The 288,358-nt window shown below is 38.5% G+C and overlaps 2 protein-coding genes across 5 annotated transcripts in view; both read right to left on the bottom strand.

The window, feature by feature from the left end:
* LOC136857929 (transmembrane protein 245) overlaps window positions 1-58,907 on the bottom strand; it is a 323,942-nt gene extending 265,035 nt beyond the window's left edge. For all 4 annotated transcript variants that reach the window (XR_011017582.1, XR_011017584.1, XM_068225347.1 and 1 more), the window contains exons 1-5: window positions 58,045-58,907; window positions 57,738-57,966; window positions 39,096-39,169; window positions 38,496-38,976; window positions 18,266-18,390 (exon numbers count right to left, since the gene is read on the bottom strand). Coding sequence is in view for 2 of the 4 variants with exons in the window: in XM_068225347.1 (XP_068081448.1) it covers window positions 18,266-18,390; window positions 38,496-38,976; window positions 39,096-39,169; window positions 57,738-57,966; window positions 58,045-58,566 (1,431 nt within the window). In the remaining 2 variants the exon portion in view is untranslated. The remainder of the gene's footprint in view (window positions 1-18,265; window positions 18,391-38,495; window positions 38,977-39,095; window positions 39,170-57,737; window positions 57,967-58,044) is intronic.
* Window positions 58,908-131,077: 72,170 nt separating this feature from the next.
* On the bottom strand, window positions 131,078-288,100 carry LOC136857928 (tRNA wybutosine-synthesizing protein 4). Its single transcript, XM_067137025.2, has 8 exons — window positions 287,976-288,100; window positions 268,501-268,704; window positions 235,469-235,640; window positions 212,094-212,256; window positions 192,865-193,054; window positions 169,588-170,295; window positions 159,426-159,821; window positions 131,078-131,278 (listed from the first exon to the last, which is right to left on the bottom strand). The coding sequence occupies exons 1-8, from the start codon at window positions 287,994-287,996 to the stop codon at window positions 131,117-131,119; spliced, it is 2,016 nt and encodes a 671-aa protein (XP_066993126.2). The 5' UTR covers window positions 287,997-288,100; the 3' UTR covers window positions 131,078-131,116.
* Window positions 288,101-288,358: the final 258 nt, after the last annotated feature.

Raw genomic sequence — 288,358 nt, 5'->3', positions numbered from 1 at the left:
AACATCCAGTGGGAGCTCCATTCTCAACAGCTGTCAAGCCAAGACTGAGTGCCTCAGTACGGTGTGCACATGTTTATATGCGAGCGTGGGAAACACTCTACAATATTGTGACCAACAGCCACACGAACAGAGTTCTGTATTTATAGCCAGCATACAGCGAGCCACCTGGTGACGAATGAGCGTAACACTACATCTCAAATGGTAAAGCATTCTTATAATCAAACCCTCATTATTGCCAAAGTCTTCCTCATGAACAGACGAGATTTTCTACTGAAGATGCACAGCAAAGTTCTCTGCGAAACGTAAAGAGTTTCACCTTGTTTTCTTGACATAGTATAAGCCTATGTCTACAAGTTCGGGCCATGAAAGCATCAATATTACATGGAACATCATAATGCAATAAAACAATCACATTTCAGCCATGAGTGAGCACCACAAAGATTCCAATCATGAATATACGACAATTGATCAAGACTTGAAGATTCTACAATATGGACAAAAGGGCCCCTTACTTAATATTTTAGAAAACATTTACATCAATATTGACCAATATTGACAACTAATGGAAAAGCATTGGGAGTACGGGAATGATATGGTGATGACATTCATTGATATTGAAAAGGCATATGACAGTGTCCCTAGGACGAAAGTTTGGGACAGTCTGGTGCAAAAAGGAATTGGACAGGGATTAATAAAAATTATCATGGCATTGTATAAGTAACGTTGTAGGTGCGTGCAAACACAAGTTGGCAGGACAAGTTGGTTCAAAATAACTAGTGGGCTGAGACAGGGAAGTGTTCTATCACCAATCCTGTTTACATTAGTCATGGATGACATCATGAGAACAGCAAAAGCAGCATATGGAGGAAGAGAAATGAACAAGATGTTATTTGCAGATGATATTGTGATTTGGGGAGAAGATGACTGGAAGGTTCAAGAACAGTTGAATGTGGTGAATGGGAAGATTGAAGAATGTGGATTGAAAATAAGTGTAGAAAAGAGTAAAACTCTTGTTATGACTAGAGGGGAGAAAGAAGGGAAAGGTCAGATTAGACTTGCAGACAAGCACCTGGAAGTAGTGGAAACGTTTAAATACCTGGGGAGTGAATTAATGGAGAATGCTCGACTGGATGCTGAGATTAGTAAAAGGATTCAAGCTGGAAGTTGTTTCTATCATAGTGTAAGAAATATGTTATGGAAGCAAAGGATACTATGTACAAGATGTATTACGTACCCATAACAACTTACGGAGCAGAAACTTGGACAATGACAAAGAAAGATGAGAGTCGAATACAGGCGGCCGAAATGAAATTCTTGAGGAGTATGATACAGAAGAGTAGAAGAGACAAAATAAGGAATGAGAAAATCCGGGAAGAAATTGGAGTGGAAAAAATGAATGATAGAATAGAGAAGAGCCGACTAAGATGGTTTGGGCACATAAAGCGAATGAGCGACGAAAGAATGCCAAAAAAGGTGATGGAAATGCAAATCCAAGGAAGGAGAGGCCGTGGACGACCACGATTGAGATGGAAGGATACCATCCAACGCAGCATTATAGAAAGAAACCTGGACTGGGACACAGTGTTGGAGGAGGAGTGGAGGAAGAAAGTGGAGAGGATCCATATTTGCCCCTACCCGGCTACAGCTGGATAAAGGGAAATGATGATGATGATGATGATGATGATGATGATGATGATGATTATGATTATGATTGACCAATATAGGAACCCCTCCAACAACTTAAACAAAATCAATGAAAGAAAGAACATACTACTTGAAACCTTCATATGGCTCATATGTAAACAATGCGATAATAAGATTAACTCCATCTCCAACATACGAAACAATATTGACTCCCCAACCTGCTCCGTTCCTCCCCTCAACTTCGCACTCCCCACTAATGACACCAGTGTCAGTTCACTAGTTGGAAGCATGCCCAGTGGGAGCAAGACTTTCAAACAAACAGGTCAGGCTATTTGACAGGGCAACAGGAAAACGATTAAGTTATATGTTTATATTTATCCGGCTATAGACCTCAAATATTATCCAGTGCATTCATTCATTCATTCATTGTTTTTTCATTACAGACCATATGAAATTCAGTAAGACTAACAAGTTGACAGTTTTGCTCCTTTGAGTCAAATAACTACAGCAATGTTGATATTCTATTACGGCCTGTGCCAACCAGCACATGTAGCCCACCGAATCAACGTGCCAACAGTCACATATTATTGATATATTGAAGATTAACAATCCATGTTTATATTAGACCTTAGGATGTTATTTTAAAATTTTTAGACAAGAGGCCCGCAACTTCACAACATTATTATATTTTTTAACAGCTACATATACCATGACAACGCCAAAATAGACTGATTTAGAACTCTTAATGCATTTTTAAAATGATAAATTTAAAGGTAACAGAATATTAGCAAAATCTCTTTGTAATTTTAATAACCCACCGAAGATGGCTCAAAAATGATTTGAAACATGTTTGGGTGAAGTAACTCCATCTTAATAGATGGTAATATATACTGAATAGGGGAATTGTTAATAAAGTTTTCTTGTTGTAAAGTATTAATAGAGGACGGAATACGTACCAGCACTTCGAAAAAGACATAACTATGCTGCAGGTAAGCACCATAAAGAGTTATTTTCAAAGTTTTGTTACTTTTTTGAACAGGCCCCATACTTTCCATTTCAGCTGATATAAACCCATTAATGCCCATTGCCCTCATGTGATGATACCAAGATTTTTTGGTTAAAAAAGAAACTGTATTCAATATTTCATGTTAGTTATTGTGAAAATATATTTGAGTAACCTTTCTTTCAACCATTATGAAGTAAACTATTGAGATGTCTCAACAGTTAAAACTGTGCCGTATGTTTTAGGCAATTCCCCTACCCCCTTTGGGCTTTGTTGGCTGCCTGGTTGCGCCTTTAAGATTTACACTTGTTTTTTCCATTTTTTAGTATTATTAGCTATGTTCGGCCTTTTTCGGGTTATTATTTATAGATGTGTCTCTAACTAGCACCTTCCTTCGACGTACTTCTAAAGGTTGATTTTCTCCCTTCGTCCTGCCGGCGCGCTACTATGGTAACGTGCCTTCCCCGGTTTTCCAACCAATTGGGCTGGCCTTCCTCACCTCCCTCCCGTCTGCCGCTCGCTTGTCGAGCTACGGACGGAGGTCAGGGACTTGACTTGCCTGATAGCCAGCGGCTGGAGATATCCTCGGTGCCTTGAGTGACAGCGGCTGGTCCGCTTGGGTTTCGAACCCTGCCTTGTCCACGGTGTGGAGGTAAGCCCTACAAACGAGATAAAATTGAAGTATTAGCGCGGGGTAGGACGAAAGGAGGATTTCGCTATTGGGTGTGTAAAACTTTCAGACATATGACACGATTGTAATACAGTGCCTTTTAATGTAATTTGATACGTGCAGGCACTTTGGAAATTTCCTGCCACCTTCATAGTCAATGGTTTAAGATGGTGAATTGAAGCTAGTTTTTTTCTGGTATTGTATGCACTGTGTGCTTTTATATGGAGAGCAGCTTTGGAATGTTGAACTTGATTGAATGTCTTGGATGAGGGGTTATATTAAACCTTTGGGACTTAATGTCCAGTATTTATGTACTCCTTTCACAGCCTGAGGCTGTATTGAGATTTAAATTGTACTGTTCTATATTAAGGGAAAACCCACTGAAGGGTTTTGAATTTGTAATAAATGTGGTTTTCTGAAAGCAATGTTATCTTGAAACAGGCCCGGGGCCGTATGCTTTTCCTTCTTTCCTTCTTCTGGGGGAATGTTTGTAAACCTACGCACGGTGCAGAGTGCTAGCCCGGAGTGTGGTTGAATGGGCCTGGTTTCAATTCGAGTATTATTCCGTTTATCTTTGAGTGTACTCTTGGAATTCTTTCGACCTGTGGGTCTAACAGTGTTAGAACATTATGGCGACTCGAGACGTCCCTTATCCGGGGTCTTTGCGAAAGGAAGAGTTATTGTATGAACTGCTCATTAGGAACTTGGAGTCAAAAGGAACTGTAAAAAGCGATGAGAATTTATTAAGGTCGAACCCTGATAAACCTATTACTGTGCCTGTTTATACTGATAGCGAGGTTGGTGGGGCGACATCCTTGATCCGGGCAAACTTAACAGAGATTATCTCAGTCATGGATTTTTTGGAAACTGCTATTGCTTCAGTTCATCAGTTAAACAGGGTTCAAAGTCGTCTGAACCACTATTTACATAGGATCGAAGATTTGCGCTCCTTAGAACTTAAAGATGACCTTAAGGGTCAGGTTGAGGCATTGCAATAGGAAACCTCCACATTATTGGAGAAGGTTGATTCATGGTTGATGAGGTTGTCAGCTAAACCTAAGAACGCTTGCCTTTCCGTTACTGCGGCTGAAGGCGAGTCGAATAAGGCAGTTGACGAAGTTGAGTTAAATAGGCAGTCGGCCCCTTTGTCTATGCCTCCATTAACAAATCGTGACGGCCTTTCATGCAAGGATCAGCAGTCTACTTCGGTGCTCTATAACGCGGGGTTTTCTAGTCTTCCTCACCCCTTGAGTCTTGTGTTGAAAAAGGCTTCTTGTTATTCGGTCTGCTCGGCGAGCGAGGTTGTGTAGTTCCTTTGATTTTTGGTCGAATTCCAGGACCATGCCTTGGTCTTCGGAATGTCGAACGTACAGGTCCTCCAAATTATTTACCCCTATGCTACCGGTGTGTTAGCTGATAAAATCGTTGATGCCATAGCGGCCAACACTTCCTTGCAAGAGTTCCATGCGAACTTGTTGACATATTTTATTCCGGCACGTGCGCTTAATTCTTTAATTCAGAAACATTATTTTAGAGTGCAGCGTTTAGGGGAGACCTTGTCTGATTTTATTTCAGATATTAAATTTTATGCTCGGGTGTTCGCACTTGGTTACTCTGAAGAGCAAATGGTGTCTACGATCATGGAGGGCATCTCCCCTAATTATCGGTCTTATCTGTGCTTTGCTACTCACCCTCGAACATTTATCGTACTCGAGACTGTGGTGGATTCTGCCGAGGGAGTTTGCCATGCCGACTCTCTCCGAGAGTCGAATGAACCTTTGTCAGACCAATGTACTCAGCCACCCTTGTCTGGGAAACCTGCTCTTTTTAGAAAGTGTTACGCCTGTGTCCTTCTCGTACTTCCACCAATCCCTCGCCTAGTGCCGGTGGTAGTGAGAGGAATAACAGGGGTTATCAGGAGTCGTCTGCTTTCGATGTGGATTAAGGGGACACATGGCTAGGCAGTGCCCTAATCGTTCCGCAGAGCTCTGACTAGGCCAGGAGTCTGTTTCCATTCGAGCCGACCCTTCTTCCCTTGTTGTTGAGACACGCGATTCCCATCTTCCCCTTCAGTCAGGGTTTGATTGCCCACCCGAGTGCTTGAAAATATCGGGTGATGTTAAGGGTTTCGCTCCTTTTATTTCGATCGAGTTTAATAATGAACCTGCCCAAGCCCTCTTGGACTCGGGAAGTGTCCTTTCTCTCATGAATGAATCTTGGGTTATTTCACACAAGGCCATTTGTAAAATTGCTAATTTTCAGCCTGTATCCTTTTCGTGTACTTTGGCCAACCTGTCTAAACTTGAAGTAATTGGTTTAATCAAATGTAAGATTCGCATTTCCAATTTTACGTGGAAGTATTGCTTTTATGTGGCTAAGGATTTATCGTGTCCTGTGGTTCTTGGGGCTAATTTTTTTGCTTATGCTGGACTCGTGTTAGACATGCAAAATAGCCATTGCTGGTTCAAGTTTGCTGAATGGGAAAAAATCACTTTGTCCTTGCGTAATTCTGCTTTAGCTTCATGTGTTGCGCCCCCTCGAGGCAAAATGGTCTCCGACTTTAGCCATTTGCCGGAGGACAAGGCGCAGTGCATTAGGGAGATATGTAGTGCGTTTGCTGACGTTTTTACTGAAAAATTGGGAGTTACTAACATACTTGAGTATAAGATCGAAGTCACTGATTCCGTCCCTGTGAGGATTCCACCTTATCAGCTTTCGCCCCCCAAAATGCAGGCGCTGAAGCAAATTATTAACAAAATGCTGGATGACGGAATCATACGTCCTACTTCGTCATACTCCTCTCCCATTTTTCTTGTACCCAAACCGCAAGGTGGCTTTCGCCCTGTTCTTGACTACATGATGTTAAATAAGAAGATCATATTACAATTGGTTCCTCTCCCAGATCTACACTCGTGTTTTTCGTGGTTCAAATGGGCCAAGTATTTTACTGTCTTGGATTTGAACCAAGCTTACTATCAAATCCCCTTGGCTGAAGAATCTCATCACTTAACAGCATTCGCGACCGATTGGAACCTGTACGAATTTTGCCACATGCCCTTTGGCATTTCTACGGGGGCTGCCGTGTTGACTAGGCTCTTTGATCACTTTTTTTGGACATCAAATTCAGCTATTTGTACCATTATTTAGACGACGTAGTTGTGTACTCTGAAACCTTTGAAGATCATCTTCAGCATCTCAAGGAAGTCTTGACTCGGTTATGTCAAGCCGGGTTGACGGTTAAGCTCTCTAAGGTCTCTTTCGCTACACCTCAGATGTCCTTTCTTGGTCATATCGTTTCCCCTAGCGGGGTCTCGGTTGACCAATCTCGTACCCAGGCTATTCAGCAGTTCTGGCCCCCTACAGATGTTAAAGGAGTCGCTCGGTTTGTGGGGATGATCAATTTCTTTTGCAAGTTCATCCCAAACTTCGCTAATCGTCCTGCCCCGCTCAACTCGCTTCGTCGTAAGGGAGTCAAGTTTGAATGGGGGTCTTCGCAGCAGGCGGCCTTTGAGGACTTGAAAATGGCTATAGCTAATGCCCCGGTGCTGGCTATGCCAGATTTTAGCAAGCCTTTTGTAGTTCAAACCGACGCCTTCTCGTCTGCTGTCGTGGCAGTTTTGTTACAGGATTCTGAATTGGGTAGGTGCCCCATTGCGTACGCCTCTAGGACCCTGTCCCCGCTCGAGTCGAAGTATTTAGTTTATGAGCTTGAGTGTTTAGCGGTTTTATTCGCCCTAGAGAAGTTTAGGATGTATTTGGAGCATGTTAAGTTCCTGCTCAAAATCGATAATTTGGCGCTTAGCTGGGTCCTTGTTAAGCCTAGAAGGACCGGTCGCTTAGCCAGATGGGCTATTCGCATTCCCGCTTTCCAATTCGATGTCCACCATATCCGAGGGACGGAAAATGTCGTCGCCGATTCCTTAAGTCGAATGTTCTCTGACCACGACGTTGGTTCTTCCGATTCCCCAGGGTCTGAACCCGTGCTTTCGTTACCTCTTTCCAGTGGTATCCTATTGGATACCCCTTTGTTGTTCCACCAGATTGCTAAAATTCAGGGTGAGGATCCGGTGTTGGACCCTATTATTCAGGATCTTAAAACCGGGCAGAATATTGCCCCTACGTCCTAAGAAACGATGTTCTGTGTTGTCCTTCCCGGTCCAATAAGAAAATGAAAGTGGTTATCCCGTCGGTCTTGCTTCCGGTGATTTTTAAATATTATCACGAAACTCCTTTAGGTTGTCATCTAGGAGTGTTCAAGACTAGGGAGAAGATTCGGGAGAATTTCATCTGGAAAGGACTAGATAGGGAAGTTCGCGAGATGGTTAAGGCCTGTAAGGTCTGTGGCCTTAGCAAACCTACTGTCAATTCGAGAATGGGTCTCTTGTTGTCCCACCAAGCTACTCGACACCATGGAACGGATGTATATCGATTACGTTGGACCCCTCCCCCGGTCAAAGGGCGATGGGAATAGGTTCATTCTGGTCTGTGTGGACGGGTTTACCCGTTTTTCTTGGTTATTCCCCACTAGACTGTCTAGCGCTGAAACTACTATTAGATACCTTAAGTCCATCTTTTCATCCTTTGGGCCGTGTCAGTTTTTGGTGTCCGACAATGCTGGGTTTTTACCTCAAATTTGTTTAGAAGGTTTTGTTTCAATCGTTCGATTTCCCATGTTATGACTTCCCCATATTACACTCAGCCTTCGTGTGCTGAAAGGGTTAATCGCAACCTTCGTTCGGCCCTCACTGCCTTCCACAATCAGGATGTGTCAAGATGGGATACCTCCCTTCCTTGGCTCGCCTTTGCCTTTAACTCTGCGATCCATGAAGCTCACAAATTTTCTCCAATTTCCCTGATGTTTTCTTTCGTGCCAAATTCTCCTATTTCCAACTTATGGAATATTAATGAGTTGCTTCCCGAGAAGATTGATCCTCCTAACATTAGGGAAATTTGGAAGAAAGCGAAACATAACCTTAAGGTGTCGTATGAGCAGAAGCGTGCCCGCTATGATCGAGGCCGCCGACCTACCGACTTGGTTATCGAAGACAAGGAGTTTATTAAAAACTTTGTGCCATCAGGGAAATTAGGTCCACGTTTTAGAGGCCCCTGTACTATTCTCGATTTCCTCACCCCCGTCACCTTGCTGGTCAGTGACCCGGAAACCTAGAGAGTTTTGAGAGTGCACCTGTCCCAGGTTAAGCCCGCTAGAGAGTTGGCCTTCACGTTTTTCATGTTTTGTTATTTATTACTTCTTGATTTTCTTCCACCTCCGTGGGTTTTCCTATTCTTAATGGGTAATTTAATTATCTTGGCAATTTTGCCCTTCTTAATTGTTGTTTTATCTGAGCATGTTTGTAAATCCTCCTGGAGTTCCCCCGCCTCCTTTTCCTGACCTCCACACCGTTGGTTGTGCTGCCGTGGCGCCTCAACTGACGTTCAGCCTCATCGCCTACCTAACTACTTGCTTCGACGTGCTGCTGGCTTTCTCATCTATCACCATTGTTGGGTGATGTGCTGGGCCAACTACTCCTAGGCCTTACCATCTTGCGGCCTTGCTGGCAATGCTGGCCAGTCTCGTCCAATTGTGTGTTTTGGGACTCATCAGCTCTATGTCATTTGTCATCGTGTCAACCCGGGAAGACATATCATCTCTTCATATTTCACCTCTCATCTCCACAAGGAAGAGCTCGTCGAAAACAAATGATGAAAACTGTATATCAAGATGTATATTTGTGTAAAACTCTTGTATGTTTCTTCAAAAGGAAAGAAAAATAGAAAAATGATGCCCCTTCTTGTGAAGGGATTCCAAAGATTCCAAAACTACCCCCCTCCCCCTGGTAAGGGTCTTGGGAGGGGAGATCTGTGCCGTATGTTTTAGGCAATTCCCCTACCCCCTTTGGGCTTTGTTGGCTGCCTGGTTGAGCCTTTAAGATTGACGTTTGTTTTTTCCATTTTTTTATTATTATTAGCTATGTTCGGTGCCTTGAGTGACAGCGGCTGGTCTGATTGGGTTTCGAACCCTGCCTTGTCCACGGTGTGGAAGTAAGCCCTACAAATGAGATAAAATTGAAGTAATAGCGCGGGGTAGGACGACGGGAGGATCTTACTATTGGGTGTGTAAAACTTTCAGGCATATGACACGATTGTAATACAGTGCCTTTTAATGTAATTTGATACGTGCAGGGACTTTGGAAATTTCCTGCCACCTTCATCGTCAATGGTTTAAGATGGTGAATTGAAGCTAGTTTTTGTCTGGTATTGTATGCACTGTGTGCTTTTATATGGAGAGCAGCTTTGGAATGTTGAACTTGATTGAATGTCCTGGATGAGGGGTTATATTAAACCTTTGGGACTTAATGTCCAGTATTTATGTACTCCTTTCATAGCCTGAGGCTGTATTGAGATTTAAATTGTATTGTTCTATATTAAGGGAAAACCCACTGAAGGGTTTTGAATTTGTAATAAATGTGGTTTTCTGAAAGCAATGTTATCTTGAAACAGGCCCAGGGCCATATGCTTTCCCTTCTTTCCTTCTTCTGGGGGAATGTTTGTAAACCTATGCAGGGTGCAATAACTATTAACTAAAGTTTTTTAATGGCCTCTAACCACACTGTTTTCTGTGATTTCAGTTTGCGACTTCTATACTGCTAGAACATTGAATACAAAACCTCTAGTTTATTGTACACCCATTGTCTGCTCTTATTTTCCCACATTGTTGTTGAATTCATAGAGTCAAGTGAAGACACTGGCGCTTGGGCATTCTCGAGCATTTTTGACTGCTTGCTGATGATGCACCTGTGAACTAGTTACCACAACGCATCACTGTGTACACTGTGTGAGGTCCCTTTGACTATCTTTACTTGTAGTTACAAGTTGCTTTTACATCGCACCGACACAGATACAGTAGATCTTATGGTGACAATGGGATATAAAAGGGCAAGGAGTGAAGGAAGCAGCCATAGCCTTAATTAAGGTACAGCCCCAACATTTGCCTGGTGTAAAAATGGGAAACCACGGAAAACCATCTTCAGGGCTTCTGACAGTGGGGTTTGAACCCACTATCTCCCGAATGCAATCTCACAGCAGTGTGTCCCTAACCGCACAGCCAACTCACTCAGTTTTACTTGTAGTACAGTGAATTTCAACTCTACATTCATAAAAGGCATTGTGAGTCAACACAAGCAGTTTGGTGCTCTTAACATCAGAAATTAGGAATTTTTATTTCCTTTTATTGAGTATTAAATCTTTAATCATTTCAATTTAATAATTAAATTCATGCAATATTATATTGCACCCAGTGAGCAGCCTTCTCTTTTTTCTAGAATGGGATGGCTTACAGAAGTTACCACATGTTCACTGTGGCAAAGTAGTTGACATGCTACATGATCCTGAATTCCAAGAAAATTTTGGGGATAGTGAAGATCACATAGATGTTGTCATTTGTCCGTCTGATGACACTGGCGCTGTAACTGATGAAGATGTGGGACCGGGTAACGTGATTAGATCAGTTGTAGTAGAGGATGTTCCGGATCATGTGGAACTCTATATTGTTCCTTATATGGAAACATGCAGTGAAAGAGAACACACTGCTCCAAGACTTCCGGTTAGTTATATTGGGTAAATCAGGAAAATGGTGCCTCTTTACGGAGGAGAAAGCAGACTGGAAGAAAGAAAATCCACAATATACAAAACCGTTGGATAAGAGAAATGATGCTGAAGTGAAACTTGAAAGAATGAAGCAGGAACTCCAACCTCTCTCCAAATTTTTTCATGAGGTACCTGAACATACTATAAGGGAAACTGTTATGTGTAAGAGAAAATAATATCTCAAATTTTACTCTCAGCCCTCACAAACTAAGGGACTTTGTAATGTTTCTATATTTAAGGATTCCACAGATTACTTTCAGGAAGAGTGTATTGGTCTGAAGATGAAGACTCAGATGTAGAAATTGTCAAGGAAGCAATGCCAAGAAATAAATACCTGAAGTTTAAGTGACTCATTCATTTTTGCAATGATCTTGTCAATGAAAATAAGAGTGACAAGGGCTTCAAGACTGTTACACAAAATTTTGTTTTATAGAAATATAGATTTTTCCACCTTTTCAATACAGGGAACCACAAGAAAGGCTGATATGTTATTAGGATCCCACATTGTTTTGAGCATGATAGACTGTATCATAGACACATAGACAACTTTTTCACTAACAGAGATCTCCTGATTCATCTCTGATCCTTAGGATATAGAGCAAATAGTACTATAAGGAAGAATCAAACAGGTGACTTCTTTGAAAATGAGTAAGGAGATGAAGGAAAACCTAGAACCTATTGTCAAAAATGTAACGTGACCCTCTGCATACAATACTTGTAATGTGTACCACAAGAAGTAACAGCTGATGTACAAGATTCCCTGTTACATAAGACAATGGAGTTAGGAGACATGATATCTTTAATGCCCAGTATCCTTGTGTGAAGACAGGAATTATCTGCTTTTCTGTGGAACTTATCCTACATGTTTTTTAATAGATGATGCATCATAAAATTAGTATAATGGTTCCACCTAGTCAATACTTATAAGTTATTTACTATTTCAAAGTTGTAAAAGCATCTTATTAAAATTACAGGACATGTTTCGGCCGCATTAGGCCATCTTCAGCCATCTGCGCCTGTCTCACATACGCATTCCATACGTCACTCCGCTTGTTTACATTCCCCCCTCCGCTCCCGCGCTCCCCTCTACTGATAACATTGCTCGCACTCACACAAGGACGAACGTGTTACTGACTTAGTGTCAACCATGTCAACTTAGCCAGCATACAGACATAATATAACGTAAACATAGGGCTATTGCAAGTGAGTTTTATGACTGTTTTTCTATATTTTTATCCACATGGTGGTTCTTCTCCTAAATCTTACCTAATTTTAATATTCATCTTAGTAATTTTTTCGTTTTCCTTCTAGATTTCATATTGTACAACATGACCGTAGTCTGGCTGGCATTGAATCATTTTGATCCACATTTGTGAATTCATAATATTTTAAAAGTTTTTATATTAAATGAAACGCCAATTTTACTGAATCAACTGAAACGAGTTTTAAGGATAGAAGAAACTTTTTATTTACATCAGCTTTTTACACAGAACTGTTCTAACTTATTACATTTCATCTAGCGACTGTAACCGTACGTATGTACGATCCCCGAGTTTTTTAGGTTAGGAAATTTATATATATAGTCTGTAAGGTTAAAATCATGTAATTTTGTTTATTTACCATGTAAAAACGTAATATTATAAGAAGAATGTATAGTTAGGGAACATTGCATATGTTCATCATTATATTTTGTATAAATTTCCGTTTGGGTAAGAGTCTGTAAATATGGCCTAGCCGTATAGATTGTGCAACCGGGAAAACAGCGACTATATCGGGAAGGACGGTTGAGAACGGTTGTGTGTGTTGCAACTAAGTGGCTTTGAAACACGGGGTACGGCAGGTTGTATCGGTTGAAGAACTGGAGTGAATCAATGTGGACATACATGAGTGGACGGTCTATGTCACATCATATACTCGATAGCCAATGCGAGGGCTTTGTTTTGAGCGAGGTTTGGGTTGACAGAGTGACGTGGGAAGAAGTGCCGGTGTGAGCGTTGCTACCAGTAAACTTTTCGGGACGCTATAACCACGTGTAGCAAGCATATATAAGTGTGTATGCGTGTGCGGCGAGTTATTCTGTTTCTCATTCTGATTCTGAATCTCATTCTGTTTCTGACTCTGATGCTGATACTGTGTGTTTCTCATTTGTACTGGTCTGCGGGAGCGACGTATTTGCGCAGTTTGCTATACGATCTGCTATTGTTCGGAGTATCTGTTGCGGAGTGAACGCGGTATAATCTCAACGACTTACCGGCTTTGCAGTGGACTTTCTGTAAAAGAAAGTGTTTGTTTGGAACTTGTCACCCGAGTATGCAGCTTCAGTTGATGGAGAATTTTGCTGTTTGCTTGCCTCCGGACATGTAACGCTTTCTGTCCAGCCAGCAATTGGAAAGAATTCAAGACGTCGACGAAGAAGTGTAAATAAGGTTAGGGATGCTCGTCTTAAAGAAGGTTGCATCCATATGTAGAGAAATAGTCGTCGTACTTTCCTCTACCAGATTAGGATTCACAGTAACAGTGGAGTGCGAAGGGGTTCTTACCTGGAGGTATGTTAAAAGTATAATGATGTTCTATTTTTTTTATTAGTGATTTTAATGATTTGTAATTTGCCTTTATAGACGGCAAACGAGTAAATCTCGTGAAGAGATGATTTTGTTGGGTAGTATTGTGTATATTAGCTCTATGTAAACAGCAAGCACTAAGTGGGTTGCACAAGTGTTTATTTTTGTTGGTGTTTGTCACATATTAGTTCTTATTCTGGGAGTAAAGTCATAGAATCAAACTTAAAGTGAGTCTTTAGTCAGTGGAGTGAGGCTGAACCTGGCATGTTACCCAAATTTAATTTCAGGGGTTATATAGCAACAGGTAAGGTTATAAAGTAAGTCTGGAGCCTCGTCAGCCTGATGACCGTCGCCTTGGGAGAGGGAGTGGCTCGTTGCTCTACATAATTAAATATTCCTGCAATTGTTTTGCAGGTGGCACCCATTATCCTTGCTATTTACACTTAGTTGAGTCAACGTTTATCTGTTCAGTATTTCAATAGCTTGCGGTAGTTACAATTGGCGCCGCCAACGTGAGGCAGAATGATATCCAGACTTGCTATATGACCTTGGTAGGCACAATTGGTCCAGTGTTTTAGTGAGCTTGTGTTAGGAGTTATGTATCGGTGTTGTCATGTTTTGAGTTCTATGTTTTATCAGTGGAATATGAATAATAGTAAGAGTAGTAGTGTAATGAATTTGAGAAGGAGAAAAGTGCACAAAGGAAGTATGTCAGTTAATGATGAGGAGAGCAGTTGTGGCACAAGCACACAAAGTTTGATGAAAGTAGTTTTCAGAGTGATAATATGTCTATGGAAAAAGTGTATGGAATTGTAATGGGGGGTGAAGGGGAAGGTAGTGATCAAAATCAAAGTAGCATGGGGGGTAATAATGAGTTTATGAAGTTAGTATTGGAGCAGTTGGCCAAATTGATTGATCAAGGGAATAATTTAAGTAATCAAATTAGTAATCAGGGGAAGGAATTAAGTGATAACATTAGTAATGTAGGGGAGGAGGTAAGTAATTTAATTGATAAGCATTGCACAGCAGCTAATGATTGGGGTAGTAGTGTGGAGAAAGGAATTGATAATGTAGGGAGGGAAGGTGATGATTTGAGGGATTTTGGGGGTAAGGGGTGTGAAGAAAAGGAGGAGGATTTGTCGGAGGACCTACTATGTGCTAAAATTGATGGTGATAATACTGTGGTAATTGATGCTCTTTGGGAAGTTGCAGAAATTGAAAAGGAAGTTAGTTGTAAAGGTGATGAAGATTATTTTGTGGAGGAGGAGTCTTTGAGGAAGACAAATCATGTTGTAGAGGATGGTGTAATTGAGGAGATTAATGTTACGTCGATAATGTGTCTGAGTAGCGATGATTTTGAGATTAATGAAACTTCCGTTAAGAGGGTCAAGAGCAACAGTGTTGATGGCATGAATGATGTGCGAGTGGGAACAGCGATGAAAGATATGGAAGTGGGAGAATTTAGTAGTAATGGTCGGGATCTCGAGTTCAGTGATAGTAGTGATTTCAGGAAGAGAGAGAGTGTGAGTGAAGGAAAGTGTGAGAAGGGTTGGGTGAATGAGATTGAGGTGATTGAAGCTGGTATGTCCGATAAGGATGAGTGGAGGAAAACTGTCGATGCTGTGGGTGAAATTCTTTGTGAAGTGGAGGTTAGGTCACATTTTGTGCATAATGAGAATCATAAGAGTGGTTGTGAATATTATGGGGATTCAGGGTTTGAAGATTTTATGAGGAGTAATTGTGTTGGAAAGCTTTTTGGTATTTGGAGAAAGTTCAAAGAAATTGAGAGTGACAATGTGTATGAGAGAACAGGAGGTCGATTCAAACGTATGTTGAGTGGAATATCTGATGCTGAAGATCGTACAAATGATTTCATTGAAGTGTGGAAGAGTATTGATGAAAGAGATGCGATTGTGGTGTGTTTTCAGAACAGGAGGGATATTTTGATTGTGAAATGTATATGTGTTCCGAATGTAAGTCTGTGTAAGTTGTGTGTGAAAGAATGGGAATGTGTGAGATTGGCAACCAGGGTAGATCTACCCTCAGCAGAAGTGGTATCTTCAATGGTGATTGATTTAGCAAGGCAGAATTTAAGGAAGGCAGCTGATAGGAGAATGATGCAGCAGGGGAGGCATCATGGAGATAGTTTTGAAGTAGGGGAGGAGGTGTTACTAAAGGTTCCACACATTTCATCTGCAGACAACAAAGAAATTCATAAGTTTTTTAAATTGTATCAGGGACCTTATACAGTAGGTAAGAAAGTTGGCAAGTGTGCTTATCACCTGTTGAATAACAAAGGTGACATGATTGGTATACACAATATTCACAATCTTAAGAGGTATGTAAGGTGAAGTATTGTAAGTTCAGATGTTTTGTGTATGTTAAGAAGAATATGTGAATTTTCTTTAAATCCTGAGTGACTTTGACAGGCTGTGTAGGCTGCTGTACTGAAAAGACTGTGATTTGCTCAGATGTATTGTATATAATCTTCACAAATCAAGGGGAGGTATTGTAACCGTACGTATGTACGATCCCCGAGTTTTTTAGGTTAGGAAATTTATATATATAGTTTGTAAGGTTAAAATCATGTAATTTTGTTTGTTTACCATGTAAAAACGTAATATTATAAGAAGAATGTATAGTTAGGGAACATTGCATATGTTCATCATTATATTTTGTATAAATTTCCGTTTGGGTAAGAGTCTGTAAATATGGCCTAGCCGTATAGATTGTGCAACCGGGAAAACAGCGACTATATCGGGAAGGACGGTTGAGAACGGTTGTGTGTGTTGCAACTAAGTGGCTTTGAAACACGGGGTACGGCAGGTTGTATCGGTTGAAGAATTGGAGTGAATCAATGTGGACATACATGAGTGGACGGTCTATGTCACATCATATACTCGATAGCCAATGCGAGGGCTTTGTTTTGAGCGAGGTTTGGGTTGACAGAGTGACGCGGGAAGAAGTGCCGGTGTGAGCGTTGCTACCAGTGAACTTTTCGGGACGCTATAACCACGTGTAGCAAGCATATATAAGTGTGTACGCGTGTGCGGCGAGTTATTCTGTTTCTCATTCTGATTCTGAATCTCATTCTATTTCTGACTCTGATGCTGATACTGTGTGTTTCTCATTTGTAATGGTCTGCAGAAGCGACGTATTTGCGCAGTTTGCTATACGATCTGCTATTGTTCGGAGTATCTGTTGCGGAGTGAACATGGTATAATCTCAACGACTTACCGGCTTTGCAGTGGACTTTCTGTAAAAGAAAGTGTTTGTTTGGAACTTGTCACCCGAGTATGCAGCTTCAGTTGATGGAGAATTTTGCTGTTTGCTAGCCTCCGGACATGTAACGCTTTCTGTCCAGCCAGCAATTGGAAAGAATTCAAGACGTCGACGAAGAAGTGTAAATAAGGTTAGGGATGCTCGTCTTAAAGAAGGTTGCATCCATATGTAGAGAAATAGTCGTCGTACTTTTCTCTACCAGATTAGGATTCACGGTAACAGTGGAGTGCGAAGGGGCTCTTACCTGGAGGTATGTTAAAAGTATAATGATGTTCTATTTTTTTTATTAGTGATTTTAATGATTTGTAATTTGCCTTTATAGACGGCAAACGAGTAAATCTCGTGAAAAGATGATTTTGTTGGGTAGTATTGTGTATTTGCTCAATGTAAACGGCAAGCACTAAGTGGGTTGCATAATGATGTTCTATTTTTATTAGTGATTTTAATGATGTGTAATTTGCCTTTGTAGACGGCAAACGAGTAAATCTCGTGAAGAGATGATTTTATTGGGTAGTATTGTGTATATTAGCTCTATGTAAACAGCAAGCACTAAGTGGGTTGCATTAGTGTATATTTTTGTTGGTGTTTGTCACATATTAGTTCTTATTCTGGGAGTAAAGTCATAGAATCAAACTTAAAGTGAGTCTTTAGTCAGTGGAGTGAGGCTGAACCTGGCATGTTACCCAAATTTAATTTCAGGGGTTATATAGCAACAGGTAAGGTTATAAAGTAAGTCTGGAGCCTCGTCAGCCTGATGACCGTCGCCTTGGGAGAGGGAGTGGCTCGTTGCTCTACATAATTAAATATTCCTGCAATTGTTTTGCAGGTGGCGCCCATTATCCTTGTTATTTACACTTAGTTGAGTCAACGTTTATCTGTTCAGTATTTCAATAGCTTGCGGTAGTTACACGACTTCTTAATCTGAAGATACAAGATGTACTTTTTAACTTGCAAATACCATGTATCATGTGAGTGAAATATATCCATGTTTTGTAACTATTAGCATATTGAGATGTACTTTTTAACTTGCAAATACCATGTATCATGTGAGTGAAATATATCCATGTTTTGTAACTATTAGCATATTGATTTTAAGTTTATTGTAAACAGCTAAAGATGGCCTAATGTGGCCGAAACATGTCCTGTAATTTTAATAAGATGCATTTAAAACTTTGAAATAATAAATAACTTGTAAGTATACTTATAAGTATTATACTAATTTTTCAATTTATTTAACATAATTGTCAATACGGATCCAAGGTGAAATTTATTTCATGTGATGTATCGCAACGCTTTTGAACACTTAATAAAAATCTCTTTAGGAACTAGGAAGAAGAAAAATTGGGTATTAATGGGTTAAGGAAAGGGTAACATCCTAAAATATTTATAAGATCATCTTGAGCATCATCAAACAACAACTTTATACCTATGACTCTACACAACAAAGATTATACCTACCTTGTAGAGACCAGTAACTGGGACAGGAAATAGAGCATCTCGTCTTTCCTCGCACCAATTAAAGACTATATCACGAATATTCTGGAGCTGTCCAGACATCATCTGCCATAGCCCTATGTAATGACCTGCAAAAACAATGTCAATACTGAGTATCTGATCTTGTCCATTACATGTACATTGCATGGTAAAAAAAAACACTTCTCTACTAAACATATTTATTTTTAGGAAAGATAAGGTCTATACTAATATGTTATTTTTCATCACACAGTATATTCAGAAAGTTTCCACAATGTGATTAAATATAAGGAATGATGATTTTAAACTTAATTTGTCTTGCTTTGGTGGTCAGCAGCATCTATAAAATCACTTCACAACAATTTCTCATATGGTATTGAGTTTATTTCCCCTATTTATGAAAAATTGAGTTGGTTAAGAAGCAAAGACTCCCAACATTTCCACCTGTAGTGCTCTATGTACGGTTATACTATACCGTACTATGTTTTGAAATATCATCAAGGACTAAATATTTGAAATTAATACACAAGGTTGTTCAGGATACGGCCCAATGATTAGTGATGCCACTACCATCTGTGAGATTTTTTTTTGCTAGCTTTACGTTGCACCGACATAGATTGGTCTTATGGCGACGATGGGAGAGGAAAGGGCTAGGAGTGGGAAGGAAGCGGCCGTGGCTTTAATTAAGGTACAGCCCCAGCATTTGCCTGGTGTGAAAATGGGAAACCACAGAAAACCATCTTCAGCGCTGCCGACAGTGGGGTTCGAACCTACTATCTCCCGAATACTGGATACTGGCCGCACTTAAGCTATTGCAGCTATCGAGCTCGGTATCTGTGAGATAAGAGTTGGAGAGAGAGAGTACAGCTGGTCTTATAAGTTTTGTGTCACATCTAGCAGGTGCAGGAGTGCCGTGCATGTAACTGTAAATGGCACCAAAAATGAACCGTAATTGGGGAGAGTACTCAACATTCATAAGAATGAATAGTGAAACAAGTGTCGGGAGAATGGTTTAACTGTGAATACCTCCCTTTCCACTGTGAACACTTATCTATAACTGTCTTGGACTATCCTGCTTCCGTAAGTCTTGCATACACCACCTTCTCTCGTGCCACACTGTCAAATGCAGGACCAACAGCAGAAAACTTCACAAAAGACAAGTGTTGTCATAATGGAAGACTGTGGTCACAATGAATTTATCTAACTGCGAGTTGTTATATTCAGATAAAAAATTGGATGTATGGCTTTTCAGGCGTTTGCTCTATTACCAGCATTTCGTCTTACGTCTGACACTAGACTCGTCAGAGTGGGATGTGTCAGACCCTACCCACTGATGCTGGGGTGTATGCAGGTGAACTTATCAGAAGCCTCTTATGTGGCACAGTCTGATAACTGCATACAGGAGATAAAACTCCACAATGGAATTAATGCCCGCCTAGCAATTCCAAATGGTAATACATCCAATTTTTTATCTGACTTTTGATAAGCTCTATTGGTGGAAAAATATCTAATTCCCTTCATGGGAATTTAGTATTACCATTTGTTATATTCAGTCTGCTACATACCAGAACACTCAATGCAATCCCTTGTTTGTACTAGACTTTGAAAAGCCAATTTTGAGGAATAGGATAGAATTCCCATGCCTCTTCCCCAATGGTTCACGACAATGGAAAATACAATACAGAGCAATAGTCCTTTATGCTAGTGGTCTAACAGAACACCACCCACCGGACGTGACAGCATGACATTTCACAAAATAAGACCATTTAAAATCATTTGGATTTATCCCAACAACCATTTGTATCAGACTGTTCGGGCAGATAGTTTATGGTTTCACAGAGACTGTGATAATATTTTATTATCTCAGGTACTTGTTGCCTCTCTTCCTCTCCATAAACAGAAGAAAATACACAAATAAAATAATAATAATAATAATAATAATAATAATAATAATAATAATGTTATTGGTCAATGGAGTCTGGAGACTAGCTTCTAACGAGAAGGTTTATAAAGAAATAGAACCTGTGACTAGCAAAATGAAAAAAGAAACGAATACATTCTTAGGGCATCTAATACGGTCACCAGAAAATAGAATCAGTAGAAAGATAATAGAAAAATTATGGAAGAGTAAGAGTAAGAGTAATATTAGATTGATCACAGAACTTAAAGAAGACATGAGAGAGTTGCATATTACAATAGAAGATTTAAAATACAAAACAAATACACTCAACATATTGAAAGATAAACACACTAGACTACAGACAAAAATCAACAAGCAGAGAATAGGAAGAGTGATTCCAGAAGCAGAAAGAAAATTACGTTCTGAAGATACGATGAAACAGTATTGGGCTGACAAAAAAAAGAAAAACCTCCATAAACCTGATTAAGTAGTCCTATGTTGGCATATAAATAAATAAATAAATAAATAAATAAATAAATAAATAAATAAATAAATGTTACTGGTTTTATGTCTATTTTTACAGTTGAGCACCTGAGAGTACTACGAGATTGAGCGGGGATCAAACCCGCCAACTTGGGCTCAAAAGACCAGTACTCTACCGACAGAGCTCAGCATTACCTTACACAGAATAATGCTCATCATAATCACGTGCATATTTCAAAAAGGCTGACAACTAATCTTGCTAAAAGGAGATAGCTAAGAACTCAAGGCAGCGCATAGTGTCTGTTGTTGACACTTAAGATGACTGTAGACGATTTACATCTTTTGTTGCAGGTATTACAATATCAGTGAAGAGTAGCAAAACTATAATCATAATTGTTATGTTAATACAACGTAGTATCAAAATGTTTCTGCAAATTAGACTTCATTAAACTTTATTTTGAGAAATTATGTCACTCCATTTCATGCACACCCTATGGTGTATGCCAATACACGGAGTGTGATTTTCCCTGTCAGCAATCTCCTGCTGCTCGACTTCCTCGATTTTATCAGGGATCACAGATGTCAAAGGTCTCCACTGTGTGATTCATCTTTAACCATTTCCTGTCCCCTTTGGGACCTCCTTTACTATTCGTATAAAGCTGTATTCATGAGAGATTCATCTCTGTAGAACAGGTGCAATGCCTGTAATGTCTCTGAGATAGTTTTTTTGCAACCTACATTTGAACTCTTCGTTGAACCTCTGCTCAAATTACAATACTCTTGCCAGACAGTTCAATCAATCAATCAATCAATCAATCAATCAATCAATCAATCAATCAATCAATCAATCAATCAATCAATCAATCAACCAACCAACCAACCAACCAACCAACCAACCAGTCACCACCGATTTCCATTTATGGCAGCCACCCAGGTGGCAGATTCCTATCTATTCCTTACCTAGTATTTTCTTAATTAATTGCAAAGAATTTGGAAATCTATTGAACATCTCCCTTGGTAAATTATTCCAATCCCTAACTCCCCTTCCTATAAACAAATATTTGCCATTTGTCCTCTTGAATTACAACTTTATCTTCATGTTGTGATCATTCCTACCTTTAAAAAACTCAAATTTATTCACCTACTAACGTCACTTCAAGCCATCTTGCAACTGACAGTTTAGAACATTCCACTTAGTCGAGCAGCTTGTCTCCTTTCTCCCAAGTCTTCCCAGCACAAACTATGCAACATTTTCATAACACAATTTTGTTGGAAATCACCCAGAATAAATCAAGCTGCTTTTCTTCAGGTTTTTCCAGTTTTCAAACCATGCAATCCTGGTGAGGATCCCATACACTGGAACCATGCTCTAGTTGGGGTCTTACCCCAGACTTATATACCCTCTCCTTTAAATCCTTATTACAACCCTGAGACATGTGCTGCAAGAGATAATCTATTTGACCAAATTCAAGTAAATTCTTTATCATTTAAAATTGTATAAAATTTTATTGACGATATTTGTGGTACACCCTGTACAGCACGTGTCGACTTTTCTGGGACTTGCATAAGATGCGAGATGTTTCCTAACAAGCGTTCAATTAAAAGTTTTAATTTGACTGGGTTAGATTAATTGGAAGGTAACTCCTGTGCGCTCATTGGTCATTAGTTTTGCTGTGCCATTTCCGGTTGCACCATCCGGCATGAGTTACCTTCGGTAAGCGTGTAGCAGGGTGGTTATATTTCTGTCTTTGATATCATGTAGAGCAGACGGGTTGTCCAGGAGCTCTGGCTTCTCTTGGGGTAAGCAAATCTTAATTTGCATTTATGATGGTGTAAAGAAATCTTACATCCACCTTCAAGTTGCCACAAGGTAAGCCTTTTATAACCTTTTTGTAACAAAAATCAATTGTTTTTTTATTAAGGTTTCCCTCAGTAGTTGTGTTTCCTTATCATTTTCTTTCGACCTGTATTTTGGTGAAGGTGGTCGCTTCACATTTAAAAGTATTTTGCGTGAAATTTTAGTAACCTACTGATGAGATTGTAAACCTGCAACTTAATTACTTCAGGGTTTCCTTTTCTATTTCATATTTGATGTTAACGGTAGTGTTCACTATTTACTTTCTCATGTTATAATAAATAAGTATCCACGAGAAATAGATATAACTAAATTATTCTTTGTTCAAAGTTTCAGTCACAAAAGTCTTTTGATTCACAACCTCATAGGGTTCCTTCCGCTTTCCACATCCTGCCGTTCATTTCTGTGTATTTTACCTTGTTAATTTAGTTTTGATGATGATGATTTTAACGATTCTTAATTGTATTTAATGACCAAATACACCGCCACAACCCCTAAATATCCTCATAACCATGTGCAGACATCTGTACCCTTACAATCCCGTTTATGTGATTACCCCAACAAAGATCTTTCAATATATTAACGCTTGGGCACTTACAGTGATCCCCATAAGGAACTTTCACCCCACCAATGCAGTAATTAAAACTGAGAGGACTTTTCCTATTAGTGAAACTCGCAACCTGACTTTTAACCCTGTTTATCATCATACCATTGCCTGCTGTCCATTTCATTACAATGCCGAGGTCTTTCTGCAGTTACTCACAATCTTGTAACTTACTAATTACGATATAGAGTATAACATCATCCACAAAAAGCCTTATCAATGATTCCAGTTCTTTACTCATTTCATTTATATGAGTAAGAAAACAAAGGTCCAATAATACTGCCTTGAGGGATCAAGATGGCCGTGAGCAACAAACATGCAAAGCTTTGTAGCTCAGCTGAAAAAGAAATCAAAAACATATTTGAAGTTCTAAATAGTGACAAAATTCTGGATAAGAAGTGGAAAGAGAATATTACTAACTCCGTGAGTATAGTTAAATCAGTATTAGCAAACTTGCATGAGGAATTGATCAAACTGGAGAATACCTTAACCTCTACACCAGATCAACGAACACGAACAGCTGCTTTATTCTGACACAGTATCTCGCACTCATATAAATAAACAAAATATTAAGAGGACTAGAAATGTGGTATTCATCTCTCCAAAGAACAAAGACACGGTAAAGAACTCCGAACAGACATTACACCTATTGAAAGCTACAACTAAATCCAGTTCTCTAAATGTAGGAGTAAATAATGTGAAGAAAACTAGAAATGGAATGTTGTTCAAATTAAGGAATTATGATGAATGCACAAACCTAGTCACATTCAAGAAACTTCCCCGGACCTGACGACTATAATACCAAAGCACAAAAATCCTACACTCATCATTCACGGTATTGAACCAGACTTTCTGGAGGATGACCTTGTGGATGCCATTAAAAACCAGAACCCGTGCATAAAGCAGAGCCTACTACATCATACGCAAGTCTTGGAGAAAAGATTTGTGAAGAAAGCTTGGAGCGGCGACAGTCAGTATGCAGTGATAGAAGTGACACCTAAGATCTACCATGCCGTGATGAAAGAAGGGAAACTATATATTGGCTACCAAAGGTGCAATGTTAAAGGCTATTTCCCTGTCATACGTTGTCACGCATGTTGCGGCTATGGCCATTTTGCAGCAGACTGTAATTTGCGAAGATGCCCAATCTGTTCAGAGGAACATACCATAGATGTATGCCCCCGAACCAGAACTGAATGTGCCAATTGCAAATCATATAACCAAAAAATGAGGAACAGGACATCTTTTCAAGCCATAGATACAAATCACACAGGAACATCCTCACAGTGTCCGACCTATATTAGAATTTTAAACATAATTAAATCCAAGAATAATTATGGCTAAAATAAGAGTATACCAATATAACTTATAAAGATCTCTTATTCCTACACAAGAATTACTTATTGACACCGGAAATCTATCAGATACACAGCACACCAAACTTTTGTGCATTCAAGAACCATACACTCGACATAATGCTGTTAAGGGACTACGCACAAATTTGAACATTCTTTCTGTTGATCCTTCAGAGCACAGAGTAAGAGCTGCAATAGCCACAAATTATCCCAATGTTTTTAAGTTGGTACAGTTCTGTTGCCATGACTGTTGTAGTGTGTGTGAGTTGGCGGAGTACAACTCTATTATGTGTGTAATGTATACCTCAATCCAGATTGTGACTTTGACAATGCTTTGTGTAAATTGGATCACATCTGTAAGTCACAAAACGGAAGTCAGTTATTGTTACTTTTTTTTTTTTTTTTTTGCTAGTTATTTTACGTCTCACCGACACAGATAGGTTTTATGGCGACAATAGTTACTATTATTTGGGGATATAAATGCAAAACACTAAGCATGGGGGAGCCCCATTTCAGATGAAAAGGGAAAGAAGTTCTATGATTTTTGTTGTACACATCGTCTTCATATACTAAATGATGGTACTACGCCAACCTATCGCCGTGGTAACTCTGAGAGCTTTATTGATATCACCACCTGCAGTGCTAGGCTCTTTCCATTGGTTTCTGATTGGATTAACAAAAACCCAATGACTGATCATGGGCTAATTAAAACCGAAATTTTGCATCCGGGAGATAGTAGGTTCGAATCCCACTATCGGCAGCCCTGAAGATGGTTTTCCGTGGTTTCCCATTTTCACACCAGGCAAATGCTGGGGCTGTACCTTAATGAAGGCCACGGCCGCTTCCTTCCAACTCCTAGGCCTTTTCCATCCCATCGTCGCCATAAGACCTATCTGTGTCAGTGCGACGTTTAGCACCTAGCAAAAAAAGAAAAAAAAAAAAAAAAAGAAAAAAAATTAGTGATACAAGATGTCCTCCTATTATTCCTGTAAACGTTTATCATACACGTAAATTCAAAACTCAAAATATGAAGTGGCTCCGTTTTGAATTATCTGCCAAATGAGTTCTCCAAAATTCAGTTGAGAAATTGGAGGCTATCTCAACTGCACAACTTTATGCAAGATATCACACAACATATTGTAAATCTGTGCAACGTTCACCTTCCTATACAGTCACACAACCACCCAAAGAACTACTGGTGGACACCTCAACTTACAGCACTCCGAAATAGCTTTTTAGCAGCTCAGAGAAGATACAAAAGATGCACATGTGACTCTCTCAAGCTCACATATGAAGCCTCGTATAAACGTATCCGAAAGACAATTATGCAAACTAAATTAAATAGCTGGAAACAGTTTTACTCCTTGGAAACAACCAGAAATCCCTAGGGGAAAATTTATAAAGTATGTCGAAAAACAGGTAACCTCAACACTACTCTGCATACTATTGCACTTTGAAAGGAAACCATGTTTGCACCAGCATGCCTTTTGGCATGAAGGAATTAATCATATGACCTCAAAGTTAGATGAGAGCCTCAGGAATTGATGCCATATCTGCAAATATTGTGAAACAGATTCATAGTGCCTGTCCTGATTTTTCCCTGAAACTGTTCAATAAATGTTTAGAACTTTGTGTTTTTCCAGACTATTGGAAGGAGGCCATGATAAAAGTGATCCCTAAACACGGAAAGCAAAATAAATATACAGCCAATTGTCAACGTCCAATAAGCCGACTCCCTGTGTTAGGAAAAGTCTTAGAGAAATTTATAATTAATAGAGTGATGTTTAACTTCACAATGAAGAACAGTTTACATGAAAACCAATTTGGGTTTATGCCATCAAAATTTACAGAAGATGCAGTACATAAGGTGACACAATGGATGAAATCTATCTACGATTGCAAGGAATTCGGACTACTAGTATCATTAGATATCTCCGGTGCATTCAACTTTGCATGGTGGCCTAAAGTGTTGCATCAGCTGAAAGTGAAGGGTTGCCCAAAAAACATTTATAGGCTAATGCAAAATTACTTCACAAATAGAAAAGTGCACCTGACCATTTGTGGCACAACTGTGACAAGAAACGTAGATCGAGGATGCCCATAAGGATCTACTTGTAGCCCAGGTCTCTGGAACATTCTCTACGATGATATTCTTCAACAGAAGCTTTCCGATAATTGTACGCTAATTGCTTATGCAGATGATGCATTACTACTAGTTAGGGGTAGAACAAAAAAATACATTAAACAACTGCAGCAAATGAAGCACTCGACATACTTCGAAGGTGGGGGCAAAACAATAAATTGAAATTCAATGCATCTAAGACTGTTGCTATGCTAGTCACCAAGAAAAGGAAATTTGAGACACCGGTGGTTAAACTAGACGGCCAAAAATTAGATATTGTAGACAGCATGATATATCTAGGAATAATTTTGGACAACAAACTTTTATTTAGATCATACTTTCAACATTTGGAAAACAAAACAGCTAAATTGTATAGGAGCCTGACAATGGTAGCACGACCCACCTGGGGACTAAACTCTGAAATTTTGAAGATTATATATCGTGGAGCTGTTGAACCAATGGTGCTTTATTGTGTCACTGTTTTCGAACATGTTCTGCACAAAAAATGGGCGCAACAGAAATTGTCTCAAATTCAAAGAGGTTTTGTATTACGCATCACACATGCTTACCGTACAATATCGACTGACGCTGCCCCTATTATTTCTGGTACAGAACCTCTGCATCTCACAGGACTCAGCATGTCAACTTCTGTCTACTGTAAGAAGAACAGAATACATCCGCAGGATTTGGAAGGAGTGGAACTTGAACTTCCTGTACATCATACTGCCGCCGGACATCCAGCAGATTATATAAGCTCGGTATTTGATCACCCATGTACCAGAGATCACAGCCATTCAATATACACAGATGGTTCTCGTATTTCCAGCAGCGGAACATTGGTGGGCTGCGCCTTCATTGTATATGAGGGTGAAGACGAAGTTCATTCTGAGAAAATAAAACTAAAGGAATACTGTTCTGTGCTTCAAGCCAAGCTGCTTGCAATATTGAAAGCAGTTGAGTGGTGCATAAACAAAAATACGTGTGCGACTATACTCAGTGACTCACAAGCGGCGCTGAGCTCCATAAAAGATAAATATAACTTACACAATTTGGCAGTAAATGTGAGAGAGAATATATCAAAGTACAATAACCATATATGTTTCGGTTGGGTGCGAGGTCATTCCGCCATAAAAGGGAACGAAAGAGCTGACCAACTGGCCAAAGAAGCTTGTAATTCTAACTTCTCAGAGAGTTATACTAAATGCCCAACTTCTTTTGTCAAAAGAACCGTAAAGGATGAAATGCTCTCTCAATGGAATGAACTGTGGTTAGCAAGCAAAAATGGCTCAGTAACCAAAGACTTCTTTTTTACAAAGGTATATAGTAGGCTGGGATGTAAATATATAGTGTGCAACTTTCATTTAACTCAAATGCTATCAGGTCATAGTAAATTCAATGCTTACTTCAAGCGATTCAAAATTCCAACACAAAATGGCTCACTGTGCTTCTGCACTGAAGACATTCAAACTGTAGAACACATTCTGTTCTACTGTCCAGCTTTTGAGAGAGCATGTTTTGAATTTAAGATCCATTTGTTAACTTGCAGTTACTATTTCAAAAAACCACTAAATTTCATATTTTATAAAAAATGCTGCACTTTTCAATTTTCAGAATTTATTGATTATGTATTTAAACACATATAATTTGATATTGACGGCTTATTAGCTGTTTAACATATGTATTGTGACCGTGAGGCCACAGCTGAATAGACAGGTGTTGGTATGGCTTGTGTTCGCTTGTCGGCGAGATGGGGTGTGCGCGACCTTGGACGAGGGCGAGAACAAGTTTTTTTACGTGAAGAGGGCGACCGCCCGGATAACAAAAATAAAAATAAAAAAAATGAAGGTTGGCGAGAGAAAGAGAGTTACCAGCGCGTGTCACCTGTAATTGCGAGGAACGATATGAATGAAATACTTATAATATCTTTGGTGGCGTGACATGCATAATTACGGAAGGCTCAAGGATTAAATTAAAATAAACTGGATAAAAAATAGCACATTTAGAGGATATAAATTAAAAACTGAAATTTTGAAATAATTTACACGACCTTGTGGCTAAAATGGTAGTCAAGTTGTATATTCGTACAGTAGAAGAATTTAATACCTAAATTGACTCTACTTCCGTGCATGTGCACCAGACACGATATTTAAGTCATGTGATAAGAATACTCACTCTCACACTCACTGGCGTGTTCCTGGACTATCATCGTCAGTCGCCCAGCGTGGAACGTCGTGAATACTGTCGTCAAGAATTGTGGCTTCACTCCTGTGCTCTACACCTCTGATAATTGTATACAACTTAGAACAGTGCTGTGATCAGACGTCGAATGTGCAGATATTAATCCCTTAAGTACGTGTCATTTCCAAAATACAGTTACGTGTGTGTTTGGAGCTTATTCTAAAGCACTCTGTGTAAGTTTCAGCTTTCTCACGAGTGAACGCGGAAGACGTGGACGTGATCATTTCCAGAAGAGGACGGAACTTCACATTATGGATTTCCAGTGCTTCACCATGAAGTTCTAAACCTGCGACCACTGTTGGCGGCGTCAGGATGCAGATTCTTTCATCCTAGCATGGCTGATTGAGAACCCAGACTTCCAGACATGAAGATTTCTCCTTAAGTTAAGTCGATTACGTCTCATTTATATCTGTTCTATGTAGTTTTGTTCTATTCTTTCTTTCTTCTTAGTAAGCTATTTTGACACATTTTATGGTTGTATATTTGCTCGGATATGTCGTAAAACTGACACATGCGATTGCTTAATGACCATGTGGCCATGAATTTGACAGTGAGGGCTTTGATAGAGTTATCCATGTGTTATCGACACCATCTTTGCTTATTGAGTGAATTTCGTCACGAATATGAATTAATTTATGTCCGATGGATTTAATGGTAGGATATTTCGTCCATATTTTCAATATTTTTCTTGTAATGGAACTTCTACTTGTACCTCGTGTTTGAGATAACGCGTCATCGGGATATTGAGTCTGAATTCTATGTACGAATTTAATGTGAATATGTGCATTGGGGGCATGTGATAATTAGTTAGAGTAATTAATCATCGAGACACATTTCAGTGGATATTATGTATTTGTAAGACGATGGTAGGTCCTGATATTTCGTGGCTACACATATTTGAGATTAGGATGCGACAAATTAGAGTCGTCATGGTAGTACACTGTACGTGTGGAGTATATGGAATAATTGTGCATGACATGAATCTTCGTGAAACTGAGCTTTTCACATGTTAATGGATTATTCGCGATGAATGCAGTGTAGCCTAATATTAGTGTCTTCAGATGAAGAAAATGAAAGTCCATGTTAGTCGATGTACTTCTTAATTCGTGGGAATATCCCAACTTTTTTCAAGTAATTCAATAATTTCAAGTGGAAGGTACAGGTGAACGTTCGAGAAGGCCTTAGGTCTGAAGAACAGGTCTTCGACGAAATATCTAAATAATATTTGATTCGTGACTATGCAAGCTCATTCGTTGGTGCAATTTTTCGCTCTCATGAGGTAACTCAATCTTGATGTAACTCAATAAATCTGTTAACAGGAGAGTAATATGATTGATCGACACTTGTCGACACGTACATAGGGTAGATATTTTCTTCTTGGTAATCGCAGTCTTCTTGACAATTTCCGTAGTTAGCTGTAGAAGTAGTAATTTGTTAGTAGTTAGAGAATTATTTTCTATATGTTCTGTTCTGATAATATGTGACACTGTAATATTCTCGATGGATAGTGGACGGGATTTCCACATGGATGATATTCTCCCCATTTACTTACGTTCGCAAGCCCAGAAGGCGTTTTATTTTGTTTTTGTTATTGATCAGATGCTTAAAGTTCAGTATTAATTCTCACGAAAAGAGATGTGAGACAACGTGAACAGGTATATCCGACGTCTCGGATTAACTTAGAGAAAACCAAGGTAAATTCAACTTTTCATTTTATAATTACAAAATTGTTAAGATAACGACTGTAAATTTTATTTTTGCTATAATTGTTAACTTTTTGAATCTTGGATATTTCTTTATTATACTCGTTTTTACAATTACTGCATTTTTTCCAGATTATCGATGAAGGCTTGGCCCAGACCTCATTTTTCTGAACGACAATTTTTAGTTCAACTTTAAATAAATTATTTAATAACTTTAAAGACGATAAAAAAAATTTTTCACCATGTAAAAATACTCTGTTAGAATGTTAGGGAAACAACTGCCGTGTACCATTCCATTTGTTTGCACCTAGGTTTGTTACATCAAGAGCCATATTAAATTCCATAACGTAGCGATCATAATCATAATCACAGATTTCAGGATGGCCAATATTTCATTTCATTAAATAAAAGTGTCATATTTGTTCTAAACTTGAACGTGCTTATTCGATGAACCCTATGATAATCCTGCCACATTCATTTATTTTATAAGCCTACAGCCATCGAACTGAGCACCCCTGGGGTGTCTCGTGTTCGCAGACTGACTATGTCGGGCACAGTATTGTATATCATATGATCTGGTATTTTAAATATTAGTACTCTAGTATTAAGGATTGTACATACACTTTTATCTTTCCATTTCTGTTCATGTCTATTTTGCTGTTTATGTATTGAATTTTATCAGAGAAATTGTATATTTTGTATAAACTACAACCCTAACACCTTATGGTGAAATAGGGTTCACAGCACTTTGGAGATTAAATAATAATAATAATAATAATAATAATAATAATAATAATAATAATAATAATAATAATAATAATAATAATAATAATAATAATAATAATAATAATAATACCACCACCTTGAGAGTTCCCCTTTTTTACAGAATCAGATAATTTTCTGAGTTCTATTTTCTAAAAATATAGCGACTTATTCAGTCACTCTTTTGTCTAGTCCAATTGCACTCATTTTTGCCAGTAGTCTCCCATGATCTACCCTATCAAATGCCTTAGATAGGAAAACTGCGATACAGTCCATCCACTTGACCTCCTAAATCTGTATCTGCTTTATCTTGCTGAAATCTTACAAATTGAGCTTCAGTGGAACAACCTATCCTAAACCTGAACTGCCGTCCATGGAAGCAGTTATTAATTTTGAGAACATGTCTAATATAATCAGAAAGAATGCTTTCACACAGCTTAAACACAACCAATGTCAAACTGACTGGCCTGTAATTTTCAGCTTTACGTTTATCATCCTTTACTCTGTACACAGCGGCAACTATAGCAACTCTCCAGTCATTTGGTATAGATCTTTCATGCAAACAGTAATTCAGATATAGTACTACATATATCCCAATCCATTGTCTTTAGTATATCCCCAGAAATCATATCAATTCCAGCTGCTTTTCTAGTTTTAAACGTTGTATGTTATTGTAAATGTCTTTGTTATGATAGGTAAATTTCAATACTTCCTTAGTATTAGTCACCTCCCCTATCTGGACAATATCCTTGTAACCAATAATCTTTACATACTACTGACTGAATATTTCTGCCTTCTGTAGATCCTCACTTACACACTTCTGCTTGTTCATTAATGATTCCTGGAATGTCCTTGGAACCTGTTCCTGCCTTAAGGTACCTATACATATCCTTCCACTTTTCACTAAAATTTGTATGACTGCCAATTATACTTGCCATCATGTTATCCTTAGCTAGCTTCTTCACTAGATTCAATTTCTTAGTAAGTTCCTGCAATTCATCCTTACATCCACAACCATTTCTAACTATATTTTTTTCCAACCTGCACTTCCTCCTTAGTCTCTCTACTTCTCTGTTATAATATAGTGAGTCTTAACTATTCCTTACCACCATTAAAGGTATATAGCTGTTTTCATATTCCTCAACAATTGCTTTAAAGCCATCCCACAACTTGTTTACATTCTTATTTACCGTTTTCCATCGATCGTAATTACATTTTAAATACTCCCTCATGCCTGTTTTATCAGCCTTATGGTAGTCTAATAGTCCTACTCTTACAACCTTCCTTTCTACCACATTTATTTTTAACAATGACAAAAACAGCTTTGTGATCACCAATACCATCTGATACTTCAGTATCTCTATACAGCTCATCTGGGTTTACCTTAGAGCTCATCTGGTTTTTACCAGCATTATGTCCAGAATACTCTCCTCTCTAGTTGGTTTCATCACTTTCTCATTCAGCTGTCCTTCCATTTGTTGGTCATGCTTCCTGTCATTCGCATTACCTTCCCAATTGACATTTGGTAAATTGAGATCACCTGCTATTATCACATTCCTTTCTGCATCATTTCACACAGAACTGACTACCTTATCAAGTAATTCCAAATCAGCGTCTACGCCACCCTTTCCAGGTCTGTACATTCCAAAATCATCAAAATGCCCATGATCCTTACAGGTGAGCCTTACACCTAGAATTCCATGTTTGTCATCTTTAATTTTTTCGTAGCTTGCAAATTCTTTCTTCACCACAATGAATACTCACTCCCCATCATACCATTCCTATCCTATCTCTACAATCAACATTCCAGTTCCGTGAGAAAATTTCTGCATCCAACTATATCATTTCTCAGATATGATTTGCTCCTATTACAATAAAGTTTATATCCATTAAATGACAATTTCTATTCCTTTCTTTATAATACTTCCACAGTCCAACACTAACACTTCAGTATCATCCTTACCTGACTTTCAGCTTCATGCACCTTTATTACAGCTTCCTAGTTCACCCTGTTTCCCTGAAAGTACTTCCCTATAACCCTCCTAAACAAACTTCTTAACTTACACATACCACTGCAGTTCAAGTGAAGGCCTTCTGAACGCAGATCTCTTATTTCCTACCCACCCATTTGGATCTAGAAATCTCATTTCCAGTTCTCTCATTTAGATCCCTCGATCACCTTCCAGTAGGTATCCCTCCTACACAGTATTCCACTGATGACAATCTCCAATTCCTTACACTCCCCTGTGCTGCATTTACCAGATCCAACACATCCCCCAACTAAGTTGGTACTTATACCTATTTGCCTTATGTTGTTGGTACCATCTTCTACTTTCACTACTCCTATTCTTCTACTTTCCTCAACATCTGCCTTAACCTAATTCCTGGATAACACACTATCCTGGTTCCCTTTCCTCACACACCTTCCCCACATGTCTAACAACGGAATCTCCCATGACCAGAACCTCAACCTTACCCACCTCATTTGATCCCCCCCCCCCTCCTCCCAGTCTACCTTATCTTTCCTGATGGATGCAGAAGCTACTTCCTCCTCCCGTTTCTCCCTCCCATGACCCCTGTTCCACATTTTCTCTCTCTCTCTCTCTCTCTGTGTGTGTGTGTGTGTGTGTGTGTGTGTGTGTGCGTGTGTGTGTGTGTGTACCATTTAGAGCTCTTTATATATTGTGTTTAGTGCTTATTAGTAGAAATTGGGAGTAGTGATATTTATTTGAATTTTATAACAAGTAGTTCAGTTGCTGTTCGATAGATTATGTTTTCTAGGTTAAGTGGGCTAGCTAGGTGTACTTTGTTTCAAATTTAGGTTTAGGTAATAATATTAACTCTTTTAAAAAATTATTTTAAATATCTGTAGGTTTGTTGGTATAATACTTACAAAGGCAGATTTCCGTAAGGAGTTATAACTTTCGCAGCTTTTCCGGTATTTTGTATAGATATCCATTCAAATAACTAATGATGGCAGAAGTAAGGAGGACATAAAATGCAGACTAGCACAAGCAAGGAAGAGCTTTCTAAAGAAAAGAAATTTGCTCTCTTCAAACATTGATATAGGAATTAGAAAGATGTTTTTGAAGACTTCTGTGTGGAGCATGGCATTGTATGGAAGTGAAACATGGACGATAACTAGCTCAGAAAGAAAGAGAATAGAAGCTTTTGAAATGTGGTGTTACAGAAGAATGCTGAAGGTGAGACGGTTAGATCGAATCACGAATGAAGAGATACTGAATCGAATTGGTGAGAGGAGATCGATTTGGCTAAATTTGACGAGAAGAAGATATAGAATGATAGGACACATCTTCTGCATCAAACCAGTCTAAGGACTGATGACTCAAACAACAACATCCATTCAAACTTTTTTTTTTTTGCTAGGGGCTTTACGTCGCACCGACACAGATAAGTCTTATGGCGACGATGGGATAGGAAAGGCCTAGGAGTTGGAAGGAAGCGGCCGTGGCCTTAATTAAGGTACAGCCCCAGCATTTGCCTGGTGTGAAAATGGGAAACCACGGAAAACAATCTTCAGGGCTGCCGATAGTGGGATTCGAACCTACTATCTCCCGGATGCAAGCTCACAGCCGCGCGCTTCTATCCATTCAAACTATCATGGAGGTAATAATTTATTCAATTAAATAACATGATACACCTGTAAACTTTTATTTAAAAAGGAGTTAACAAGGGCACAAATCTTTTAGCTAGTGGCTTTATGTCACACCGACACAGATAGTTCGTATGGCAACAATGGGATAGGAAAGGCCTAGGAGTTCAAAGGAAGTGGCCGAGGCCTTAATTAAGGTACAGGTACTATATCTGCCTGGTGTGAAAATAGAAATCCACAGAAAACCATCTTCAGGGTTGCCGACAGTGGGATTCGAACCCACTATCTCCCGCAAGCTCACAGCTGCGTGCCCCTAACCGCATGGCCAACTCTCCTGGTGGCACAAACCTTTAATTTATAACTAAAACACAATCATATGCTTGAAAAAAAAAAAAATTCCTTTCCTGAACTCTTTTCAATACCTAAATTATAGGTCTTATTGGTATAACATCGTATTGCAGTTTGGACTGCATATTAATACTAAAAAAAAAAAAAAAAAAAAAAAAAAACACACATCCCTTCACCTTGAATTTAAAATGAAACCCAGAATACAGTAGAAGTCTGTTATAGCGAGAATTCATAACAGCGAAAAATTTACTCGCTATAACGGATTGTCGTTATATCCGATTTTTGTATAAAAGTCGGAAAACCCTTCATGCACTTTAAAATCGGTATGAAACGGCAATCAGTTTGTTCCGTAGATGAGATCCACACTACGGCTTACTTGTTTGTTATTTTTCGTAATCCGATAGTATGTGAAAGTATACCTATGTTTAATTTCATTCTGAAAAAAATATAGTACCGTATATCTCCGAATCCAAGATGAACCCCACTTTTTCCTTTAAAAAAAGTAAATCAGGCTCAAAAGGAAGTTTGGAAAATCATATGAATGCCTTGTCTTACAGTAGGCCTACACATTTTTAGACTATTTTTAGACGCCGAACATTGACTTTCGTCATGCCGTATTTCTTTATTTTTGGCGGCTGCACAATTATTTATTTCCGCGTGTTTAAGGACCATTAACTCAACATTGGTATCATAATACCGAAGAGAACTCGTTGAAAATTTTCCGGCAATACCTATTCCATGCGTTTCTACAATACAACGATCCATCAGGAAATTATTCTTGTTGTCTATAAAACTGTTACTTTTACGCAGCATCAGATATAACCGGCTGCCGCTACACGCACGTCTCGCTTACCGGGTTCGGCCAAATTCAGCGGCTAGCGATGTATTGGCCTAATCGCGAACCGTTGAAAGTCAACGAACGAGTTTATTGCGCCACGGTATGGCCATTCCGCCCTTGCGTTTTTCGTGCACATACCTCACAATTTCATCTTCGACTTCTTTAAAGCAATAATAATAATAACTTAAATGTTTCCACCTTTTCAATACAATATATTCACAAGATTACAAAATTATACGGTACTAGTTTCGACCCATCTAGGGGTCATCATCAGCCGTATTGGAGCAAAGATCATTTGTGGCGAAATCTTAGGATTTAAGTTATTATTATTATTACTTATATATTGTTCAATACGGACCAAAAACATGAAATTCTTTAAAGCATCCTTGTTGCGGACCACTGAATGCATTTTTTGTACAGTACGCATATTTTTAGCTCTTTGTCTTCACGCTAACGCCAAATATTGGCTTTAGTTAGGCCTATGCCGTATTTTCTTGCGGCTGCACAATTATTCTACATTTCCGTGTGTTTAATAAACATTAACTTATAATTGGTATCATAATATCGACTAGAACCCGTTGAAAATTTGAGGGCAATATCTTTTCCACGTATCTTTACAATACGACTATCCATCACGAAAATATTCCTGCTGTCTGTAAACCTTAATTTTACTAAGCGTCAAGTACAATAGACGCGTTATGACTCTGCCACTGAGAGTGACAGAAAGAAGGGACAGAAAGAGGTCGTCGCTATAACGGAGTTCTCGTTATATGCCTTACTCGCTATAGCGAACTTCTACTGTATTTTGTATAATGTAGTGTTGAATTCTAAGAATTCGAAGGGTCGCATGCTTTGATGCCATTCTGCAGATTTGAGAAACACACAGGCTCTGTACAACCGGTTGTCGCGGCTAGCGATGTGTAGTAAAGAGGCGGTCGTTTATTGTCAACGAGTTCTGTGCGCGTGTGAAAAGAAGCAACGTGGTTACCGCGGTAGTTGCCAGTGGTATCCATTTACTTACTGTTCGGCCGCGAATGCAACAACCCTTGAGTTTTCGCATGAGATTCTGAGAAAAAAAAGTCTTGGATTCGGAGAAATACGGTATCACTCCAGAGATTTCTGTGGCAAACACCTCAGCTTTCTTCTTCAAACAGCGTCACCTAACCAAACCCTATCTGTAGCCTATCATGAAAACATATTTGAAACGCATGTAGAGAAATAACCTCCTCGCGAAAAATGTACATGTAAATAGCCGTAACTAGATGCGAGAAGATATGAAATATCCTCTGAAATCAGTGCTGTACTCTGCCATATCTTGAGGGTATCACATTCTTACTTAATTTCCATATATAACATTAAAATTAATATATCGTTACTTCAGTCTTTATTTTTAACGGCCACGTTATTTATTACGCATTTATTACGAAAACGTGTTTTCCTCTTTCATTTCGAATTTTCTTCAGAGAACAGCAGTCAATGGGTATTACTAATAAACTCCAACATCGCCTTTGAATGTCGAGAGAGCTCGCAAATGCACAAAGTGAGAAAACTATACCGTACCGAAGGTGATCGATAGCATTTTGTTGCAAACGTTTCAGTTTTCTTATTCAAACAGCGTCATGTATCCTAACTTAACCGTACTATACGTATGATGAAAACACACTTCAAGCGCCAGTAGAGAAATTATACCTTTCCCGCTATCAATTTTCATAACAGCCTTTCCGTAATTTAACCAGACGAGACAAAATATAAACTAATCTCTAAAATCAATTAAGCACTCTGCCATATCTCAAGGTGTATTCCATTCTTACTTAATTGCAGTATTTAGTCTCAAAATTAAGCAGTCGTTTAGTCAGCCTTAATTTTAACGAGTTAACAACCGTTATCGGACACGTTATTTACGCATTTATTACGAAAATATGTTCTCTTTCATTTCGAATTTTCTTTACGGAACAACTGTCGACGGATATTAATAATCGACTCCGACATCGCCTTCGAATGTCGACGAGAGAAATCGCTAGTGCACATAGCGAGGAAACGATGCCGAAGGTAATCGATCGCATGCAATATCATCGCTGGGGTGCATAAATATCGGTAACGGAAAAAATCGCGCGCGCCTATGCGCGCGCGCTTAATCGCTCGCAATAACGGATGCGCCAGTGATAGGGTTCTCGCTGTAACCGAAGGACGATACACAGCTTAAGATAGGAATTTTGAAGGGACAGGAAGAGGTCGTCGCGATAACGGAGTTCTCGTTATATGCCTTACTCGCTATAGCGGACTTCTACTGTATTTTGTATAATGTAGTGTTGACTGTTCATGAGAGAAAAGGATGAAAACAACTATCAACACTCAAATAATTATGATCAAATAGTTTAGAACTTTAAAGATTACCTGCATGCCTGATCATGTATATAATGAGAAGAAATGAAACTGCAATTGACATCCATATATGAGTCCCCAAGAGCATGATGCCACAAAGCCACAGCAACATATAGAGGAACTTTGTGCTATATTCTCCATCATCAGAGTCATCCAAATGCCCAGCAAAGTGTGGCTTCCTATGGAACTGTTTCATTGCAGGAGCTAGCTGACTTTCTACAACTGCTCTTCGCTGCCTCCCTGTTATGGACAGACTGGAGGTGCGCTGTGGCCAGGAAGTAACAGTCAGTGATGGCAGACTACTAACAGGACGGGTACGAACATAGTCCACTTTACCACTTAATTTCCCTATTTCAGTAAAGGAATCTCCTCCATCTTTCACTTGTTTCTCACTGCTCTCAGATTTCTTCAATGAAGTGCTCGGAGTACTGTCTGGAGACTGATCACTATTATCCCTGGAGACTTTTTCATCTTGTTCATCATGATGTTCACCCTATGATAACAGAAAACCCAGCTGGTAATTATTACTACTAAAGTAGAACAGATAACAGAATTTCTTTGATTTAATAACAGGATTATCTGAATAAAGTAAGTATAGAATGTAATACTAACCTGTGGAACAGTTTTCTCAGGAGATCTGCCATGAAATGCAGCACAAATGGCCTCAACATAAGTAGTCTCTTTATCTGAAAATAAAATTAATTATCAAACAACTGGATGTAAATCACTAGATCATTAATCTGTGTTTTGCCACTCTGATTTAATACACATTAAAACCTACTGCATTTAGAAAAGGAATTTAATTTATATAAAATGTACCAAGAGGACAATTAAAATATAAATAATGACCATATACAAAGTCTCCAACTACTGTATTCAGTCTTTTACATCAGGGTTTGGCAAATCATTGCTTACAGGCATACATTATGTTATACATTATAACGCATTAGATGTACATACTACAGACAGTAGCAGTAAAGATTCCATTTTAAATGGTACACTTTTATAAAATATTCACTTTGGCCACATTCTTCATTCAATATGGAAAGAAAACGAAGGGTATACCAGCTTGTAAAAATAATTGGTGTGTGCATGTGCAACAGCACGGAGCGAGGGCACTCTGCCTCTCTACTCCACGCCTGCTGCCCCTTCTATGGTACACCGCTCCTTGTGTAGTTGTGGCTACTGTAACCCACACGCAGATTGCAGTTTGTTTACGCATATTAAATTGTAGAAATCTGTATGTGTACATGACGAGTCTGACATCAAAAAGGTGCGGAAGAGCTTTCAGGGGCAAACCAAACTAAACACCATGGCGCAACAGCCCCGAACGGTTACGGCCTACCAAGCGACCGCTGCTCAGCCCGAAGGCCTCCAAGTCGTGTGGTCAGCACGACTAATCCTCACAGCCATTATTCATGGCTTTCTAGACTAAGGCCACCATCTCACCGCCTGATAGCTCCTCAACTGTAATCACATAGGCTGAGTGGACCTCGAACCAGCCCTCAGATCCTGGCCTGGCCAGGAATCGAACCCGGGGCCTCCGGGTGAGAGGCAGGCACGCTACCCTCTACACCGCAGGACCAGCTCTCAGGGGTCGAGTGTGGGAAATTGTGTACAACGTTTACCAATATTTCAAGACAGTGAAAGGGACACACAAAATAGCAAGCGGCAATGTGTTACAAGTGACTAATGAAGCTACCGGTGTGTCAGTGAGTTCTGTAAGCACAATCGTGAAAGAAGGCAAGGAAATTCTTGCAAGGAACAAACACATTTTCCACTCCAAAGGAGAAAAATGTGCCAAGAAAGAAGAGAATCGAAATGGACAGTCTTAACAGATTGTGCAATTAGTCAGAATATTCACTTCTCATATGTTATGAAAAAGGAAGTTTCCACAATTGGTAAACTTCTTACTTCCCTTAAAGATGGTCTGACTGATTGCATAGGGAATTTTTAATGTAGGCCTAGAGGTAAAAAAAGTTTGGTTTCATTGAAGAAATGCCAATCTACGAGGAAGCTGCTTACCAAGCTTCCAAATATAATCATGTGGAGAACGAGGTACCTACAACAAATCGGACAGCTCAGGTGTGAAAATGACAACATTGTTTATGTTGACAAGTACATTCAGTAGTCACACATTGTACTGTTAGCAATCGGAAGAAGAAATAGGGACTATGGCATGTACTGTTGATGGAGGTGGGGAGGAAGGTTTTGTGGATGGGGCCTTGTTGACTTTTAAATCATGCGACTGTCGCATGTTGATGAACTTAAGGAATATTCGAAAATGGCTCGAAACTCAGCAACTCCCAGCTTTGCCATACCTTTTTTTTTTTTTTGCTTTACCATCGCACCGACATACATGTCTTATGGCGACGATGGGACAGGAAAGGGCTAAGAGTGGGAAGGAAGCGACCGTGGCCTTAATTAAGGTACAGCCCCAGCATTTGCCTGGTGTGAAAATGGGAAACCACGGAAAACCATTTTCAGGGCTGCCGACAGTGGGCCGCACTTAAGCGACTGAAGCTATCGAGCTCGGTCTTTACCATATCAAAGTGTTATCATCATGAATAATATAACATACCACTGCAATGAGAGAAACAAAGTGTCTACTCAAGTTTTTCTATTTAAAAAAAAACTACATAGCTCATTGGTTAGAGAAACATTTTCATTCAATGCCATGAAAAGTAAGGCTGAACTTATAGTCCAAAGCACTCCAATAACGGAGGATTTATATTTGTATTATAAATTTACTCATTCGAGACAAATATTTCAGGTTCCCCATGAGAATCAACATCTAAAGTATTTTTAGTGGATGATGATATTCACAGCTCTGGCCACATTCCATTGCACCTACCACCTTATCACCCAGATCTCACTCTAAATGAGCTGGTTTGGGGCGTCATTTAAGGCCAAGTCACGCCACTATCAATTGACGGTTCTATAAAAGAAAAAGAGGAGCTATGTTGAAAACTGTTCCAAGAATAAATGGTCGATAAATGGAGATGATGCGAGCATGTGCAAGCTAAGGAGAATGAATACTTAAATCACAACTGTGTTACTGACACCAAGATTGACAGAATAATCATCAAAGTGAATGGGAGTGATGAAATAGACACGTCCGGAGATGACGAGGACAACAGTAATGGTGACTGACCGTGGTAACTAATTGGAAAGGTAGCTTGGCCATGTGGAGGGGGGCAGGAGACTTGCAGCCAGCACAGATGAGGGTCAGCCATAACTTTTTTTCAATCTCATAGACCTATAATACTATCATCAAAAATCGATTTACTCATTTCTGAATGTCATAACCCCAGTGACTTTGCTGGTTACGTCTCAGCTGTAACTTCGCCATCCCGGACGCTCTTCGGTTTTCCTCATTGGAAAGATAAAATGGTGATAGTCTTCACTTGTCCTATCCATCTGGTTTTGCAGTCCTTCCCCATGATCAGCTTCCCTCAACCTTCCCTTCCATGATTAACTCCAGATTTTCTCTACGTCACCTCGCTATGTGTCCAAAGAACTGCAGTATATTTTCATTGATACATGAAGAAAGGCCTTTTAAAATGTTCAGCTCCTGAAGAATGGATGCACTGGTTCTTCTTGTGATCCAAGACACACAGAGCATCCTACGCCAACATAACATTTCATATGCATTGATGCGTTTTCTCTTCAAAGTCTTTATAGTCCAGATCTCACACCCAGGAGAAAACAGAGAATACAAGGGTTTCAACAAGACAGATTTTTGTATTATTTGTAATTCTCCTGTACTGTACTTCCAGATCTTAATTTTTCATAGCTAATCGTCCTAGCAAAAACCTTCTCCTTATATCTTTCTCAAAACTTCTCATATCATCGATAGTTGCCCCAAGGTATACAAAGTTGTGCACTACATCCAAATCTTTCTATAATAATAATGCTATTTGTTTTACGTCCCACTAACTACTCTTTTAAGGTTTTCGGAGACGCCGAGGTGCCGAAATTTAGTCCCGCAGGAGTTCTTTTACGTGCCAGTAAATCTACCAACACGAGGCTGACGTATTTGAGCACCTTCAAATACCACCGGACTGAGCCAGGATCGAACCTGCCAAGTTGGGGTCAGAAGGCCAGCGCCTTAACCGTCTGAGCCACTCAGCCCGGCCCAAATCTTTCTAAAGACCTGTGAGCTCAACCTGTGCTGCTCTATCAACCAAGTTTGTGCTTAATGAGGTAGAGCTCCAGTCCATACTCAAGACTCACTTTCTTCACTCGTGTTAGCATATCTGAAAGCTCTTCCTCACTGCTGGCAAGCAGGGTGATGGCATCAGCAAACCACAAGTTGTTAATTTTTCTCCCACCGAGATGCCTCCAACTTAATCATCAAATTCCTTCCTTATGATATACTCGCTAAGTTCAGGGGACAAGAAACAGCCTTGTCTGATGCCACGGGTGCACTGAAGTATTCTGATGGCATCAGCAAACCACAAGCTGTTAATTTTTCTCCCACCGAGATGCCTCCAACTTAATCATCAAATTCCTTCCTTATGACATACTCGCTAAGTTCAGGGGACAAGAAATAGCCTTGTCTGATGCCACGGGTGCACTGAAGTATTCTGAGATCTCACCATCTATAGTATCTTTATAGCTGCAGTGTTGCAGTCATACAGATCTTTCATCAGTGATATGAGGTGGAACACCAAATTCATCTAGCACAAGTCACAACTTTTCACAATCAACATAGTCGAAGGCCTTCTTGTATTACCAATACAAATGGTCCGTTATTGGACATTATAAATTTTCCAGTTAACTCATTCCTGGTTGCCAGTGTTTCGCCCCAGTGTGCTAAGTTGGGCTCATCAGATGATAAATAGCACACCTACCAAGATGCATGGCTCGTGCATACCGTGGAGGCCACTGCGTAGGCTACTTAGAGCCACCGGCAGTGCCAATGCACTATGAGAGACTTTGTCTCATTACCAAAAATTGATGACTGCCTGGCCATCAGATGATATAGATGTTGATTCCCATAGGGAACCTGAAATATTTGTCCCAAATGAGTAAATTTATAACACCAATATAAATGGTCCATTATTGGACATTATATATAATGACAAATATTTCAGGTTCCCTATGGGAATCAACATCTGTATCATCTGATGGCCAGGCAGGCATCAATTTTAGTGTATTGGCACCGCTGGTGGCTCCAAGTAGCCTACACAGTAGCCTGCACGCTATGCACGAGCCATGCGTCTTGGTGGGTGTACTATTTACCATCTGATGCACCCAACTTCACTGGGGCGAAACACTGGTAACCAGGAATGAGTTAACTGTAAAATTTATAATGTCCAATAATCAATATAATCTAGGTGGCAGATGTTTAGCATCCCTGGGGGATGCAGTGCCACCTAGATTATATGGACTGCCTAAAATCCATAAAAAAGATGTTCCCCTCAGCCTATTGTTAGTGCGTTAGGTTTTCCTACGTATGCTTTGGTTAAATACCTAAGCAAATTGCTTCAGCCACACATAGTATGTACTGAATCATACGTCAGGGACTCTTTGTATTTCGTCAACAAGCTGTCAACCATAACCCTTCAACCTAATGCACTTTCGGTGAGTTTTGATATGGAGTCCTTGCTCACTAAAGTGCCAACTGACTTGGTCATGTCTCTCATTGAACACCTGTTCCCTGAGGACATTACTAAGCCATTTTATCACTGCATGACTTCCAGCTATTTCTTGTGGGGTGGGAATTTTCACGAACAGACGAACGAAGTGGCTATGGGAAATCCACTTTCGCCCGTAGTGGCTAATTTCTTTGTGGAGCATTTTGAGGAGGAAGCTATTGCTTCGGCGCCCGTCAAACCTATGATATGGTGGAGGTATTTTGATGATGCATTTGTGGTCTGGACAGAAGGTCCTGAGAAATTTCATCTATTTCTTAACCACCTAAATCAGCAACATTCTTCAATTAAAATTCACTATGGAGATGGAGTCAGACGGATGTCTTCCTTTCTTGGATGTTTTAATAAAAAAGAAACCGGACAGCTCCTTAGGACATACCATCTATCATAAGCCTACTCACACAAATCGCTATCTTCATGCAGATTCTCACCACCATCCAGCACAAAAACAAGGCATTCTTACGACACTCACCAAGAGCTATTAATAATTTTGATCATAGTGGCCGGTATTTGATCCATATTGACTTGATCACAACAAATATGTAGTGAATACTAAATATTAATTATTTATATTTATTTACGTAAGTTTAGTACATGTTTTGGGAATCTATATACATTCCCTTCATCAGCTAGTCAAATTAAAATTAAAATTCCTGTACACGGAAAGACCTAATAAAAAGGGGGGCCCCCATTAAGAAATTCAAAACCATACCTTAAGTTGCAATGGGAATTTAACATTGGCGACTGAAGGTATGGTTTCTTCAATTAAGTTCCTGCATTGTCTTCTTGTACCAAAATATGAAATAACCAGCTTGTGCATCAAGATAATGCATAGTTACAAATATAGACATTTACTTGACTGAATATTTTATAACTGGTCATTTTAACTAAGGAGCACAAGAGCCCGGTCATGGGTACTGTGATTTGTTTCTTCAAGCTGACAAGCTGACTCACTCCCCGCCTCTACGTACACATACATACAACACTAGAAGCAGTAATAAAGCTACTCGCCAGTTTGCTTCGCGCAGCCAGCGCTAGCGGACACCTCACACTAGTCCCAAGGGTAAGCCTCTTTTTTCAATTTTTGTTTTCCTCCTTCTTCGTTTTCCGTTATAACTTCATTTCCCCGTTTTTCTTTTCATTTCAGATTCCAAACTCCAATTTGTGCCATAATCTGATCTATTCATCTGAGAATTGCTAGAACTCTCCTTATATTCAAGATCGTCATTACTCTTTAATGAGTCCATTATTGCTGTTCTATGTTGCATACGATTTTAGTTTTACTGCTAGCGCATGAATATGGACTAGTTAACTTGTATTTCCTTCTGGCATAGAGATCATCTCTCCTACAGAATTTGCAACTATTGGAGACCACGTCATATCAACCTTAGTTTCGTCGTTATGCGCCTTTTGACTGGTTCAATTTGGACTCTTACTATTCAATGAACTCTATTTCAACTCTTTGTTTTTGCATAACTGAAGGAACTCCATCCTCAATAATTAATCCACACTTCACGCACTGACGTATATTTTAATGTCCACAATATCTAGTTTTTACTTTAACAACCCATGATTGTTTTTAACTTCACAGATTGCCATCGTTCAATGTATTCCACAACAAATTCTTGCTGTTAATCTGTACATATTGTTACAAACTAAGTCTAATGTTATATTATTACTTTTTATTATGACATTGTCATTCTTTTAATATGAAGAGACAATTTTGATCATTTTAAGCTCAGGGCCCTAACCTAGTCTTTGTACATTAACGGCTGATGATGTTCGCTATGCCGAACGAAACATGTCCCATTACTTAAGACACCTCATGATTATTTTATAATTCAATGAGTGTATTGTATTGAGTAGGTGGTTGTAAATAAAAGGATTTTATAATTGTAATAGAAAATTTGAGTGCCGCTCCACCCAGTGGATGGAGGTGATTCAGATGTGAGCACTAAGAGAATACAGTGATCCCTTTAAAAATTCACTGATACAACGGTTGAACTCAGATTATTTTCAAATGTTTGCAGTACACACTCAGAAGAATGTAGTTTATATTCTTTAACTTTATATTTACCTTTTATAGTGTAGTAATGGAGAAGACACCTTCCACATTTTGTATGGAATGAAATTGACATTCTTGATTTGCCTGGGTTGATTCACAATGCAATGAAAACTAGGGTAATCGTTGCCTTGGAAACTGTGAGCAGAAGAACCAGGAACAATAGTTCAAAGATTCATTTAGCACAAATCCCAGGCTAATGGGACAATTAGTTCATGAGAAAGAGGGCATATACTTCAGCATGTTTTGATGTCTATTACTTGGCTGCACAAACCTTGCCATCCCATTCCTTATGTTATGCACTCACTCTTGCTTTCCTTAGTTCAGTCTGGTATAGTGCTGTTATCATCTCATTTATTAAAATTTAATTACTTCTCTTTTCTTCAAACTGCACCGTGCCATCTTTCTGTGCCATGCAATATCGTATTTCAAAGCGACAGAGAGTCCAGCAATTACTAGTCATAAGAGGTCTGAAGGAGTAGGCAGAATTATAGGAATTCTCACCAGATGATGTCAACATTCGTATCAGCAAAGAGATGGCAATTTATACTGTCAATCTATATAAGAAAACGTCCAGTAATGAAATATACATCCACTAGAATGCAGCAAAAATTTAAGGCTACATGCTCTCAACAGGAAAGGAAAAAATAATTATTTGGGCTGACTCATACATACATTCATACATCTCCACCTTCAAAGATATACCATTTCCATCTCGACAAGTATAAAAGCTAGAGCAAAATGAAGTTAGGCATACAGGGTACTATACCGCACAGGTCGGCAGATGTGAAGAAAAGGAGGTCTATATGACGTATGGAGGCTGGTGTCAAGGGGTTAAGTAATATGATGAACCAACTTAAAAATAGCAGTTGATCCATAAATAAAAGAAAGGAGAGATGATCAGAAGCTAATCGCAAACAAAACTAATACTCATAACAGTTGCATAATATGCTTTTTCGTTTTTGCACAAATGATATACTAAAAAATCTTAAATACTACTCTTCATTTCCATGTCCTAGTTAATACCAATTTGATACTATCCATACCTCTTTTCTGCTTACTGGTACCCCAGTACCTCAGTTATTTCTGGGGTCGTTGGAGCCAGCCAGGCTCATTTTGGTTTTGGCTGGGGGTTTAAGGCCAGATGCTCTTACTGATGCCACATGATTTTTGAGATGAAAATCTCAACCCAGGATTGACTGGGTTTCGAACCTCAGCCTTCCAGGTGAGAGGCCAGCAGCTAAACCCACTGAGCTAATCATGCCCCCCCCCCATTTTGACACTATTCATACTTAATTATAAAAATGAAATTTTGTAGGGCGACTCTGATCATGCGAGTATATAAGAAGATGTGGCACAGAAGTGTTGTACATTACAATGTTTTGTACATTACTGCAGTTAGAATTAAACTCAAAAATCAACGTCCAGGCACAATTTTTCTTCTGCCCCAGTTGCAACTTCAATTCTTTGAAATACAAAGTAAACATTATTATAAACATCTTTCTTTCTCAAAAATGTGATTTCATATGTATTATTTCCTATGCTGTCAATTCTGTCAACAAAATACCTAAACCATTTTTTGATAAAATCTTTTAGCAAAACTACCTTTTTTTAAATTCTGCACTCACTTCTTCCTTTTCCTTGTCTGTTCATTAATGTTCATTTGCCTTGAACTCCTCTCTATCCAAATTAGATAATGTGGAGGTAGAAGGTGTGATAAACATACAGGGTAGTTCAAAAAATGTACTCACTGTTTGTAATTTAATTTCAAAAAAAAAAAAGGACTTACAATGAACCATTCAGTTCATGGTCCAATAGAGATGATCTGCAGATAATTATAATATGCAGATGAGACCACATAAGAATGACATCAGGTTTTATCTTATGGTGCAATAGCATGCAACATTGTGCGCTTTTTTAAGATATCAGAGCATCAGTAGCAGGGTGGAGTTCCCAGCATAAACAATTAAGGAAGCGAAGCCACACTAACCACTTAACTTATAGCATCTGATTCCAGCATCTTTACGAGAAACAGCGGGAGAATTTAGGATGGAGGGAAACAAACTCGACAGATATTTCTGCCAACAGGAGGAATATAGAAATTCTAAAATGATAGTCTGAATGAGCATAATTTTCTGAACAATCTGATATGCCACACAAAATTATTAATAATCTCTATGAATTAATATGTGTTTGTTTCAAGCATCGTGAGAGAAATTCCATAACTGTGAGTGCGCATCTAAGTGGACCACACAGTGAGAACCTCACGGGTGTGGGTAAGCCTCTTCAATAAATACAGCACGCGTGGGACGCGAAGAGCATTCCCCGTGCGCATCACTGACTGCAAGGTATACCTGTATTACGGAAGCTCATCGACAAGAAGACAGCCTTTATCTCCAAGGATCGCAGTTAGAGGTACTGCATTGTCCTAGTGACAATTGTCTAGCATTAAGAGTCACCCGCCACAGCCTATTCATCGCTCCGGGGGCGGTGATACGAGCCAAACAAAGAGGACATCCATCACTGCAGAGAGGCAACGATCAAGGACCCGCTGGCAGTGTGCATCACATCCAGGCGAGGCACCAAAAACAACTATCAGACAGCGATCAACTCATCAGTATGAGTTTGCAGTTGAAAAATAAGATCCTCGTGATGTCACCAATCACAAACTCCGGACTGCTGTCTTCTACAAATAGCGTGAACATGGGTCACTAAGCCTCATGTCCGTCCGTCCGTCCGGAGAACTGCTTAAGTGTCATCACAGATGGAGGTCAGGCAAATCCTAACTTATCAGCATGGATCAGAGATAGGGTAGTTCCATAATTTAAAATGTAACGTAACGCCTTCAGGCTAATTTGTAAATAGTATGTGTGTCCTCGAGCACTTGTATATAGATTATGCGCAGGACACGCACGATTAGTGTAGTTTTATTTTTGCGTGTTAGATTTCTCAATCATGGTTTCAGAGTGTCTTAATTTTTGTACATAACGTGTCAATGAAGAAAGGGTTGTTTTTATTTCATCAATTAAAAGACTTGCGCAGTCTAAGAATTTATAGGCAGACTGAGTGTCTTAGGGCCTAGCTAGAAATGCACTAGGCATGTTTAGATGTAAGTGTTCGTTGTCAGATATCAAGATATAAGATCTTCAATATTTCCTTTAATGCATCGAGGGGTTTTCCCGGGAATCGAGCTTGCCACGGATTCATGCAGAAATAGAAGAAATGCGAGATATATATGTTTAATAAGCCCGGGATAATAAAGAGATAATAGTGCTCTAAATTGCGCGATGTACGCAGGTATAAGCTGTGAAATGATATATGTGGGTGCAGACTAATGCATGTGAAGGTAAAAAGGGAAAATGCTCTAACGGAGCTCAAGTTATGAATAAATTAAGGTGCTGGGATTCGCACTGTCTGAGATAAGAATACGTGTGGTACTTACACGTTAGTTATGTTAGAGGGCATGGTAATTATATACCTTCACTAGGTCTGGTATTTGTAGGAATGAGAGTCTCGCCATGTTGCTTATTTACTACTTGTCAGCTGCTTGTAAATCACAGCTGATATTCATGATGCCGCTCGATGCTTGAGGCAAGTTCCCTGGGTCGCAGGAAGGGAAGGTTTCTGACGTCACTCGTTGGGGGAATTCTTTCCACGTCAGGTCTGAAAATGAAGTCACTGTCCACGAGAGAGCTTTGACCTGCTTTCAACAGACTTTTAAAAATGAGAAATATACACATAGATGGTTGTACTGTTTGTACGTGCAACTGGAGATCCCATATCATTCTGTGCATTGTCAGTAAATTGTTTTTCGACTGTGATGTAATTAGAGATATTGCATGCTTTTCAGTGGAGTCGTGAGTTCGAGTCTCCGAGGTCGAGCATTTGTGTTGCATGTTTCAGTGTTAAGTGCGTATGTTATAACTAAGTCTTGCAGCATAATATAAGTAGGGATGATTTTAAAAACCCTCTTGATTTATTATTTTGTTTCATTTCTGTTGGAGGTTAGAATTTGTCTGTACCAAACACACTAGCTGGTAACTCGACTGTCGATATATCTATGGATGAAGATGCAAGGTTTTCCCAACAATCGTTCTGACAAGGACCAAGGATGCTACTTCTTGATGAAATTGTTAATTTTGAGAAATATTACATTGTGTAAAATTTTCTTTATTCACTTATATACGAGGATTTCAAGCTCTCATTTTGTAATAAGCTTTGTATTTTTGATTTTGAATGGTGCAACTCACAGTTTCTTTATCTTAGCTTATGGTAGTTTTTAAACCCGATCGTACCTTTCCTCTTCATTTTTGTTTCGCTGACCCATTTTACCCACGTATCTTATTATGGCTGAGCTATGCTGTGCTGCAGAAGAGGATTTACGAGTCAGGTAAGCTATGTGCCAAGGTTATCCACTGTTTGGTGAGTAAGTTCATCCACTATAATGCATGTGGTCGGTTCTCAGCAGTTGCTTGACAGCGGCAAGAGCATTGTAGGGCACAGTAATTTCATATGTATTATTTCCTATGCTGTCAATTCTGTCAACAAAATACCTAAACCATTTTTTGGTAAAATCTTTTAGCAAAACTACCTTTTTTTTAAAAAAAATTCTGCACTCACTTCTTCCTTTTCCTTGTCTGTTCATTAATGTTATTTGTCTTGAACTCCTCTCTATCCAAATTAGACAATGTGGAGGTAGAAGGTGTGATACACATACAGGGTAGTTCAAAAAATGTACTCACTGTTTGTAATTCAATAATTTCAAAACAAAAGGACTTAAACTTACTTTTTTGTTTTTTTTGTTTTGCAAGTTGCTTTACGTTGAACCGACACAGATAGGTCTTATGGCGACGATGGGAAAGGAAAGGGCTAGAAGTAGGAGAAGTGGGAAGGAAGAGACCATGGCCTTATTTAAGGTACATGTGTACATGTGCAGCTACTTGTCAGCTGTCAGCTACTTGCCTGGTGTGAAAATGGGAAACCATGGAAAACCATCTTCAGGGCTGCCAAACAGTGGGGCTTGAACCCATTATCTCTCGAATACTGGTTACTGGCGGCACTTAAGCGACTGCGGCTATTGAGCACAGTGGTTTACACTGACTAATTTCATGCGCAAGTATAATGCAACAGTTACGTTTATCATGGGTAGGTGACACTGGCAATTCCCTGCGTATGTGCGAGTGGTGGTACCTGAAACAGCAGATGACAGGCGAGTAGCGACAATGGCTGTGATAAGGTTGTCACTTATGAAAGCAAGGCTGTGTTGAAGTGGAACTGGAAATACAAGAACACTCTGGAGGTACAAAGTCGGTGGCAGGACGAGTTTGGAACACTTCCACCAACGTGATAAGTTTGAAGCTGACAAAATGGTGCACGACGTGCACGAAGCAAGATCCAGTCAACCATGAACAGCTCCAAGCCCAGCATCCAGTGCTGTGGTGTTGCAAGTTTATACACAATCACCACAAAAATCCAACATACCACGGTGCACGCGAAAGTGGAGTGAGCCGTTCAAGTAAAAGATGCACTCTTAAGGATGTAAAGTGGAAAGTCTACGTTCCATGATTGATACACGTGACGAACGAAGACGACCCGGATTGAATACTGTGATTGATTTCAGCGCATGGTTCACGAGGATGAGGATTTTTCTGGGAAATTTGTGTGGTCTGACAAGGCGCAATTCAAACTTAACGGTACAGTAAACCACCTCAATTGTGTCCATTGGGCCCCTGTAAATCCTCACATTCATGTGGACAAAGCACTGAATCTCCCAGAACTTACTGTTTGGTGTGGCCTTACATCACTTGGTTTGATTAGTCCCTTCTTCTTTGAGGGTACTGTAACTGGTCACGTGTACCTTGATATGCTTCAGACAATGATTTTGCCTGCCATCCAAACCCTGTATAGCAATTAAATATTTTACTTACAAGATGGAGCCCCACCTCACTACCATCGAGAAGTGGCAATAACTTTAAATGACTTTGAAAAGGTTTACAACAGTATCCATACAATTAAACTTTAGAAAAGCCTGACATGTAGAGGTATAGGAAAGAAATTAATAATGATGGTAAATGTCGGTAGATGGTAAAACCCAGTTATATTGGTTAAAATTCAGTCAAGTGTTTTGATGCATCAGAATAGGCCGTTAAATACGAGCTTCTGGCAACATCACATTGGAAGCATGGTACTCTATTGGAACTGTTGCAAGATGTGTCAATACAGCAGAGGGTAAAACAGAATGGTTTGGAAATGAAACTAGACTAAAACAAGGAAGTCTGCTGTCACCTTTACTGTTCATAACAGAGATGGATATCATGAAGACAGCAAGGGAAGCTTAGGGAGGTGCAAGAATGTTTTTAACTATGTTTGTCAATGATAATGTGATATGGAGAAAGGATGAAAGGGAGGTGCTACAACAGCTAAACATAGTAAATGGAGAGCTTGAACATCAGAGTGCAGAAGAGCAAGATGTTAAAGACAGAACAAAAATGGCCAAGTAGGTGCCAGTGGGAACCGGATCCCCAACTTTCCAATTTCACGTTAGATGAAGACAAGCAACTTGAAGTAGAGGAGCACTTCAAAAACTTGGAAAGCAAACATGGAAAATATAAGAGTGGGTATGAAAATGAATGGAAGAATACAACTTGGAAGTTTCTTCTACCACCAGGTACAGAGTTTAATTTGGAAGAAAGATATACCAAGGAAGTAAAATGCAAGGGCTATATTATGTACCTACAATGACGTACAGAGCAGAAAACTGGACAGTAACACAGAGAGATGACAGTAAAGTACAGACAGCTGAAATGAAGTTCTTGAGGAGTATGGTACAAAAGACAAGAAGGGATAGAGTGAGATATGAAGACTTATGAAAATAATTAAGGTGTAAAAGTTAAATAAAAAACAGGACAAAATAGGCTGTAAAAATTAAGAATTACAATTTGCTTTATGTTGTACCGACACAGATAGGTCTTATGGGGATGATGGGATAGGAAAGGGCTTGGAGTTGAAGTTGCCGTGGCCACAATTAAGGTACAGACGCAGCATTTGCCTGGTGTGAAAATGGGAAACCACATAAAACCATCTTCAGGACTGCCGACGAAGAAGTTCAAACCCGAATGCAAATTCACAGCTGCGTGCACCTAACCACATGGCCAGCTCGTTCGGTAATGATTTACACATATCAAGTGGATGAATGATAAAAGAATACCAAAACAAGCACTTGAAGGACAGATGACAGGGAATAGAGGATGAAGAAGACATATTACAATGGATGGACTTGATGAAGAACAGTATACAACAATGGAACCTTATCTAAAACACAGTTTTTAATGAGGAATGGTGGAGAGACAGAACAAAGTGGAGAGGAATCACATCTGATATCACCGGCGTCAGCTAGAAAAGGGAAAACTATGATGATGATGATGATGATGATGATGTGTGGCCTCCGGAGAAGCCTGGTGCAGGCCTTTCGAGGCAAGCTGTGCATCTGTGAGAATGGGGCCCTACCTAAGGTGAATTCTAATGTTGAAGACTGCACAATCATCCAGCCCCCAAGCCAGAGGAGTTAACCAACAAAAGTTAAAATCCCTGATCTGGGACACTTAAGGCCAGCACACTAACTATTTAGCCATGGAGCCAGACATGACGAAGTAGTAAATTAAAATCTGCAAAATAAAATCTTACTTAAAAGTTTTTTTCGTTACAGAAACTGACGTAGGGCCTAAAAGCACTTTACCACTGAGCTAATACAGTAGCACACAGACTGCTGTCCTACCGTAGCAAGAACACAACACTTAGGACATGATACTCAAATTTAAGAGCCAATTCTGATGCATCAAATATTTGGCACAATTTGAAGCTATATAACTGGATTTAGTATACTCTACGAATTCAGAGGATGGTTGCCTAGTTGTACTTCCTCTTAAAACAATAATCACCAACACCACCACAACTCAACTAATTCACATACCGGTCTTCTTACGTAGCAGTTTATGGACATCTGACATATCTTAGTCAGATAAAACAACATGCTTCCAAAATGTAGCAGCAGATATGGCTATATCACTGGCTTGCATCACAATATCTTCAACTTTACAAGGATGTTTCAGTTGTGGGCAGGTCAACAGTCGACTGAATGGCACCGTCTAGCATCACCACGACAATACAGGTGCAACAGAATCCATTAACAGGTGGTCAGCACCAACCTTGCTCTGACATCCACAACAGTTGATAGGAGGTCCCACTCCACATGTTGGTCTTGCATCATGGCACACCCACCCTCATTCGGTTTAAAGCCTTCCATACCATACAAGGTTGATTGTTGCTAAGACCTAGTTCTTCTCTGACCTGGATGTTCTAGAGGCCCAATTCATTCCTTCATTTGGTAATGGGGTTTGTTTCCATGTTCCCTCCGAAACTTTCTAGATCTGAATCACCGAGCTGCGGACTGGTGTCCATAAAGTGGAGGATGGGGATCCATCTTCTGCTTCCTCCTCTCCAAATCAGCTGAAACTTCCCTCTGGATATGAGTGGTGCTATTCCAATCAGTGGATATAGTTTCTGTACAGGAGTTGGTATCAGACATCCAGACACAATTCACACAGTTTCATTCACTGCAATATTCAACCTATTTCACATGTGCAGAGCCACCCCATTCTGGTGCAGCAGATACATATGAGGTTCTTAACGTCTGGGGCTAGTATCCCCGTTCCTATCTATCAGAATCCTGATGATATTTCAAGCGGTTACTTTTCCCCTTGTATTGGCACAATGCTGCTTAAATGTCAACAGTGTTAATTTTGGTGTCTGACAGTGTTTGGTACTAGGCCTATTGCCTCACCACATGGCTTCTAGTTATCTTCTTGCTTGCCTGTTTTGGGGGCGAAAGTCACTAACCTGTATTTTAGTTGAATTTGGCTGAGAACGTTAGCATCACAATAGAAGAACTCATCCATAGCTTGCCTTAGTTTACTCTTGCCTTGTTGAAAACTTTAACACTGAACAGCTACTGCAGTGTCATTAGCACAGATGAGCTGGAAACACCATTGAAGAGTAAAAAAATCTGCTCGGCAAACTGGTATGACCCAAAATTTATTATATTAGAATTATGAGGTATTAGAATGAAAGCATTCAATTGCTGGAAGAAGATATAAAGATATGGAACGTGGCTCTATACTGAAAAAATCGTAAGCAAGAAATGACAAGATGTAGGCTGAAGAGAGCAGGCCATTTGGTGAGAATGAAAAAACAGTTGTCGAGGTCAATACAGGATTCTGAAAATAAAAGATGTGGAAGATCAAGGACTCGGTAGAAAGAGTTTCTTGGACAAACTCTGGAGACCATGGCAGTCCAGAAAGACAAGTGGATGGAACTGGCAAAAGAGATGAAATGAAATGATGATGATGAAAGAATGTTATATACAAGGGTGGACCAATGTTTTTTAGGATTGCTAGTCATGTTGAAATATTGAATCCCACAAAATCTCTGGAGTTAAGGAACACTAAGCATGGCCAGTTCTAGCATTGGCAGCAACATGCAGTTGGCTAGAGGAAGAGCAGAAAGGAACTCACCACCCTGCTGAAGTAAACTCCAGCTATAGATGTCTGGAACAGTGGCCATTAGCCAAACTGATTTCAATGTGAAAGGAACAACATGTTCAACTGCATTGCTTCAATTGGTTAGTCGTGAACATACAAACCAGACCGAAACAACAGTCGACTGAATGGCGCCGTCCAGCATCACCACAACAATACAGGTGCAACAGAATCCATTAACAGAAGGTCATACTCATTTTGGCGTATGACAGCCAAGGTGTTCCCGAGTGTCATTCTTTCTGTGAGGGCCACACTGTCAATGTACAGAACTACCGCATATTTCTGTAGGTCCACCTACATCGTACCTTTCAGCAGAATCATACGACACTGTTGGACAACACCATACTCCTCCAAGATTAAGCTACAGGTCCCATCAGGAACCTTGCACAGCAATAGGGGAGATGTCTTAAAAAACCCTTTATAATCACCAGATCTCAGTCCATGTGACTTTGATCTCATTCTGAAACTAAAGAAGTCCTTGCATGGGATGCGCTTTGCATACAGGGGGGCGGCCATATAGGTGATATATGGAACAAACTGATGTAACCAACACCGCTGATGGTATTCAATGCCTTCCCCATAATTGGAAATACTTCTTGGCTGAATGGTCAACATAGTCGTCTTCGGATCACAGAGCCCTGGGTTTGATTCTAGGCCAGGTCGGAGATTTAAAACTTAAACAGTTGTACTTCCTCTTAAAACAATAATCACCACCACCACCAGCACCTGGCTCAGACACTGGGTCCCCTACATTCCTACAACTAGCACACCACACACAACACTATTCTCCACTACAAAAATATGCAGTTCACATACACGGCAAATGCTGCCCAACCTCATTGGAGGGCCTGCCTTACAAAGGCTGCACCTGAGAAATAGGTTATTATATCATCAGAAACAATGTGTTAATGCCCAGGGGCAATTTTTAAGAATGATAGCCATTTGTAATGCATGTGTGTGTTGAGATTGTGCATAATAAAAATATTACAACAATGCTGTCTGCGAGCGCATCTTTCAATTTCACCTTACTGTTAGCTCTCGTACTCAGACTCCATTTGACGCTATCACTGAGATGCAAGTTTCATGTTAAGGACTTCCTGTGCTGCAATGTAATCGGACAATATAACACAGTTGCTATGACTTATGAAATAACCTCCGTACATCTAGCACAGTTCAATTTGATACGGCACAAAAAATAACCTGTACAATTTAATCAACAATAATCAGATAAAATTTCTATCTGAATTTTAAAGAGACTATCTGGAACGGTGAAACACTTGTAGTCCAACAGTGTAAAGACTTATAAAAAGGAATTTTCATTAAAAAAGGAGATTAAACATTAGTAACCAACTGCTCCCATAAAATAAGCTTAGTTCATTTTCAGTCTTCTTTATATGCAGTGTCTGGTCCCCCAGATATTGGCGATCACCATGGTATATGCATCTCAGTCTTGTGCAGGTGAAAAAGTGCAAACAAAAATATGTCATCCCGTCATTAGTCATTGTGTAAATGAATAAGCATCTCAATACCTATAACTTGACTTTGAGTGAGCTATTGATGAGGATCTCTCTGCCAGGTCATGCACCCGGAGATACCTGTAGCTTGAATACAGCTTGGAATTCACGACGCATTTCTAAAAGTTTCATTAACTTGATGATGAGGTTTGTTTAAAGAGCCTAACAGCTAGGACATCAGCCCCTTTCATTACCTTAACATTAGTTACTAACAATCCTCTAAGCTTACGAGCAAGAAGCTGCGTTTGTTGCCAAGTCCACCATGTAATTTATTTTCTAAAAAGCTATAGAATTAAGAGCATGTGAAAATATTATAAATATTATAAATAACTAATATTCACACTACAAGTCATCACTGGTCAATCAGTTATTAGTGAGAAGAAACCTTCTATAAAGAAAAAGATTGTAAATTAAAAATTACATACTTGACTGAGACTCTTCCTTATGAATAAGCCAGGCTTCATAGAAGAAACCTGCAGCCAGTGACATTTGCAGAAGGAAAAATATAGACACTTGGAACGATGATGCGAGGCTAGCTATAAATGCCGAGATGAATATCCATACTAAGCATGCTATAAACGTGAACTGCCTCGACATCTCTGGATGCCAATAAAACACTAAGGTTGAAACATAAACAACCAAAACGGCAAACATCTGAAAGACAAACAAAAATTCAGAAATCTAAAATTTATCAAACTACAAAAACACAGTACACCAAAATTAAATAATTACCAAGTAAATATTTAAGTTCCCAATGATCCATGCAATGGCAACATTGGTCTGCACTCCCAGCTGCCACATAAGACAACTACACAGGTGTGGGGTATAGTTATACACAACAAATATTAATACACTACCACCTAAAGCCGCAAGGATATATTTAAAAAATCGAAAAATCAAATTTCCAACTTTTTCGGAAGCCTCATCTATGAGCTGAAGAGGTATTATTACCACGCCTACAAGAAGAGGGGTAGAGCTTATTGTTAATCCATCTAACCACCCCTGCAAGGACTTGGCTAAAGAATACTTGAAAGGGTACAAAACTGAGCCACATAATAGAGCCCACATTAGCGGTTTAAAAAACGGTTCCAATATAATATACAACGCCCATCCTGCAGCTAAACTCGCCAATAGTGCAAGAAGTGCTAACGCATTATACAGTCCGTGTTTCACAGCCTTTTCATGACCCTGAGGAACCAGGTTTACAACGTTCTCGAAGGGAGACTTGAGAAATTCAAAAGACGGCGAGTACATGATTGGTTGATACAGCAACTTCACCACTAAATATCTAACACCTATGTCAACGCTCCAATGACTCTGCGGGTGACTAGAACTACCGCAGGACTACCGCATGATTTAAATTGCTGGCGAAGACTGACATCAATACTATCATGCAGATACAAAATACGTCAGAAACAAGAAAATCTCTTCAAGAATGTGAAATATCCCTGCAAACTTTTTATTCACACACTAAACTATACACTGTCTCCGAATCGAACTTCCGAATTGGTTTGATGAGAGGAATTCGTCCAAGAAAATTTCAATTAGGCCATTTGCACCAGAACAGTAACCTATCACATGAAAGGGGTGCGGCTAACACGTGTGGACAAGTACAAAGAGTATAACAAGTGTCACTATTCTCGAAAACAATTGAGAAAGTCAGGGAGTTTAAAGGATAGCAGAAAAAACATAACTTAAAATTACTGGAGGGTATACAAATATGGCCGTCAGCACTGTCAATATTGCCCAGTAATGTATCTTGGGTTAAAAGTAAGACACTAACGATGTGAGTGAACCATAACCGACTACAGTTACAAGCCAAAGAAAGTAAGTTTGGCAACGTCCAGTGGAGGCCAATGTGAAAGAGCGGAATCTGTCCGTGTACGTTGATGTCGAGCGAACTTCGTCTCGTGTTTTGTTTAATTTTTCACGAATATGTTCGAGTATATATAACAAGGTAAGTGATTGAATAAGCATACGCAGAGCCTATTATCGAAATAATGTGAAGACTAACCAGGGCTGAATAGCTTGGATTATACAGCTGGCTTTCTAAGCCAAGCTCAGTCCGGTGGTATTTGAAGGTGATCAAATACGTCGGTCTTGTGTCAGTATATTTACTGTCACGTTAAAGAACTCCTCCGGGACAAAATTCCTGCGTCCCGGCCTCTTCCAAAAATCGTAAAAGTAGTTAGTGGGACGTTAAATCAATGGCATTATTTGTGATGGTGCTGACTGAATTTGGCATATTAATAAAATGTTACGTGTATTTGCAGATAACCAGAAAATGTCGTGTTCCCATGTATCGTGACAACTATAGCATTAAAAAGGGCTTGGTTACGTAGTTTAGTTTTCCTTCAGACGAGCAATTAAAACAAAAATGGATTTGTCATTTTAAACTGGATAATTGGGAACCTGGGAAGGATTCAGTTGCATGCATAAAACATGTCACACACGAAAGTTTTTCAACGAGGGATAAAATTTGTGATAGTAAACTCAACGTAACTAAACTACCATCTAAACCAAAAATCTTCTCCCTGATGCATATCCAATTATTTTATCAAATTTGCCAAAATATTTGTCATCGATGAGGTAGGAGCCTGGAAATGTAGAAATGGATGATATGTAGAGATGGATGATATGCCATATGTAACCCATTTACTGCAAATTCACCAAGATATGTCACTGAATATGTTAAGTTATCAGGTGTTGGTAAAAGGAATGACATGTTAACAAATAGTAAAATATCAAAGTGGTCTCAGCTAAATGCATATTTATTAAATTATATTAGAAGCACTTCTTGTAGTATTAGCGTTAAATGCGTACAAACAAATCTATTAAAATGCTTCACAATCTCATAGAGTATCGTGGGGAAAACAGTGAAAGCCCACTCTTTGTCTTGCCTCATATGTTTTGCACTAAAAGGGCCGGTCTGAGTGGCTCAGACGGTTGAGGCGCTGGGCTTCTGATCCCAAATTGGCAGGTTCGATCCTGGCTCTTCGGTAGTATTTGAAGGTGCTTAAATAAGTCAGCCTCGTCTCAGTAGATTTAATAGCGAATAAAAGAACTCCTGAGGAACTAAATTCCGGCATTTTAGCGTCTCCAAAAACCGTAAAAGTAGTTAGTGGGACATAAAGCAAATAATATTATTATTATTATTATTATTATTATTATTATTATTATTATTATTATTATTATTTGCACTAAAAGGAAAAAGAGTTAGGCCCTACTCAAAGGTTTCATTTAGAACTGTGAAAGCAAATTATTTACTGTTTGATGTGAACCGAATGGCATCACTTCATATATGAATGTGTCTAAAACATAGAAAAATACATTGATATTACCTGAGAATGGATGTCACACACGTACCCACAATGAAGTGTCTTCTTGTACTGATGTTTACGGGTTTCATTATAGGGGCCAGAGACTGATGTGGTGATAGGAGTGGAATCGTGGTTGAGAGAAGGGGTGGGTAATAGAGAAGTATTTCCAGAAGGGTACAGAGTCTATCGTAGAGACCGAGAAGATAAAAAGGGAGGGGGGTGTTTATTCTGGTGAAGGAAACTTATTGTTCACACGAATGGTTTACCAATGAAAGGGATGAAATATTAGGGATAAAATTAAATTGTGATAATATGAAGGAGGTGGGAATTACAGGAACATACAGGCCTGGAAGAGAGGAAAGAGACATGGAAATATTTGAGAAAATAATAGATTGTACTCATAAAAACAATAATGGTAATAAATGGGGGAGATCTAAACTTGCCAGACGTTGAATGGAATGGAGCTGCAAGTGAAGCCCATGAACAGAAACTGGCAAATAAGTTAATTTGGGAGGGAGGATTTACACAAGTAGTACAAGAACCAACTCGTCTCAATAACTTACTACATGTATTCTTGGTTAAACCATGGGAAATTGTTGATAAAACTGAGATAATTGAAGGAATAGGTGACCATAAGGCTGTAATAATGGATGTGGGACTGGTACCAAAAAGGCTTAATAAGAGGGTCACACAAGACAAGAAATTGTACAGAAAAACTAAAGTTGATGAACTTGGGACTTACCTTAAATCACAATTCAGTTGTTGGATAAGTGAAGGGAGTAATGTGGATACACTTTGGGCTAAATTCAAAGGAATCATTTGGGAAGGAGAGAAGAGATTTGTACCTGTTAAGAAGGGTAAAATGACCTCAGACCCTGTTTATTACACAAGGGAAATAAGAAAATTAAAAAGAAAATGTAGAATAGTAAACAGGAAAATCAAAGAAGGTAGGGAGAGTAGAGAAAGTAGAAAACAGCTAATGAGGGAACTGAATAGAGTGAAAAAGGAAACAAAAGAGAATTATATGAATGGCATTCTTCAAGAGCATAATGACCACAAAGGGAAATGGAAAAATCTGTATTCATATATAAGGAATCAAAAAGGAAAAGGAATCCAAATTCCTACAATGGTGGGAGAAGGGGATGAACACTATTTAACAGATACTGAGAAAGCAAACTTCTTTAGTAGGGAATTCAGAGATTCAGTAGATGATTGTCAGGAGTTAGAAACCGAAACAGAAGATAGAGAGGGAGAGACACAGAGGGAAACAAGAAGCTTCTCATTTACAAATGAAGATATTTTCAGAGAAATCCAACTGCTCCAGCAAGTAAAAGCAGCAGGAAGTGATCAAATTACTGGGGAGGTGTTAAAGGCAATGGGGTGGTACATAGTGCCTTATTTAAAATTTCTCTTTGACTATGTCATAAATAATAGTGTAATACCAAAGGAATGGAAGGAATCTATAATAATACCAATTTATAAAGAAAGGGTGATAAAAGGAAACCAGAGAACTACAGACCAACCAGCCTGACCAGTATTGTTTGTAAAATACTGGAGAGTTTAATATCAAAGTATATTAGAGGGATATGTGACGATAAAAATTGGTTCATGAGGAGCCAGTATGGATTTAGAAAGAAATTTTCTTGTGAGGCACAACTGGTGGGATTTCAGCAGGACATATCAGACCAATTAGATTCAGGAGGCCAGTTAGACTGCATAGCCATAGATCTTTCCAAAGCCTTTGATAGAGTGGAACATGGAATATTATTAAAGAAACTGGAGGGAATAGGATTGGACGTAAGGTTTACACGTTGGGTAAAAACATTTCTAAATTAAGGGTTCAGAAAGTCAAAGTAGGAAATAACGTATCACAGGAAGAGAAAGTTTGGAAGGAAATTGAACAGGGTAGTATAATCGGTCCGTTACTTTTCTTCATATACGTAAATTCTTTAGGGAATAATATAACATCAAAAATAAGATTGTACGCAGATGACATAATTGTTTATAGGGAAATAAATACCATTGAGTATTGTTCAGAATTACAAAGGGACCTTGAGAGTATCCAACAATGGGTTGAAGAGAATAATATGAAGGTTAATGGAGGCAAATCAACTGTTACAACATTTACAAACAGGAGTTTTAAAACTGAATTTGAATTTACTTTGGATGGGGTAGTTATCCCAAAAGATGCCAAGTGCAAATACTTAGGTGTGAGATTTGAAAGTAATTTGCACTGGAAGGTTCATGTGGATGACATTGTTGGGAAAGCATACAGATCGTTACATGTCATAATGAGGCTACTTAAAGGATGCAACAAAGAATTAAAAGAGAAAAGTTACCTAAGTATGGTTCGTCCACTATTGGAATATGCAAACAGTGTTTGGGATCCTCACCAAAAATACCTAATAAAAGAAATAGATAGTGTGCAGAGGAAAGCAGCAAGATTTGTAACAGGGGATTTCAGGAGAAAGAGTCGTGTATCAGAAATGTTAAAGGAACTTGGGTGGGAAACTTTAAGTAAGAGAAGGGAGAAAACTAGACTTATAGGATTATATAGAGCCTATACAGGAGAAGCAGCATGGGGAGGTATCTGTGAGAGGCTTCAGTTGGGAAATAATTATATATCTGCAGGACTGACCACAAATATAAAATTAGAAGGAATTTTAGCAGAAGCGATTGGGGTAAATTTTCATTCATTGGGAAGGGTGTGAAGGAGTGGAACAGTTTACCAGGGGTAGTGTTTGATCCTTTTCCAAAATCTGTACAGATATTCAAGAAGAGAATAAACAGCAACAGAGAAAATAAATGAAATGTTAGAGGGCATTCGACCAGTGCAGGTTAATATAAAAAAAAATGTGTATGAATAAATTAATTCCATCCCCTGGTCTAAGGAGTTGGACAGCCAAAGTAGGGGACTGCCTGTAGGGGTGAAGTACAGTGGGGACTTCGAGGGCCCTGGGTCCGCTACGGTAGCTGTGAAGGCCCTTCAGGAACTCTGAAAAGTGGTGGCAAAAGGAGCTCTGGTTAAGATGCAGCAGGTCGTTATGCTACTTAGGTTCCAGAATGGGTAAAGAAAAAAAAGTAAATAAATGCAATGTAAATTTTAATATTATACCAATTTTACAGTATTATTTGAAGTAATTCCACATACTGTATATTAGTTGACTATATTTGTAAGTAGTACAGGAGATATTATAAGTAGAATTTTGTAAACAATATAAATTTATTAAGGATGAGCTGTGTGTCTAATAGAAAAATTGTTAGCGTAAATTGTATAATATTGTATTATAGGAAAATTTTCTTCTCTTGTTAAATTAATATTTAGTGCTTGACAATAATGTATTTTAGTGTACCATTTGCCACCGAGGTAGACACCTCATTTGCAAATAAAGAGATTTTAATTTTGAAAATCTTATACCATGAGTAATATAATCGTAATGCATAAATCCAGCAGACAATGTAAAGCGTATAAAGATTGGTGGATATTCACCACAAAAATTAGAATATGTGGAGTAGAAAATACAAACAATTGTATCGTAAAAACGAGTGGAATAAGGAGCGTACAAGACAAAGAGTTGGGAAAAGAATATGGATGAGGTTCATAAAGCGAGATTAGAATCATCAAAACATTATTTAATCGTAGCCAGAGCCATCTACAGTTAAAGCAGGAAGGCACACTTTGCAACGCTGTATCTATCTGTCAAGCGGAGGCCGAGAGAAAAGTGGGCATGTCCGGTTTTTAATGACTTTACCCATATTCACTACATTTAGACCAACACACTGATTGTGATAAATTAACACTCTTCGTAAAATAGTACTAAGAAACACACACATCAGTAAATGCATACACTGAAGTTAGAAATACACATTTTACATGAATAAAAACAAAACACTTTAAGAACAGTACTCACAAGATCAATTATTGTGGAGCGATGACAGCTTCCTCCGCTTAGTGTTTTAATCCTCACTGAGGACATAACTCGTGTTCTACATCCGCCTCCAGTACTTATTTAACACGACATTGGAAAATGAAGACAATAAACAGCAATCTACCGCATCATTATTGTCACGCCCACAATGACGGCGTTCAAACCAGAACTGTTGATTGTCATTTCTTCCTAAAGCAGCTCAGGACAGAGAGAACAGAAATTCTTTATAATTTTCACAATCCAGGTAGTCTTCGTATACCACTGTTCTGCAGACACACACAACACAATGTGATAGCACCACTAACCCACCTATCTGAAGTTTTTCAAAATAGGGATCACCTGTTTCATCACTCTGCAGGAGACCTAAACAAGTGTCACAGTTTATCCTTCTGGATATTATCCTTTAGTGTATACCCAGAAATGTACAGCATATTACTGACATCTCAAAATGCCCACCAAAATATCACATGATAAAAGTGAGTCTAACTGGTTTATTACTTCCATATTGAGCACAATAACGTCTGTCTTGATAGAATCAGACATATCTAATTGCCTACAGCCAAACCTCACTTTTCCATACCATCACCACCACCGCAACCCTAGAACACCCTTAATCCTCATTTTCATCTCACTTTGTAGGACTTGAACTGCAGTACTTACAACCAATAAGGTATAAGTACTGACCAAACGTTCTTTCTAAGTTATCACTTTGAAACTTTCTTGACAGTAAATAATTTGCTTTCACTGTTCCAAACGAAACATTTGAGTAGGGCCTAACTCTTATTCCTTTTAGTGCAAATAATATAATAATAATGCTATTTACTTTACGTATCACTAACTACTTCTACGGATTTTAGAGACGCCGAGGTGCCAGAATTTAGTCCCTCGGGAGTTGTTTTCCGTGCCAGCAAATCTACCGACACAAGGCTGATGTATTTGAGCAACTTCAAATACTACCGGACTGAGCCAGAATCGAACTTGCCAAGTTGGGGTCAGAAGGCCAGCGCCTCAACCGTCTGAGAAACTCAGCCCAGTCCATTTAGTGCAAAGTTCGAATTGTTCCCTTAAAAAAGTGAGGCAAGACAAAGAGTGTGCTTTCACTGCTTACCTCACGATACACTATGAGATTGTGAAGCATTTTTAATATATTTAATTTGTACACACTTAACACTAACACTACAAGAAGTGGCTCCTATATAATTTAATAAATATGTGTCTTCAGTACCACAACCTCGTTGGAATTTTCGACTAGCAAAGTGGGATAAATTTGCAGAAGGACTTGATAACACTGTACAGTGGATACGATCAGTTCCTGAAAATTACAATAGATTTGTCAACGTCATAAAAGCTAATGCTAGGAAGTTCAATCCCCGGGGATATCGTAAGACGTATATACCAGGTTGGTCAGAAGAATGTAATTAGCTCTACACCGAATATCAGAACTCTCCTAATAAAAGTACAGCTGATGAGTTCCTAAGGGCTCTAAATAAATCTAGGAGAGAGAAGTGGCACATAACTACAGCAGAGATGGACTTCACACACTCTAGTCGTAAAGCCTGGAACCTCATAATAAAACTTGGTAGTGACCATACAATGAAATGCGGAAGTTTGCCAATGAACCCAAGCACCATTGGCTCCAGACTGACACAAATCGCTAGAGCGAAGATGGACAAGGTACACGCAAGGAGTGTCAAGAAGCAACTAAGAACGATAAGATCACAATTGACATCCCATCCGGAGTATTCCTGTGACTTCAGTACTGAAGAACTGGTCAAGGCTCTATCCAAGATAAAGATAAATAAAGCTGCTGGTCTGGATGAAATCTGTCCTTAGTTTCTGAAGGCCATAGGCCCTGGTACAAAACAATGGCTAGTCAACTTCTTCAATGAAATTCTACGAACAGGTAAATTACCTAAGTTGTTAAAACAAGCCAAAGTATTTGCAGTCTTGGAACCAGGAAAGGAAGGAACTGATGCTTCACATTATCGACCAATTTCACTCCTTAGCCTAATCTACAAGATGCTTGAAAGAATGCTACTTAACCGTATCCAGGAAGCAATAGAAAGAGTCATCCCAGTTGAGCAAGGGGGTTTCAGAAAGAATCGCAGCTGTTGTGATCAGGTGTTAACACTGACAACAGAGATTGAAGCAGGATTCCAGAAAAGACTGAAGACTGCTGCAGCTTTTGTCGACCTTACATCAGCCTATGACACGGTCTGGAGAGAGGGACTGTTGCTCAAGTTTGTTCAAGTCATCCCTTGTCAGAAGCTAGCATGCTTACTAAACAACATGTTATCCAACCGTCGAATTGCTGTATTTCTGAATGGTGAAAGAAGCAGGTGGAGATCTCTAAATAATGGTTTACCCCAAGGGTCAGTTTTATCTCCCATTCTATTCAATCTCTACATCCATGACCTGCCAAGAACAACTTCAAAGAAGATACAGTCTGCAGATGATCTAGCTTTAATTACTCAGAGTACGGATTTGGCACACTGTGAGAATGTACTTACAGAGGACCTAGCTATCATGTGCGACTATTTTCACAAATGGAGACTCCAACCAAATCCTAGTAAAACGGAAGTAACAGCATTCCACTTGCATAACATGGAAGCTAATCGGAAGTTACATGTGCTTTTTAACAGAACAGAAGTCTCCCACAACTTCTTCCCAAAATATCTGGGTGTCGCACTGGATCGGTCCTTGTCGTTCAAACAGCATTGCGCGAATCTGTCAAAGAAGCTGAATACAAGAGTAAATCCACTGCATAAACTAGCGGGCAGCAACTCGGGTACAGATGCAAACACTCTTCGCACTGCTTCACTTTCTCTAGTGTACTCCGCTGGTGAGTACTGCGCTCCTGTGTGGGAAAACAGCATACATTCGAGTAAGATTGACGTACAGCTCAATGAAACCATGAGAGTTGTTACTGGTACAATGAGGTCCACTCCTACTCATTGGCTGCCGGTTTTAGCAAACATTGCTCCTCCAGATCTGAGGAGAAAAGCAGCAAAAGTACAGTTGCTCAAGAAGAACTTTGCACACAGGAACTCACTTTTGTTCAATGCCTTACGAGATCCACCTGCGATCCAGGAACCCACTCTGGACTGATCTACACTCCTATGAAAAATTCAGTGTAACAGCAGAATGGAGACAGCGATGGGAACAATGTCCACCCACCAACGCCTTTCTGATTAAAGACCCAACGAAGAAAGTGCCAGGTTTCGATCTTCCTCGACATGAGTGGTCAAAACTCAACCGTTTCAGAACAGGCCACGGCAGGTGCCGATATATGATGAAAAAGTGCGGATATTGTGAAAGTGCTGCGTGTGAGTGTGGTGCTGAGAAGCAGACATTGCTTCATGTTGTTGAGAGCTGTCCACTGTCAGCATTTAAGGACGGTTTACGGACTCTGCATGAATTGACACCAAGGGCAGTGGACTGGTTGTCGAAGCTGGACATTCTAGTTTAATTACCTCTATATTTTAATTTGTATATTAATTGTATATTTTTACAGATTATGCTTGCAAATGCCATACGATAATAATAATAATAATAATAATAATAATAATAATAATAATAATAATAATAATAATAATAATAATAATAATAATAATAATAATAATAATAATAATAATAATAATAATAATAATAATAATAGTTGAGACCACTTTGATATTGTACCATCTGCTAAACATGTCATTACTTTTACAACACCTGATAACTTAACATGAACAGTGACGTTCATATCTTCGTGAATTTTGAGTAAATGGGTTCCATTTGGCATATCATCCATCTTCTTGTTTACCCTACTCAACGTTTCCAAGCTCCTACTTTCAGGATCTTTTTTTAAACTGTTCGATGACAAATATTTTTGCATATTTGGGAAAATAGTTGGATATGCATAAGGGAGAAGCTCATTAGGTTTAGGTGGTAGTATAGTTACGTTGACTTTACTATCACAAATTTTATACCCTGTTGAAAAACTTTCGTGTATGATATGTTTTATGCATACGACTAAATCATTTCCAGGTTCCCAGTTATCCCGTTTAAAATGACAAATCCATTTTTGCTTTAAATCCTCGTCTGAAGGGAAACTAAACGATGTTACAAAACCTTTTTTAATGCTATAGTTGTTACGATACATGGGAACACAACATTTGTTGAGCATCTGCAAATAACCGAAACATTTTATTAATAGAAAGATTCAGTCCGCACCTTCACAAATAATAACGTTATTGATTTAACGTCCCACTAACTACTTTTATGGTTTTTGGGAGTCGCCGAGATGCCGGAATTTTGTCCCGGGGGAGTTCTTTAACGTGCCCGTAAATCTATCGACACGAGGCTGACGTATTTGAGTACCTTGAAATACTACCGGACCGAGTTGGGCTTAGAAAACCTCTAGGATCTACGTATGCTTATTCTATCACTTGTTATATATACTCGAACCTATACGTGAAAAATTAAACAAAACAAGAGACGAAGTTCACTAGACTTCAACATGCACGGACAGATCCCGCGCTTTCATCTTGGCCTCCATTGCATGTTGCCAAACTTACATGACTCCGGCTTGTAAGTGTAGTCGGCTATGATCGTAGCAATTAAATCAGCAGTCTAGTTATAGAGCAAACATGAACCAGTGGTTGGCAACGAATATTTAAGCTTAACGAGTCGTTGTAAAATTTTCTGTCGGGCAGAATGGTATAATGGACATTGAAATAATAAATGACTAACTACTCCGTCTCGGCCACCTCATTCACGATTAGGCTGAATGATAAGATGAAATCTGTACTAGTACTGAGGAGTGAGTACATGATTAAGACGAAAACGGATAATATTGGCACAATGTCGTCCGGAATAAGTTCCTTTCATAAGCCAAGGTTTTGGAGGAAGAAGGGGTTGTACTTGATAATACGATCGTCCATCCTAAATGGTCGAAATACTCTAACAATATATTCGACAACATTGCAACAGGTGACACTATGTGATATAAAACCGTGTTTCTGAACCCGATTTTTCAGAAGTAAAGAATACAGAAAGCTCCCCGCTACGCTGCTCTCTGTGGCAATCGCCGGAATGAAACGACCACGACCAAATGCACTTCTAAACATCGCAGCACCTACGTTACGGACATAATATATTTTAACCGCAACCAAGGGCCATGAAATTGATATAGGCATAAATAGATGAATAAATGTTCACTTAGAATACAATATGTAGTTCTCTGCGTTAATCACTACAAAATTTGGTCAAAGACACATACCTGGAGGTGAAAGCGATCAGAACGATACTTGCACAGCCGACACACACAATGCTCCTGCGGATCATGAAGTTTCGTATTGTCACATAATCTACGATTAAAGCTATATACTGCAAATCGTGTCATGACATGCTGTAACTCATTATTTGGTTGTTTCCAATCTTGAGTCATCATGGCATCCATGGTATAAAACGTGCTCCATTTTTCCTTCTTCTTTGAATAAAGTTCTTGTAGAACGTAGTAGCATCCACTCTCGTAGGTCCTCTATGAAGAACCATTCTCTTACTAGTTCATATACCGATCGTGAGGGAGTAAATTTCGATAGGCTTAGAACTTCCTTTAGATAAAGAGTTTAGGTCTTTTCTAAATCTCTTAAATTACTCTTGGTAAGATGGTCCCATACAGTGGCGTATACTGAGGGCTGCTAAGGCTACCAGTGAATCCCAAATCTCAATTGAGAATGATGGAAGTCTAAATCACATTATAATGTAAGCATCTGAAACATTGTTCCATTTACAAAATTTGAAAGCAGTGAGAAAAAACGTCGCACATATTTCTGAGTGAAAGGCATCGGAGACTGATATTGCAGCCCAAACTCTTGGCCCTCGACACGTCACACGCGGTTTGCTGCTGGATATCGGCTAGGAGCGGGGACCGGCGGAGGATAAGTGTGCTAGGTTTCGGTCCGCCAGACCGCCACTGCTATCAACCATGCATTACTCATCGTGTATACTTCCTCACCTCATACTTCTGACTTAATGATATAGATAAGAGAGTGCGGGTATTCCTCACTCCCGTCTACTTCTACATTCTTGCAGGAAGAGACAGCAGGGCTGCTGTTAGAGGAGCAAAATAGTTTTATTTTTATTGGTAGATCTGTTAAAATGAAATGCCATCTTCCTGGTTTAGTGTTTCCTTTTGTTGGTTGGAATCGACCCCGTAATCATGGGCCGGACAACACCACTGATCCCGAGGAAGCTAATTAACCAGTGATCGATGGGTACGACCACTGTAAAGTAATAATAATAATAATAATAATAATAATAATAATAATAATAATAATAATAATAATAATAATAATGGGGCATGGCATCCATATAGGCTTGGTGTTGATCTAATGGGGATAAAATGAATGGTGAAAACGTCATAAACAACCAGTCCCCAAGGAATTAACAGTATGAGGGGGTTCATTCTGGAAACTGAACCGGAGCCATCGGACCAAAGGCAAACGTTTTATCCATTTAGCCACAAAGCCGGGCTTTCATTTGCTAAACCTTAGGCTACCATCTCCACTGATCAGGGGTTGAGCATTGGCTGTGGTAGAGGCTGGGGCAGTAGCCTGTAAAGCAGCCTTGACAACACAGCAGGCTTCTCCGTTGGCTGCAGCTCAAAACGCTGAAGACTTGACGTTCACTAAACCAATCATCGAAAAGAGGTAACCTAAGTCTAGTGGTAGCCCATGTCTTAATCCCAGCATTCGCCACTGGGACTATTTAGCTGTAATCTGTTACTCACTATTGGTGAGATCTTCACTTAAAAGAAATTCGCCGCAGTATCCACGAAAGACTCCTCAGATACTTGATTTCGTTCATGGCATTTACCGCAGCAGCGAACTTGTCTTTTATATGTAGCGTGAAGGTGGTGCCCGTGACCTCTAGAGTCATTTCCAGTACTTAAAGGAAGAGAGCGTCGTTATCTCTCACTCTTATAATAAATGTTGTCTTTCAATGCAATTTTCGCTGCTCGTCTGAATGTCAAAACTACTGTTTTGCTTGCGTTCAGCCGTAAATCGTTTCTACCTACAACATTCCAATAATCTATCAAAAGCTGCTTGTAGATCTTTACCTGACGAAGATGTTTTTGCCATACAATACGCAAAGACATGAATTTCTACATTCTCCGCACTTACTCTCCTGATTGCTTCCATGGTCGCTATGTTGAACGGGAGGGACTCAATGAAACCCCCTGAAGGAGCCCTGTTATTTGTTTTATCGGAAAAGACATCGTCAAATTGTCGTTTACGTTACGGAAATGTTACAGGGAAAGTCGATTTTCCAGTAAGAATTGATTCCCCTAGGTAAAGTTGGCTCTTAAAGAGCTTTTCAGTAAAAGTTTATTAATGAACCGCGTTGCTCTTGACTGGGGTATCAATTTCCTGTTCAAGCCCCGGTGTTGACGACACTTTTTTTTTGAACCAAGTTGGGCCGACAATTTTCTTGAACGCAACACTTATTTTTGCAACCACGTTTTGAGTTCCGCGGCGTCTTTCTTCTTTCCTTGTCCCACATATGGGAGTCATTCTTTCTTCCATTTAACTACACGCCAGCGTTCAAGAAAATCTCCAGCTAGCTATGCTGTATAACTGTATATTTTTTTTACGTGAATCCAACTGAGATACGCGCCTCTAATATATTCATCATATCTGCATGGCTAACAGGTCAATAAATCAATATGCGACCGATTTTAAATTCAACTATTTCCATTATGAAATTACCTGAAATTAATCTTATAACCTATAAATAATAATATTAATAAGTTGAATTCTTAAATGCTAATTTTATTCAACATTATTTTTGTACTAAGGTAAGTTGTCAATCAAATAAGTCTTATGTACATGTAGGTATTTCATCCAAATAAAAAATGTGATTGCCTTGAAGTTATCATGCTAATTATTAGTTTCCATTTCACATTATCAATATTTTTCTCAACATCCACGGTCTCGTCTACTCCCATAAACAATTATCCCCCTCAATTTCTCTGCGGAATTGTATTATTTCCGGAGGGTCTCCTGACCTGACGTAGATTACCTTCTACATCTCCTCAGTCTTATATAAAAGAAAATTAGAATGTTCAATCCGCTAAACTAACGTAAATGGTTCCAGCATTCCTTCTGGCTAACTCAAAATTAATGAACTGTTATATTAAGAATAAACTAAAATTCAATTATTTGGGAATAGAACTCTCAAATTCTCCTTAAATATCAAATCCTAATTTGTTGTTAAGTTCTATCACGATATTAAATGATTACATAATATGTTTTACATATGTACATAATTATTGAAATGTTAAATAAGATGTACAATATTATAGGTTAGGATCCACCTTTCAATACTCCGTAATAAGATGGTAAAAAGTAGTTACAACCTGTTTAATGGGACCGGTTTCAACACATTTTAAGTGTCATCATCAGCCAATTTGCGAAGATCTTAAAACAACTAGCACATTGAATACAGGCAAAAAATTAACATTGTATCATAACGTAGCAATTCAGTAAATGTTCAAAACACAATAATCACAGTCAAGAGAGTAAACAGAACATCACTATCTTGCGCCGAAAACAAATATAGCTGAAGTTCATAAGCAGGTCAAATATTCGCTTATGTAAAGTCGTTGCTAGGCAGGCCTTGTAGGCATTTGTTTCTCCGGCCGAAGAGCAAAAGGTGACGTGAATGAAGTCCTAGGAAAACAGTGTAGGATTTAATTTCGTCAAATTTCAAAGTGGATATATAGGTTTTATAAAATAATTTAAAACGTTAAAAAAGAATAAAGCCAAATAAAAATATATTTAAAAAATAGGAAGAAATAATGAAAGAAATACGAGGTTCAACTCGAAACAACTTGCCGTAGTAATTGATAAAGAAATGATAAATAGAGAAAGGGGGACGTTAATTAGAGGGTGGTGATGGTGGTGGTGGTGGTGGTGGTTATTGTTATTAGAGGAAATACAATTATATTAAGGATTGTTGCCCAATTGTATTTCCTCTAATAACAATAACCACCACCACCACCACCACCACCATCACCACCCTCTAATTAACGTCCCCCCTTTCTCTATTTATCATTTCTTTATCAATTACTACGGCAAGTTGTTTCGAGTTGAACCTCGTATTTCTTTCATTATTTCTTCCTATTTTTTAAATATATTTTTTATTTGGCTTTATTCTTTTTTAACGTTTTAAATTATTTTATAAAACCTATATATCCACTTTGAAATTTGACGAAATTAAATCCTACACTGTTTTCCTAGGACTTCATTCACGTCACCTTTTGCTCTTCGGCCGGAGAAACAAATGCCTACAAGACCTGCCTAGCAACGACTTTACATAAGCGAATATTTGACCTGCTTATGAACTTCAGCTATATTTGTTTTCGGCGCAAGATAGTGATGTTCTGTTTACTCTCTTGACTGTGATTATTGTGTTTTGAACATTTACTGAATTGCTACGTTATGATACAATGTTAATTTTTTGCCTGTATTCAATGTGCTAGTTGTTTTAAGATCTTCGCAAATTGGCTGATGATGACACTTAAAATGTGTTGAAACCGGTCCCATTAAACAGGTTGTAACTACTTTTTACCATCTTATTACGGAGTATTGAAAGGTGGATCCTAACCTATAATATTGTACATCTTATTTCTCTATTCAATACGGAACAATAATGAAGTTTTTAACTTTAAATATTGAAATGTTTGTTCATTCATGCATTTAAAGAATACTTCTCTTTGGTGTCTCATCCTAATATTATTTCATGGCTCTATCATTAATAACCATGATTCGAAATTATCAGGGCAATGAAATGGTACATTAAACGCGGTAATTGTTCAATTTCGATCAACATTTACTAGCCAGAGTTGACTATACCTAGCGAAAGTATACTCTCACTGACTTGGGGTAGTAACAGTTGACTATCTGCAAGGAAACAGTACTAGCTAATAAAAAACAAATAAAAAGGCAAAACCAATACATAAAGGGATAGAAATGTTTAAGAACAACTAACAAAAAGGCAAAACATTCATAATACATAAAGAGATAGAAATTTTTATCATTTATTACAGCAAGGTAAACGTTTGCGACACTTTGTGTTGGAGAACACACTTTCCTTCTTACACGTACATTTCACAGATTCGCATTTAGTGTTGCACATTTAAATAAATGTTGTTGCTACAGTCCTCACAGCTACATTTTATCCATAGGAATTTCATTATCTTGTATTATGTTCATAGGAAATTTAGTAAATTAAGGCCTGAAAAAATATAGTAATTGAAAACTGAACAATTTCATACTACGGGCAGCGCATGAGTGGAGAGAGAGATATATGAATAACTTTCATTTTAGCTTTGAAAACTTACCTTGAGAAAAGCTGCTTTAAAATTCCATTTCTCGTTCCAATTCGATAAAATCCATAATAGACGATCTCCTCTACCACGCCAAGGATAGATTGAGCATCTCCTCTACCGCGGCCAACATCGTGGACAGGAATTCGAACATATGTTCCTTTTTCTACTGGCGGATGAATATGACCTGATGTTTTCTTCATATGCTTAGCTTGTTGTTCTACACAGTAGAAAGTTTCCTTTCTCTGTCTCTTGATCTCCTGAGTAGACTTGTCCGAGTTGCATTGTTGGATGCGCTTGTGAATGGTCGGCTGTTGAGAGTGCTCTTGCATTATCGTACTTATAAAGTAGTTAAAACGTTTTGAAATAGTTTAATTTTGTCCTTGCGTCATACATTTTGTGCTAATTATATATTGGTGATTAGTGCTTGCTGGTAGAAATTGGGCTTAGTGATATTTATTTGAATTTTGTATCAAATAAGTCAGATGGCGCTCAGCAGATTATGCTTTCTAGGTTACGTAGGCTAGCTAGGTATATTTTCTTTCAAATTTAGGTTTAGAAAATAACTTACTGTAGGTAGTAACATTGGCCTTTTTAACATTTAAACATCTGTAGGTTTGTTAGTATAATACTTAAAAAGACAGATTATGATAAGGAGTTCTAACTTCTGCAGCTTTTACATTCGAGCAGACAATAGACACGGTAGTATTTCGTATAGATATCCGTTCAAATTATCACGAAGGCAATAATTTATACAATTAAATTACACGACACGTCTGTAAACTACTATTTAAAAAGGAAGTTAAAGAGAATACACGTTATTTCACTGTTGAATTAGTTAACAGTCTTTGGATTGTTGACGATTGTTTGCTGCATTCAAATGAGATCAAAGAGTAGAGGGTAGCTGAGTAAACAATTATACAAGAATCAGCTGTTTACTGTATTCCGATAATTTGAGTTCCAAGTCACAACATACTCCGTACTTTGCACCTTCGATATTGAATCGAGTAAAAGTTAATAATCAAATTTATATATCCCAATAATTGCAATTCAAGCCCCCGGCGTAGATTCGACAAAAGTTTTTAGAGAAATTATTGTAGTCAACCTCTTATTTTTCAGCGTTTAAGGACACTTTTATTTTCCGTCCCGCGTAGTCGGGAAAATAATAGTAATCCCACAGCTGTAAAAATAACATAACCACATTTCAGTTAAGAACTGTAGTGTAGATACGGTATATTAGATAGTATTTTGTCTGATATATTCGTGTATACCTTTGTGTAAGGTAGCATTCTCGCACCTTCACCATTTAACCAAACGGCATTTTTCATTTCTATCAGAGCGTAGTAGGATAAAATAGTAATAATAATAATCTGCCCATGCATTTAGCTTTGTTGGTAATCTTTGAGTAATTCTTACGAATTTCAAACTATAATTTTAATTTCCATTTCTGTTTATGCTTAGTAATAACCTGTTGTAATTAGGATACGGTACGTCTGAACGTAGTTAAAACTTATTGTAGTGTATTATAGTGTCTTATTAGAAATTAGTGTGCTTACTGTATTACTGGGAAATATTTGTGTAGTATAGTAGAAATATCTGTAGTAACTCTCATAATAGAATCCTGTGGTGATAATTAGGGTAAACTTAACTGAAATTTATAACTGTGTAATCCTTCTGTATTCCTTTCGGTTTTCAGTAATTACCAGCAGTTTTCATTCTGTTAGGATGTTGTAGGATAAAATCTGCTACAACTAAGTAGTATTGTAGTGTAGTAGTAGCCTATATTAATTAACTGATTGGTGTGTGAACTTTGTGTATTATCCTAGACAATATTTCTTTCCTTTCATTTTTTCAAATAATATGTTCTCTTATTTTTCCTTTTCTTTTCAGTATTCCGTAAAGAATGGCTAAGGATTGTGAGACAATAATTTACGATACCGTCATTTGTTGAACATATGTATTTGTGTGTGGGGGCTTTTATCTGCAATTATCGGGTATTGTTGCATTGCCGTTAATTTATGTGCCGTACTGTGGCTATTTTTAATGCATTTAAAATCCATTATTATGTCAATAATTTTGATTTTTCCTTATTGGCCCAATAAGCTAATCCTTGACTTGAGCATGCGTAGTGTCTCTCTTGAACGGAGCGCTCTGCAGTTGTTTTTCTGTCTCGTCAACTAGCGAGCGAGGAGTCTTGTTCTGAGCGATCTGTGAGATGGACGCCATTAGCCTTGTCCCTTAAAAGACTTTGAAAAGTAACGAAATGGAGATGGATACTCCCGGTTAGGCGGGAGATACAGTAGGCAATATGCCTAAATACATTTTCAATCTTATGTTCCTCTAGTGATAGTGATTTGGTATTTTACTGATTCTTTAAATTCTACTATGCGAGTGTTGATTGTGGGCCTGCGTGCCAAGGCAGGCGGAATACCTCTGAAAACATGTTTCTGGTGTAAGTTTATGATAAAGGATTACACTAATTTGGATACAAAAACACCAGCATGTAAGTAATATTTATTCAAAAATTATTTTGGAGCAACGTCAACTTCATTGGATTACTTGGAGGAGATATTGTTTATAACCGTCGTCTTGGAATTTTCAAAAACATTATCTTGTCCGTTCACGAACCAGCGTGTCACAGTTATTTAATTTTAGGCCTACCTCGAGTTATCGCCAATGTAGTGTGAATTGAATCTGAACTCTATACCTGGTATTTGGAAATTTAATAGCTGACTGAAAAATTTAAAACACTACCGGTATTGATAAAATTCTCATGTAAAAGTGATATGTAAATTTAATTACGAGGCGAATTGGAAACTCGCGGTGAGCATATGTGCATTATGTCATTCCTACCTTGCTATTATCCAGATTGTGGTACGTTTTTGGTTTTCTGCTCCATATATCTACGGTGTTGGTTGTTTGTATTGTTATTTTTATTATTATTATTATTATTATTATTATTATTATTATTATTATTATTATTATTGCACGGTGTGTTTCTCTCACTGACTGTTTTCTCTGATTTTGAAATGCGTACTCTGATTGTATCTTATTTCGTGTGATTTTGCAAATTGTGTCTTGTGGCTATGCAATTCCTTCTTTGCCGATGTCTCCCGCGTTCGGTCTTATCTCATGTGCTCATTGTCGTGGTTCCAAGGCCACCTCGTAGTTAATTTAATAACGACCATCTTGGTCTTTTGTAAAATTATTCCTTATAGGAAATGCCACCTTCTATGAATTTAATCTCATGATATATGTAATTATAATTTTGTTATTATTATTATTATTATTATTATTATTATTATTATTATTCATTTCAGTACTCCTCGGTTGTAGAAATCTGAAATTTCTTTGCCCGGTTCATGAACTTCGAGGTGATTAACGCTCACATTCCTTCTTCTTACGTAGTTTTGTTTTCTTCTTGCTTTGTTACGTCACTAGCCTAAATATTTATTCTCTGGTGAACGCTAAAGATTTTGGCAGGCTTTTCCTATTATTAAAAAAATGTAATAGCTTGGGTCGTGAGTTCCTAGCTGACATTTAGCGTGCGTTGTTGTTCTGTTTACATTGTGGAACATATTTTTTTCCTCCCCTTGTAATATTGTATGAATTTGGGGAATATTTTTCTGGTTCCTAGTTATTAACTTTTGGTTCGTTTCTTTTATTTATTTTGTAATTTTGGTTCTGCTTGCCACATATTTCGGATTCGTGTGTATGGTGTGCATTGCCTAGTGTTTGACAAAAGGAAGATTGAATCCTTGTTGTAACAAGTTAATTATCTATGGCCAGTAATTAATTTACAAAGGTATACCTTAAAGTTTATAGTCTAATATTAAAATTAAAAATAATATTTTTACAAAAGGGATTTGTTAATGAGATTGTAAACCTCTTCTGTATTATAATTCTGCTACTGTTCTGAGATAAGGCAATTCAGTAATATAATATTCATTTATTTACCTTATTGCTTCTTTAATTATTAAAGTTTTGAAAGTAGGAATCCCTTACTGTAAGTTTTAATGAATTCAGTTCATTCATTTAAATGTTAAGTGTTTTGAAAGAAACTTATTTACCCTTTATTTTTTTAAGAAAGAAAGTATTTATTTAACTATAAATGATATGAATTGTTTTTTCTCTTTAAGTAAACATCTTATTTACAATTTTATTTCGTCTGTCATTTAGTAGTTAACAATGTTGACCTGTCAAATGTTAACGTAAGATCCTGCCCTTTTCACTCCCTATTTTGCCCTCCACGCTTCGTATTTGGTGCTACTGCCCGTATGGTAAGTATTGTGTTTGGTTTTCGTTGTTCTTTGGTGCTTTTCCTTGCAAGGTTGCAGATTGCACTTGTAGGAACTGAGTGTGTGGTCAGACATTAAGGAGTATGAGGGAGGAGTTAGAGACTATGAAAGAGATAATTAAGATTTTATCTGAGGGCAGGAAGGACAGTAGGCCTCCCGGAAACAATGTGCAGGTACCAGATGTAAAAGCGTGATAGGAAGGAAAAGGGGAATTGTAGAAGATAGATGGACTAACGTTTTAATGGGAAGGAGATTGCACGCCAAGGGCTCTATTCAGGATCAGAATTCAGGACAGTTGTCTGTGAGAAATTGGTGCGAATCACTTCAGGTAGAACAATTGAGGGAAAATGAGGGAACTGTTGCTGAGAACTGTGGAAGTAGGAGAAAGAAAAGGTAGGAAAGGGAAATGTAGAACACAGGATAGGAAAAGACAGATGGAAAAGAGTCATGGGATAGAGAAAACGGAGGAGGAAGTAGCTTCTGTAGCAGTGAGGAAAGATAGGGATGACCTGGAAAGAAGGGGATCAAATGAGGTGGTTAGGGTTGAGGCTCTAGTCGTGGGGATTCCATTGTTAGACATGTGGGGCAAGTGTGTGGACGAAAGGGAGCCAGGGTAAAGTGTCATCCAGGAATTAGCTTAAAGCGATGTTGAGGAAAGTAGAAGAGAAGGAGGAGGGAAAGGTGGTAGTGTTTCACGTTGGTACCAACAACGTAAGGCAAGCAGATGTAAGTAACCAAAATAGTTGGGGATAAGTGGGATCTGTTCAATGCAGCACAGGTGAAGATTAAGGAAGCTGATATTGTTATCAAGGAATACTGTGTAGGAGGGATACTGACTGGAAGGTGATTGGGGATTTAAATGAGACTATTGAGTGGGTATGTGGGAAACTGCGAGTGAGATGTCTAGATCCTAATGGTGGGTAGGAGATTAGGGATCCGCGCTCAGATGGCCTTCAGTTAAACAGCAGTTAGGAAATTTGTTTAGAAGGGTTATACCAAAGTACATTCAGGGAAATGCGGTGGTCTAGGGAGCGGAGATAAGGGTACAGGGATCTGGAAATCAAGTAGGGAGTATATAAAAATGTTCGTGCTGAACTGTAGAAGTATTGTAAAGAAAGGAGTATAATTAATTTAACACATTTATATACTTACCAGATATTTAATAGGTGTTGAATTAGGGCTGAGAAATTATATAATGGATGCAGAAGTATTCTCACGGAACTGGAGTGGGTGGTAGAGGTAGGATAGGAATGTCAGGAGGGGGAGTATTCATTTTCGTGAAAGAAGAATTTGTAAGCTGCGAAAAAGTTAAAGATGATCTACCACCCCATACCCTGGTACCATAACACATCAACACAATACACGACATATACGCGCAGATACTTACCTCACTTACCTCTCATCATAAAATAGTTAGGAGCTGTACTCGTGCGTAGACAAAAGGGGAGTTAAAAGACAGAAAGGCAAGAACCCGTAAACCCCATGAATAAAAGAATGGATCTTAAGAAAATGTGGTTTATTACAAACACACACAATATTAAAATGAAAGCAAAAATGGGAAGATGCATTAAAAGTTACTTACATTACTGCAGAAAAATAGAATATCAAGTAGTATCCCGTTCAATGATATAGTAATTTTTGTGTTACACGGCAACAGTACACACGATCGCAATATTCATATCCGTATAACCACATAAAAATACAAACTGGTTTCATAAAAATAATGTGACGTGGAACACGTTTTCGAAGGAATCAGAAAACAGAACCACGAAAGGGATAATGCAGTCGTACTAATGCGGACCGCTCACATATCAACAGTTAGCATCCATGCTCCAAACGAGCGTCCACACGATGCTGACGCGTCACAAGATCAAGACCAAAGCACAGACTCCCAAAGGAGCAGAAACAAAAGAACAAGAAGATGTTGCCACAGTTACAAAAACAAAAACTAATCACCGACAATTGAGCAGATAACGGCCTAGAAATATAAAATAGCACACCACACATGGCCCGAACCGGCCAACAAAAAATAAAAATAAAATTAAAATTACGAGATACGGAGAGTACTATAAACCGTACACAGACAGAAAGCACAGGCACGCACACACACGTATGAACAAGAAAAGAGACCCAATATAAAATCGACCCAGACCAGACCGTTGTGGTAAGGCGCGACGTATATTATCGCACAGGATAGCGACGAATATCATGGACTCACGAGCATGGTTCGAACACCACAGATACAAGGTTCGACCGCCGCAAAAGTAGGCAAGGCTGATCCAAATATAATCGTAGCAATCACAACATTCGTCGACCCGCTACCCCAGATATCAAAATTGCCTCACGTGGACAAACATGGATCAAACCCCGTAGCGTCAAATCACACAATATACCAATGCTCAGCCATGATTCCAAACGATGAGGCAACAGAAGTGCATGGTCTCAAATCCCACAAACACACAGGCCCAAACAAACAGATAAGTAAATACCAGCTTCGGTTCTGGCGCGTGTGCACGCAAACATAGAAAGAAAATTTTAAAACACACAGAAAAAGAATTAACTAAGAGCCTGCAAAGACAGGTGATAAAAGACTACCGAAATACAATCACATAGAACCGTTCGCGTAACTATAGCACGTAAAATTAAATAAAATGAATGAATACCTGGGAGAAGCAATCAGAAATCTCTAAATACTTAGGTCAATAAAAATGTCTCCCAGTAGAGAACCGAGGCTTGAAACGATAATAGCAATTCGTAGATCAAGAAGCACATTTTAAATCCCAGTTTGTTCATCATTTTTGGTCCCTCCGTTGTTGGTATCACGAGCAGACCAACTTGACACTCGGAGAGCGAGAGACACACTGTGAATCAACTCAGATGGCTAGAGCGCCATCTTCAACGAGAAACTATAACTTTCACATCACATTCGGCTATACTGATTATGTTGATTTTGTACATAAATAGCTTATGTAGAACACAACACTGAAGATGTTGGGGAAGTTTGTTGACTTTTAAGTATTTATAAATAGAATGACATATTATTTATACAATGGAAAGATATTTTTTATTTAAAATATATAAATTGAGAAATGTTAAAGGAATTAAACCATTAAAATAAAAAGTTAGCAGCTTTAATTTGATCAACACATTTCTTTAATTGGGAATAAATTTCAATAATATTACTAACAGTAATATACCTCTACTTTGGTTTCAATTAAAGGTAAATAAGGATGTAATCATCTAGGATCAGGTCGAAACTGATTGCAATTTATAGCTTCTTATTTAAGGTAGACTGAGATATCAATACTTTTTGAGTGCAAATCAAATGTTATAGTTAACTACAACCCTAATATGCTCATTCTAAGTCACCTTGGTTACATTCATGATATAGTCCTAATAATAGGATTAGTAAAAGTATTGTACTAATAATTGATCATGATAGGATATTTGATCAACTTATAATAATGATAACGGGAAGAAGCAAGGCATTTTCCACATCAAAAATAAGGAAAATTACAGCAATTAGGAAGAATCGTAAGGAGATGGAAAGTCGAACTGAACTTTTAGGATCGAACCCACACTCAAAAGGGGAAGCTTTTTCTCGATCATTAATAGTTTTTTAGAGGGGACTGAGGTCAAGACTATGACGTTTGATGCTAGAATAATTGTGAATGTTGAAACAATAAATATAATTCAGATTATTTTTGAATGAATCAATCTTTTTGATTGGAAGTCAAATGTACTTATATACTAAATAAATAAATAAATTATCTTCCCCATCAGTAGATATAAATATATAAGAATAATCATACTACGTCGACAAAGTGTCAATATCATGCGGCAGCTTCGAATCCAAAGTGATGGTTAATTGAAAAATGGCATATTACATGTCGTAATAATCAAATTAAGAGGAATGTAGTTCCAATAATTACATGTAATCCGTGGAATCCTGTTGCTATAAAGAAAGTTGATCCATATACAGCATCACTAATGGTAAAAAGGGCTTCAATATATTCATAGGCTTGTAGAATAGTAAAGTAGATACCTAATAAGATTGTGAAAAAGAATCTTTGTGTAGCTTGACTATAATTTCCTTCTATTAGGCTATGATGTGCTCAGGTAACAGTTACTCCTGAAGCAAGGAGAATGGTAGTATTGAGAAGGGGAATTTGGAGAGGATTAAAAGGTTGGATACCTAAAGGGGGTCAAAGTCTTCCTAATTCAATACTGGGTGAAAGACTTCTGTGGAAAAAGCCCAGAAGAAGGGGATAAAGAAAAATACTTCAGAAATAATAAAATTATACCTCATCGTAATCCCTTACTTACCGGTAGGGTGTGGAGGCTTTGGTATGTCCCTTCTCGTGTAATATCAAGCCATCATTGAATTATAGTCAGAGTAATTAAAGCTAATCCTAAAAATAAAAGGGAGTTATCATATTGATGGAATCACTTAATTATTCCTATAGCTCCAATGGCGCCAGTTAGAGGTCAAGGTCTTACGTTGACTTGACACATAGAATTCCGTAACCATCATCTATTTACTTTATTATTCCATTTCTTCTTAATATATTTCTGTTTCACTTCATATCATTCACATACATATAATCCAACTATAACCTATATATGGGACTGTACTATCTCCACTTATAAGATATTAACCCTAATTCACTCACAATATTAAACATTATTTCGTTATAGCTCTTATAATTCACATATGCCAACCTCAACATTGATTAAATGATATTACGAACTCACTTACATCTTATATATCTCACATACATCCTAGCCAAGTGTTAGTTATATCGTATAGATGACTATCTATAATCCCTTCATTTCGATACAAACATGTTACCTCACGAGAATCCACTATTTCTGAGCTAACTTAAAGATCTCACTGCCTCACTATTTGTTCACCACATGAGAAAGATTTACTCTATGTACTTACTGCACCAGTGTATATGACTTATCTTTTCCCCTCCGCTCCAATGAAGTTTGCATTAGATGTACTGGGGCATCTGTGGATCAGACACGGCCGCTACATCCTCCGCTGGTCACTGGGATGTTATGGGATAGGTCGCGTTTCCCTTGCCGTCATCTCAGGCAAGCCTCCTCCGGCAATCGGGCCATGTTCTCCTTAGCACATCTTGACAGCCATTTCCTGCGCAAATGCAACAAAAATAAATACAGAACAATTCAATTTCGTCATCATAGGGATTTCATAGCCTTCTAAGTAATGTCTATATCGAATGTGACCTCCTTTAACCTCAATACTAATTCCGCTTTTAGATTATTAATATGTGTGCTACTAATTCAGCTATTTGTGGTACAATTGCTCTTCTTTACGTCAATTCAGTTATTTGCCGTGGCTTAAATATTAGTTTCTTGGTAGCTATTAATGGTTATCCCTTACCAATTGGAAGTTGTTGTGTAAGCTTTCCCGCAATCTTCCTCATAAATTTGCCACTTTATTTTAACCTTTATCTTCCGCGGTCTTGCGTTTTATTATGAGAAGTACCGGTAGGTCTTCTCCTTTAAATATTCTTAAGAATCTCTTTAAATCTTGCTCTGCCACTCGAGATGTATGAATCTTTCAATACAAGCGTTGACTCGGTTCGCTTTCAATTTGCAGTTTTCTTGATTAATAGTGTTGTAACAATTCTAGGCTTTACCTTGTCTTTTTTCACTGCCGCTTTGATCTTTCGTGCCTCGATCACGCAGTACATTACATTTTATTGACATAGGTGATTGAGTTTTATTCATGTCATGTCAATTGCGTCCATTTTGGTTCCAATAAGTGTCAATTTAGAAGAGTGAACTGGCACAACACTTAGTCTGCAATGTTTGATTTCAGTGGTCTTAGCACAAAGATTGCCAGATAGCGGATATCTATGGAGCGAAGATTTCAGTGTTTTGTACTCTGGCTGTTCAGACGGAAAAGATGGTGTTGGATTTACACCGACGAAGCAGTTAGGACAGCGAGTGTAAGGTATTTGGGTATATATTGAAAGAATGCTGCTCATAAAATTAAAGACAGAACACATGGGAGGGAGAAAAGGTAGGAGGAAGTAGTTTGTGCAGCTATCAGGAAAGATAAGGCTGACCAGGAGGGAAGGGGACGAAATGAGGTGGGTAGGGTTGAGGCTCTGGTCAGGGGGGATTCCATCGTTATACATGTGGTCGAAGTGTGTGGAGGAAAGGGAAGAACGGTAGAGTGTTATTCAGGAATTAAATTGAGGCAGATGTTGCGAAAAAGAAGATTACGATACCGAGGTTGGATTTGAATGAATCAAAGTAAAGAACTTTCCCATTTTAGGCACTTTCTTAAGTAGTTCAAGTACGTCACTCTGCTTTTAGTAGTGCGTTTGTTTGTATTCAGCACCACTTAACTTTTTACTCATGGTTAAATACCGAAAAACGTAAGAATTACACGAGACAATGAGTCGGCTACGTGAAGTAATCAGGTTGATTGTTAGCGGATGTAAACAACAATACGCACGAAACGTCACGAGCCAATGACAGACAGGGCAGTGGCTGTCTAAACTAACAGGCTTGCCAAGCCACCAACTACAAGTGCCCACACAGCACCCCCATGAGTTAAATAATACCTTTCTCCTTGTTTGCAGTTATTTAAATTTCTTCATAAAATTTCTTGATAAAATCTAAATATATAAATTAAATTCAGGTTTTAAAGTTAGAATAGTTTAAAGTGTTTTATGTAGGGCAATAGAATTATTGGAATAATTTGTGGAAAGTAAAAGTAATTTGAGTGTAATGAAATTAAGGCGTAATTAACGCAGACCATTATTATTCGGTTCGACAGGCACCGCCTCTCAACAACTGGCGCCCTGGGCAAATGCCCAGTCCGCCCATTTGTAAATGGGGATCTGCTAACAGATAATTATTGTTCTTGGCAACACTTTGATTTTGTTAATTTTAATTTGAAACCTGTATTTTTTAGATTCTCTAGTACTCTAACTAGCTTGTCGCAACGGTCGTCGAATATTCGCGTCGCAAGTACCAGATCATCTATGTAACAGGTTACAAAATATTTTATTACTGATATAAAATTTCTGTCTAAATCCCTCATTAATACTGCACAGCTATTTTTCAACCCGAACGGTAGCCGTCAATCTGCATATTATCGAACATGTAATCTGTCAACAGCCTTGACTTTTCCTTCAGAACGATTTGATGAAAAGACGGTGTAAAGTCCATGCTCGTAAACACTTAATATTTCTAAACTTCTTCACAATGTCTTTAGTTTTCGAGATCTGATCATTTTCTGGTATTAATATCCCATTCAGTTGCCTTCCATTTATGCATATCCTTAAAATTCCGTTATTTTCGTTACAGTTACGAGTGTTTTAAGGTAAAGCGTATTTGTTTTAACTATTACACCATCGTCTAGCATCTCTTGTATTAATCACTTAACTTCTAGAAAATGCTTCTCTGGGATGTCGTACAACTTTCCTCTGTATCGAGTCCAGGCATTCACCGAAAGTTTATACTTGAAATTTGGGATTTGTCCCGGTTTATTTTAATATATTTCTGATTATTTCCTTAGGATTCCAAATAATTTCAGCCTCTCTTCTGAAGAAATTTAACTTCTGCTATACATTTCCAGATATTTGAGCCCTCTTCTTCGTTACTCATAACTTTTTCAAGATTTCTATTTTTCCTCCTCTATAATATCAACATTCATCCTCTTGTTTTGGATTAAACATTCCTTTATGTCGCGTATACCTACTGTCCTTTTATTCGCATGTGCTCGTTATCCCATACATTCTTATTTAATTTAATCCTTTTTGTCTCTATGCCGTTATCTTCAGTAACAGGGAAACTAATTTACTGCTTCTTCATATTGAGATGTACCGTTCACGGTAGGAAAAATAAATATTTAACGCAGCGATAATACAGCGTCAGGGGATTGAAGTCACAATAGGTGCGAGGTCCAGATGAGACATATAGGTGGGGTGCAGCTCGTAGAGTTGGGCGTGGCACCGGGAGTGAGCGAGACAGGATTAGCAGATAAAGGATGGAGATACTTGAATGTTATTTGGGAAAATACCTGTGCCACCCTGATAAGTATTCAGGTGGCAAGGATCAGGCTTGGCACGTTGAGATAATCAGGCCATAATTACTCTCCTGGAAGGATATTAGGAAAACTAAAAGTACAGTAATATTCCACGTAAATTTCTGCAGGGGCTGATGTGTCTTGAGACATTAATTTGCAATGAATTTTGAAATACAACAATCGCGCGCACATCGTGGGAACAAAACGACTGGCCACATACCAATCACAGGTGTATATTTGGGTGAACTCCCTGGCTCGGTGTCCCTTACTATTCCCTATAAGTAGAACGATATGTTTGGGGAGGCATTTCATTCTGTTCCATCATTTGCTTCAATGCAGTCACAAGTGTGTTCGTCCGGTCGATAAATTGCGCCATAAACTTATCATAGAACAAATGTTCGATTAGGTCGTTATATAATAATCTTTTCTTCAGTGCGGTCGTGAGTGCATTAGTCCGGCCAAAAAATTGCGCCATGAACTTATTGTAGAACAAGGATTTTATTCGATCACTCTGTTCTAATATATTCTCAGTGCGGTCGCGAGTGTCAATCCTACCGATAATTGCGCCGTGAACAAAGACTTCGTAAAAAGAAGCTTGGTGGGCGAACAATGTAAAATTCAAGTTACGAGTGGCGCTAGCGATATCAACTAAAAGGCTAGTAAGACTGACCTCCAACAAAAATACGTGTGCGATTGAGCACGAAACAATAACAATGTACAGTTTGGCTAGCTAGGTCACAATACGTGCCTAAACGCGAAGGTTAGACCCCAACCAAGAATGCGTGTGCGGTTGAGCACTAAACATTAATAATGTACATTTCAGCCAGATAGACCATAATTTGCTGAATGTTAATGTTAGATGTATCTCATGAGTTCGCGTACAGTTGAACATTAGACATATAATGAATGCATTTGGCATAACAACCCACAAACTTCTATTTTAACCTAAAAGAGTGGGTGAATTCTGTATGCATCGCAAACGATTAACGGAACGTTTGGTTGCAGTTAGGACCTGGAAACTACAACAAGAACTGCCAATAGCACGAGACATTTCTATTCATTTTCAAGAAGACGTCATCATGATGAAGCCATCCAAGAGCTGAGACCAGGAATGTCAACCCAGGATGACGACGGCCTGATGATGGACTTAATACAACTGCTCAGTCCGCAATGGAGGTGCCATGAGGAATACAGCAATAAGATAAGTTGAACAGGTGTTTTGGCATGAGTTAGGGACAGCAATTGTTCGCAGATAACCTTCTTTCAATTTAATCAATTTCACATTTAAGCACTTTAGGCAGACTAGCATCGTTAACAGGACTAATGCATGTGTAGGTATTATGTAGGGTTGATCTATGGGTAACATGGTAAATAGGTTCAATCTAGGTTTGTCGTCATGTAAATAGTTATTTTATTTCTTGTGTGAGATAATGTAGTTTGGTGTATAGCCAGTGTCTTTGAAAGAGATAGATTTGCCACTTTATAGTGTTGTAGGGGAATTTATGACGACGTATTAGGTTACTTAAAGTTAGGATCTGCAAGTTTTCTGTTTGCATGAATTACAGAGAAAAGGGGCCGAGTAGCGGTGCATGCGTCCGCAACGTTGAAACAGAAAAGATTTTCTATTTTACCGGCAGGGTTTTTACCAATACTGTGCTCTGGATCTGAAGCAGGCACTAAGGGACAAGGTTATACATTGTGCGGACAAAACTCCGTGAATTTTAATGGAGCTTTGATATACGAAGTAGTTTCATTTAGATCAATTTGACATGATAAGAGGTTAGGCACGTATGCCGTAAGTGAATAAGAAGGAAATGATCCCCATGTATATTATGAAGAGGCCCAGAGAGCCGAAAGATTGCCCGCATTGAGGGAAATAAGGCATTTAAAGATCCCATTATGTCGAGGCAGCGTCAGCTGTGTGGAAACTTGGCCGATTTTACGAAGGGGTCTGTTGACTTTTTTTGCTCGAACGGCTTGAAGTGCAGACGATCGCGTTTCTACCCCTCGGCACGAGCTGTCATTGACACAGTTTAGCACGCAACGCAGAGGGAGCGATCCTTTCTTTAAGAAAGCTGCAACTAGAGTAAAGTGTTTATTTCCATTGGCTTGTCCTTATTTTCAGGTGCTGCAGAGTGTGTTATTTTATTGTATATTACTTGTGTTGCTTCCATTTGTTGTGCTGGCATGTGTTGTTAGAAAATGCAGTAGCACACGTTGTGGGTTCAAAGTCCCATCCATGTTAGAGAGATTCGGGCTCACACTTAACTTCTGTGACTTTTTGGGGTGGGCAACAAATGGTCCTGCAAACATGTTTATGTGTAAATGTGTCCCGTGTATGAGGGAAATGATGATAGTGTTAGTCTAAAAATCTGAGAAGGATTTCTGTTCCTAACATCACAATTTACGAACGTTCTGCCAAGGCGTTTAGGCAAAAACCTGTTCAGACTTATCGCAGTTCAATTTAACGCTAAAGCAATTACCACGCGGACTCCAAGATTTTGTTGTTTTGTTGCCACCCCATGGCCAACGATGTTCATAATTATGTGTTGTACGCATTTGTGTAATAATGCGATTTTACTCTTTTCATTATGTTATGCTTTCGTTTATTAAATTTAGTTTATCCTATCTCGTTCCTCATTTGCTCACACAACAACGTTTCCTGTCATGTTAAATCTTTAACATCCTTAGTTACATTTTATATAGCCACCGAACCAGACAAGTGCTCTCCGACGATCTAGCCAGGTGAAGAATGGACAGGAACGATATGTAAGTTGCCCATTACCTTACCCACAATGTATGATTTATTTTCCCATGTACCTTTAGGGTACAATAACAATTGTCATTTCGGTAGCTGGCAAGAAACCAATTCCTAATATTATATTGTATTTGATCCTGCTCATGGACAATGAAGGATGTTCGAATGTTATTCTCCCTATTGCGAATTTAGGGAGGTTTGTGTTTTACATTCTACCGAATTGTCAGGTATTATTCCGCGAATTTTTATTTTGGATACTGGAATTGTGGGTAATTTAATCTTTTGACAAATCTCGGTGAATAACACTTGAGATATCACGCTCATGATAGCTCCAGAATCAATCCGTTTTCAATCCGTTTATCATTACGATAATTATAGGCAGATTAATTTGCTATTTTTAACATTAGTTGTTACATTTTCCGTTAACTCATCCGGATTCACGTCCCACGATTCAATTTGTGCAATCAGCCAAATTTAAATTTTGTTATACTTTTTATCCATGATATTTTCTCTTTTATTTCCACTAGAATCGACGGTTTATTCGTTTCTGGATTAACATCGAAGGGTTGACGGTTGGATTCAGCCTCTGTTCTTCGCGTCCTTTTCCTTTGTCGGATGGTAATTCGAGAATTTCGGCTCCTTCAATAACTCAATTTACGTTTTGATCATTGATTGCGCTATTCCAATTCTCTTTATTTTGTGTAGCTTCCCGTAAGTCTTGTACATACTTCCTGTTTCTATATTCTCTCTTTATAACTTTCTCCCTGTCTTCCTTCATACATGGGTCTTCTACTGTAATTTGTTAGCCCTAAATTGAATATTATGTCTATAATATGCCATAAATATGCTGTTCCCATTATATATATCGCGCATTTGACGACCATTTCTGCATTGATATTTCGTTTCTTCTGTCTTTCTTTCTCCTTTCAATCACCTCGTTTCTTCCAGGGTCCCTTGGATTTCCCCTTTGCTCTTCTAGGATATGTTTTTTTATGTCTCCATGCATTCATATATTTACCTCTTCTTCGTTATTTGGATTTTTCATGATCCTAATCGTATTATGTATTGAGGTCAAATCAAATTGCCTTAAAATATTCTCCATTTCGATTGCCGATTCTACATTCGCGGCTGCCAGTAATCTTTTTACATCTGGCGGAAACTATTTCTTAAAAGTCTTACTTGCTTCCAATTCACTTGGCGCTGAGTCTAGATCCTGAAATCTGTGAAATTGGTAAGCAAAAGCGTGTTTGACCCGTCGATGCATACATTTTAGAATATAATTATAATCTGAAGTTCTGCGGCACTTTCGAGACCGAAAACCTTTTTAAACAATGCGACTTTAAATTCCTCGTAGTCATTGAATTTGTACTTAAACGCCTGATACCACAGGTTGGGATTCGAATCCAGGGATTTTCAATTATCCTGAACTTTGTATCCTCTGCTATTCTGTTTTCTCGAAAGTGTTCTTCCATCACACAAAGGAATCTTTTCGATAAAATTTTTGCCGTATTGTTAAAATGCTTTGGCCGGTCGTCGTAAGTTTTAATGATATTTATTATCGCTGGGTTTCCATTACTGTTCCCCATTACTACATCATTGTTGCTTTGATTAGTTTCAGCCGATACTGTAGGCGTTCCTTCTCTTTCGTTAATGTGCAGTTCCATTGCTCTTTGTCTATCGTTACAGTTTGAGATAACCAATTTTATTACCTGGGCTTCGTTGAATTTCTTTTCGGATCTGTTTTAGCCCCTCTTCTGTCTTGCTTATTCTTTCATCAGCTTCACTTCTGTTTCCTTATATATCCTCCTTCATAATTGTCCTATCCGTTATTTGCACTTCCTCCTTTATCTTGTCTACCCTTTCCTGATATTGATCCCATTTTTCTTGTGAATCAATTTTTAGTGCTTCTATGTTCTATGGCAGTCTTTTCATCTCTCCTTTCAAATTTTGAATATAATTCTTATTCTCTGTTAATTCTTCCCTGACTTTGTTAAATTCTTCATATATTTCTTTGTTCTTGTTTTCCATGGTTTAGAACATTTCGCTTCGAAGATTCATTATATCATTCTCGATTCCCATAATTTCTCTTCCAATTGTTCCAATTTCTCTTTTCATTATTTCTTTCTGCCTTTCTTGTATTTTCCTTATTTCTTCCATTTTTTCTTGTTGCAATTCCTCTTGCTCCTGTAGGTGCCCTGCTTTTGTATTTCTTATTTCTTCCAGTTGCTTGTGTTGCAGTTCTTCTTGCATGTTTCTCATTTCTTCCATTTCTATTTGCCGTTTATCGTCTCGATTCCTAATAATTTCCTGCTGTACTTTGTCTTGTATTCTAGTCATTTATTTAAGATTTCCGGTATTGCTCTCTGTTCTTCAATTGTCTTCCCTATCTCTTCAGATACTTTTTCTTTCCTCATATTTTTTGTTATTTCTCTTCCTGTTCCTTTTGATATTCTTCAAAATGCGTTCGCATCTGATTTTAGTTTGACATATTCGTTTTTTTATTCTTCAATTATCTTTAAAAACTCTAAGGTTCCTGGCTTTTCTCTAAACCAATTATATATTAATTTGTTTCTCTGTTTTACAATTAGTTGGATTGCCTCTCCGGAGTCCATCCCACCGTTTGACATCTATTTTCCCGGTTTCTACAAAAGTTTCTGTCCTAAGTATCTTACGCAGTATTAATCCATTTCAATGTGATTATTATATTACGATTTCCATCATTTCATCCTATAAAATCATAAAATTTAAATTCTACATTTTATACATTTAAATTTTTCCAATGCTTAAGTATAATTGCTGAAAGAAATCCTCTTCTTGCCTATTATTTCATGTTAATTGTCAGATTTCTCTTCTTATGCACCTTGCCATCTTTTTCTTCGACTCGAGACGCCACTTTTCATTATAGTCTAGCCACTCTTATGTTTTCTCCGATCCTCATAATTGGATGCCAATTTTCTCTATCTCTGTATTGCTTCGTTTCACTTCAAACACCCTACTATCTTCTGTTCTACGATCTGGCAATAACGTATTTATTCTCTGACTTCCGCTTCTTTTCGCTCCTCGTTGAGGCAATTAACTTTTCTTTACTTCTTCGTTTTCCCTACAATGCCTTTTGCTCACATGTTTGGCGATAATTTTTCATGAGATCTGCGCTACTGTTGGGCATCAATTTTTTTATCTCTCCATGTCTTTTTCTTGCCCCACGTTGGGTGCCAAACTTCCTTGCGCTGTTTCCGCGTCCAGAATGGATGGCGTATAAGCAATCTCCAGATTGGTTTGGCAAGTATCTCAGGGTAATCATTGAAGTATTTTAAAGTGTGTCCGTAAAAAAGACTCCACTCGTAAATAAATATTTCGTTGACTAAGAAAAGCAGTGATTAACGTCCCCTTCAGAGGAGTCGTGGAGAGACCAGACACATTAAATTAGGCAATGTCTGAATCAAAATTATATATTATACTATGTAGCTAAGAATGACATCTAAAAGATATCTTACTTACTATCATTTATTCATAAAAGGAAAATACGATGGACAAAATGTGGAAATATAAATTGAATATACAAAATGAATCACTTAACTCAGTATTACAAACTTGAATCCTTTATACATAATTATTTTTCGTCGCATGTCTCATTAATATCAACAGTGAAATGGATATTTACTACACTTTTACAGTACACCATACATACAAAAAATTAACAACTGCAATTTCGCATCAGTGAATATCAATTAAATATAGCATTTAGTTTTGTTGTATGACAATCCTCATTTTACCGTAAGTCTGTGTTGAATTCTTAGGACAAATCCTTTCCTTATTTATTCAATGTTTCGTAGGATTGGCGGAAAGGATAATATTAGTTTAGAATATCAATAGCAAGTATATGCCATCATTCATCCAAAACAATAACATTAATTGATTACCCTTGCATTATTAATCAAGTTAGATTCCAAATTAAATATATCATGAACAACCAAGTAAACTCTCAACTGAATCAAAAATTCTCTATGAATGTACGGAATTCCATGGTTAACGCTATGGAGTGATTATAATCCAGTTCAAATTAGTAATAAGAAGTAGGAATAATTACCCATGTTAATCAATGCCTGCCATAATCCATATTTCATAAAAACATGGGTAGGAATATCACATTGAAATACCCTCTTAAATGAATAATCATTCACATTAGAATTTATCTTTGATGATCAACTTATATCTCACTGTTCACAACCAATGCCTCATGTTGTCATCTTACTGTACGATATGGATTTCCAACCAAACTTCATTATTGTTTAATAAATACTATCAATCCGCCTCTGCGTCAATACTTCATTCTTTTTCTTTTAATATACCATTCATTTCCATTATATACTCGTAACATTACATTCATATTTCAATTCTTTCATTTTCATCCCCACATAAAATAATCTCATATTCCTATTCGCATATTTCACGTAATATCTCTTGCAATACTTCACAACATTTATCGTATATAGCCTACACTGACGCACATCAATCTTCATAATTAACTAAATAAATCTATCATCGGATCAATGTTTTCACACCTTACATCAACGTGTCTTTTTTCTATCTTTATATCAATATCTAACCTCTTCTCACTAATTTATGACAACATATAACCTATATTCGTTAACATAATATCCTACATTTCATTTGAAATCCTATAGCATTCTACTCTCAAATACTTCACGTATGTTACGGCATGATTAAATATGACCCATTAATATGGTAGATATTACATTATGATAATATTAAGTCACTTCCCTAACTAGAGATGGTCTTATTTTTTATGAAGATTGCCTATTTCCTACATTATAACGACACACTTATAACGAAACTATCTTAATTTGATTCGTTTCGAAGACATATGCGATTTACCATCTATTAATGAAATGTAAGCAATTACCATGTATATAAACTAGCGATTAAATCCATATCTGTACGAACCTTATCTTTTCCATTGGCCACCGGGATTGTTATTTCTGGATGGCCTACTGTAGCCTTGATCAGCCTCGATGTTCCGCCGCCAGTCATTGGGATGTTCTCGGGAATGTAGCTCTCCTGTGCCCATCATATCGGCTGGATTTTCCCAGAAAAGTCGGCCGACATTTTTCTTACAGGTCCATGACGTAATTGTCTTGCGCAATTGGAAGATACAAATTCATAGAAAACATTAATTGAAACATATTCAAACATAGCAATGATATCGAGAATCGGTTTAAATAGACGTTTATTTCTCTAATTTTACGCGGATCTTCTATATGTCCACCTTTGCTTTATTTCTTTATATTGAACGTAATTGCTACATAAGTTAGTTTATATAAAGGGCGTTATCTAGTTTATTTTTTCCTTTACGAGCCAAGGCCTATTCTATGCCTTCTTCTTAATGCTTGGCTGATTGAATCTTGCAGTATTTCACGTCAGTCTTATATCAGCTAGCGAGAAGTTCAGGCGTGCGGAGAGAGGAGTGCGGTGAGACACGGTGGGAGTGGAAATGTGCCGGGCGGATATCGGGAGCTGGCAGAGGAGGTGGAATTAACTACGAGGAAGACGGCAAGTAAGGATGGAAAGGGGAAGTTTGGAGAGATACTTCTTGTGGCGGCGGTGATAGCGGTGCTGCTCGTGGTAGGGGCTGGGTGGAATTGAACCCCGGCCCGAATGGCAACCTAAATTGGGAAGATATAGAGAGAATTCTGTTGGTGATGAAGGAGCAAAACAATACGGAAAAGGTATTGGAGAAACTAGAGGAATTGAGCAAGGGACAAGAGGAACTCAGAGATTGGGTGACGAGGATTAAGGCAGAGGAGACCAAGACAGGCAAACTTGAGAAAGAGATTCAGTGATGAAGAGAAAAATTAAGAAGTCCTGAAGAGGAAGTGGTGCCACTGAAGAGAGAGGTGGTGGGGTCAAGCCAGGAGAGGATGAAGAAATGCCTTTTCATATATGGAGAGCAGGAAGAGGGGGAAGAATCATAGACATTATATGTAAAGTAGTGGACTATTCAGTATTTCACGTATTTAGCGTGAATGCATTAATATTTCTATCGTAATTATACGATGTTCTTGCGTATAATTGCAATATATCCTTTCCTTCTTCCGCTGCTATATCACTTTCAATGCTTTAAAGAGTTGGTTCTTTCTTGACCGAAGTTCGTTCGCTTTTCATCGATGTGTATTCATTTGTAATTTTTATATTAGTGTTGACGTTAACAATTCGAACAGTAATTTGTCGTATGTACTGCCTCTACGATCGTGACCATTACTCTTTCGCAGTACTTCGTATTTCCTTGATATTCTATCACTTTATGCACAATGTTTAATTTCACTAGTGGTAATCGCGTGCAATTCGACTCAACTAAATTGCTCCTAATATAATGGAAACGGCACAATATCTACACTCTTTGGTAGTGACGTTTATTGGGATCAAGACGTGGGCTATCACTAGACATAGGTTACACCTCTTTTCGACAGTTGTTTTAGTGAACGTCACGTCTTTAGCGTTTTGAGTCACCGGAGTGGGCTGCTGTGCTGTCAAGGGTGTTTCACAAGCTACTGCCCCGGTCTCTGCCACTGCCAAAATCCAATGCCTGATCAGTGGAAGTGCTAGCCTAGTGGTTAGCAAATTAAAGCCCTGCGTTTTGACTAAATGGGCAGAATGCATGCCCCTGGTCCGATGGCACCGGTTAAATTCTTGAGTTCAAACTCCTCATTACTCTTAATTCTCCTGACTTGGGGACTGGGGTTATGTCGTCTACGCCATTCATTTCATCCTCATTGGGTCACCACCAAGTCGTAACGAGTAGTTCGACCGTTGGTAATGCTGTAAACATCTACATTTCAATTTAATAATAATAATAATAATAATAATAATAATAATAATAATAATGCATGTCCTCTGGAAAGGCTTGGTGGTGACCTAATGAGGATGAATGAATTGCGAAGACGTCATATACACCCAGTCACCAAACCAGGAAAATTAAGAGTACGAAGAGGTTGATTCCGAGAAAGGTGTGTGCCTGTTTTATACGGTTCAGCCATTTTACGTAAGTAACCGCACACGGTCAGCCACGTTATACACGGTGACTTGAAATAAAGTAAAATTGTTCTGAGAACAGTAATACTACTGAAATTCACAAATAATTTTTGCAGCTATAAATAATTAGTAAGATATCTTGTACATGCAACAGCAAATACGTGACACTGTAGTACATGGATCAATCGTATCTGTTCGAATTCTTCCGGAGAACTTTGAGTCAGTGAGCACTCTCCCTCCTTAGCAGCGTCAGGGCGAGTGGCGAACTGACGGAGCGAAGCCCTGCCCAACTACCCCCTCAGTACCCGCACCTATCAGACATTCAACAGTAGCCGCACGTTGTGAGTCCGGAGGAGAGGCTGCAACGTCATTCTACGAAGCCTTGCATTCAGAAATACGAGCTACGTTTTCTCTTATTGCTTTCAAGTTTTGTAAATGGAACGTTGTGACAGATGCTTATATTATAATGCGATTTAGATTTCCATCGTTCCCCTTTGTGGTTTGGGCTTCACCGATAGCGTTGGTAGCCCTCAGTAAACGCCAGTGCTCTTTGGAGAAGTTCCCGACAATATAAAACCACTTTGACTGTCCGAGCAGGGATATATTCTGTTTTGCTATCACGAGCTTTTCGTCGGTTCAATCTTAAATCCGATATGACAGTATATGGCGACTCTATATATTCAACAATTGTGTCTTCGGTAAGTGATTTATCAACTCCACGGATCACTCCCTACACTATTGACAATACAGGAGGAATGAATGTTTTGAGTTTCTTTTCATCAAGAATAGGAATAGTTAAGCAGTTGTTGGCTTCTCTGTTATTCGAAAAGTGGCGAATTGTTTTCTGCCTTTTCTAAGAACTTGCTTTACATCCGGCATCCTAGTGACATTGGATGCAGACTAACTACTTTTGGGTTAGGTGACGTATTCTCTTCACGACCTACATAATGACCTAGATGATGAGATGTAAACCTGTTTGTTTTGAGTTTTAGTGTTAACTTTGTTCTTATCTTGTATATTTTAATTTGTACGTTGCTCAACAGAGGCATTTGCTAATAATATATCTTCAAAATTAACCTCTTCTAATAGAATGTTTTCAGTAGTACCTGCCATTTCTTGAGGATACAGTACTTTTGTATCCATCTCTTGGCACAGGCCAGAGTAAAGTGTAGCTTTCACCGAAGTCCCAGTCTCATCCATGACTGTGACAATATGGAAGCTGCTGGGTATGGGTGATGCTTAGTAATGACATTCAGAGCACGACTAGTGCATCGGAGTGTTATGAAAGGTGTTGCTCATAGGGTCAGTTGTGCCGCAATAGCACATTCTGACCCAGTGAGGAAAGCAATGGCAAACTACCTCACTCCTCGTCTTGCCTAGTACGCCTCATTTTGGTGCTGCCATTGGTTTTTGCGGTTTCTTTATAACCGCATAACCTCTGGTGGTGCTATTTGAGGATCTAACCAGCCTCTGGGCTGATGACCCAACAACAGTAGTATCAGTGTCTGGAGTTCTCCCGAGCAAAACAGCTCCACTATCGACTGACATTTCCTCAAAGAATTAAATGGATATCTGGTGGTGGTGGTGATTATTCTTTTAAGAGGAAGTACAACTGGGCAACCATCCTCTATAAATGGATATCTTAGATTACACTAATAGTATTACGATTTAAATACAACCCAAAGAAAGAACTGAACACACTAGAGATGGGGAGATTCTGAACGAATGATTCATAGTGAACGAATCATTGCACTGAACGATTGAATCATGATTCTGTGAACGAAATGAACCGACTCGTTTGTGAATCGAAAGGTGAATCGAGTGATGGCAGCCACAACTCGTTCCTTGGTTCCTCGTTCGTTCTTATTCATATCGCCAAATCGGGTATCGACCCGAATCAATAACAAGATGTGAAGAACGACTCTGTTACTTTTTATTTACCCTGAACTAAAAGTCCGGTTCACAAGTCAAACACTCCTAACCTAATCTTATAGGATTTTTTAAAAAATAAGAAATTATCACATCATATCAAGTCACACACTTCACGGAACTGTAATTAATATACACTCAAATTCCAGCTCGTTGCGAAATGTTAGGTTAGGTTTACTTCAAGGTTCCCGTTCTCGTTAACTACTGTGAACTAACGTGTGAAAAATGGAAGCCTTCCCGTTCTCGTTCTCAGCCCTTAGCCTAGTAAGAATCGATATTTTTTGAAATTTTGTCATAAAGTGTATATGCAAGTGGAAGTGGAAGAGCTAACCATGATTTCTTTGTAGTATGTAGGCAATACAAGACTATTAAGGTGCAATACCAAATACAGTAGAGATAATACGCGACACTTACGGATTTCGCCTTGCTAAAATGGGAGACAATTCGACGGTGGCGCCCCTAGTGACTTGACCTGAACAAATCGCGCTAAATTCAAATATCAATGGAAATGTATATACGGCAATGGATAAATAAATTACGTCTAGAAAGAAAGTGTTATTGAGATATTAACTTCGAAGTTGCTAAAACAATTCTGGATAAATGAATGAAGAATTATATAAAAGGTTATTATTCAAAGACTGAAATTAGACATATAAACAAGAAGTGAAGTGGACAGGTGTGAAATGGCTTGATCTTTCATATATGCATTAATTTTTAGCTTTAGCATTCCTGTCTGAACTCTTACGGTTGGATTTGTCTTTTTTCTCATTTAAAGCATTGTATCATCACATTAAGACACTTGTCAATAAAAATATCGGCACATTCCTTACACATATGATGCAATGAATTAACATTTAATAACTAGACAATTTTCCTCTTATCATGAAGCCTACCAACAGAAAGATATTTCTTACACATATGATGCAATGAATTAACATTTAATAATAATAATAATAATAATAATAATAATAATAATAATAATAATAATAATAATAATAATAATAATAATAATAATAATGTTCTTGTTTTACGTCCCACTAACTACTCTTTTACGGTTTTGGGAGACACCGAGGTGCCGGAATTTAGTCCCGCAGGAGTTCCTTTACGTGCCACTCAATCTACCGACACGAGGCTGACGTATTTGAGCAGCTTCAAATACCACCGGACTGAGCCAGGATCGAACCTGCAAAGTTGGGGTCAGAAGGCCAGCGCCTTAACCGCCTGAGCCACTCAGCCCGGCGAATTAACATTTAATAGCTGGACAATTTTCCTCCTAACATGAAGCCTACTAACAGAAAGATAATCTATAAAATCCCGGCTTTAATCTGAGAAGTGGGATAAAGAAAGAAAAGTATGAAAATGGTGTCGATAGTGATGCTTTAAGGAATATTTACGTACAATTAGAGCAAAAATGTAACATACCCTTGGCTGTATTGTCGAGGATTTCTAAAGTTGCTGGCCTGGAAATGATCTGAACAGATCTTATAATTCTTATATAAGCGTAACGTCCCTTCTTTCTTGTACACCTTATCCAAATCGCTTCTGTGACATTTCAAAACCCACAGATCACACCTACAACAACACATCGGTATTGAAGGTTAACTGCTGCACTATAGAATAAAATATGCGTCTCCGTCACTGGAAGAATATATATGCAAACACAATATTACTTACATGTTCCTGTCACGAGGGAACCTGAAGAACGACCGCGCATTTTTCTCTACTTCGTAATTACTGCAGCCAAACACAGCACATACCTTTCTCCTCATGTTGAGAGGAGATATCAAGGAATGACACACACTACTATTTATTTATGTCAGCTCACTGAAAACGCATAAATAACACCAAAAACTTCACACAAAAATACACGAGCTCTTATGAGAGAATCAGTACTGTTCAGGTCTATCCGCTAGAGTGAGCTCCAGTAGCTGTCCCTCGATATCTCGCTCAGTGTCGCGTATTATCTCTACTGTACTTGGCAATACTTAGAGTATTTTTCATCATGATGACGAAGGGAGTAAATAAAGCAAGGCATAAATGCTCCAAGTGACGGATTCTTCCGAATGTGATATGTACACTATCTGACACATAACCCCAATTATTTCTTAAGCATTTTCGTAAACTGTTCCATACTTCCCCCTTTGGCGTTCTCCTTTCTGGTTTCTATGGTTACTCTGAGGAACGGCAGTACATTAAGGGGCAACCGTACTTAAAAAAGAAGAAAAAAGACAAGTCACAGAACGAGTGGCTGCGTTATTTGGTTGACGTATGCCTTTGCTGGCGAGATGTAGTGTTTACAGTGCACTATGTCTTCTGGTATGGGCTATATCAAATTTGTTACTTTCATTGACCTGTCTCAGTCTCATCCTTGGCTTTGACAATATGAAACTGACTGAGGTATGAGTGATGCCAGTAATGCCATTCCTTATGCAGCCAGTCCCTGTTATGAATGGTGTGAAAATATCGCTCATAGGGTCGGTTGGTGCATGCATTTCAGTGGGCTTGGCAGACTGATATGTAATAGAAACGGCTGGCTCGTTGAGGAAAGCAACGGGAAACTACCTCACTCCTCATTTCCCTAGTACGCCTCTTCAGTGACGCCTAGGCTATTTATGACAGCTGTTGGCGGAGTTGCAGAGGATCAAACCAGCCTTCGGGCTGAATACCCATCATACATACATACACACACACACACACCTGTCACCTTGCACTCGGGAGATGGTGAGTTTTAATTCCACTGTCGGCAGCCCTGCTTCCTTCCTAGCTCTAGCCTTTTCCTATCCCAATGTCACCATAAGACCTATCTGTATCGTTGCAACGTAAAGAAGATCGTAGGTATTTTTTAAAAAGAATCAGCTGCTTTACTTCGATAGCGCATATTCTTCTTGGCGGCAATGCACTATTTAATAATAATAATAATGTTATTGGCTTTACGTCCCACAAATTACTTTTTCCGTTTACGGAGACGCCGAGGTGCCGGAATTTTGTCCCTAGGAGATTTTTTGCGTGCCAGTAAATCTACTGGCACGAGGCTCATGTATTTGAGCACATTCAAATTCCACCGGAGTGAGCAGGGTCGAACCTGCCAAGTTGGGGTCAGAAGGCCAGCGCCTTAACCGCCTGAGCCACTCAGCCCGGCGAATTAACATTTAATAGCTGGACAATTTTCCTCCTAACATGAAGCCTACTAACAGAAAGATAATCTATAAAATCCCGGCTTTAATCTGAGAAGTGGGATAAAGAAAGAAAAGTATGAAAATGGTGTCGATAGTGATGCTTTAAGGAATATTTACGTACAATTAGAGCAAAAATGTAACATACCCTTGGCTGTATTGTCGAGGATTTCTAAAGTTGCTGGCCTGGAAATGATCTGAACAGATCTTATAATTCTTATATAAGCGTAACGTCCCTTCTTTCTTGTACACCTTATCCAAATCGCTTCTGTGACATTTCAAAACCCACAGATCACACCTACAACAACACATCGGTATTGAAGGTTAACTGCTGCACTATAGAATAAAATATGCGTCTCCGTCACTGGAAGAATATATATGCAAACACAATATTACTTACATGTTCTTGTCACGAGGGAACCTGAAGAACGACCGCGCATTTTTCTCTACTTCGTAATTACTGCAGCCAAACACAGCACATACCTTTCTCCTCATGTTGAGAGGAGATATCAAGGAATGACACACACTACTATTTATTTATGTCAGCTCACTGAAAACGCATAAATAACACCAAAAACTTCACACAAAAATACACGAGCTCTTATGAGAGAATCAGTACTGTTCAGGTCTATCCGCTAGAGTGAGCTCCAGTAGCTGTCCCTCGATATCTCGCTCAGTGTCGCGTATTATCTCTACTGTACTTGGCAATACTTAGAGTATTTTTCATCATGATGACGAAGGGAGTAAATAAAGCAAGGCATAAATGCTCCAAGTGACGGATTCTTCCGAATGTGATATGTACACTATCTGACACATAACCCCAATTATTTCTTAAGCATTTTCGTAAACTGTTCCATACTTCCCCCTTTGGCGTTCTCCTTTCTGGTTTCTATGGTTACTCTGAGGAACGGCAGTACATTAAGGGGCAACCGTACTTAAAAAAGAAGAAAAAAGACAAGTCACAGAACGAGTGGCTGCGTTATTTGGTTGACGTATGCCTTTGCTGGCGAGATGTAGTGTTTACAGTGCACTATGTCTTCTGGTATGGGCTATATCAAATTTGTTACTTTCATTGACCTGTCTCAGTCTCATCCTTGGCTTTGACAATATGAAACTGACTGAGGTATGAGTGATGCCAGTAATGCCATTCCTTATGCAGCCAGTCCCTGTTATGAATGGTGTGAAAATATCGCTCATAGGGTCGGTTGGTGCATGCATTTCAGTGGGCTTGGCAGACTGATATGTAATAGAAACGGCTGGCTCGTTGAGGAAAGCAACGGGAAACTACCTCACTCCTCATTTCCCTAGTACGCCTCTTCAGTGACGCCTAGGCTATTTATGACAGCTGTTGGCGGAGTTGCAGAGGATCAAACCAGCCTTCGGGCTGAATACCCATCATACATACATACACACACACACACCTGTCACCTTGCACTCGGGAGATGGTGAGTTTTAATTCCACTGTCGGCAGCCCTGCTTCCTTCCTAGCTCTAGCCTTTTCCTATCCCAATGTCACCATAAGACCTATCTGTATCGTTGCAACGTAAAGAAGATCGTAGGTATTTTTTAAAAAGAATCAGCTGCTTTACTTCGATAGCGCATATTCTTCTTGGCGGCAATGCACTATTTAATAATAATAATAATGTTATTGGCTTTACGTCCCACAAATTACTTTTTCCGTTTACGGAGACGCCGAGGTGCCGGAATTTTGTCCCTAGGAGATTTTTTGCGTGCCAGTAAATCTACTGGCACGAGGCTCATGTATTTGAGCACATTCAAATTCCACCGGAGTGAGCAGGGTCGAACCTGCCAAGTTGGGGTCAGAAGGCCAAACCCTCTACCGTCTGAGCCACTCAGCCCGGCATAGTCTTCCGGTATTTACTCTTTATGAACCGTTAATCTTGCCAAATTGACCATGATCCATTTGAGGATGACATTATATCCATTCCATAGTCTTACATGTGGGCACAGATTTGTTTCCTATTATTTCACTCCCTACTACAGAGAGTGAGTGATCTGCCTAAAGCTGCTATCTAGTGAGTATAGGTTGTGAACATAATGAAAATCGTGAGGAAAGTTGTTAAGAACAATCGAAGTTCAAAAAACCGTAATGTACCGTAGCTGTTTCTTTGTCACGATTGGTTATTTCACAGGCAGGTTTGCATTTGGTATCAAATATTTTAAAAACATTACTTCAGTAAAAAAAGTAAAAGTAAAGAACTGCTGGTGAGCTGCTGTCAATATTCACTTTCGAATTGCCACAAAAATGTTCATATCTGCTATAAATTTCAAATTCGATTGTCGTATAATTTCGAATGGTAGCTTCTTAAGTTTGGAAAGGATTAGTCGGACAATGGTGTAGCATTTTGCGACTGTAACCTCTAAAAAGGATATTACTCTAGTTAAAATGCTAGCGATTACCTACATTTCACTTCTTGTAACTTGTAAAGCAGTAGCAGTTATAAATAACATAACGGAATGGTTCAACTGAGTCCATAGTTTCGCTTTCGGTTCTCCGTCACGTGGTAATCGAATGAACGAATCATTTTGGTGAATAGATTCAAATGAATCGGTTCTTCAAAATTAATCAGATTCCCCATCTCTAGAACACACAATCACATACAAACACCCCACACTCAAAACAACGCGGCGACACACGAACGCATAAACACCAGACCCAGCGAAAGGTGCAAATTCAAACCGATCTACACGAAGTTTAAGCGAAGAGTGCTGACTGGACAGTGTAAGGTGGAGAGATCCGTGACGGGGAATGCGACTGATTTCATGGGAATTATTTCTTAATGTTGTCTAGTGCTACGATAGTTTAATCAATACCAACTACAATATATCAGACCGTAACACAGAATCCAACATGGCGGTTATTTTGGGCCATTTCTCTCGGCGTGGACTTGCTGTATGCTGTGAAATAATAGGAAAGCGATGCGTTCATGCTAGATAAAATAATTAACGCTAATCATTTCCGTAAAGAATAACTATTATATTCAACATAAACTGCGTTTACAATACTAAAATCCACGAAATGATATTATTCATCGTCTGGAAAAATACGTACCCATGAACATGTAGGCCTATTCGATACAAGTACACAACCCTACAACAAGCAAAGTTGAAAATCACGATACTTTAGCAACATCTATCATAACGGCGTGAAATATATTTAAAGGAACATAACAATGAAGATCAACTCCAGAACCACAGGAGCCATTCTGAATTACCATGAAGTACAGTAGCGAACTTGTAATATATTTTTAAAGTATCAATTCACTTTCAATGACATAAGAGCGAGGAATTGGTATAGGCCCTACCTAGCCGGCGCGTTATTCTCTAAAGAGAATAATTTGGTGCCAACTTTAAATATTCTACACTCTGTTGCCTTTACTCCTGGAAGTTATCATGAATTTTCACAGTTAGGCTATCTATCTTTGCATTTTTATTTTGGAGGTTTTTAGCAAGTTCCTTTGGAAAAGCCTTTTCTTGATAGGATATGTGTCTTATTTTTAAAAACATACATAAAACAATGAACACAGAAAACGTTCATAATTTTTGTAAATAAGAATTGTTACATACAACATAAACCTCGTTTCTAAAGTCAAGATTCACGAAGAAATTCTCCTGTGTCATCTACAAAAATATTAAAAACAAACACATGTTCAACCTACGTACATAACCATCATTTTTCTTCAGTTTTTGACACATCTGTTATTAGTCCATGTGGATCAGGGAATTATTGGGAAGATAATCATTTATGTGGGAAACGAACTAGAAAGGAATGCCGTGATTGTAGTGGGTGATCTCAATTTACTAAATGTCAATTAGTAGGATGACAAAAAATGGCAAATAAGTTAATCTGGGAAGGAGAGCTGATTCAGAAAGTGATGGAACCAACTAGAGGGATGAATATCCTGAACGTGGTGCTGGTAAAACCAGATGAGCTCTATAGAGAAACCTAAGTAATATGTGGTATTAGTGAAAACGAAGCTGTTTTTTGTCGTAGTTAGAAATAAATGTATTTTTTAAAAAGGTTGTAAAAGTAGGACTATTAGGCAGTGTCATATGGGTGATAGAACAGGCATGAAGGAGTTTTTTAAAAGTAACTACAATCGATGGAGAATGGTAAATAAAAGTGTAAACAGACTTTGGGATGGGTTTAAAGCAATTGTAGAGGAATGTGGAAACGGGTACCTCTATGCAGATTTAAAGGTGATAGAGAATGGTAAAGACCCGCTATATCATAACAGAGAAGTAAAGAGACTACGGAGGAGGTGCATGTTGGAAAGAAATATAGTTAGAAATGGTTGTGGAAGTAAGGATAAATTAAAGGAACTTACTGGGAAATTGAATCTGGCAAAGAAGTCAGCTAAGGATAACATAACATCATAGCAAACATAATTGGCAATCATACAAATTTTAGTGAAAATTGGAAAGGTACATTAAGGCAGAAACAGGTTACAGGAAGGACATTCTAGAAATCATTAATGAACAAGGGAAGTGTGTATGTGAGGATCTACAGAAGGCAGAAGTATTCAGTCAGCAGTATGTAAAGGTTATTGGTTACAAAAATAATGTCCAGATAGAGGAGGTGACTAATACTAATGAAGTTTCAAAATTTACCAACTATGACAAAGATATTTACAATAACATACAAATACTGAAAACCAGAAAAGGAGCTGGAATTTATACGATTTCTGGGGATATACTAAAGACAATGGGTAGGGATATAGTACCATATCTGAATTATATATTTGATTACTGTTTGCATGAAGGAGCTATACCAAAATAATGTCTTGAGAGTTGCTCTAGTAGCCCTTGTGTATAAGGGAAAGTGTGATAAACATAAAAGCTGAGGCCAGTCAGTTTGATATTTGTTGCGTTTAATCCTTGTGAAAGCATTCTTTCTGATTATATTGGACATGTTCGCGAAATTAATAACTAGTTCCGTAGAAGGCAGTTCAGGTTTAGGAAATTATGTTCCACTGAAGGTCAATGGATGGATATTGCGCCGTTCCCGCGTCCAGGTAAGGACGCACAAGATCCAGACTAGCTCTAATTGTAAATGGTACTCGCTGTTCAAAGTTATGGGCTATGAGTTCCGCTGGAGAAAGCGCGCCGGTTAATTCGTGGTAAATCCTAACTTACGTCGAAGGACGTCTCCTACACGCTATTAGTTAGATTCCACATATATCACCAGAGAAATCGCAAGTAAAAAAAATACAGTCTTACAACTAGTAACTATCCTAGAAAGATATTAAAAGAATTATGAGGTTTCATAATACATCATTTATTGACCACTCAGTTCAGAGAATGAAGAAATGTTTCCCTAATCCTTCAATATATCATGTAGCATTGAGTAATGTACGTCGTCGTATTCATAAAATGCCTTTTATCTAGACAAAATCGCTTGAAAATGAAGTTATTTCGATTTCCATCGATCTTTAATTTGAAGTACAGTAGTCTAGTACAGTCAAATTGAAATGAAAGAAAAGTTAAGTTCGTGAAATTAATTTATTTATTTATTCGTATCAGAAGCATACATTTTACATTGCATAATGGTACTTAATGACATACATATCAAATAGTGTCTGCCCAAAATTTTGCCAAATTACTGGCATTAGGTGTTGCAGCCATCAAGTCCTCTATTGTGCAACTTAAAGGACACTTACTACAGTTCATGAAATGGGCTGTGGTTTGGTCTTCACCACATTCGCATTGCCTGGATGTGCCAGGAAAGCCCCACTTTACCATATTGGTTCTTGATCTACCAACCCCAGTGCGAAGCCTGTTCAGCGATTTCCACGTAGACCAATGTTCTTCGTGTCCTGGGGGGAGATGTTCAATTGGTAGCATCCAATCAGCAAGTTGAGGATTTCAAGTTCTCCATAATCTCAACCGTGTGGATTGGGCAGATTCGTTTAAATCTTCGGTTGTATTCAGAAAACTCCTCCTAGACCTCAATCTTCGGTGGGCAGGTTCATATCCATTTAATGGGTGTGCACATGAGGCAAGTGCTTTAGTTCTCTCATTCATGGATGCAACTTCTCTTCTTATATCTGGTGGGGCGATTCCAGCCAAACAGTAGATTCTATCTCGTGGAGTTGGTCTCAAGCAGCCAGTAATGAGTCGACATGTTTCATTTAGAGAAATGTCAACTTGTTTAGCATGACTTGATCTGTACCAAACAGGGCAAGCGTACTCTGCAGCGGAGTAACAGAGAGCCAGGGCTTAAATTATTGGCCACATGAAATCATTTGATAATTACGTAAAATATTAAATAGCATTTGGAAAATCAGCTAAAAATTGGAGAATTAAATGATTAAAAAACATACTAAATGATAACGAAAACATTAGATGCATCTAACAAAGTAGAAATGAAAAGAAAATTACGTCAATTACTATGTACATCATTTCAGATTGAGGTCGTCTATGAGAATGTAGAACGCAGTTTAAAATATTTGGTAAATATTTCTTTAAGAGTTGGAATCACTTCCTCTTGAACGAAATTGCTCCATAAATTAACTCAAAAGTTCTGTCAGCTATTATTTAACTCATACTCGATTAACGAAAAACGTTATCCTGGGCTGCACTTAACGTTTTGTGTCCATACACAACTGAAAATAACATGGAAAATCGTTCTCATCTTTCTTACAACATCAGATAGTTAACATAAGGTTTCATGGTACTCAAGCCTCTTGTATCTTGATGTTTTATCTCAGTATAAGCAAAGCTATCTCCGCTTTAAGTCGAAATTTATCTTAAAATAGCATAATCATACGACATATGTGGCAAATTCTAAGAAATTATTATCTTATTTCAAGGTTATCAATTAATTCAAGTGCGTATTTTAGCTAAAGTTGCATTAATGAACATATCTTGCTATATTTCTACCAAAACATACCACAAGTAGAAAATCTATCTTGTCAGAAGACTATCTTCAACTATTATTCCTCATATGTGTAACTAAGTCACCAGTGATATGTCAGAGGGTCTAAATAAAATCTGAAATTAGCTTATCAGGTGAGAAAGTTCTCTATAATTATTAGAAATATTTCAGTGAAGGCTAAATTATTGTCATCGCTCACATCACAGCTCGTTTGATGACCCTTAATATTTATAATAACACTGCTCTAATAGTGCTGAGATCGTATCCTAAGCTACCTCAAACACTTTGGTTTAAAGTCATCGATTGAAAGTAGCACGATTTCAATATCTACCTCAGAATGCATAAATTGGAAACATCATCATCTTAAATAAGACTACTATGACCAACTTCTCGAAGAATAGTAAATATCACCATCACTAAACATCACCATCCTATATCATTACTCTTATTCATCAACCATCATTCCATACTTTACGTAGAAAACATTTCATTACACAATAAACACATTATTTCATTAATCTCGACGTATATGTATCACAATCTCCTCATAGTACAAAATTATTCTTACTGTCATAGTATCAAAAACGTATCATTATTCTGAGATGTACTATTTCATATCTTTACCGTAAACATTTCCTATATACGATCTCTTCTCATATTAGCCTGGTAAAACTACCACACATGTGTAATTAACTTCTATTTCACACTCTGTGCACTTCACTGACGAGCGAAATACGAATTACCTTCTCTCACATCGCATTGACAACATTACGAACGGTTATCACTGGCTGAATACGCCTACATGTGGACTTGACATTAAAGGTAGAAGAACACCCACATCCTGTAACCTCACTTTGATAACCACTTACGCACATATTCACACTGTCATAAATTATGACAATACATAGCCACAAAAAAATTCTTACTTACAATTACGACTTATAGAGGACTTAACTTTGCTTGAGGAGTCCTGGTGCCGTCTCGCATCTGGTCGTTGAATATGCGGACATCGCTCCATGGTTCTCTCTTAAGCATCTGGGTACATATTTGTTCCTCTCAGCAGATTCCTGGTCATCCTGGACTGTCAACATCGCATCGCGCTGCCATCATCCGAGTAGTATTGCCTTTTCCTTTTACAGCATCATGGTGGAGGCTTATGCATTTGGAACAGAATAATAAAACATTTTATTCAATTTCGTCATCTTCTGGTTGATATCTGTTGCAATATGCCTACAATATCTACGTATTGCTCTGGGACAATTTATTTCAGTACGGTTGTCTCAAATAAGCTGGGATAGGTAGTATCTATTTCTCTTGACTAGAATGCAAAAATGATTTCTGTATGTTCCTTGTTTTAAATGTTCTTGCCAGCTGGATAACCTCTCAGCTGTTTGAAATAGGCAGTATCGGCCAAATATACATCGTCTAAGGACTGTTGTGACGTATCACTGTAGTAATCTTGATATCTGTTTTCACAGGTAGTTTAATTTCGCGCAGCGATTTAACTTATGCAGCTAGCGTTGTTGCGTGTTGCTGCGAATTAAAATTCCCGTCAATCTTCACTGTTTACTCCCGATAAGATGAATTCTCTTCCCGTAATCGACTGCGACTTACTTCCTGTAGGTCAGTTGAAGGAATGGAAGTCAGAAGAAAATCTTCATTTTAATAATAGCTTCAAATAATCTGCATTCGTCAATCTTTTTCCACCGCCTTCTATGTACGGTTCCTTCGGTAAATGCGTGATGAAAATATTATCATTCCAGCTCGTATTGACGCTTGATGTTTTAACATTGACGTTTTAGTAATTTGAACTCCATTTTTGTTCCGATCAGTCCATATAAAGAACTGTGAAATGGCACAATATGTATAGCTACTTTAAGACTAAAAGTTCCAAATGTACTTTCCAGGAGTCATTAATGAACAAGGGGAGTGTACATGCGACGATCTACAGCAAGCAGAATTATTCAATTAGCAGTATGTATTGTTGGTTACAAGAATAATGTCCAGGTAGAAGAGGTGACTAATACTAACTAAGTACTGAAATTTACCTATGAGAACAATGACATTTACAAAATTAAAAACTAGAAGCAGATGGAAATGGTAAGATTTCTGGGGATATACTAAAGACAATGGTAGCAACTGAGGCTTTCACGGCCGGCGTTACAAATCATGCCAGTGTTTCCCGGGCTTGTTGGCCGTGGTTCAGTAGCACGTGATGGTCCCGACGTTAGGCTACGCCAAACACTGCATTTGGTATTATCAAGGGTTCTGACTGACTTCGATAGGAGCAAAGCTCACAGCGGAATGAAGTAGTGCTGTAATTCCACCTCATTGTATAATGCAGCCTACAGTGCGCTGCTCACCTATTGGTCCGCCATGCTGTAGGGGCGGTCGCTGTTTGGGTGTTCTTCAGCCAATGGTTGAAGCATTAAGGAGCCCGATGTACATTGACCTGTCTTGGCAGAGACAGGAAACTGATCATCCGTTGCTCTTTCTGCTCTGCCGAGGCCATCGTGTCCTTCAGGATTTAAGGATTTCAAGATTGGAAACCAGGCTTTGTTTACCTGTTCACATTCCTCCTTACGGTTGAAGCTGTTGGTGTGCTTCAGGATTTCAATGGCTTTCCTTTGTAGCCGGGTATGATAAGATACAGTAGTTGACAGTACTTTGGTGTCGCTGTAGTGTATGTCATGGCCTGCTAGCAGCAAGTGTTCAGTAATGGATGTTCTATCTGTTCGTCCCAGCCGGCTATATCTGTTATGCTCCTTCAGTCGTGCGGCGATGCTGCGTTTTGTAGAGCCTTGTACACCTGACTACAGCTGCGCAGGATCTTGTAGACACCTGCTGTGAAGAGAGGATGGGGCTTATCTTTGGGAGACCTAAGTAGTTCCTTTATTTTCTTTGTTGGTTTATGTATGGTTTTTACCCCCATGGAACTCCAGTAACCTTCCTATTCTGTCAGTTGTTTTCCCAATATATGGCAGAAAGGCTTTAGCTGCCTGCCGGTCCTCTCCTTTCTCCCTGATAGTTGGACGTATGGAATGGAATGCTCACTGGATATCTTTATGGCTGTACCCGTTAGCGAGTAGGGCCATATTGAGGTGGCTGAGCTCCTCACTTAAGTGCTGCAATTGACAAATTCTCCTAGCATGGTCGGCTAGCGTCTTAATCACTCCGTAATTTTGTCGTGGGGGGTGGTTGAATGTCTTCTGAAGATAGCGGTCTGTGTGGGATGGTTTGCGGTACACTGTGTCCCAGATTTAAATCGGCTGTCTTCATTACCACAACATCGAGAAAAGGGAGCGCAGCAAAACCTTAGGTTTCAATGGTGCAGTCTTGAGTGCTGTTTATTTGAACTTTTCCATAAAGTAATTTGTGGTCATCGGGCTGACAGGACTACGCATGGCGACACTGTTTATTTGGATTACATTCAATCAGTTTCACGGTCCGTATCGCACTTACACAGATTCACAACTAAGTATTTCTTATTTTCCACCTTGTCTATACACTAAATTGCTTAAGGCAACTTATTGGTTAAAAGTGGTACATGTTTCATATATTATAAACATCTTCAGCCACATAACACTGTTTAGATACCATGAATACCATGGAGGCCACTGCATAGTCTACTTGGAGCCATCGGCAGTGCCAATGCTCTATCAGAGACTTTGCCTCATTACCAAAAATTGATGCATACCTGACCATATGCAAGTGCACTAGCCATGTCTCTTGGTAGTTGTGCTATTTACCAACTGATGAGCCCAACTTAGCACACTGGGGCGAAATGCTGGCTATCAGTAATGAGTTAGCTGGAAAATTTATAATGTCTAATAACGGACCATTTATATTGGTATTATACATTCACTCATTCGGGACAAATATTTCAGGTTCCCTATAGGAATCAACATCTATATCACACTTGACAATGCCGAACGCAGTCTTCAGTGAAGCATCAGGACCATCACATGCTAATGGACCATGCCCTACAAGCCCGGAAAACAAAGATATTATTTTGAAAGACAATGGGTTGCGATATAGTACCATATCTGAAGTACTTACTTGACTATTTATATGAAGGAGCTATAAAAATGAATGGAATGTTGCTATAGTAGTCCCTGTATATAAAAGAAAAGGTGAGACATAAAGCTGAAAATTACAGGCCAGTCAGTTTTACATGCATTGCATGTGAGCTTTGGGAAAGCATTCTTTCTGATTATATTAGACATGTTTGCAAAATTAATAACTGGTTTGATAGAAGGCAGTTCAGATTTAGGAGAGGTTATTCCACTGAATCTCAACTTGTACGATTCAACAATCGCTTAAACCCATCCCAGAGTCTGTTTATATTTTTATTTACTGTTTTCCAATGATCATAGTTGCTTTTTAAAACTCCCTCATGCTTGTTTTATCAGCCATATGGTACTGCCTAATAGTCCTAATTTCCATGCCCTCCTTTCTATCACACTTATTTTTAATTACGACAAAAACAGCTTCGTGATCACTAATACCATCTATTATTTCGGTTTCTCTATAGAGCTCATCTCGTTTTATCAGCACCACATCCAGAATATTCTTCCCTCTAGTTGGTTCCATCACTTTCTGAATCAGCTGCCTTCCTATATTAACTTATTTGCCATTTGTTGGTCATGCTTCCTGTCGTTCGCATTACCTTCCCAATTGATATTTGGTAAATTGAGATCAAAATCTCTTTATTTGCTAATGAGGTGTCTACCTCGGTGGCAAATGGTACACTAAAATACATTATTGTCAAGCACTAAATTTTAAATTAACAAGAGACAAAGAAAATTTTCCTAGAATACAATATTATACAATTTACGCTAATAATTTGTTCTATTAAACAAATACATCATCCTTAATAAATTTATATTGTTTACAAAATTCTACTTATAATATCTGACAAACATAGTCAACTCATATACAGTATGTGAAATTACCTCTAATAATAATATACAACTGGTATAAGATTAAAATTAACATTGAATTTATTTACATATTTATATTTTACCCATTTTGGAACATAAGTAGCATAACGACCTGCTGCGTCTTAAACAGAGCCCCTTTTGTTACCACTTTTCAGAGTTCCTGAAAAGATCACCTGCTACAATCATGTTCCTTTCCATATCGTTTCCTACATAGCTGATTATCTTATAAAATAATTCTGAATCAGCGCTACGCTTTCCCGGTCTGTACACTCCAAGGACATCAAGTTGCTTATTTAGAAATGAGCCTTATACCTAGAATTTCATGTTTATCATCTTTAACTTTTTTGTAGCTTACAAATTCTTTTTTCATCAAAATGAATACTCCCCCTCCTACCATACCTATCCTATCTCTACAATACACACTACAGTTCCGTGAGAATATTTCTGTATCCATTATATCATTTTTCAGCCATAATTCTACTCCTACTATAATATCTGGTAACTATATACTGTATCTATTAAATTACATAATTCTATTCCTTTCTTTACAATATTTCTACAGTAATTTACAGCGGGTGATTGTTCTACAGTTCAACACTTAATATTTTTGTCATCCCTACTTGACGACCTAGCGAAAGAAACAGTTTTAGGCGAGGTGCGACAAGCCGTACCGGAAGAGAGCAATCAGCAGGAGGAGGAGGAGGGGGTTGATACATGTTGTTCAGTTGCAGTGTCGACTCAAATTCACGGCCAAGACTGATGATGTCGTCAACACAATTTACTTCCGACCTCTTTATAAACAATTTATATTGAGGAGCTAGGTTGTGGTAGAAGGTATCGAAAATTTCATACTCATGAATTCTAATATCCAAGCGATTAAATAGGGTAAGAATACCGGTGGCATATTCATCCATGGGTTCATCCCGACCTTGAGTTCTCCTAAGTATCTCTTGCTTTAATACGAAGTCCATATCAGATAATCCGAACCTAACTTTAAGCTCTTTGACGAAATCAGACCAATATTGAATTTTGTATTTACTTAATCTGTACCATTTGCTGGCACTACCTTCCAACGTACCGGGGATGACGGGTACAAATAGGTCTAAAGGCATCAAGGTGCATGCCGCTATATCCTCGACCTTTTCTAAAAACTCAATAACAGAGAGTCATTTCTCTTCCCCGGAAAATTTCAGGTTCCATTTACGGATGATATCAAGAGCAGGGCTAAAATATGGGGACCTGTCGGTAATGGAATGAGGAATATGATCCATAAGACTCATGTTCGTGCCAGGGATATGATCATGACCACTATCACCAACCCTGATATCCGCATCGCTACAATTTGTACTAGCACGAGGTGAAGCACCATTATTGGTTACATTATTACTTTCGTCTAGTACAATACCCGGAGAGTCATCGGGTACCATCTCGCTATACCTACAAGCATGCTTATCCATATCGTTGTCTATAATTTACAGATACAATACGCAAGACCAAATAAATGAATAGTTCAAAAGATCTCGAAAATCAGGAATGAAAGTACAACACTGCACAAGATACAATCAAAATAACGTGTGTAGAAAACACTGTCGGTACTGGAAGAACATGTATAGTGCATAATAACATGCAGTCACATCATGGCGTATTTTCAGGGGGTTTGACGAGTCCAGCTCTGCTTCACCAAAAATCACCCTTCTGGTGAAACATTTTGACCAAACCACGCTCTGCCTACCAATTGAACTGACACTAGGAAGACGACGAAGACCCAGTGCGGTGGATTTGGTCAAAACTAGCAAAAAACTGCCAGGAACTGGACCCGGGCCTCTTACAGACAACAAACATATAAGAGACGCAAAGAAATAAAAAATAACAGTAACAAGGGCAAGAACTTAAATTTATTATGGAGAGGAAATCAAAAAAAGGGTTGCATAGGTAAAACAAGGGGGCCAAAAATCAAATAGCTTATATTAACAATATGTGGCCCATAATCAAAATACACCAGACTCATTGATTAGAGCACCTTCACACACGCTTATCTTCATAAAAGACGTGACGAAAAGTTTGAAATAAGGACTTGGAATCTATGTTAATTACCGTAATTGAAGAATATGAATTCAGGAGGGTACAAAACATTTCTTTGTAGCACATCGGGTCTAAACAGTCATAAGTTTAGGGAGTAACAGCACCTAATCATAACATTCTCCCTTTCAATTCTTCAGATAAGACATAAAAACTCTCAACAATACAAATAACGTCCCCCGAAAATTCAATATCATCAAGTAAAAGAGCATAAAATGGGAGAAGAGGGAAGGGTGCACCAAGCTCATTAAATTCAAGCAGAGAGAAAAAGGGAAAGGGGGCGGTTACTATAGTTTCACGCGAAACAACTAAAATAACGCAGAAGGCGTCCAGCAAAACATAAAACAAATTAAAGTTCAAAACAGGTAAAGAAAGCCAATGACGGCAATGTGAAACGAACAATAAATAAATTAGACACAAAAGGTTTCACGGACTCAAACGTCAGAACCACCCACGCTCACACACAGACCGAGAGGTTAGGTCACCGAATAGAGAGACGTATAAGAACGTCAACACACAGCACATAACAAAATAAACAACCGCTCTCGAGCCCAGACAGTATGAACCAGAAAGTGGTCCATCTTAAAGAGACGGAATGTCTCCAACACCAAAACACACAGAAGCAGGCAAATCGCGTAGTTAGCTTGAATTCATACCAGGTCTATGAAGTGGACATTAATTATACAGAACACACGATAAAATAATACAACATGAGCTCAAGCGGAATGTTAATGAAGCGACATGAGTAAAAGGTCTCGGCCACACAAAGCAAACAATCTCACACACACACACACACACACACACACACACACACACACACACACACACATGAATCCGTGTCATCTTCTGTTCTGAAAATAAACATAGTGGATCTGTAAATGAAAATACAGAAAGAAGCGTGTAAAAGAAAAGTTAACACTCAAATAAATTAGAAACACATGTAATGAGGGAAGTCTTTCTAACCAAACCATGGTGAGCACAGAACGAAGCAATAATAAAAGCAAGAGAAGATAAAAGAAAAATAAATACCTCGATTACATAAGCAATGAACATTCTCGAAAGGCCGAGATATGTACAGACATCTTGAATCTGTTGAATATCTTTTATATGCCACAAAGGCGACTTGGAAATCCAATCCTTCCATCTTCTCAAGTCAAAAAAACTCCCCACACAACCAACCAGAAAGATAACCCAACAACCCATAAAATGATATGGTGCGGTTGAGAATTCAGGACAGCTGTCTGTGCGAAATCGGTACGAGTCACTCCAGGTAGAACAACAGAGGGAAGATGAGGGACAGGGAACTGCTGCTGAGGTGTGTGGAAGCAGGAGGAAGGGAAAAGGTAGGAAAGGGAAGTGTAGAATAGAGGATAGGAAAAGACAGGTGGAACAGGGTCGTGGGAAGGAGAAAAGGGAGGAGGAAGTAGCTTCTGCAGCTATCAGGAAAGATAGGGCTGACCAGGAGGGGAGGGGCTCAAATGAGGTGTGTAGGGTTGAGGCTCTGGTCATGGGGGATTCCATCATTAGACATGTGGGGAAGTGTGTGGAGGAAAGGGAACCAGGGTAGAATGTTATCCAGGAATTAGGTTGAGGCAGATGTTGAGGAAAGTAGAAGAGAGGAAGGAGGAGAAGGAGAAGGTGGTAGTGTTTCACGTTGGTACCAACAATGTATGGCAAGCTGATATAAGTACCAACATAGTTGGAGATGTGTGGGATCTGGTAAATGCAGCACGGGTGAAGTTTAAGAAGGCGGAGATTGTTATTAGTGGAATACTGTGTAGGAGGGATACTGAATGGAGGGTGATTGGGGATTTGAATGAGACTATCGAGTGGGTATGTGGGAAACTAGGAGAGAAATTTCTAGATCCTTATGGGTGTGTAGGAGATAGGGATCTGCGCTCAGATGGCCTTCACTTAAACCGCAGTGATACGTATAAGTTAGGAAATTTGTTTGGAAGGGTAATAGGGAGGTACATTCAGGGAACCAGGGTGGCCAAGGGAGCGGTGATAAGGGAACAGGGAACTTGAAAGCAAGTAGGGATGACATAAAATTGTTAGTGTTGAACTGTAGAAGTATTGTAAAGAGAGGAATAGAATTGAGTAATTTAATAGATATATATTTACCAGATAATGTAATAGGAGTTGAATCATGGCTGAGAAATGATATAATGGATGCAGAAATTTTCTCACGGAATTGGAGTGTGTATCGTAGAGATAGGATAGGAATGGTGGAAGGGGGAGTATTCATTCTGGTGAAAGAAGATTTTGTAAGGTACAAAAAGTTAAAGATGAGACACATGAAATTCTAGGTGTAAGGCTCATTTCTAAAGATAATAGGCAACTTGATATATTTGGAGTGTACAGACCGGGTAAGGGTAGCACTGACACGGATGCAGAATTATTTGATAAGATAATCAGCTATGTAGGAAACGATATGGAAAGAAATGTGATAGTAGCGGGAGATCTGAATTTACCAGATGTCAATAGGGAAAGAAATGCGAATGACAGGAAGCATGACCAACAAATGGCAAATAAGTTAATATGGGAAGGACAGTTGATTCCGAAAGTGATGGAACCAACCAGAGGAAAAAATATCCTGGATGTCGTGCTGATAAAACCAGATGAGCTCTAAAGAGAAACTTAAGTAATAGATGGTATTAGTGATCATGAAGCTGTTTTTGTCGTAGTTCAAAATAAATGTGATAGAAAGGAAGGTCTTAAAAGTAGGACTATTAGGCAGTATCATATTGTTCATAAAGCAGGCATGAGGGAGTTTCTAAAAAGTAACTATGATCGGTGGAAAACGGTAAATAAAAATGTACACAGACTCTGGGATGGGTTTAAAGGAATTGTTGAGGAATGCAAAAACAGGTTTGTACCTTTAAGGGAGGTAAGGAATGGTAAAGACCCACCTTATTATAATAGAGAAATAAAGAGACTAAGAAGGAGGTGCAGACTGGAAAGAAATAGAATTAGAAATGGCTGTGGAAGCAAGGAGAAAATGAAAGAACTTACTAGAAAATTGAATCTAGCAAAGAAGGCAGCTAAGGATAACATGATGGCAAGCATAATTGGCAGTCATACAAATTTTAGTGAAAAATGGAAGGTTACGTATAGGTACTTTAAAGCAGAAACAGGTTTCAAGAAGGAAATTCCAGGAATAATTAATGAACAAGGGGAGTGTGTATATGAGGATCTTCAAAAGGCAGAAGTATTCGTCAGCAGTATGTAAAGATTGTTGGTTACAAGGATAACGTCCAGATAGAGGAAGAGACTAAGGCTAAAGAAGTTTTAAAATTTACATATGATAACAATGACATTTACAATAAGGTACAAAAGTTGAAAACTAGAAAAGAGGCTGGAATTGATAAGATTTCTGGGGATGTACTAAAGACAATGGGTTGTGATATAGTACCATATCTGAAGTACTTCTTTGATTATTGTTTTGTCGGAGGAGCTATACCAGATGAATGGATGGTTGCTATAGTAGCCTCTGTGTATAAAGGAAAGGGCGATAGACATAAAGCTGAAAATTACAGGCCAGTAAGTTTGACATGCATTGTATGTAAGCTTTGGGAAGGCATTTTTTCTGATTATATTAGACATGTTTGTGAAATTAATAACTGTTTCGATAGAAGGTAGTTCGGTTTTAGGAAAGGTTATTCCACTGAAGCTCAACTTGTAGGATTCCAGCAAGATATAGCAGATATCTTGGATTCAGGAGGTCAAATGGACTGTATCGTGATTGACCTGCTTAAGCATTTGATAGGGTGGATCATGGGAGACTACTGGCAAAAATGAGTGCAATTGGACTAGACAAAAGAGTGACTGAATGGGTTGCTATATTTCTAGAAAATAGATCTCAGAGAATTAGAGTAGGTGAAGCTTTATCCGACCCTGTAATAATTAAGAGGAGAATTCCTCAAGGCAGTATTATCGGACCTTCATGTTTTCTTATATACATAAATGATATGAGTAAAGGAGTGGAATCAGAGGTAAGGTTTTTTGTGGATGATGTTATTCTCTATAGAGTAATACATAAGTTACAGGATTGTGAGCAACTGCAACATGACCTCGAAAATGTTGTGAGATGGACAGCAGGCAATGGTATGTTGATAAATGGGGTTAAAAGTCAGGTTGTGAGTTTCACAAATAGGAAACGTCTTCTCAGTTTTAATTACTGTGTTGATGGGGTAAAAGTTCCTTTTGAGGATCATTGTAAGTATCTAGGTTTTTGTATAAGGAAAGATCTTCATTGGGGTAATCACATAAATGGGATTGTAAATAAAGGATACAGATCTCTGCACGTGGTTATGAGGGTGTTTAGGGGTTGTAGTAAGGATGTAAAGGAGAGGACATGTAAGTCCCTGGTAAGACCCCAACTAGAGTATGGTTCCAGTGTATGGGACCCTCACCAGGATTACCTGATTCAAGAACTGGAAAAAATCCAAAGAAAAGCAGCTCGATTTGTTCTGGGTGATTTCCGACAAAAGAGTAGCGTTACAAAAATGTTGCAAAATTTGGGCTGGGAAGAATTGAGATAAAGAAGAGCTGCTCGACTAAGTTGTATGTTCCGAGCTGTCAGCGGGGAGATGGCGCGGAATGACATTAGTAGATGAATAAGTTTGAATGGCGTTTATAAAAGTAGGAAAGATCACAATATGAAGATAAAGTTGGAATTCAAGAGGACAAACTGGGGCAAATATTTATTTATAGGAAGGGGAGTTAGGGATTGGAATAACTTACCCAGGGAAATGTTCAATAAATTTCCAATTTCTTTGAAATCATTTAGGAAAAGGCTAGGAAAACAACAGATAGGGAATCTGCCACCTGGACGACTGTCCTAAATGCAGATCAGTATTGACTGATTGAATAATTTGCAACTTCTTTCAAAACTTCACCTCCTCCTTAATTCAAAGTGGAAATTATACTGCTTACAGTGCAATATTTAGGAAGAAACATTTTTATCAGCTCTCCTCGTCTGTTTATGGTAACAGATCACTATGTTTGGAGTCGTAAGTAAAACACTGATAGTAATTTTTTTAGTGCAATAAATGATTGTATTTAGTGTCCTCACTTACCTCAGTACCCTGTTTTGTGTCGCCTGCTAATCTCCTTGTTGGATATCACCTATCAGTTTTCAAAAGTACACCTAGTTTCTGCAGCAACTCACAAATTTAATCACAAGATAACTATTGTCATGTCATGGTGTGTGGCCTCCAGAGGCCTGGTGCAGGTCTTTTGAGTTGATGCTATATAGGCGACTTTGATTAAAACCCTTCTATTATTTCTAATCCTCTTCCAGTTGAAGCCTAATTTTTTATAACACTTCTCAAACTGATACAACCACCAGGGAAACAAATCCTCTCTCGTGGTACTGGTCTTAATTTAGATATTTATGGAATTATTTCCTGAAGAATGTAAAACTCATGGATTGTGTGTCAAAATTGTAAAAATCTGTTACACGCTTTTTCCCTTTCCATGTTTTTCCTGGTGTACCAAATGAAGTTTCTTCAGTCTCATGATGTCTCTGGTCTACTAATTTTCTTTTTGCTACTTGGTTAATGTTACACTAACACACTGAAGGGTTCTGGCAATGTAGGGATCGGAAAGGGCTAGTATTGGGAAGGTAGCTGCTGTGGCCTTAACTAAGGTACAGCCCCAGCATTTGCTGGTGCAAAAACGGGAAACCACGGAAAATCACCTTCAGGGTTGCCGTCAGTGGAATTCAAACCCACTACCTCCCGAATGCAAGCTCACAACTGTGTGACCATAACCGCATGTTACACGTGATAAAATTCATTTTTGGTTCCGGTATTTGTATTCAATAACACTAGAATGTTTATATTATTCTCCCACCTATTCAATACAATACAATCTTAAAAGTTAGGACTTTGTCCTTATCAAAATATTAGCATAAAATTAATACATTAGATGGTACATGTTTCGCCTATCAATCGTAGGCATCATCAGCCATATTTTACCTTATGAATAGATCAGGTACCTGATTGGGAATGACTTATGGATACTGTTAAAAACTATATCTTGTAAAATAGATTATTAAACAACTAATACAAAATAAAATGTGGTATACTATTACTTAACATATTGTACCGTACCCAGGGGAAAATACCCTCTAGGACGATGCCTCCATTCCTGTATGAACATCCGACTAACTCAGGGTTGGGCAGAGTGTGGGTTGGTTGTCGATTGGGTCAGGATAAAAGTCGAAGTTCTACACTATAATAGCAATCAATGACAGGAAATGGAGGTATAACACGAATGAGAAACAATCATAGGGGGTAAGATGGATTTATTAACAAATATCCCCGATCAAATCACACAAAAATAAATTGAATCAAGAAAAATAATAACTTGTAAAAAATGAACTCAAAGTAATGAAATAAATCGAAATTAAAAACATTAATGGATTGATTGTACAAATCTGACATTAAAAAGAACAAGTTCAACAAAGAACATTTATATAAATCAAAACTGAGTTTCTTCTAATAGTCCAATGTTTATGTTATATGGCAACAAGTGTATGCAAACACTGCCACGTGGTATTTCGGTATGGAGTTTCACATTATCGCATCCCAACGATACGGTTTCAAAATTAAGTTACTCCCGAGAGTCATCAAACTATTTCCGTAAAATCAAAGTTACATTATAAGAAAATTTACGACGGAAAGAAAAAAATAATTAAGACGCACCGGACGCTATGTAAGTAATGCAAAATACTAGGGGCAAATCCTACACTATATTTACAATAATTCAAATCATCAAACTAAACATATATATACATCGGATACCGAGTAAAGTCTTAAATGCTACACTGCTTCTAATGTGAATCCCGGTTCACTACAAAAGATCTAGACAGAACTAGATAAACCAACGATACATCAGCACTCGGGCTGTTCCCTTTAAAAACAACGAGACAAGGTATGCAATCACAAAATAATAAGGTAAAACCATCCTGTAAAAAAAAATTTAAATAATCCTTGATGTCATGAAGAAAGCAATGGGCAACATTGCCTCCTTCTGCTGCGTTTGAGCGCTCAACAGCGCGGTCATCCGTCATGTACTTCCGGGTAGATTACGAGCTGTAAAGAAATATAGAACTCCACTACGCTAAAGTTTGAATTTTGTCTCCCGAGGCCGCCACAAGGAAATACTGTCTCTTTCGCACATGCCGATAACACAGGCCAGGACTCAACTTGCCATAAGATAACGCCCATCATCAACTACACGGAAACTCCCGTATATTAATTTCTTCTTAGCATGCTTGGGCCATTTAACAACATCAGACTCAATAGTCTGGAATTAACACTGTCCATTCTGATCACAATATACTCAGAAGACGCTAGGCAAGCGCACACATCTGCACAATTTCTCTCTATCTTGTCAGGTATACAATCGGCCTGCACCAATACATTATAATTAAGCATGCAATTATTATCTCATCATTCCTCATGAATCCCACTGGCCTTTCCACATAACGAGACGCTGTTCAAGTCCTTGGCAGACCATCAGGCAAACAAAATCCAACTTAACTTCAAAGATCTTAATTTAACAACGACGTTCTGCAGCTCCTTCTGGCAGCTTCTGTAAAACCATGCATCATGCAAAATAGCTATACCTGTCTCTCTGAATAACCGAAATAAATGGATTGATACGTGTTTGACGTAATATAGAAATGAACCTGTCGATCTAGCCCTTCTAGCATATGTTTAAGGAAAACTCGGAATATCCTACGCTAAGTACTATATCTACAACAATAGCTGATCCTGTCAATCCCTCATTTTCCCAAACCTCTAATCATAAAGCAAAATGAAAATAAAATAAACATGCATTAATCTCGTATCCGAATCTACCATAGTAACCAAATTAAACAAATACATGCCGTCAGGCTTACTTTAAATGAAAATAAAAATTCTATCTACACTGCCCTAGTACCTTAACATAACTTACATATCATGCCATATATAATACGTGCGTCTTACTTTAGATAACTCTCGGGGAACCAGGATAGCAGCTTACATCCCCACTAATTTTGGGATCTACACCATGTTGATCACAGCATTAACATGTGGGAATGCACTTCCTTCCTCTGCAGGCGTATCCATCATCTTGCTGGAAAACAATTCACTGGAACACAGAAGACTATAGTTGATAATCTCTTCGCTGCTTAATGCTGCGAGCCGAAATACCCTTTCTTTTACCAGATCAGCTAACACACTGATTCACATATATATAACACACTTCACTTAAAGGGTAAAATTACAGTTTTTAAAGCAGCCCACGGTTCGGTACGGAAGTTCCACGCGAATACGCGCCCGTCGCGAAATAGTGAAACACTAGCACGTTTCCACAACACTTGTTACTCAGCGGTCACTACACCGTCTTTATCGATTAAAAGTAAACTCTGTCAAAGCACAGTAAAGATTACGACTGCACAATTTGAAGCATCAATGAGAACCAGTTACTATTTCTGGAATAACGCCTCGTTAATTACAACCACCAGTCACAGAGTTGGTACATCCGCACTGTTCAAACTTTTCCTACAGAGTGCCGAGTTAGTACATCCGTACTGCTCAAATTTCAACTACAGAGTGACGCTCTCCAGAGCTTGGGTTACTGAGGAGGCTTCGGTGACGCTAATAATATTGGGGTTCCCGGGTATCTGAACCAACCACCAATCAGAGAGTTCGTCATGTATGATGATACAATACTTATTGTGATATATTTATAAAATACAGCTCAAACATTAGCAAATCTCTTCCACCAATTTCTATAATACATTTCCAAATATATCTAACTTCAGAAACTGTGGAAAACCGATTGTCTACAGAAACTGACTTTATCCACAGAGCATGTTGGTCATCCTGGAATTAATATTTGGCGCGGTGTAGCCTCCATGTTTGCCAAGTCCTTAAGTTCCCATTGGCTGAAATATCTTGCTTGGTCAGCATGTAATACACGTGTCGATCCTTGCCAGCGCGTGGGTACGCTTACTTTCTCACGGTCATACGGAAATATGAAGCAACATCCAGCGACTTACAGTCTTGCTCAACATCCGGTATTAACTATCTTGGGATACGATGCTTTAACATATTGGACTGTAACTTTTTATGAATAAAATTCACATATTTGGTCAAATAATATTCCAATTATTATTATGGGCCGGTCGGATACGGCTCAATATTATGTTAATATTTGAGTCTAAAAGGATGACATTCATTTGAAGATCACAATACTGATATTAAAAGATATTATAGTAAAGATAAAAATCAGAAAGCACATTCCGTTTGATTGTCAAAGGGCGTGTTGTTAAAAACTTGAAGAAAGTTGAGCATTGGTAGCGGTCGTTGGTTCTTAAAGTTTCTATTTATATGCTTATAAATTTTGAAGAATTTACATATGGCCTGGTTCTTTTTAAGGTAATATTAGTTGAAATGCTGGTGCCGTAGGCTATACTGAAGTTTGTGTAGACGTCATTAGGCCACTGTATTGTACTGAATAGTTGGGAGAACAATATAAACATTGTAATGTTATTGAATATAACTGCATGGCCAACTTGCTTGGTTAAAATTCTCCTGACCGCCTTCTACAACACTTTTGTTGCATCTGCTATTTTTAATTGTACTTTCAACAACTCCCTTCTATATTGTTCTTGTGTTTTATTCTTTCTGGCTTCAGCTTCTTTACTCATAAAACTATGGCACCCTTCGGTTCAGGGTGACCACAGTTATTTTCCCAATTAGTCAAATAAACGTCTCAGGGTATCCATGTTTCCAGAAAAATGGTTAATTTTTCTATAATTCCGTTTAACGTGCGTCCAAAGAGAAATAGTGACACCCTACGCAGTTCAAAATTCCGTAATTCAACGTTCAATTGTGAACTCCGCATACGTATACTTCAATCAACATTTCCTAAGACATATCCGCTTATCGGGTACCTTATTCACTAAATAGAACTACAGTCTATCACTACAAATGAGAACTCATTCAATTATATAAAACATAATCAAGAAACATATTTATTAAATTACTGAGAATTGTGAAAGAAATGGTTAAATGTCAAAATAAGTTCGTGAACTTTCAGTCATTAACCTAATAAAACAAGTATTTTAACTTCTGAATCAACTAATTTAAGTCAGCGCTGGCTTATTTCTAATCTAAATTTGCATATCACCATGCTCTGGGTTGAGTACCGGTATTCCTGAAATGAATTCACATTTTGTTTCATCTTCCTATCAAAACTTAAGTCTGGTCGTTTATGAACACAAATATATCATCATCTTCTGACCACAGTCAAAGTTCAGTATTTCAATAAATAATTCTATCACTTGCGGTGTTAACTATTCACCATCATCAAAAATGCTACCATTACATTATTCATATTATCGTGGGAATGATCTGAATTTCAATAAAAGTGTCCTGAATTCTAATATCAATGATCTGAATTATATTAAAAATTATCTGAGTTCGTTGGTGCTGAATAAAGTGAAGAAAATGAGAAATTGAATGATGTACTAAGTTTCTTGGTCCGATTGCCATTTAAAATACGGCTCCTAGCTTAATATTCGCTCTTATAGTATTTCAAATTAAAAACATCGATGATATCCTACGTAAATATCATATTATTTCCCTACTCTAGCTAGATAATTTCTTATGTAACGTATTCCAGCTCAATAAGCACACAGCCAATAAGCATTTATCATATATATACAGTAAAACCTCGTTAATTCGAAGTCGTTGGGACTCAAAAATCGGACTTCGAATTAACCGCCAATTCGCAATTCAGAAGTACCAACCCTTGCCGCGTTACTAAATATTCTAAGGCCCGTTACTGCATGCAGTTAACCTTGATTCACAGTTTATACCTTTCAAATGCTATGAAAAAAGAAATATTTCCAAAATTTATCCAAAAATGTGCATTTACAGTATTCAAATAATGCACTCGGATTTCTCACTGGTAAACGTAACCTCTCGCAACGAAAGAAAGAAAGAAAAAAAAAAGCACGATTCAAAGACGAGGAGAAATCTATGCTGGCTCCCATGTGCAAGTGCTTTATTAATTGGATTACTATACTGTATGCATTTTAGATGCTTTTTAATTACACAGAAAGTACCCGATGCCCTTAAAATCGAACTTTTCTATGACTATCCTTGTACGATTTCCCGCCATGGCACTTCTCTCGTATTTCAGAAATGTAAACACTTGCCGCGTCACAAAGTATTCTAAGACCCATTAATACATGCAATCACCTCTCGATTCACAGTTTAAACCTTTCAAATGCCATGGAAAAAAAAATCCGAAATGTATCCAACAAGGTGCATTTACAATGTTCAAATAATGCACTTGGATAAATCACTGACAAACATAACCTCACGCAACGAAAGAAAAAAAAATCGCACAATTCAAAAACGAGAATAAATTTTGCCGGTTCCCCTGTGCAAATGCATTATCTTTTTGGATTTCTGTACTGTTTGCATTTTTAGATGCTTTGTATTGGCATGGAAAGAGCCCGACGCCCTGAAAACGTAGCTTATGGAACTTTCCTATGACGTGGCGATAAAGTATCTCGCGCTCACGTGCATTTTCTCTTTGCTAAGACCCCCATCCCTCACCCTTGTACGATTTCCCGGCTGGCAATTTCTCCTTTAAAACCATAAGACCGTTTGGGCTCGCATTGAAATAAAGCAATGCAGTTTTACCGGCAATGACAATATTGTTCGGTGCCTACGAATTTATTATATGAGCCACGATTTTTCGTCAACTGTCGGCATCGCCAGTGTTCGCGGATTCTGTTTTCCCGCACACTGCCTGTTGCGTGATATTACGGCGTTCTTTAAAAGGTTGAATACAAAAGAATTCCGATTTCATTCATCTTAGCAATCATGAAGCGCACTGTAGACGCACCGAAGTGAGTGTAAGTGCGGAAAGTACCCCTCCACGTTCCGGAACGCCTATTATGAAGCGGAGCGGATAAATTTCGAGTTGAAATTACTCTGTAACATACTATTGTTTTAAAATGTAAAGGCAGTTTCGAATTAAAAGTCTGAATTTCGGTAATGGGGCCGACATTGTACTTCGAATTACGAATTATCCGTATTTCGAATTAAACAATTCAAAAAACATGCAAAACTGTATCTCATGTTTCCGGGAACGAGAGCTTCTTCGAATTAGGCGGGATTTTGAATTAACCGATTTCGAATTATCGTGGTTGTACTGTATATATGCAAGTGCCTTCATTATGATATCTCAATATTATATTATCATACTGGTTACATACTAGTTTCATCTTCCATGCAATCAACATTCATTCAGAATACGACATAATCATGCATAAATCTACCCATCACTAGTTGTTACTACTGTCAAACCACTCTCAAACTTCATCTAAATATATATAATTTTACTATCCATACCTTGCTATAGTTCTTCCCTGGGGCATATTTCCTTTCCGTAGTTGCTATACTTGTGCCCTTATATCGCACATTATTTATATCATATACGTCTCATTTCTTATTAATCTGCGCAATATTTCACTTAAAACATCACGTACACTTCCATTATTTCATCTATAACCTTCATTTCAACCTATATTTAACTTATTCAACATCTACCATTAACGCGTTTAACCTCCAATATTCATTAAATATAACGAGACGTGACATTCTTTTAGCGCAGAATTCATTTCTTATAACACGACTTATCATACAATTCAACACATAACCCCAAATACGGTATCTACTCTTCCAATATAATCATTCAGCAAAGAGTATGGTAACTTAAACTAAACAATTCAAAACATGCGTCCCTCTATGACGTAATCTGGGTTCGGATGATACTATATCATTCATGGATCTTTTTAGCTAACCGGGATTCTTTGCAAATATCTGTTACACTATGTCACTTTTAAAATCGTATTCTCACTCCTCTGCTTAAGATAATATAGTAAATACGTAACCATTATATCACGAGATATCGTCTTAAGTTCACACTGACTTAATATATGTTAATACCATCTTAAATATTTCACGCTGCACTTCCTTATATTAATTGCACACTCAATTATTTCACGCTTAGGCTATTCAGTTCTATTGCATATACTGGTAATACCTTACATAAGAAATTATACTACTTATTACTATTACTTAGCTCGCCATTCAATATCTCAGGCCTTAGTTGCTCTTCTTCAACTGCTCCACGGTCTGGTCACAGGCCTTGGATCGAGAATTGGACGGGTCCTTCATCTCTGGTAGCTCGAGTTGAGTGACCTCCTCCTCTCGGGTCGGGTGGTTTTAATTGCCAGGACGACATCTCTCTCCAGGTTTGTCTATGCCGATTTAGCAAGCCATCATTTCCTCAGGAATACTGTAGATAATATACATCAATTCTGAAACATATGTATTCATCATGGTTCTGTGAAGTCTTAGTATTTATCGTTGATAACTGTATATATATTTGCTAGCCTTCCTCTGCAGAAATATTTTCTTATTCCTTGAGGCCAGTAGAAGATTATTTGCTTCGTCTAATCGTATATTCAAAGTTAGCTTATTTTCCTTTGTGAAGTATAATTTTTTACAATGATCGCCTCTTTATTTACGATATCGTTGCTATTATTTTCTCCTGTTGTAGTTCAATCTCCAGCTCTCGCGTCTCGGTCAACCTTTTGCTTCAAGACGATTAGCGTACAAGTATCTGGACAAACTTTTCTGAATTTCCGGGGTTTATATCCTCCTTACTGTATTTCAGGGTTTAGCACTTCGTTTCCTTCAATATTACCGTCGTCTCAACTTAAAATTCTCGTTAGAAACTATCAATCTTGCTTAATTCTTGAGAGCTATGTTCAGCACGTCTTGCCATTATGAAGTCAATTTTTTAAGTAAGTTTTTATAATAATCCGTTCGATCCTTCTTATAAAAAAAAAAAAAAAACAATTCAGTCGATTCTACTCTGTTGTACCTTGCCTTCATAGTGGTAGGTTTAAATCAGTCATGGCCTTCTAACATACATAAATATCGATACTCTGCTACATATTCCTTTGCCTTGGCTGGTCTCCACCTTCCGTAGGCGCCATTTTGGAATACGTCCAGTAAATGCATTGGGTACACTATGAACAATCTCTCACGTTTGTCCTCTTGTTGTTGCAAACTCCAGTGTAAAATTTTCAGCAGCATAATTCACTTCACGCATGAATGGTTGGACTACGTACTGACAATAAACCGATTTGTTTAGCTACTGACCGTACTTACTCAGTCAAGTCTGTCACAAGAAGCAGCCACGTCTCTTCCCTTCTCGCCCCTCTTCTGCATTCCACTAGTATATTAGCTGTCAATCAACATGCAATAGGTCTATCAGCAGGCTTTGTCTTAAGTTTCAAATGGCAAATTGATTTGAGGCAGTTATAAAACATGTACTACAGCAATGACTGACAACAGTCATGAACAATGAAACTGATGCATCTCACGTTTCCTCCAGGATTAAAGTTGTTGCTTGTGACAGTCTGTATGCAAATTACAAGATTCTAACTCAGGCCCTTAAGATGTAATAACTGGTGCTCACAATAACCTGGTGTTCTGTATATTAATAATGGTGGTTACAATAACTTTTTATGTTGTATTTATTCTCTAGATTCATTTGACGCTTACGATACTTTGCCAACATGTGAGTGGAGTCTCACATATAAACATCGTAACCTCAATTTTGACAAAAATGCTGCTTACGATACTGTGCCTTTCCAGGGATGATATGCTGCTGGAAGGGCAGTTGTGGAAATGCATGTCATTAGAAAATATAGGACTGGAAAATTATATGAGGGATAGTTGGATAAAGAAGCAAGATTATGATGGAAAACTGAATTTACAGAAAAGATGAACAAATTTAGCAGGTTACACAGGGATGAAAGAAATTGGTTTAAAATAATGAAATATATAGAAAAAATTACATTTCCCATTTCAAAGTAATAGTCATACAAACTGCAACAAATCTATTGTGACTAGACACTTGTTCAGAGCAGTTCCAAATGAGAAGCAATTCCCACCTCCTCCCACGATGACCACTTGGGATTCATCTTCTACTTGTTCAGATGAATGGTTGTGAAGCAGAACAGGATTCTCAACATTTTGTGCCTAAAACCAAAAATAAGAGTTATGCGAGTTATTCTGACATATTTATCCCTTCTTAATTCAAAATGAAGACAAAGTAATATAGACTACCATACATAGCTGGAAAGTTCTACACTGTATATGCTTGGAAATGGATTTTGGTTGTAATTCTGGTATTGTAGAATTTTTATAGGCAATCTAAATTTGGAAAATTATACTACTATTGTTTGAAGTACTACTCTCACACAATTTCATGCCTACCAAGGAAACAGGAATAGGATTGTCTCTGTTTATTCACCATTTGAAGTTACAGATGGGAAAGAAATAGACAAGTTTAGTCAACAGCAAATGAGTGATCTCAGTGCAAGAATTGGAGACAGAATTGAAGGGAAAAAGAAGGGAATGGGTGACAATGCGGAAGATATATGAGCCTGTATGTCGTGCTCATGCCAACAATACAGCAAAATTGTTTGATAAATCACCAATATACAGTAAAACGCTGTTAATGTGCCATACTCGCATTGCACCATGAAGTACTTGCAAACAGATCTGTTTGTATGCTAAACACATGAGAAACCTTGTTACTCTACTTAATCACTTAGTGTCAACATACAGTAAGGGTATGTCATGTTAATGTTACAAGACATGGCCAGTGAGATTTGCTGGAAATGCTATAGAACTGACAACAGTGGCTATCAAGGGCAGGTATGCAGTGGTTTGAACCACCTCCTCTACTGCAGGCAGGAGAGCAAGCCTTCTGTTCCAAACTTCAAACTTTCTGAATTCCTGTTTGCTGCCAAGGTTACAGGTTTATTTATGATTTAAAATGAGTGAAGAGTTGCAAGAATAAAGGTTTAAAGTATAGCACATGAGGATGGAAAGGGTATTACTGTATTAGTGTGCTACCGTAATTTTAAAAAAGTCTCTCTTACTTAGCAAAATAATAAAATTCCCTTTCAATAAAGTCTCTGTTATCTTGCAATAATAGATTTTAGGTAGAGATATTTAACGTCACATTTAAAATTTGCTTTGGTGCCACACTTGCTTTGTATCATAAAATATTATTCAACGGATGGTGGCACTGCATTGGGGGATGACTGTATTAGAATGATAGCCCTCATAATGTTATATTTCATTGTAATGGCAAATGTTGTAAGCAAAAAGGACATGACAAGCACCAACTGTCTGGGTGTACGATTAGCTGAGAATATATTTGTAACAAGGGAGAGGACGTTGTAGCTATTATCCAAGCAGAATGTAACCTCGAGGGGCTATTTTGATGTAAGAGGGAAACCCTGTGGAGAACTATGGGACAGGAGCATTTTGTTACCCAGCGCAAGGGTAGCGAGTAGGCATGGTCATTATTGGTGGAGACTGCAGAAAGAGTAATTTTTATGAAGCCAAAATGATGTGAAAAATGAAGTCCAATGAGGTGAAAGAATCATACTATAATGTAAATGTGATTGGACCAGGATATAATTAGTGCCCTGATCGAGCAAGTAGATGAGAAGAGGATGTCAGTTAATAAAATAGGTGACAGCAGGCAAGAGAGCGTCTTTTCTTGTATATGTTTTGATCATCGAGTGTCTTAAGTCTGTGGAGGCTTGGAGAGAGACTTCAGTCTTTGTTTTAGTAAGCACTGGTTAGATGCAGGAACTTCGTTTCGAGAGAAGTCTTTGTCATGTGAGTTGTAGAACATTTAACTCAGGAGTTGTGAATTTAATTGTGAGAGGCAGAACTACAGTATGACTTTGTTCAGAGATTGCAGAACATGTAATGTCTTTGTCAGCAAGAAATCATATAGTCAGTTATAAATGAACATTTTGAACTTTGTTTATCCAGTCTTAAGGAGAGTAGAGATATTAAGAATTCAAATATATTTTATGAGGAGATTGGAATTTGGTAATCATTGAAATTTTGTGATGTGTTCAGTTGTAAATCACGCTACGGAAATAACTCAAATACTTTTGAGACAGCTATTTAAGAAGCAGAGATTCATCTTATGTAACTGAGCAAACTTGTTGGGAGACAAGGGATGAACTAGGTCATTAAGCCAGGTGATAACCGAATAGTAGGCAGGCGAACTAACTCGTGTGTTCAGACGGTTGTAGCATATACCTGGTATCATATCAGCCGTAGAAACAATTGTGTTTGATGCTCGTGTGAGCTGACGTAAATCAAGAAAGAAGGCAGCAAGGGACGCGAGTTGCTGCTCAAATTTGGAGAAGTTAATCAGCATAGTCGAGGTAATGCTGAACTACAAAGAATTTAGTACTCAATTCAATTTATTTAAGAATGTACGCTTACAAAATTCTTCAGGGGATAGGATAATTTCTTAGGTTAATATCTCCAAGTTGTAAATTTCATTTTCATTAATATACAGGATGTACCAAAACTCAACGGCAAAAAATTTAGGAATGGATTCCTCACTTGGAGAGAAGAAAGGAAGGTTATAACAACATGGGTCCGGAAAAGTATACTTACAGATTTATTCAAACTTTTGTACATTTACACCATATATCTGTAACAGCAGCTGAAACAATTTGAGCCTGTATCAGAGGAAATGTTCAAAGTGACTACCTTCAGCTTGAATACAAGCCTCTGCTCATCACCACATGGAGTTACGCACGCGATCAAAAATGCCTGGTGTAATGCGTACTGTCTGAGAGGTTGTCACAATGTGCTCACATAAAGTTGCTTCATCATGAACAGGAGTCGCATACGAGAGACTTAACGTGTCCCCAGAGGTAAAAATCCATGGGGTTCAAGTCAGGAGAGTGTGGTGGTGGCCAAGCAATCAGTCCTCCTCTACCTATCCAGCACTCAGGAAAATGGGTATTCAGGTACCTGCGGGCAGCAGACTGAATTGTGCGAGAGCACCATTGTGCATGAAAAACATTTGTCTACGGGATGCAAGTGGCATATCTTCCAAGTACTCAGGCAATGCAATACGCAAGAAATTCATGTAGTTCTGTCCAGTAAGCCTATTCGGAAGAATGTAGGGTTTCAACAAGTAATTGCCAACAATGCCTACCCAGATGTTAATGGCGAACCTCTGTTGATGAGACGGTTAGATGATTGCACGAGGACATGTAAATTATTACTAAAATTAATGTGTGTCACAAAGTTTGAATAAATATGTAAGTATACGTTTCCGGACCAATGTTGTTATAACCTTTTTTTTCTCCCTATGTGAGGAATCCATTCCTAAATTTTTGCCATCGAGTTTTGGTACACCCTATATATATTGTACCAGAAATGTCTATGGCCTGGAACATAGTTTTGGTTAGATAAATATTTGAAACAGGACGGCTCGAATGCACGTATAGAGTTCATGAGGTTACGGTACGGCATGGAGCTGCGAGCAGCGAGCGAGCTACGTCACCAGCTGCAAGCATGCGGATGATGCAACTATCAAGTGAACTTCACCTGATTCTCTCGAATGCGCCAGAAAGATTTTAATAACTTCTAAACCCTTTGAAGATATGGTATTCAGGTACCTGCGGGCAGCAGACTGAATTGTGCGAGAGCACCATTGTGCATGAAAAACATTTGTCTACGGGATGCAAGTGGCATATCTTCCAAGTACTCAGGCAATGCAATACGCAAAAAATTCATGTAGTTCTGTCCAGTAAGCCTATTCGGAAGAATGTAGGGTTTCAACAAGTAATTGCCAACAATGCCTACCCAGATGTTAATGGCGAACCTCTGTTGATGAGACGGTTAGATGATTGCACGAGGACATGTAAATTATTACTAAAATTAATGTGTGTCACAAAGTTTGAATAAATATGTAAGTATACGTTTCCGGACCAATGTTGTTATAACCTTTTTTTTCTCCCTATGTGAGGAATCCATTCCTAAATTTTTGCCATCGAGTTTTGGTACACCCTATATATATTGTACCAGAAATGTCTATGGCCTGGAACATAGTTTTGGTTAGATAAATATTTGAAACAGGACGGCTCGAATGCACGTATAGAGTTCATGAGGTTACGGTACGGCATGGAGCTGCGAGCAGCGAGCGAGCTACGTCACCAGCTGCAAGCATGCGGATGATGCAACTATCAAGTGAACTTCACCTGATTCTCTCGAATGCGCCAGAAAGATTTTAATAACTTCTAAACCCTTTGAAGATATTGAAAAATGACACACATCATCGTGTAGCTCATTATTTAAATGTTAATATGCTATAATTTCATGAAAATCGGTTCAGGGATTTTCGAGTTATTCAGCTACAAAGAAACTGCATTTTTTCCACAAGGAGAAGCAGCTGACCTCGACATTCCATATAAAAGGACAGGGTCCAGTGAGGTATAATCAGTTACAACTTGCAACTCACAGCTGACAGACCGTCGTGCTGATCTCCGTGTATGGGTCTACAAGAGTCAAACCCAGTAATTTTATCGCGTATTATCTTCGATACAATCTTCATTGTACTTGTAAAAATTGTATAATATTTTGGAAATTAGAAAATTTCCAGTGCTTTCAGATGAACTTAAACATTTTACGGTACTATTTCAGAACTTACAATATTTCTGCAATTCACAAACTTAGTATTTTTTGTGCTAGAAAGTGAATGACTTCACTTAACTTAGTCTTGTGCTAAAACTCAAACGTGATTTACTTTGAACTGTTATAGTGAATAACTGAGTGAACATTAAGGCTATTTTATGACAATTTAGCTGAATACTAACTTTATTCAGTGGAAATAATCCATAATATCCCTTTAATTCGTGTGTGACGAATATTTAGGGAAGTTTTAACTAAACCAGACTTGTGTTGCGAGTGAACTACATTTACACTTCATAGCATGATAGTCATTTGAACTCGTATTCAATTAGAATTCAAACATTTGTTATACATTGAACAAACTTTGAATTACATGTGTAAATAGTATAAACTGTGTACAATAAACTGTGTTTCGAACTGTGCTTCCAAGCAATAATTACTTTCTGCTAGCGACTTAACATTTTGATGCTCAGTAAAAATAGTGCCAACTTGATACTTGTCAGTTGAACTTTCTCGTGTTCGCAAAACTCATTAGTGACACCAGAAACCCTGACAGAGTGCCCTTTTCACCGTATCAACCTGATGTACGAGTTGACGTGGGATTTAACGTGGTACATTGCTGGAGATAGTACGTGGTACTATGGTGGACATCACAACATCAGTTGGAATGGAGTTCCAAATGCTGTTCGCTGAACCGTATTTTTCAGTTCCAGTTTCAAGACTATTCAGGTGATACAAGTGCCTTTACCAACAATCTTACAACAAAATCAACTTTTTCTCAAAGATTGAACTTTAGACAGTGATTTCTTCATTTTCAACGAACTATCATTGCTGATTAGAAGTCACATAATTCACAAAATATTTCCAAGTGTTGAACAGTACTTGTAAAATAGAACACAACACTAGACTTTGTGAAAAGATTAATTTTATGTTCTTTTACATTCTCAAGTGTTAACTTTATAAAGACTGAAGGAATTTTTAAGTGATAACATTCTAGAAAGACTATAGGATTATTCATTCTCAAAGTGAAGTGATATTTATTTTACATAATATTTTGCGTTATTTATCAAGACGAACTCTATGAACTTGATGAAAGGAATTATTAATTTTGAATTTCATTTATTACAAACATTCACTGAAAATTCATGATAACATTAAATTCAACAGAAGATATTTAAATTTGATTTTCTATTTTCAAATTCGAAATAATAGAGGAATTATTCATACTATCCACAAGCTGAAATAAACTTAAAATTTTGAAGTATCATCTATTATTTCGCACTGTGAATACCTTTCTCTGTACCTGCTCCTAAGAACTGAACACCCCTTGGTTAAGTCTCATGCCCCTTTTCCTTTGACTTTTCCTGGTACAATATACATATATAAAGCAGAACGTCCGTCCTTCCATTCCTTATACAAAATCATACCATTCCACTTAACTTTTAGGACCCTACGAATAACCCCATCTACAATAAATTTTAATGGCCCTCTCCATTCCCCAGATTTAGGCCCTTGGGCACATTAATATAAGCTAATATAGGCAAAATATAGAGTTTTCGTACAAGGACGAGACAAAGCTCATTTTAAGCCTCACAACGGAAAGAAAAAAACTCTGTAAGGCCCTGGGCCCCCAAAACCACTATAGGACTCAGATGAAGAAATGACCAGCCGTAATCATGGCAATGTCAGTTCAAGGATTCTACAGTAGAATGCAGGCCTGGTGTTTGAAGTAGGCACATGCATAAATGTAGGCTAGGCCAAGGAGTGATTCTGCTATACATATAACTGTCTGTAAAAAAAAAAAAAAAAAAAAAAAAAGCACTCTGCGGGTAAGCCACCTCCAGGGGTAGAGGTGGGGAGAGAGTGGCATATGAAAATGATCAAAAATAGTGTAGAATCATACGTTTCGGGGTCGCTGAGATAAATAGTGACACTCCCCATGTCGTTTAAGTCTAAGTTCAACCCTCCATTGACATCGGGGGTGAGAAGGGGTGAAAAATAAAATATCCTAAATAACCGAGATTACAGATGAATGTGTGTATGTTCCAACAGAGCTTTCAACCAAACCTAGTATATATATGGCTTACTATCTGAAAAAATTACTGTGGAGGCAGGACACCCCTAACACTGTGACACTGGATGCCGTTTAAGTCATAGTTCAGACCCAGTCAGAATGGAGGTTGAGAAGGGGTGAAGAAGAATGTCCAGATAGGCCGAGATTATGGATGTGTGTGTTATATTCCAGCATAGCTTGTCAACTAAACTTGGTGAACCCCTGACTTACTATACTATCTGGAAAAAAATTATGTGGAGGTAAGACACCCCTAGCACCCCTACAAGAGGGAATGACATTAAAAATAATTGAAAACAACAAATATTACTGTCGAATCCATAGTTTTCGGGGTTGCTTAGATGAATACTGACACTCTGGATGCCTTTAATTTGAAGGTCATCCTCCATCGGCAAGGTGGTGAGAAGGTGTCATAAAAGAAAATGTTCGAAATGTCCGAGATTATAGATTATAAGCATGTTCCAGAACAGCTCTCAACCAAACTTGGTACTGATATGAATTACTCTCTTGAATACATACTGTAGGGATAAGACACCCTAGGAGAGGGGTTGACAAGTAAAATAATAAAAAAGGCCAATATTAGTGCCGATTCCATAGTTTTCAGCATCAATGAGATGAATAGTGATACTACGGATGTCGTTTAAGCCCAACTTCGGCACCCATTGGCATGGCGATTCCGAAGGAGTGAAAAAGAAAATGTCCAAATTGACCAAGATTAGTGTTGATTACACAGTTTTCAGGGCCCTTGGGTGATTAGTGACAGTCCCAGTGACAGTTGGAATAATGTACATCGTATGTATAATGTGACGCGTAAATACATTACGTTATAACTTACTCTATTATTTGTCGAAAGGATCAACTACTTCCCAGACAATCTGGGCTGCCACAAGGAAATACTTTAATGGGAAACTAAATAATTTTGAACTAAATTGCAAAATTATACACATAACAATATTTTTAAATCTACGAAAGAGTTCATAAACTATCAATCAATGTCATGATTAAGAAAATTTGAAAAAATCACTTCAAACAGGTAATACAAATCCTAAAAGCAAAAGGTGTGAAAGAGAAAATGACCAAAATGACAAGATTGTAGATGTATGTGTGTACAGAATCTTCCAGAATAGCTGTCAACCAAACTTTGTATAAATACGAATTACTATCTCAAAAAGATACTGGAGGGGTAAGACACCCCTAGCAATTCTAGGGTTGGGAATGACGTAAAAGAATAATAAAAAATGACCAATATTAGCACTGAATCAATAGTTTCTGCAGTCACTGAGATGTATTGTGACACTCTGGATGCTGCTTAAGTACCAGCTCAGCTGCATAGGCATGGTGGGAAGTGGTGGTGATGAAAATGTCCAACCTGACTGAGATTAGTTTAATTAACAAGAAACAAAATAATCTATAATTAAAACTTGAAATTAAGCATATAATTACAACTCTTAAAACTACAAAATAGTCCTTAAAATATCAGGCAACATCATAATAAAGAAATCTACAAAAGTTTGCTTCACACATAATTAACAAGTAATAAAATACCTAAAAGTAATCCATAAAGTGCCCGGGCAGCTTCAGGTAATATATCTAGTTGTAAATAAAACAAAGTAATCATGACCGGTCCACGTGGTCATTTTGTTGTTTTGAAAACCAAGATTAAGTTTAATTTTATTTAAATATCTTTCTTTGTTGATTGTTTTGCTTTGTTTGTCGAGATGGTATGACATCTTGGGATAATGTAAACATTAAGGGAATTTACTCAAGTAATATGATTAATTGTAAATTCAGTAAAGTAATAATGGGAAACAGGAGGGCAAAACATGCAGTCAGATTTTACCATGCATGTGAATGAATGTGTGGGTATTAGATCCAAGAGGGATCTTGTGTTCGATGCCAGTTTAGGGTCATCGAAAATCTATGTAAATAGAGTAGTGTGATTGTGCATATTATATTGTGTGAAGTTTAGTTTGATGAAATAGACGGTGTCCTCGTCTGAGTTCCATTGTGTAAATATGTTTTTCTGAAGTGATGAATGATGTCGGTGTTATTATAAATCTCTTGTGTGGAGGGATATTTTGTAGACTGGTAGATGTGCATTGAAGCTGCAAATTATTTAGTGTGTAATTAATTTTCAAAGCCATCATTTAAATTTGTATTATTTGAATTTGTCCAGTAATGTTAGAGTTAAGAGCCAGTAAATTTCTTGATTTATTGTGCAAATTGAACAAGCAACGGAACAATTTTGGTCATCAGATTTTAATTATAATCAAAGTAAATTGCTTGTTATTTGATATTGTCTAATGCTAATGGATGTGGTTATGATCTTCGTGATATATTCAAAATTATTATTGGAAGAATCGGATATTGTGAGTTTGTTATCAATTTATAATCGTGTAAACAAAATTTAGGAAGTGGAGATTATTTGATTCAGTGATGCATGTGGAAGTTTGTTCTTCGATTACAGGTCAGCGTAATGAGCGCATATACTGTTGTGTAGCAATTTATTTTGCAGCATTGTCAATTGTGGTTGGACCTGTGTGGGCCAGTGTCACTTAGTTGTTTGGGAATTGGAATCTCAGAGTTATATAGCTGTGTGGAAGGACTGTAGGAATTCATTATTTATTTTCCGTTGAGGCTTATTTCTGACGTCGAATTATTTGGCTACAGAGGAAAGTTATTGTTTAGTGCGGCCTACTGTTTATATTTTTTACCTATGTCCCTAGAGGTTGTTTCATTATTTTTTCTACAATCTGCTTTACGTCGCACCGACACAGATAGGTCATATGGGGACATTGGGGTAGGAAAGGGCTAGAAATGGAAGTGACCATGAGCTTAAGTAAGGTACAACCCCAGCATTCGTTATTTAAAGTAGGACATAAGCCCTTTTGCTTTCTCAGGTACAGAAATGTAGGATTGGATTACAGTGTGTGTACATTTATTTTATCTCGAGTGCCACGTCTATTTATTTCAGGAAACAATGTCGAATCAGCGGGTGAAATAGAATATTTTCCTTTTTTTTATGATGGGAATGTGAGACCTTTGTTGGTGTGAAAGTGTTGCATGTTTACAATGTTTCATTCATGTGTGTATTTTATTGTATGTGGTCCAAATCCACAAGGTGATTTATGTCTGTTTGTTTACTCCTGCGGGAGTTGTGAATAGTGTACTCGCTGACCCACTTAGGTTGTTACTGTATGTTATTCTTAGCAGTAGGATTTTCCCTGGGATGATTACCTAGGCTAGGTTAGTATTCTACTGCTCTGTCAGATGCAGATATGGAATAATGATTATTCATTCTAAGGGCAAAATATCATAAACAGTGCTCAGCTGTATCAAATACTGTATTGTGTTAATGATTTAAGCCTTACCTAATCATTAAATGTGTGTGGTGGGAATAACACTAATATTTCAAACAACTTGTCAATATTGATTGTTTCTTATGACCATATTTATACTCTATTTTCACCAGTAAAGAAAATACTAACAAGAACCGTCAAAGCACCCAAGAACTGTCAAAGCACATAACATTTCCTCCCATCTTGAAATTGTTTATGCAATTTCAACACAATAATAAGTTTGCAGAAATCACGTTATTTAGTTAATTCCTGAGCATCACAGTTTACTTCTAAGGGATATAGGCGGTGGACTGGTCGCACCAATATCAGATCTGCTGTCTTCAGTTTGGCAACTCTGATGACACAATCTCTTCCTGGAATCAAAGTCAGAATTCAAGCAAGGGCACATTAAACATTTTTTTTTCTTTTTTTTTTTTTCGTCCGACTCTAATAGGACATCTCCTTCTTTCAGGATGATCTGCTCTTCTCTAGGTCACTGGATCAACAGGGTAAGATATTCTTTATGAAATCGTTGTCACAATTCTTTCAGCAGATACTGTCAAAATCGTAGTCTTTGTTGGAACTTATTATTTTCCAACTTGTCGATGTCTGAAAGTCAGACTTCTCTTATTTCTTGGAGGAACACTGCTGGCGTGAGATGAGTCAAGTCCTCTGGGTTTTCAGATACATATGTTAAGGGTCTATTGTTTATAACCGATTCAACATCACACAATGTTGTATGTAATTCATCGTAAGTGAGGACAGCTTTTCCTAGTATTCTCTTCAGTAGGTCTTTTATGGATCACACTAGACGCTCCCACCATCCTCCCCACCAACTTGCAGTGGAAGGGTTCAATTTCCACTCAATTCCTTGAACTCATATTCAAGCTGTATCTTCTGAATGTCTTGAGCTCTCAGAGCGTTACGGGCTCCAATGAAATTAGTCCCATTATCTGAAAAATTAATGGAAGGGCGACCTCGTCTGGCTATGAAACACCACATAGTCTGCAGAAATCCTTCTGTACTGAGATTTGATGTCAATTCTAAATGAACAGCTCTGTACACAGCACATGTGTATATAACGATCCACGCCTTTTCTTACGTTTTTAGTAACAGTAGCCCTGAAAGATCAACATCTGTAATTTCAAAGGGGGATGCATCTTTTATGCGGTCAACTGGTAATGGCACAGTGTCCGTCTCTACTTGTTTAGCATTTTTCCGTCTACACTGAACTCATTTAGACAGAAAGCTTCTTATGGTTCTCCTACTCTGTATTATCCAGAACTTCATTTGAAGCTGTCATATAAAACTGTATACCTGCATGAGTATGTAAACGATGCTGTTCTTTGATAAGTGCATCAATTACCTTATGTTTCCTAGGGAGCAACAGTGGATAACGGAAACATAAAAAGTCTTCAGGCATAACGATTTTTGTCTTGACACGTATAAGACCTGCTTCATCTCTAACAATCTGGATGCCCTCAATGTTGTTACTGTTTTAAGAGAAGGATTCCAACTGCACACTGTAAATCAAAGTCAATTCGGCTTGTTTTAATTCCTAAAATGAGAGGGGATCAAAGATTTTTGAGGTATCTCTTTTTGTATTATTTGTAAATCTCTTATTCCAACCTATAACGTTCACCATCTGTGAAAATATGTAACTCCTGAATATTTCCAAGTTTATTTCTCGACTGCTTTTCTCTTCTCAACGGCTATTACATTTTCAATTGTTTCAACTTCGCCAGTGTTACAAGGCCATTCTTCTTTAGGAAATCTTAGCCATTCAGGGGCCTCTCACCATTTTGACATTAGTAGTTCAGAAGGATAACAACCACATGATGCTAAGTCTGCAGGATTATGTACACTAGGAATATGTCTCCATTTCTCAGGTCTAGTCAGTTTGTCGATTTCTTGTACCCTGTTTCCTACAAATCTTTTCCAGTTCTAATTTCTACCTATCGAAGCTAGTGCTGTAGTGGAATCTGGCCAAAATATTCCTTTTTATCTTCTATAGATAGTGCTTTCCTTACTAAAGCAGCAAGCCGACTTCCATTCAAGCAACCCAACCGTGGTATTGTTACAGCTTTCAATGGAGTAACACGTGCCTTGGCCACCATTAATTGTATTACTACTCCTTCATTCGTTTGGGTTCTCACTTACGTAACAGCTGCATATGCATGTCAACTAGCATCTGTGAATGTATGCAGCTCGAGATGAAGAAGCAAGGGATTCCCTTCTAAGTACCTCGAAGAGAAATGGAGAGGGTCATTATGTGGTAAGACTGCCATGGGCTGTTGATGACCATACTTTTACAGGATCCAAAATACCAATAGTTTCAAGATCCCATAACCATGCAATACATCCATCATTGCAAGTCATTGTTATGGTAAGGTTGGTCATATTAGTTTCAGATAGTTCGTTAAACCTCTCGCCTCCTAGCGTCCACCCAAATTTGATTTCTACAGTAGTAAGTCCATTTGATAGTGGAACAATTTTCCCTGTTAGAATATCTGCGTAGACATCCATCCCTATGAGTAACTCAATCTCAGGGCAGCTTTCTCCAAAGTCATTGATCCTTATCTTTTCCTTCAGTTCTTCCATCAGTACTATAGAACTCTTTAATATCTGCGGGATGAACTGACAAATTTTTTCGGTATCTTTCACTTGGATTTCACAAAGGTACTGGCCTCCCATCTTCTGTACTTTCAAGTTATACTTCAGATGTCTTAGTTTTGTTGTCTGGCTGCCTCCGAAAAGAACATGAGTAACTGACTCTTCAGCAACAGCTTTCAACCCCGGACCTTCTACTGTCCGCTTGAGTAAGCAGGAATGTTGAGAACCACAGTCCAGATATGCTCTAATTGTCTTGGTTTTGCATTTTCCATATACAGTGACCATCAGAGTCCAAAGTACTACCTTGTCAGTGCATATACAATTAGCCATGCCTGAGGTAATGGCAACTTTCTCTGTCATTAACTTCTCTGATGCACCATTTTCAGATATATCTTTTTTACAAAGAGCTAGGGACACATCACCGTAAGATGTTTTTGGTGGCAGATAAAACATTTCACCTTTGCCTTGCAATTAATAGCCATATGATTCAGCCTAAAACAGTTAAAACAACATTTCTTCTCCTTGGCCTTGCTTTTTCCATATGCCAATGTCATAGAATGAGTGGAAAAGCATTCCTTATTCAGGTGGTTTTTCTTGCAGAAGATACATTCTTCCAAGCTGCTGTCATGACAGGTTGCTACAGAAGGAATTCTGGCACATTTCTTCATCTGTTTCTCTCTCCCCTTGGAATTTCTGATACAATTTTCCTGTCTTTCTTTCACTGAAGTTTTCTTGAATTGAGATTGGGCTAACATGATTTGTTATTCACTTCGGAAATTCATTCTAACAAATTTCATTAGACAGTCAAGCCATGTTTGCAAACTGTTTTCTTGGGTTTCTGCTGTTCTATAACTTGAGTTTCTCTGCCACGCTCGCAAAGCTTCTTCAGGGAGACTCGATTCAGTAAGGGGGAACAACCACATACTTGGATCTGCAGAATCAAGCTCTAGCGTCTTCAGCGATCGAAGCTGAGATTCCAACTTGATCATCAATGTCGACAGCGGCAGCTTCTTATTGCTTGTTGCATTTGAAATAGCTAACTTGAGTAGTATCCTCACATACACTTGCAGGAGTAAATCCTTTCTCCCAAAACGTTCGGCCAGTGCTTCAATTGCCTTGAAGTTCTCTGCTGTTTGAGGATAACTTACAACAATTTCTCTTACCTTGGTTGCAGGTTCCATAGCTTAGAGCAGATAGTGAAATGTGTCACTTCCATGCAGAGTCTTATCTTCATTAATTTTCTTGAATTGAAACCAGAAATCAAGCCACTCTTTTAAATCCCCATTAAATGTTTTAGTTTGATTCTGGGCTAATTAGACAATCTAGTTTTTTCTCCTGTTGGCAAGTTTAACCCTCTGAAGCATCCATTCACAGAGGAAATACGATCAGCATCCTCGGATGTTGCATTTGTCGCTAAAGTCTTATCTGCCTGAAGTCTCATATTCTCAAATTCTATACGGTTTTCTTCAACCTGAAGTTCTTCTAAAGTACTTTCTTCACTTCCATTGTTTTCTAATAACATGTCCATAACTTCCATAACCTTTTCATCCCAACTGCTCATTTTTTTCATCAATTCTTCAAGTCACCGAAAGATAACCTTCGAACGATCGTCATCGCCATACGTCAAAACAACTCTCGTGAGCATGTCATTCATTTCCTTAACTTTCCTAGTAAACAGAGTTCTCACTGGTCGTCTAGCTTTTGTAATTTTCTCCATTTCATAGGTTATTTGTGTTTAAGTGATTTAATTTAATTCCAATACTGTTTTCTTAAATGCAATCTTCATACGAGGTTAATAAACAGTATCAAATTTTTCAGAAGAATAATTTTTTCACTCACCACTTCTAATTGACTAGATACTTGTAATGTCTTAATCTTACTGTATAGTCATGGAGATCATGTCGGGGGTCTCCAAAATCTTGGGAATAACACTAATATTTCAAAAATCTTGTCAATACCGACTGTTTCTTACAAACATATTTTATTTAAACTCTGTTTTTACCAGTGAACAAAATACTACCGAGAACTGTCAGAGAACCCAATTTATAACAGCGTGTGTCTGCGCACAAATACCATGTCAAGACCAATTCCAGGAAAAACTCAAATGTTTAAATGTCAATTTTATGTGTTATTTCATTTGAGATGATCATTTATTTATGTTTTACATAACTAAATTTTCATTAATCTTACATTGTTGTTTGCCCACCATTATTTATAGTTTAAGATACCCTTGCCTTATCTATGACATTATATGATATGTTCCCCATCACTTAGAGCCAAGGTATATTTTTATTTAAGCGTTATTTTATGCCGTGGACAAAACACGCCCTGGGATCCACTGGCTAGCTTGGGGCATTATTGATGTGGTACATATACAACATATGGAAACTAAAAGAAATGAGATACATTTACCAGACTTCCGTGCTAGTATGGAATTAGTAGTTGCTAGTTCATTCTCCAAGCATACAGCTAGTCACCACTATACAAAAGGTGGTAGAGATACCTGATCTAAATTATGGGGGGGGATCCAAAAATAACCAGACACCATTTATAAAAAATACAGAAAATATTTCTTCGGGTTATGAATGTTGGTCACATTTGAAGAAATCTGTTCAAACGTTTGTTCAAATGTTTTTCCACTGACTGAAACGCCTTTCGTACTTGTCCTTTCAGATGCCTTGCAGCACCGCCTTTGATTCTCTTTTCACCTCCAGAATGTCTGCAAAATATTTCTCTTTCAACTCGCTTTCCATCTGGGAAAATGAAAAGAAATCACAATGGGCAAGATCTGGTGAGTTGGGTGTGTGAGGAAGTAGTGCTATGTGTTTTTTTTTGCCAAACAATTGCACTAAGAAATGGCTGTGTGAGTTAGCTGGACCACTGTCATGGTGGAAAAGCTGTTATAACCAAACATTCTCATGCAACTGCCTCAATACACTCAGGTAGAAAACTTGGTTCACTGTTTGATGCTCCAAGATGTACTCTGAGTGAACAATGCCGCAATCTATTAAAGAAACTGTTTTAAATAGTTTCTTTAATAGATTTAGACAAGTCAATACAGGATCAAATAAAATACCAATTATAATTTTATCAACGATGCCGCAATCATCGAAAAAACACACTGTCAACATTTTCTTCAAGGCCGATTTGATTTGATGGGCCCGTTGAGGGCGAGAAGAGTTGGGTACTATCCACTGCATTGACTGTTGCTCTGCCTTGGGGTTGAACCCATAAGACCACAATTCATCCCCGGTGATTTATCCTTGTACACAAGTGCACAATTTTTTCGCATGTTTTCACTAGTTCTGGATGTGGAGGGCTGGCCCAGGTGTTTAACCTTTTGCACTCCTCCTATGCTGAGTGCGGTTCGACATTAAAATATTAGACTTGCGCTCCGATGTCAAGCTCCACTCGACATGACAATAATCTTGTACTTTCAGCACTCGTATGACAACTGTGCCATGTTCTGGTATTGCAGAGCTATTTAACGGTCTTTGGGAGAACACGTTTTCCTATTTACAACAGTTTGCGGAAATTGTGGTAACTTTTTTAAGCTCTGTTATTCTCGAATGTTTATGCAAGTTCACAGATGATGATGTTTGAATGTAAACATGGCTTCTGCTTCGTCTTCACTCACGGAAATGGATAGTTTAGAACAGTTAGTGGACAGTGATAGTCACGATGATGAACCAACAACTGACTTGGATGATTTATTAGTGAATAATGTAAGTGAAAGTGAACAAAGTGATAGTGATAATGAAACCGGAGGTGGTGATGCTCCTCCATACCCATGACGCAAGTGGAAAGCTGGCGATCCTGATTTACCTGCATTTTCATTCAATGAAACAATTTGTGGATACAAAGCATCAGGTAGGAACAATCCCTCAACACCTTACGGATCTTTTCAACTTACTTTTAGTGATGAGTTATTCAAGCATATTGCCGAAGAGACCAACAGATATGCTAAAGTCAAAATTTAGAAAGTGACACCACTTACAAGACATTAGGCTTGGTGGAGTTGGACTGATGTTACCGTAAACGAAATGAAGGCTTTCCATGGAGTTTTACTGAATATGGCAATGCAAAATGCAGGATTTCTTTTCAAGAGGTTGGTTAGAAACGTCCAGTTTTTTTTTTTTGTAGACTGTTTTAGCCGCAAAAGATTTTTTCAGATATTCTGGGCTCTGCATGTTTCTGCTCCAGATTCAGCAATCCATTTGAATCCTCAAGTTAGGTCTCGAATTAGCAAAGTCAAGTACGTTTTGGACTATATCAGTGAAAAGTTCTTGGAAGTTTATGCATTACATAAATATCTAGCAGCTGATGAATCAAAGGCCGTGTGTTATTCAAGATGTACGATCCGCAGAAGCCTACTAAATGGGGACTCAGAGTTTATGTAATATCCGATTCTACAAATGGATATGTGTGTAGTCTTATCTCTTACTACGGTTCTGCAACTACAGAATCTTTGATTTGACCGGACTTGGCTTTCACAGAAGGAATCGTGCTTCAGTTAGTTGCTAATGTTACAAATGCAACAGGTCAGTCTGGGTACCATGTCTACACTGATCATCTCTATACAGGTGTTACTCTGGCTGATGAATTACTGAAGCAAAAGATCCATGTGACTGGAAAAATTCAACCAAATCGCAAGCACTTGCCAAATGAGATCCGTGAAGAAAAATCTGCGCCTAAAGAAACATGAAGTCAAGTGCTTACGCAAAGACACAATGATGGTTCTGGGATGGCACGACAAGCGCGCAGTACTGATGCTTTCAATATCTGGAAACAATTCAATTCAATTATTGTCAGAAAGAAGAGACTCTGTGTTGAACAATTAGAAAAACCAAACGTAATTGTTGACTACATGTCACATAAGGGAGGCGTTGATCGCTCAGACCATTACACATCAAGCTACACTTTTGTGGTGAAAAGCTTGAAATGGTGGCAGAAATTGTACTTCTGGCTATTGGAAGTGGCAATAGTCGACAGCTTTTTGCTCTATAAAGATTACTGCACCACGAATCGCATGGAGATTCCGCCACACAAAACCTTCCAAAAACAGGTGATCAGTGAGTTGGTTGGCGAAGTACACAACAAAGGTCAAAAGCGAGGAAGACCATCCACTTTTTTTTTTCCTATTGGCTTTACAATTGAGGAAGTGGAAAGGATGGTAAATAAAATCCATTGTCATAAAGCAGCAGGAATAGATTAAATTAGACCTGAAATGTTGAAGTACAGTGGGAAGGCAGGGATGAAATGGCTTCATAGAGTAGTAAGATTAGCATGGAGTGTTGGTACGGTACCTTCAGATTGGACAAAGGCAGTAACTGCACCTATCTATAAGCAAGGGAGCAGGAAGGATTGCAACAACTATCGAGGTATCTCATTGATTAGTACACCAGGCAAAGTATTCACTGGCCTCTTGGAAGGGAGGGTGCGATCAGTCGTTGAGAGGAAGTTGGATGAAAACCAGTGTGGTTTCAGACCACAGAGAGGCTGTCAGGATCAGATTTTCAGTATGCGCCAGGTAATTGAAAAATGCTACGAGAGAAATAGGCAGTTGTGTTTATGTTTCGTAGATCTAGAGAAAACATATGCCAGGGTACCGAGGGAAAAGATGTTCGCTATATTGGGGGACTATGGAATTAAAGGTAGTTTATTAAAATCAATCAAAGGCATTTATGTTGACAATTGGGCTTCAGTGAGAATTGATTGTAGAATGAATTCTTGGTTCAGGGTACTTACAGGGGTTAGACAAGGCTATAATCTTTTGCTTTTGCTGAAGAAGGCCAGCCCCAGCCGAAACTAGTCCCTAATTAATGTAATTTAGAATATTGCATATTATAGTATTGAAAGGTGGACCATTACTGGATAAGCCCGTAGTTGACACTCGCTTACAATGTGGGAAATAGTCTGGTGAGGGGTTCCACAGTCACATTCTGGAGATGGTAAAAAGTTCCACTTGTAGAGAGAATCCCTGCACCTTCCATGACCTGTCCTGATCCTGTTCAGTCTGGACCAAGTTGCACGTGGCAGTTGGGATCCATTTGCAATTTTCTCCCCTCTGAAGATGTTATGCAGGGGCAAGTCCGGAGAGTTATTCCAGCGGCCTTTCCACTCCTCCAAAGCATTGAAGTTGGTGGACGTCTTCAGAGCAGCTTCACAAAGGGGTCGATGTCGTGATTTCAGTCTTTGGAGACTAAGAGCTGTTATGTCACTTAGAACAGGTAGCAGAGGATTCTTGCAGATCTTCTTGTACTTTTGAACAAGAGCACTGGATCTTTGGAAGTCAGGTGGCATTATTCCAGACAACAGTGGGAGCCAGTGAATTGGAGTTGATCCGATGGTGTCAGATATAAGACGCATGCTTGTATTCAATTGTGGGTCAATATACTTTGTATACAGGCTATTAATCCACACTGGAGCACAATAGTCAGCAGCTGATGAGCCCAAATTAGCACAATGGGGTGAAACGCTGGCAACCAGGAAAGAGTTAGCTGGAAAGTTTATAATGTCCAATAATGGACCAACTTTATTGGTATTGCAGATAGGTCTTATGGCAATGATGGGATAGGCAAGGGCTAGGAGTGGGAAAGAATTAAGCGTGGCCTTAAGTAAGGTATAGCCCCAGCATTTTCCTGGCGTGAAACTGGTTGCCCCGAAAGTGGGGTTCGAACTGACCCCCTGAATGCAAACTGATAGCTACATAACCCAAACCGCACAGCCACTTGTTCAGTGAGTTTGTTTGATTGGATGATTTATTACTGAATTCTTTATGGATTATTCATCCCAATGTCAGGTAGAATTTTACTGTAGGAGTGGATTACAGTGTGTATGTATTTAATTTATCTCAAGTGTCATGTCTATTTATTTCAGGAAACAACAGTCAAACAGTAGTTGAATTTAAGCCTATGCATGTGTATATTTATTTCACTTGAGTGCCATGTCTATTTATTTTTGGCAATGGCATTGAATCAGTAGCCAACATATCAACACATCTGGCACACTTTTACTGAGGAGAAAACAAAATTTCAACGCTGCACACTGTTCTCGAGTATCAGCCATTTCACAAAAATCAAAGAGTTGAAAAACACATTGCACAAAAACTGTCACAGGGATTCGCTACATCCAGCTCAAGGCACGGTGCTTGGCATACTGACTTAGGAAGGGTTACTTAACATCTACCAAGAGGGAGAAGCCCTAACTACAAGAGTAACATGCTCAGTCTATTACGTCTGGTTATTTTTTGGTTCCCCTTCATATTCAATATAATGAACATATGCAGGTGTGCTTGTCTCAATAACTTTGGTAACAAAGCTGATGCTTTCTGAAGGCTACATCGCTCATCATTATTCAAAATTATTTCCACATCTCACACTGACCTACAGTATCTCTATACCTACAACAGAGCTCAAACCTCTGGAGTTTGTGTTGTGTCAGACTACCCAACACTGAATAGTAGCAGCATTCGACTAGAGAGCTATGTTGCCTCATACAGACAGGCTGTCCCTCCACCTGTAAAACTAAAATAAAAAACCATGAGCGCTCAGAGAAATGTTTCATGTTTGGGACTTCAAGTACAATTGACGCGGATGGGGACATTTGCCTGGAGAAACAAAATAATATTTTTACACTGTGTGCTTTGCATTTTATAGTTTGTTAAAGAAAATAGCAGTGATAAACGTCCATGATTATGCACAGGTTATTGCAGTCTCGAAATTCGTCCAGCAATAAAGTTGGAAACAAACACAAATGAAATGACTGAAATATGTTCCCGTGGTTTTTAATTTCAACTCCAGGCAAATATTGCGACTATTTCCTTTCATATTTTAATGCTAAGTAATTGGGAGAACTCACGTGGCACAGACACCCTGTTGTGTAAACCAGTGGAAGTTATACATACAGACACAGGACTGATAAGCATAATGTCCTAATTCCCTGAATGAAGTAACAAGTTCGTGCTGCTACTGAAAATCTTCCATGAATGAGAGAGGAGATATAATAAGATGGCAGGGTAATAAATGCAATGTCGTGGACTTAGTATTCTATCATATTACATTATATAACATTACATATAAGAGACAGTCAATTGAAAACCGAACAACTGGTACAACATGATCATGGAATGGTTTTATTCAAAAGTAATTACCAAAAGCGTTAATACATTTAACCCACTGGGAGATGAGACGATTAATTCCAGTTTTGTAGAAAGTGGTAGGTCATTGACAGATGCACAAACATACGCACTCTTGCACTTCCTCGCCCGAATGAAACAGACGTCCACGAACGTCTTTCTTCAGGTCGGCAAAAATGTGAAAAATCACAAGGTGAAAGATATGGTCTCTACAGAGGATGCTCAGGTGTTTCCCAAGCAAATTGCTGAAGTGTATCCTTCAGCAGATTGGAGGTATGGGGGCAAACATTATCACGCAACAGGATAACCCGTCCGACAGCATTCCATGGCACGTAACAGTTTCTGCAAAGTGTCTACATAGCACTGCGACACCAGAAAATGAACCAAACTTCTCTGCTTGTCTTTGCTTGCCTCCATTTTGTAACTGCACACAAGTATGATCCCCTAATTTTAGGTTAAGAAATTTCCGTAAAATAAAAGAACGTAATATTATAAGAAGAATTTGTAGCAGGGAATATTGTATATGAGTATCTTTACACTGGTGAAACTTTAACTTGGGGTAAGAGTCTGTACATGGCATGGCAGTGTAGACTGCTCAAGATTGTGCAACACGGAAAACAGTGGCTATATCACAAAAGAGAATTGAAGTCAATTGAAAGTGCTGCAACAAAGTGGCTTGGAAACCGAGGGTACGGCCGGGAAGTATAGGCTGAAGATTGGAATTGATCAACGTGTATGGACGTGAGTGGACGTTCAATGTCACATCAGCCGCTCAATAGCCAATATGAAGGCTTTGTTTTGAGCATGGTCGGGTTGACCGAGTGACGCGTTAAGATGTGCTTGTGATGACAAACTTTTCGGGATGGCATTACTGCATGTAGAAAGCCTAGTGTATACGAGTGTGTGGCAGGTCATTCTGATTCTGATCCTCATTCGACACTGGTGATCCTATTCTATTGTTCTTCAGTATCCATTATGGAGTGAGTACTCTATAATTACAGATGCTTACAAGTTCCGGGTGGGCATTCTTGTAAAAGACACCACTGAGTGTTCATTTGTTAGTCAAACTCTGTTTAATTCTTCTACGAGATAACGTACAGTGGGTGTGGTGGTGTATACCGCAAGCACATACTGGAGAGGATGTGTTGTAGTGCACAGAAGTAATTCTTGCTAAAGGAAATTGACGGCCGAGTATGCAGTACTTCAGTTGGAGAAATGTGAGGGACCTCATTACCCTGAGTTGGAAGCTGGAACGACTCAAGACATCGATGAAGAGGAGAGTAATAACATTAAGGATGGCCTTCAGAAAGATGGGCGCATCCACACGTAAATAAGGTCGTCATACTTATCTTTACTAAATAAGGGTTTTTATTTTGTAGCAGTAGGCAGTGCAGAGGGACTGTTATCTGGAGGCATGTCATATAAAATGTATACAGTGAAACTAATTGTATCTAAATTGTGGGTGGTTTGTAATGTTTGCATATTTGACTTTATGTAAATGGCAAAGACGAGTTGGTCTCATCACGTGATGATCGTTGTAGGTGTTTTTTTTCTTTGTGTTTTGTTGTTTGTAGAGTAAAGGTCATTAGTGAAACTTAGGGTAAATGTTGCTTATTGGTAGAGTAAACAAAATCTGGCAAGCTATCCAGATTCAATTTCATGGGCATATAGTATCAGGTGGATAAGGAGCAAACTGGAGACCTCGTCAGACTGGTGATCGTCGCCTTAGGTAAAAGACTTCATTCATGCTCTAGAGCAGAGGTGCTCACCTGGGTACCTGCTGAGGCTAGCCCAGTGCAGCCAGGCTGGCCTGCGGGCAGCTTACGCAGCAAGCTTACGTCACAGTGAAGCGAGAGAGTGAACACACTTTGAGCGAACTGAGGGAGCACTGACGTTCGATTGTGATTATGAAGCAAAGTGCTGACTGGGGTACATTATTTAAAATAAAACTACAATCACAACACAAAATAACTGACCTTTTCAAGATATTCTGGTTTGATTTACACTGCACTCGATATAAACAGTCTGTTTTATTTTGTTATAGTTATTCATTGAAAGAAAACAGACACGTTATCATTTTTGTGTTATAATCTACAAAGGTACAGGGTTGAAGCGTACAAGCTATGATTTACAATTCCTTGGATGGGAACAAAAGTATTTCCATTTTAAAAAAAAGTAAAATTCCTATTATTCATCAAGCAAAAAGTAATATAATTACATAATGCAACAATGATTTTGCACAGCATTGTAGTGTTGTGTGACTTTCCCTGTTCACTGAATTTCTGAAAATAGTATTTAAAATTTACTATCCAAGATTAAAGTACAACAACAGTGTAAATATATCTACCAGATAGATGTACATTATGCCTTCAAATAAATTACCTCACTGATTTTACTCCCGGTAAGCATGACTGGATTGTTGGAGAGTTTATCAGATAATTTAAACACAAACAACCACAAGCCGCAGCATATCCACCTTAACTCTGTATTATATTAGAACGGTTTCTAAAGTACCTCTTACAATGTAATAGTGAAAATTGTAATTCATTATGTACAAAATAAAAATATTTGAGTTTGTAGGCCTATCTGGACAAAATACATAAACTGCAATGAACATAAATAACTAATTTCTTACAATGTAAATTGAAAATTACGTGGATTTCTGCCCTCTTTCCTTCATTACTTCCTGCCTCCACTTCAAAGTCGGTTATCGCAGCAGTGATCAAGAGTGACTAGCAGAACTTTGCTCACCAATTCACGGCCTGTGATGTAGCCACAACATTACTGTGATTGAATAGCATACGTTCATCGCCTGCCAGCCCGCCCACTTACAGTGCTGGGCGCCCGTGGGATGGAACACCCAGCATGACCACTTCTGCCCTAGAGAGTCAATTACTTCTGTAAATCTTTCACAGGTAGTGCCCAATTTCATTACTTATATTTTATTCAAGTTCATATTTTACATCATCACCCAGATTTAGTGTACAAATTTTGCTGCAAAATTACAATTTCTACAGCTAGAGAAACATACTAGACCATTATGCGCACCAACAAAGACATAACCCAACTACTGCGTGCATCTGTGAGTTGTCACTATGCAGTTCTCCTACTACAGCGATGGCAGTGTCGATACGTAACAAGAATGTTGCCACCTTTCATGCAGAATGTGTGTTATGATGGGTGTTCGGTTTTCATTTGACTGCCCCTTATACATTAATAGAAGTGTCTTAAAAATCATAAATTAATCCACTGACAGCTGACTCATTACTCTGAAGGGGATATTATCACAAGTGAGGTGTAGGATGTTTACACAGCTGCAATATCGATAAGGTACTATAAACAGATGCCCGTAGCCCAGCGGACGACGAAGATGTATAAAATGTAAAGAATAGTCTGCTTTCTGTCTAGCTTGTGAACTGTCGTCTAAATGAGCAAGTAGAGTGAAAAAATTGAACTGAAGTTTTTATTGTCAGTTTATAACACTGAAAACAATCATGTTGCTCAGCAAACTCAGCATTTGTAGAAGTGATAGATCCAGTGGATACAGGAGTTAAGTTCGGAAGATGGTGTATAATGTTTATTGTTTTGTTTTTTTCCAAAAATACGAGCTTGAAGATAACCGCAGACAGATGAACTTTTCCTAAGTGCCAAGACTTAAATGCTGAAGCGTGTCACCTGCATCATATGTGTACAGAGAAGCTGAAAAGGCAATGATGAATTAATAATGTAATAAGGGAAAACTAGATTTCTTGCATAAAACACACAGAGAAATTGCAAGATGATTTTGCAAAGGATAAAGGCTGACTTGAAATTTTGGAACCCATTATAATTAACTTAGAAATGAAATGGCGTACGGCTTTTATTGCCGGGAGTGCCCGAGGACAAGTTCGGCTCGCCAGATGCAGGTCTTTTGAGTTGACGCCCGTAGGCAACCTGCGTGTCATCATGAGGATGAAATGGTGATGAAGACGGCACATACACCCAGTCTCCGTGCCAGCAAAATTAAGCAATTATGTTTAAAATTTCTGACCCTGCCGGGAATCGAACTTGGGGCCTCTGTGACCAAGGGCCAGCACGCTAACCATTTAGCCATGGAGCCGGACATTAACTTAGAAGACAACAGTGACAGTGATACTGAGATTGATAACGACAGTGATCCTCCAAAAAAACCATCAAACGTAGTTAGTGGGACATAAATACAATAACATTATTAACTCATTGCGGACTGTGGACGGCGTAAGACGTTTAAGCTTGCTCCTATGCTGTGGGCCATGGACGGCGTAAGACATTTCATGTTCCGCGCGAAGCAATGCTGTTTATAGTCGTCATCTATGCATTCTTACACCTTAGCCAGCGTTACTGGTTGTAGCAGGAAGTTGGTTGACCTTGTTGAGATAACACTCGCGTTGAGTGTGCTCATGTTTATCTTAGCAGTTTTAGCGGGAATATCTCAGCACTTCCTCGCGCATAATTGAGATTCCAATGCAGTGTGTGTCGTTCTTACCGAGTGTAGTATAATGGCTTATAAAAAAAAGATTCTTACGGAAGATTAATTATTAGATATAGGTGATGAACTTATTCCTGAAATAGACTCAGATAGTGAAAGTGAGAGTGACGAGGAAATTCCGATTCCCGAATCCAATAGGCCTATAAAGGAAAGTGAAGTGCCTGATACATATCATCCTAGTTATTGTCCACCTGTTCTATCGTTTAGAGAGAATTCAGGTATAAACGTTCAAACAGAAAATGAGCAGGATATTTTGAGTTAGGTGAGTATTTTCATGAATGGCGAATTTTATCAGTATGTGTGTGAGCAGACCAATCTATACGCGAGTCAAGTGATAGGCGCGGCGCCCCAGCCTTTCACGAAGAATTCGTTCATGCAATCGTGGAAACCGATTATTCCAAAATCCTGATATAAAAATGTACTGGACTGAAGACCCTGTTTTTCATACCCCAATATTTTCTAAAACAATGTTCCGAATACGCTTCCTTCATATTCTTTCCTTTCTTCACTACAGTGACAGTAATCATTATACCGAAAGTACAGATAGGCTGTATAAAATTAGACATATTTTGGAACCTGTGACACCAGATATCACACCCTAAATATTTACTAGAGGTTAGCACAAAGTATCATGTTTCTAACATTTATAGTTCAGGAGTAATGGTAAATTTTATTAAGTAATGCACGTTATAAGGGCCGGGCATGAAAATGGCTGGTCAGGCATTCAAGTGTCCCACTCAGAAGCAGGTATTGAACGTGTTAAGACAAAGATCATGATGAGGAAGATGACACACTACTAGCCATATCCCTCAAAAGGAAATTATAGTACAAAAGGTATACTGATTAAATCTATTATTCTGAGTACCACACGTTTTTCTTATACATTTATATTAAGAGGGTTTTTATATGTACACTGACTTAGCAAATGTCATGGGATAGTCACCTAATAGCGTGTGGGGCCTTCTCTGGCCCTGCGAACTGCAGTGAGACGCCGTGGAAGTGAGTTGACAAGTCTCTGGTAGTCCTCTGGACGCAGCTGACACCAAATCATTTGCAGAGCGGCCGCCAATGCTGGTCTGTTCGTGGGTGCAGGATCCATGGCACACAGCCTGTGTTCCAGGACATCCCAGATATGCTCAATAGGGTTCATAATGGGGCTCCTGGGTGGCCATGGCAGTCGTTGGACCTCCGCTGCATGTTCTTGGAACCATTCCCGGGCAACGTGGGAGCGATGTGGTGGCGTGTTATGATCTTAAAACACCGTAGAACCATCTGGGCGCTGCTGGAAGGCCGCCAAAACTGGGTGGAGATGGTCTCCGAGCAGCTCAACATACCGCGTACCAATCAAAGTCTCTTCCAGAACAACTAGGGAGCCCATTCCATACCAGGAAAATGCACCCCAGATCATAACAGAGACACCAGCGCCCTGGACCAACCTTTGAGGCAGGCGGGATCCAGCGCTTCATGTGGTCTGCGCCATACACGGTGCCTCCCATTGGCATGGTGCAGTTGAAATCGTGAATCGTTTGACCATACGTTACGCCATTGTTCCAGTGTCCATCCCTGGTGACTGGTGACAAATGCGCGTCGTTGTGCCTGATGACGTTGGGTTAACAGTGGCACCCGTGTGCGGCGCCGGTTCCCATACCCCATAGAACCCATGTTACTATGGATTGTCCACTGGGAGACTTTTCTAGCACGGCCTGTGTTGAATTGAGCCGTGATTTGTTGCACGGTTGCCCGTCTGTCACTATTGACAATCCGTCTCGGATGTCGCCGGTCACGGTCATCGAGGGTGGCTGGACGGCCGATCGTTCGTCTGTTGTGGACGGCCACACCCGCATTCAACCATTCACGATACACCCTGGATACGGTTGATCGTGTGAAGCCAAATTCGCACACCACTTCCGAATTCGCACTTCCCATCTGTTGGGCACCGACCACCATATCCCGTTCGAACGGTGTCAGCTCACGACAAGGTTCCATGTTACACCTGTCACATGCACAGCCACTGCTCACAAGGTCTCCTATACAACTGCCGCTGGCACAGGGGGCATGTGGTGCGCAGACAACACACCTGCGCATCAGTGCTCCGCTATCCCATGACATTTGCTCAGTCAGCGTATATTTTAAGTTGTTGCTAGTCATCAGCTTTAGAAGAAAGTAGATGAGATACTAGAACATGTTTTCTGATATAACAGTTTCTTTACACAAAAGGAAAAGCGACTATATTTAAGCCCGACCTTTATGAATTTCGAGACTGCAATAACATGTGCATAATCCTGGTAACTGATTACTGCTATTTTCTTGAACAAACTATAAAATGCGAACTACTCAGAGTAAAAATAATATTTTTGTATCTATATATTTGTAACAGCACCCCCATTTGTGTCAAGTGCACACCAGGTCCAAAAAATAAAGCATTTCTCCAACTGCTTGTGGTATCAGTTTTTAGTTTTACAAGTAGACAAGCTGTTCATTGCCAATATGCTGCTCTGCTCTTTAGCATACACTGCCTCTGTAACATGGTGTTGTTACGCTTGCATTCACACGCGATTAGCGGCCGCAAAACATTAAGAAATTTGAGCTCCCTCTTTAATGGCACTTTTGGCATGATAACATCTTATAACTTGGTCTACAGGTAGGGTAGAGACACCCGGCTAGAAAAGCTGGCGTATCTAAACTTGGCAGGAGTTTGAAGTCTTCATACAATAGGAAGTTACGGATAAATTTTGTTCAGTTAGGTATTAACGTTTGGGGCATATCTCCCACTATATCACTAGGTGTGCCTGATCGGAGAAGTGTCAATTGTGGGTTGGAAGGAGTGGAGGTAGCCGAAACAGTAGTTGGAATACAATTTCAAGTGCACAGTCAATTTCCAGAAGGCACTGTGATTACACAAGCTGTCAAACGGCTGTCCAATGCAGAATAATATATCATAGCCACAATTTATAAGAACACATAATATGTCTACAAGTTGAATGTTCACTTACTGGCAAAGCATATTCCACACAGGTCTTGAGTTTCATGTTGATTAGGCATACTCCTGGCTGCTGGCCTGACACTGTATTTACTCCTCCAATCAATATCAACTTTTCCTGAAATACTGCAGATGTATGCCCATAACGAGGTAACATACCTGGGCCTGCAGGCACTAATTGTTGCCATGTCAAACTAACAGCATCAAAGATCCAAATATCACAAAGAGGAATGAAGTCATTGCTGCCAATACCACCAGTGATAGCCATTTTGTGGCTCTTAGGTGTCACTAGCGCAGCACTGTGGGAGAAACGTGGACATGGCCAGACATCACAATTTGCAGTAATTTCTTGATAATGAACACTCGAAAAGTCAGGAGACAGCACAAAGAACCACAGATCACCGAGCACCTGGAAACATTAAACAAGAAAGGTAATTTGTATGAAATTAAAAAATTAACAGTAATATTCTACTTATTTGACTGGACATTGTAGGACACCACTGGATTTGAAACACTGATTACTCAATGAATAGTCAGGCACAATATATCCGTGACACCAAGGCTGGCTGCAAAGGAATGCCCAATTAGATTCATGACCAAAATGATTAAAGCTTGACATCTACTATTATTATTCTCACGTCAGAAATATCTAGAACATACAGTTAAAATTACCCAGTCACAATACACACATTTTGACCAAAACTTTGCTACATCAAGTGCATTTTGTGTGCATTGAAAGAGTCCATCTTCTGTACAGGAAGATGGGCACAGCGGACATTGAAGTATGCGCTTCAGAGTATGGTCTTCCCTGCATTCACACTTGATCTTATTAGAATCGATGTAACCCCATCTCACTAAGGTCACTTTGGATCTGCCCACACCAGATCTCAACCTATTCAAGGATTTCCATGTTGTACAGGTCTCTTTGTATCCAGGTAATAAGCATTCAGCTACTGCTATTTGTCCAGCGATGTTGGGAGACCCTATTTGCCACAGCTGTAATCTTCCTTTTTGGCTGATCCAATTAGTTCCTGAGATCTTTGTAGAAAACTGTTCCTGGACTTCAGTCTCTAAGCTGGGGGTACATGGCCAGATAGTAGATGAGCATTTTCTTGTTCAACTCATGTCCTCTCCTTGTTTGCAGTCACTTCTCTTCAAATATGTGGTGGTGCTATCCCTGAAAACTGATAGAACTTGTTGACCAGAGTAGACTTTAAACAGCCTGTCACCAACTGACAAGTGTCATTGAGGACCACATTCACCTGTTTGGCATGAGATGGTGAGTGCCAAACGGGACATACATACTCTGCGATGAAGTAACAAAGGGCCACTGCAGATGTGCGGATAGTTTGTGGTTGACTACCCCACTTCGAACCAGCCAGTGTGCACAGCAGGCTATACCAGGTGGAGACTTTCTGTTTGCAGTTCATTCAGTGTTTCTTAAAAGTAAGAGCTCTGTCAAGTGCTACTCCCAGATATGTTGGAGTGTCACAGAACTGTAGCTTGATACCCGACCACAAGACTTTCAATTTCTGATGTGCTTCTCTGTTTTCCAAATGAAAGGCACAAACTTGTGTTTTTGCAGGATTAGGTCTGAGCTAGGCCTAGTTTGCATTATAATAGCTGCATAAGCTTTTGAGGGCAGAAGTGATATTTATTTCTACTGTTTCAAAACTGGTGCTTTGTGTGGCCAAGGCAAGATCATCAGCATACAAGAAACTTCTAGTATTTGGACTTATTATTTGGTCATTTGTATATATGTTGAAAAGCATTGGAGCCAATATGCTTCCTTACAATGGTTAATTTTTCTGTATTCTCCATCGGTTATGGTGTCCTTGAAAGTCGATAAGAAACCTGTGATTCTGGAGAAGAGTGGCGATGAGCCTTGTAAGGCCACTGTTCTTTGTCAAATCAAAGACCTTGGCCAGTAGCTGCTGATAGCTGACAGTACAATACACTGTTGATAAATCCACAAAGGTTACACCAGTGAGCTTGTGGGATTCAAATCCAAATCTATAAACTGTGTGAGATTCAGAAGTTGCTTAGTGCAGCTTTTACTGGGATGGAAGCTATCTTTCTGAGGTATAAGTAATAGGTCAATCACAAGTAAAATGTGATTTATAATCATTACTTCCAGAGGTGACACAGAAGTGCTATGGGTCTGAAATCTTCTGGATAGTTTCCTTAATTACCCGGTTTCTGTAGGGCAATTACTCTTCTCTTTCTCCACACCTCTGGCATCTGACATCATCTCATACAGTTGTTGAAGAGCTGCAGAACTCATTCATTGTTTTTTGGTCCAAAATGCTTAATCTGTTCAGATCAAATGTCATCCACGCCTGCTTACTTGCCATTTTTAGATTCTTTAATTGCCTTACCCAATTCCATTAGGTTGAAGGGTACGGTGAGATAGTTTCTTTCTTCCACGCACTCTGTTCATATTTTGAGCGTTCTGACTTTATGCGTTGCCTTTCCATTTAGGAGTAACTGATGCCCAATTTGGTTTGAGTTCATGTTAGTGTGTCCAATGGTTTTCATAGGATCATTGTTAAGGTGCTTCAGTAGTCTCCATAATTTGTGACTGTCTCTTGTCAGGTCTAGGTCTTCTATGATCTGATCCACTGATCCCTTTTTGCTGCACTTAGAGGGGATATAAATGATTACCAGCTTTGATTGTTTCTTCACCAAGGGGGGTTTCTTCTAATAAAGTTGTATACTACATGAACTGAGTAGCTAGATCTGAGGCGAGACCTGGGAAGAACGCAGACCAACAACCATGGGGTATGGATGTTCTGGAACATTTCTTCACAGCTGCAGCAGTATATATATCATAAGCTTCAGGTGTTAGTTCTAAAGTAGACACTTCAGCATCCAACATCTCTGTGAACTTTGGGCGGTCAGCCTTCTTGAAATTAGATCTCCTATTCTGAGTCTTACTGCACCATATACTTCACACATTATTGGTCTATGCTGTGTGCTTGGTATTGGATAACAGACTGGCTTTACTACACACTGATGGCTGACGTCACTGCTGAATATAAGATCGGAAATATAACCTCTTTTCCATCTACCTCTGCTAAAGGATGCTGGTAGTTTAGCATTGTGTATAAGAGTCAGCTGATTTGTCTTGACCCATTCCTGCAATGCACTGCCATTCTTGTCACCAGACGGTGTTTTGCATCCAACGAGGAGCTTCTGGTAGCATGGGATCAAGAGTGTGAAAATGTAACCGAAGGAAAGTTGCAGAGTTGGTTCAGTGACTGGTTTCGACATATGGAGAAGTGTATTGAGTGTGGTGGAAATTATTTTGAAAAAAGTCTAGCATTCTCTCACATTGAAAAACTTTCCTAGTGCCCTTTGGTCCATACACTATAATGTCAGGTTTTTGTGTGTAAAATAAATTTGTAGAAATACAGTAGAAGAAAATACATCTCTTATAGAGTTCTAATTTGAACATTTGCATTTCTTATGACGGGTCAAAATGACTCTTTACCACTGTTCTAGGAATGTAAGATTCTCAGCTGTTCTAGTGTTAAGGAACTTAACGTTCAGACAGATCACTTCCAGTCCTTAAGCAGAGCTTGAAGTGAGGGGTACCTTTTTTAAAAGGTGCAAGTTGAGCAATGATAAATAAGGCTGATGCTTTCATATGACAAATAAATAATCTGTCTTAAAGCTGGGCGACACATGCTAAGAAGAGGGGAAAGTTCGAAGTCTTGCTTTTCTTCACAATGATTCTCATTCCTCCCATGTACTGCATGATATTTTTTTGGGGCTTTCCTCATATCCTTACTCCAAATAAAAATATCATCAGCCATTAACACTGTATTCATTCTTATATCTGTCCGGCCCCGCGGTGTAGGGGACAACGCATTCGCCTGTCACCCGGCGGCCCCAGGTTCAATTCCCGGCTAGGTCAGGGTTTTTAAATTGTAATGATTAATATCCCTGGTCTGGGGACTGGGTATTTGTGACGTCCTTAATCTTCCTTTCCTCATACACAACATTCCACACTACCGCCATTTCAATTACATGCAGGTTCATACAATATGTTGTCAGTAGGGGCAAAAGATCCACATGGGTCGACGCCCCGAACAAATAGCATTTTAGAGAGAGAAAAAACTTCTTGTATCTCCTTATGAACAGTAGTAAAGGCAATAGTATCTTTCCAAGAAGTTAGCTAGGACTAGTTTTTTTTTTTTTTTTTTTTTTTGCTAGGGGCTTTACGTCGCACCGACACAGATAGGTCTTATGGCAACGATGGGATAGGAAAGGCCTGGGAGTTGGAAGGAAGCGGCCGTGGCCTTAATTAGGGTACAGCCCCAGCATTTGCCTGGTGTGAAAATGGGAAACCACGGAAAACCATTTTCAGGGCTGCCGATAATGGGATTCGAACCTACTATCTCCCGGATGCAAGCTCACAGCCGCGCGCCTCTACGCGCACGGCCAACTCGCCCGGTAGGACTAGTTTAAAACAACAGGTATGGGCCGGAACAATGCTATATTAGGAGCAGTGGAAAAGTAGAGTAAAATGGATAGTAGCCTTAAATGCTTCAATCCAGAAGCATGATCTTTAAAACCTGACGAAAGGCAATAATTTCTAAATGTGAATAGGTGATTTGTATATGTCAAAATAAACTTCTAGGTCTTTAAAATGTAATTTCTTGTATCACTTCTCAATTTATGGAAACTAATTAACAGCCATGTAAACAATGCATACAGGAATGGAAACAATATGAATGATGTGAAAATGGAAAGCAATCAAGCCATCTTGGTGACAAAAGCCTTGCTATCAGTAAAAGTTGTTGTTTAAATGACTTTTGTTTTATCACGTAGACTATTAAGAGTAAGCAATATGAAAAGGTATGGTTGACAGAAGAATCCGACAAAAGAGCAGCATTACAAAAATGTTGCAAAGTTTTGGCTGGGAAGCAGCATTACGAAAATTGTGCAAAGTTTGGGCGGGAAAGACTTGCAAGAAAGGAGACGAGCTGCTCGACTAAGGAGTAGAGTCCACCTTTTCAATACTTTGTGAGATTTTTATTAATTACATATATAATATTACAATGTCTAATTGCGGGACATGATTTGCCTAACTTTTATACGCATCTTCAGCCACTTTCGTATATCTAAGATTAATATTGCTAATAAAATCCTAGGTTAAATTACAACAGTGTCAATTCTAACAAAGATCAATACTCTGATCTGGGATTTACACACTCACCTGCGCCCAATGTAAATTTTCGTACATTAGACAGAGAGGAAGAAGATTTTTAACCAGATAATTACGAAGGTCGTACAATTATAAACAGGATTTTTGGAACATCAACAGTTGGTAGGACTGGCCTCGCACTTCTGCTACGCTTAGGCGGGACCATTAGGAGTGGGGAGAGCGTGCTGTTAGATATTTCCCGCTATTTTGTCAGTAACGCTCACGATGTCGGAGCAACAGGTGCACCCCTACACTGCACAACGCATAATTATAAAATTTCTTGCTTGTGGAGTTACAGCAGCGAAAATTTACCAGAGATTGACTGCACAGTTCGATGATCAAACATTGTCAAGGACGCGTGTTTGCCTGGCATAAAATGTTCAAGAAAGGATGGGAACGTGTGGAAAATCAGCAACATAATCGTCATCCTCGGACCAGCATTACAGACGAAAACATTCGTGCGGTTAAAGACATTATTGACGATGATTGACAGTATCAGAAATTGCAGAACAAGTCGGAATCAGTTATGAGAGCTGCCAAGCAATCGTCACAAATGACCTACAGTTCCGTAAAGTGTGTTCTAGATGGGTCCCTCACCTTTTGACTGAAAATCTGAAGTTGAGACGTTTGAAGGTCTGTCAGAGGCTTACAGCAAGGTTTGCAAAAGAAGGTGATGCATTTTTGAGTCAGATCATCACCTGCAACAATGTAGTGGGTCCACCACTACATTCCCGAATCCAAACAAGCCAGTAAGGAGTGGCGAAGGAAAAGGGAGGCAGCACCAGTGAAAGCCAAGACTCGATTGTCAGCTGGCAAGGTTCTTGTCGATCGGCAAGGCATTTTGCTGATTGATTTTTTGCATGAGTGACGCACAATCAATGCTACTTACTACTGCGAGCTGTTGAACAAGGCGAGGGTTGCACATCGTCGCAAAAGACGAAACCAACCGATTCAATAGGTCATCCTCCTCCATAACAATGCGCGGCCCCATACTGCAGCTCTGTCTCAAAGCTACAGGAAATGCACTGGACTACACTTGATCATTCTCCTTACAGTCCAGATTTATCACTCTGCAATTTCCATTTGTTTGGACCGCTTAAAGAAGCTCTAGGAGGGCAACGATTTGAAGATGATGAGAGTGTGGGAGACTTCGTGTGCAACTGGCTGGTGACACAATCCTATTCTTTTTACAATGGGGGCATCAAAAAGCTGCCCATACGCCGGGAGAAATGCATTTCCAAAGCAGGAAACTAAGTGGAAAAATAAATTGCAACTGCCTTATGTTTTTCAATAAATGAATTTAAATAAAAAATCCCATTTGTATTTGATCCCCCCTCGTGGAACACTTCAGTGCAAACAAACATCATAAATGTTTCGCCATGAGTGTTCACAAGAAAGAAACAGGGCATGCCTACACATCTATCGAAAAAGATTTAACTATCTTAAAGAGAATGAAAAAAGGTAGAGACTGATGAACGATTTTAAAAACATTTACATTTTTATTGACCAGTTTTTCAATCTTGATTATAATTTAAATGACACTATAGACGTTAAAAATCCTCTTTATGATCAAATTCCAAGTTTCTTTAAAACATTGAAAAAGAAAGAGAACATATTTCAAACCGATAATAAATCTTTACCTTTAACAGTTTCACCCACCATAGACCTCCCTCCTCGACTACTGTAGAAGCCCCTCCTCCCCACCCCTCCCCAGCTCACTCTCCTCCACGCAGAATTCACGGATACAGCACAAGGTGAGCAGCGTTGGCCACTGCCAGTCGGATAGGACACATTACCAGAGAGAGTCAGCAAACGAGGAAGCAAGTGGGTGAGTGAAAATTATTTACCTATCTCCCTCATTTATCTTTTATTGTCAAGTCTCAAGCTCTATAATTGACTTGTTTCCCCTCTTTCATTACAGACTTTCAACACATCAACTCTTATTTCATTACGGAGAAAATAAGCTCCAAAGTTTTTTCTGAAAGAACAATCTTGAAGTTTCCTCTTCCAATCAATGAAACAGAAGGCAGTCCCATTTTAACATATTTTAAACATCATAAGGCAAAGAGGGAGAAAACAGATCACTGACCACAACAGCAGTGTATTATAAATATACAATTGAACTTTTATACAATGAACTTTTATAAAATGTGAAAATAATGTTTTGGGTGCTTTTGTAAGTTGTAATGCATGCTAATCATAAATGTTTTTACAGACAGAGCTACCTATGTTAGTTCAACAACTTTTACCAGTGACATACAAGTGTGTTATGAGCCTAGGATTTTGTTAGCAATTTTATTCTTAGATATAGGAAGCAGCTGAAGATGCCTATAAAAGTTAGGTGGAACATGTCCTGCAATTAGACATTGTAATAGTATATATGTTATTAATAAAAATCACATAAAGTATTGAAAAGGTGGACTCTCAAGGGACATTCTTTCATAAAAACATAAATTGTTCAATACGGATCCAATTATGAGATTTGTAAGTGGCATGTTCTGAGCTGTCAGTGGAGAGATGGCATGGAATTACATTAACAGACGAATAAGTATAAGTAGTGATTTTAAAAGCAGAAAAGAGTGATGGTGATTATTGTTTTAAGAGGAAGTACAACTAGGCAACCATCCTCTATGCAACACTAATCAGAGAGAAAAAGGAAGGGATCTGCCACTTCGAAAAATGAAGATATCAACCAAAGAAAGCCAAGGGCCACAAAGGGCGTGAAAATGAAAGACTTCCTTGGCCTCGAGTACTCTAATACCATTGAGATTGGAAAGGAACAAGAGTTGACCAAGGGGTCGGCTAGTATAGATGAAAGTGAGAAGCCTGGCACAAGTAAGTTGAAGCAATGCCAGGACTCAGCTAAGGGCCCCATGGTCGCCAACCCATGCTCCCAAGTTGAGAGCCCCTTTTAGTCGCCTCTTACGACAGGCATGGGTTACCGTGGATGTTATTCTACCACTCCATTTACATGGAGAAAGCAGGAAAGATCACAACAGGAAGATAAAACTGGAATTCAAGAGGACAAGATTGGGGGAAATATTCGTTTACAGGAAGAAGAGTTAGTGATTGGAAGAATTTACCAAGGGAGATGTTCAATCAATTCCTAAATTCTTCGCAATTATTTAAGAGAAAAGTAGGTAAAAAACAGATAGGGAATCTGCCACCCTGGCAACTGCCCTAAATGCAGTTCAGTGGTGATTTGATTGATTGATTGATTGATTGATTGATTGCAAAGCAAGTGACATGACCATTTCATGCAGAACTGAACCAATAAATTAAATCTCAGTGTAGGATAATGCATCTGCAGGGTGAGCCAGAAACATGGTTACATGTTAAAAATAAAGTATATAATTTTATATTAATTACAGAGGGAAATGATTAACGACACACAAACTCTGAAACTTCATCTGTTCTTTTTAGGTAACAGTCATGTGCCTTGGTTTATATCATTAACTAAGATGGTGCTGAACATTTGTCAGCAAGTTACAGTTGCAGCATAGGCAACTGTATACAAGAATGATCAAGGGGCCATAAGGCTGCCAAGACTTGATTTCAACAAAGCACTGCTGCTGTGAACAGGAGGAAAGGGAGGGAAATAACTACCGACAAAAAGAAAAAAAGAAAAAGAAAAAAAAAAAGCATCCAGAAAAGAAAACGTCCTGAAAGGTCTTGCAGTAGCACCAATGTAGCAACATTGGCAAAAATTGTGGATTTGATTGCCAATAGCCTATAGAAATTAACCTGCCAAGGTGTTTATGATAGAGAGAATTCTGTAGTTAACTGAAAGGATATGTTCAAAATATGGATCAATCACAGTCTGGGCACTGACTGGATAGGGAAGATTGTTTGGAATGGAAATCTGGAAGGAAACTGTTAATGCTTATCAGTATTGTGAAATCCTCCAAGAACTTGTGGTGTCAGTGATGTAAAATGATGAACACAAACATTGATTATTCCAACAGGATAGTGTACCCTCTCGCTCTACTAATGCAGAGAGGGATATTCTGATTCACAATTGCCAGTTTGGTATACAGGTGGTTGGGAAGGAGAAGACCAACAGAATGGCCAGCCAACTCTTCTGGTCTACATTCCGCGACTATTGGTTCTGGGGTTATTTGAAAGAGGTGGTTTACTCTTGGAAACCTTGTGGCATTGATGCTGGAAACAATTGAGGGAGACCTATATGCTATTCCACTCTACATGAGTGATGAGCAATGAGCGACTTTCCACAGCGGTTGCCAGTTTCCAACGGCGAGCAGTTTGAGTCAATAAAGTGACTCTGATTGGTGGTGTTCTTTTATTTTAAGAATTTTCTTTTCAACGGTAATGTCTCGTTACCCATAGTCATAATACTGTCATCACATGATGCAATCAAACATGCAATAATATTTCTGACTCAACCTGTACAAAGCTTGATTCACACATGAGTAGGAAGTATATTTAAGGTTTATACAAGGAAGTGGTTACACTGATCAATAAATAAAATCACCTACAGATCATACAATGTTAACAAATTGCATGATCTCTCTTATTCATCAATTAAGAAACAATTCACAGTCTCAATTTTTTAGAATACCTACTGAGAGAATCTAAGGGAAATTCAAGCATACAAAAAAGCAGTAACTGATTATAAATTCCTTTAAGTACTTCACTGTTTGAACGACCAGCATAAGCAGAAACATTTCAGGAAGAAGTAGGAGAAGAAGAAGGAGAAGAAGAAGAATGTTTACTACATGTAGTGCCATAAAAATAGGATAAGAGCACAAAATTCTACTTAAACTGTTGAATATATGTGCTCTGTACTATTGTCATATGCATAATGTAATTGTTTTATTCTTATTGCAACAGGGGACTCAATGCTCCCTGAGAATTTGCTGAATATGAGTGAATATGAGGCATCCAACAGGAAACACAAGGTGAATAGTTGACAGAATGTACTGAAGTTATTGGATATTTTTACCTCCAGTTCCGAACTTCTTCCACCAAAGATGACAACTCGTTCAGGATTCATTAATACTGCGCTGTGTCTCCATCTTGGCACAGGTTTTCTAAGATGACCTCCTCCTGTACGTAGCACACTGACTTTCACAAGTTCATTTCTCACCGTAAAAAGAACAGGGTCTATGTTTACAGGTTTTCTAGGACTGCTCCTACCACCATAGAGGAGTACCTTTTTATCTTGAGTATCATACAGCAGAGTCAAAGTATGATGCATACAATTCAAGGTTGCAAAATCAATATTATTAGGTTCCACGTTTAGAACTGAGCACATACCACTTCTGTATGATATAAGAGCTACTTCATTCAGTCTTTTGTGACCCTTTTCAGTAGTACTACAACCAAATCCTCCAACAACCAGAATATTATCTTCATCAATTTGAACTGATTTATGGCCAAACCTACGTAGCCCTTCAACATTATTATTCAGCACCCACTGAAATTTCAACTGCAATGGAACATTTATGCAGGAAGATGAAGTAGTCAAACATTCAGGCCAATAACTCATATCTCCATTTGATGCAATAGTCAAGGCATAATGACAGCATTTAAGATGCCACTCTTCAAATTCATCAAAAGGTTCAAGTGAAAGAACTCTTCTTCTTTCAACCAGGTCAGTAATCTGCGTGAAAATATCGAATACTGACTGTGATGAGCAAGATGTCCATCCCTGGAATAAAATAAAGTTTATAGTATTCATGCTGATGCTACTTCTAAAATCAAGAATTCACTGTAACTTAAAACAGAGGTAACAAATGACAAAAGCACAGATATTACAAGATGTATGTAGCTGGAGCAATGAAAGCACATAAAAGTAATTCCATTTACATATATGTAAATGGCTGAATGAATCACTGGTTGCAAAATTCCTCAAGAATATGCAATTGCTGTGCAATGGTAGACTTGTGCTGTAAATACACATAGTAAAACAGTTCCAAATAACTAGCAATTTTAAAGTGCACGTTAACAAACAATAATTAAATCACCATCAAGATGAGAATACATAGGCAACCTTTTGTTGTCAAGATAAAACTGCAAGGAGCAGCCAGTTTGTTGTTTAAATGACTGCATTTAGAATGCTTTCCAACCTCATTTTACAGTTTTCATGACTAGAGCTTGCAGTTCTCACCACTGCAAGTTGCGGTCCATTCCAATTAAAACTTTATAACACTTTAGAGTTCATTTTATGAGTAGTAGTGCACATCTACTGCAGTAGAGGAATGTATTTCGGAGGCATTGTTGTTCCTTCTGCTGTGCAGAAGAAAGCGTAGGAGAATTTGGAAGTTCTGGGTACATCCAGTGTTACGAACTAGCACACAAGTTGGCATTTCTACAGTTTATTTGAGAAACTAGGACAGTATAAGACACATTTAACAATTATTTTAGAATTTTTATTTCCTTTTTTGATAGACTAGCTGACATTTTAAGAAAGAAAACCCACCGTGATACAACCATGAGAAGTATAGAAAGATTGGCTGTTACAATGAAATAAGTACTTACATAAATTTACATAAAGAACATTATGCTTATGAACACTTTACTACTTTTGAAGTAAATGCCACTGAACTGTGTTTGTATTCCAGTTTGTGAATTTTTCACTCCGGTATTTAAAAAAATATATCCCTGTAAGTGGCATCCTCTTTTGTACAGATGCTAGAGAAATCATACTAGTAATGGTTTGGGAGGATGTAAGAGAATGATTATTAGGCAAAAACGTACTGCAATTAGAATCATTAGAAAAACTTCAAAGTGTTAATAAGACTTCACAGAAGTGGATGATAGAACCAAAATGCATAATACCATAACCAGAGCAACTTGGTTGAGGGTACATGTGAGGATATTGATGAATAGCAGATGCCAAAAAATTGCATTTTTTATAATGCCAATTATTTCAGATTTGGCTTCCAATTTATATTCATCTGAATTCTTTTGAATTTGTCATTCAGTGATATAAAAAATAATTCCATACCAGAGAGGCAAAAGGGCGTATGTCAACTTTTTGTGATTCTGAGTTACGGCCATTTTAATGTTCGGTATAATTGACCGCATCTATGGAATAAAGGCAGTTGTCCTGTTGCCATTCCCTGTGGATTTAGAGTGTGACATAAAGGCGGTAGTCCAGAGTGCTTTCAGGATGGAAAGGGCGCATGTGGGACATCCGCCTTTTGCAGGAAACTTTTTAGTGCTGCAAGTTCGCATGTGGGACATCCGCATTTTTTCTTCTAAGTAATTTCTCCACGGGAAGAAAGAGTCAATCGACATTAGCCTTTTGCCTACCTTATTGGAGTACGATAATGAAGTGTGCTTATCATTGTGAATGTTATTATAGTTTCCTGATTTACGGGAATATAAGAGACCTGCATTATCATATGCAAATTGGCGTGAAAACAACAACAGTGAAATATTGTAAGCCACACGAAGTTAAAAATTACGTGAGACTTCGGTATTTGAACGTACGCAAAATGTATAGTTTTTCAAGAGGGAAGATGATATTGCAACTTGCTCTGAAGCAAGCACGTGAAGTGAGAGGTAAATATATTTATGTCTCTTACTGAAGAATTCCGTAATAGCCTACATTTTGTTACCGACTATGCTTTGTGGGGTTACGCTTTAATCACCAACTATGATGTATAGATTGAAGTAACACCAACTTTAACTGATTGAAATTTGATCCCATTAACGTATGCTGTATTCTTAGTAATATCTTAATCATCATTATTATTACTGTTTTAGTCCTATTTATTATCATTAAACTTAACTCCTAAACTTCCACTAAAAATACCGCATATTGCTAACATAAAAAAAATAATATTCTCAGGTGAAAAGACACTGGACGGCAAGCGTTCACATGAGAAACCTGTGGATGAAGAGCATATGAAAGACTTGCAGGATGACATTGCATCAGACTTCTCTGACTTGCACCCAAATTACAAACCTGAAGGCAGTGAAAGTAGTGGGCTTTTTGTAGACAGTCAGTTTGATTTTTTGTACCCATAACATTATGCCAATAATAATAATAATAATAATAATAATAATAATAATAATAATAATAATAATAATAATAATAATAATAATAATAAGTAAAAAAATAATATTCTCAGGTGAAAAGACACTGGACGGCAAGCGTTCACATGAGAAACCTGTGGATAAAGAGCATATGAAAGACTTGCAGGATGACACTGAATCAGACATTATTATTATTATTATTATTATTATTATTATTATTATTATTATTATTATTATTATTATTATTATTATAAAGTTTCTTTCAATTTCAGAATGTCAAAATAACTCAACAGAGACATGTGAGTTACCTGCAACTAATGGAAAAGTAAAAGAAGGAGTAGTATATTGTGGGAGAAAAAGGATCCGAGATGTCTCAAGTTGGAAAAGAAATAGTGCTAAAAGAAGCAGGTTGATTGGGGCATTATAAATCAGTGAAGGGTTGGAAGGAAGTCCCAGCACGCACACTTAAGCCTCCATATTAGTGTAGAATGAAATATGCCAAGAAATTAACCAAAGATGAACGGAAAAACATATTTGACGCCTTTTAGAAGGAGTCTAGTTCTTGAGACCAGAAATGTCGGATGATAAGAACCTTGGTGAAGGAAGTTCCAAAAAGTAAACACAGAACTCGTAAAGAAATGGGTAGTTCTACAGAGAGAAGAAAGATGACAAAACTACACACTGTAAATGTCACACACACATGGAAGTGGACAGTATTCATTCAACTATTGAAAGGAAAAAGTCGAAACTCACCAACTTGGAGATCGCTGTACCATGTGATTGGGCTCAGTTCAGTAGAACATGCCAGGTAAAGAAGCCACTAGTAGTCCATGAAATGCAATGTAGCAATTTAAAAAATTTCACATCTTTAACTGAAACATCTGGATCCCCTTTCACAAATCGCAAGAAATCTACTACTGGTGAAATGTTCCTAATCTCAAAAGTTGTATGGCTTAAAATTTCAGCTGACAAACCTGGAATTATTGCCTACAAGACACCCTTCAATGACATGTTTTCAAGAAATTTATACCAGAAGACATCATAGAAATGCTCTCCTGTTATGAAAGGAAATTCCGACCGTACGAAGTGGACCCAAACCCATTAGTTCAGCAAAATACACGGACCTGCAAACATTAACTCAGTGGATTCCACAGCAGTACAGTGTATTTTACAGTGACCTCCTTCATGGAGAAGAATAAAAATACGAATATCCTATCGATGAGTGATACTTCTACAGATGTAAATTGAAATTCTCTGGAGAACATTTCATTCGGGAGAAAGTAATTTACAATAATTATCTTACGCTGAACTTCAGTGACAAAATTAATGTGAAAAAAAAAGTTGTGAAAATTGTCTTAATGTGATAATTATAACATTTTGTGTGTGCTATATTATGTTTTTCTTGTTTGTTTAGCTACAGAACAGGTATAAATTGAAATTACATTTGCATTTTAACTTACTTTTACAGCATCCAGAAGTGTAAAAAGGAATTAAGAAGAAAAAGGGCGTATGTCCATTTCCACGATTTCCCCAAGAAAATTTAGATTGGCATAAGTTATATGAATATGAATTTATTTCACATCTATATAATTATATGATATGCAGAATAAATGTATATAACACTGTTACAATTCTACTGCATTTGTATAACAACCAATTGGCATAAATGTGCAGCCAGTTACTGTTTTTAGCTTATACTGTAAAATTAACAAAAGACATAGCCCTTTTGCTTCTCAGGTGAGAGAGAGAGAGAGAGAGAGAGGGGGGGGGGGCACTTGTGCTTGCACTTTGAGTTTTAGTCACGTTTTAGTTGTATCATGTGACTTTCTTAAGACTACTTCAGGAGTTTCCATACTGATACTTCCCATTGTATTGGTCTCATCAGCAACAGAAATGAAAGCTGATGAAAAAAAGATGTACTGTGTAATGAGAGATGCTGCTAATGCACTTTTCATTTTCTGTATTGAACTGGTACTACCGTCAATCACTTGCCTCACAACGTGGTCACAACAGTACTATAACTAATAAGACTCATAACACTCCTCAAACGACGCAGAAACCCTCTGGGGTAACTTCCACAACTTAATTATCATTATTTTATTATTATCATGAACATGAATCTTAAGTGGCTGTAGCACCCAAGTAGTATCTACGGGCTACTGGACTCCTCATGCATTTACATTTACCTGATTAATACAATACTATGGCAAACAATTTTAAATAACTGATTAGGTACGAGTATATTTGATAAAACACAACATGAATGCACAGACTGACGATAGCCTGACTTGCTTACCTAACCTGACAACCTGTTGAACTGAAACTCTCTGATCAAATGACACACAGAGAATTAAAATATATACATATACTTTCAAATTAACAACATGCCAACAACATCCACCTTCATAACATAAGAAAACATTTAAAACACACACTCTTTCTTCACTATAGAAAATAATCACTGAATTTAAACAAAATAATCACTAAAATTGTAGTAGCTGGTGAGGTGACCTTGCTGGCAAAGTTTCATACTAGGATTTTCTCCATCCCTTGCTTTTCACAGAACACATGCTAAATTACACGGAACACGTTTTACAATATTAGGTACCTTCTTCTTAGCACAAATATGTATACAATCTGGCTAGTAAGAAATGCTAGACCTCTAACCGCCATCACATAACCTGCTACAGCACACAGGAATAAAACCCTGCTACGAAAATGATGCAAAAAGCACTGATAACCTTAATATCCCAATGTTTATATGAACTCATATCTATATATACAATCATGACCACTTGGTGGAACAACTGTACATATCAATCCTCCTAACTTGTTGAATTTATACTTCTCTGGGTAGCCTTTGCTCGCAACTTACCTTCCAATTAATGAGTGCACTCTTATATAGTCACTCTAAGTCACTCTCATGCCTTGCCACTTTCGACGATAACATAGCAACACTAATTTGAATTCAAGTTGATGGTCGGAGACCATGGCAAATACATACTCACAGTATGAAGTTAACTATCTTTAGAACTTCACAGCACAATTCAGTAGACATTGTCATAACAATGAAGTCAATCAGGTGTCCCAGTCAAGAGTCAAAACAAGCCACAATTCTCAAAGACAATCGCACACCCGGCGAACTACGGTCATTAAATAAACTAATCCAGTCACATGGTTCTCTCATCAGTCATCACTCCTACCCTTGTATTTTTCTCCGCCTGAGCTAATTGCTACGTTGCATTCTCGTCACATGTGGCATGCCGTTTTCAAAATATTGATGCTAAACATTGGCAAATTGATGCTCTGAAAACTGTTGCTTGATCTGCATCATGTTGGACAATCCAAACTCTCACACAACTTTCTTTATATTAGCTCTTTTGCCTAACAAAGATCCCCAAATGTTGGTGCCAGAGAATGTCATCAATTTGACAGAGTATTCTTACAATGAAATAAATAATGATGTAATTACAAAATTTAAGTTCTTCACATGGTATTAAAATTCTATACAGTTACAGTACTTCATGCAAATATCTGTTGAAACCATTTCTTAAGGATTTCCACTTCTTTTAAAATGCAAATGCTGAAAGAATGTATATTTAGAAATTTGAACAAGATACACTTATTCTTGGTATCATGATAATACTACATTGATCTGTTAATCCATCTAATCAATACAATGTTTTTTACATTTTCTAAAGTCTGGACATATATATTGACATGCAAAACAGGTTTTACATTTCGTGTATTTTATCTGTAAGTGTTCTTGTTGAGGAATGTTTACCCTCCCCCTTTTTATAATTTGCTGAAGAGACTCCCAAGGGCAGCAAAATGTGTACTTGAAGAAAAACATGTTTAATAAATTTAAAAAACAGTATTAATTAGACAAATGAACAGATCATTGTTTATGCTATTAACATGCATCACACAATAAATTTCTTTTTAAAATTATTCATTCCCCCATGCACGTATTTAGCAATGGGATACTCATTTGTGGAGCTATTGAATTGGATCTTCTACTATACGGCTAATTGTAAAGGATGTTTGTGCAAAAATATGGATTCATTTTAAGGATGTAAGTATTCCAGCACTAACACAAGAGAACTGTGTTAACGTTTCAAATGGTTTTCTCAGGCATGCTAATTTTCCAAACTATATCGATGCTACTGATGGCAAACATATAAGAATAAATTAAACCAATGAGCAATGGTTCCCTGTATTATAACTACAAGAGTTATTTTTCAATAGTACTTCCAAACATGTGTGATTCAAATGAAAGCTTTACATTTGTGGACAGAGGTACATATGGACAAAATTCTGATCCATCGATTTCTAAACCAGTGTTTGTTTAATGTAAAAGACTTCAGGAAAAGATACTGAATACCATATTTACGCAAATAATCCCCGCATATTTAAAAAAAAATGTTGAGGCCCGAAATTGGGGTGCACGTTTTATATACGTCAAGATTGGCAACACGCTCCTGGTTCACGTAGTTTTCGATGCTGGATGTATAGTTACATTTTGTGTAAACACAGATGGAAGAAAACTGCCCCTATACATTATATTTAAACGGAAAACAATTCAGAATTTTAATTCAAAACTGCCTTTACATTTTTTAAAGTACTATTTTTTGAGTAATTTAAATTTGAATTTTCTTGGCGTCACAATAGAACGTGTCTTCCAGAACGTGTAGGGGTAGTTTTCCGCACTTTCACTCGCTTTGGTGTGTCTACAATGTGTTTTATTATTGCTAAGTTTGAGCGACATCGTAATTCGTTTGTATTCAGCGTTTTAAGGAACGCCACAGCATAGCATGTCAAAACACATCAGATAAGGCTTTTCAGGCGTTTGCTCTATTAACCAGCATTTCGTCTTAGGTCTGACACTAGACTCATCAGAGTGGGATGTGTCAGACCCTACCCACTGACGCTGGGGTGTATGCAGGAGAAAGTAATTTGCAATGGAAGGGTCATGTTGATGACGTTGGGAAAGCATACAGATCGTTACATGTCATAATGAGGTAACTGAAAGGATGCAATAAAGAATTAAAAGAAAAAATTTACTTAAGTATGGTTCGTCCATTATTGGAATATGCAAACAGTGTTTGGGATCCTCACCAAGAATACTTAATAAAAGAAATAGATAGTGTGCAGAGGAAAGCAGCAAGATCTGTAACAGGGGATTTCAGGAGAAAGAGTAGTGTATCAGAAATGTTAAAGGAACTTGGGTGGGAAACTTTAAGAGAAGGGAGAAAAATAGACTTATAGGATTATATAGAGCCTATACAAGAGAAGAAGCATGGGGAGATATCCGTGAGAGGCTTCAGTTGGAAAATAATTATATCGGCAGGACAGACCACAAATATAAAATTAGAAGGAATTTTAGCAGAAGCGATTGGGGTAAATTTTCATTCATTGGGAAGGGTGTGAAGGAGTGGAACAGTTTACCAGGGGTAGTGTTTGATCCTTTTCCAAAATCTGTACAGATATTCAAAGAAGAGAATAAACAGCAACAGAGAAAATAAATGAAGTGTTAGAGGGCATTCGACCAGTGCAAGTTATTGTAAATAAAAAAATATGTGTGAATAAATTAATTCCATCCCTTGGTTAAAGGAATTTTGGACAGCCAAAGTAGGGGACTGCCTGTAGGGGTGAAGTACAGTGGGGACTTCGAGGGCCCTGGGACCGCTACGGTAGCTGTGAAGGCCCTTCAGGAACTCTGAAAAGTGGTGGCAAAAGGGGCTCTGGTTAAGACGCAGCAGGTCGTTATGCTACTTAGGTTCCCGAATGGGTAAAAAAAAAAAAAGTAAATAAATGCAATGTAAAGTATAATCTTATACCAGTTGTATAGTATTATTTGAAGTAATTCTACATACTGTATATCAGTTGACTATATTTGTAAGTAGTACAGGAGATATTATAATTAGAATTTTGTAAACAATATAAATTTATTAAGGATGAGCTGTGTGTTTAATAGAAAAATTGTTAGCATAAATTGTATTAATTTAGTATTTAGTGCTTGACAATAATGTATTTTAGTGTACCATTTGCCACCGAGGTAGACACCTCATTAGCAAATAAAGAGATTTTTATTTGATTTGAACTTATCAGAAGCCCTTATAAGAGGCACAGTCTGATAACTGCATACGGGCGATAAATCTCCACAATGGAATTATTGCCCGCCTAGCAATTCTGAATGGAAAATTCTAAATTCCATGGAGGGAATTAAATATTTCTAATTCCAGTTAGATATTTCTAATTCCCTCGCAGATGGAAGAAAACTGCCCCTATACGTTATATTTAAACGGAAAAGAATTCAGAATTTTAATTCAAAACTGCCTTTACATTTTTTAAAGTACTATTTTTTGAGTAATTCAAATTTGAATTTTCTTGGCGTCACAATAGAACGCGTCTTCCAGAACGTGTAGGGGTAGTTTTCCGCACTTTCACTCGCTTTGGTGTGTCTACAATGTGTTTTATTGTTGCTAAGTTTGAGCGACATCGTAATTTGTTTGTATTCAGCGTTTTAAGGAATGCCACAGCATCGTATGTCAAAACACATCAGATGTAAGGCTTTTCAAGTGTTTGCTCTATTAACCAGCATTTCGTCTTAGGTCTAACACTAGACTCATCAGAGTGGGATGTGTTAGACCCTACCCACTGACGCTGTGGTGTATGCAGGTGAACTTATAAGAAGCCCTTATAAGAGGCACAGTCTGATAACTGCATACGGGAGATAAATCTCCACAATGGAATTATGCCCGCCTAGCAATTCCGAATGGAAAATTCTAAATTCCCATGGAGGGAATTAGATATTTCTGAATTACAAGTTGGCGGTTAATCAAAATCATGTAAGTAATGCCAACATTTGTATATACTACGCAGAACTACCATCGAACTCAATATCATACGGACTTTGATTACTTCCATTTTTATACTGTGCATATGATAACCTCATTTTAATATTAAGAAACCACTAGCGTATTTTACTATGTGTAACTAGTCTGTTGTTATTTCGTTTAGGATAGGTCTTTGTACGTGTTTTTAATGTATTCTTTCTTACATATATTGTTCATAATTTCCAACCAGACGTCTGGTTTAATTTTGAGGTGCTTTGATATGACTGATGATGCCCCACATGGAGGGCGAAACATGTCTCCATTTTAACGATGTTTAACTAAAAATGTTAACATCCAGTAATGTATTGAATAGGTTGGAGTCCAATAAATTCTTTTATATTATTATTATTATTATTAAAATCATGTAATTCGAAGTCACATTTTTGCGTCCCTACGACTTCGAATTAACAAGGTTTTACTGTATCGCAAAACTAACAAACGAGATCGCAGGGTATGTCTGTTTCAAGTGTTTACATTGCACGAAAAGAATTATCCACCACTGGTCGTGTTACTATCTGTGTAAAAAGAGACCGCGCGTGAGTAGTGTTTTAGACGTGGAGTGTGACGAATTTCTAAGTAATTTAGAAGATGATTCTAGTGATGCAAGAGACAAGGAATCTTCCGATCTACAGCGAATCGAGCCTATTGCATGTTCAGAATAATGAAATATCTGTCACGTAAGAGGCCTACTTGCTAATTATCATAGAAAATAAAAAATATTTTATGGCAGTGATAATGCATTTTTCCTCCCCTGCGAACCATGTGACCTTGCCGCGGTGGGGATGCTTGCGTGTACCAATGAAGCAGATAGCCGAGCCGCAGGTGCAACCATAACGGATGGGTAACTGTTGAGAGACCAGACTAAGGAATGGTTCTCCGAAAGGGAGGTAGCAGCCTTTCAGAAGTTGCAAGGGCGGCAGTCTGGATGATTGACTGATATGGCCTTGTAATAATACTCAACATGGTTTAGCTGTATTGATACTGCTACACAGGTGAAAGCAACAGGAAACTGCAGCCGTAACTAACTCCCGAGGACATGCAGCTCTCTCTGTATGAATGATGTACTGATGATGGCTTCCTCCCGGGAAAAATATTCCGGAGGTAAACTAGTCCCCCATTCGCATCTCCGGGTGGGGACTACACAAGAGGGGGCGATCATCAGGAAGATGGATACTGACATTCTGCGAGTCGGAGCGTGGAATGTTAGAAGTTTGAATCGTTGTAGTAGATTAGAGAATCTGAAAAGGGAGATGGTATCAAACAGACTTCATTATGATTAGGCAGAGATTCAGAAACCAGGTGTTGGATTGCAAAACTTTCCCAGGAGCAGACATGGACTCTGACCACAACTTGTTGGTCATGTAATGCCATCTGAAGCTGAAGAAATTGAAGAAAGGTAAGAATGCAAAAAGATGGGATCTAGACAAGTAGAAAGAAAAGAGTGTGAGACATTGTTTCAAGGAACATGTTGCACAAGGACTAAATGAAAAGGCTGAAGGAAACACAATAGAGGAAGAGTGGTTAGTCATGAAAAATGAAGTCAGTAGGGCTGGTGAAGAAATGTTAGGAAGGAAGAAAAGATCAACTAAAAATCAATGGATAACTCAGGAGATACTAGACCTGATTGATGAACAACGAAAATACAAGAATGCTAGAAATGAAGAGGGCAGAAAAGAATACAGGCGATTAAAGAATGAAGTGGATAGAAAGTACAAAGTAGCTAAGGAAGACTGGCTGAAGGAGAGTGCAAGGATGTCGAAGGTTGTATGATCCTAGGAAAGGTAGATGCTGCATACAGGAAAATCAAGGAAACCTTTGGAGAAAGGAAATCTAGGTGTATGAATATTAAGAGTTCAGATGGAAAGCCACTTCTAGGGAAAGAAGACAAAGCAGAAAGATGGCAGGAATATATCTAACAGTTGTATCAAGGTAAAGATGTAGATACTTTGGTTCTGGAGCAAGAAGAGGCTGTTGATGCTGATGAAATGGGAGACCCAATTCTGAGGTCAGAGTTTGACAGAGCTGTGAGCGACCTAAATAAGAACAAGGCACCTGGAATTGATGACATTCCCTCTGAATTACTGACTGCCTTAGGAGAAACCAGCATGGCAAGGTTATTCCATTTAGTGTGTAAGATGTATGAGACAGCAGAAGTCCCATCCGATTTTCGGCAGAATATTGTTATACCTATTCCCAAGAAAGCCGGTGCTGACAGGTGTGAAAACTAACGCACCTTTAGTTTAGTATCTCATGCCTGCAAAATTTTAACATGTATTATTTACAGAAGGATGAAAAAAAAGTTGAAGCTGAGTTGGGAGAAGATCAATTTGGCTTCAGAAGAAATGTAGGAACACGTGAAGCAATCCTGACTTTACGTCTGATCTTAGAGGATCGAATCAAGAACGACAAGCCCACATACATGGCATTCATAGATCTTGAAAAGGCATTTGATAATGTTGATTGGACCAAGCTATTTAAGATTCTGAAGGCGATTGGGATCAGATACCAAGAATGAAGAATTATCTACAATCTGTATAAAAATCAGTCTGCAGTAATAAGAATCAAGGGCTTTGAAAAAGAAGCAGCAATCCAGAAAGGAGTGAGGCAAGGCTGCAGTTTGTCCCCCCTCCTTTTCAATGTTTACAGAGAACAGGCAGTAAAGGAAATCAAAGAGGAATTTGGAAAGGGAATCACAATCCAAGGGGAGGAAATCAAAATCTTGAGATTCGCCGATGATATTATTATTTTATCTGAGACCGCAGAAGATTTCAAGAAGCTGCTGAATGGTATGGACGAAGTCTTGAGTAAGGAGTACAAGATAAAAATAAATAAGTCCAAAACAAAAGTAATGGAGTGCAGTCGAACGAAGGCAGGTGATGCAGGAAATATTAAATTAGGAAATGAAGTCTTAAAGGAAGTAGATGAATATTGCTACTTGGGTAGTAAAATAATTAACGATGGCAGAAGTAAGGAGGGCATAAAATGCAGATTAGCACAAGCAAGGAAGAGCTTTCTTAAGAAAAGAAATTTGTTCACTACAAACATTGATATAGGAATTAGAAAGATGTTTTTGAAGACTTTCGTGTGGAGCGTGGCATTGTATGGAACTGAAACATGGACGATAACTAGCTCAGAAAGAAAGAGAATAGAAGCTTTTGAAATGTGGTGTTACAGAAGAATGCTGAAGGTGAGATGGATTGATCAAATCACAAATGAAGAGATACTGAATCGAATTGGCAAGAGGAGATTGATTTGGCTAAATTTGACGAGAAGAGATAGAATGATAGGACATATCTTAAGACACCCAGGACTTGTTCAGTTGGTTTTCGAAGGAAGTGTAGGTGGTAAGAACGGTAGGGGTAGACCAAGGTATGAATATGACAAACAGATTAGAGCAGATGTAGGATGCAATAGTTACATAGAAATGAAAAGGTTAGCACCGGATAGGGTGGCATGGAGTGCTGCATCAAACCAGCCTATGGCCTGATGACTCAAACACACACACAATGCATTTTTATCATCTCAGATATGTTAAGCAAAGTAGCTATATCCGTCATGTTCATATTTGTGTAAATACCAAGTGGAACTCGAGGAGTGATATGAAATGTTTGTTTATGCCTACATTATTCTTTCGATGAAAGAAATTTTAGTTCATTTCATTTCTTCCAAAAGGGTCTTTTCTAAAATTAGAGTGCGGGGATTATTCGGCGGTGGGGATTATTCGCGTAAATGCGGTATTCCATCACCTGAAATCCTATCCCTTCCTTGGTCAACTCTTGTTCTTTTCCGACCCCCACGGTATTAGAGCACTCGAGGCCTAGGGAGTTCTTCATTTTCACGCCCTTCATGGCCCTTGTCTTTCTTTGGCCGATACCTTCATTTTTCAAAGTGTCAGATCCCTTCAATTGTTTGTCTCTGATTAATGTTATATAGAGAATGGTTGCCCAGTTGTATGTACTTCCTCTTAACACAACAATCACCACCACCACCACCTGAACAAATTTCAAACAACAGAGACTTTTGGCTGCATGCACTTTGTTGTAGATGGAGTGTTCAGTTTGCGGGAAAATGTGTTGTATCCATTTGGAGGGAAAAATCTAACTGTAAGAAAAAAGAAACAACCGACTGTCTCAGGCTAGAAGATATATTGAATGTTCCTTTGGCATACTGAAAAAAGTGGCATGTTTTCCACAGACCGTTAAATGTTTCTTTCTGTTGGAGTTCGGGTTCACCCTGTATGATAAAGCATATGACAAAATACATGATAAAAGAACAATAAACAACAAATCCAAATACGCCGTTTGTCTGGCAGATACATCAGACAAAAGTTGAATTTATATAAATATATTTAGCACATAAAGGTATTTAACTATGTGTAGAAATTATTAACAATACTATGCTTTTTTCTTTAACACGAACAACACCAAAACCATGTAAAGGTTGACTGCCTTTTGGAAACTTCGTATGCTAGTTTCATCTTCAACAGAATACAAAATATATCAAAATTCTCACCTACTTAATTTCTTTCTTTGTTGGATTTTGAGGTGAAATTCACAGAATATTTTATACATATGGCAGCCCATTCAACCTGTTTTATTGCTATACGATTCACACTTGTAATTCCAAATGGATGGATTAGTTTTTTTTTTTATTTTGTTAACAAAAGATTCAGTGTCAAAGGTATCGCATTCAATATCCATTATGTGAAGTCAACATTATCTGAATGAAATGGCCCATGTGTGCAGTCAAAGACAAACCATCTGTGTAATGTGAGGGCTGTAGTCCTGCAGTTGGTGGCTCGGCGAGAACCGACTGCAAATGAACAGAAGCAGTCTGCATGGACTGCAAAAAGGTAATCTATGTGTGGTGTTATATCAGAAATGTGACAACGCCGAGATGCAACTGCAAATTGGCTGCATGTGCAGTCCATTTTGACTCCCAAAAGACGTCTGCGTATTTCCGCTCTCGGGTATGCCTTCTCTGGGTTTCCATTCTAGAGTATGTCTTCCCCTGACTGTGCATATGACAGAGATCCAAGATGGATAACTGTCCTTAAGCAAGGATTAACACTGAGATGTCTACTAATCAATTCTGAAGCACAATAATGCATGAAAAAGGAAAGAAAGGTTAACTTTAAATAAGAATAGTGTGATGTCCCATTAACTGACAACAGCCCTGTTAGGGAAATTTGAATTAGAAAGTTTATGCATGGTCCATCATCCGCCTAGTAAGTTGAAAATTATTTTATCATTATTTTTATCTTTCAGTCAATGTACTAATCAAACTGTATAAATAATTGGAAAAATGTATGTATTTAATTTATGGTAGGTCATTCTAAATTATTATGCAAATATATAGAGTTTTTAGTCATCTATTTCACATTATCATCTCATATTTTGTATCACGACAATAACTAAATTTGAACAAGTAAAATAAGGTATTACAACATCACCCGTATTAATAGCTTGCAGTAAATTTCCAGTAGCCCGAGGGCAGGCAGGCGACCGGACACGCCATGCTAATTTTAGCCCTTTACCAGGAAAAGGACATCATCGAGATTGCAGAATTAGTCCCCTACACATTCTGAAGAGACAGAGTTTGTCAACTCCCACTTTTTGAAGCTGGTTACCTGACACTTACAAAGCCCATGACATTTCAACCTATGTGAATAAAACGATACGAATCAAGATGATGGATATACAGCGATATGCAGGATCTTTGTGAAAAGTTTACCTATAATGGATAGCAGAGAAATGCCACGATAGTTGTCAATGTACAACAGTCACCTTTCTTAAAAATAGTAATGATATTGGCATTTTTGAGATCGCCGGGTATTTTTGGGTTTCTCAAATAGAGAGGATGAGAGTACAGAACCTTGTTTTCATGGGTAAGCCTTCGCCTTAAATTAGTTCCAGAGGGATGTTGTCTAGTCCAGGTGCTTTCCTAGGTTTCAGCCTATCAAGTGCCACACAGAATTCCTGATAAGTTGGTGGCATCACCATCCATGGTTGAGGGGAGGAGTTGTGGCACATTCCATAGAAAGTCATCGGCAGCAGTGGAGCTTCAGTTTAAAAGAGTGGACAAATGTTCCTTCCAAGGCTCCAGGATGTCTCTACCATTGGTAAGAGTGTTTTCAAAGTTCCAACTGAAGAGCGAGATGGACCGTACATCTCTTTTATTCCCATGTAAAAGTACCGCAGGTCTCTGGCGTCAGATAGTCTTTGGAGTTCTAGAGCATTCTCCTGCCAGCAGTTGTTCTTCATTTCTCTTATACCGGGCGAGTTGGCCGTGCGTGTAGAGGCGCGCGGCTGTGAGCTTGTATCCAGGAGATAGTAGGTTCGAATCCCACTATCGGCAGCCCTGAAAATGGTTTTCCGTGGTTTCCCATTTTCACACCAGGCAAATGCTGAGGCTGTACCTTAATTAAGGCCGCGGCCGCTTCCTTCCAACTCCTAGGCCTTTCCTATCCCATCGTCGCCATAAGACCTATCTGTGTCGGCACGACGTAAAGCCTCTAGCAATTAAAGCATTTCTCTTATTGGAGTCTGACATTTCAGTTTCAGATCTTGAAACACAGCTTTCTGCACACTGGATGATGGATCTTGAAGAAGAGATAGGTGGGCTTCCGATTTGGCATTGATAAGGCTCAGAAATTCTTCACTGTTGTCCTCAAACCAGTCTTGCCTCTTTCTTTTCTCGCAGCTGATGATTTCCTCAACTGACTGAATGATAGTCCTTTGGAGTGTTGACCATTCTTGCTTCATGTCATTTGTGCATACTGGATTGGTTGCCAATCGGTTCATGATGGCATTTTGAAATTCTGATGATGTGGATTTATCTAACTTGAAAGTGGCAAACTTGTGTCGGGGCTTACTTGGGTGATGCACAGTTGGTTTCCAATGGTAGGAATTTCTGAGTCGACAAATCAGAAGTTTGTGATCTGTCCAACAATCATCAATACTCCTCGAGAACATCTTTCTTTCACACTGTCGGGTGATGACATAGTTAAGGATGTGCCAGTGCTTAGATCGTGGGTGCATCCATGTGGTCTTGTAACAGGTAGGCGAAACTAAATACAGTAGAGACAATACGCGACACTCTGCGAGATATCAAGGGACAGCAATTAGAGCTCTGTCTAGCGGAGTGACCTGAGAGTTACTGATTCTGTCATAAGAGTATGTGTATTTGTATGTGAAGTTTTTGGGGTTATTTACGCTTTTGCATTAAGTTGACATAAGTAAATATTAGCGTGTGTCATTCCTTTATATCTCCTGTCAATATGAATGGAAAAATGTGTGCTGCATTTGGCTGCAATAACTATGACGTGCAGAAGGATTCGTGGTCTTTCTTATGTTTCCCTTGCGACAAGAAAATGTAAGTAAATACTGCGTTTGCATATAAATTCTTCCAGTTACAAAGATATTTTTATAGAAGGCCTACTTCCTAAACTTCTGACCTGCACGGCCCATATTTTAACGCTTAAAATATTATTTTATTTTATTGTATTAGTGCAGCAGTTAACCTTCAATACCGATGTGTTGTTGTAGGTGTGATACGTGGGTTTTGATTTAATTCAGGAAAATGCATATGCATATGTGTGTGGCTGGTTGTGTTCCAAGGTACCCCATTTGGAATGCCGTTATGCATTGTCAAGCACTGAAGAAAATATGGTTGATTTAAGAAATGTGATGATGCACATTTGCTTTACCCTAATGTAATGGCAAGTATTGCTTATAGGGAAATTTTGAATGTTTTTGAGGCTAAATTTATAGATTTTCTTTTAGTAGGCTTCAAGTTAAGAGGAAAATTGTCCAGCTCTTAAATGCAAATTCATTGAATCATGTGTGTGAGGGATGTGCCAATATTTTTATTGACAAGTGTGCTAATGTGATGTACAATGCTTTTAAATGAGAAAAAAAGACAAATCTAGCCGTGAAAGTTCAGGCAGGTAAGCTAAAGCTAAAAAAGGTAATGCATAAATGAAAGATCAAGCCCTTTCACTGCAGTCCATTTCACATCTGGATTAAATGTTTAATTTCAGTCTTTAAATAATAACCTGTTAAATAATTCATTCATGTATCCAGAATTGCTTTAGCAACTTTGAAGTTAATATTTTAGCAACACTTTCTTACTAGACGTAATTTATTTATCCATTTCCAATGATATTTGAATTTAGCGCGAATTTTCAGGTCACGCCACTAGGAGCGCCACTTGTGAATTGTCTCCCATTTTAACAAGGCTAAATCCGAAAGTGTCGCGTATTGTCTCTTCTGTAGTTGGCGAAAGTGAGTGTTAGTGATGAACAGCTCATGTTCCGCACTCAGGCCGAGAAGTAGATCACTGGCATTGCAATTACCAATACCATGTTTGCTCAATACATTTTCCCACAATCGATTATCCTTTCCCACTCTGGCATTGAAGTCTCCAAGCAGTAGCAGGTTGTCTGATGGTGCTATCTTGGTGATGATGGAGTTCATTTGGTGGTAGAAATGGTTCTTATTTTCTTCATCGGCTTTCAGGGTGGGAGTATATGCAGAAATAAGTGTGATGAATCTATCTCCGGAGAGTGGGATACAGAGTGACCTGAGCCTTTCAGTGAATGCAATGGGTGTGAGCTGATGATCGTTTACCAGTTTCGTCATAACTGCGAATCCAATCCTATGAATACGGTTCTCTCTATCCTCTTTTCCTTTCCAAAAGATGGCACACAACGATCCGGACTCAATGATCTTCCCTTCATCTGATAGTCTAGTTTCCCTCACTGCAGCAACGTCTATGTTTAGTCTATCAACCTCATGGGTGACGAGAGCTGTTCTTCTCTCCGGTCTGTCACTTTTGTCGTTATCAAGCAATATTCTGACATTCCAGGATCCAATTATAATTTTACGTTCATCTGCCATATTTCAACCGCATGTGGGGTTATCCGCTGGGTGCAGCTGCCCAGCCAGGCGAAAGGGTGACTTCCGATGTTTAGCCTACATTTTCTAGGGCCTTCCCCACTTGAAGTGGGCAGCAGTGGTCCTAAATAGGCCTGCCCAGACACAGATGCAGGACCGAATTCTTGAGTAGCCACTGTGTTTCATGAAGATGACCATCACACATCTGCCACCAACGTGCAGGTCCGGACTAGACGCTCCCAGTTTACCCTAAACCTGCCTCCACCATCTTCGTCCCAGTGCCAATGGACTTGATTGAAGTGAGGAAAGTAGCAGGAAAAGTGCCACTGGCGTGGATTTTGTAACCTCCGGGGTATAAACGGCCACAAGTAATAATAATAATAATAATAATAATAATAATAATAATAATAATAATAATAATAATAATAATAATAATAATAATAATAATCATAATCATAATAATAATAATATTTGCTACCATTGTGCAACCACATAGTTACACACCAACACAAATTAACGCAGAGAGACATGATAATAATGTGCATGAAATTAAAACCATAAGCTCTTTAAGCACAGTAAACAAAACAAACAAGTTAACCAACATGACGACTAAGGAAGGATAATTGGGAAGCGACTGGGAACCATATCCAGATGGTGAAAGGTATTGGCAATGCTGAAGAAGCAAAATCAAAGGTGATTTTAAATTCATAAGTTTACTTAACAATTTACATTCAAATTAGAGCGCAAATAATCAACAAAATACCTTTAAAAATGGAAAATGGTTACAAAAAAATAATTACAATTTACCCCGAGGATAGAATTTATGTTATTTAACATTTAGGTCTGAACATCTCACAACGTTCCACTGTTCATGGCGAAACATTTAAATCACATAATACTGACGAAAGAAAAGGAAAGTAACATTATACAGTCATGAGTATGTACATGTAAGAAAGTGAGAACAACTTTAAGCCCCCTCAAAAACACTTCTGAGAAAGGGTGCCCGTCCTAAATGCGAATACACTAAGATGAAATGGGATAAATGAGACAGCCCCAAGGGGAAATTTACACTTTACGATTACATCTAGAGGCGCTGAATATCTAATTTACAAAATCAAAGAAATGTGAACTGTCTCTTAACACAACTCTGATATGACTTGCCGGAAGGCTAAGTCATTTTAAGAAAAATTTGACGATTGAAGGAAAAAGTGGGTAAGCTCCGGCAAAAGAAATTAAACGGAACACTACATTTGAAGATAACCTGAAAGATGAAAAACAACTAGGTGCTTACCTGTTGGAGGGGCCAAGAAGACCCGTCACCTGCAGAAGACAACCTTTCCCTGCACTGGTCAAACAGAAAAGACGGCTCAGCCAAGCTTGGCGTTGCCCACGAGCTGTTCTCCGGAAATTAGGAAATAGTAAAACGACCAACGAGCGTCCGTATTTTCCTTCGTCCGGCAATCACAATAAATGTTATAATTACCAGAACTAAAATCTGATAAAGAACATTGAGTAGCATCCAGAAACTTCGAAATTGGTGCAATATGATGAAACCGGAAATATCCCATCCCAATCTGGCGCGTGTGGTACATTGTGTTTCCTAATTGTTACTCTTACTTTAATTTTTCACAACAACCAAACCATCTTAAAGCCACATCAAAATTAAATATTTCCAAAATTCATACACAGAACACATAAAACATAAATAAATACATGAGATAAAATTCCCCGGTCTTTCAATTTTAAATAATCACTACAGATTTATTTAAGGAGGATCTCAACTTGCCAGGAAGTGACCCTCACACTATGGTCTCAAAGCCATATCCTGCGGCACATGTGAGATGAGACGTGCAGGGTTAGGCACCGAGATTGCAATGGACTGTCGCAGACACCAGTTACGAGTGAGTAGCGCCTTCACAGCCAGTCCGTTTGGCATGACCTCATCCGCCTCCACAACCGTTGGGAACCGAAGTGAGAGGTTCCTCCTCCGCTTGTTTGCCGTTGGGTCTTCAAGTGATGGATTCCAGTGTGATTTCCTCCACTGAGGGGACCATCACCCCACCTAAGAGATCTCATTCACCCGAAGCCGTTGGCACCTTTAGGGAGTCAGGTTATTTACCGCCGCCCAACACTTGGCGTTAGCAGTTTTACAGCTGAGTGCCAGACCTGCCAACCCTCCTTCTTCTCATTCCGGACTTGGAACCGAACAACTGTGGAGTTATGGGATTCATATATGAGGCCTAAATAGCTTTTTTTAATTCAGCCTTTCCTGGAATTTATACATGAAAATTTTCAGATTGCCTACATTTCTAAAAATAAAATAAAAATATCTTGCTTATTTTGTTAATATGCCTGAAATAAATAGGTACCAAATATGGAACTTACCCAAATTATATATATTTGAAAATATTAAAGGTGGTTATAGACAACGCTGAACTGCAGTCATCACATATATCACTGGAAAACATTGATAATGATCTTGGTAAGTAGTCCTAAAATTTTCATTGCATTACATTTTATACATTTAACATTGTGAGTTCTTTAACTTGATGGTGTCTAATCCTTTGTTGAGCTTCAATTTGAACACCGTTGGGAAAGTGAGCAGCTCGGGATAAAATTGCCGGCTTGAAGGGTTAACATGAAATTTATTTCATGCAATGATGTACTTAGATGCTGGCATTTCACTGCAAAACCCTAGGTTCAAATCTGTAATGTGAAATTTGTGCTGGAAAAAGCAGCTGTGAGGCAAGTTTTCTCCAAGAGCTTTAATTTTCCCTGCCACAATCATTACAGTGTAGCTCCATAATAATTCATTTCGCCCCAGAAGTGTGCGCGGCAGTTCTCACCAGCCAGCACACTGGTGCAGCCTGATTCAGTTTTATGTTATTTACATTGCACAATCATGACGCTATCAATCCTGCCTCTGACGAGGGAAGTAAGCCTGAGAGATTTACGTTCATAACCTCATATAATGAGGTGTGAACATTGTCAATCGCTTGAAACTGGAGTATTCTGTTCCAAGAATAAATAATTACTGGCCATTTTCTATCTTCTTCGGCGTTATGAAAATAAATCGGAGCAATAAATGCAGATTGTTTACATGGTAAACACAAATACTTGTTGTTACAAAGCAAATTTCTCACATAATTCAGTGACTGATGCTCGTAAGGCCATAACTGGTCAAAGGCATGTCAATTCCAAACCCTTTTCTTTGTCTCGTGGAGAAAATAAAGAATGTTGCTGTAGAAGACAAGCTACCCACATATCAACCTGCGTAAAAAACAAAATATGTTTATTGTTCCAATAGAAAGAATAGTTTCACTGTAGATCATTAACAGTTGGTTCAGGCCTATGTAACGAGCACACACAAGGAATTGCTTATGTTTGTTCAGAAAGTAACTTTCATTAAGTGCACACGGAGAATTAAATGACTAAAAATTGGACATGCGTAAAGCCATTTTTTTTCCATGTGAACCTACATTTTATAATTTCTTTGTGCCATATTCTATGCGAATGTCTCTAAACTTTAACTTTAAAGACTTATTCTTAGTGGATGTGATGGGAAAGACCACAAATAATTTTTATGTAAATAGAAATGAATTTTAAATTTTATTTTTAATTTGCCTTCATAAATATATCAATCATCAAATTTTTTTTTTTTTTTTTGAAAATTTACTCTATGGCAGTAAACAATTATAAATATGAATGAAGTAAGCGAGATAAAATCTAACAAGCAAGTAATGGTGTGATAGAAATACATGCGAATGAACCCAGACTGAAGCATTACAAACTACGTCTAACCATCCTTGCTTGGTCTCCCTTGGCTTTTAGCTCAAGAAAATGTTCAGCCATATACTTTTGGTCACAATCAAACTCTTACCTTACTACAGATGGAATCACTACCCACTTAACACCAACAAGTTACCTTTTTTTTTTTTTTTTTGCTAGGGGCTTTACGTCGCACCGACACAGATAGGTCTTCTGGCGACGATGGGATAGGAAAGACCTAGGAGTTGGAAGGAAGCGGCCGTGGCCTTAATTAAGGTACAGCCCCAGCATTTGCCTGGTGTGAAAATGGGAAACCACGGAAAACCATTTTCAGGGCTGCCGATAGTGGGATTCGAACCTACTATCTCCCGGATAACAAGTTACCTGAACTGCTTTTTACACCTGACAAAGTTGCTGGTCAGCCACTGCTTGATAACAGAGTTGCATTCTACAACATCAAAAATATGAATGCCCTTCTACGATTAGAGCAACATAAACTGTGATGGTTATGAAACAGCGAATTTGATTTTTAAAAATAAATAAGCTATTCTTTTCAAAATCCAATGTTGTTACTTTCTGAACACATTCCTGCAACTATTTAGCTTAAAATTTCAAGAGGTAAAATAGACTACGAGAAATGACTGTACTCTTAAGAAGAACTTACCTTACCCTCGTAAAATAGCGTCTTCTCTGAGCAGCAAGATCTGTATACTTTATTACAGATAATAATGGGCTGCCTAGATTCTCGAAGTGTTTCTGCATTATCATGCCAAAGCCATCGTCAGGGCAAATCTGCTCATAGGTCACAAACGATGCACTTTCAAACTTAGAGGATGCCCATTCTATAAGTCTGGATGAGCTGTAGACAATGAAACGTAGAACATGCAGTAAGGTATAAGAACACTACACTGTTCATCAATATAACCAATTCAAGACATGCAATTTCACTGAAATTGGTTTTCAAAATTATCTTTTATGTTGCAGAGATGATTACCGGGTAAGCTATACACATAAGAAAAGTTTTGTATCATTTATGAAGTGTGCAGTTCATGACAATAAAAAATATAGTCGAACATGATCACATCCTAGGTTTCTCAGATGGAATTTTTCACATCAACCCTGACAATGCTCATACTGAGTAGCAGGATAAACACTTGAATCCATCTTGGCAGACTGTCCACAAGGTCGTCAAGTCATTCTTCATCCAATTTGTCCTATTCATTATTGGCAATTCCGCAAAAGACTTGCCAATTACAGGGTTTGTCAAGATTATTAACATTAAAGTGGAATAAGCTGCATTTAAGTTTGTGGAAGATCTTTTGTTTCAAAAATTAGTAAGGATATAGATTGATTACATTGTTTTTAAAAGAATTATTCTAAACAAGATAACAGAGAATATTGGATTAACAACATACTTAGACTATGATTCGATAAATAATCAATAATTTACTAAAGTAATATAAATGAAATATGACAAAAATAAAACAATAATTAAGTGAAGGACCCAAAGGTGATTTAGCCATCTTGGCTATTAAAGGCTCCACCCAAGTTGTTAGAAATCACCTCTATAGTACTGCATATGAGAAGGATTAACTCAGAAAACTCTTCATAGTTACACACACATTCAATATACAAGTGTTACGGTATACTTTGTCATATTTAGGCAGCCTAATCATTGTAGGTAGTACAAATAAATAAAACAAACAGTCCATAAATAGCTTGTTTTTATTTAATCCTACACATGTTTAATAGGGTTCACATATGGGGGACAGGCAGGCCGCTTCATTGAAATGATACCAGTACTTGAGTGAAGGTATTGATAACCACAGAATGTACAAGCGATTTAGCATCCATCGTATTCTTCAAAAGGCTAGTAACACTATTCTACTCCAGGTGTAAGAATGTTATCTCTATATCTTGGAATATTTAGTATGCGCTGAGACACAAGTGATTGACAGTGACCTTATATTATACAGTACTCTTAACCCAGAAACCATCTTGATGCACATGTAGGGCACAGTGTCTGAGAAGTGCAGTATTAGCTGACGCTCTTTAAACACATTGCCTATAATTGCCTGGTTTCAGACACATGTGACATTTGCCAGTAAAGATAAACATCAATTCTGGGGAGTCCATTCAGCACGATTTCTTGCTCATCTGTAATGGACTGCATTACGTCAATGTGCAAGACCTAGACCTCACCATAGCCACAAGGAATCCTTATTGCCATCATGAAATCTGTTTCTAACCAGCTCCGTTTAGCTAGTAATTTAATGCTGCACTAATAAACAAAACAAATACACAGTACTACAATCCTGATGGGCCTTGGCCAATCAAGCAGCCGCTGCTCAGACCAAAGGCCTGTAGATTATAGGGTGACATTATCAGCACGACAAATCCTCTAGCTTTTTAGACTGGGGCACACTATCTCACCATTGTTCTCATGTAGGCTGAGTGGACTTTAACCAGCCCTCAGATCCAGGTAAACATTCCTGACCTGGCTAGGAATTGAACCTGGGGCCTCCTGGTAACAGGCAGTTTGCTACTGCTACAGGTAGGACATAAGATTGTAATTTTACATGACTGTTCATTTTGTGATCATAGGTGATCATAGCCATGGGACCCCAATAATACATGGAATCTGAACCACAGCAATGTGACTTTTCATTAAAAAATCTCGCATGCATTGACTGTGGTTTGAACCATGGCTGCCTAGGTGAGAAACCAGTAATGATGCCACTCAGCTATCATGCTTCTCAAGTGTTACGAAGTGCCTGTGGTCTTAAGTAGGGTACAGATCCAGTATTTCCCTGGTGTGAATGGGAAACCATGGTAAAGCATCTGCAGGGCTGCAAATGGTGTGATCCAATCTCACCAGCTCAGAAATACAAGCTTACAGCCACATGACCCATACCACGTAACTAACATGTTCGGTGTCCAAGCAGTCTGACCGGGCACAAAATATCCTGCAGCCACTGTGAACAACACTGAATTGAGTCCTGAAGCATTCAGCTCAGGAATCATCTTGGCTAACAGTTGGAGACAGTGATGATTGGTTGCAGTTGTAAAATGTAGACAGTCTGTGAGGGGTAAGTCAACAACTCTACTTTCTGTATTCTAATGATTGCACGTCCAAACCACATAATTTTCAATCACTCACACACGTCAAGCAGCTTCCTTTGTTGAAAATCCCTCTGATGTTGATTATGCACACACAATCAGATCTCAGTACTATCTTTCTTGGCCATCGTGTACTTTTCACACTGTTCAGAACATCATTCTAATGTTTCCTTACTGGTGCTGCAAACAACTCCTATCACATTACAGCCCTGATGGGTACTGGCCTACCAATCATCTGCTGCGGGGCGACATATTATCAGTACGACAAATCCTCTCGGCAATTATTCTTGGCTTTCTAAATTGATGATTGAAATGCTACCCACCTTTTGAGTTTGATGTTCTGTCTACAAGTAGGCATACAGACAGATGCAGTTATACAGAGTGATCGGATATGCTTCACTCTGGCATATGCGGTGTTTTTCCTATGGGTAGGAAAGGAATGGCATGGTATGCCAACACGTTTTGTTCCCTGACCTTGACTGTTCTAAGTGTGCGGTTTTTGTTGCTCTTTTCTTAATTCTGTAATTAGTCATAAAGGGTATAATGGCTCATGCGTTTTCAATGGCACAGCATGTCTATGTAGAATTCATATGTGCTAACTCAGCCAGCTTGTGTAGTTCAAAGACTGTTTCAAGGAAGATACCATGGTGTAGATGTTCCAAGTCATAATAATACATTTCAGGAAACTAGTGTAATCCAGCCTAGGAAACCAAAAAAGCAGCATAGGGTTTTCACGGAAGAAAAATTAGACTACATTGGTCATCATCATTTGGATAATTTTACAAAAATCACTTTGTCGTCTTGCACAAGTGCGAATTTCATATGGGTCTGTGCAAAAGGCTACTAAATTATTACACTTAAAGCCATATAAAATAACTGTGGCACATGCTCTTCAGCCAGGTGACCCTTTTTGTAGGTGCACATTTTGTGAGTGGAATCTAGAAAATGTATACAATGGTCAAATAGACCCACATATTTAATATTCTTCTCAGACGATGCCTGTTTCCACCTCCATGGTTGTGTGTGTACACAAAACAATTGTGACTGGGAGTGCTGTTAACCCTGACTTTGTACATAAAGTCCCCTCCATAATGCAAAAATCAGTGTATGGTGTCCCATCAGTGGTGAAAGAATCATACGATCGATTTTGTTTTAGAATATGGTTGATTCTGCTACTTATGTGAATGTCATACTCCCCCACCCCCAAGTGTGATTTTGCATTCTTTTAACAGGACTCTGCCAATGCTCACTCTGCTAATAATTCCATGAGAGAAATTTATAAAGTGTAACCATAGAATAGAGTTATTAGTAGGGATTTGTTCCACCCTTGGTCCCCCCTATTTATCTGCCTGTGATTATTATCTCAGAGAAAAATTAAAAAATGTCATGCACAAGATGATCCTGTACACTATACAGGAACTGAAACATAATATTTGTCACAAAACTGCCAGGATTCGTCAATGTGAACTACAGCGAGTGATGAATAATTTTGTAATGAGGAGCCGAAAATGTGTGAAGAATGAAAGCAGGCAGTTTCAACACCCCCTTTCCCCCTTTCATAATCTGGTAAGTAATGAACTTCTTAAAACTGTTTGTGTTACTGTTGTATGGTTTACTTTCCCGCTACTGAACTTGACTTGCATGCAGCAAATGAGCGTGCCCTAATCCACAGCACAAACATTATGCACTGGAGTAAAGTATATCTGATCAGCGTGTATTTGTCAATACCTTAAGGGGTTGCTTTCCAGTCTGGATATGAATGTAAGTGCCCAGAATTTCAGTACACTGTATTTATATTATAACTGGTTGGTCTCTAACAGACCAAGATACAGTGTTGGTGAATGTAATACGGCAATGTAAGTGAAGTTTTCTCCGGATCAGAGAGATTTAAACAAAAATGTAAAAGGAATAATTTTGGGAGATTTTGGTCAACATGATGTAGTTGGTGTGAATTAATTGAGAACTTGAAATCGAACAAAATACAAATGTATTTCAAAAAGAAAGATACAGTGATGTTAATTTGATCGATATTTGGGAATGTAAAATTTTACGACATGGAAAAATGTTTTCGTGCCTACGGAATGACTGATGCTGCAATCTTAGACTGAACCACAATTCCAGTTCTACTTTTAACGTACAGGTAGTTAAGATGATGTTGAAATGCATTCTTGAGAGATTTTTCTTTAATCAAGAATAGTATAATCTAGAAGACGAACTAATTGAAACTTAATTAAACGTCAACCACGTTTGGGTAATACTCAGAACATCAGGCTAACGTAAAAATAACTTGCTAGTGAGGCAACGTCAAAAGAGGATACATTTACAATGAGATATTTGGTCCCCAGCATCTATTATATCTTTGTCTTTGGTCAAGAGGAGTATTGTTTATTCACAGCCCTCTTACTCAACGTTTTACTTGCACAGCAGATTTTGCTAATTGCTGGAGCAGCCATCGTACTGAGGAAAAAAATACGACTGTGTGTGTTGGATCGTTGAAAGGAACAAACAACTACAAGCTAATGATATTTGAATTGTACCACAAAGCAGTGTAGTTTTTACATGTTTGTAGGTTTTCTCTGCAAGCGATTGTGCTAATATCGCTAAATAATCAAGTGGTATGATTGTGTTCTCTAGCATAACAATAGGCTTATTGGTGTCAATATGGTGTGTATGTGTTTTGTGCTATTGTGTAATTTGAAGAAGAATTGTGTGACACATGACTGATTCTCCTTTCAAAGCTTAAGGTTCCACAAGAATGATGGAAATTGATTGCAAATTGATTTGGGAACCAACCATGTAATCTACTTTCGTATTCCATACAGGCGAGGAGGGAGCAGACTAGGATAAGTGGAGATTTTCACTTCACTATTAATTATTAATAATGTTATTTGTTTTACGTCCCACTAACTACACTTTTACGGTTTTCGGAGACGCCGAGGTGCCGGAATTTAGTCCCGCAGGAGTTCTTTTACGTGCCAGTAAATCTACCGACACGAGGCTGACGTATTTGAGCACCTTCAAATACCACCCGACTGAGCCAGGATCGAACCTGCCAAGTTGGGGCCAGAAGGCCAGCGCCTTAACCGTCTGAGCCACTCAGCCCGGCTATTAATTATTAATGTATGTATTCACTCAGTATACTTCTTCTGATTTTATTATTTTATTAATTCATTAAAGTAAGGCTAGGCATTGTTCATATAAATGAGCAGCTTGAGAGAATAAACAGAGTCTTCAACAAAGAATGATGTGTTTACTAAATTCCTTTTAATGAATGCCAGAGTTGAAATTATTTTAATAAAGTCCTCAGAGCTAATCATAATCACAAGGAGTTATATTTATCTTAAACAACCTGTTGTTGTGACCTCAAGTTGTCATTTATGCAGGTAAAATTTCTTCTTATAATTATAGCTATCAGTCTACATATGTTATTTGAGGTGAATATATGTTGGTGAATCATAAGGATCGTCAATATAAACATGTTACAGACGGCATTAGAGTTAAAGCCTTCATGATGTGTAACTCAAATTAGCATCTGGTGAATTACTAACGGGGATAGTTTATATCGTCCCTGCTCTGGCAAACTAGCGAAACTGACAAACTAAGGACTCTGTAGTTCTGAAGTTCTGGTCTAGATTTTGTTATTTATATATTGTCTACCCTCTGACAAAGTCTCACATCTGCAGCTCATTCTGTATGCCTAACACATAAAACCAATAATTAAATATAAAAATTGATTTGACATGAGTAATCACAACTTCTTTCAGCTCCCCTAACCTTTTGACAATTTTCAGATTCGTTAGTTTGCCAGAGCAGGGACGATATGGTAATGTGGAATGCAGAATGCAGTCTTTATAATGCAACTTAAGTATGGTTAATGTGGGAGGAGACATGCATAGGTTCACTGTATGTTATGGATGATAGGTCTTTTAAATGAGTTAATAATTGCATTGTAAGTTACAGTTAATTAATTTACAGTCTCTGCATAAGAGTGATGAACATGAGAATAATTATGCATAGGAAGACCACCATGTGAATCTATATATAGTAAGTGGATTAATGTTAATTCTTAGCAAGTTTAGTGTCCCAGATTACATTAGACTGCGTATGTATCATGAATAAGCATATTAGAAATCTTTAAACTGATTCACGTTGATAATTTGCCAGGTCACATTTATACATCTTCAGAAGGGATTTTAACACATTGAGCACCAAGCAAAAAGTTTGAAATATTGCTTTGTGGGCTGGAACTTCATTTTTACTCTCAGGTGTTTCAGTAGCAATATTCCACCATGCATTTAATGCAAAAGTAAAAATTAAAAACGAGAATAAAGTAAGGCAGACACTGGTGTCCACTATGGCCTGTTGGGAAATTTAAGTTGGCTGGGGCAAGGCAGTCACGCAAGTGGACACTACCACACACCCAATAACGTGCTGAATGTGTATGGCGGTCCTAGAAATGTTGTGTTATACAGTGTTCGATAATGGAGGGAAGCTGGAGACTTGTAGAACTTGCATTGCGACAGCTGAGAGATGTGAATTTATAATTGAATTTGTACGTACTGTGACATTTCATATGATTGAAGAACAGTTATTTCATTCATGTGGAACATAATACTAGTACGCTGGATTTACTACGGGTGAGTATGAATGGAAGGCATGACAGTGGTAACTATGTTGACTATAATAAAAAAAAAAAAAAAAAAATTAAATATGTAAATATAAATTAATTATACTAATATTTAATTAATATGATTGGAATGATAGTTGAAACTTAAAGAATTAAAATACGAATATGATAAATGTAATTAAGATTCAACATGACTTGGTAAAGACACATTCAGACAGGATTGGTGCAGTAAACAGGATCGGTGCAGTAAACAAAGAGGAAGGAGCCACCTTTTAGATCTAATCATGAATGAAACATATGTTCTGAGTAATCAGCTGTTGAGATAGTAAACAAGGAAAGCAAATAAAAAGTCTACTTGAGGTGAAGAAGGGCACTGATAAATATGCAGAGAAGTAGAATAATAATGTGAGTATATGAATATATATATGAAAAAGACTGAAGAAGAACACTTACTCACGTGAAACATAATACTAGTAAGCTGGATTTACTATGGGTGACTATGAATAGAAGGCATGACAGTGGTAACTATGTTGACTAGAATATTTATTTATTTACATTTCATGGCCTTCATTGGACTACTCTAGCCAACTTTATACAAAGAATTTTTTAGTTTCCTGTCAGCCCAGTACTTCTTCATTCTCTCTGATCTTATCCTTCTTTCTTCATCGGAAATCACCCTTCCTATTGTCCGTTCACAATTCAAACAATGGGAAAGAGTTTCAGTTTACATATAAGATCTAGAGCAGTGGCAGCCACTAGAGCTATGAATGAAATCAGAAACATCACACAACTATCAATTAGCACAGCTATGGACCTGTTTAGGTTAAAGATACTACCTGTTCTGACGTATGGCCTAGAATTAGTGGGAGAATATCTCAAGTACAAACAGCTGGAAGAATTGGAGCGAGTAAAGGCTAGATACCTGAAGAGAATTTTAGGAGTCCCGCAGAATGCAAGATCGAGGCTAGTGTATGAGCTTACCAGGGAGACCTTCCTAATAGAGGATCTGAGATGTGAGCTCATACTTCCAGCTAGTACCAGCTTCAAACAGCTTATACAAGAGCTGCATGAGAAGAAAAACAACATCCAACATCTGCTATGCAAGACAGGACCTACATGGAAGCTAATCATGATATGCGACATGTGACGACAAGGTTGGCGATCCATGGTTTCCACCACAAGGTGTGCTGTAACAAATTATTTCACGAACCAAATAACGAATGTGTGTGTGAGTTGTGCTTGGAATTCTGTGATAGATACCATATTGTAAAATGCAGGAATAGACAGAAATCCATCGTAGCTTATAGCAAAGAAAAGTAATGTGTATGTAATGTAAATGTAATGGTATTCTGCACGGCATGTGCGCGTTTCCAATAATAATATTGTCCATTTGTTGTTCTGATTTGCAGTCTGGTTTGTTTATCTGTGAGTTTCTTGATTTTGTCGGTTTTGTTTCTTAGGTCTTCCACTGTAATTTGTAGTTCATCCATATCTTCCTTGATTTCTGTAATCCACTTAATGTTGCACTTACTATTCCATAATTTTTCTATTATTCTCCTGATGATCCTGTTCTCTGGTGTCCTGATTAGATGTCCAAAAAGTGAAATGCGTTTCTTCCTGATTGAGCTCATTACTGGATCTATTTCCTTGTAGACTGTTTCATTAGAAGCTACTCTCCAGTGTTCATCTTTATGGTATGATTTGTTGATGCATGTTCTAATGATTCTTCTCTCTATCTTGAGTATTTTGTCTATTTGTGCAGTGTTAGTTGTTCTGAAGATGGTTTCGCTTGCGTATGTTATTTCTGGTTGAATGACTGTTTTCTAATGTTTTAATTTTGTTGCTATTGACAGGCCTTTTTTGTTGTAGGTATTCTTGGTGACGTATTGTGCTCTGGTCAGTTTATTTATTCTGTTATGCCATGCTGGCTTTTCAGATCCCAAGATAGCGGGTTCAAACCCGGCAGAGGTAGTCGGATTTTTGAAGGGCGGAAAAAAGTCCATTCGACACTCCATGTGGTACGATGTCGGCATGTAAAAGATCTCTGGTGATACATTTGGTATTTACCCGACAAAATTAATTAAATCTCAGCCATAGACGCCCAAGAGAGATCCGGTTTACTCTAGGTCCGCTAGATGGCAGACAGAGTAAACCGGAACGTCGAAATTGACGAGCAGACAGCCAGATGGCGTCAAATCGAAATGTCTGCAAACGGTAGCTGAGGCCATACGATTATTATTATTATTGAGGTTATATGTTATGATTTCTCCCAGATATTTAAATGTATCTACAATTTTGATTTCTTGGTTTCCTGTGGCAATTTTGTTTATGAGTGGTGGGTCAGTAAACATGATTCCTATCTTTTCAAAAGATATTCCAAGACCAATTTTCTGTGCTATTTCCTGTAGTGATATAACTTGTTATCTGGTTTCCTGAATATTGTTGGACAAAAGAGCACTATAATAATAAAAGAATTAAGAATTAAATATGTAAATTAAATTAGTTATACCAATATTTAATTAATATGATTGGAATGGTAGTTGAAACTTAAAGAATTTTAATAGAAATATGATGGAATGACATTTATTGTCACTGTGTGTTGAAAATATTGAGAGCGAGTTGAAGGTAGATATGAAATGAGAAGAAGCTGGTTGAATTTAATTGGAAGATCATCTTAGGTAATTGTGGAACTACAGATATATAAACAAGACATCAGGAGAATACACTTAAAATAACTATCATAGTAGAAGAATTTGGTCAAATGAGACAAAAGTCAAATATTTATATTAAAGATTATCTTCTGTGAGGTACTTGACATATGAACGACTCTGTGAATGGACCAGAAACCAAACTGATCATAGAATTAAGGAAAGTTTATCGTGTGAATATGTTAGATTGTAAGATAATTATGATGTGTATGAATAATTGTATGTGTATACTAATGTCTTCAAAGTTGTTCCAGGTAACTTACATAATAGAAATTGAAACCAAGAATATAGAAAGAATCAGCGCATCACATTAAGATGATGGAGGGAACTTGAGTATGCAATGCAGTTCTGGATAAGACCAAAAATGGAGGACGGATAGATATTTCACCAATCAACACAGAATATCCTGAGGATGAGTACCAATATATATTTACTGTTATTAGTTTCTTGTAGCTATTGGAATATTTCATCTCCAAACAAGAAAATTAATTAAGATGTAATTTCATTATCTTTTGATCACCTAATGAGTCTGGATTTTATTTGAAAGTAGATTATTTAATTCATATGAGAGAAGACTAATATGTTTCCGATTCACTACTGGTGTACTGTATATGAATAAACATGACCATTCACTTGTTTAGTGGATTACAGGAATGAACTTACAATTGAGATTTCTGTTGAGTGTGATGCTGTGTTAGTTTGATCATCATAATTACCAATTACCATACATAATTGGTAAAAGTTAAGGATCTTTTAAATGCAAGTATTGGGAAAGGATTTGGTGAGCGATATTTGTGAAGGTTATGGTAGTATATGCATAGCACATGAGGGAGGACAAGCTTCTGAAATCATGGTCGTTCGAATCGTTGCCCTCCTAGAGCTTCTTTAAGAGGTCCGAACAAATGGAAATCACAGGGCGATAAGTCTGGGCTGTAAGGAGGAAGATCAAGCGTAGTCCAGTGCATTTCCTGTAGCTTGGTGACAGTTAGAGCTGTGGTATGGAGCCGCGCATTTTCGAATCAGTTAGTCTCGTCTTTTGTGGTGATATGCAACCTTCACCTTGTTCAACAGCTCGCAGTAGTAAGCAGCACTGATTGTGCGTCACTCATGCAAAAAAATCAATCAGCAAAATGCCTCTTCGATCAAAAAAAAAATTGTTGCAAGAACCTTGACAGCTGACAGTCAGGTATTGGCTTTCACTGGTTCTTCCTCCCCTTTCCTCCGCCACTAATTACACACATGCGCATCCTTGCCATTGTTTGATCACCGAACTGTGCAGTCAATCTCTGGCAAATTTCCACCGTTGTAACTCCTTCATGAGCAAGAAGTTTTATAATTATGCATTGCACAATGGAAGGGTGCACCTGTTGCTCCAACATCATGAGCGTTATTACTGACGAAACGGCGGGAAACATCTAACAGCATGCTCTCCCCACTCCTAACGGTCCCGCCTAAGCATAGCAGAAACGTGTGGCCAGTCCTACCCACTGTTGATGTACAGGAACAAAAATCCTATTTATATTTGATCGACCTTCGTACACTTTCTCGTAAAGTGTCATCTGTGAAGTATGTTATCAGTGATCCCAACATAACAGCCACTACAACCAACAAAAAATGAACTGCATTAATCACAGCAAACCGTCAGTCATTCCTCAAACGAATGCCTTTCACGGACCTTATTCTTGAAACTGGCATGAATGAGCGTGCCAGTTTCTAAACAGAAGCATATTGTGACCTTTCACGAATCTCTCAGTTCAGTGTTCTTGATGTTAAAAGTGCGCCTCGGCTGGTATCACGCGAAGATACACGAGTCTCCACTCAAGGGACATGAAAGTTCATTGAGTTGGGTCACAGGATCATATGGCGGATTAATGTTGGTTCGACTGACGTGAGAAAACGATTGCTAATTACTATCCTAGTCTAGGTTATTATCATGACGTTCCTTATACTATGAAAAATGAGAACACCGAAAATATAACTTTCGTGGAAGGATTTTACGTTTAATGACTAAAAATATATTTTAAATAACAGCTACAAGATTAATAAAATGAAAACAACACAATGGATATAGAAGTAATTGAATGCATGTTAATTAAAAGAAAAGAAAATACCCAACTTCCAACTCTTGTTAATATTGCGTTTTATACTTCAATTATAGTATTAATTTACTCGAGAAAAACAAAAAAACAAAAAAAAAAAACCCATCAATATCTCAGTGCTGAAGGCTTAAAAAGTAAAATTCAGTCCATCATTCACTACATTTTGTCTTCAAACTGATGGTCAAAGATTGTTAATTCTTGTTGGCTTGGCACACCTATTCCGACTCCAGTAAATGTCTCAACATCCCGTTATTATACTCAAACCATCGCTTAATTTTTTGAAAATTTATCTAACAACATGAACACACCGGTGATCTACGTTCATGATTATCATACAGGTCGAGAAAATGATCAAATAACATAAGACAACATCGTAATCTGTCAATCAACAACAGTGAGCAAATAAGAAATGAACTCAACTCTTCTGGGCTTCACCAGCATCTGCACCTAAATAATGGACATTTGAAAATATAATCAACACCAACTACAATGATTTCAAACTACGATGACTCTGCAGCTCTGGTATCCTCCGCGAAATCAACCTGTAAAACTACATTAGCTCTAAGCGTCAAACTTAATAGGCTATAAAAGAAATTCAGCTAGCAAGAGGAATTGATTTACTCACCATATATGAATGAAAATCATACACATCCCTTGTGACATGGTTCTCAACTATGCGGTAATATTACTTTGTGAAGATCTTATGTCAATCCAATACTGTGCGCAAACATCTACATTGTATTTAAATAATATAATTTAGACGATCATACTATCGGTGTTCTCGAAATACCCTGAAGGATTATTATAAATACCGCCTCATGCCTAAATAATTACCATTCATTATAGCAATATCGAATCCACACGCATGACTAATTCAATTCCTACCACAATAAATTTCATCAGGACTTCTATAACGCATCATTCTATAAAATGCATAATCCCAAGGACACATTCACGACAATTCATATAACATCAACCATTTGCATATTTCGACGATCCTATCATAATAAATATTTCATCACATCACACATGTCATGCTCAACGAATTCTTATTTCATTAGGAAAATATATTCAGGCACTTCACGTTACGAAGACTACTAATCCCATCGCCGTATTAACGCAATATTATCGTAACAACATCACAATTACATTCCCGAACACTGCACTCAACATAAGAATATGATCGCTGATGACTCTAAATTACGCACATTATGATTATCAATTCCTTATAATGTATTCGAACCATGAATTAGACTAAGATATCTTCATAATGACATTATTTAATATGAATGTTATCAATGCCTAAGTCTATCTGTAACCTTGCTAGCGTTCGCTTAGATTTATGTGACATAGCGCACAATATCTCGTGATTCAGGATCATTTACGACACAATTTTACAACACTCTTATCAACTGTGAAGCGATGACTGACAAGTAGAACGGTTGCCTTCAAGTTGTATACTTTGGCATGTCACAAATTGACAAAAAGAAAAACATACTACTCTACTTTAAAAAGCGGCTACATAGCGGGATAGTAAGACATTGACTTGGATTACTCATCCTTCGTTGGCTTCGTGAAAAAGACACCTCTCATTCACTAGCGTTTAAATTCTAACCATTGGTGTCCATCTCAGCTCTCGTCAGACCTTTCAAGATCCTATGGTAATTTAACTGGTCATGCTGGGACTCATAAGCATCTCGTAATCGTATCCAATGGTTGCTGGCTTCATGTTACCTGAAACTTATAATTATTCGTTAGAGTAGGGTTACATGCCTTAATATTATTTACAATATTCGCATACAACACTTGCCTTAGTATTATGATAAAACAAAATACGTATTTTGTTGTACAGAGGTTATTCTCATTATAATCTATCAATGTCGTATTGTGATCTAGCTTCTCGTCTGATTTCTTTCGCTCCGTGTGCAACGACTCTAATCCTCTTTGAGTTTGTAACAGAACTGAAGTCTACTCTTATTTGAAAAACAAAATATCATACCACATTACAATAATAACAGCCAGTTTGCTTTGTTTAGCCTTCTCCATATTTTCCAGCTTCCATAGGTTTTTGACAGTCAAACACTTGATTTCTTAATGCAGTGCGCTCTTGTATGATCATTTACGTCGGTAAAGGAATTCGTTTAACAATCTGCCACATAATGTTTTGGTTATCAATCGACAATTTCATTACCAGTCTCGATCATCGAATCGTATCGGACTAGATAAGCAGGGTATGGCCCTCATACACAGATTTAATTTAGCCCGATTAATTCAACTCATTCCATGGCCTCCGATACATTTCTATCATTGATATTCTCGCCATTTATTCGCATTTAACAAACTTTACTTGAGGAAACTGCAATATTCTCTTAATTCTGTATTACGTGCCATGACATCTCATTATCCACTGTAATTTAACGAGATACCACGGGGTTTAGAGCTTGTCGTTTTTGCCGATACCTTCAGTCCGTTGCCTGCCGTTCATATAGTTGAGCGAGTTATTTGGGTTTATGACATACCTGGATGTATAGTAATCGGACATATGATTTCATTGATGATTTCACCATAAACTTCCAATATCTTCACCAACTCCAATCTGACATTCATTGGAAGGTTATAATATGGGTTAGTGTTCTGAAACTAAAAATATATATCTTTAAAAAGAATGATTCTACAATTACCCATCGGGTGCACTACTTTCGATAAATTCTTTGGTAATGTCATTAATGGAACTAATACAGGAAATTGTCTTCATGAGATTAACAACCTACCTAGATTAGGTAAATCAGTTTTCTTATTCCCAGTGACGAACCAAGAATTAGCATCAGCCATCGACAGCCTAGGAAATTCTCCTTCAACTAGGTGGTATGTAATTTCTTCAAAATTAGTGAAACAGTGCAAGCATGAGCATATTATTCCATTAATCTACCTTGTAAACCAAGTGCTAATGACTGGAATCTTCCCAGAACGTCCGAAAACTAGTATCATTAAACCTGTTCATACGAAAGTAACAGCCGAAGAACTAACTATAACTTCTGCTTTAGATAAACTCCTTGAGAAAATTATTTCAAATTGCCTTCTAACATTTTTTGGGAAGCATCCTCCTCTTAGAAATTTTCAACATGGATTCTGCATGGCTGCCACTGCTCTAGCAGCTTTTACTCATAATGTTTTAAATAATCTCGATCACAACAATTTTGTTAGTTCAGTACTTTTATACTTATATAAAGTCTTTGATAGCGTAGTCCTCGATCTATTGTTAAAGAAACTAGAACATTATGGTGTCTGTGGTGTCACTTTATATCTGCTAACTTCTTACTTACAACAGCATAAGCAGTGTGCTCAAGTAAGTTATGAAATAGATAATGAGGTAAAAATAGTTAGATCTTCCTTTGAAATCACAAACAGTGTTATTCCACAATGTACCATTTTGGAACCTTTTCTCTATCTCCTGTATGTTAATGAAATGCCAGAACTTGTAAACTCCACCATTGTATCCTATGCAGATGACACATGCTCTGCGAAATCAGAAGTCGACAGTCCTCGAGAAAGGCTTCTGATGACGCAGAGCACAGAGCATAGTTCTCTGCGAAACGTAAAGAATTTCACCTTATTTTCTTGACATGGCATAAGCACAAAAGCCTATATCATGCCCATATTAAATTTCCTTTGTAAAGTGAAACTGTCAATACGGAATGATTCTAATATCTTGTAATAACTACTTATTCCTCACAAGAAAACTCTAAGGATCATCTTTTGTATTCCGAATGGAAATATTTGCAAACATTCTTTCATAACACATAATATTATGGCACTTTCTTCCATATATCTGTGGCTTGGTTCTAAAAGGGCCAATATCATTTTTTATCAACACAGATATTAACTGATACAAACACGTTTTATCCTAGCTTGTAACATGTTAAAAGGGCCAATGTCTCTGTTAAGTACTAAACGAACAGTTAACGTTTTATTAAATAAGCCCTTGCCAATAATGTTAGATTACCAATAAAGATTAGAGACTTGGCAATTTTTAAAGAATACGATAGAAAAAATGAGCGTTTAATCAGGTGACTTCCACAAAGAAAGTATAAAGTTATTTAAAGTTAGTTGTTGAAAAAAACAGTTGGAAAACTATAAACAAAACTTCGAATGCTCATAGGTCAAAAACAGGTTTTTTGACATTGGTCCTTTTAGAACCAAGCCACAGATATATCTATAAATCAATTCTGTTTATTAATCACAACAAAATATTGACTATAAGTAACAGTGAAGTCCACAATCATAACACAAGAATTAGAAATGATTACCACGAGTTTCCAGCGCACTAAAAGATGGATCATAGCCTATATGTGAAGGGTATGTTACTCTATAACAAACTGCCTAAGGATATAAAAAATCTGAATGGTAAAAGATTTCAAAAGTCTTTAAAAGATCTCTTACTTAACAGGTGCCTATATTCCATAAATGAACTATAAATCAGAATGCGTGGTTTTCATTTGTATATAAATTAGAATACATGTTTTTTGATGTATATAGGGAACTGTAAAGTTTTACAAACAATTAAAAAAATGAAAATCCACAGCCTGTTTTCATTCATTCGACTGGGTCAGGAATGGAATGAATGACGCCCCCATCTAGCGGAGAGGATAGGAGTTGTGCCGGATGCCGAAGCCTGTCGCACTCTTCTGGGGCAATGATTAATGAATGACAGATGAAATGAAATGATATTGGAGAGTGTTGCTGGAATGAAATATGACAGCGAAAACCGGAGTACTGGGAGAAAAATCTGTCCCACCTCCGCTTTGTCCTGCACAAATCTCACATGGAGTGACCGGGATGGGATCCACGGAACCCAGCGGTGAGAGGCCGGGACGCTGCTGCCTGAGCCACGGAGGCTATCTTTTAAAGATAATAAATAAAAATTAAATTGAAAAAATTGAACTCAGGAATAAGATCCCAATTCCCATAGCAAATGGAAGTGTCATTTGAATACGTATGCTGGTCAACTAGAAAGAAGCACCACTGACACATTCTTTTCCTACTAGGATTTTTCTGTGATAATTTTGCTTTTCTGTAATCATTCCTTAAGAGTGAGCAAAATCCATAATAATTAGCACCTCTACATTATGTAAATTACATGGGTAGCTTTTAAAACACTGGGCATTTTTAATTTATAATATTATTATAATTAAAGTCTTGGTTTAAGGAGAACAAGGCAATTACAAATTAACGGTGGGAAATTATTACCTACGAACATTTAATTTTCCTATCAAAGTGCAGACCTGTAATTACGTTATCGTTAAGATGGAAATGTAAGCTACACCACACTCAAATTAATGGAATATTAGATATGTCGCACGCCTTGTGTATTGCGAGTGGTTAGCGAAAGTATGTCAATCTTTTTCAGTCACTCTCCGTCACTACCATGCATACTAACTCAATCTGTTCCTATCTCTCGCTTTCAAAGTACTACTCGCTGCGAATGTCTCGCGTTGTATCTACACATCAGTCTTGCTTATCATTCCATTTGGGTTCAGTCTTAGATTGAAAGCTTAATTTTGACAAGACAAGTGGTTTCCCTGTGTTTTTCCTTTATATTTTCTGAATTTTTATTTCCCCATGCTTTCCCAGTTTTCCCTGTTTTTTCGAGAAAATGGGTCCACTGTAGGTATAACCTCAGCGTTTGTCTGGTGTAAAAGTAGGAAACCATGGAAAACTGTTTTCAGGGCTGCCAATAGTAGGGTTTGAACCCACTATCTCCTAAATGCAAGCTAGCAGGTGAATGTCTCAAACTGCGTAGTCAACTAGCTCGGATGAGCTCCTTTTCCTGTTGGCCCCTTCTTGTTTCCTTGTGTGGAGGCTGCCTCATGCCAAGGTCCTTTCTTAAATAACCGTGCTCACCACATGGCCAGGAGATGATTCCTCTGGAGCATCAGTGTTCCAGTGGCAACAAGCATCATTCCAGTAGTCACAAGCATATCTCCAAGTTCTCTTCAACCCAATGGCTCATAACCCCCGCTGATGATTTTGAAGTTGCTGTCACCTTCACTGGTTCTATCGTAAGGTCAATGGTGAGGATATCCCCCACCACCACCACCACCACCACCAAGCACATCAGGTGCCTACAGATCTCAGCACTGCAAAGCCTGTCAACAAAGGGGCAGGAAGCCTACTGCTGTATATACTCTGTGGGTAAGCTACTTAACACCTAGTGGACCAGATATTCTGCCTCCACAGCAAGTTGCTTCACCAATTCACCAGTGTGCTGTGTCTTCTTCAAGTGGATTCGATAGGTAGCTGCCAGCTGGTGGTCGCTATAGCATCCCTTGAGTTTTCTCACAAAGTCTTCGTACATGACGCCTGGCTAATCTCTACGCAGCACCTCTGTCGCTTATCCATGCAGCCCGGCAATGAGTTGCACAGCCCTCTCTTCCAGCGTTCACCCATTACGGATGACCATGGATTCGAACTGGGTCAGGAAGGCCATCCATGATGTGGTCCCTTTGAAGCGCAAGGTTTTAACTTTCATGTTAGTGGTACTGCTGTCCCCATTAATAGGCCTCTGTCTGACTTCTGGAGTTGTCATCCATCCCTGAGGATCAGTTAGCTCTGGCCCCAAGTCTCTAACACTAGTCTCCACAATCTAAGGCATTACTGTACACTGAACTGTTCTGTGTAATATAACTTTTTAATCTAAAACAATAATGTCAATAATGTTATTTGCTTTATGTCCCACTAACTATTTTTATGGTTTTCAGAGACGCTGAGGTGCTGGAATTTCATCCCGCAGGAGTTCTTTTATGTGCCAGTACATCTACCTACACAAGGCAGACACGTATTTGAGCACCTTCAAATACCACCAGACTGAGCCTGGATCGAACCTGCCAAGTTGGGGTCAGAAGGCCAACGCCTCAACTGTCTGAGCCACTCAGCCTGGCTTTTAAAAAAATCTTAGTTCAAGGGTATGCATCTCCTCCTCTAACTTGTAGTGTCCACTCTCGAGTATTCTCAAGTACCTTCACCTCTTGCCCCCCACCCCTGCCCACAATATCAGTCTTTATTGTCACAACATGCACTCTAAATACTAATTTTCATGTTTGTTTTGTTCTCACGTTTAGTCTAGGAGAGTAATATTAGTCACATAAATGATTTATGTATAAGTAAGGATTAAATTAAGGAAACTGGATACAAATTTATAATTTGTTCACAATTATTAATCATTAAGGTCTACATCATTCACAAAAGGTGGAATTATCCTACTTTTATTTAGGTCTAATAACCTTTGAAATATCAAACATGCCTATCAAAACCTAAACAAAATTAACTTTTAAAGATTGCACATACCTTTCTTCATCCATATATGTAATAGAGCACTCGGAAAGAAACAATGTGGGCAGAGAAAAGTTAACTCCAGCATATTTCAATGATGACTCAAGAGAATCCAGATTACGAAGATCACCAGCAATCAATCGGTAGGAACGGCTCATCAGAATGACAAGAGGATGTTCTGCAACACAAATGGTCCAATTTAAAAAATATATATTAAAAGATATTAAGAGCATTGAGCATAAGAAATTAACCCTGCAGAGCTCCCATGCGGACCCATAGTCTGCATGCTGCTACTTTTCTCTTTTCCCTCCTCTTGCCCTTGACCTTAGGAGACATGTGATTTCAATACCTTCCTGTCAACAGTTCCCATGCATTATTCTCTCATTTTGCTTCAATCTGTGCAGTAGCGTTGAAACAAATACCTGATGTGGACTGACAGTCTTGTGTGACTATTGCCGTATATTATTGCCTTTTGTTGCTGCTTACCTAAGTATTGTAAGTGGGCTATTTTTGTAGGTAGTAGGACTTCAATTAGAGGTTTTTATGTTACTATTTGTGGTTCTTTGTCATATGGATAGTGGTTTGTTGCAAGTTAAAGAAAATAATTCTAACAACCCCATGCCACATGGGGAGTTCTTTCACTGCTTGTCCTACAAACTTGTTGCACATGACAAATTTCATATTTGAGCCCATATTATAAAAAACAGAGCCAAGTTCAACTTGCGTCATTCAACCTAAGTCCACCTTTCTTCAACTCATCACAAGAAGCTATTTTAATGTGGCATTATATTACACTATTTATGTACACATTCAAGAACATGTACAATATGTTGTGCCGTCCCGCGTCCAGGTAGGGTCGCGTGAGATCCAGACTAGCTTGAAGACGATGTCAATTTCCAAAATTATAACGAAAAAATTCTGGGCTATGAGTTCCGAAACTAGAGAAAACACCGTTGTGGTAAACCATCGGATGAACAAACCTACGCAAATGGACGTCTCCAAATCGCAAAATCAGTTCGTATCCAAATAAAGTAGCACAATTTTTAATCTATGTCTACCTACAAACCAAGACCATAATCTAGTAAGTCATTGAAAGAATTAGCAGTTTTAAACAATACTATTTATTAAAACAAGAATGAATGAAATCTTTAAAAAAAACTTTAAGTGCATTGCAATACCATTAAAGTAATGAACAATAATTCATCAATGTCGCATCTCATCAAATGCTTTCAAAGTATATTAAATTTTGAGGCCTCCAAGTAATTAACAAGAAAGGAAAATCAAACATTACATCTTTGATTGGGAGTAGTTTGAAAATGTCTGACGCAGGATATTTACATTTTAAAAAATCAGGATCACGTCTACAATATTCTTCCAGTATTACATAATCTGTTCCTACAAACTTCCACTCGATTTAATTAATTATTTCCCAACTTAATTCGCGGTATGATAAACTCATTTTGCTAGTAATTATCACATTTGGTTATTAGGGATATCAATTATCAGGGAAAACATTCTTTCCAAGTGCCCCAAGCATTTCACCTGTCTAACTTTCCTGAGTTTTCAATACAGTATCTCGTAGGCATTGAGGAAAAGATAACTCGTGGTCATTCTTCTATTTAACACAAATAATCAAAATATTATTATAATTATTAATCAAGTTACTCGTTAAAGAAATACTAATTTCAAAAGAAAAAATATATATATACCCGTAAGTGCCAGTTCAGAGGTTATATGTGTCCATAATATTCAAGCTGTCACTCACATCTAACAAGCATCGAACTAATTCAGTTAAATACTAGGCAATCGGGTACGTGAGAAAACTCTGTTATCATCAACTGTTAATTATGAATGTCACCAGTGATACCATATCATGTAAGTAAATAAACTTCTGAGCTTAGTTTACCAGCATAAAAATACCTATGGCTAGGAAATTCTACAGAAATAAGTTGCCTTCCTAATATCATCTACGTGTGGAATCATTTTCGATGATCATATAAGTAGTTGGTAAGTTAGTTACAATATTTGGATTGTAACTGACATTGTATAAAGCTTTCCGAAAGATTCACATATGTTTGAGAACCAATTATATTATTATTTATCTCGAATAGCATCAATTGACCTCATTTCATTTCTAGAGACTATCTATCTCTTCATTTGCGATGTAATAATAATAATAATCATCATCATCATCATCATCATCATTACTCCTACCATATTACTAGTCTTCCTATACAATTCATTTATTTCATATAACGCGCCTCATGTCTCATCTTAATGCTGTAACAACATCACAGTTCACCTTAACTTGACGCACATTACATCCTCGTCGTTATTCATCCATCAAATATCCTACTTTATTCCCAAATTTTCTTCGAATTCCATAAATTATCTCGTTATATCTTGTAACGATGTTGTAACAACCTCTCCATGATCATATCTTACCTCAGCTTGATGGTACGTGCATTATCATAGACCTAATGTCAAACACAATACGGCTTAATATCGCATTTACATGAACTAACCTCCGTTACTTCACCAAGGGCAACATTACGAAAGCAAAAAGAAAATAAGTTATCACTGGATAATCACTTCCTATACGAATGGTTTTGCCTTGAATTTAGATTACCTACTAGCCTCTGATACTGTGAATTCAAATAACCATTCACGAAACATCACTCTTATAGGACACTTAAAAATAGCACTTTCGAGTAACGAATGCAAATATACCTGGCACTTTCCAAATAACAAATATCTAAACTACTTAGTAAAAGAGCGACAAGACTTATCTTTTCCTCCTGCTCTCGATGCTGCTGTCACATGTCCAATTGATTAGGACATGTGGTCTCTGGGTTCACGGCATCACATTGGCCTGTCGGGAACGTTTGGGATGGTCTTCGCTCATCTCCGACTCTCATGGGGCTGGACTTGTCGATCGTGATACCTTCATCTAGGCAGCCACTGCCTCTGTACGTCTAGCACATGATGTAGCCGGTTTCTTGCGTGGTCAACATGGAAAAACAGCAACATGGTCAATTTCATCATCTGCTGGGAAAAAGCCTACTATGAGCTACTTATTAGTCTGATTGTTGCTTCTTATGTGGCTTATGATATTTTAGAATCTTTCTCTACGTCTGTTAAAGCTTCAATTAAACCGCAATACAATTCTTTCTATTTCTTGCGCAACAATTATTATTCTTCTGCGACTTCTTAATATTGAATTCCTTTCGTTATACACAAGTTCTTGCCGGTCTCCCGTGACGTAGTACTACGGTACTCTGCCAATTAAATTATGTAGCTTTAAATTAAGAAATGTTACAAACTCTATCCAGCCGATGACTTCTTTTGCTTGTGATGATGTTTATTATTACTTATCTCCAATTCTTATCTATATTCCTCTTCTCAATCAGTCTTCCTCCAAAAGTCCTGTGTATTCCTCAACAAATTTTTTTCTTTCAATAAACATATTTTAACAATATATCGAGGTCATCTTTTCTCACCGCCTTCTGTAATTTCTTCCCTTCTTTTACCTGGCGGGAGTATCATTCTCTTATCATTCAAGCACACGTTGACGTTCTATGTCTGGCGTTCGTACGACATAGCCGCCATTTTTGCTCCGGATAAACTTTTGTACACAGTGAAATGGCACAATGTTCACAAGGTCAGGATAACAATATGATTAATTTAATTCGCATAGCCACTCATGTTGCATTATATTTGTGCAGTTCCACGCATGTAACAACATTTTAACCTGTGCAATAACTGGACTTCATGGTTCACATCATGTTCATGTTTGTGTTATATTAAGATACAAGACTGACAAGACGCTAATATGCCGTGTCACAAGATTCACAGACTTTTTATTCACTAATTTTAATGTGTCCTTACCATATTTCCAATGATTTTATGTGTGACTGAAGATGTCCCATAAGAGGATGAAACATGTATCACCAATATAGTTTAATGTAGTCTTATTAATAAAGAATATTACAGTATTGTAAAGGTAGAACATTTGTTGATAAGATTTTCACAATAAAATAAGGTATATTTAAGGATCCACCTTTTCAATACAATACAGTTTTGCTGTGCAAATGATATAACAACATGCTTATTTGCACAGCAAAACGGTATTGTATTGAAAAGGTGGATCCTTAAATATACCTTATTTTTGGTAATTCCCAGTTCAATACAGAACAATTATGAAATTCTTAACTTTGAAAGATTTTCCACAAGTTGCTATGAACTTGTTGTATAACATGTGCAAAACTGAGCTGCCTTAAATAATGTGCCTAGTAACATTTAATCAAGGATCTGTGAAATTATCAAAATTGTACCTAGAGGATACCCTCTGGAGAATTTCAGTCGTCACAGAGATTGCTGTGCTTACTGGGATAGGAAAAAGAACAGACCTACTAGGTACAGTTGCAAGAAATGTGATAAATGCTTGTGTTTCCAACATGCAACTTTTGTGTGCTTCGAATGCTTAAAATGTGGAAAGTGACTACAATGTGCTGAGAGATGTTAATTCTTTATTATGTATTACGTGTTTATCTGTGATTGATTTTTTTTTTTTTTTTTTGAGGGGTTTGTTAAAGTGAGTATTCCTTTAACATTGTTCTATAACATTTTGACATTTTTGATTGTTGTATATACCTTTTTATAATGATTAAACATATTTTAAATTATGTTATTGTACCTCAAAAATACATTTTCTGTGTTAGTTTTAGGTTAACAACTCCCAAATCTACTTATATGTACGTGCGGACCCACAGTCCGCAACATGAAAGGCAGCGGGAGTACTGCAGGGTTAATTAAACTAATGGATTTTCTTTCTCCCGCTACCGTATTTATTTTACATCACACTGACACAAACAGGTCTTATGGTGGTGAAGGGACAAATAAGGGCTAGGAATGGGAAGGACGTGACCATGGTCTTAACTAATGTATAACCCCAGCAATTGCCAGGTGTTAAAATGGGGAAACCACGGAAAACCATTTTCAGGGCTGCGAACAGTACAGTTCAAAACCACAGTCTGCTGAACATGGGCTCACAGCTAAATGATCCAAACTGTGGTGTATTCTCACCATCATCCTTGTCATCCAGTCTCTTAATGTTGAAAGTCTCCAATCCCTCTTATTTTTCAATCATTTTTTGAGTTCCCTTGTACCACTGACACATTGGTCTCCCACTAAGCCCCTTCTTTGTTCATTTCCACAACATGAATAACTGATCTTACAGTGATCTTGTACATATCCATTGTCACTTAACTCTATCTCATATTTCAACAAAATTAAAGCAAAAATTCCCTGCAACCCAGAACACGATGCCTATTCATAAGAGTAGGAAAAACAGAATACTTCTCGATAGATTTTAAACTTTTCTTTTTGCTAATGTTTTAACGTCGCACTAACACATAAAAGGTTTTTGGTGGTGCAAGGCTGGAAAAGGGCTAGGATTGGGAAGGTAGCAGTTGTGGCCCTAATTTAGGTACAGCCCCAGCATTTGCCAGATGTGAAAATGGGAAACCACTGAAAACCAGCTTCAAGGCTGTTGACGGTGGGATTCGAACCCACAGTTCACAGCTATGCAACCCTAACAGCACGGCCAACTTGCTCGGTAGACTTCAAATAGTTATTTATGCAATAGGTGGGTAATCTTTTTCCAGACAAGTCGCTAACATAATTTTTATTCTACCATTAAAAACATATACTATGTAGCCAAAAGTCTCCAGAAACCTCACTGAACGTGCTGTGTGTGACATCCGGCTTTGCATCTGAGGATATATAAGTGCAGGCACAAGTGTCAACATTATGCACATGTTTTGTCAGAATGAATCAATTTAGAGAACAGAATGAGTCAACATAGGGAACTGAGCGAGTTTGAACGAGGCATGATTGTAGGGGTCCACAAGTTCGGGCATTCTGTCAGAGATATCACAGGAGTTACATGAGCCCAGGTTCACTGTAGGCAATGTTATTGTGAAATCAAAACATCAGGGAAGCACTGAACCCAATCATCACTCTGGTTGGCCTAAGAAATCAACTGACAGGGACTGCTGAACTCTAAAGTATACAGTATGAACCAATAGACATCCTTGTCTATTATTGCAGAGGACTTCCATTACAGGTCAGAGAATAAGGTCATTGACAGAACGATCTGTCAAGAGGTGACAGGATTAGATTTTAACCCTTACCCCTCGAATTGAAGTTCTCTGTACTACTCTTATTTCAAATGTAAATTCCTATCACGATTTTGGAGATAGCACTTGCTCTTAAATGATGTATTTACGCTATAAACATTTACTGGAGAAAATAAAAGCCATATGTGCAATTTTAGACACATATTTTACATTATTATTATTATTATTATTATTATTATTATTATTATTACTATTGTTATCGCATACAGTACCAATTGGTAACGTTAGTAATTTCACTGAACAAATTGTCAGTAAAAAGCAAATGAAAAACAATAATTTCAGTCTCTGGTTTCATACCTCATGGTGGTTGTAGCCTGAAACAGCTGTAAACGGCGACACCTTGAAGTCGGGATCTGTTGCTTTATAATTGCGCCAGCCGTCAGTATCAGCTATATGTTGGGTTACGGTACACAAGCCGACCATTGCCAGTTCACTAGTAGATGGCGTCAAATGCTATTAAATATATTCTTTAGGGTGCAAGTAAGGAGCAGAGGTGTGAAATTACGGCGGATTTGTAGAATTACCTGACGTACACAATATTGATCAGTACACTGTATATGACTGAGAGCACATAGTGACCATGTTTGTTTACTATCGTTCAAGCCTTCGCGTGCGTGACTGGACTAGACACAGCTGACGTCTACACTGCCATTTAAATAATAAATGTTTGACTGACTGTCAAATAGTAACTGTATTCAACAAAGTTCCATGCTGAACCAAAAGATGGCAGGACAGTATAGCATCGTGTATTTTGTTGGCTAAGAGATGCCAGAGAAGCGTTGCACTATACAACATCATGTCGGGTCTTGCCCGACACACAACCGGAAAGGGAATATCGTAATGTCGGGCCTCACCCGAGAGATGAGGGGTAAGGGTTAAGGGTTGTGCTGCTGTCCAGAAGCCACTGATCACACAAACAAATGTGCAAAATTACTCTATCTAAGCAATTCCCCTCAAGAGCTTCCAAAGTGTGCACACAGCACAAGAAAAGTGCAGAAGTGAGGTGGCTGTGAAAAAGTAGCAAATTTCACTGCAATTGGAAACTTTTTTTGAGTCTTATCACACCTTTGAACTATGAAAAGGACTAAAAAACACATTTTAGCACGTCATGTTATGTATTTTATCATACTGTATGTTTAAAACTTATTAACCCCTTAACTGAGCATTAATTTTCCACGTGTTGCGGTTTTTGCTTTTACTTCAGACTAGCTGATGTACCCGTGCTTCGCTACGGGATTCTCAGAAAGACTGTCTTTGTGGTTTTCCTAACTGAAGTCAACTTAGGCCATTACAGAAAAGCCAGTAGGAACGTAGTAATTAAAAAGTAATGTTATCATATAAAATACTCGATCAAGTGAAAAACCGCACATCTAACAGCCCAAATTTCCAGAGCTGGAATGACCAGGCCGCAGACAGCCGTGAACATTCCTCTGCCATTATTTTGTTAAATATGCACACTGCTCATTTTTCAATCAGTGCCTCAGAGTAGGAACTGAATAGCTCGAATGCTATGATGAACCAGTGTGTTACGTACCAGTAGTATCAGAAAATTTATGAACCAGGGGGGATGGCATGGTAAAGAAGAAAGTTATGTAACTCCCCAGCTACTTCCCGCCAATTTTCAGGCAGGCTGCTACACTCGGTACGACCGGGCGAATTGGCCATGTGGTTAGGGGTGCGCAGCTGTGAGCTTGCATCCGGGAGATAGTGGGTACGAGCCCCACTGTTGGCAGCCCTGAAGATGGTTTTCCCGTGGTCTCCCATTTTCACACCAGGCAAATGCTGGGGCTGTACCGTAATTACGGCCAGGGCCGCTTCCTTTCTATTCCTAGACCTTTCCTATCCCATCATCGCCACAAGTCTCAAATAGAATTATCCAGGTAGTCATGCATACAAATCACAGCAAAATAAAGGTACTTAACAATAGTCTACCTCAAGGATCTGTTATCTCTCCATTACTGTTTAACCTGCATATTGCAGACATACCTGTCACGAGCTCTCGTCAATTTGCTTATGCTGACGATCTGGCAATAATTAGTCAGCATGTGGATGCTAATGTGGTAGAGAGAACTTTAAATGCAGACCTGGGTGTTCTGTGCACATACTTCAAAATGTGGTGCTTGAAACCAAGCCCTAGTAAAACAGAAACCTGCTTCTTCCATCTAAATAACTGGCAAGCGAATATCACCTTGTAAGTGTCACTTAATGGAAGTCTTCTCCCTCACAATGCCAACCCCAAATAGCTTGGAGTTGCTCTCGACCAAACGCTATCGTACAGGAAACATCTAACCAATCTAGCAGACAAATTAAGGTCACGCAACAACATCATCCACAAACTAGCTGGCTCCACATGGGGAGCTTCTGCATCTACTTTACGTACTTCAGCTGTGGTGTTGGTGCTTTCCACAGCTGAGTACTGTTCTTCAGTTTGGATCAACAACTCTCATGCTAAAAAGGCGGACACGGTCCTTATGCCATGTGTGTCATAAGTGGCACAGTAAAAACTACTCCTCTTTTCTGGTTGCCAGTGCTCAGCCACATAGAACCTCCTAGAATTAGAAGATTGAATAACTTGGTAAAAGAATACAACAAGATATTAACCAAACCTGATCACCCCAGCCATGAAGATGTTGGGAACGTTAGATTCAGCCGCCTCAAATCAAGATCTCCTCCTATTCAAACAGCACACAAACTTGTTAGTAGGGATTTCAATCCAAAAACTGATTGGCAACAAGAGTGGAACAGTGTAGCTCCGACTTAATGGCAGACACGGTTCAATTATAAGAATCTTCCAGCTGGCTTTGATTTGCCCCACAAGACATGGGTAGCCCTCAGAGGAGTCTGTACTAACCACGGGGGATGTGGATCAATGATGTTTAAATGGGGTATGAGATCTTCTCCAGCCTGTGACTGTGGTGTAGTTAAGCAGACTATCGACCATATTATCACCGAATGCAATGGAAGGGCATTTGCATTTGCTGGATCCAGCCAGGACTTTGTGGTGGCTTCTGCTGAGGCCATACATTGGCTTGAGAATTTAGATCTAACTCTTTGAACCCTTTTGCTTGCATGATTGTTTTCAATGTTATAATGTGTATACCTTGTAATTTTGTATTTAATACTTTGTGCTTACTGTTCATGTATATTTAATCTTTGTGCTGTTTTGTGTATGTTACCATATAATAATAATAATAATAATAATAATAATAATAATAATAATAATAATAATAATAATAATAATAATAATAATAATAATAATAATAATAACAACAACAATAATAATCGCCATAAGACCTATCTGTGTAGGTGCGAAATAAAACAAATTTTAAAAAACTTGGTATGCAGCAGTAATCCTATCTATCGTTGAGTGGCAACAGAAGACACAAAGAGCATCACAACAAACAATGGTCAATGTAATGTTATTGTTGATGAATTTTACGAGCTTTCTGTATTGTAGGCCTTCACATTTAGTTTTCTTTAGAATCTGTGATATTAGGGCGTCTTACAAAATTATTTATAGCGTAGACTCTAGTTCCTTATTTCCCGACTTCATATACCGATTTTCATTAAATTCTGTTTTTCCCGACTTCATATACCGATTTTCATTAAATTCTGTTTACCCATTTTCTCATGACTCGGTGCTGATATGGACTTAGCAACAAAAAATGAAATTCATGAATATCTCTGTTATCATAGCCGGTACGGTAAAAATGTATAAGACATAAATGATCATAAATTTAATACTTTATAACTTTAGTATGTAGTATTTGTCGATAGGACCACTAATAACATAAATATTTGAGAATTAAATTTTAAAACTACCATTTCACTCAGCTTGAATAATATATTTATGATCTAGATTATAGCAACTCGTTCCCCGACTTTGCATACCGATTTTCATTAAGATAGGACCGCTGATAACATACATATTTGAGAATTAAATTTTAGACCTTCCCCTAAAATACCACTTCTCTCAGCGTGAATAAGATTATTTATTGCCTAGATTATAGCAACTTATTCTCCGACTTTGCAAACTGATTTTCATTAAGATAGGACCACTAATAACATACATATTTGAGAATTAAATTTTAGGCCTTCCCCTAAACTACCATTTCTCTCAGTGTGAATAAGATTATAGCTTATATTGTAGCAACTTATTCCCGGACTTTACATATTGATTTTCATTAAGATAGGACCACTAATAACACACACCGAGCTCGATAGCTGCAGTCGCGTAAGTGCGGCCAGTATCCAGTATTCGGGAGATAGTAGGTTCGAACCCCACTGTCGGCAGCCCTGAAAATGGTTTTCCGTGGTTTCCCATTTTCACACCAGGCAAATGCTGGGCCTGTACCTTAATTAAGGCCACGGCCGCTTCCTTCCCACTCCTAGCCCTTCCCTGTCCCATAGTCGCCATAAGACCTATCTGTGTCGGTGCGACATAAAACAACTAGCAAAAAAAAAAAAAACAACGAATAACACAAATATTTGAGAATTCAATTTTAAGCCTTCCCCTAAACTACCATTTCTCTCAGCGTGAATAAGTATATTTATGGTCTAGATTGTAGCGACTTATTATCGGACTTCACATATATATTTTCATTAAATTCTCTTCAGCTGTTTTCTCGTGATGCGTGTGTGTACATACATACATACATACATACATACATAACGGAAAATTAAAAAGTGCATTTCCTTGTTACTATGGACACGACTGATACAGAAATACCATCCTTTTAAATTCTGAGCAATGTACAGACAAAACTCTTTTTATTTATATATACAATATATAGATAATTTTTCAGTACTAACAAAATGTTTAAATATTGTCAAAGGTTCGGGATTATCCCCAAAGATAGCATGAATCCCACTATTGCCGGTAAAACTGAATCTGTTGTGCGGCCCTCCAAACTTAACCCAGTCAGTCTGAACGTCTTCAATTTCTTCACATTCATGTCTGTCATCGTGGAATTCATCACTCGATTCAGAAGAATATTGTCACTTTCATCTTCACTTTTATGGCAAAGCAAGAGCATTTGCTCAATATCACTGCTAAATTACTTTGTTTGTTTATACTTGTGGGTTACAGCGCGGAAGCCATATTGCTTCGACTGCTGACCACACGGAAAATGTGTGTGAACGGCCACATGAATACTACATGGAATACGATATTCCATGGAAATAAAATGTAGTAGTTTGTCACAAAATAAGGCCAATAGATGTCAGACGTATCTATAAATTTCTGACACTTATAAGTGGTTGACGCAATCTGTAATAAACACACGAACTTGGATGACGCTTATAAGTGGTTCACGCAAGTTGCTAATAGTTTACCTTGACGCTGGGAAGGGGTTAAAGGTTTGCTCAGCGTACAATTTCTCAAAGTATACAGTAGTAGAAATCTTTTTTGAAAATAATCCCTGCCTCACAGCACTTTCAGTGGTCCATCAATGTCTGCCTCGATGGGTTAATGTCTCTCCAGGACACTTAAAATGAATAAAACATTTGGTTTACCAACATTCGGTATTGAGAAATGAGGTGGTATTATGGCTGTCATACACCATTCCTTCAGCTTTTTCAGAGGAAATCAGGAGTTCTTCAGCTACTTCTTGTAATGCTTCAACCTAGAGACAGACAATGTTGAGGTCAGCTGCCATTAGGCATTAGGACTACCTCATCTACAAATGCAAGACAGTCAGATGTTCACTGCTTTTGATCCAATGACCAGTCTAATACCATTACTGGGTTTTATCCACTCATGGATGATCTTTCCAAGGACACAGTAGAAAATGGAAGAAAGCCCATCTCCTTGACGCCAGTCTTGATCACAAGATATCCCCCGAGAATTTAACTTGTGAACAGTTTGTTGACCGCCCCCATTTCCTTGAGGATATCCGTTCACTCAGTTGCAGACCTTCTTGAAACAAGTAACGAAATATTTACGATTAAGAACTTAAATGTTATATTTAGCAGTCCAGCTATTCAATACATGTTATATACATTTATCTAGTACATGTTTCTTCCCCTAGGGGACATTATCAGCTAGAGTGCTTAAAAAAATATACACCAGATATAAAATTATATTTTATAATGGTAAAACAAAAGTTAAAATGCACTATATTACAACAAAACATTTATAATAATCAGTTCCACACCTCAGCAGAGGTGAGTCCTCATTTTCGTTTCGGGCCCAACAACAGAGGATATTTTACATTATCAGATTTTAGACCTGCTTTATCAACCTCAGCCCGTTTTGACTTTGAATCCAGAAGCGACTCACCTTTTGAACTGAATTAAGGAGTACTTTCCAAAAGATTTGACGAGATTATTTTATTTCTTGTTATATCATATGTCTGACTTAAGAAAATTTTTAAATAACTGTACCAATTTCCACTCAATATTTTCAAACTTAGTACCTGAAAGTTTTCTGTGATCTTCAAGACTTAGTTAAGAATTTTATGGACTTCTTCTCAGATTAATTTTAACTACTCGACTATCGACTACTCGAAACGTCTGGAAGAAATGAGAGGAGTGGACCACGGCATAATAGCCCGGAAGATTTTTATTATATTGACACCGGCCGTGAAAGCCTTCATACTTTAATTATAAATGTTTTGTTGTAACACAATGAATTTTAACTTATGCCCTACAAGTTTAAAATGTGATTTTTTATCTGATGTATAGTTGTTTAAGCACTCTAGCTAATGATGTCCCCTAGGGGAAGAACCATGTACTAGATAAATGTATACAACATGTACTGAATAGGTGGACTGCTAAATATAATATTTAAGTACTTAATCTTAAATATTTCGCTATTTGATTTTCAAGTTAATATGGGTTTTTATAATGGAGCCTTTAAAGCTGATCACTTGTAATAAGATTGAAGAGTGGTGAATCTTTTAGGTATGTGTGTGATCATTGAGGTTACTCTGGTTGGCTTTTTTTGTGACATGAATTTCTATTGACTCTTTTACATATAAAGTTTTATTATTTTTGATGTGTAATATTTTTTAATCTGTGCTGAAATCTGTGAAGTGGTCGGCATTGTCATGTGTTTGCAGAAGTCTGAGTGTCCGTTGTGTCTAATTGCGTTTTTGTATTCCTTCGATCAGGTGTGGAAATTATATTTCGTCTGGCCGATGAACGTAGCATTACAATTAAGTTCTTGGCATTTTAGTTCATGTATCCCTGATTTGGAGAAATTATCCTTTTTTTAAATTTAGATTACATTTACCTATTTGTTTTTGCAATGAGTTAATAGTTTTGAATGCTAAAAAAAAGTACAAAATTGTATTCAAAAAGCAAAGGATTTAAAATAGCATTCAGAACAAACAACTCATTACAAAATCAAATTGGTACATATACTCTAAATTTGAAAAAACAATTTCTCCAAATCAGGGATATATGAACTCAAATGCCAAGAACCAAATTGGAATGCTACGTACATCAGCCAGACGAAACATTATTTCCACAGCAGGTACAAAGAACACAAAAATGCAATTAGACACAACAGACACTCAGCCTTCTGCAAACACAGACATCAGCACAGATCTTAAAAATATTACACATCAATAATAATCTTTATATGTAAAGGAGTCAACAGAAATTCACAATGCGAAGAAAGCCAACCAGAATGACCTCAATGATCAAACACAAACAAACTCTTAAAAGATTCACCACTCTTTAGTCTGCTTAAATAAAACAATCTGAATTCAGTAAAGCAAAACATTTCAAACTCCATTATAATTACCTAATTTATTAATTTGCTAATACTCATTACACAGCCCCTAAAATATTTACACAACAGTCTAAAAGGTGATGATGGATGATAGGCTATAATTAAAACTCCGGGAAAACCTATGTCACCAGAACGTGACATAGCAGAAGGTTACAATAAACAAGCCTGCTGGCGCAACACCAGCGCCAACGTATTGAGTGACATCATACCCCTACATAACCGGTGAAGAGAGAAGAACCACACTGAGGAGTACTTCACTAATATAAGTAGTAATATTTTAACAATTATTGGAAGAGTGGACACAGGTTTTAACATAAATGGTTTTACACTTCTCAATAACATTAATCAATTCATGTTATATATTTAAAAAATAAAAAAGTGTGCGATTTGATAGAATCTGATGATGTTCTTTCAAGAACGAAACATGTTATTCAATTTTAATTAAGCTGTTTCCTTATCTGGTTTAATCTGATTATTTTCTATTTCAGGTATTTCTTAAATTTTATTTATTCATAAATTAGTTTCTACAGACTGAAGAGCCTAACAGTTATAAAGTCCTTTCAAGGTTAGTTACTAATATTGATTGCAAACGATACCCAATAAGCAAACAGCATATGAAGTGAAGTATGCTCACGCAGGTGATATTGATAATGAAGGTACGTGCTGTCATATATTACCACATTCAGTCATTGACGTATATCTTGTGTGGAATAAAGGCTCTCCATAAAATTAGAAGGGCTCGATTATGATAATATGCTATGGAAAGGACAAGGCATCTGTCTGTAATATTCCCCGCGTATTAACAGAAGTATTTCCTCCTAAGGCAGTACTTGAGTATCTAGTAACAACTGTACATCTGATGCAACATTATGAATACAGTAATATTATTCTCACATTGTCATGCTTTGGGCGACTATGACAGCTGTGTAGCACGGCAGGTGAGGTGCTCTTTCTGTCTTCGATGTTACGGGTTTGAATTCCCTCGTTGGGAAAGAATGACACATTTTGCTCATACAGAAAAACTTGAGTAAGAAAGGATTAATATATCATCAATCGTGTACACAAAGAAATATAAAAATATTACTACGCAGTAATGTTAACTATCTGACTGCATGAAATATATCAAAATCAAAAGTATCCCTTTCATGACACGGATATCATTACCAAATTTCAAGTCAATCGGTCCAGTAGTCTTTACGCCTATCCAGAACAAATAAAACAGACATGATTTCATTTTCAGTAATAGTATAGATGACCAGCATGAACTGATGATGAATGTGTCAACAAGTGAAGACAAAATATCATAAATTTGTAGTCTTATAACCATTAGAACCATTTTGACACTTGTAATATTAAGACAATATACCTTGTTTTCCTTTTTCTCTATTTATATTGCCCAAGCAACACATTTTAGTAGACAATTCATTTATTCTGAGGTGGCATTTGTAACAAATCATTGTACAACACAAATTCTGACCGTCTCCAAAATACAGATACTGGTCAAAGTGATATTAACTTATGTACAAAAGACATGGAAAAAACAGTAAACAGAGGATAAACCGGAACTGTCCAGCATAATACTCTTACACATTCTTCTCAAATTCTCTGGATGTTCATAACAGCAAGTCGCCAGGTTGCGGAGCGCAAAAAAGCTTAAGCAAAGTTTGATCTTGTTCGAACTCTGACATCATCTGTTCCAAGCAGCTCGAGCCGAGCTCAAGCACATCACTAGTTACTAAACCATGCATCAGTGGTTTAAATTTTGTTATGCCAGAGTTCAACGAACTAAATGCATTCAAAACAGGTTCTAACAATTTTAATTTGCTTCTTTGTTACAAAGAACTTTGTAGCAATGCTGAACAGTTAAGCCATGACAAAGATAACATATTGTGATACTGTAAAAGCACTATTAGCACTGAAAGAAAAAGGTGATTCTTAGCATCTTTTCTATAGAAAATTCCTTCAATGCCTCTGGTTGCCAGTATCAAATGCTGACTGCGAGAGATTTTTCCTAAATATAGTTTAGTCTACTTGTAACAAACAGAACAACTTTGAAAAATGAGAATGTCACTATCGACCTGCTGTATGTTGCAGATTGGCGATTGTTAATTGATATGCCTGATACCAAAATGAGAATTAAATGTTGCCATTTGGTGAGGGAGTTTTGAACATCAGTGTTACCTTAATTATGTGTTAAACTATTAATTATTTAGTCAAAATTTAGTCATTACTCAATAGTTTTATCCAAAATCAAGTGTGAAGGTAATGAGAATTTGTAGAAAAATGTTCAATATAATTAATAAAATTACTGAGAATTTAAACTATATGCTCTTGCCAATGGCTATGAGGATATTTAAGGGTTGTAGTAAAGATATAAAGGAGAGGGCATATAAGTTGCTTTTAAAACACCAATTAAAGCATGGTTCCAATGCATGGGACCCCATACCAGGATTACTTAATTTGAGAATTCAAACAGATCCAAGAGTTGTTTGTAGGACAAGGAATTACAGAATGGAATAATTTACCAAGGGAAATGTTCAACAGATTTCCAACTTCCTTGAACTCATGAAAACACTAGGCAAACAACTGATAGGGAATCTGGCACCTGAGCGACAGCCCTAAAAGCAGATCAGTGGTGAATGACTGAATTTCATTTCTATTGAAGATTCCAAATCATACCTTATCCAACTGCATAGTTTCCAAAACCTGCCTTCTCCAATTTTAAATAAAACATTTACTGTATAAATTAACCTATCGAGCTTTGAGTTCAAATATAAGATGTTAATTTTAAAAGGGGAGAAAAGTTATTTTAACATTTTAAAAAAAGAGAAAAGGATTTGTCTTGATTTGTAGAAATAAAAAAAACAAAATATTTAAAAAAATGGAGAAGGCATATTTTGGAACTATAGAACTAAATTCTCTGCAACTGTTTTGTAAGTTTTATTAGGTTCAATCATTACCACCAATAAATTAATAATAATAATAATAATAATAATAATAATAATAATAATAATAATAATAATAATAATAATAATAATAATAATAGTTTTTGTTAGCATTCCATGAACAGCTGAAGAATTTAAGAGAGAGATTTTGTCCTTTATGAGTTCTATAACTTGGTGGAAACTAATGCCATGGATTTCTCATCTTTAAACACCCTTAAATATCATAGACTTCAGCCGAGATCAAATTCACAACCAATTATGCCACTAAAGTCAACTATTAGAAAGTATGACTGACTGAATCTTCATTCCAACATACTACACAATGAGTAAAACATGAATGTTCAGAAATATTGTCTTTCACAATAATTGTGAAGAAAATAAATTATGCCAGGACAGCGAGATTAGTCACAAGTTTTGTCCACTTCTGATTTTGATAATTTAACAATATACCACAAATACCATAAGTGTGTGCTCTGCAATGCACAGTGATTTCTTAATAATAGCCTTTTGTACAAATAATCTCAACTGCTTTTTCTTTCTTCAGCTTTCCTATAAATCACACTAACTGAAGGTTACATGTAATGTTAAACCCTGGGACTTTTATTCACTTCGAAACTTACTAGCTTTTGGGTAACAAATATCATAGCATGTTTAAAACAAGAAACTACATCGTTCAACTACATGTGATATTATTACAACATTTGTGTTTGTCTATAGGAATTAAGCCTAAAAACTGGTTCTTCAAATAGTACCACCGAAGGTTACACAGTTATTTTGTGGAAAACGCAAAAACACATGGCGTACCAAAATGAGGCATACTAGGCGAAATGAGAATTGAGGTGGTTCGTAACTGCTTTACTCACTGGAGCAGAAAGTGCTGTTACAGCATAACACCACATGAGCAACACCTTTCATAACACTCAGATGCACTAATCATGAACCAAATTTCATTACTCGCCATCCTCAATACCTCAGCAGCTTTCATACTGTCACAACTACAGTATTACCCTACATTTATGTTCCTGGCTTTTACGTTTTCCCGTCTTCTACAACATTTTTTGTTGGTCCCCTGAGATTTCCTATGCTCACAATGTATTAAAATCCTCAAATTTATATTTGCGACATTTTATGCTTCCCGCCATTCGAGAGGAAAAACTTTGAGGTAAAATGGCGTCGCAACTAACCTAAAACGCTTTGAGTAACCATGGCATGACGCCCAAATGAAACAACCATGGTCTATAATAACTCTCAGAACTCTCAGTATTGAACTTCCGCTTAACCAACGCAGCACATTCTTTGATATCAGGTGTTTTCCACAACATAATAAACCTTTATTTCAAATCTGACAACGAGTTGAATTAACTTTCTTGAATCTCACATACACACAAATTTTCCACCATAATCCTATGACTTGAATGCAAGTACAAAAAGACCCAATAGAAATCAAAAACGTGTACAATACCGCACATACAGTATCTGGGTAACGGCAAAATGCAGAGTCCAACAAAACCGCAAAGAAGAAGAAGAAGAAGATGTCAGGTGTTTGCTTTATTGGTAAGTACAGTATAAGAAACAAGAAGGAGAAGTTATCAAGTGATTCAGTGTTTGTCTTACCCGAGTTACTTATTTCACGGTTATTGTTTTACACTTGCGTTTGTTGTTAGAGTTTTTAAAGTTACTGTCGCTGATCGTCACATTTATTTTTGTTATTTGTTATGTTTTTTGTTCTTGTTATGCGAGTCGAGCGGTCAAAGTGAATTGCCGCAATCTTCCTTTCCTGTCGTGAGTATTTGTTAATCCTCCTTTGTTATGCTTTATTGTTTTCCTACTAATAATGGAAGAAAAGAAGGAAAGAAAAACTTTCACTATGGATGAGAAAGTTCGAATATTAGAAAAGGTTGATTCATACCGCGGAACACACGTTTCATTGGCACGCGAACTGCAGCTTCCTGTATCCACGCTGAATATAACTGTGAAAACGAGAGGAAGCATTACATCAAGTGCTTCAGAATGCGGACCAAACTCCAAGAAAAGGAAGTATGTGCCATACTGCAAATACGAGAAAATGGAAAAAATCGTAAAAAGTTGGTTTGAAACTTCAAGAGCCGCAGGCATTCCAATTGATGGTATGCTCTTAAGGGAAAAGGCGTTTAAAGTGGTAAACATTCTTGTTTGTAGGGAATCTAACGCAGTTAGTAATGAAACTGTGGAAGAATGGATTGATACAAGATTGCAGGAGTTGACCAAGGATTACGAACCCAGGAACATTTTTAACCTAGATGAAACAACTGTTTTTTCACTGTATTGCCCAGCAAGACTTTGGCATTCAAAGGAGATAAATGCCATTGTGGGAAACACAGCAAGATGAGGCTCATAGTGATGTTGGGAGCCAATCCTGATGGCTCTGAGAAGCTCCACCCCTATGTGATAGGGAAATCTAAACGACCTCGTTGCTTCAAGAATGTGCGATCATTACCTACTGCCTAAGATGCCAACCATAAAGCTTGGATGACCTCAGATCTTTTCCGACAGCAGTTAATTGCTCTGGATTCAAACATGGGTGCGCAAAATTGGAAGATCCTTCTCTTCATCGACCATTGTCCTGCACATCCCATGGATGTTAATTTGAGGAATGTACAGTTAAAATTTCTGCCTGCTAACTGCACAAGCAAGCTACAACCTCTGGATTTAGGGGTTATTCACTCCTTTAAGTCACTTTATAGGTAAAACCTGGTGCAGAAAATTTTATTCCTTATGGATGCTGGAAAGGATCCATCATAATTTAAAGTTTCAATCCTGGATGCGCTTCACTTCATTACAAAGTCTTGGAAAGCCGTAAAGCAGACTACCATCTCAAATTGTTTCTTGAAAGCAGGATTTTTAAAGAATCATCCCGAATCTCAGCTGCCAGAAGAAGAAGAAGAAGAAGAAGAAGAAGAAGACGAAGAAGAAGAAGAAGAAGAAGAAGAAGAACTGCTACCTGATGTATGGAGAACGTTGCAGTCAGACTGCAATACTGAAGATTTTCTTCAGGTAGATGATTCTGTCATCACTGCAGAGGAAAGAAGTGTGGAGGAGTTGGTTGCTGAGCAGACAGCAGCCGAGTCTCCCACCAGTGACAGTGATGAAGCAGAGGAAGACAGTGAAGTGATGCCTACCAGTACTGATGTTAAGTGCAGCAGTGGATGTTTTACGCAGATATCTGTCATCTGTAGAGGGGGGTGAAAATAATTTTCATAACCTTTATGAGCTTGAAAAACAAATAGAGATCATAATAAGAAGTGTAAACAGAGGTCGCTCTGGACTATTTTGGTAAGAAGCAATGATTGTGTATAGTTTTCCATCTGGAATAAATTTGTGTTAATGTTGTAAATACAGGTACAACAGTAGCAATTAAAATGTTTTATTCAGAGAAAATATTGGATCTTAGATAATTCTATAGCCATCCTAAGAAAGTAACTACTGTATATTAAAAGAATATATTACACAAATTTTTAACCACCTGCCAGTAACCTTCTCCAGGGCAAAGGATGAGCAGAATTACAGAGGCAGTGTAGTCAACAGTTAATACAGTACAGTAATTAACTTACATGGACCTTTATTTGAGGTAAGTACAGTAAATCGATTGAGATTGAAATACTCTATACATTATTAATATGCATCTGTGTAACATTTACCTCCTGTACTAGCTGATGTACCCGTGCTTCGCTACGGAATTCTACACTGTATATAGAATTGTAGGTTAGGTAGAGTACACGTTGTGAGCAAGACTGTATTAAATTGCATAGCTCTTAACGTTCCCCTGGAAACGGGACGGAGAAATCACCAAACGTCTTTTCTCATATGAAGACTGCGTTAGGGAATTTCCATTGTAATGGTAGGCCCGCTTGCCTACCATCAGTCACAATCAGGTTGGGGAATTGCATTATAATGGCAGACACTCACTCTCCACCTGCATTTTTACATCCTCAGAAAGACTGTCTTAGTGGTTTCAACAACTGAAATAAACATAGGTCATTACAATGAACGTTCAGTAGGAATGGCGCGAGTAAAAGCAATGATTTCACATGAAATACTCAATTAAATGAAAAACCACACATCTTCTCACTTTTAACAACTATGCTGCCGATCTTACAGTCCAAAGTTCCAAAGCTGGAAAGACCAGGCCACAGACAGCCGTGATCCATGAACACTCTTAGTGCTTTTTCGGAGTGGGGGGGGGTCAAATAGTAGAAAGTCTCAGGGCAAAAAACTATGCCCTTTTACTAATCTATTTCCTAGGTGTACCCGATGAGTCAGAAAATCTCAATTCACTACACTGGCGGCGGAAAAATCTACCTGACTTGGAGGCAATTTTTTCCTCCAAGACAGAGAAGAAACTCCCTCTTCACTGCTAATTTTGAATAAAATTAATGTAGAATTTAATAAAAGTGAATATGAAGAAGCTCTTTTAAGAAACAGCTCTTTTCAGGGTTGAATGTAGTTATTTAGTGAATTGTGGTGCTATAATTTGGAATATGCCTAAATTGTAATTCTAGACCAGGTAGTAGTAGACGACGACGACGACTGCTGCTACTACTACTAAGTGAGCCTCTGCCTTAAGAGTGCACACTGCTCATTCAAAACAGCGTGTCAGAGTAGGGATCGTATAGCTGGAACACTAAGATGAACCAGTGAGTTAAGTACCAGCAGAACGGTATCAGAAAATATATGAACGAGAGGAATGACATGCTAATGAAGAAAGTTGTCTAACTCCCCGGCTATTTCCCGCAATATTCAGTCAGGCTGTTATACTCGGTACGCAGCAGTAATCCCATCTATCGGAGTTGAGCGGCAGCATAAGAGATAAAGAACATCATCCCCTTGTGGGTGGGGGCGGTAGAATAACACATACGGTATCCCCTGCCTGTCGTAAGAGGCTACTAAAAGGGGCCCCAGGGGCTTTGAACTTCGGAGCGTGGGCTGACAACCATGGGGTCCTCAGCTGAGACCTGGCATTGCTTCCACTTACTTGTGTCAGGCTTCTCACTTTCATCTATGCTATATGACGTCAATTGGTCAACTCTTGTTCTTTTCCGACCCCGACGCTATTAGGTTTGCGAGGGCTAGGGAGTCTTTCATTATCATGCCCTTCGTGGCCCTTGTCTTCCTTTGGCTGGTATCTTCATTTTTCAAAGTGTCGGATCCCTTCCATTTTTCCTTCTGATTAGTGTTATATAGACGATGATTGCCTAGTTGTACTTCCTCTTAAAACAATAATCACCATCACCACCACCACAAAGAACATCACCACAAACAATGGTCAATGTATTGTTATTGTTGATCAATGTTATGCGCTTTCAATATTGTAGGCCTTCACATTTAGTTTTTTTCCGACTGTGAAATACCATTAAGGGTTATAAATTTCATGTTGTTGGTCTGTATTGAACTGAGAATAACATATGAGTAAACAACACAATAAAGGTTTACACCTATTCAATACAATAAGGTGGAAACCTTTATTGTGTTGTTTACTCATATGTTATGAAATACCACTCTTATCATATGGTAAAATTGAATAAAACATTAATTATCAGAAATTGTATTCTCTATAACTTTTGTAATGTAGTACTTTATGATAGGACCAATAACATAGGTAGTTAAAAATTAAATTTCAGGCACCTTCCCATAAACTACAATTCATACAGGGCGAATAAAATTGTTTATAACTTAGACTGTAGTTTCTTATTTCCCGACTCTATATACCGTCTTTCATTAAATTCTGTTAACCCATTTTCTCATGGCTCGGCGTTGATATGGACTTGGCAACAAGAATACAAGTTCATGAATATCTGTGTTATCAAAGCCTATACGGTAACAATGTATGACACAAATGATCAGAAATTTAATTCTATATAACTTTAGTTATGCAGTATTTACCAATAGGACCACTAATAATATAAATATTTGAGAATTCAATTTTAGGCCTTCCCCTAAACTACCATTTCACTCAGCATGAGTAAAATGATTTACAGCCTAGATTGTAGTAGCTCATCCCCCGAATTCACATACTGATTTTAATTAAATTCTCTTCAGCCGTTTTCTCGTGATGCGTGTACATACATACATTACATACATACATACAGACACACATTATGGAAAAGTAAAAAGTGCATTTCCTTGTTACTGTGGACATGACCGATACAGAAATACCATTCTTTTCAAATTCTGAACAATGTACAGACAAAACTCTTATTTTATATATATAGACAAGTTGTTTCCCACGATTTACACTTTCCCCCCTTTGACACCAGTTTTCCTCGGTCCCTTGAAAAGTGTAGAGGGGTAATACTGTATAAATGAAACTGGGACTTCAGTAAAAGTTACATTTTGCTCTGACCTGTGCCAAAAGACAGATGAAAAAATACCCTTAGTCATCAATGTTTTGAGAATTGAACTTGAAACTGGATAATGTGCAATTCAAGAGAACTAAATTACTTTAACAAAATGCAAAGTTACCTCTCTTACCCATAATTTGGCCAACCACATCCATTAAAGACTTTGAATTTTGTATGGACTCAGCTTTCCTTTTGACAACTTCAGGAAAGTCAACTTCATAATAAATTACTCCAGAGTGTAATGTTCCACTGCCAGACAGTCGAAAGTAGTTAGAATCAAAGCCAGCTCCACATGAAATTATCTAAAACAAAGGTGTATTACATAAGAGTAAGAATACAGATTCCTCCTGTAAAACTAAGAAAAGAAGAAAGTTTGCAATAATCAATTTGTTCCAAATTCATTTCTCTATTACATCTTCACTTCTTTCAAACTACATTAAATGTTTATGCCAACAGGAAATGTACAGTACAATATTTTTTACAATTCTGATACGTGTTCGATAGGTGGACATTTCTTCTTCTTCTTCTTTTTCTTCTTTATGGCCTCAGTGGACCAATCCTTTTCTGGTAATCTTTTTTGATATGTTTTCTTTCTGAATTGCCGTGCAGCTTTTCATTCGTTCTGATCTTTTCTATCTTTCCTCATCTGTAAATACCCTTTTCATTGTATGCTGTTTCTCTATTTTTGGTTTAAATCTTATTTTGATGTTTTTCAGTTTCCTTAAATATTCTGTCTTGTTTTGCAAATTGCCGAGAGTTACCATATTATTACACGAATCTAATGCGCACTTTTTTTTACCACATGCAACAATCAAAATTGGGATGAGCATAAGATTCAATGGCGCATTACATCTGAGTACAATCTTGAATCCATCATTCATCGGCAACATCATTGAAATTTATTTTTCCTTACGTCACAATGCATTGTAATTCTCAACCTTGTTACATTATTGTTGGCCTATTAGTGCGTAGTGTGTTCGCATTAGGTAGTCAAGAAATGAAAAGCAAGCAGAGAAGAACATCGTATGATCATATTCAATATAGCTGAGAGTAATGTTTGCTTATGGAAGAAATAGAAATTGGCATTAAATGCAACTACTGCTACTAGAAAGAAATTCACTGGCCCTCGCAAAGGAAGACGTTGAAGTCAAAGTTTTAGAATGCATCCATGAAAGGAGGAAGAATGAGCAACTTGTAACTAGTGACAACATAAGAAACAAAGCAAAAGTGGTGGCTGCAGTTCTTAATTTAACGTTAAGAATTTCATATTTAGGTTCCGTATTGAATCAAGATTTACATCAAAGAAAGGACAATAAGTTCCACCTTTTCAATACTATATATTGTGTGAAAGTTTTACTTTTCTGTTAAAACACAATTTTTGTATATCTGGTACCGGTTTCGACAGATTCTCTGTCATCGTCAGCCAAGGACAATTATATAAAGACAAGTTGCATTGATCATGACTCTTATGTTAAGATTACAATAGTAAAATTGTAGTAGAGTGTGATTATCAATAACTACTTCACATTTGATAAAATTATATACAAGCAGGACGGCCTAGCCATGGCAGGAAAGATTACAATATGAAGATAAATTTGGAATTCAAGAGGACAAATTGGGGCAAATATTTATAGGAAGGGGAGTTAGAGATTGGAATAACTTGCCAAGAGAGATGTTCAATAAATTTCCAATTTCTTTGAAATCATTTAAGAAAAGGCTAGGAAAACAACAGATAGGGAATCTGCCAACTGGGCGACTGCCCTAAATGCAGATCAGTATAGAGTGCTTGATTGAAAATGCTGTCAACTTACGTAGACAGATTTATTAACAACTATTTGCAAATTAAATACACATAACCTTAATCAATGCCATCGCAAACAAAACATCTCACCCCGAAAACAACAACAATCCACCATTTTAACAACTGCTAATCACGGAACCCATGGAGATTACAACCTTCAAACAGTTGACTGCTTACTAGCACAGCATGTCGGCACAAACACAACACATGGTCACAAGTACAACTCGTGTTAAACCATAACTCCAACTAAACAGTAACACGTATCTACCATCAAGACCACCTCCATATGGAAGTGCCTGGCCAGGCTTCTAGAAAGATATATTACAAAATACCTTCTCGTAAATTCTAGAGTGCTTCATACATAGATATAATGTACAGAATATTCTACCATCATCTAGCGTCAAAGATACATCATTCTGAATGTTTCAGTGTGTTTCACAATACTGTAGTGGATTACACATCATATACACAGGTAATAATAAATTATATACAGGTTATTACATTAACTGAACTCATATAAATGTCTATATACAGTACATGCGTCATGACATAACCTCACAAACAAACTGATCATCCAACTACGTTAATAATAATAATAATAATAATAATAATAATAATAATAATAAATGGATGTAAACACTTTATAGTCATATATTACAAGTCATAACAATATTAATAATAATAATAATCTAAAATAATAATAATAATAATAATAATAATAATAATAATAATAATAATAATAATAATATGTCAAAACGCGCATTATTTACCGATGGGTGAGGGAATATTGCTTTCAAGTTATAACAGTTTATCACATTTGCGTCAATATCCCCCCTATAACTTGAAACAATTTCCACAGTCTGTCACACTCGTCGACTTTGCCTTGGTTGTAGATTGTATCTTCTCTATTCCTCGGCGTCGCAGGATGTGCTCTCCTCTTCACCGGATCGTGCCGTGTCACGCGTCGGGGTTGCCTCACCACCAGCCTCTTCCTCGATGATAGACAGTCAATGCATTCTTCTAATGATCAGACTGAGCTGTGTCATCATTAGCCTCTCCTCCAGGTGGACCCGTGGTAGTACCAGGTTTACTCTGTATGCGCAGAGGTTGGGTGACTCGCTGCAACTCCGATGCATGGACCTTGCCAGGTGGGTTAGTCTTTAGTAAGTAGACCCCATGGTCCAGCTGTTTATCCACCTCGACGGGACCAACCCACTTAGGTGCAAGACCTGCGTGAAACAATCCAACCTTATTAATGACTGGATAGTTACGTCACAGTACTTGTTGGCCTGGTAGGAAAGTCTGGGTCTCTTCGACATTGTAAGCTCTGGCCTGGGAAAGAGATCTCTTCTCGGCCAAAGCTTGCTTCTCCTTGATGTTCTGCTGCTGCTGCTGCTGCCACTCTGCCAGGGAAATAGCAACATCATCTTGACCAGAAGTGGGTGGTGGACGAATCTCCCAATGCCTGGTGCCGTATAGCTGTTGACCAAGGAACAGTTCCGCTGGGGAATAGCCGTGACACGGTTGATGCATTGTCGCAGGGCAAAGAGTGTCTGCGATATCTGACAGCCACACAGTCGATGCTCTTTGTCTATCAGGTGGACACGAGGCTTCTTTTTCAGCTTCTGGTTCAGTCGTTCCATTGGATTGGCCCTTGGTTTATAGATAGGAGTGGTCCAGTGCTCCACAGCCCATTCTGGCATCATTTGCTGCCACTTCCTTGACGTGAACTGACTCCCGTTGTCCGACAGAATGCACCCTGGATAACCGTAGCGACTGAATACCTCATCTTGTAGAAAGCTGGTGATGCGTCCCGTTGTGGCTTCTGGTATCGGAAAGGCCTCAATCCATATTGTAAAGAGGTCGGTGATTACTAGGAGTCCTTTATCCCATGGTGTTCTAGGGTAAGGACCCATCCAGTCCAGGGTTATGACCTACCAAGGGCATTGAGGCAGTCTTCCTCGCTGACTGGAATCTGGCTTCCTGTTGCTCTCCTTGGTGCAGGCACAGATGTAGCACCCCTTCACGTAGTCCAGGATATATTTCTGCATGTTGATCCAGAAAATCTTCATCGGATAGACTGATATGTCTCTTCACCTCCTGGATGTCCGGCTTCAGTGCTGTCGTGGAACTTCTCGAGGATGTCCATCGTGTGCTGTCTGGGGATCACACCTACTGCAGGCGTGTCGGAGAAGTATGACCTGTACATTAAGATACCTCCGTCAACCCGGAAGTTCTTGTAGCACATCTTGAATTTCCTCGGGACGAGTCGACTATCGGTGTTCTGTCTCCTAAATCACTGTGACCGAGCTTGATAATTGCAGTCGCTTAAGTGCGGCCAGTATCCAGTATTCGGGAGATAGTGGGTTTGAACCACACTGTCGGCAGCCATGAAGATGGTTTTCCGTGGTTTCCCATTTTCACACGAGGCAAATGCAGGGGCTGTACCTTATATAAGGCTACAGATGCTCCCTACCCACTCGTAGCCCTCTCCTGTCCATCATCGCCGTAAGACCTATCTGTGTCGGTGCGACGTAAAGCACTATGTCATGGTCCTAAAGGGCTTATCTTGTTCTTGCCACTGTTTGATTACTCCCAGATCAAGTTCCTTCTTGATGGTCACACGGACAGGTTTCTTAGGCTCACTCTGGTGTTATCATGGGAACTCATTCCCAACAATGGTGCTCCCAGCTTCAGGTTCCATCACCGGGTGCCCAGATAAGCTGTCGGCTCCTATGTTTGTCAGTCCTGGGACGTGACACGCATCAAAATCAAATTCTGCGATTAACAGAGCCCATCGCATCAATTTAGATTTTGAGCCAGAGACCGAGTTCAGCCATTTGAGAGCGGCGTTATCGGTGTAGAGCTGGAACTTCCTTCCCTCGAGTAGCCTTTGAATTTGCCCATGGCCCACACCACGGCTAAGGCTTCCTTCTCGGTAGTACAGTAGCATTGTTCGGTGAGAGACTGCTTTCTGCTGGCACACTTGATGATGTCCCTTCCACTGTCACTCCTCTCCTGGAATAACACTGCTCCTAAGCTTGAGGGTCGGGATGGGCTGGACCGGGAGCGTTGCATATTGCAGCCTTAATTTCTTGTAATGCTGCCTCTTCCTTGCTGGTCCATCGGAATGGGTGGTTGTTATGGAGAACAGTCCGACTCGTTGGCTGAACGGTCAGCGTACTGACCTTCGGTTCAGAGGGTCCCGGGTTCGATTCCCGGCCGGGTCGGGGATTTTAACCTTAATTGGTTAATTCCAATGGCACGGGGGCTGGGTGTATGTGTTGTCTTCATCATCATTTCATCCTCATCATGACGCGCAGATCGCCTACGGGCGTCAACTAGAAAGACCTGCACCTGGCGAGCCGAACCCGTCCTGGGATATCCCGGCACTAAAAGCCATACGACATTTCATTTCATGGAGAACAAAAGAAGTGTTTGACAAAGTCTTATGAAAGAAAATGTTAGCACAGTTCTATGAAGTGAATTAACACAGTCTTTTGACATTGACAGTTGTTTGAAAAGATAAATGAAATTCACAAACAACATATTTTCTTCAACTCACCTCATATTTAACCAAATTAACATCACAACTGTCGAAGGGACATAAACCACAAGCTCTACACAACCTCGTATAGTTTCCTATCGACTTTTAATACAAGAAGCTACAACCATGTCTACCAGCTAATTTTATTATAAATATAGCAACGTTTTCCGACGAACACCTGTCATCACTCCTAAGTGCTTCAAGAAATTTGTCGTCTTATCTTTTCATAAATGATTAACAACTTCAACAGACAAACAACTTTGGACTTTACTTCATCTTTAACCAAATTAACATAACTGTCGAAGAGACATAACTCCACAAGCTCTACTCAACCTCGCACATTTTCCTCTAAGTGCTTCAAGAAGTTTGTCGTATTATCTTTTCATAGAAAATTAACAACTTACTACTACTAAGAGTGACTTTTATCCTAAATTATTAAGCTATTATAAGCTCCTTACACCATCTCCAGAATAAGGCACCACATTTACCAAATTTTATTTCAGCGCAACAATTTGCGTATTATTTTTGAACTTTTAACTAACCACTTGTTACCACATTTTTTTTAAACAAGACATTCGCAAAGATCTACAATAAGGATTGATTATAAGACTTTATCATAAGAGTACAGTATCCTCTTATTTAGATGTAAGAACAATCAGGATCCTGATCTATCTTTCTTTCAGGTATGAGATTTTTAGGCTGTCTTATGTATTGAACAGGTGGAATCTATAATCTAGTATTATTATTTGACTTTCAGTATCCAGTATTCGGGAGACAGTGGGTTCGAACCCCACTGTCGGCAGCCCTGAAGATGGCTTTCCGTGGTTTCCCATTTTCACACCAGGCAAATGCTGGGTTGTACCTTAATTAAGGCCACGGCCGCTTCCTTCCCACTCCTAGCCCTTTCCTATACCATCATCGCCATAAGACCTATATGTGTCAGTGCGACATAAAGCAACTAGCAAAAAAAAATTTTAAAATAAATAACAAGTGCAATGGAAAGTGTAAAAAACACCAAAAACAAATATGAAAACATGTGCACAGGGGCCAAACGAAATATCGAAGTACAGGGTGTTTCAAAACGAATATACTTATTACAAAGTATTATTTTGTCCGAACTACTGATCGCTGCGCCTCGGCTCAGCTATTGGAGAAACGAATACAGAGTCTAGTTTATATTAATAGCCACTAGATGTCAGTTGTCTTCTGTTTTGCTTAGTAACCATCAGATATTTAAAATGGCTACTCCACACCAGAAATCATTTTGTGTTCTCGAGTTTGCGAAGTGCAATTCCGTGATTACAGTGCAAAGATGTTTCAGGTTGAGGTACCAAATTGATTCTCCGAATGGGTGGAACATTCGCAGATGGTATCGACAGTTTGCAGATACAGGTTGTGTATGTAAAGGAAAGAGTCCTGGCCGCACTCGTGTTCCTGAAGAAAATGTTGCACGAATTGAAACTGCTTTCCAACGTAGTCCTTCAAAATCAACTTGTCGTGCCAGTCGGGAGTTATAACTGCCTACAACAATTTGGCATGTTTTGAGACATCCGTTGGTTATGAAGCCGTACAAGTTACAGCTGTTACAAGCTCTGCGCCCTGATGACAAACGCAAACGTGTGGCATTTTGTAACAAGATTCTTGATGTTGCTGACAATGATAACACTTTCGCACAACACATCGTGTTCAATGATGAAATGACTTTCCATGTTAGTGGTCAGGTGAACAAACACAATGTTCAAAATTGGGGCCTACAGAACCCACATGCAGTCACTGAACATGTACGAGTCAATGTGTTTTGTGCAATATCCCGATCATTTGTTTACGGCCCATTCTTCTTTCATGGAAACACAGTTAACGGTCAGCAGTATCTCGGTATGTTACAAAATGGTTGTTTCCGAGGCTGCACGAAGACAACTTCATTTTGAAACACACTGTATTATTGGAGATCACATTCTTTCTAAAACAAATGTTAGTAGAAGCCTTTTATTTTGGACCAGTGGATTATTAAACATCATTTTATGGTCACACTCTTAGAAAATGAATTGGACATTACACCCAACCATGTGCGCCAGGGAGGAATGACTTTGGCTGGCATTTTGAATAAACTTCGAGCAACTTGAGTGATTGAGTCAAAACTCGAAGGTGCGAGTTCAACATTCGCAAACTGTGGCATTTTAAGATGCAGACGCCAGTTCACTTTCTGACATTTTAATTTTGTCTTCTTTGGTAAGGAATTTCATGACATTTCTCGTGTCCATAACTAGGCTATTTCAAGACAAATATACGCCACGCTAGTAAATTTCACACGATTATGTTTCTAAACCAGACATAGGCTACCATATGGATGGTATTATGCATTAATTGACCAAGCGCCAAAATGGATTTTTTTTAGATTATTGCACCATCTGGTAGCTAAATGTGTAAACTTTACATAGATTATTGTTTGGACTTTAATTCTCAATATGATATCGTGGGGAATTAATTTTGACCAAACGCCAACCTCTCAATCATTAAATTGAAGTTTTGCATCAAGTGACCAACCACCATTTCTGAGTCTGAATTACGCATCAAATGACCACACGACAAGTGTGCAGTCACTTGGTCGTGTGATGCTAAATTTAGATTCCCGCACAGGTTTTTTTCCCTGCGGCATACGCCCGGAACCTAAAATCCTCCAATATGGAAAAATCAAAGTTGGATGTAAAACTGGAAACGTTTTGTTTTGGCCTTGAAAAACACTACCATTGCCCCGTATTCCCACAGATGTGGTTTTCTACAAGCCCAGTTGTGGTTAAGGATTCATAGTGGGAAAGATAATAAAGATCACTGTTACGTCTTGTTGGAAGGAAAAGCAGGACGAGGGGCTCAGGACGTTGGATCCTGCTTGTACAAGTATCTCATGGAAAACATCCACAACGCCAAAGAAGTCATATTGTGGTCAGAATTTCGCGGAGGCCAGAATCGTAATATAAAGATTGTTCTACTTCTGAAAACAGTTTTGGAACAACGCCGTACCATTGAAAAGATTACACAAATATTTTTATTTCCAGAACATAGCTTCCTCCCTTCGGCAGTGCCTACGTAAATGTAATGAAGATGTGCCGAAAGAAGAACCTGCTTGTTGTGGACAGAATGGCCGGACTGGATTTTCATAGTACAGTTTCGTAGTACAGTTCATCTGGAGAAGCACATTTTAAACAGGAAGCAGGCACACAGTGAGAAGGTAAAATGGATGCATGTAAGAGAAATACAGTTGAAGATAAACCTTTTAGCATTTTCTTCAAAATGCACTTTGATGCAGAACGTACTGTTGAAGTTGAAGATATCTACTGTTGGTCGCGGCTTTGGAATGAAAATGGATCAGCTCTACATGGTCTGCTCACTCTGTTATGGCCCAATGCAAAATCAGTTTCAGAAGCAAAACTGAACGACCTGCACTCTCTCATGGAGCTAATTCCCAATGATGCTAAGCCTTTCTATAAGGTCTTGTTTAGTGATCCTAGAATAGACGATAATATAGAGGGGTTTGATTGTGGAAATATGGATTTTGAACTCGAAAATTCTTCAAAATCCTTCATTATATTACACTTGGAGAAACTGTGTGTTTATGATGCCTTAATATTATGATCTAGCAGTGTAAATTTTTTTTTTTTTGCTAGTTGCTTTACGTCGCACCGACACAGATACGTCTTATGGCGACGATGGGACAGGAAAGGGCTAGGAGTGGGAAGGAAGTGGCCGTGGCCCTAATTAAGGTACAGTCCCAGCATTGCCTGGTGTGAAAATGGGAAACCACGGAAAACCATTTTCAGGGCTGCCGACAGTGGGTTTCGAACCTACTATCTCCCGAATACTGGATATTGGTCACACTTAAGCGACTGCAGCTATCGAGCTCGGTAGCAGTGTAATATCTATACTACTGTATATTCTAAAATTCATGTTTTTTTCTTTGTCATGTTGTATGCTGTTATATATAATTCAATCCTGTACTTAAATAAGCAATAAAATCAGTTAACAAGTACCATATTTTACACTGCACTGAATTTTGAAATTCAAATCTAACACTAAATGACAATTTTATTTGTTGGTCAAGTGATGCAAAAAAAAAAAAACTAATGTAAGTGCAATAAAGCATCAAGTGACCAAGCGCCATTATCTCAGATTACGATGATATACTTCAAATATCCCTAAATTTAATACATTAAGAAGAAAATTTATGTTCTTATTTTCATTTTGGTATATAATACCTCACATTTAAAAGGAAATATGAATTAATACAAAGGATTTTGCGTTTGTGTCAATATCTCAAAATCTACTTTTGGCGCTTGGTCAAGTGATGCTTAACACTATCCATATTACGCAACAAATATTCACTACACTTTACTCAACATAAAATCAATTTCTAATTTCTGAATGGAAAGTAAAATACAAACATAAATAGGTTCACTGTGTTATTCAGCAATCTCGCTGCTAACCAGCAAGAAATTATTTATTTTTTTGTTAGTGGCCCGAGCATCTGCCTGGTGTGAAAATGGGAAACCATGGAAAACCATCTTCAGGGCTGCCGACAGTGGGATTCGAACCCACTATCTCCCGAATAAAAGCTCACAGCCGCGCACCCCTAACCACACGGCCAACTCACCCGGTGGCAAGTAAAACTGAACATTCCTGAGGCTAACGACTTGCTCCCAGAAGGTGCAACTTATCCTGTGAAGTTCAGGAATTTAAGGCCTTTATCCGTAATTGCATAAAAAACTATTTTCATGTTTTTTACCCGTAATGAACTTACTACTAATAGTTACAATTCTTGTTTTATTTTTCACCTAATTCAATACATAAAAATGTTTATTGTCTCTAGAAGGACATTTTATTACAATACAAAGAATAACAGGGACATATTTCGCTCCTTATATCGAGCATCTTCAGCCTTTTTAAACGATTATCTCAAGGTTGAGTCTTTACATTCAACCTTCTTATAATTATCAAATCAAAATCTCTTTATTTGCAAATGAGGTGTCTACCTCGGTGGCAAATGGTACACTAAAATACATTATTGTCAAGCACTAAATATTAAATTAACAAGAGAAGAAAATTTTCCTATAATACAATATTATACAATTTACGCTAACAATGTTTTCTATTAAACACACAGCTCATCCTTAATAAATTTATATTGTTTACAAAATTCTACTTATAATATCTCCTGTACTACTTACAAATATAGTCAACTGATATACAGTATGTGGAATTACTTCAAATGATACTATACAACTGGTATAAGATTAATATTTAAATTGCATTTATTTATTTACTTTTTTTTTTTTTTTTTTTTTTTTTACCCGTTCTGGATCCTAAGTAGCATAACGACCTGCTGCGTCTTAACCAGAGTCCCTTTTGCCACCACTTTTCAGAGTTCCTGAAGGGCCTTCACAGCTACCGTAGCAGTCCCAGGGCCCTCGAAGTCCCCACTGTGCTTCACCCCTACAGGCAGCCCCTACTTTGGCTGTCCAAACTCCTTAGACCAGGGGATGGAATTAATTTATTCACACACATTTTTTTATTTACAATAACTTGCACTGGTCGAATGCCCTCTAACACTTCATTTATTTTCTCTGTTGCTGTTTACTCTCTTCTTGAATATCTGTACAGATTTTGGAAACGGATCAAACACTACCCCTGGTAAACTGTTCCACTCCTTCACACCCTTCCCAATGAATGAAAATTTACCCCAATCGCTTCTGCTAAAATTCCTTCTAATTTTATATTTGTGGTCAGTCCTGCCGATATAATTATTTTCCAACTGAAGCCTCCCACGGATATCTCCCCAGGCTTCTTCTCCTGTATAGGCTCTATATAATCCTATAAGTCTAGTTTTCTCCCTTCTCTTACTTAAAGTTTCCCACCCAAGTTCCTTTAACATTTCTGATACACTACTCTTTCTCCTGAAATCCCCTGTTACAAATCTTGCTGCTTTCCTCTGTACACTATCTATTTCTTTTATTAGGTATTCTTGGTGAGGATCCCAAACACTGTTTGCACATTCCAATAATGGACGAACCATACTCAAGTAACTTTTTTCTTTTAATTCTTTGTTGCATCCTTTAAGTAGCCTCATTATGACATGTAACGATCTGTATGCTTTCCCAACAATGTCATCAATATGACCCTTCCAGTGCAAATTACTTTCAAATCTCACACCTAAGTATTTGCACTTGCCATCTTTTGGGATAACTACCTCATCCAAAGTATATTCAAATTCAGTTTTAAAGCTCCTGTTTGTAAAAGTTGTAACAGTTGATTTGCCTCCATTAATCTTCATATTATTTTCTTCAACCCATTGTTGGATACTTTCAAGGTCCCTTTGTAATTCTGAACAATCCTCAATGTTGTTTATTTCCCTATAAACAATTATGTCATCTGCATACAATCTTATTTTTGATGTTATATTGTTCCCTAAATCATTTGCGTATATTAAGAAAAGTAATGGACCGATTATACTACCCTGTGCAATTCCCTTCCAAACTTTCTCTTCCTGAGATACATTAATTCCTACTTTGACTTTCTGAACCCTTGAATTTAGAAATGTTTTTATCCAGCGTGTAACCCTTACGTCCAATCCTATTCCCTCCAATTTCTTTAATAATATTCCATGTTCCACTCTATCAAATGCTTTGGAAAGATCTATGGCTATGCAATCTAACTGACCTCCTGAATCCAACTGATCTGATATGTCCTGCTGAAATCCCACCAGTTGTGCCTCACAAGAAAATTTCTTTCTAAATCCATACTGGCTCCTCATGAACCAATTTTTATCATCACATATCCCTCTGATGTACTTCGATATTAAACTCTCCAGTATTTTACAAACTATACTGGTCAGGCTGATTGGTCTGTAGTTCTCTGGTTTCCTTTTATCACCCTTTCCTTTATAAATTGGTATTATTATAGATTCCTTCCATTCCTTTGGTATTACACTATTATTTATGACATAGTCAAAGATAAATTTTAAATAAGGCACTATGTACCACCCCATTGTCTTTAATACCTCCCCAGTAATTTGATCACTTCCTGCTGCTTTTCCTTGCTGAAGCAGTTGGATTTCTCTGAAAATATCTTCGTTTGTGAATGAGAAGCTTCTTGTTTCCCTCTGTCTCTCTCCCTCTCTATCTTCTCTTTCGGTTTCCAACTCTTGACAATCATCTACTGAATCTCTAAATTCCCTACTAAATAGGTTTGCTTTCTCAGTATCTGTTAAATAGCGTTCACCCCCTTCTCCCACCATTGTAGGAATTTGGATTCCTTTTCCTTTTTGATTCCTGATATATGAATACAGCTTTTTCCATTTCCCTTTGTGGTCATTACCCTCTTGAAGTATGCCATTCATATAATTCTCTTTTGCTTCCTTTTTCACTCTATTCAGTTCCCTCATTAGCTGTTTTCTAGTTTCTCTACTCTCCCTACCCTCTTTGATTTTCCTGTTTACTATTCTACATTTTCTTTTTAATTTTCTTATTTCCCTTGTATAATAAACAGGGTCTGAGGTCATTTTACCCTTCTTAACAGGTACAAAACTCTTCTCTCCTTCCCAAATGATTCCTTTAAATTTAGCCCAAAGTGTATCCACATTACTCCCTTCACTTATCCAACAACTGAATTGTGATTTAATGTAAGTCCCAAATTCATCAACTTTAGTTTTTCTGTACAATTTCTTGTCTTGTGTAACCCTCTTGTTAAGCCTTTTTGGTACGAGTCCTACATCCATTATTACAGCCTTATGGTCTCCTATTCCTTCAATTACCTCAGTTTTATCAACAATTTCCCATGGTTTAACCAAGAATACATCTAGTAAGTTATTGAGACGAGTCGGTTCTTGTACTACTTGTGTAAATCCTCTCTCCCAAATTAACTTATTTGCCAGTTTCTGTTCATGGGCTTCACTTGCAGCTCCATTCCATTCAACTTCAGGCAAATTTAGATCACCCCCAATTATTACCATATCATTATTATTGTTTTTACGAGTATAATCTATTATTTTCTCAAAGATTTCCATGTCTCTTTCCTCTCTTCCAGGCCTGTATGTTCCTATAATTCCCACCTCCTTCATATTATCACAAACTAACTTTATCCCTAATATTTCATCCCTTTCATCGGTAAACCATTCATGTGAACAGAGTTTCCTTCACCAGAATGAACACCCCCCTCCCTTTTTATCTCCTCGGTCTCTACGATAGACTGTGTACCCTTCTGGAAATACTTCTCTATTACCCACCCCTTCTTTAAACCATGATTCCACTCCTATCACCACATCAGTCTCATAAGATTCCATCAATGTACCGAATTTTAATTGTTTATTTACTACACTCTGACAGTTTACCAAGAGCAATCTCAGACCCCCTTCCTCCCTAAAACTTGACTGTTGCAATTGGGTAACTTGAAATTCCTTACTATCCTGAGTTTCTTTTTCTAGTTGACTGAGCCAGCTTGAAGTACAGCTGGCTCTTTCTACTAGTTTTCCTGGTCAGTATTGTAACTCAAGGGAGTTGCCTTTTTTACAGTACATATCTTAAGATTAATAAAATCTAGAACAATATTTGCTATCTTTCGTTTACCTGAATTGTTTAGATGAAGGCCATGTTTTGTATAATTGTATCTCTCAAAACTGCTGCATTCAATAACCTGAGTATTCCGAAAATGTTTACAAATTTTAACAATATCTGTATTGACCTTGTCCACTTCAATGTTCACACACGAGTCTCTACTCTCTACTCTACACGTTCACTACAAAAACGTTAGTGTGGGTCAGCTTCCCTAGTGTAGGCCTATGTTTAAGTTGTGATCTTACATTCTTGGCGTCGTCGTGAGCTACGTCGTTCGTCCCACCGATGATAAGCACTGCACCGCCGCTCCCGAAGTTCCTAGTTGCTGCTTCTACGTTTTCCATAACACTGCTGATAGAAGCTCCTGGATATATTTCTCCGGTTGCTGCTATATTCTCGTCGTTAATCACTCCCGCAATTCCCCTTCCTTGGCTATCACCAAACACAGCTACCTTCGCTGATTTAGGCCTAACTGGGTCTTTAATCTGAATTCTAGGCCTAAATTTTAAACTCGGCACGGCAACGGCAGCGGATCGCGATGATTTGGTTTCACGCGCGCGATCACTTTCTTCCAGAATTAAATTATTTAGGGCAGAAAACCTATTTCTGATGTTTATTTCCGGAAATTCAGTTGTAGATTTCTTCTTGGCCGGCCATCCACGAACTACTTGACACCACGTGCTCGAGTTTGTTACTTGTACCGGTACCGGTATATCACTCGAAGAATGGTCAGTCCCAAATTCTAGCGATCGCAGTCTTTCTTTTAATTCTTGATTTTCAACTTTAAGAGTCTCATTGTCCTTTTTTAGAATGTTTATAATTTCTAATGCACTTTTATATTCCTCATCGACTGTTTCCGGTGCTTCGTCAACGCCGTCCCCAACAACAACATTCCGAACACACTGCTCACAAATACAGTCAACATTTTCATTAGTTTTTACGTCTCTAGGGCAATTTCCGCACTTATAATGCCACCATCGATCACATGAATAACACAACATTCCATTTTTCACTAATCTTCGACATTTTCCGCACTTTTCGTCACATTTTACGGTTAATTTACTCGGAGAATAAAACACTACGTCGTCATTACTGGGCGCCATTTTGGAAAAAACAAGGTTTGTTCGTTAAAATTGTTTTACATCAATAAAATATTACGACTAAATAACACGTAATTAAAAAGAATTAACAATTAAAATATATCTGTGATGATCGTAAGATATTAATGTCCAAGTCATAGTAATGTTCTAAACAACTGTAAGATTTGGCTAAAAATTATTATTTTTATTTATTTTTTTCTTCGTAGATTCCCAGTTTTTTCTAACACTATTTAGTGCTAAGTTATTATTCTAAGTTAAATGTCCTATTTGAAATTAGTGATGATGGAAGTTTAAACTTGCGATGTTTTTCTGAAAATTTATTTTTTGAAATCCGGAGTTCCCTTACAGGTACTTTCCCATTACTTTACAAAGTAACAAGTCGTGTGGTGTTTCACGTTTTTTTCTGTAGCTCATATATTCTAATATGCCAATAAATAGTTTCTGTGTTTTTGGCAGTCTTGAATTCTGTAATTGCTCTTCGTACCTTGGAACTGGACGTTTCAGTTCTGCGCGGGAGCTGCCTAGCGGTCATGGGAGATATCGTTATAAACCATCAAACAAGTATCCTTTCATGTGGACATATCGTAACACATCGAGTTCTATTACAGATGATCAGCTATCGGTAGCCGAGTACAAAGATCAGACCAGAGTTGTGGAGAAATCCAGAGAACTACTACGATAAATAATTCCACAAACACTACATTACCGCCATCCTTCCCGTGACTAGCCGTTCCTCAACTATTGCTGCCAAAGCAGTGGTGATAAATTCCCCAGGAATTCATTCTTTGCATTTAGAACGTATGGAATGACGTGTTTATCAATTCTTGTATTTTCACCGAACAATATTTATACTTTTAATTTAATGACAGCATTTTGGTATTGAACAGTTTGCACTTTATAAATACGGTTTTTTTTATTTTTTTTATTCCTGTGCGTTTATGGAAAATTGGCAACGTAGCATCAGACATCGAAGCCCGCGAACTCGGAAGCCATTTAATGCTGGTGTATTTTACGTTTCTGTGCTATACTTGAGAAAATCGGCAAAATGAAACGAACAAAACCGCACAAATTGACCGATGGAAGTAACAAACAGCGTACTCTTTCAGATTTCTTCGTAAGTAGGGCCCGTAAATGTAACACGAAGTGATACAAGAGGGAGTGAATGTGAGAAAACACTTGATGGAAGTGCCGACTGTAGAGTTCAGGACGACAATGACCAGAGTGAAATTTATGGTGTACAAGACAATGATAGGTCACACATCAAAAATACGTCGAAATTTTAGCACTTTCAGCGAAGTGCGTAAAGAAAATGAATGCTAATGTCACAGCATATGAATGCATTGTTCATGGCATCTTATCATATTGCAAAAATAACAGACCCTACACTGATTTTGAAGGTTTGGTTACATTGTTAAGCAAGCTGAATGTTACTGATTCAGAGAAGTATGAGAATGATACACAATGCAGAGAATCGTAGCTTGAATGACTACCGTGGCTGTGCTATGAAGAAGGAATTGCGAAGTGTAAATTATGCAGTAACTTTCGTAGTATTGCCGACAAACATTCTAAAGGTGTGTCCGGATTTTCAGCATATCGTTGTACTTTCCCATTACTTTACAAAGTAACATGTCGTGTGGTGTTTCACGTTTTTTCTTTCTGTAGCTCATATATTCTATTATATGCAATAAATATTTTCTGTGCTTTTGGCAAAGTCTTGAATTCTGTAATTGCTCTTCGTACCTTGGAACTGGACGTTTCAGTTCTGCGCGGGAGAAACTGGAAACGTTTAAAACATACGAAAAATCCTATCCTCACTCGAAGTACCAGGAGGCTGAAAAAAATGGCGTAACAGCCCCAAAGGGCCTTGGCCTACCAAGCGACCGCTGCTCAGCTCGGAGGCCTGCAGATTATGAGGTGTCGTGCGGTCAGCACGACGAATCCTCTCGGCCGTTATCCTTGGCTTTCTTGACCGGGGCCGCCACCTCACCCTCAGATAGCTCCTCAATTGTAATCATGGAAGCTGAGTGGACCTCGAACCAGCCCTCAGATCCAGGTCAAAATCCGTAACCTGGCCAGGAATCGAACCCGGGGCCTCCGGGTAAGATGCAGGCACGCTACCACTACACCGCGGGGCCGGCAGGAGGCTGAAAGTTTCATGAAAAATCCCGAATGTGCACTTTTAGCGAGGTGCGTCAAGAAAATGAATGCTAATATGTTACTGCATATGAATGCATTGTACATGGCATCTTATCATACTGCAAAAAAAAAAAAAAATCAGACCCTACACTGATTTTGAAGGTTTGTTTGCATTGTTAAGTAAGTTGAATGTTACTGGTGGGAAATCAAACAGGCACATGTAGCATAATTTTAAAAGATGCTGACCTTGAAGGAAACTGGTGATTATTTGGGTTAGTATCTCTTAAAATATAAATTTCCATTCTTATATGAACTGACACTATACTACTTGAGGCCACATTTCAAAAATAATACGTAGCTTGATCCTAGTCTAACCTGTGGTGTTCATAATGTATATTTCCAAAAAATGTGCTGGCTACTGAATTATTTCTATTTTCTTCTACCCCTGTAAATAAGGTATTTTAATATAAATTTAAGACGATGAGAATCGGAACTTCGAATTTGTGACGTGGTAAGCAGGAAAATGTGTTAAAAAGGAACGCACTAACGACGTCCCACTGTATTTACTTATATTTTGCATAATTTCTGTTGCTGTTTTTTTATTTGTAACTCAGTTGATTTCTGCTTTGTGTTTTAACTTTCACTTTCTATATTTATTCTAATTTGTAAATTATTCACTGTTCTATTCACCATGTTCTTCCTTTCTCAATTTGTGTGCAGCTTAACTTGTACCATAAGCTAAATAAATAACAGCATTAGTACTTCCGAAAAGATACTCCTTTCCCAATACAGTGCCATCCATTTCCTCCTGATTTCCCAGGCACAAGCAGAAAGAAAAAACTGCAAAAAGAGTCCAGTTCCAAGAACAAGTCCACCTGCTAAACTACTGAATTTCAGGTCTTTAAACTGTCAAGATCCAACTCTGTTGGAAGGCAGTAATACACCCACTTCTAATATAAGTTTGCAAAACAAGTGTCATCTCCGTTAATCACAGATAAACATGTCCGGCTCTATGGCTAAATGGTTAGCATGCTGGCCTTTGGTCACAGGGGTCCCGGGTTCGAATCCCGGCAGGGTCAGGAATTTTAACATAATTGGTTAATTTCGCTTCATCATTTCATCATCACGACGTGCAGGTCGCCTACAGGTGTCAAATCAAGAGACCTGCATCTGGCAAGCCGAAATTGTCTTCGGACACTTGCGGCACTAAAAGCCATATGCCATTTCATTTACACACAACCATCAAATGTATGTTACAGATGAATGCTAATTTCAGACTGAAAAGAAGTATTAAGAAGCTGCAGAAAGAAATTAAGGAACTGAAAGCCAGCAGGAAGCCAAAAATATCCACACTAGAAATAAATAATATTATTGGTTTCATGTCCCACTATCTCCTCTTCACAGTTTTCAGAGATGCTGAGGTGTCAGAATTTTGCCTGCGGGAGTTCTTTCACATGTCACTAAATCTACTGACATGAGATGGACATGTTTGACCACCTGCAGAGCCAAGATTGAACCTGCCAAGTTGGGGTCAGAAGGCCAGCTCCTCAACTGTCTGAACCACTCAGCCCGGCCACACTAGAAATAAATGTGTTAATAACTCACTAAGATACTGTGACATGAAAGTTCTATTTCTAATCAAACAGATTAAAGCTTCCAGTAAAAGTCCCAAAAATTTTGGAGAAATTGCCCACAAAATCTGCACACTATGGCACATGAAATCTCCCACAGGTTACTGCTTAATGAGATCCACCATTTGCCTCAAAATTCTGCATCTCAGGACACAGGCTTTATGACACCCTTCCCAATCAAATCAGTGCATACATCCAGGCCAGAGAGGGTGCAATGTCAAACTCGTAAGTGGGCTCATACTGCCAAGTTCTTTGTAAATTTGACTTGATTTTGTAATCACTGAAATAACACCACATATTCTCTCAACACGTGAAGTTTCATTTTGTTTCCTCCTCCTCTGCTGGGTTTTCTTTTTTGTCTGACAGTGTAGCTTTCTTTCGTCAAGCTTTGGGAGGAGACTTTCTTTATGAATGTCAAGTCTGTAAGGTGTCATATCTTGTTCAGGTAAATTCCTTACATACTGTGATGTATCCACAAAGAGGCACACAAAATGCTGTCAATTGTGTACAGTGTTTTATCTACAAGTTATTTACACATATTCTACACACATTAATGAACCGCCATCTTAAACATTTTACTGCTATAGTAGCTTGTCACAACCAACTACCAACATAACCAATTCACATACGTGACTCCAAACACTCGGCTAACACAACTTTCACACAAGTCTCATTAAAACAACTCTACTCTACTCCCAAGACTCCCTCTTTATATACGATGCCTGGTCAGGCTTCTAGAATAATATGACACAATATGTTTTCTCATTTCAAGAGTCGTGGTGATGATGATAATGATGATGATGTTTGTTGTTTAAAGGGGCCTAACATCTAAGGTCATCATCGGCCTCTAATGGTACGAGATGGACGACATGAGATGATAATTAAAATTTTAAAATGTATCCACTGACTAGAGTTTGAAATAAATGGTGATAAAAAACGATTATGAAATTAAAACAATCAGTGGATCTAATTTGCAATGCTGTATTTTCTAATAAAATTATAGAAAAATACAGGTGACAGCGGAATAAGGCATTGCCTGGAAGTATATGTATATATATATATATAAAATTCAGGTTAGAAGTTAAAATAACACATTAAAATTCGCAAACACGAACTAAAATAGAGTCAATGGGATAAAAGCGCAGTTCACAGAAATACACTAAGACAAAGGACAATATTACACACAATAAAAAAGACCACTATCCCTCATAAAACGGATGACAAAATCTGCTGACTGCTCGTCATCTCGCAGTATGAGGGATATGGTACTCGGGAATTTTAGACCAGTGCAAATTGACCAGGTCCATTCACTCCATAAGGATGTGTACCACGGTAAGATGATCGCCGCAAGTACACACCAGAGGAGGTTCTCCTTTCAGTAAATAGGATTGCGTTATTATACCGTGGCCGATCCGAAGACAACATAATACCACTGCTTCCCTCCGAGAAGCCTGAAGGGAAGTCCTCCATACCTTCCTTGTACATTTTATCTCTCTCAGCTTATTTGGAAGTGGAGTGGCCTGCTACTCGATCTACAAATGCGACATAACCAAATGTCTCAGCTGAGAGCGAATATCACATGCTGGAACCTTGTAAGGCAACGAGGGCAATGTAACTGCCTCCTTGGCAGCCTTATCTGCTAACTTCTTTCCCTCTACAGCCATGTGGCTTGGGAGCCACGTAAACGTGATTCTGGTCCCGGCATCCGAACACCCAGCCAGCAGGTCCTGGATCCGCTGCACCAGTGGGTGCCTAGGAAAACAGGTATCAATAGACTGTAGCGAGCTCAATAAGTCAGTACACACCAGAAAGTGTTGGCGCTCATTGGACAGTGCGTACCACAGAGATTCACAGATAGCATAGAGCTCCGCTGTATACACACTACAGGGTTCCGAGAGAGCAAAAAGACACCTATCGTTATTGACAACGAACGCACAGCCCACTTTCCTTTCTGCCCTCGAACTACAACTGAACGTGGATATCGGCCAACAACGGACCGGAAGAGCCTTCAATAAATCGAAGGGTCCGTGTTTTCCTTCGGGCCAGTGTGCAGATCCAGGACTATATCAGGTCGTCGTATTATCCATGGAGGTACCCCACTTGGTTGTTTGACAAGGCAGGGAACAGAATGTACGTTATTCTATCTGTGACTGCTATCCAAGCATATTCCAACCGGCCGCATTGCTCGAGGATAAGCAGCATACAGCCAACGGTTTCCATTGTGGAATACGCAACGATAGCTTGGGTGAAGTGGCATCTGTCGTAAATCTGCAGGACAGAAGCATTTGCTGGCGCCTCAGGGGTAAAGGCGGCACATCAGATTTAGCGAGCAGGCTAGCAATTGGGTTTGTACGAAAAGCTCCTGTTGCCAAACCAACATCGCTGTGGTGGATGCTATTCAGTTTTGCAAGGACGCTTTGCCTTGCTGATCCAAATGCTGCACTGCCGTAGACTAACCTGGATAAGATATGTGCCCTGTAAAATCATAGGAGCACCCTGTGGTCAGTCCCCCAATTAGTACTGCTAAGGAACTTCAAAATATTCAACTTCTTAATGCATTGCACTTTTAACTGCTGCACATGTGGCTCCCACGATAACTTGCTATCCAAAAGGAGCCAAAGGAATCAGTAAGTGTCAACTAAGGGAAGAGCGATATTTCCTAAATAAAGCTCAGGATGTGAGTGAAGAGTGCACTTTCAGCAAAAGTGCATAAGAGAGGTCTTTGCGGTTGAAAACCAAAAGCCATGTTCTGAAGTCCACTGTTCCACTCTCCTAATAGCTTGTTGCAATTGTCGCTCTGCGACTGCCATATTATGCAAGCTATAATGCAGAGCAAAATTGTCCACATATAGCGACGGTATTACTGCTGAACCACAGCAGCAGCAATACCGTTTATCGCAATCACGAACAGAGTGACACTAAGAACCGATCCCTGTGGGACTCCATTTTCTTGAACAAGGTATTGCGAATATGCCCTCCCTACTTGGACATGGAATAGATGAAGGGACAACAAATTTGCAATAAATACCAGCAAGTTACCTCGGAATCTCCATTGATGCAGGACTGAAAGGATACCATATCGCCATGTGGTGTCATAGGCCTTTTCTAAGTCAAAGAAAACAGCCACCAAATGCTGTTTGTGGCGAAATACATCCTGGATAGAACTCTCCAGGCGTACCAAGTGGTCAGTGGTCGAGCAAGCAGTTCGAAAACCACATTGGTACTCGGACAAAAGTCCTTGTTTCACCAGACACCACACAAGTCGGCAATTTACCATCCGCTCAAATAGCTTACACAAGCAGATTGTAAGACAAATAGGTCTGTAACATCCAGCATACTTAGGATTTTTGTCAGGTTTGAGGACAGGAATGACTATGCCCTCTCGCTACTGAGACAGAAACTCACCCTATATCCAACGGTAATTACTGGAGCCAGACACATCTGTGAAATGACTGGCTAGATCGTTAACAATCGAGAGTGGTCCAGTGACGATACTGCCTGCAATGGAAATTCCCGGTACAGAAGATGATCCTTGGATACCCGAAATACATCAAAGTTTAGTCCACACTTGAGATGACGGGATATGTGATGTCACACATATCTCTTCCATGAAGCTTTCTTACTCTGTCGAATAAAAACTTGCGCCTTAGCATGGAGTTTCTTAAGTGTTACCAAATTGGCCACAGTAGGCTGTCTACAAAAGAGTTTATTAACCCGACGGCATTCTTTGATAGCTGCTGCAATTTCTTCGTTCCACCAAGGAGAGAGTTTTCGGCGATGAGTCCCTGAAAACAATGGAATGGACTCCTCAGTAGCAGCAAGAATAACCTGTGTTATGTAATTGATATCACCGTCTATGCTCCGCCTGGTCACGTCATTAAAGACAGCTAGTGTTGTGAACTTTGGCCAATCAGTATGTTTAAGAATCCATCGAGGAGGAGCCTCGATGGATTTCTGTTTCAACAAAGTAAGAATGATGGGAAAATGGTCACTATCGTAGAGATCATCACGTGTATTCCTCCAAAACAGGGGAATCAGCGTTTGGCTGCATAGACTGACGTCTATGCGAGAGTATGTGCCATAGCGTACACTGAAATGAGTTGGTTCACCTGTATGCAGATGGAGGGCATGATTTCCCCTTCGCAGGAGAAGTGCGGGTGCGCCTGGTATGGGCGCTCCGCTTCTCCACCTTCGTTTCTTGTTTAGACGGTTTGGGAGATATTTTCCCACCCTGGTTGACAATGCCGCCTCCACTGGTGTGGGAACGGCTTTCGCCGACCTCTCACGGGGGGAGGGAGACTCGGACTTGCCCCCCTGTTGCGCCGGCTTAGGAGTCCCAGCAGGCACAGACTTCTTTGTGGTCGAAGGTGGGGTGGTCTCACCTTCAAGCTTTTACTCTTTGCGGCTTTGCTCGCAAGAACAACAGCCGCCTTGGGTGCAGCGATCGCAACAGGTTTAGACGATATGAACGATGAACCTGGAAAAGACTGTGCTATCTTAGTGTAGTCTAATGTCTTGGCGGGTGCATTCATAACATTGAACTTACGGTGCGCTTCCTGGTAGGAAAGACCACCCGGGGTCTTGATCTCCTGGATCTTTTTCTCACCGAGATATACCGCACAGTTCCGATCTCGGGGCGAGTGAAGACCAGGGCAGTTAGTGCACCTGTAAGGAGTTGAGCATACCTCCGCATCGTGAGCTCCTCTGCCACATGCACCACACAGAGACCGATTCGAGCAACGAGATACCATGTGCTCGAACCTCTGGCATTGATAGCAGCGTATGGGAGGCGGGATGTACGGCCAAAAATCGCAGCGATATGTTGTTACATTGACTTTTCCTGGTAACACTGACAATTTGAAGGAGACAATGAATGCACTCGTGGCAACGTCCTCGCCATTGACTTTGCGTGTAATGTGCCGGACGTATGTCATACCACGGTGCTTCATGTTTTCCATCAACTAATTGCCAGTGTTCAAGATGAGATCACGGTGGAAGATAACTCCACGAACCCGATTCAAGGCCTTGGGCTCTTCCACTTTGGAGGGAATATCGCGAAAGTGGTCACACTTGAGCAACAGATCAGCTTGAATGGCAGTGCATGTATTTAGCAACAAACTACCGTTGCGCATTTTCTTCATATCTTCCAGTTCGCCGTTGACACCTTCTATGTGTCTGCTAAACAAAATAGATTTTACCAGCTTGAAGTCACTCCCATCAGTTCTGGTAGCAACCATAAACCTAGGGAAGCTGGATCCCATTCCTTCACACTGCGCTTGTTCCCAGGGGGTTGAACCCCTCAAAGAATCACAAGTTAAAAACTTTGGTGGGGGACCATCTTGGGCAGGTCGAAGACATTTCGAAGCGATGCCTGAAATCATCCTCCCCGAATGCCACCCACTCCAATCAGGGGCCTCTGTAGCCAAACCAAGCAACCAAGGCAATACCCACGTGGTCATGGCCGGTATTGCCCGGGGTCCGATGTTGGACTATGCCTAATACAGAATGACTAAGACAATAAGCACTAGGACTCCCTTCCTCCAATCACCCGCAATAGCGTGTATAGAGTACAAAATATACAGAAAAAATAAAAAGCAGTTAATAATAATATGTCCGCCTGGCATTCGGCTGTGCGGGGACCTGTGGTGTCAGGAGGATAGTACTGCACAGGAACATGACGCTTCCACCTGCAAGATCCCTGGGTGATCACAAGCAGGCTTTCAGGCATAATCGCACACATAAGAGGACCATGTCCGAGCAGCACGCACATCAAGAATTTTGAATCGGTCTACAACTAGCCCTCAAAAAAACAATAAAAAATAAAGAGGGAACCAATGGCCACATAGTCCTTTTAGTTGCCTTCTGTGATAGGCAGGGATTACCTGTGAAGCCCCTCCCATCCACAGGGGGTCCAACACATTATACCACACTGCAATCCATGTCCGCACCTAGGTCGCCCCTTTTAGTCGCCTCTTACGACAGGCAGGGGATACCGCGGGTGTATTCTACATCTGCGTCCCACGCCCGCAGAGGGTATTTCGAGAGTCTCCAATAGCCTATTTACAAAAAGGAACCTTCTACACAATTCTAGTCGCACATTGCGTTGTTCTGGACTTATTACAGTGTGTTACACAATGTTACATTGGATTATGCATCATATATAAAGGTAATAATAAATGATATACCGGTACCAGTGGCGGTTTCTGGTATAGCGCAATGGAGCAATGCACCTCCAGTTTATATCAAATTGTACTCAGCTACTTAATTTTCACGATTCCCTTGTCATTGATGTTAAAAATTAAATAACTGGAAAGGAGGTTCAACCTATTCAATACTCAAAAGAAAGAAACGTAGCAATCACATTTCTATTTAAATGGGACCGGTTTCGACCTTAGTCTAGGTCATCATCAGCCATAAAAAACATATAAAATGTTTATGAATGTTGGAGGTCAGTTCCACACTCTGTTAGGCACAAAGACACGACATCACATTCTGTCCTGCACAAAGTCACAACACTACTAATCAACATACGAAGATCAAAAAGGCTTGAATTCGCAGACGAACAGATCTGTAGTAGAAAGCCGCCAGCTCCCGGTGACCAGCGCGGCACACTCAAGGTCACGCGCTGCGGCCAAACACCAAAGTAGAGTGGAGAACGTTTCGAAGGTCCAGACCTTGAGTGTGCCGCGCTGGTCACCGGGAGCTGGCGGCTTTCTACTACAGATCTGTTCGTCTGCGAATTCAAGCCTTTTTGATCTTCGTATGTTGATTAGTAGTGTTGTGACTTTGTGCAGGACAGAATGTGATGTCGTGTCTTTGTGCCTAACAGAGTGTGGAACTGACCTCCAACATTCATAAACATTTTATATGTTTTTTATGGCTGATGATGACCTAGACTAAGGTCGAAACCGGTCCCATTTAAATAGAAATGTGATTGCTACGTTTCTTTCTTTTGAGTATTGAATAGGTTGAACCTCCTTTCCAGTTATTTAATTTTTAACATCAATAATTTCAATACGGAACAATGAAATTTTTATCTTTAAATCCCTTGTCATTCTCAAAGTTCGTGCTAAGCCCATCTGTCCGTAATATACTCGTACAGGCTTTTAATTCATGTGAGCTGCGCATAATCTGTGGCTGGAGACTTGTCTGGAATGAACCCCCATACAAGGCGGCATCTCCGTCCGTACTTAGGCGAAGGGACCAGTGAGGTGCGGGGGGAAGTCTGTCAGCATTAAGGCAAGACCTGGATATCGCAGAAAAGAATATCCGTGGTGTAGGCATGCGCAGTATGCCACTCTCTCAAGTCTGTCGCAAGTCATGTTGTTGGGGTAAGAAAACTGTAATAGTATGTGCCTGCCATCTGTTGCCCTTACAGGCATTTAACCAGGCAGCAGAGAATAGTGCACATAATTAGCGCTAGTGTTGAACATCATCATTATTACCAAAAGTCATATTAAATTGCCAAATTCCAATTGATACCTTGTCCCAAATATATCAATACTTACTAAACATCTATTCATTTGCCTTCTTTGGAATAATTACTTTTTTGGAGAGAAACATAGCTTAAAAATCATTGAGCCAAAGAGTAGCGGGAAGGTAATACCAATGAAAACGCTAATTGACCAGCTCACACTAGTTCTTAAAATTAAGTTACCAACATTGTGAAAAGTGCGAACATTCATTCCTATAGTTTCCTCGTATTTTTCAAGTGTGAAACTAGTGTTTATAAACGTTTGTACTTAGCAATTATCATAATTCGTAACATTATTGTACGCTGTGCAAGCGTGTGAGTGTTTTTCTGCACCGTTGTGCCGTTCTGAAACTTAATTTTTAGGATATAAAGAAGTTACAATCTTTTGTCCGTGTGCGTGTGTGTGTGTTTTTGTGCATTGTAGTTACGTCCACAATCTTTGTGCCCCGGAAAGGTAAGGAGCTACATAATGAGTTTGAACAGTGTCCAGATACTTAAGAAGACAAACTTTTCTTGTCTCTCTCTTGAGCGAAAACTTGAGATTAAGAATGCCGGGCACCCGATGCCTGATCTTGTTATAACGAGGCAGACTAAAAGTAAAAGTAAAGAAATCGTGCGTAAATTCAGAATGGATATATACAAAAGAACCGAGTGGATCTGTGGGTGCGAAGTTACTAACAGGTTGTTTTGTTTTCCGTATTTATGCTTCGTGAGTGTTGAAAGCGAAGGGACTTGGACCAAAGTCGGAGTGGTAGATTTAGAACATTTGTCACAAAAAATAAAGAAACACGAAAGTTGTAAATCTCATATGCTTGCCCAGTTAGAATTCGATCTTCTGGGAAAACACGATATCCGGCAGCAACTTGATTGTGCTTACAGGCAGTCTGTCGAAAGACACAACGATCAAGTAAGGAAAAATCGTTATGTGCTGTCAAAAATTATCGACTGTGTAAAGTTCTGTGGCGCGTTTGAGTTGGCATTGCGCGGGCATGACGAAACAAGTGAATCGTCGAATCCTGGCATATTCCGAGGCCTCGTTAATTTTAGTTCTGAAATTGACGTTGCATTAAAGGACCATCTGTCCAAAGCTACTGTTTTCAAAGGCACCTCGAAAGACATTCAGAATGAACTGCTTTCGTGCATGTTTGAAATCTGTCGCGAGAAAATAAAGAAAGAAATCACAACTGCGCCCTTCATTTCGGTAATCGCAGACGAGACCCCCGATATATCAACTACAGCACAATTAGTTATTGTACTGCGCTACGTTCTTCCCAACGGTAAGCCAGTTGAAAGATTTTGGGGTTTCCTCTCACCCGCTAGTCATGATGCTAAGACAATAGCAGAGTGTTTAAAATCTTCTTTGAGCGATGTTGTTGATAGCCCAGATAAGTTAATTTCACAAAGTTACGATAGGGCGAATGTAATGAGTGGTCGCCATTCAGGAGTGCAAGCTCTCATCAGGGAAGATTTTAAGCATGCACATTATGTTCACTGTTATGCCCATTCTTTGAACTTAGTCATGGCACAAGCGACAAGCCAGAATACGGATGTCCGTATATTTTTTGCAGATTTAAGTGAAATCCCCAGCTTCTTTAATAACTCCCCGCAGCGATCAGGTGTATTGACCAAAGTAGTTGGTAGAAGAGTACCTCATGCTTCAAACACAAGGTGGAATTTTAAATCAAGGACCGTTGAAGTAGTTTACGAGAACAGAGATGCCTTCATCGAATGCCTGGATCAACTGGAAACTACCTCTCGGCAGCCTAACACCATATCGCAAGCAAGAGGTTTGCGTTTAAAATTGGAGCACCCGTTATTTCAGTTCTGGTTGGCTGTTTTCCATCAGATAATGCCTCATGTGGACATTTTACACAGTCAACTACAAAAGCGAAATTCAGATCCGTTGGAAGTCAAAGGCGCACTTTCAGGTTTCGAGGCTGCTATAAAAATGGTTCGGGAAAATAAAATTGACCACATCGCTGACGAACATGATATACTGCCCCCGCCAGTGAAGGTATCACGAGGGCCGCTGCGTACCTCGAAACGAGTTGCGGCAAAAGAAGTTTGTGACACAGTCATTCTTCAAGCAAAGGAACGGTTTCGATTCACAAACCACCTTCTTGCAGCAAACTTGTTTCAAGCTGAAAATTTCGGCAGCTTTGAGAAGCAGTTTCCCCACTCACTTCTGTACAAAGCGTGTGAGGCCTACCCATTTCTCAACAAACCGAAACTGAGAACCGAACTTGAAATATTATACATGAGAAATGATTTTCAAACTGTTTCTGGGGCTACAACTTTGTTGCAGTTTCTTTTAGAAAATAAGTTGCAGAGTGTCTTTGGTGAAAGCATAAAACTTTTAAATATAGTTATTACTATTCCCATGACGACATCTGAAGCAGAAAGGTGCTTCTCAACCCTGAAAAGAATAAAGACTTTCTTGCGCAGCACAATGACCGAGGATAGACTTAATGCTCTTGCTATGCTGTCAATTGAAAAGGACTTGGTTCGAGACTCTGTGGACTTCAACGAAGCAGTTATAGATAAATTTGCATCCCTCAAGGAGCGCAGGATGGATTTTTTGTATAAGCTGTCTACATAGGGTAAGACGATTGTGAAACATTTCTAATTTTGCATGTGGTAAATATTGGCATGTATTGTCTGCTTCTCTCGTATTCGATCACATTTTCAAAACTTCTATCATCTTATTTTGGGAGATTACGGCCCACAACGGGAGAGGTGGAGGGGTATGCAATTATTTTTCTTCTGTTGAACCCCCAGTGACGAAAGTCACGCGCCGCCACTGACCGGTAATATTAATTGTGTTCTTACATTAAATAAACTAATATTAATAAATAAACAGCAGATGTTTCATGACATATCCTCACAAATAATACGATCACGGCCATACCAAATAAAGTTTGTACAAAACTATGTAAATAATAATACTAATATGTGAAAATAACTTCATAGGCACAAATCAGTAGTAGTAGTAGTAGTAGTAGTAGTAGTAGTAGTAGTAGTAGTAGTAGTAGTAGTAGTAGTAGTAGTAGTAGTAGTAGTAGTAGTAGTAGTAGTAGTAGTAGTAGTAGTAGTAGTAGTAGTAGTAGTAGTAGTAGTAGTAGTAGTAGTAGTAGTAGTAGTAGTAGTAGTAGTAGTAGTAGTAGTAGTAGTAGTAGTAGTAGTAGTAGTAGTAGTAGTAGTAGTAGTAGTAGTAGTAGTAGTAGTAGTAGTAGTAGTAGTAGTAGTAGTAGTAGTAGTAGTAGTTTTTGTTGTTGTTCAAGCTCAATTTTTGCATTGTTTACCCTTGGGTTAAAGAATATTGTTTCCAAGTTATACAGTACTAGTCTATTACGCTTGCATCAATTGTAGATGAACATCCTGGATATGGAGTGATCACAAATATTGTAATGCTGTATACTAGCTTCCCATTCAATTTCTATGAAACACTTTTCCGCCTTGTCAATGCTTTACATTTTATTATAATTATCTAGGCCTACCGTACATGTTTCCAGAGCTACTACTCTCTTCTTCAGCGGTGCCAAAACATCAAATTAAATCTTTGGACTTGATACATTTGTACAATACAGACAAAAAAAATTCATACATAAGTCTTGAAATCATTAAAATATTTCTTTGTGTCTAAACTGTTCACTTACACTCACCAGGTCACTTAGTAAAAACTTAAAAAATAGAATAATTTTCAAACCATAAAATGAATAAAACCTATTAAGTTAGTCACTATATACTAAAATTTAAAATCTGCTCTGCTCTTGAAACTTCTAAGTCCTAATTTACACCTAAAAAAGAAATTAAAATATTGTGTCTAAACTGTTCACTTACACTTACTATGTCAATTAGTAAACACTTTAAAAATACAATGATTTCCAATTCATAAAATGAATAAAATCTATTAAGTTACTTATATGCTAAAATTTAAAATACTTTCTGCTCTGTTCTTGAAATTTCTCTTTTCTCCTTATTTATACTGCTATAGTTCTGAGACCTTTCATATAAATCAGAATTTCTCCTTTCAATCTGGCAACTCCGGCACCTTGGCGTCTCCGAAAACTGTAAAAGTAGTTAGTGGGACGTAAACAAGTAGCATTACTATTATTATTATCCTTTCAATCTCGTCCGACCATGCAACGCATTTTTAACCGTCAAGTTCTTCAGTTTCAGCTGGTACCAAATTTGTCAAAATTAAAATAACGTTACACTTGTCTGAACCAAACAAACATGTCCTTGCTCCTCTGCTTGCTGCCAATGACTGGTCCCATACACCACGTACTAATATGGGTGTTTCAGCATGGATCGACACCTGGTACCTCAGTACCGCTTGGGCTATTGATCTGTAAATGTAATCATTTCATGTACTCAATATGCACGGTTTCAACAATAAATCTTGAGTAAATTGAAAAACTAAGAGGGAGTTTTTTTTTTTTTTTTTCCAGCAGTGTATTTACGAAGCGCACAATAATATATGTAGGTTAGAAGAATCTCATGGAAACATTCTTTGTCATTTGCAGCATCAAAGTTTATCCAAACATTTAAATGCCTCAACTGTGATCAGGCTCAGTTAACTAATCTGATACTTTTCAAGATCTTCCACCCTATTCTTAACAGTTACGCTCAGAAAATATCAAAGACTGTGATACAGGGAAGTAACTACGGAAAAACCACTCTGCTGTAAAATACTGAAATTATGAGAATTCCATTGCCACAGAGCAAGTACAGTACTGCAACTTTTATTTTTGAGTGATCAGGATTTTTGGGAATCTGATGAAATACATGTCTTATAAATTTATGGAAAATAGTTTTTGCATTTATTCTTGAACAAGTATTGTATGTTTAACACATGAATATATTTTTATGTGAGCATTTTCCGTGTACTCACATGTGGAAAGTTCGAAGATAGCAGAACAGCACTGCAACCCTTGCAGGCAACTACAATGTTCCCTTCCTGACTCACAGTGCATGAACACCTTTGGTTATCTAGTAGGCTATGCCAAAATACACACACTGTGGCAACTGAACACACCAAAGAAATGGAATATTGACTAGTCATAGAACACTAGTGTATCGCCATCTTTGCTTGCAGTTCTACACAGAAATGATAATATGTAGGCAAATCAAATAAAACAAGCCTTTTTTGATTTTGGCGCCAATTTGGTAAGTGTGTGGCTTGAGGCCTAAGGGCATGTAACAAGGGGAGGGATAAGAAGATGTACAATATTATAGGGAAGGATCCACCTTTCAATACTCCGTAGTAAAAAGTAGTTACAACCTGTTTATTGGGACCGGTTTCAACACATTTCAAGTGTCATCATCAGCCAATTAGCGAAGATCTTAAAACAACTAATATATTGAACACAGGCAAAATATTAACATTGTATCATATTGTAGCAATTCAGTTAATGTTCAAAACACAATAATCACAGTCATGCCTTGTCAGAAGCTTGTGAGAAATTACAAGCCGTGCATCCTTCTGCTTTTCATTCAGTAGCCTCGGGACCCAACGAGCTGACACCTTTTGTAATCCGAGGTTCTTCTGGATGATTGTCAGAACACTCCCATGGCTGATCTGAAGCACAGTTGTTCGCGTATCAACTTCAATAAGCTCTCAAACAGCTGCAGTGTTCTGCACTGTGATGCTGTTTTGAGGGAGGCGTGAGCGTGTTATGTTTTCAACTCTGTCATGTCCGTCCTTGAACTCAGTACACCAGTACTTCACCTGGGCCTATGACATTAACTGAATTGCTACAATATGATACAATGTTAATATTTTGCCTGTGTTCAATATATTAGTTGTTTTAAGATCTTCGCTAATTGGCTGATGATGACACTTGAAATGTGTTGAAACCGGTCCCAATAAACAGGTTGTAACTACTTTTTACTACGGAGTATTGAAAGGTGGATCCTTCCCTATAATATTGTACATCTTCTTATTTCTCTATTCAATACGGAACAATCATGAAGTTTTTAACTTTAAAAGGGGAGGGATGTCATAGCTTGGGATGTTTCGTCCATGCTGTATTCAGTCACTCTCATGATAAGTGAGAGAGAGGTACACCCGCGTGTTGCGCTACGCATCAAGTTTCTCATCCGAGAAAACATTAAAGATGTTGAAATTCGTCGCCGGTCACATGCACAGTTTGAGGACAGAACCGTCATGGGCCCAGGTGAAGTACTGGTGTACTGAGTTCAAGGACGGACATGACAGAGTTGAAAACATAACACGCTCACGCCTCCCTCAAAACAGCATCACAGTGCAGAACACTGCAGCTGTTTGAGAGCTTATTGAAGTTGATACGCGAACAACTGTGCTTCAGATCAGCCATGGGAGTGTTCTGACAATCATCCAGAAGAACCTCGGATTACAAAAGGTGTCAGCTCGTTGGGTCCCGAGGCTACTGAATGAAAAGCAGAAGGATGCACGGCTTGTAATTTCTCACAAGCTTCTGACAAGGCATGAGGAGGAAGGTGAGATCTTTTAGAGACGAATCATCACTTGTGATGAGACCAGGGTCCACCATTACGTTCCCACATCAAAGAAGGCCAGTATGGAGTAATGAAGGCATGGTGAGAAGCCACCGGTGAAAGCTAAAACGCAGTTGTCTGCAGGTAATGTTTTGGCCACAGTCTCTTTCTTACTCAGAAAGTCCCATCCTGACTAAGAACCTGTATTTCAGAACTACCCCCAGAAAGTATATCTTAAAATGAAAAAGGTTATGTAGATTAGTTTTTCCTGTATTTACGGAATTATGGCGCTTCTAGGATGCATCATAGTTCGAAAAGAAGATGAAATGAAATAATGTTGCATTCTAACCATTTAGTTTCTACAAACCAAGTTCCTGTTCATACGTTATAGCTTACCTGAACTGCTCTTCCTTGTGTCATCTGGAGGAACGTTCGTAACGTGAAGTCAATGACTTTTGCACGAACATAGTAACCAATATTAATCAGAGGTGCACGGCGACTTTGATGTGGAACAAAGTGAAAGATGTAATCATCTTTAAAATATCCATTTTGCACCATAGAACACTTAGATATCGTACTGAAGTCATTAGTTCCTTGAATCTGAAACATTAACACATATATCATTAACTTTAGGCAGGCCACACAATTACTTGTTATGTGCAAGTTGCATGCATATGTTTTATAGCTCAGAAAGTACACCATCTGCATAGCAGAACCCGTTGCCACACACATGTTCGTATGTTGCCATGTCAGACAGCTGACAGCCACCAAAATACATGTACTTGCTTAAGAAAGCGTTTTGTAACTACAGTAAATGTTACAGTATGTTCCCTTCAGAAGAGGATATTATGATTCTAACAGTGTGCACGGCTTAGAAAAGACTACATCATTGCACATTCAATCCTACCTTGAGACTGCAGCTAACCTTAAAAATATGCTAAAAGTGATCATCATTGAATTTGCATTAATTAATCATTTTACTGTATGTACACCTAAACTTTATACATATTATGATATACCCCCTACTGCAGGCACTTAATTTTCTGTGTGTGGATCAACTGCAGAAATTTCAAAACTTAAAAGAACTGCAAGTGCAGTAACAATGAGATTAGTTTTCAAAACCTACTCTACAAACTTATGCACAGGTAATTTTAACATGGCATTTGCTAAATATTAATGAAATTGTATAGATTGTTATATAAAATAAGTAAATATTAAAATGCATACTATACTATACTCTATACACACAGTTCTACTGAATAGCTGTATAGTAACCTTCTTCATACAATGCCTCTCCCACACTTTTTGAAGTTACTCCTGTATCCATTTACTTGAATAATTACTCCATGAGCAATTGTAATGATCATTTTGCTCTTCCACTAACTGCACTAGTCTGATGTTAAATTCAGGATCATTTTCAAATGAAGTAAACTGAAGACTAGACTGCTTCAGTGCTTCTGTTCCTTGTAGAGTATGTAAAAAGCTAGATGCCATCTGGTGGTCTGTAGTGCCACATATATGTCAGTGGCATCAATGGCATTCCACCTTCCCACATCTCCAACTACATTCTTTAAGTTTCACATTCCATTATATTTTATTATGCATACCTTTAAAACTACTATTATTATTATTATTATTATTATTATTATTATTATTATTATTGATAATGATGAACATGTGAAAAAGTCTACATTTATTAACAAGAAGATACCACATTTGATGCAACTACGCACTTTACATTCTTAAACAGATCAGATATAAGGCTTTTCAGGCGTTTGCTCTATTAACCAGCGTTTCATGTTAGGTCTGACACTAGACTCATCAGAGTGGGATGTGTCAGACTCTACCCACTGACGCTGGGGTGTATGCAGGTGAACCAAATTGAGCAGTGATTTAATTGTGTTCCCAGTACCGGTTTCGCTTTAGCGATCCTCACCTGGGCTGTTTGGAAAAATAAGTTTAAGAATAATAGAAATATGGTGTTGGTTGTTAATAATGATAATAATAATAATAATAATAATAATAATAGAAGTGTTGTGTTGTTGGCATTCGTAGGTGTAAGTCTGTTATTGATGTTAATTTGGCGATTCAACTGAAGGTTTTGTGCCATGGCTGTTATGATAGTTCCTAATATGTTAGTTTCAATGACAGGTAGCTGACTCGGCAGTCACCCATCCGGGTACTAGCCACGCCCAATGTTGCTTCACTGTGAATTTGTCAGTGTACGCGCCAGAAGGCCCTGTCGTTGTTATTAACGCAAATTAATTTATTGCGTGTGCGAGCTGTTAGCAGCACTATGAATTTTGAAACTAAATTAGCATCATAATTGGCAGTTTTGTGTGTGTCTCACCTCGGCGTCCAGTTGTTTCCAGTGCTTCTGTAGTTTGGATATTAATATTAACTTGTGGGTTTGTGGTAGGTGGTTGAGGTTTTAGCAGGTGGTTGCGTTTTTGTTCTATTGGTGTGGATTTTACAAGACTAGAAGGCTGTTGGTTATTTAATAGGAAGTGAGGACTTGATGTTCTTCTTGGACTTGGTGGGGGTTTATGCTTGGTTGGGGGTCAGGGTGGGGCACGTATGGAAGTTGGCAATTGGGTGGTTTATCTGGTTAGAGAGTAGGTTCAGTAATAGCAAGTGTAGGAGTGTACTTGTGTCTGTGGTGGTTGCAGTAGTGACGGGTCGTGGGTTCAATGGTGTTGGTGATGAAACTGGGAGATTGAAGAGTGGTGGTGGAGTTGGGTTTGGGTGTAGGTGGCTGGATTGTCTGTAGTGTGCCCTAATTGCCTGTTTAATGAAAGGGCAACCAGGAAATGAGGCCGCGTGGCTGCCATGGCAGTTGGCGCACCTCGCCTGGTCCCTTGGTACCACACCTATCGCAGCGGGTATCTGCAGAGCATGAAGCTGCTGTGTGATTTAATTGAAGGCAATTAAAGCACTGTGTGATTAAGGAGGGGCGTGGGAGTGTGTGGGCTGGTGTTGCTGAGAGTGTTTTGTGAGTGCGTGGTTTAGAGGCAGGTTTTTTACGCCTGCTGTCTGTCTGTGCGTAAGAGTCTGTGTTAGCTGGTGGCTGGTTGGTTTGTGCGAAGGTGGACTTGGCAGGTGGTGGTGGAAGTGGTGGTGGCGGTGGGGGGGGGGGAAGTGGGTTGGTTTGTGCTTCTGTTGACTCGGTGGGTGGTGGTGGTGGATTGGTTTGGGTTTCGGTGGTCTTGGATGTTGGTAGGGTGTTGGTTTTGGTAGATGCTGACTCGGTAGATGGTGGTTGGTTCGTGGTGCTGTTTAGTGGATTGATGATTATTGGGGTGGGCATTTCTGGGTTCGTGAGGCTGTTTAGGATGGTGTTGAGAAATATATTCTTGAGTGGGGTTATTATTAGTAGGTTGTTGTGGGTTTCCTCTATTATGGCGATATAGCGGGGAATGAGTGGTTTTAGGGCTTCTATGACTAAACGGCGCATGATAGGTACTGGTCCTGGGTATGATAGTGGAAGGATGATTGATTTGCACTTAGGAGAAATTGGGAAGGGGGAGTCATATTTTTGGTAATGGTATGGATTTTCATAGGTGTTCTCTTCTTCTTCTGTTGGTTCAGTAGGGTGAGGGGATTTGTATGGGTCCCGGCTACTCGATCCACGAGGATTATCCATACTTGCCTGGGATGAAGGTGAGCGGGGTTCAGTACTATTGGATAGTGAGTTTGCTAGGTCAGTAAAGGCTTGACAGTAGTCAAAATCTGGTGGGTATGGGTTCATGGTTAGGTGCTTGGTTGGTTCAGGGGTGCTGTGAAGCACTGGAAACGGTCAAACTCAAAGTGAGGACCTGCATCTTTACTTGGTGTACTCAGTGGACACTAGTCGTACCAGGTTTAGTTTTTAATTGGATCGCGCCAAGACAAGGTACGAACTAATGACCACACTGAGCACTAGACAATTGCTCGTGGGCCCACTCAGGTTTGGCAGGCTGGCTGGTATGACTGACAGGGCAGGCAGTGTTGGGTTCTGCCTGGGTCTGCTGTGGCTGGGTGTCTGGCAGCGACTGCAGTAGGTCCTGGCTGACTATATCAGTCGATCGGACCGCACTGAAAATTTCAAGATGGCTGCTGTCAGGGGAAGCTCGGCTGGACTCTTGGCGGCAGCAAGCTGGCTTCCGACGGGGTGCTGGCTCGCTGTATGGTTGGAGCTTCAGTTCTGCCCTGTGGTTGGCTATCAACCAGTACGGGAGCTTGTGAATCTTGACGGAAGGCGAGCTGGCTAGTGCAGGGTGCTAACTCGGCTAGTGCTTGGTTCTCCGTGATGTGCTCTGCTTGAGCGCTGGGCTGTCAATGTGTTGTGTTGTATGCAGGTGAACTTATCAGAAGCCCATTATAAAAGGCACATTCTGATAACTGCATACGGGAGATAAATCTCCACAATGGAATTATTGCCCGCCTAGCAATTCCGTATGGAAAATTCTAAGTCCCTATGGAGGGAATTAGATATTTTTCACCAATAGAGCGTGTCAAAAACAGATCAGATATAAGGCTTTTCAGGCATTTGCTCTATTAACCAGCGTTTTGTCTTAGGTCTGACACTAGACTCATCAGAGCGGGATGTGTCAGACCCTACCCACTGACGCTGGGGTGTATGCAGGTGAACTTATCAGAAGCCCATTATAAGAGGCACAGTCTGATAACTGCATACGGGAGATAAATCTCCACAATGGAATTATTGCCCGCCTAGCAATTCCAGCCATCCATGTATAGAGATCAGTGAGATCAGTGATACGGTAACTGCTATCATTTTAATTCTCTTGTGCAGCTAACTTCCCTGCTACCGGCGTGTCGTCATTCCAAGTGACGTCATCTTCACTACTACCTCGTCAGCCATGCACTGCAACTGCAATCAAGACCGAGAGCATTTGAGGTCCTGTCTTTTTGAACCTTTTAAAAATAGTTTCGTTCCCAACTGTAGAGTCCAAACTGTGTGAAGCTATTCCCAAACGGTTCTGATATTCCCAGCTGGTGTATTTGTAGCAGAAGCCACTCCTTCTGAAAAAAGCCATGTTGAAAGCGTGCAAAAGCATCAGCTGATAACTAGCGTATGTTACAAGTTGTATTTGAGAACGTAATACATAGTGACTGGAAGCATTGTTTTGATAACTGCAGCTTTTGAAAGTCATACCCTTATTTTTTAAGTATATTTCATGCCTATTTCTCTATATTTATCACATCAGGATTTACCTAAACAGCTGTAAATGAGATAACAGAGACCACATTGTTTAGGTTAGGTATGGTATTGCCCGAATGGTGCCAAACGTTCCAAGACTGAAAGAATAGAAATAAATAATATGGAAGTTTGCCACTTTTATGGATATCTACAGGTGTGGCAGTAATGCGTTTTATTATCATAATGTTTAATCTCGCACGTTCATTGTCTCCCATTTTTCATTAATGCTTACCCTAGTATGTTTTGTTTGGCTTCTCCAAAAATAAAGAAAGTAAATGGGGACATTAAAAAAATTAATATTATTATTTGTTATGTATGTTGGCGAGTAAAACAATTTGTGATTTTTTTTAAAAAATTATGGTTCATGTTTGTGGGTTACTGTAGTCACGTCCTAGTTCGTGAACCATGGGCAACGGCTGAGTGGCCTAGTAAGTGGTCCTGAGAGTCGGGATACCAGTTGCTATGGAATGGGAGTGGGCATCTCGAACATATTCTGAGTCATGGCCCTCCTTGTGCTCAGGCGGCTAGGACTATACAATTCCGGTGGTCCATAACCCGTTAGAGGAGAGATCCTCACTTGGACTATGTGCAAGTAGGGTAGCATCCTGCTTCATGAATTTACCGAGCTCAGAACATTTTAAGCAAGCCTCGCACCTATGGGAGTAATGGAGTCCCACTCCAATTTGACAGGCGAGGGACTTCTTGGAAACAACTTGGCGAACGAAATAGAATTCGATGGGGAGCTATCAATATTAATGGGGCTTATGGAAGAAAGAAAGTAGAACTGGCTGAGTAAGCAAAGAGGATGCATCTGGATGTGCTAGGAGTAAGTGATATTCGGGTAAGAGGAGATAACGAGGAAGAGATAGGAGATTATAAAGTGTAGTTGACGGGTGTTAGAAAGGGAAGGGCAGAGTCTGGGGTAGGGCTCTTTATCAGGAATACCATTACAAGCAACATAGTTTCTGTCAGGCACGTAAATGAGCGAATGATGTGGGTAGATTTGTCAGTTGGAGAAATTAGGACTAGAATTGTGTCAGTGTATTCACCATGTGAGGGTGCAGATGAGGATGAAGTTGACAAGTTTTATGAAGCATTGAGTGACATCATAGTCAGGGTCAACAGCAAGGACAGAATAGTGCTAATGGGTGATTTCAATGCGAGAGTTGGGAATAGAACTGAAGGATATGAAAGGGTGATTGGTAAATGTGGGGAAGATATGGAAGCTAATGGGAATGGGAAGCGTTTGCTGGACTTCTGTGCTAGTATGGGTTTAGCTGTTATGAATACATTCTTCAAGCATAAGGCTATTCACCGCTACACATGGGAGGCTAGGGGTACCAGATCCATAATAGACTATATCTTAACCGACTTCGAATTTAGGAAATCTGTAAGGAATGTACGAGTTTTCCAGGGATTTTTCGATGATACAGACCACTATCTGATCTATAGTGAACTAAGTATCTCTAGGCCTAGGGTAGAGAAAGTGAAATCTGTCTGCAAACGAATAAGGGTAGAAAATCTCCAGGACGAGAAAATTAGACAGAAGTACATGGATATGATTAGTGAGAAGTTTCAAACAGTAGACAGTAAGCAGGTTCAGGATATACAAAGTGAATGGGTGGCATACAGGGATGCTGTAGTAGAAACAGCAAGGGAATGCCTAGGAACAACTGTGTGTAAAGATGGGAAAAGGCGAACATCATGGTGGAATGATGAAGTGAGAGCAGCTTGGAAACGTAAAAAGAAGGCTTATCAGAAATGGCTCCAAACAAGGGCAGAGGCAGACAGGGATTTGTACGTACATGAAAGGAACAGAGCGAAACAAATAGTTGTTGAATCCAAAAATAAGTCATGGGAAGATTTTGGTAACAACCTGGAAAGGCTTGGTCAAGCAGCAGGGAAACCTTTCTGGACAGTAATAAAGAATCTTAGGAAGGGAGGGAAAAAGGAAATGAACAGTGTTTTGAGTAATTCAGGTGAACTCATAATAGATCCCAGAGAATCACTGGAGAGGTGGAGAGAATATTTTGAACATCTTCTCAATGTCAAAGGAAATCATCCTGGTGGTGTTGCGAACAGCCAAGTTCATGGTGAGGAGGAAAATTATGCTTGAGGAAGTGGAAAGGATGGTAAATAAACTCCATTGTCATAAGGCAACAGGAAGAGATGAAATTAGACCTGAAATGGTGAAGTATAGTGGTAAGGCAGGGATGAGATGGCTTCATAGAGTAGTAAAATTAGCATGGAGTGTTGGTAAGGTACCTTCAGATTGGACAAAAGCAGTAATTGCACCTATCTATAAGCAAGGGAACAGGAAGGATTGCAACAACTATCAAGGTATCTCATTGATTAGTATACCAGGCAAAGTATTCACTGGCATCTTGGAAGGGAGGGTGCGATCAGTCGTTGAGAGGAAGTTGGATGAAAACCAGTGTGGTTTCAGACCACAGAGAGGCTGTCAGGATCAGATTTTCAGTATGCGCCAGGTAACTGAAAAATGCTACGAGAGGAATAGGCAGTTGTGTTTATGTTTCATAGATCTAGAGAAAGCATATGACAGATTACCGAGGGAAAAGATGTTCACCATACTGGGGGACTATGGAATTAAAGGTAGATTATTAAAATCAATCAAAGGCATTTATGTTGACAATTGGGCTTCAGTGAGAATCGATGGTAGAATGAGTTCTTGGTTCAAGATACTTACAGGGGTTAAACAAGGCTGTAATCTTTCACCTTTGCTGTTCGTAGTTTACATGGATCATCTGCTGAAAGGTATAAAATGGCAGGCAGGGATTCGGTTAGGTGGAAATGTAGCAAGTAGTCTGGCCTATGCTGACGACTTGGTCTTAATGGCAGATTGTGCCGAAAGCCTGCAGTCTAATATCATGGAACTTGAAAATAGGTGCAATGAGTACGGTATGAAAATTAGCCTCTCGAAGAATAAATTGATGTCAGTAGGTAAGAAATTCAACAGAATTGAATGCCAGATTGGTGATACAAAGCTAGAACAGGTCGATAATTTCAAGTAGTTAGGTTGTGTGTTCTCCCAGGATGGTAATAGGGTAAGTGAGATTGAATCAAGGTGTCGTAAAGCTAATGCAGTGAGCTCGCAGTTGCAATCAACAGTATTCTGTAAGAAGGAAGTCAGCTCCCAGACGAAACTATCTTTACATCGGTCTGTTTTCAGACCAACTTTGCTGTACGAGAGCGAAAGCTGGGTGGACTCAGGATATCTTATTCATAAATTAGAAGTAACAGATATGAAAGTAGCAAGAATGATTGCTGGTACAAACAGGTGGGAACAATGGCAGGAGGGTACTCAGAATGAGGAGATAAAGGCTAATTTAGGAATGAACTCGATAGATGAAGCTGTACGCATAAACCGGCTTCGGTGGTGGGGTCATGTGAGGCGAATGGAGGAGGATAGGTTACCTAGGAAAATAATGGACTCTGCTATGGAGGGTAAGAGAAGTAGAGGTAGACCAAGACGACGATGGTTAGACTCAGTTTCTAACGATTTAAAGATAAGAGGTATAGAACTAAATGAGGCCACAACACTAGTTGCAAATCGAGGATTGTGGCGACATTTAGTAAATTCATAGAGGCTTGCAGACTGAACGCTGAAAGGCATAACAGACTATAATGATAATGTATGTATGTATGTTTTAAACCTACTTCTCTCCCAAAAAACCCTATATTGGTCCGAGTTAAGAGATATTAAAAGATCACTTTGTTAATGATCTCGCCTGCCTATATTAATAGGCCTAGCAACAACCGTGAATATTTCTTAAATAAAGTAAATTTGTTTCTTCATACCGAGGTGGTGCAGCTCTTTTTTAGACAGGCTCCCAGTGGAAGGGAGTTGCATGTACCAGTTTTACTGCAAATCAACCTTCCTGCCATTCGTAAATCTCTGGCGATATGGCACGAGGAATCAAACTCAGGCTCCTGAGAACGCAGCTAATTGTGCTAACCATTACGCTGGCGGACATTCGTAACTGCAAAACACAGACATATATACATGACCGATGCGTGCTTGCAATGCGCGGGTCAGACACGAAACTGTTCACCTATTTGTGCGGCATCATCAGAGCTGCAGTAGGCCTACGCTATGGGGGCAGACATTTCTTAACTACAAAACACACATGTACTGTATGACTTCGACGCGTTTTCATTGCGCGAGTCGTACGGACGAAACTATTCACAAATTTCTGTGATGTCATCAGAGCTGCATAAGGCTTGTAGCTGTTTCAAAGCGGAATCGTTCCTTGATGAATTACATTGTATGTAAGTTTTATTTTTTCATTTTTTTCATCTCGAAAAGCCAAGGGGGGGGGGTAATACGCGAAGGTGTCTAATACTTGAGTAAATACGGTAGGCTAACTATTTTAGTAATTACCAATATGGGGTCCTTTCCTATCATCATGGTTTTAACATATTGTTGTCTGTTAATACTATCAAATGCTTTTGTAAAGTCTGAATACTGTATAGCTTTCCTTTAGCATGTCTCAAGTCATCAGAGATGTAGTCTCTCGGAATGCCGCTACATCCAGTAAACTGGCAATTTTTTTCCTTATACAAAGATCTAGTCCTTATTTGTCAATAGTAATGCTACCGGTAATAGTGGATTGTGTGTGTTAGTTTGTTTCACCTTTATATTTTTTTTCCTCTTTTCAGGAAGCGCTGAACTGAAGATCATAAGAAATGATCATGCATACTGTGTCCCTAGTCCATGCAAAATGAAAAGAATGTATGACAATGCAATGGAAGAAAATGCCAATTTAAAGAAAAAAATTAAATGTCTTCAACAGAACATTAATAGAAAGAGGAGTAAAATAATTAATTACCAGCAGCTAATTTTAGGACTTATTAAAAGACTGTGTGAATCTGGCTCTGAAATTTTAGACAAATGTTTTACAAGTGTACTGAAGGAACTTCTAGAACTTCAGATCAAGGTTTGTGGTCAGAATTATACTGAGGAGATAAGATGATTTGCTTTGACGCTACATTTTTATTCCTCACGAGGCTATCAGTACCTCAGGAAACACGTTAAACTTAACATTTTTGATGAGTATATTATGATTTTTTTTCTTTATGTAATAAGCAATTTCGTATTGTTACTGCTTTCTGAAAATATATTAGAGACTTTAGTGATTTTCTAATGAAGAAAATTGTATACTGTTCATTTTTCTTGCACCCTGTGTCCTTAATCCATCACCACGCCCATTTGTTTTAGGTCCTTAAAATACTGATGAGCCTGTGCGTGGGGGTAGGTTGTCAACTGTTTCACGGTGTCAGAATCAGGATTAAAGTTGATAACCTTTGTTCGGTAGATTCCAGTCATTATATTACTGTCATAGTTCACATTTTATTTTGAAATAAGTTCACGGTCCAACTAACACCTGTCTTGGAATATTTTGCAATATGAATATCTGTATATGAAGCAAGCAAATATCTTCCTCTTTCTGAAAAGTACTTTTTGCTTGGACATTGACTGTCTCCGTGACATTCTCTATGTAAAACTAGCAGTATCTTGTTGAAGTACTAGATAGGTGTACCAAATAAAACTGCATCTCTTTATTAATAATTATACATACATACAGACAGATGTGTCAGTTATAAGAACACAAGCTGACTGACTTACTTTCTCATTAATACATTACATTAAAAAAGCATATTGATCAACACAGAAAATGTAAAAATTTTACAAGACTCTAAATCTCATGATTTTAAGATCATCAAGCTACAGTTTCATTGAAAATCTTGTATGTTACTGGCTCAAGTTTTGAATGGCAGCTGCAAAGGTGAGTGAAAAACTTATGTCAAAACTGAGCCAACAGGCACTGCTCAAAATGAGCAGCATGTCCCTACAATAAACAGTACCAGTACAAAGCTGTAAAGTATGAAATTATAAATATTATGTTACAATTATGGCCATCAGTCTGATGACTTCTGCTTAAGTGGTTTGGTATTTGCAGAGTTAACTAGGGTAAGTAGTAGGAAGGAAACAGTCATAATGTATTAGCAGATTATTATAAAGGCACCATGCTTTCACTAGGAATGAAATCGGAAATCATTCTAATCCATTACATGATGTTATGTGGTCTGGAGAGGCCAGAAGCAGGCAGGACTTTCTAGCTTATGCTCATGGGCGACTTTTGCATCTGCGTATGACGAAGGTAGGGAGAGGATGAAACCCGGTGGTGGCACTTACCTTACTCCTATCAAGGGGTCTGAGCAAGCCTGACATCCCCATCCAACAGATGAGTCGCCATCAGCAGAATCATATGCCCTCACTCCACATAGCAACTGCTCTAAATGCAAATTAATGATGATTGATTGAAATTAAGGTCTCCACAGCTAGCACACCAGTAGGATTGGTTCATCATGATCTGTATTGCATTGAAATAAATGTACCAAAAAGAATTTTTTTTTTTTTTTTGGCTAGTTGCTTTACATCACACCGACACAGATAGGTCTTATGGCGACGATGGGACAGGAAAAGGCTAGGAGTGGGAAGGAAGCGGCCGTGGCCTTAATTAAGGTACAGCCCCAGCATTTGCCTGGTGTGAAAATGGGAAATCACGGAAAACCATTTTCAGGGCTGCCGACAGTGGGGTTCGAACCTACTATCTCCCGAATACTGGATACTGGCCGCACTTAAGCGACTGCAGCTATCGAGCTTGGTCCAAAAAGAACTATAGATGAAGGAATTCTGGCTCATGGCTCAAAATGGTTTTAGGTTGATTTAACATGGTACATGCCATGGTACCTCAGACGTATTTACAGTATGTACTATAGGCCAATATCTGAGATACACTGAGAATCTAACCCCAGATCAGGTTTGATATTTATCCGATAGGCATTTGTCTTGTCCATCAGTTCAACATCATCGCTTGTAAGGTTGGTGGTATAATAGACAGCATGTGTAGGACTTGGGTAAGCACGGCAAGAGTACCCATTTCTGCTACTGACCACATTCAAATTGTGACACGGATGTGAAAGTGTGTGTGTCTAGTGTTGGTGTGAGTGAGAATGATTCCTCCAAAATTTTAAAAAGTTTCAGGGAGAAATAAACTGTTGCTGGTCGACAAAGTGAAACAACTCGCTGGAAGAATCGGTATTTGTTGCTTTCAGCATGTCATATGCCCATGCTACTGCCACCTTATTCCATCAGGATCTTCAGAGATGCACGTGAGCGAAGGTGTTAGATCGCCCAAGTGGCAGCTTCCTTATCAATAGTATACCTAGCCATTTGTCCAATGTTTTCAAAAAACTTGGAAATTTATTGAACATTTCCCTTTTGCCCGAGTCCTAACATGCCGCACATTTCACAACTTTGAATGTATGAGCGACAGAAGGTTGCCTTTATAATAAACCACCTAAACCATGACCAGGCAATTTATAATGTTTTAAAAGATAGGCCTATGTCCGTTTAAGAGATTTAAATATAAAACTATTTTTCTGGAGAACTTTAAAATGATCATGAAACAGCAGTTTTACTTGCGAAGAAGAAAGTACATTCCATATTTTGTAAAATAAAAAATAAAAATACATTTACGAGTCTGTTATAGGCACGAGGTATAAAGAGGTGTCCTCTTTCTAAATCATTGGACTGGCCTAATGTACATTTAATACCGGTAATAGGTTTATTGCGGGGCGCGCGGCTATGATTCGAATCCCACTGTCAGCAGCCCAGAAGATGGTTTTCCATGTGCACACCAGGCAAATGCTGGGGCTGTACCTTATTTAAGGCCACGGCCGCTTCCTTCCAATTCCTAGACCTTTTCTATCCCATCGTCGCCATAAAACCTACCTGTGTCGGTGCAACGTAAAGCCACTAGCAAAAAAAAAAAAATGTTTATTGCAGCTAATGTACATTTAGAGTGTGTGTATTTCGTACTTTCAGTGGTTTCTGTTCTATTTTCATTCTCCATGTGCTGTAAGGCCTTTCCTATTCCATCGTCGCCATAAGACCTATCTGTGTTGGTACGACGTGAAGCCACTAGCAAAAATAAGTTTTATTGCAGCTAATGTACATTTAGAGTGTATGTATTTCGTACCTTCAGTGATTTCTGTTCTATTATTTTCATTCACCATGTGTTGTAATGCTTAATGACAGTGTAGGCCTAATCTGATTCCTTTTGTAATTATGGAACCATACTGGAAATTCGTTGATTTCTCTTCTTTGTTTAATAAGTAATAATGTATGCACTTGCAGAATACATTATGCTCCTTTGAGTACCTTCGCAATGAAGAAAATGTGATGATTATTTTTCGTGCACTTTGTGTTCTCAATCACCAACGAGTTGTAGCTCGATCGCCACGCCCACTTGTTTTGATCGCCAATAGTATGGCGGACGCAGCGTTCAAGAAGATTCAAATATGGCGGTCGAATAGCCACTCTATAGTCCTCTTTCTAGCTCGTTGAGGTATGCCCATCTGTCTAGTACATTCCACATCTCCTCATGACTTACACTATCAAAGGCCTTCCTGTAAACTATAAAGCACACGCACAGCTCTTTCTGGTATTCCTTTGCTGTTTCCATCGTTAAATGTACGTCACTAATGATGTCTCTGGTTCCTCCACCTCTTCTAAAACCAACTTGAGTAGCAGACATTTCATGCTCCATATATGGTTCTAATCTTCGTTGTATGATTTTCAGCACCATCTTCCTGGCATGTGATTAGCTATTGTGAGATAACTGGAGCAGATCAACAGTACTCCTTTCTTTTTCTTTTTTTGGTATGGGAAAGAAAATGGATCATTTCCAATCTGTGGGCCAAGTTAAAATTTTCCAAATCTGTTGACATAATTATTACAGTTAAAAAATTTTAACCAATGTTTCTTCTGTTGCTTGCTATAATTCAGCAACATTTCCATCTGTTCCTGAAGCCTTTCATCAGGCTAATGGCTTTCAAACTATTCTGACTTCATCTTCTAACACAAGATGTTCCAAAACAAATTTAGACTCTTTCAATAAGTTGTAAGTTTCTATCTCTTGATTATACAAGTCCTCTGAATCTTCCATGAATGTTTGACCCCTTCACAATCACAAAATGTAAAGTAGTAATTAGTGGAACGTAAAGCCAATATTATTATTATTATTATTATTATTATTATTATTATTATTATTATTAGCTGTTTAACAATGAACCACTAGTTCCTAGGTTCAAAAGTTGGCAGCCTTGTGAATTACGCGATCACGTTATCTGCAAGAAAGAAACAAACGTCATTGAAATCGTGCCTAGATGTCTGCGCTGCAACCAGTGACTAATGGTTCTATTATTCCGCAGTACATACTGAAGCTTTGCCCATTTATTAACAGTTTATGCCTGAAGAAGATACCACTGATTAAGAAGAGAAGGACATGGTTTGTTCTTGAAAGCCACAAACCTACTACACTGGCGTAGCAAGGGGGGAGAGGTGATACTCCCACATGGCGCGTCCCAGGTGGCGGATAGGAGGGTCCTAACCAGCTTGCTGGCAGACTTCAGTGAAATAAAATAGCTCTCGCAAACCAAACACACAACCCCCCTGCCTGCCGTAAGAGGCAACTAAAAGGGACAACCAAGTGATGATCAAATTAGGACCATGAGACACTACTTGTAATTAGTACCATCACACAGGGAACATCATGGGTCACCTTTACTTGCGAGTAGTACCACTATGATGGGTGCACAATAGGTTTGCAATTAGTAGAAACAGTGTGTGAATCAGGATGGATTTTACAGTACCCGTGATTAGTACCACTACATGCGTAACACCACGGGCTTACGTTGCCTGTAATTAGTACCATTATGTGAGAAACACCACAGGTCTGGGTATTGCCTGTGATTAGTACCACTATATAAGAGATACTGTGGGTTTGCGTTGCCTATGATTAGCACCCACTATGTAAGGAACACCATGGGATAGTATTACATTACCTGTGAGTAGTACCATAATTTGTGGAATATTGCAAGTCTACGCTACTTTTGATTAGTACCGCAACATGACAAATACCATGGTTCTTCTTTACTAGTGATAAGTACCATTATGAGGGGCCGATGATCTGGATTTTGGACCCATTTAGACAACAAGACATCACCAATTCAGACTGTGCTTTAGAAGCAGTCCTTGGTCAGTAATACTATTGCTTTACGCTTGTTTCTGGGAATGTGGGACATTGTGGTGCGGATCCACTGATTGTTTTATATATTCACATTCATCCATTCATTCTTCATCATCACTTTTTGAATTCTGGTCAGTGGATGATTTTGGACTTTTAACTGTCATTACTAGAGCCCGGATTTCCATACACTATCAAATTTCAAAATATGCATGCATTCAAGCACTATCATATGGCAAAACATGCACAATAAACTGAAAAATATGCACTATCAAATTTCAGTTCCTTTTGAAACTTGTACAACTACTGTAATTTCTCCAAATTGTCATGATTTAAGCTCATCCATTTATCTGTCAGCACATTCTTAGGCACAAAAAATTATCTTTCTACGTCACAAGAAGTGACAGGTGCATACTACTTAAATAAAGACATTTGGGACAAAGTGAGGTCGACTTGCACGTCTTTTGCATTTTCACCATAATACGTCTTTTATAAGCTTGACTAATTCAAAATAAGGATTTCAACGGATCACTTCCGTCGGTGAGTAATGCACAATTTATGACTCAATTTACAGCAATGTAGGCCTATTACTGGGACACCTTATTCCTAAGAATGACAGAGATCAACGTAGAGCCTTCTGGCTTGCATCAATGTTTACTCAAGCAACAGATAAGAAAGTGCTTGGTTAATTGTATTATAGGACCTCTACCGTATGTACTAACTTTGGCTGTCACATAGGATGCCAGGAATACATCATCTCAGTCTCTCAATAATAGACATATGTATAACGAGGAAAAATGGTCCTGAATTCTCCAAACCAACATTCATAAAAGGCACTATCATGCAAGTTAACATTATATATGTGCCAAAGTCAGAAAGAAAAGTCATATTATGCAATATTAAACATTCAAATATTCCCTATTAAATCCAAAAGTCTTTAAAATATGCATAATGCATTAATTTTATCCTAAAAAGGCCAAAGCATGCAAACATGCATGAAAAAAGCACGGTTATCTGGAATCGTTAAGTCATAGCCTACAACGAATATTTGCAAAGTTTGAGAACAGTAACCACATAATCAAATTCTATCAAATTATATATATTTTTTTTTACTATTATTATTAATAATATTTTATGAATTGATGAATATATTAAGAATTAACTTCTGTGTATACTCTTCTAATCACCAAGAACAAATCGTACTGCTTTCCTTTGGTTTGTTTCCAGTTCTTGTATCAAGTATTGCTGATGTGGGTCCCACACAATGGAACCATACTCCAATTGGGGTCTTACCACGCACTCTCTTGTCTAGCACAATGAGGTGGAGATCATCGCCCTCTCCTCTACATCCTTATTTAAAAATACGCACATAAACACCTAGGTACTTACAGTGATTTATTTATTTATTTATTTATTTATTTATTTATTTATATATTTAATTATTAGATACAGCCTATGGAAGGCCATTTTACAGTATCAGTAAGCTTAAATAAGTATAAAAGATAATAAAGATATAAACAACAATATTAAGTACCAACAATAAATTATCAATTATTAACAATAACAACGTAACAACAATGGCAACGATAACTGGCAAGTGTTGGTTACAGAAATTTGGAAGAAGAAAGGTCGAGGGTCGGATGGACAGAAGAAAATGGAAACCTAAAGAGGACTTCAAAAGGATCTTTTAATTTTTTGTTTGAAGGATGCGAAAGGTGTGAATATATTTATTATATTGCTAATTAATTTATTAACTAACCACCTATTCAATACTTTACAGTCTTATACAATTACGATTTGATCCTTTTTATATTATAAAATATGAGAGATGTTTCGCCTTTTATAGATGGCATCTTCAGTCATTGTACCTCCTCAAGGTGAAATCAGGCACAATGACTGAAGATGCCTTCTATGAAAGCCGAAATATGACTCATATTTTATAATGTAAAAAGGATCAAATCCTAATATTGTATAAGACTGTAAAGTATTGAACAGGTGGTTAATTAATAAATGAATTAGCAATATAATAAATGAAGTAATCTTTAATACGGAACCACAATGATATTTATCACTTGCAAGATGTAAATATGTCAATATTGGGTAGTGAAAGCCTCCGTGGCTCAGACGGCAGCGCGTCGGCCTCTCACCGCTGGATACCGTGGTTCAAATCCCGGTCATTCCATGTGAGATTTGTGCTGGACAAAGCGGAGGCAGGACAGGTTTTTCTCCGGGCACTCCGGTTTTCCCTGTCATCTTTCATTCCAGCAACACTCTCCATTCTCATTTCGTAGCATCTATCATTCATTAATATATGACTTTGGGAGTGGCGACCCCATCGTAATAACAGCCTATATATGATTCATTCATTACATCCCTGACCCGGTCACTGACTGGAAAACAGGTTGTAGGTTTTCATTTTCATTGGGTAGTGAGTTACCAAGAGTAGAGAGACAGTGGAAGATAGAGTGTTGTTGTAATGTTAGGCGCAGACGGGACACATGATGAGTGCGCCGGTTACGTGTTGGGCAGGGAGGAACGTGTATAGGGAAGTACGCTGGAGGAGTATTACATTTGGTGTAGCCATTGATTATTTTATGGAGGTAACATAGATCAGAGAATTGTAAACGGCTTCTCAGGTCAAGTATACCCAGATAGTTGAAAATGTCATAGGCCTATTTAGTTTTGTTCTTTAACCCATGAGGGGTCGCGTTTGGTCTTTTCAACCATTTCTGTTTATTTTGATCAATCCTTCTGAAAAACTGTTTATTATACTTCCTACCCCTCAGTACCTTTCAATGGACTCGTCCACACTTTGGTCACACAACTGTTATCCCTCTTCACTCCTTCAGTGAGTGACGAGCTGGCTATCCGGTCATTTCGTTTGCGTGCGACTCCTCGCGTTACCTGTCTCCGTTCCATTCAACTATACACGACTCATGGCGTAGACTTATTTATAATGCGGAAAGTGCACTGCTATCATTCATTGTTGAGGAGAGGGAGAAGGAACATTGTCTACATTTGTGTTAAATGAAATTAAACACCATTTTAAAAGTATTTTCCATAAACAGAAATTGAAATTTTATTTTCAATTTCATCAGCAAAAGACAATCTCATTATTATAATTATAATGTTACAAAGTGTTTTTCTGTGTTTAAATAGTGTCATATTATTGTAACAATAAATAACATATTAAGTAAGTGTTTGGTGTTTTATTGATTTCCGGTCGAAACGATCGTGACTCCTGGCGTTACACTTGGTACGCGATCCCTCGTGGGTTAAAAACAGGATTGCGAGTCTTAACAATTTCTCATAAGGTACTATCAACCATCAACTCAACAATTAAAACTGAGAGAATTTTTACCCCTGGTGAAAGAATGGACTGACCTTTCATCCCGCACATCATCACACCATTATCGAGGTATTCTTTTAGTAGCTCACAATCCTGGAACTTATTTACTACTCCATATAGTGTAACATCATCCACAAAGAGCCGTATGTTATTCCAGTCCTTTAACTTAACTCGAATATCTTTTATATATAAGGAAAAAAAAAAAGGTCCAATAACACTGCCCGGTGGAACCCCTCTCTTAATAATTACAGGATCAGAAAACGCTTCAGCTACTCTAATTCTCTGAGTTCTATTTTCTAGAGATTTAACCACCCATTCAACCACTCTTCTGTCTAGTCCAACGAGATGGGGATCATCGATGCAATGAATAACATTTAAAGCAAATAGTGTCCAAACCAGGCAGCTACCAGTCTATATCCTCAGGGGTAAAAGGTTGAAATCCCATTGTTTTCTTTATTTGTAAAATTTATTTTACTTTTTGTTGATTTCCAGTTACATCTTTACATACATATCTGGACAAGAACCACGACTAATAATCCACTGTTTGGGTTGAACGAAATCAAACTGATCCATCAATACTGATTCTTAAAAATGAATGGCATTCAGGAGCATCCTCTGACACATTGCAATATATTATACATAAGTCTGGCTAGAGACAAGCATGTTTTATTCTATCCTCAAATCTTCGGAGAAATATCCATTCAAGTTTGTGACTATTATATATTAACACCATGGGCGTAGCCAAAGGAAGGTTTACTGGGGGGTTAGAACCCCCTCACCCCCTGGTGGAATTTTTCTAAAGAAAATAAACAGAAACTGACAATACACAAATGAATGTCAACTCAATGGGTAGGCTCTTTTGAATATTCACAGAGACATATATTGTAAACCAACAGATCTCTTGATTCTATTTTCTAAGAAGCCTCGAAAGCTGGATTTTAAATTGTAATCTGAACATCAGATTCACTGAAAAACTGTTCATCTTGATCATATTCTGTATTTTAATGTAAGATTCTGTAGTAAATTATACCGGCACTGCAATCTGAATATCAACATAATTTACTTGTATCAGTGACCAGTGTCCTTATACGATACTCATAGATTGTAACTATAACCCCACTATCGGTCGATCCCGGCTACGCTACTGATTTCCACTCTGACATGCAATTATGATACAAGATTATTAAATATTATTAAATTTACACACCAAAATTTCCGTCTTTATCATCCTGAAATATTTAAAGTCAAGAGAACGAGCATTACAACAACCACAGCGGTGCACGATTTGTATTCTTCTTCTTCTCTTCAAATCCGCACGGCCTTACTTCTAAATTGAAGCAAATACAGTAGAGACAATACACGACACTGAGCGAGATATCGAGGGACAGCTACTAGAGCGCACTCTAGCGGATAGACCTGAACGGTACTGATTCTGTCATAAGAGCACGTGTATTTTTGTGTGAAGTTTTTGGTGTTATTTATGCGTTTTCAGTGAGTTGATATAATTAAATAGTAGCGTGTGTCATTTCTTGGTATCTCCTCTCAACATGAGGGGAAAGGTATGTGCTGTGTTTGCAGTAATTACGAAGT

This window comes from Anabrus simplex, chromosome 1 (genome assembly GCF_040414725.1).
Source record: "Anabrus simplex isolate iqAnaSimp1 chromosome 1, ASM4041472v1, whole genome shotgun sequence".
NCBI lineage: Eukaryota > Metazoa > Arthropoda > Insecta > Orthoptera > Tettigoniidae > Anabrus > Anabrus simplex.
The sequence above is the reverse complement of the archived record's forward strand: the minus strand, read 5'-3'. Positions and strand labels throughout refer to the sequence as shown.

Coding starts and splice junctions, on each gene's coding strand:
- LOC136857928 (XM_067137025.2), bottom strand. CDS start 287,996: ATGATAAAGACGGAAATTTTG. Junction 268,705..287,975: donor TGATAAAGACGGAAATTTTG/GTGTGTAAATTT, acceptor TTAATGTTTCAG/ATTCAAGGAACTAATGACTT. Junction 212,257..235,468: donor TGTGGTTGGCCAAATTATGG/GTAAGAGAGGTA, acceptor TTTGTGTTGCAG/AACATCCTCTTGTCATTCTG.